The sequence below is a fragment of the Muscardinus avellanarius genome (genome assembly GCF_963383645.1).
Source record: "Muscardinus avellanarius genome assembly, chromosome: 6".
Lineage (NCBI taxonomy): Eukaryota > Metazoa > Chordata > Mammalia > Rodentia > Gliridae > Muscardinus > Muscardinus avellanarius.
In genome coordinates, this window is record NC_137791.1 from 138779561 (window position 1) to 139067149 (window position 287589).

Genomic DNA, 287589 nt, shown 5'->3' on the forward strand with positions numbered 1-287589 from the left:
CACCCACTCCCTGCTCACGTGCCTTACTTCGAACGTTTGAACATGGGCCTGTGGGGGAAGTCGTGTTCTGCTTAGAGGTTAGGTGAGGGCTTGGGAGTTAAGTGCTTCTGCAAAATAACGTCATCGTAAAAGATCCTCCGGCCATACTCACTAGCCTCGGCGGCCCGGCCCTATCGCGGGTGCCAGGCGGGTCAGCTGCAGGGAGCGACAGGATGGGTCAGCCGGACCGTCGGGCCCAGGAGGAGGGTGACACCCAGATCGTGACTCCGGGTACGGGGGACTGAACCGTGGACGGCACCCGAGGTCGGACAGCGAGGCCACGCGGGAGAAAGGAAGCTGCTGCGGGATTCTAGACCCGCGGACGGGTGGGGCGGAGTGCGGAAGGGGTCTCGGGCCAGGGAGCCAATCGGTTTGCTCCTGCGAAGGGGCGTCCGGTAGGCGAGCCAATCAGCTCACTCTGCCCGGGCTGCGCGGCCGGGGGCGGGGCGGTGTCCTCTCGGCTCCGCCCCACAGCTCGGCCCCGCCCTCCCCAGCCTCACGCGTGCGCAGACCTCCCGGGACACCGCCCAGGTCTCCGCGCGCGCGCGTCCCGGCGCTCCCGTGAGGCCGTGCGAGGCAGCGCCTCGCCATTGGCCGCCCCTGAGTCGGCGCGGGCTGGCGCTGAGGTGAGGGCCGCGCGATCTGGAGCGGGCCCTGGCGCTGTGGGAGGGCCGCGACCCCGACCGTGTCTGCGTCCCCTACCTCCTTTTGGGTGCGCGAGGAGCAGCCCGGGACCAGGGGCCGGGGCCGGGGCCTCGGGGCGGCGGTGAGGGAGCGGCGGGGCCGGGGCGCCTGGGGGCCGGGCGCGGGGTGCCGTGGGCCCCAGGGCCTGAGGGCCTGGCCGGGGTCCGCAGAGCGTGCCGCGCCTGCGGTTCGTGTAGCTGTGCTCCACACCGATCCGGTGGCTTTTGTGAAAAAAATTTAATTTACGTACAGTGTCATAACTGGATCGCCCCAACAACAAAACAAATAATCCAGAGAGTTTGGGGCCAGAGTGTCGAGCATATTGTGACTTCGTGGTTTGGCATAGGCCCTATGCAGCGGTGCGTTTGTTAAAAATAAAAGCTTCAAGCCGGGCGTGGTGGCGCACACCTGTAATCCCAGCCTTGGGGAGGCTGAGACAGGAGGATCTCACAGGTTCGAAGGCAGCCTCAGCAACTTAGGTGTTTTCAATAAAGTATAAAATAGATCTGAGAGTATAGCCTGGAGGTAGAAAGCCCCTGGGTTCCACCCCCAGTACCACCTAAATAAATAAATAAATGCTTGAAAGATAGGCGTGGTGGCGCACACTTGTAATCCCAGCATTCCGGAGGCTGAGACAGGAGGATAGCTGTTCGCGGACAGCTTCAGTTACTTAGTGAGGACCTTTGCAACCGTGTGAAACCCTATTTCAAAATAAAGAATCAAAAACAGGGCTGGAGGTGTAGCTCGGAGGTAGAAGGTCTCTGGGTTCCATCCCCAGTACCACACACAAAAAAAATTTATATATATTTATATGTAAAAATTTTTAAAATGATATATTTTTACTTGACTACTTGGTTTTTTGGTACTTATCAAATTAAGGTAGTTCTTACCTGGTTTTCTTTGCACTAGATCTAATCTGGAAATTGATTATTGCAAACTTGGCAAATGCTGATTCAGTCCTTGAGGTAAATATTTAGTTGATTTCTTCCTCAAAAATTGCCATACTTATTTGTTTTGTTTTCTTAGGAAAGGCGTGAAAAAGAGGCTGTTTAGCTAGGTACATGGTGGCTTGGGTTTGTTTGGATCCACTTTGGATTAAAAACTGAATAACTCAAATAGGTATGAGTCATCCCAGGACTTGGGAGGCTGATACCTGAGGATTACAGCTCCTGCAATTTAGTGAGGCCCTCAGCAATTTAGTGAGGCCTAGTTTCGAAATAAAAATAGGGCTGGGGTTGTAGCTCAGAAGTAGAATAACCCTGGGTTCAATCCCCAGTCCCCCCCATTCCCACATACATGGCTTAAAATGTGTATTTTAAGCCATTTTATTTTTGGAAAAAAACTAGTTCATTGTTAATTAAGCTATCAGTATTGTAGTATTTAAGAAATACCCTAATTGCTTATGTTTTTCTTATTCTTCTTCAAACATTGCAGCTACAGTTTCCTTTAAGTTAAATGGCTCCCAAATATCATATTTACTAGTATCATTTAAAAACACATTCATCTTATGTGTGGTCTAATATTTGTTTTCTTCCCCTCTAGGAAGAATTATAATAGATTTCTTAAACTTTTCTCTTTCTCTATGGACTTATGTAAAAATTAGTTTTTTGTTTCTATTTGAATTTATTTTCTAAATATCAACATCATAAGCCCATACCATATATTAAAAACTGAGGTTTTTAAACCATGAGTTGTGGAAACGACTTTGTTGAAACATTAAAAAAAATTGGTTATCCCAAAGCTGAGGTTCTTAATGGAGAAGATTTTGACTGGCTGTTTGAGACTGTTGAAGATGAATCCTTTTTGAAGTGGTTTTGTGGCAATGTGAATGAACAGAATGTATTGTCTGAAAAAGAATTGGAAGCGTTTAGCATTCTTCAGAAATCAGGCAAGCCCATCCTGGAAGGGTCAGCATTGGAAGAAGTTCTTAAAACCTGTAAAACTTCTGATTTGAAGACACCTACTCTGGATGATAAAGAACTAGAGAAATTAGAGGATGAAGTTCAAACTCTGCAGAAATTAAAGAATCTAAAAGTTCAGCGACATAATAAATGCCAATTGATGGCTTCAGTAAGTAGCCACAAATCTCTGAGATTGAATGCTAAACGAGAAGCAGCCACTAAGAAACTGAAGCAGAGTCAAGGACTTCTAAGTGCTGTGAATACTAAGCTCAGTAATGAACTTCAGGCTCTTGTTGATGGAGTTACTAAATTGATGATGTTCTTTAAACATTCCAGTTTAAGTCAAGGGACAAATCCAATGGTGTTTTTATCTCAGCTTTCCTTGGAAAAATATCTAAGCCAAGAAGAGCAAAGTACAGCAGCATTAACTTTGTATACTAAAAAGCAGTTTTTTCAGGGTATACAGGAAGTGGTTGAAAGTTCAAATGAAGAAAATTTTCAACTTTTAGATATACAAACACCATCTATTTGTGATAATCAAGAAATCCTTGAGGAGAGAAGACTAGAGATGGCTAGGCTACAGCTGGCGTACATCTGCACTCAACATCAGTTAATTCACTTGAAAACAAGTAATTTGGGCTTGAAATCAAGTATAAAATGGCTGGAGGAGAACCTTCCTAACCTAAACAGCAAGGTAAACTTAAAAAAATGAAACCAGATTCATACTATAACTGTTGTTAGGAATGTTTAATTTAAAGTTGCTATTAGCTCAGTGCACTGGTGCAAATCTGTAATCTCAGGTGGGTGAGGCAGGAGGATTGCAAATTTGAGGCCAGCATGGGCAGTTTATCAAGATCCTGTCACAAATGATAAAAGGGGTGGGGATATAGCTTCATTAAGACCCCCAGTTAATAACCCCCCCACACTAAGCCCCCAGGTATGGTGGTGCATGCCTGTAATCTTGGGAGGCTGAGACAGGAGGATCTCTGTTTGTGGATAGCCTCAGGTACTTAGAACCTCTGCAACTTAGAATTTGTTTCAAAATAAAGAAAAGTAGGGCTGAGGTGTAGCTTGGAGATAGAATGTCCCTGGGTTCCATTCCAAGTACAGCAAAAAAAAAAAAAAAAGGGGGGGGGAGATCTAAGCTGGGCTAATGGTATACAGCTGAGACAGGAAGATCACAGGTTCTTGGCCAGCCTCAGCAACTTAGGCCCTCTGCAACTTATTGAATCCCTGTTTCTAATAATAAAATAAGGCTGAAAAACAACAAAAATCCAAAGAAATTTCAATTTTTAATTTTTTTTGTGATGTGTCAGTGTTTTGTACAATTAGATCCTCATAATAATGGAGGCCAGAAATAGTCATTGTAACTCCAGCCACATTATCAAGTTTATTCTAAACAAAATGCTTTAATTTGCATTGTGAATACATACTGAACTGAACTCCTTTTTTTATGATATATGGTACAAAGATAATTGCTTAATTCTGGGTACTCTACTGTGTTAACTTTGATCATAGCATAGTATCAGTGAAGTTATTTGGAAGTTCAGTAAACTAAATTCCTGCTTCCTTGTTTACAATGTATAGATGTATTGTCTATGCTCTTGGAAAGCTTGGTTTCTAGGTAGTTTACCACTAGATAGTTGAGTAAAATTGTAACTTTTCTGAATCTGAATACCAGCACCAAGTTAGTTACTATAACTGACAAACTTTAGAATAATAGAAGAAATCATGTAGTTATGTGTCTTAAAATCAGTTGACTGGCTAGGAGAATACCTACTGAAATAATGTTTAAAAAAAGCAAATAGTATTTTTACATTCATTAAGTAGTGTGCTAATAATGTCTTTGGTGGCATAAAATAAGCATGTCAAGATCTTATTTTGGTAGGTGTGTGTGTGTGTGTGTGTGTGTGTGTGTAATATTAAAGCTTAGTAATTCATACTGATCTTATTTTTGACTCAGTATATATTTTTCCTTTTTAAATTACCATTTTGGCTTATACTAATATGAAATTAGTTTTTATTTGTTGAGTATGTTATCCGAACACCTAAAATAGAAAGTGAAAATAAATTTAAAACTGTTTTAAGTTTAAACCTAGAGTTTGAAATTAAATCACCCTACCCCTTTTTTTTTTTTTTTTGGTGTAGGCTGTTGTCAAAGAAAATTTGGACGTTAAAATTAATAGCTTAAACAGTGAGATTCTGAAACTCGAAGAACAAATCACCTATATAAAAAACAAAAGTTTGCCTGCTGTGGTAAAAGAGAATGCCCAGTTATTGAATATGCCAGTTGTAAAGGGAGATTTTGATCTGCAGATTGCCAAACAAGATTACTATACATCAAGACAAGAATTAGTTTTAAATCAGCTGATAAAGCAAAAGGCATCATTTGAACTTGTACAGTTATCATATGAAATTGAATTAAGAAAACATTGGGACACATATCGTCAGCTTGAAAATTTGGTTCAGAAACTTCGTCAGAGTAACATGATGCTCTACCAGCGATTAGAAATGTTAACAGATCCATCAGTCTCCCAACAGATAAGTGCAAGGAATACTATCGATACCAAGGATTATTCTACTCATAGGTATGTCTATTTCATTGCTTCTTTAGTATTTTTTTAATTTTGTTTTTGTAAAATACTCCAGAGAGTTCAAACTAAATTTGTGGGAGCTTGGAAAATTGTTTGTACTTCATTTTTGGCCTTCTGCATTTCTTTTATATGATTCTTTTTCCTGTTTAATTTTCCTCTCCTTTTCATTTATGTTAGATCTGAATGTAATTACTTTAGAGTTGAGGTAGGTGGACTGGAGGAATTAATAGATACAAGATTTTACTCCCCTTTGGACACTATTGTTTAATACCTTATTTTAGATTTGGGGCAGAAAGTTTAGAATCATAGGTATTGGAAGGCAGGGATGACTACATTTGGAGAAGGTGGCAATAGAGAGGGAAGACTTTATTTTTGTATCTGGCCCAATGAATCACTAAGAATAACTGTTAATTCCCAAACTTTTTCTAGATATCTAGGCAATCAGTATTGCCCTGATACTGAAGTTGGAGAGTTTAAGTAGTAGACTTCAAAGATGTGGATCCTAGCTGGGCGTGGTGGCACACGTTTATAATCCCAGTACTTGGGAGGCTGAGACAGCCTCGTAGGTGTGAAGCTAGCCCTAGCAGCTTAGCAAGGCTTTCAGCAATTTAGCAAAACCCTGCTCCCAAATAAAAAATTAAAAAACAAGATTGAGGGTGTAGCTTGAAGATAGAACTCTAGCCCTTGGGTTCAAACCCCAGTACCAAACAAAAAGAAAATAGATCCTTTTTGTCATAGATATGTGGAAGGTGTTGCCTTAGATCTTTTCATTTCCTAAATTTGCTATTAATGTTCAAAGTGTTAAAATGGTTTCGTGGCTCATCAAAATTTTAATATATCAACCAGACTGACAAAGTTGGAATAGTGAGTAGCTTTTTATTGTATATGCTGTACATTATTATTATTATTATTATTTTTTTTTTTTTTGGTGGTACTGGGGTTCCTGGAAGCCCTTCTACCTCTCCGGGATACACTCCCACGGGCTACACTCCCAGACCTATTTTTTAACATTTTTATGTGGAAACAGGGTCTCTTAAGCCAGCGAGGCTGGCTCCGAATCAGCGCCATCCTCCTGTCTCCGCCTCCCAAGCGCGGGGATTACAAGCGTGCGCCACCACGCCCGGCTATTATTTACATTTTTAGTTTTTCTCTTAATCTCATCACAATCCTGTAAAATAGGTAGGTATTAAAATATAGGAGTTAAGTCAGAGATTGGTTTGCTCTGCAGCTCACGTAATAGAATTCAGACCTAGGTCTTCTGTTTGAAGTTCATTTCATTGTTGTAGCTACTCCGTCACAGTTGTATTCTGTACGAGAAATGTTTTCTTGGATCACTCCTAAAGCATACTCTGAAGTGGGTTAGTGACAGTTAAAGTGAAGGCTTTTACATCTAACACTTGGAAAAGGGAGAAACTGGGAATTCAAATGTAATAGAATATATATTTCTGTACTGAAACAGTAGCTTAGTCGAAATGGTTTTAGTTGCTTGATTCAGAAGCACATAAATTACTATTTTCAGTTGTTTCTTAGCAATCCTTCAAATGCCCTAATATAAAGGACTATAATTTGGAAAACTACTAAAGAATTTTCCCTATAATTTTTATTTTTATTTTTTAGGCTTTATCAACTTTTAGAGGGAGAGAGTAAAAAGAAAGAATTGTTTATAACCCATGGAAACCTGGAGAAAGTGGCTGAAAAATTGAAACAGGAAGTTTCTCTAGTACATGATCAATTGGCAAAATCCGCTCAAGAACATTTTCTCTTTCTGTCTCAACTGAACAGTGATGTGGATGTGCTTTGTGATGCTTTATATCAAGGAAGAAATGAGCTTCTGCTCAGTGATCAGGTTGGTATTTGCAGTAATAATCAAAAATGCTTTGGACAGCTGGGTGTGGTGTCACATGCTTGTTACTCCAGCATTTGGGAGGCTGAAACAGGCAGGGTTTAGGGACAGCCTCTGCTACTTAGTGAGGCCCTTTGCAAACTCAGTGAGATCCTGTTTCAAAATAAAGAACAAAAAATAGGGCTGGAAGTGTAGCTCGGAGGTAGAATGCCTGAGTTCCACCATCCCCAGTACTGGGGGGAAAATACTTTGGACAGATATGGTAGCTCAGGCCCATAATCCCATTTATTTGGGAGGCTGAGACAAGAGAGTCTCAGATTTCAAATTTGAGGCCAACCTCAACAACTTAATGGGACCCTGTTTCAAAATGATAATACACACACACACAAAAAAAAATAGGGCCAGGGGTATAGCTCAAAGGAGACCACAAAATATAGATAATAATGTCAAAAAGACTTGATCTTTGAAAAATATAGTTTAAGAAGTATTATTCTCTAGAAATGGCATCTATGCCGGGTGTTAATCAGTCCTTCTCCTACATTGTAGTTACCAGGGAGTCTATTGAAATGGGGATTCCTGCCTTGTTGCAGAGATTGAGTAATCTGGAGTGATAAGAGGAATTGGTATGTTCAAAATAATCACCCCAGGCTATTACAATGTTTACAATTTTTTTTTAAAGTCTGGGGGTGCCAGGTATAGTGGCACATGCTTGTAACCCCAGTATTTGGGAGGCTGAGACAGGAAGATCACAGGTTTGTCGCCAGCCTCAGCTATTTAGTGAGAACCTCACAATTTAGTGAGACCCTATTTCAAAATAAAGAGTAAAAAATAGGGCTGGGCATGTAGCTTGGAGGTAGAATGTTCCTGGGTTAAACCTCCAATACCACACATACACAAATAAGTCTGTGGTCTTGGGGGATTAGCTTAGAGGTAGAATGCCCCAGAGTTCAGTCCCTAGTACCACCAAAAAGAAAAATGAAAAAAAAGAAAGCTATGAAAACTTACTAGATTGCTTGAAATGCTAAGTGAGGAAATTGAACTTACTAAAAGGAAAGAGTCTCTGGGTGTGGTGGGCACGCTTGTAATCCCAGCATTTGGGAGGCTGAGACAGGAGGATCACGGTTCGTGGACAGCCTCAGCTACTTAGTGAGGCACTCCATAACTTAGTGAGACCCTATTTCAAAACAAAGAATAAAAAACAGGGCAGGGCGTGTAGCTCAGAGGTCAAATGCCCCTGGGTTCCATCCCCACACCCTCAAAAAAAAAAGGAAAGAGTCGCTGGGTATGGTGCACGCTTGTAATCCCTGCGCTTGGGAGGCTGAGACAGGAGGATGGCACAGGTGCAAAGCCAGCCTCGGCTACTGAGTGAGGCTCTCAGCAACTTAGTGAGCCTGTTTCCAAATAAAGTATAAAATAGATCTGGGGGTATAGCCTGGAGGTAGAAAGCCCCTGGGTTCCGCCCCCAATACCACCAAAAATAAGTAAATAAATAACAGGAAAGAGTCTAGCATGGTCTAGGTTCTTGAGCAGGAGAACTGGATAAATCAAACTGGTTTTGTTGAATGTTAAATGCAATTCTTTCTTGTAAAGCAATATGAAAAAAAGAAATGGAGATTTTTGTCAGTAATTTTTTTTTTTTTTTTTTTTTTTTTTTGGTGGTACTGGGGTTCCTGGAAGCCCTTCTACCTCCGGGCTACACTCCCAGACCTATTTTTACATTTTTATTTGGAAACAGGGTGTCCTAAGCCAAGCGCGCAGCTGGCTTCGAACCTGCGCGATCCTCCTGTCTCAGCCTCCCAAGCGCGGGGATGACAAGCGTGCGCCACCACGCCTGGCTCAGTAATTCTTTTTTATTGGTCTTTATTTCAAGACTTTCTTTGTACCTGTATCTAGAGTAATGACAAGTTAGGCTAAAACAAAGTTTAGTTAGTTAAGTAGAATATAAAATCCATGAGGAAGGAAGATTTTGTTTATTCTTGTATCCATAACCCCTAAAATAGTACTTGGCACATTGTAGGCATTAAGTAATATTTGCTGAATATATTAGTACTCAGAAAATTTATATCAAGTACTATTCAAGAAGTGAGTGCTTTTTTTTTGTACTGGGGTTTGAATCCAGGGTTGTTCTACCTCTAACTTATACCCTGGCAGCCCCTTTATTTTTTATATGAAAACAGAATTTTACCAAATGGCTGAGTCTGGCCTCAACCTGTAAACCTTCTGTCTCAGCCTCACAAGTACTGGGATTACAGGCATGTGCTATTATACAGGCAAGAGTTTGCTTTGGATTACTTAAAATTACCTGTCAGAAGTTGATAACAAGCCAGACATGGTGGTGCACGCTTATAATCCCAGTACTTGGGAGGCTAAAACGGGAGGATTCCAGTTTGGCAGCCAGCCTCAGCCTCTTAGTGAGGTTATCTACATTTTAGTGAGACCCTGTATAAAATAGGGCTGGGAATATAGCTTGGAGGTAGAATGCCCCTTGGGTTCAATCCCCAGTAATGGGAAAAAAAAAAGTTAACAGCTAAAGGTCTGAGGCCAGCCTCAGCAACTTAGTGAGACCCTGTTTCAAAATAAAAAGTAAAAAGGGCCCGGGGGTATATCTGAGAGGTAGAATGCCCCCTGGGTTTAATCTCCAATACCCCCCAAAAGTTACAGTTAATTTTACATGGAATCTATAAACTTATTAGATTTTAATTGCAGTTTATCTATTTATCTATCTGTCAGACTAAGGATTGACCTCTGGGGAATTCTACCTCCGAGCTATGCCTCTAATGTTTTTTATTTAAACAGGATCTCACTAAGTTGCTGAGAATCTAAGTTGCTCAGGCTGGCCTCCAACTTGTGGTCCTCTTGTCTCAGCCTCCCAAATCTCCTTGTGCCCAGCTCATTGTGATTTATTTCTTATTGCTCAAATTGTGAAAAGTTATTAATTTAGTCTTCCCTTGTAAGTTTATTTTAAATTTGTAAAATTTTTTGTGGTACTAGGGATGGAACCCAGGGGTATTCTACCTTTGAGCTATGCCTCCAGCCATATATTTTTATTTTTATTTATTTATTTTTTTGAGGGTCTGGGGATGGAACCCAGGGGCATTCGACCTCTGAGCTCACCCCCTGCCCTATTTTTTTATTCTTTCTTTCTTGTTGGAAACCAGGTGTCACTGAGTTGCCGAGGGCCTCACTAAGTAGCCAAGTCTGTCCACGAACCGCCATCCTCTGGTCTCAGCCTCCCAAATGCTGGAATTACAAGTGTGCGCCACCATGCCCAGCTATTTTTATTTTTTATTCTTATTATTTATTTATTTTTTTTTTTGGTGGTACTGGGGGTGGAACCCAGAGGCTTTCTACCTCTGGGCTATACTCCCAGCCCTATTTTATATTCTTTATTTTGAAACAGGGTCTCACTAAGTTGCTGAGAGCCTCACTAAGTAGCTGAGGTTGGTTTCGAACCTGTGTGATCCTCTTGTCTCAGCCTCCCAAGTGCAGGGATTACAAGTGTGTGCCACCATGCCCGGCTTATTCTTTATTTTAAAACAGGGTCTCACTGAGTTGCAAAGAGCCTCACTAAGTAGCTGAGGTTGCCCTTGAATTGCAATCCTTCTGTCTCAGCCTCCCAAATGCTGGGATTACAAATGTGCGCCACCACACCCAGTTTATAATTGGCTTTAAGAATAAATTCTAGGCCGGGCATGGTGGCGCACGCTTGTAATCCCTGCGCTTGGGAGGCAGAGACAGGAGGATCGCGCAGGTTCGAAGCCAGCCGCGCGCGCTGGCTTAGGAGACCCTGTTTCCAAATAAAAATGTAAAAATAGGTCTGGGAGTGTAGCCCGGAGGTAGAAGGGCTTCCAGGAACCCCAGTACCACCAAAAAAAAAAAAAAAGAATAACGTTCTTGCCAGGCATGGTGGCACAGGCTTGTAATCTCAGTACTTGAGGGGCTGAGACAGGAGAATCATAGGTTCGCAGTCAGCCTCCACTACTTAGTGAGGCCTACACAATTTAGTGAGGCCCTGTTTCACAATAAAGAATAAAAAATAGGGATGGGAGTATAGCTTGTAGGAAGAATGCCCTTAGGTTCAATCCCCAGTACCAAAAAAAAAAAAAAAAAAGTTCTTAGCTAGGTGGTAGCACACACCTGTAATTCTAGTACTTGAGAGGCTGAGACAGGAAGATTGTAGATTCGAGGACAGCCTCAGCAAGTAGTGAGACCCTGTTTCAGAATTTAAAAAAATAAAATAAAATTTGGCTGGGGGTGTGGCTCAGAGGTGGAATGCCCCTGGGTTTACTGGGCGTGCGGGGGGGGGGGGGGGATAAAGTTTTTTTTACTTCAAACCATTTTTTTCCTCTTTTAGGAGTTAACAGAACAGTTTCATCAAGTTGAATCCCAACTGAATAAACTAAATCGTCTTCTTACTGATATTCTTGCTGATGTGAAGACAAAAAGAAAAAGTTTGGCAACTAATAAATTGCATCAAATGGAAAGAGAATTATATGTATATTTTTTAAAAGACGGAGACTATCTGAAAGAAATTGTGGAGAACTTAGAAAACAAATCAAAGATTAAGGCTGCTTGTCTTAAAGATTGAAAATTACTAGAAGCTGAGTCTACTACACGAAATGTTTAAATGTTTTATGTATTTGTAGGAATGTATATGTAATAAATACTACTGCATTTGAACATTAGAGGTCAAGTAACAATTTATTTAATGAATTTAGTATTAGAGGTTGAACATCCCTAAACGCTCCAAAATCTGAAACTTTTTTCTTTCTTTGGTGGTAGTGGCATTCAGCCCAGGGCGCTACCACTGATCTACATCTACCGCTGACCTACACCTTCAACCTTTTTATTTTTTTATTTTGAGACAGGATCTTGCTAAGTTGGTGATGCTAGCCTCCAACTTGTGATCTTCCTGCTTCAGCCTCCTGAGCTGCTACAATTAAAGGTGTGTGCCACCATACCTAGCCCAGATCTGAAACTGCCAGCTAAGTGAAAAATTACACATCTGGTCTCATGTGACAGGTGTCAGCCAAATACAGATGCACTAAAAATACTTATAAAATTATCTTCAGGCTGTGTGTAAGAGGGTGTATGGGAAAAATGAGTGTATGTTTATATTGGATTCTGTCCCCAAGATAACTCACTGTATATATGTATATATTCCAAAATATGAAACATTTTTGTTTGGAGGCATTTTGGACAAGGGGTTTTCAACCTTTATTAATTTTTCATATGTTTGTATAAAGTACAGTGCTTTTTATGACTTTATTACTTTCTTGGTGGCTCTTCATACTGGTAAATTTTTACCTAATGGAGAAAAAGTGTTATAATGCAAATATTTTTTAATACAGTTAAATTTTTTCCTTACTATTTTTAAAAATAGAAGCTGTTAAGTATTTTTTTTTTTAATGTGTATAACTGTGATTTGGCATTTTAAAATCTACAGACCTTAGCTGGGCGTGGTGGCACACGCTTGTAATCCCCGCGCTTGGGAGGCAGGGGCAGGAGGATTGCGCAGGTTCGAAGCCAGCCGCGCGCGCTGGCTTAGGAGACCCTGTTTCCATTAAAAAAAAATGTAAAAATAGGTCTGGGAGTGTAGCCCGGAGGTAGAAGGGCTTCCAGGAACCCCAGTACCACCAAAATAAATAAATAAAATCTACAGACCTTCATACAGTAAGGGTATTACTTAAGTTTTGGTTTCTGAGGCTTCATTTGAGGATGTTAAATAGAAGATTTCAGAAATACTAAGTTTAAGTTGTGTGCTGGTCTGTGTAGTGTGATGGATTTTCTAACAATCCCACGTGGAATATAAGTCATTCCTTTCTCTGCATATTTGTGCCATGTTCCTCTTCCTGACTGTTAGTGACTCGGCACCCTTGTAAACGATCACATGTCGATTCAGTGCTTTCTGCTGTTATCCATTCCCCCATGGAAAAGGAGGGACTACTACATAGGAAATAACTAAATTCCCTTATAGTTGATTAAAGTCAAATTCTGCTTCCTAAACAGTATTTCCCCTGGAAATGTAGATGTTGAGACTGAATGTTCCTTCTTGTACCACAAAGTATCAGTACTCTACTGGCCATTCCCACTGGGGTTGTTGTTGTTGTTGTTTGTTGGAGATTGAATCCAGGGGCATTTTACCTCTAAGCTACACACTCAGCCCTTTTTCTTTCTTTTTTTTTTTTTTTCTTTATTTGTTCCTTTTTTTTTTCTTTTTGGCACTGGGGATCCTTTTTATTTTGAAACATGGTCAGGCTAAGTTGCTGAGGATGGCCTTAAACCTGTGATTCTCCTGTCTCAGCCTCCCAGATACTGGGATTACAGGCATCCGCCCCCATACCCAACTACCAACCCTTCTTATTTCTTATTTTGAAACATTCTTCCTAAGTAATTGAGGGGCTCATGAAGTTGTTGAGGCTGGCCTCAGTTCTGTGATCCTCCGTCAACTTTGCAAGTACTGGGATTACAAACGCATGGTGCTGTTACAGGGCTGTCCATTTGCATTTTAGAAGCTGTGTTTGGGGCTTAAATTTTCTGCAAGACAGATCTTAGCATTGCTTTGGCTTTGGTGTGATTTGCATATCATACATAATTTTCAAGTAAAATTTGAAGTAAATTATGTAGAAGTGATTGCTAAAAGGATTCATTCAGTTTAATCAGTCTCTTAGACATGAAAGTACTTAAGATGATGGGTTATATTTAATAGGGGTTATTGGTGATGTATTTGAACAATTAAAAATTGTTTTAAGAATTAGTATAAGCCAGTCGTGGTAGTATACACTTGTAATCCCAGCATTTGGGAGGCTGAGACCTGAGGATTGTGGTTCACGGACAGCCTCAGCTACTTAGGCCCTCCGCAACTCAGTGAGACCCTGTTTCAAAATAAATAATAAAAAATTGGGCAGGGGGTATAGCTCAGAGGTCAAATGCCTCTGGGTATAAAACTTTTTTTTTTTTTTTTTTTTTTTGGTGGTACTTGGAACCCAGAGGCTTTCTACCTCTGGGCTATACTCCCAGACCTATTTTACATTTTATTTGGAAACAGGGTCTCACTAAGTAACTGAGGCTGGCTTCGAACCTGTGTGATTCTCCTGTCTTAGCCTCCCAAGCTCTGGGATTGCGAGCATGTGCTACCATGCCCAGCTTAAAACCATTTTTTTTGTGGTACTGAGGATGAAACCCAGGGGCATTCTACCTCTAAGCTATACCCCCAGCCTTATTTTTTAATTTTTTTGTGGTACTGGGGATGGAACCCAGGGGCCTTCTACCTCCGGGCTACACGTCCAGAGCTTGTTTATATTTTATTTGGAAACAGGGTCTCTTAAACCAGCTGAGGTTGGCTTCAAACCTGCGCAATCCTCCTGTCTCAGCCTCCCAAGGGCAGAGATTAAAAGCGTGCGCCACCACACCTGGCTGTATTCTTTATTTTGAAACAGGGTCTCACTGAGTTGCAAAGGGCCTCACTAAGTAGCTTAGGCTGCCTGCAAACAGTAATCCTCCTGTTTCAACTTTCTGAATGCTGGGATTACAAATGTGCACCACCATGCCTGGCTAGTATAAATTTTTTTTTGTGTGGTACTGGGGATGGAACCCAGGGACCTTCTACCTCCGGGCTACACTCCCAGACCTATTTTATATTTTATTTGGAAACAGGGTCTCTTAAGCCAGCTGAGGCTGGCTTTGAACCTGCGCAAACCTCCTGTCTCAGCCTCCCAAGCGCAGGGATTACAGGTGTGCGCCACCATGCCCGGCTTAATATAAAAAAATTTGAAGTAGTTTGTTATTACGTCAAGTGTTCCTTGAGAGTCCAGTTTATATATGGTCTGTTAAATACCATGTGAAGCTGGGAGTGGTGACACACACTTTTAATCCCAGTACTTAAAAGGCTGAGACAAGATGATTGCGGGTTCAAAGACAGCTTCAGAAACTTAGGCTTTCAGCAACTTAGCAAGACCCTATTTCAAGAAATAAAAAGCCTGGGGATATAGCTTGGAGGTAGAATGCCCCTTGGTTCAATCCCGAGTACCACAAAATAAAGATAAATAAATAGCATATGAGCTTTATAGGTAATACCTTCAAGAATATTCTATACCTGGCCAGGCATGGTGGCACACACCTGTAATACCACTTCTTGGTAGACTGAGACAGGAGGATTGCAATTTAAAGGCCAGCCTCAGCAATTTATCAAGACCCTGCTTCAAGATTAAAAAATAAAAAGGGCAGGGATATTATAGCTCCCTTAGGGCAGTCATGGGTTCCGTCTCTAGTACCATAAGCAAAAAAATTATATATCCATTTCTTATTTGGAATGCCAAAATGAAAGCTACACATTTCAGATTTTATGTATGTATGCTACTGGGGATCAAAACTGGGGGAATTCTACCTCCAAGCTATACCCTAGCCTTATTTTTTATCTTGAAACAGGGTCTTCCTAAATTGCTAAGAGCATGGTTAAGTTGTTGAGGCTGGCTTAAACCTGTGATACTCTTGTTTCAGCCTTCTACTGGCATCACAGGCAGGTGCCACCATACCCAGCTTCAGGTGATTTTTTTTTTTTTTTTTTTGGTGGTACTGGGGTTCCTGGAAGCCCTTCTACCTCCGGGCTACACTCCCAGACCTATTTTTGCATTTTTATTTGGAAACAGGGTCTCCTAAGCCAGCGCGCGGGGCTAGCTTCGAACCTGCGCGATCCTCCTGTCTCTGCCTCCCAAGCGCGGGGATTACAAGCGTGCGCCACCACGCCCGGCTTCAGGTGATTTAATGGACATTTTCAGCTGTAGATAGGCGTGCATACATGACAGCCCCGTTAATTTTTATTAAAAAAATTTGTGCAAGGGTTTGTGTTACTGGGGATTGGAGCCCAGAGATATTTTACGTCCGAGCTGCACCCCTTAGCCCTATTTTATTTTTTACTTCGAAACAAGGTCTCGCCAAGTTTCGGAGGGAGGGCCTTGCTAACTTGCTGAGGTTGGTCTTAAGCCTGTAATCTGCTTGTCTCAGCCTCCCAAGTACTGGATTTACAGGTGTGTGTCACCATGCCCACGCTGTACCTGCATTATGTTAAATATATATTTTTAATAAGTAAATAATATACCTGGGAATTTTTTTTTTACTAATTTCTAAGATTTACCTTATCAGCTTTTCTTACTTGAGTGATTCCCTACCTTCCCCCATTCTATCTTGGGATAAAGAATTTAGGTTTTTCTTTTCTCAAATATGAGAATATTTGAGAGATAGGTCACCTGTTAATGAATATAGTAGCAAGTTTTGTTTATATTAGTGCCAGTTTATTTCAGTGTGTAATAATTGCTTGAACTGTACTGTCTCCACCAAGAACTTTGCCTGCTTAGCCCCCAGGGCCAGTAGGGTTGAGCAGTGAAAGGTATGGAAGGTTGTGTGTTTGACATAAAGACCAAGTCAGTTGTTACCATATTTGTATACTTCAAGGCTAATAGCCATTATTCAAAACAGAGCCGGGCGTGGTGGTGCACGCTTGTAATCCCTGCGCTTGGGAGGCGGAGACAAGAGGTTCGCACAGGTTCGTAGTCAGCCTCCCTGGCTTAAGAGACCCTGTTTCCAAATAAATAAAAAAATATAAAATCGGTCTGGGGGTGAAGCGCGGAGTAGACGGGCTTCCAGGAACCCCAGTACCACCAAAAAAAAAAAAAAAAAAAAAAAAACTGAGAAAGTATTTAAGTAGATTGCTTGCCTCATAATTGGTTAAATAGAGAAACAGTTCTCTATTTACCATGATCCTTCAGTTCAACCTTTAGCTATTTTGTTATTGTTCTTACTATCCTATTTGTATTATAAAATGATTGAAACATTTTGTGGTTATTAGTATGGACTTTCAAGCAAAATCTATGTAAATTTTAATTTAATGGTGTTTCTTCTTTTGCAGTCTCAATATAGGGGCCTTTATCTTCTATTAATCTCACATTTAGGACTTTATGAACATGGAAGATTATGAGGGCTGTGTAGGCTTTGATCTCTGTGAGACACCGCTCTCCAGTGTTGCTCAGAAGATTATGTATGCTATGCGTTCAGGTGATTTAGCAGATTCTAAGAATTGGGGAGAGAGTACAAAGAGTAAGTATTTTTATGAGATTTCTTTATCTTGAATGTTAATTATTAAGACTAAGAATTGGAAGTGAATGTAGCAAAATTATTCCATAGAACTTGATATTTTCTAGGGAAGTTCCATGCCTACAATCTGTTCCCTTCAGTGCTGACTAAGCCTCTACCCACTATATTTCACAGCCACTTAACCATTGTTACTTAAAAAATATAATAGATTTTTTCCTTGCTCCATGCATTTCTGTCAAATATTCCCTTAGAATCTGGATTAGGTAGCCAGGTGTGGTGGCTGTAATCCCAGTTCTTGGGAGGCTGACACAGGAGGACCACAGTTTCGAAGCCAGTCTCAGGAACTTAGTGAAACTCTCAGAAATTTAGCAAGAGCCTATTTCCAAATAAAAAAATAGGGCTGAGAGTGTAACTAAGAGGCAGAATGTCCCTGGGTTCCATCTCTAGCACAACACATACACACAGAGACACACATACACACCTGGGTAAGGTATTTAAATATCTTCAAAAAAGAGATGCGAGAGCTGGTCATGATTGCACACGCTTGTAATCCCAATACTTGGGAGGCTGAGACAGGAGGACAGCCTCAGCTAGTTAGTGAGGCCCGCCACAATTTAGCGAGACCCTGTTTCTTTTTTTTTGGGGGGGGGTCTGGGGATGGAACCCAGGGGCATTTGACCTCTGAGCTACACCCCCTGACCTATGGTTTTATTCTTTATTTTGAAACAGGGTCTTACTAAGTTGCAGAGGACCTCACTAAGTAGCTGAGGCTGTCTGCGAACCGTGATCCTCAGGTCTCAGCCTCCTGAATGCTGGGGTTACAAGCGTGCGTCACCATGCCTGGCTATAGCGAGACCCTGTTTCAAAGTAAAGAATAAACTGGGCATGGTGGCACATGCTTATAATCCCAATATTTGGGAGGCTGAGACTGGGGGATCACAGGTTTGTAGCCAGCCTCAGCTACTTAATAAGGCCCTCCACAACTTAGTGAGACCTTGTTTCAAAATAAAGAATAAAAAATAGAGCTGTAGGTATAACTCAGTGGTAGAATGCCCCTGGGTTCCGTCCCCAGTACCGCAATAAACAAGTATAAATAAATAAATAAATAACGAACAAAAATAGGGCTGAAGGTGTAGCTTGGAGGTAGAATGCCCCTGATGAGTCATATATATATATATAATCTTGGTCCCCAAGAGCATGCCTCTATAAACTATTGTCCAATCTCAGCCTGATAGCTAGAAGAGAAAGTAGATGTGGGGTTTGGGGTTGTGTCACCCTCAGATGGGGTGGCACTGATGACTTCACAAGTAGTAGGAGGAACCCAAATGGTAGCTGTGTAGTTAAGACTTGGTTTGAGGTGGGCTGAGCTGGTATCCCAGTGAAAGCCATTGCACTGGCTGAAACATTGCTGCACATTGGTGAAGGACAGGCAGCGATGGGCAGTGGAATGGGAGGGCTGTGGCTGGGGATAATAGGGCCCTTCAGAAGAAGACAAAAGGTCAGGGGTGATTAGCAATTAAAGGCTAAACATGACAGCCAGAGGGCTTCCTTCACAGCCTATTAAGGAATCACCCCCAGCCATAGGACAAACATAGTCCTGGGTGCCAGAGAAAGTTGCATTCTCAGCTTTGGCTGATGTCTTAGCTCAGAGTCACGGCCTTAGAAAAGAGGGGACCAGACCCTGAGATGTGTAGGATAGGAACCTTTGCATTGGTGTATTTAAATCTTGAGTCCCAGATACCTAAGACCTGCAGAAGTAGTCTCCTTCCTTCCTTCCTTCCTTCCTTCCTTCCTTCCTTCCTTCCTTCCTTCCTTCCTTCTTTTGCAGTACTGGGGATGGAACCCAGGGGCATTCTACCTCTGAGATACACCCCCAGCCCTATATTTTATTCTTTATTTTGAAACAGGGTCTCACTAAGTTGTGGGGGGCCTCACTAAAGCTGCGAACCTGCGATCCTTCTGTCTCAGCCTCCCAAGTACTGGGATTACAAGCATGCGCCACCATGCCCAGCTTCTACTCATCTCTTAAGGAACAGTTTTCTTCTTGCTTGAAAGTAGTGCAGGGCTTCTGTCTTGAAAAATTAAGACACGCTTCCTCTTGATTTTTAATACTTCATTGAAAAGCCAAAGTCTATAAGCCATATTTTTTTCTTTTCTTTTCTTTTCTTTTTTTTCTTTTTTTTTTTTTTTTTTTTTTTTTTTTTGGTGGTGGTACTAGGGATGGAACCCAGGGGCCTTCTACCTCCAGGCTACACTCCCAGACCTATTTTATATTTTATTATTCGGAAACAGGGTCTCTTAAACCAGCTAAGGCTGGCTTCAAACCTGTGCAATCCTCCTGTCTCAGCCTCCCAAGCATGGGGATTACAAGTGTGCTCTACCACGTCCGGCCATAATCTCATATTTTTCTTAACCATTTAAATATACTTATGTACACACATAGATCATTTCATAAAAAATGTAATGGGTTTGTAGGCACAGTTACATTATAAGGTCAGGTTTTTTCTTGCTTGCTGTCACCCCCCTCTCCTGGTCACTAAGTCACAACAACCTGACCAAGCAATACAGGGCCATTTAATGTAGTGTGTGAGTCCAGTCAGAGGACAAAAACCATATAGTAATTTGAACAGGCAGTGTTTAAAACCTTATTAGCCAGTGATGGGATTAGCTAGCAAGGAATAAAGAGAGCTCTAGATTCATCCTAGCAGACCCAGGAAACAGTTCCTCCCCCAAGGCTGAGGAGAGTGCTGAGAGAAGGGTCGCGTCTTCTCTCAGAGAGGGTGTGGCTGTAGCACACTGGATGTGGAGGTACCACATACACACTGCCGCCTATGTTGCGACTTAGTGAGCAGAAGTGACCGATCCATGGGGTGCCTGCCTCAGTGAGCAGCGGGCAGCATGCCTGTGGCACCAAGCAAGCTTTCCCCTCACATCTGCTGACAGCATGCTGGCAGGTTGATTGCAAAGTGGCCAGCAGAGATGCTGTTGGTGTTCAGTGCACTGGCTAAGAGCACAAGGAGCCAGAAGAAAGGCGGGCGCAGGGCCCAGGGAGGCGGCTGCTCTGTCAGTGTCTCTCCAGCACCCTCTGCTGACGAGCCTTAGGGATCGTGCCAGTGTTTACAGGGTTTAGTTGTAGTCTTGCAAGTAGGGCAATGAGGGTTGCATTTGTAGCTGAACTGAAAACTGGCACAGAAAAGAGAGACCCTGCTCCCCCTCAGGGGTTACAGAACGTCACCAGTGTGCAAAAGCGGAGGTTGGGAGAGAACTTCTTGGACTGGTCTGTAGCGCTGGCTTAAAGCGGGTGGAAGTATGGTTGAGTAAGGGCAAGCTCACTGATGTGGGAGTGTTCTTAGAAACACGAGTTAGTGCTATGAGAAGCATTCCAAAACATGTTGTTAACATGCGCTAGGATGGCTGTTGAAGAAGACGGTTCACATTGGGCGAAGCAGAGATGTTAAAGCTTCCAGAGTAGATGGCGAAAGATGGATAAAAAGCCCAGAAGAGGTGGACACACTAGAGCAGGGATGTTATACAGGGCCAGGAAGTGCAGCAGAGAAGTGTTGTGCAGGAGGCCCCTTGGACACTCAGTTTGCCAAAGCAATAAAGAATGCTCTGGTGGTGGGTGTAGCAGCTTCACAAAGAATCCCAGTGCTGTTTTTCCTCTGTGGAGATAATGAAGATGCTTCCTCAGTAGCTGTGAAAGTAATGGGGTCCTGAATAGAGGCCAGGTGGTGGTCCCGTCAGAGGCAGGGCCGGCACAGTGTTCGTAATGGAGGAGGGCAAGGGCCCCAGAGGGAAGGACACCATGGCAAGAACACCTGACGATTGTTATGCCATACTCCCAGAGGGACTATGGCCATTTACTCTCATGTATGGGGGAGGGGAAATACCTAAATATTTGAAGAACAGTTGGGCAAAGAATCTGATATGACTGACACAGGAGATCTGAAGTGTCGTTAAGGTCCCTTGGAGTCAGGACATGGGGACTTGGGCAGGAAATGGAGGCTTGGCCTGATTCCTGCTCATAATAGGTCCAAAGGTTGGTCCATCCAGGAGCCAGTTCTCAAGGCCCCAGATGTTATCTGGAATGGATGTACTTTATTGGAAGAAACTCCAGTTGTCATTCCTTGGCCTATAGAGTAAGAGCTACCATGGTAAGGAAGCCCAAGTGCATGACTCCGGAACCGCCTTTCCTAGCCAGTATAGGAACTCAAAGCCCTGTAGCAACCTAGAATAGTAGAGGTCAGCACCATCCTTACAGACCTAAAGGATTTAGAGGAGGAGATGTTTCCTGTCAAGTTTCCATTGACTTCAGAAGTTAGGTACTGACAAGCCAGTGGGATCCTGGAGCATGACAGTGAGTAACACAAACTAACCAAGTCGTAGCCCCGTGGTGGTGGCTGGGCTGAATGTGGTGCATGCAGCTAACAAGTCTTCAGGTGTGATGTGTCATTACTGATCTGTGAATACATTTTTTTTCATCAGCATCAAATAGTTCACATTCACTCAGGATGAACAATGTAAACTCATACTTGCTCTGGAACTTAACAAGGGGCTCACTATTTTCATTACATTGTGCTAATCAGACAGCAGGAATAGGAAATGACAAATTCATTAGCAGTCTTGCTGTCCAAAAGGTGGGAGATAAGTGCTATAAAGATTCAAAGGCCCACCACAACTGAAGTTTTTGAGAATTCAGTGGTCTGGGGTATGGCAGGATATCACCATGCAAGTCAAGAACAAAATTACTGCACTTGTCACCTCCCACCAGGAAAAAGGAAGCACAGCACCTGGCCACGATCTCTGGGCTTAGGCAGTGGAGGCAGCATATTCCACATTTGGGAAAACTGCTCTAACCCACATAGTGAGTGACACTAAAGCTGCACGTAGGGCCCGGAGCAGGGAAGTGCTCTGCAGGGCATCAGGCAGTGAACCAGGTGCCCCTGCCATGTGGACTCCAACCCAACAGACTTCATGGTAGTAGAGGTAGAAGAAAGATGCCATGTGACATGGATGGTTCTGTCAGACCTACCAAGAGGAGGGCCTGCAGCAACCCACCGTAAGTTGCAAGTGGCTCACTGGGTTCTAGGTAAAAGCGGGCACAGCCAGGTTGCCTGAGCAGGTGGCCAAGGCCCCATACATTATTAATGTTGGCATTGGTTCCTCTCATGAGGAGGTGGGCAATCGTAAGAACAGGTGGTAGGAGAGGAAAAGGGTTGAACTTGGTTCCTGAAAGGGGAAAACTGGCTGTAAATCTAGCTTGGCCCAGTTCAGGCAGCCCTGGAAGGCAATGTTGAGGGCAAATGCAATGTATAGAACTTTGGTTGGTGGACTTCCATACTGTGTAAAGAAAAGTGGCTCCAAGGTTAGAAAACATTTGGATCTGTGGGTAATGGTGACTGGCTTTACTGGTTGGCCAGGGGGCTGGAATAAGAAAGATGGGAAGAGCTGACACCAGGAGTCCTTGAGGCAAGGCATGTGAATAGATTAGTGCCAAGGATATGTAGTATCTCCCACAGATGCCCATATGGCACAGAGGGTGCACCATACAACCATAACAGAATGACTTGGACAGCCAACACATGGTTACTCTTTACACAGGTCAAGGCTGTGACTGGCCCAACAACATGGTGCTCACTCACCAGGGCTGATTGATCTATTGTTCTGCTGAACATCAGCCTTTCAACAACAGAGACCAAACACCCAGTCCCCAGTGGCACGATGCTTTGAGAACAGTCAGTTGGCAGGTTGGCCATGCTGAGCCATCAGTATGCTGAAAGGCACAGTGATGTGTGTTTGTTGTGTTGAGACAAGTTGTGTTGCCCAGGCTGGTCTTCAACTCCTGGGCTCAGTGATCCTCCCACTTTGGCTTTCCGAGGAGCTGAACGACAGATGCTCGCCACCACACCTAGCTGCACAGTGATTCACCTCAACGGAATCAGCACATTCCAGGCATGCGTTCACCATTCCCGTTCACAAGGCCTCAGTTCACTCTGTCCTCCAAGACCCCGAGCACTTGATGTGCGGACTCAGAAGGCACACAAAGCTGAGGGGCTACGGCGGTGAGTGTGACTGGCACTCACCAGCTCCCTCATAGCCCGGCACCAGACGCTGCCAGCCTGGTCAAGCAGCAGCACGGTCTGTAGAGGCACAACTCAGGGGTCACCTTGAAGAGGATGCCCTTGCGATGAGGAAGCACAGGCTCCACTGCACCTCAGTGACCATTGGTGAATGTCCCCAGGATGCAGTAAATGGGCTTAGGAACCAAAAGATGGAAGTCCCACCAGTGATTACTTAGCAAATGTGGATTTCCCACACATACCTCTGGGTTCTACAGGTTTAAAGGACTTAACTCCCAGAGGGAACGCTTCCACCAGAGGCACAGGAATAATACCATTCAATTTCAAACTATGGCTGCTGCCCGGTCATTCCAGTCGCCTTGTGCTGAGACTGTAAGCAAGGAGTACGATCTTTGTCCTACTGGAGTGACTGGCCACGGTGTAGTAGTAGGTACAGCTGCTTTTACCTGACTTGGGCAAGGAAGCACCTAGGTGATTTGACTAGGCACCTCCCTACACTGGATGGTCCCTACACTGGTAGGGACCATGGCCAGAGAAGGGCATGGTGATTAGGGCTTACCTATCAGAGTTGAGGGCTCGGGTCACTGGATCAGTAAGGCACCTAGATCAGCAGAGGTGCTAAGACAAAGAGAAGGGACTTGAGTGGGAGGAGAGGAGGAAGATGGATGTCATTTGCAACCTGAGACCGGCTGCAGTGACAAGATATGGTTCATCCCATGAACTTCCTTTTATGAGGAAGAGGCCAACAGACCCTGCAGGCTCTGCTTCTAGACGGTATCTGAAGCAAGTGAACACTATTGGTACCCAGGTTCCTTGTTAGGAGCTGCTGTGACAGCCCCTCCTGTGACCATTCCTCTGCAGAGCTTCAGTACCCAAAGGCGTACTGCTTGCCCTAGTGCAACTGATGCAATGACTGATGGGTGCTATCGAATAAAGGCCCAGCGCCCACGACCTCACTTCAGACACCTCTGCAGAGCCAGAGCAGATCTTGAGTGCATCTTCGCCAGCTGCTTCCGTGGGATCGTCCTGCCTCCTCCACTCCCTAGTTGCCTTTCTGGAGTGCAAACTTTTTATCACAGAATTAGCCTGCCAGGAAACCCGGCCTGTACCAGGTACATGGTAGCATCTTTAGATAATGGAGAGACTTCATCATTGTTTTCAAAACTGGGTCATCATCTGTGCCCACTGATATGTCAATCATGCTAATGGCTCTGTATTTTATCATGTGTATGTTAAATGATTTATTCATCAATTTCTCCCTTGGGTCTTTGTTTTCTGTCTTTCGCCGTAATGAACAATACTGCTATAAATGTTTTAAACCTAGTTACTGTGGCATATATTTCTATGAAATGGATAGCTAGGAGTAAGGTTATTTGGCTAAAATGGTTGGTGTGTGTGTGTGTGTGTGTGTGTGTGTGTGTGTGTGTGTGTATGAATGTATAATTTTTTTTGTGTGTGTGGTACTGGGGTTCCTGGAAACCCTTCTCTGGGCTACACTCCCAGACCTATTTTTATATTTTTTTATTTGGAAACAGGGTCTCCTAAGCCAGTGCAGCTGGCTTTGAACCTGCGCGATCCTCCTGTCTCCACCTCCCAAGCATGGGGATTATAAGCGTTTGTCACCACACCCAGAAATGATTGGTATATTTTATATATACATATACATATACACATGTATAAATAATACATATTTCTTTCTGGTACTGGGGACTAAACCCAAGGGCATTCTGCTCCTGAGCTATAGCCTTTTTTTTTTTTTTTTTTTTTTTTTTTGTGGTCCTGGGGATGGAACCCAGAGGCCTTCTACCTCTGGGCTACAGCTCCGACCTATTTTACATTTTATTTGGAAACAGGGTCTCACTAAGTTACTGAGAGCCTCACCAGGTGACTGAGGCTGGCTTTGAACCTGAGATCCTCCTGTCTCAGCCTCCCAAGCATGGGGATTATAAGCGTTTGTCACCACACCCAGAAATGATTGGTATATTTTATATATACATATACATATACACATGTATAAATAATACATATTTCTTTCTGGTACTGGGGACTAAACCCAAGGGCATTCTGCTCCTGAGCTATAGCCTTTTTTTTTTTTTTTTTTTTTTGTGGTCCTGGGGATGGAACCCAGAGGCCTTCTACCTCTGGGCTACAGCTCCGACCTATTTTACATTTTATTTGGAAACAGGGTCTCACTAAGTTACTGAGAGCCTCACCAGATGACTGAGGCTGGCTTTGAACCTGAGATCCTCCTGTCTCAGCCTCCCAAGTACTGGGATTACAAGTGTGGGCGGCTCCTTGAGCCCTTTTTGAAACAGTGTCTCACTAATTTTCTGAGGCTGGCCTCTGAACTTCAATCCTCCTGTTTTAGCCTTTTAAGTGCTGGGATTACAGGAGTGTGCCACCACATCTGACTATTTTATGGAGATTTTTTTCTCTCTCATATACACATACGTGTGTGTGTGTGTGTGCGTGCATGTGTGTGTGTGTGTGTACTCACATGCTTTAAGTTTATACATCCAGATTTTGTAGATTTGTGCCCAGATTTGGAAACAGAACATTGCTAGAATTCTTTAATTTTAATCAATGTTCACCATTTGTTTTCCAAAAGGTTCTACTTTATATTTTTACTAGTGATGCATGAGACTCCCTCTTCACCTCCATACCCAATTAAGTTTATAGCCAGGTGTCTCTTAGAAACAGAGTCACATTCCGAGATATATCCTTCTTAGGTGATCTTGTTGTGTGAATGTCATAAAATATGCTTACACAAACTAACGTGGCTGTGATGTTGCCAGGTAATACAGGATGATGTTGTACATACAGAGTTGTGTTTTCTTTTCAGTGCATAAAAATTTGTTATGTAATGTGGACATTAACCCTTTGTCATTTGTGTTTTAAATAACTTTCCCAGAACATCATTTTTTTTGGAAATGGTTATACCATCCCTGTTTATTAATCTGTCATTTTCTATGGATTAAAATTCTGTTTTTGAGCCGGGCGTGGTGGTGCACACTTGTAATCCCTGCCCTTGGGAGGCTGAGACAGGAGGATCGTACAGGTTCAAAGCCAGCCTCAGCTACTTAGTGAGGCTCTCAGCAACTTAGGGAGACCCTGCTTCCAAATAAAGTATAAAATAGGTCTGGGAGTATAGCCCAGAGGTAGAAAGCTCCTGGGTTCCACTGTCAGTACTACAAAAAAAATTCGGTTTTTGTTGTATATTAAGTTCTTATAAGTTCTGGGATCAGTTTCCAGATTGTCTATTTTGTTTGGAGGTCTTTAGTCTATTCCTGTTCAAGTACCATGTTGATTTGATGACAGTGGCTTTATAGTATGTTCTGATGATTTAGCAAGGTATGTCTTGTCTATTTTTAGATATTTAGTTTTTCACATGCACTTTGAATTTATTCTAGTAAATTAAAAGGATCCCTAGAAGGCTCCAGTTGGAATTGCATTAAATTGATGCACATGCCTCCCTAGGTGATTCAAATGTGCTGTCAGAGTTGAGAGCCATTGATCTAGCGAGGCGTGGAGGCACATGCCTATAATCCCGGTACTTGAGAGGCTGAGACAGGAGGCTCATTGGGAGAATTCAATATTTTATTCACACCCTAATGCTGTGTCTTTTCATTTGAACAGGTCTTACCTTGTGCCATTTCATACTGTTTTAACTCTTCATCATCGAAGGATTTCTACTCTTTTTTTTGACTTTATTATCCCTAGAATTTTTTTTCTATTATAAATGCACAGACTCCTCAAATCTTTACTATTTATAAGGTTTCTACAGAAAGTTGACTTTGGGATTTCAGGATTAAGTATTTAAATGCAAATGTCAAGTAATGACTTTTAATAAAAATTTCATAATTATATGGATCTAGCTACAGTTCATTTGAAGATACTTTATATACCTACTTACTGCAACAGTAATATGTATTTGGTTGTGAATTTTATCACATAATTTTAAGAAAGCTAATGAGTAAATAACATGATTATACAGGCTATTTTCAATGTTTAGCTAATTGTATGATTTCTATTTCAAGTTTCTTTAACACTGTGTGTATGTGGTTTTTAAAGCTACAGAACTGGTAAACAAATCCAGTGTTAAATATTCAGTACCACTTGAAGATGAGAAGATTCAATCAGTGGGAAAAAAGGTAAATCAATGCAAATATGGATAATTCTAAACAGATAACCCTCATTTTTTCAAAATATATATATTTTAGCCGGGCGTGGTGGCGCATGCTTGTAATCCCTGCGCTTGGGAGGCGGAGACAGGAGGATCGCGCAGGTTCGAAGCCAGCCGCGCGCGCTGGCTTAGGAGACCCTGTTTCCAAAAATGAAAATGTAAAAATAGGTCTGGGAGTGTAGCCCGGAGGTAGAAGGGCTTCCAGGAACCCTAGTACCACCAAAAAAAAAAAAAAAAAATATATATATATATATATATATATATATATATATATATATATTAAGTGTCCTTCTATATGTATTCAATGTTTCCCTTTCTTTTTCTTTTTTTCCTCCCTGTAGTACTGGACATTCTACCTCCAAGCTACATCCCCAGCTCTACTTTATTTTTTATTTGGAAACAGGGTCTCACTAAGCTGCTGACAGACTCACTAAGTTACTGAGGCTGGCTTCGAACCTATGATCCTCTTGTCTCCGCTTCTCAAGTACTGGGATTATAGGTGTGTGCTACCACACCTGGCAAAATTCAGTTTTTTTTAAAGAGTTCTTGCTCTTCAGGAGTATATAGTTGAATCTAGATGAGGGACAAGAAGACAGAGAGGTACCATAGGTCTCTACGATAACATATTAAGTGCCATAATAGGAGTAAATTCAGACTGCTCTGGGAACAACAGGAGAAGCATCTAACCTAGCCTAGCTCTGTGCTGTTCCAATTTGCTTTCTGGGTGGTAAGGACCGTTTGGGACATCTTTCTGAAATATGAAAACTATATCTGACTTGAGATCTAGTGGAATAATAGGGATTGGCCAGCCTAAAAATTCTACCTTTAAAGAGAGTGAGAAAGGACATTGAGAATATTTGGGGGGTTAAGGGAAAAGAGCTGGGAATTTTGAGCTGGGCATAGTGGCACATGCCTGTAATCCCAGTACTAGGCAGTCTGAGACAAGAGGACCACAGGTTCAAGGCTAACTTTAGCAACTTGGTGAGACCCTGTTTCAACATAAAAAATAAAAGGGCTGGGAGTATAGCTCCGTGGTAGGGAGCCCCTAAGTTCATTTGCCAGTATTGTGTGAGAGAGAAACAGACAGACCGACCAGGAAGATGTAGCTCCGTGGTATAGTTGTGCTTAGTATGTTTGAGGCCCAGGGTTCCATCCCCAGCACTCAGAAGAAAAGGACAAGAAGCACGGTCACAGATAAAGTGAAGCTGTGTCCTCGCATTATTAGACAAGTGTTACCAGAAACTGGTGGGGTTAGATCTATCTTAGGAATCTACGTGCTAATGAAATATTCTCTACCCTTTTGCAGACTACGAATCCTTTAATAAGTCAGACATCAAGAGGGTCCGCCACCCTTTCCCCTCATGCCTCCAGGCCCAGGCTCACAGGTGCGGCCTGCAAGAAGAGCACCCCTTCATTGGCTCTTTCCAGCTGTTCAGTTTCACAGTGTCATCCAGAAGCTTCAGGTCTACCGAAAATGGAGCAAATGAGAGAGCATTTCCTAAAGGGAAATGTAAATAACAAAAATAAGGAGAACATGAATCTTAAAAGACAACATGATTCAAATAATAATTCATCTGAAAACACAAGTAAAGATATGGCACTGGAAGAAAGTGCTGATGAGGCAAAAGCCCCCCTAAACTCTGGGGACTCGAGAGCATTTAAAACCCACTTTTGTGATATTAGAGATTTGGGTGATTTGGCGAAAGGCCAGCTGATGGAAGCCCTCCAGCAGGCAGCAGCCTTAGTGGTGACTCTGATGTATAAGGATGGTTCCACCCAGCTGAGAGCTGACCAGGTTAGTAGACATCAAAACAACACCATTAACTAGGCGTGCAGTTGTAACCCCAGTACTGGGAAGCTGAGCTAGAGGGATTGCAGCTTCATGGCCAACCTTCGCAACTTAGTGAGGCCCTCTACAACTTAGACCCGGTTTCCAAATTAAAAATAAAACAAGAGCCAGGTGTGGTGGCGCACACTTATCATTCCAGTACTTGGGGAGCTGAGACGAGAGGATCACAGGTTTGCAACCAGCCTCATCTACTTCGGCCCTCCACAACTTAGTGAAGACTGTTTCAAAATGAAGCATAAAAAATAGGGCTAGAGGTGTAGCTCAGAAATAGAATGCCCCTGGGTTCAGTTCTGTCAAAAACAAAACAAAACAAAAATCCACCATTTGTTGTTTTGGATCCATAAAAGAAGCTCCAAAAAAAAAAAAAAAAAGAAAAGAAAAGACAAGAAAAGAAAATTTATTAAAGGAGGTGAAAGTCCCTTTTCTTAGTGTCTGATTTTGATAGAAAAGGTAGAAATATATATATGTGTGTGTGTGTGTGTGTGTGTGTGTATGTATATAATATTGTATGTATGTATGTATGTATGTATGTATGTATATTGGTACTGGGGATTGAACCCAGGGGTGTTCTACCTTTGAGCTATAATCCCAGCCCTATTTTATTTTTGTTTTGAAGTAGGATCTCACCAAGTGTTGAAGGCCTCAGTAATTCCTGAGACTGGCCTCAAAACTGTGATCCTCTTGTCTCAGCCTCCCGAGTACTGAGATGACAGATATGTGCCACAAGGCCTGGCTTCGAAATAAAATGTTATGCCTTCCCCTTCCCATGAGTGATAAGAGATTCATGATGTAAAATTCCTATCAGCTTTTTAGTAAATTGCCAAACTGCTTTCTAGAATGGGCATACCATTTTACATTCTTTTTTTTTTTTTTTTTTTTTTTTTTGGTGGTACTGGGGTTCCTGGAAACCCTTCTACCTCCGGGCTACACTCCCAGACCTATTTTTATACTTTTTTTTAAATTTGGAAACAGGGTCTCTTAAGCCAGCATAGCTGGCTTTGAACCTGCACGATCCTCCTGTCTCTGCCTCCCAAGCATGGGGATTACAAGCGTGCACCACCACGCCCAGCGTTATAGATTCTTTTTTTTTTTTTTTTCTGGGTCTGGGGATGGAACCCAGGGTCATTTGACCTCTGATCTACACCCCCTGACCTATTTTTTATTCTTTATTTTGAAACCGGGTCTCACTGAGTTGCAGAGGGCCTCACTAAGTAGCTGAGGCTGTCCGTGAACCACGATCCTCTGGGCTCAGCCTTCTAAATGCTGGGATCACAAGCGTGCCCACCACGCCTGGCTTAGATTCATTTTTAAAGTCTTGTCATCTTAATGGCATTGAGTTTTCTAACCCAAGAACATAGGGTATCTGTCCACTTACTTAAAATTGATTATTTTAGTAATACTTCATAGTTTTCTGTGTGGTATGCAAATCCTTCTTGCTCTCCCACTCTCTTCTTTATCACCAGGGTCTCTCTGTGTTACCTGAGTTAGATTTGAGCTCTTGAGATCAAGCAATCCTCTTTTCTCAGTCTCCTGAGCAGCTGGAACATACACCACTGTGCACCTTTCATTTTGAAAGATGTTTTGCTGGCTAAAGAATATCAGTTTTGCTGGGCGTGGTGGCACAGGCTTGTAATCCCAGCACTTGGGAGGCTGAGACAGGAGGATCACACAGGTTCGAAGCCAGCCTCAGCTACTTAGTGAGGCTCTCAGCAACTTAGTGAGACCCTGTTTCCAAATAAAGTATAAAATAGGTCTGTGAGTACAGCCCTGAGGTAGAAAAGCCCCTGGATTCCAGCCCCAGACCCCCCCCCACATGCAGAATATCAGTTGATAATTTTTTTTAGTAAAATTGCTACTCCTTTGTCTTCTGACTCGCTTTATTTCGCACAATCTTTGTTTCTATGTAATGTATCCTCCACCTTGTCCCATCAGCTTCTTTAAGGCTTCTCCTTTATCACTGATTTTAAGCAATTTAGTTAAGATATAGTTTCCTTGGTGAACTTTTTTTTAATGCTTCTTTGACCTGGTGCTTATGATATTTTTGGTTCTATAGATTAACTTGGAGAGGAGTAAAATATTTACTATTCAAAGTTTCCTAATTTTGGTTATTGAGGTCTCTGTTTTCTTTCCTTCTTTCTTTCCTTATTCTTTTTTTTTTTTTTTTTTTTTTTTTTGCAGTACTGGGGATGAAACCCAAGGGCATTCTACCTCCAAGCTACACCCCCAGTCGTATTTTTTATTCATTATTTTGAAACAGGGTCTCACAAATTTGCAGATGGCCTCACTAAGTAGCTAAGGCTGGCCACAAACTTTCTATCCTCCTGTCTCTGCCTTCCAAGTACTAGGATTACAAGCATGTGCCACCAAACCCAGCTTTCTCTGTTGTTGTTTTTTTGTTGTTTTTTTTTTTCAGGTAAAAAAAATTCAGCATTTTGTAGTTTTCAGCATATATATGTTGTACATTTTTTTTTCTTTCTGTTTCAATTTTTGAAATTATAAATAGTTATGGCCAGGCGTGGTGGTGCACACTTGTAATCCCCGCACTTGGGAGGCGGAGACAGGAGGATCGCACTGGTTTGAAGCCAGCCTTTCTGGCTTTAGAGACCCTGTTTTTAAATAAAAATATAAAAATAGGTCTGGGAGTGTAGCCCGGAGGTAGAAGGGCTTCCGGGAACCCCAGTACTGCCAAAAAAAAAAAAAAAAGTTAAAAATTCTTTTAATAGTAGTTTAAAAATTCTTTTCACATACTTATTGCTAATATATAGAAGTACATTGGATTATTTATTTATTTATTTATTTTTGCAGTACTGGGGATGGAACCCTGGGGCATTCTGCCTCTTGAGCTATACCTCCAGCCCTATTTTTTTATTCTTTTATTTTGAAACAGGGTCTCACTGAGTTGCAGAGGGCCTTATTAAGTAGTAGCTGAGGCTGTCCGGATCCTCCTGTCTCAGCCTCCCGAATGCTGAGATTACAAGCATGCACCAACATGCCCAACTTTGATTTTTTATTTTTGAGTTTTGATTTTGTGTCCTGAAACCTTGCCAAATTCATGTAATAGTTCCAGAATCTTTTTTAAGGATATTCCCTTGTGCCGAGTGTGGTAGCACACCCCTATAATCACAGTACTCAGGAGACAGGAGGATTGTGGGTTTCAAGTCAGCCTCAGCAACTTAGCAAGCCCTTAGTAACTTAGACTCTGTTTTCAAATAAAAAATAAAATAGGGCTAGGGGAGTAGCTCAGAAGTAGAATGTCCCTGATTTAGTCCCCACAGTGCGTGTGCATGCACGCATGCACACACACACACACACACACACACACACACACACACACGCTAATATTGAGGAGATAAAAAGGAAATAGATAGGGAAAAGGCCTCAGTAGAAAAAAAGTTAATTTCCTGAGTTTCCTGAGGGGTGACAAATACCTGAAATTCCAAAGGCTCAGAGATAAGAAGGCCAGAGCTTCACAAAGCCATCTGTTTACTAATCAACAAACCCAGGAGCCAGCACAGAGCAAGTCAGACACTCCTACTGAATGAAAGGAGATGAGACCCTTCAAAGGACTTGCAAATACCCTATGCAAATTCTGAGAGCTGCTTCCCAGAATTCCCAGTCACCCTAACCAAAAGAGGTCGAAACATTCAGGCCTTTGCCTTAGTCGGATGGCAAATTGGGCTTTTCCCTCCCGGAACCCCCTACCCTTTTGGGGAGCTGTTCTCTCTCTCACAGGTCGTGTTGGCCCTGAGAGAAGGCAGAGTGCATCTGAGGGCACGTGGCTTGGGCGACACTCTGAGTAGTGCCCTGAAGGCCTCTGCTGGACATCAAGGCTGACCAGGGCCCCTAGGGGTGACCTGCACCTCTTTTCTGGCAGACGTGTGGACTCTGGGAAAAAGTAGTTTGTAATTGACGGCACGTGGCTCGGGTGACACTCGGGTAGTGACCTGAAGACAACTACTGGACACCAGGACACCTGACAGCCCCTTTGGGGTGTTCGGCCACTTTTCTCTATTCCCTTCTGGCAGATCGCGCGGACTCTGGAAGAAAGCAGCCTGCACCTGAAGGCAATTTGGCTTGGGCCACTCTCAAGTATTGTCCTGAAGGCAGCTGCTGGACCCCGAGTTCCAGCCCCTTTGAGGTGTTCAACCACCCTCCCCCATTCCCTGTTGCTTTCAATAAACCTTTTACTCCCTTCCTGAGGTCTGCGGGTGTCATTCTTCACTCACCGTAGACAAGAACCCGGTAGGAAACGTCGAGTTCCTTCTTAGGGAACTCCGTTTCATCTCGAGGAAACGCCGGGTTTCAGTATTACTCTGGATTTTTTAATATAAAATTTTGTGTAATCTATAAATAGGGATGGTGTACTTTCTGTTCGGTATGCCTTCTATGTCTTTTCTCTGTCTTACTGTACAGGCTAAGACTTTCATGGTGTTGAATATGGTATAGACCAGATTTGGAGGAGAAGATTAGAGTTTGGATTTGGGCCAAAAAACTTCATTTACAGTTTTTTTTTGGTGGTACTGGAGATGGAACCCAGGGGTCTTCTACTTCCAGGCTACACTCCCAGACCTATTTTATATTTTATTTGGAAACAAGGTCTCTGTCTTTGTGTGTGTGTGTGGGTCTGGAGATGGAACCCAGGGGCATTCGACCTCCAAGCTACACCCCTTCCCTATTTTTTATTCTTTTTTTTGAAACTGGGCTTCACTGAGTTGCAGAGGGCCTCACTAAGTAGCTAAGGCTGTCTGCGAACCTCAATCCTTCAGTCTCAGCCTACCGAATGCTGGGATTACAAGGGTGCACCACCACACCCAGCTTGAAACAGGGTCTCTTAAACCAGCTAAGGCTGGCTTCGAACCTGCAATCCTCCTGTCTCAGCCTCCCAAGCACAGAGATTACAAGCATCTGCCACCATGCCCGGCTTCATTTACAAATTTAATTTTAGTTTTTTTCTTTTTTTCTCTGCTTAATTATAAAAAGACAGCTCTAAGCCAGGCGTGGTGGCGCACACTTGTAATCCCCGCGCTTGGGAGGCGGAGACAGGAGGATCGCACAGGTTCGAAGCCAGCCGTGCTGGCATAAGAGACCCTGTTTCAAAAATATAAAAAAGGTCTGGGAGTGTATCCCGGGCTTCCAGGAACCCCAGTCAGTGCCACCAAAAAAAAAAAAAAAAAAAAAAAAAGACAAAAGATAAAATGACAGATCTAGCTTGAATAGATATAGCGTGTTTACTTTTGGAACTTTATTTTATTGTGTATTCACAGGCTCTGACTTCCTCTGTGAAAGGAATTGTGATGTTACTAAAAAGCCAAGTAGAAGCAGGCAGCGCCCTGGGCCTGCCCTGTCGTGGTGCTCTGCAGGAGGGCCTCCCAGCCTCAGACCAGTGTATCTACATACAGACAGAATGCACCTCTCTCTGGGGCCAAGGACAAGAGACATATAGTTTATTTGCCAGGTAAGAAACTTACTCATTTCCTTAATCCTACTTACATGCCTGAGTTATCCTAATGTAGTTTCCTAAGCTGCAGTTTTATTTATTTATTTATTTAATTTATTTATATATTTATTTTGGTGGTACTGGGGTTCCTGGAAACCCTTCTACTTCCGGGCTACACTCCCGGACCTACTTTTTTTTTTTTTTTGGTGGTACTGGGGTTCCTGGAAGCCCTTCTACCTCCGGGCTACACTCCCAGACCTATGTTTACATTTTTATTTGGAAACAGGGTCTCCTAAGCCAGCGCGCGCGGCTGGCTTCGAACCTGCGCGATCCTCCTGTCTCCGCCTCCCAAGCGTGGGGATTACAAGCGTGCGCCACCACGCCCGGCGCGGACCTACTTTTTATATTTTTATTTGGAAACAGGGTCTCTTAAGCCAGTGCAGCTGGCTTTGAACCTGCACTATCCTCCTGTCTCCGCCTCCCAAGTGCAGGGATTACAAGTGTGCGCCAACACGCCCGGCTAATTATTTATTATTTTAACTTTTAGAAGTTTAAATAAAATGGTTCTAAATGAACTAAGAAACCTCTGCACCCGGGTGTGGCGGTGCACGCTTGAAATCCCAGCATTCAGGAGTTTCGCGGTTCGTGGTTTCACGGTTTGCGGCCAGCCTCAGCTACTTAGCAAGGCCCTTTGCAATTCAGTGAGACCCTGTTTCAAAAATAAAAAGACTAAAGCCGGGCGTGGTGGCGCACTCTTGTAATCCCCGCGCTTGGGAGGCTGAGACAGGAGGATCGCGCTGGTTCGGAGCCAGCCACGCTGGCTTAAGAGACCCTGTTTCCACATAAAGTTAAAAAATAGGTCTGGGAGTGTAGCCCGTGGGAGTGTAGCCCGGAGGTAGAAGGGCTTCCAGGAACCCCAGTACCACCAAAAAAAAAAAAAAAAAAAAAAAGACTAAAAACTAGGGCTGGGGGTGTAGCTTGGAGGTACAATGCCCCTGGCTTCCATCCCCCTTACTGCAAAAACAGCAACAACTCTGCAAACTGTCCCATCCCCCAGAGCTTTTAGAAAAGAGGCCACCCTTCCATGGGTGCCTGCTCCAGAGTTTGATTCAACTTCAGGTGAGAAGTTGGGGAGGGAAGCCTCCTTCCCCAAGCCTCAAAACCTACCACCACTGTCAGGACCCCAGCATTCTTGTTCTCTCCTTCACAGTGTGAGAAAAGGAGTTGTCACTGCCTGCAATACTATGTTGCCCTCCATGCCACCCAGGGTAGTATTGTTTTCAAAGCTCCACATCTGAAAATATGGAGCCAGGTGTGGTGGCACACTCCTGTAATCCCAGTACTTGAGAGGCTGAGACAGGAGGATTGCAGGTTCACCATCACCTCAACAGCTTGTGAGGCCCTTCGCAACTTAGTGAGATCCTGTTTCAAAGTAAAGAATAAAATAGGGCTGAGGGAATAGCTCAGAGGTAGAATGCCCCTGGGTTCAATCCCTAATATTGCCCCCCCCAAAAAAAGTAGTAGGACTGGCTGGGGGTGTAGCTTGGATAGCTTAGAGGTAGAATGCCCCCAGACTCCATCCCCAGTAATACACACACACACACACACACACACACACACACACACAACAAATGTGTGTGTGTGTGTGTGTGTGTGTGTGTGTGTGTGTGTGTTTGGATATGGTCTGTCCCCCAGGGGTTTATTTTCTGGCAGCTTGGTCTGCTGTGTGGCAGTATTGAGGTATTAGAAACTTCTAGAGGTGGGGTTAAGTAGAGGCTGGGTAGATCATGGGGATCTGCCTCATTAATGAATTGATGGCGCTCTTGCATAGTGGGCTGGGGCTCACAGAAGTGAGCAAGAATGGGTTACTAGAGCCAGGTATAGTGGCACATCCTTGTAATCCTAGTATGTGGGAGGCTGAGACAAGAGGAGCGCAGGTTTGAAGCCAGCCTCAGCAACTTAGCGAGGCCCTTGGTAGCTTAGTGTAATTGAGACCCTGTTTTAAAATAAAATAAAATAGGGCTTTGATGTAGCTCAGAGGAAGAATGCCTCTGGGTTCAGTCCCCAGTAAACACACACACACACACACACACACACACACACACACACACACACACTGGGTTGTTACAAGGTGAAGTCATCTCATGCTCATGGCCCCTTGTTTGATTTTTTTTTTTTTTTTTTTTTTTGTGTGTGTGTGTATGTGGTACCGGGGGTGAAACCCAGGGAGCATTCTTCCTCCGAGCTACACCCCCAGCCCTATTTTTTATTCTTTATTTTGAAACAGGGTCTCACTGAGTTTGCAAAGGGCCTCACTAAGTAGTAGCTGAGGCTGTCCTCGATCCATAGTCCTCCTGTTTCAGCCTCCCAAATGCTGGGATTTCAAGCGTGTGCCACCACACCCAGCATGTGGCCCCTTTGTGCAGCTAGATACCATCCCTCCTCTCCATCATGTTTTGATGCAGTTGGTGCCATGCTGTTTGGATTTGGGAGCCACCAGAATTATGAGCCAAATATTTCTCTTTTCCTTCTTTTCTTTTCTCCTTCCTTCTTTCTTTCCTTTCTTCTTTACTTTGTACTGGTGATTGAACCCAGGGCTAGTCTACTTCTGAGCTACAGTCCCAGTGCTTTTTATTTTATTTTTTATGGAACCCAGGGGTATTCTATCTTTGAGCTACACCCCCAGTCCTACTTTTTATTCTTTATTTTGAAACAGGGTCTCACTGAGTTGCAAAGGGCCTCACTAAGTAGCTGAGGCTAACTGCGAACTATGATCCTTCTGTCTCAGCCTCCTGAATGCCCAGCTTTATTTTTTATTTTGAAACTCAATTCTTGCTTAGTTGCAAAGGGTCTCACTAAGTTGCTGAAGTTAGCCTCTAACCTGTGATCATCCTGTCTCAGCCTCCCAAGTACTAGGATTACAGGCATAAGCCACCACATCTGGCTCCTCTTTTCTTTATATATAAAATATTCAAGATGGGCATGGTAGTACATGCTTGTAATCCCAGTACTTGGAAGGCTGAGACAGAAGGATCACAAGTTTGCAGCCAGCCTCAATGACTTAGTGAGGCCCTCCACAACTTAGACCCTGTTTCAAAAAGCATGGTGGCACATGCTGGTAATTGCAGTACTTGGGAGGCTGAGACAGGAGGACTGCAGGTTCATGGCCAGCCTCAGCTACTTAGTGAGGCCCTCCACAACTTAGACCCTGTTTCAAAATAAATAATAAAAATTGATCTGGTGGGTGTATCTTGGAGGTAGAATGGCCCTGGGTTCAATCCCTAGTACTGTAAAAAAATAATATATAAAACTCCACTGGTTTATATATCTGCCTTTATAGCAGTACTACACTGTTTCAATTATTGTAGCTCTATAAGGTTTGAAATCAGAAAATGTACACCTTCTAGCTTTGTTATTTTTTGAGATTGTTTTGGGTATTTAGAGTTCGTATTTCATGTTAGGGTAGATTTTTTCTGAAAAAAAAATGTACGATAGTTTTACCTTAAAAAAAAAAAAGAAAAAAATATCCTCTGGTAAGAAAGAAAGCAAAAAGAAATACTGGAATGTTATTTCTAAGTGATCAAAAGTTTGATATCAGACAAATGAATCTGTTATGTGAGATTATCATTGTTAATTTTGGATAAATTGCTATAATGTTAGATGTCAACCACTAAGCCAAGCATGGGAAAGAGGGAGGGGGAGGGAATGGGGTGGGGGTTGGGTAGGGGCTAACTGGGCGATGTGTGCATGTATGTCTACACAAGTTTTTATCCCATTATGATGTATGAATACAGTGCACCAATAAAAAAATTAAAAAAAAAGCAAAATAGGACTGAGGGTATAGCTCAGATGTAGAATGCCCCTGGGCTCAATCACCAGTGCCACAATAAATAAAGAAAGAAAATATTCAACTTCATGGTGTTTTGCTATAGCAGCACATAATGGACTAGGACAGCCTGCCCTCGGAGTGTCAGAGTTGCAGAACAGATAGGAATACTTCTGTTCCCCCTTCTCAGTCGTGAAAAGCCCTGTCTGGGCGGAGCCTGTGTCTCTCCTCACAGTTTATTTGCTTGAGTTGTCCACCAGACTTGGGTTTCTGCTTTGGTGGGGGCATCCCTGCCTGCCCAGTGCTCTGAGTTCAAGGTCAGACAGGCCTCTTGGGGGCTCCTTGAAGTTGTCACCCTAAAGGGGAGTGGAAAGCGCCTCAGGAAGCCAGCGGGGGCCTGTCTCCCCTAGCCTCCGCCAGGCTCACTGGGCTCTCGGCAATTTTTAGGCAATTTTGTAGAAGGAGGGGCATTTGACAAACTTAGCAGCTGCTCACTCGCTGGCGCGTGCGCTCTCTCGCTCTCTCTCTCTCTTTCTCTTTCTTTCTCTTTCTTTTTTTTTCCGGTCTCAGCCTGGCAAGTACTGAGATAACAGGTGGATGCCATCACGCCCAGGTATAATTTTCTTTATAAAGAATAATTAGGCCAGGCGTGGTGGCGCACGTTTGTAATCCCCGCGCTTGGGAGGCGGAGACAGGAGGATTGCACAGGTTTGAAGCCAGCTGCTCTGGCTTAAGAGACCCTGTTTTCAAATAAAAGTATAAAACAGGTCTGGGAGTGTAGCCCGGAGGTAGAAGGGCTTCCAGGGACCCCAGTACCACCAAAAACAAAAACAAAAAAAGAAGTATTAGGTTGGTCTGTTCTGTGAAGGACCTTTGAGAACAGAGCCCTAATGTTTGGACAGCCTTTACTGAATCCTGTGTTTATGCATCCTACTTCCGTTCTCCAGCTGGACATCTGGCAGTCAGTTCAGCCTACCATGCCCTGAATGCCACCTTCCCTGAAGCTGCCCTCTGCTGCTGCTGTCTTAGTTGTGTTAGCAGTGGCCCTCGCTGAGCTCAAGCTAAAGGCCTTGATAAGTCCTTAGCAAATCATGTTGGCTCACTTTCAAGACATAGCCAGATTCTGCCTTGCCCCTCCACTGCTGTTGCCACATGATGGCCCCTTACCTTGATAAACTGCCGCTGGAGCCACCTGCCCCTTCCCCAAGGCAAAATCACATGACATGACGTGCAAAAGGTAGGAAACAGCAGTCTGTGGAGCAAGACAAAGTCCACGTGTTCGCTTAGTTTCTGAGTTCCTGTGTCCTGGCATCTTTCTTTCTCAGCCCTGTACAAAGAGCCTCTTTGATGTATTAATAAACATTTATTGTGAAGGGGAATTTATGGCATGGAGTGTAGAGTTTGGGCTCTTGACTCAGACCCTAGTGTTGCCACTTGTCAGATAAAACCTCTGCACGTAAGCCCTCTCACTGTGAAAGGGAAGGAATGCCTGCCTGGTAGGGCTGTGAGGATGTTTCAGTGGAGCAGCTCTTACCAAGTGTGAGTGCGGTGCATGGTAAGCGCTTGGTAAATGTGAGCAAACATGAGTCCTGCATCCAAGGAGCTCCTGAGACAATAGAAAACACTGCAGCCCAGCACATGTGCTCCCTTCTGTGGAGGGCAGTGGACAGGATGGGGCACAGAGGAGCAGAGAAGGGCTGCTTCCTCCTGAAAGCAGACTGAGCAGTTGAAAATTCAGAGGAGGAGAAATACAGTTAGGACCCAGCAAGCACAGTGGTCCAGGAGCCTAGAGGAAGTGGCACAGGTGGTCGGGGAGGGGGAGGGACTCAGCATGATGGGAAGGTACAATGTTCCAGGGGCTCCGGGTGAATAGGCTGGTGTTACCTTCCCAGTAGAGTCCCAAGTAAGCAGGGCATGGTGGCACACGCCTTGACCCCAGTACTTGGGAGGCAGAGACAGGAAGATCGCAGGTTCACAGCCAGCCTAAGCAATTTAGTGGGGCCCTCTACAACTATTGAGACCCTGTTTCAAAATAAAAAGTAAAAAATAGGGTTGGGGTGTAGCTCAGAAGGTAGAATGTCCCAGTACCATAAAAAAGGAAGAAGAAGAAGAAGAAGGAGAAGGAGAAGGAAGAAGAAGGAGAAGGAGAAGGAGAAGGAGAAGGAGAAGGAGAAGGAGAAGGAGAAGGAGGAGGAAGAGTCCCAAGTGTGTATATTCCACACAGGAATCAGGCCTTACTCTGCAGGCCTAGAGTTTTGCTCACAGATAAGCCCTTGGACATATTACTTAACCTCTGTGTCCCAGCTTCATCATCTATAAAATGTGGATAAGAAATAATGCCAGTCAGGTATGGTGGCACCGGCCTGTAATCCCAGTACTTAGGAGGCTGAGATAGGAGCATCATAGGTTCACAACCAGCCTCAGAAACTTAGGCACTCTCAGTAACACATATGCCTTGTTTTAAAATAAAAAATAATAAAAAGGGCAAGGGGTATAGCTTAGAGGTAGAATATCCCTAGGTTCAATCCCTGGTACCAAAAAAAAAAAAAAAAAAAAGAAGAAATAATGCTATCTCACAGGATTCTTTAATAAAGGTGTGTGTGTATGTATGTGTGTGTGTGTGTAGTATATATGTGCGTATATATATCAAGGTATATATATAGAGAGTATGTACATATACACACTATATAACGATAGCTCTTAGTAGAGTAGTATATTTTTCCAAGGTCAAAAGTTTTTAATTAATGCCTGAGTCAGTGAATTTCTTTCCTTCCAGGAACGTGCTATTTCAAACCCTGAAATGTAAATGCCCCGTTGTTTGTTTTAATGCTAAGGACTTTGTGAGAACAGTGCTGCAGTTCTTTGGTGATGATGGCAGTTGGAAACATGGTAAGTTATAGTTCTTATAATTTCCAAAATTTAACTGCTCGACGGTGGCTCCTCCGTGGGTGGGAGGATGGTGAAGCCACCATGTTCTACAGCCAGACCATCTGGTCACAAAGTCAATGTGCCACCTGCCTTTTCTAAGCATGAGGTGGTATCTCCCTGGATATGTCTAGGTTGTACCTGAATATCAGTATTCCTTTCATAACCTTTAACAGGAAAGATTTAACGCATGCAGCATAGTCAGAATGGGATTTGTTGTTACCACAAATTACTTGTAAACTTTCTAAGAATTAAACTACATTTCAGAGTAATTAACATCAAAACAATATAGGAAACATTTAAGACTTTTTAAGACTTTTGTTTTTACAGTACTGGGGACAAAACCCAGGGGCATTCTACCTCCAAGCTACACCCCCAGCCCTATTTTTATTTTTTATTTTGAAACAGGGTCTCACTGAGACCACACCCAACTTTTTAGACCTTTTTAAAAGTAGGTAGGCCAGGAGTGGTGGTGCACACTAGTAATCCCAGCATTTGGGAGGCTGAGACAGGAGGATCGAGGTTCACAAACAACCTCAGCTACTACTTAGTGAGGCCCTTTGCAATTCAGTGAGACCCTGTTTCAAAATAAAGAAAAAAAAAATGCTGGGGCTGGACGTGGTGGCATGCGCTTGTAATCCCAGCATTCGGGAGGCTGAGACCAGAGGATCGCGGTTCGCGGACAGCCTCAGCTACTTAGGCCCTCTGCAACTTATTGAGACCCTGTTTCAAAATAAAGAATAAGCTGGGCGTGGTGGCACACGCTTGTAATCCCCGCGCTTGGGAGGTGGAGACAGGAGGATCATGCAGGTTCGAAGCCATCCGCGCTGGCTTAAGAGACCCTGTTTCCAAAATAAAAAATACAAAAATAGGTCTGGGAGTGTAACCCAGAGGTAGAAGGGTTTCCAGGACCCCAGTACCAGAAGAAAGAAAGAAAGAAAGAAAGAAAGAAAGAAAGAAAGAAAGAAAGAGGGCAGGGGTGTAGTTCAGAGGTCAAATGTCCCTGGGTTCCATCCCCAAACCCGCAAAAAAAAAAAAAAAAAAAAAATAGAGCTGGAGATGTAGCTCCAAAGGTAGAATGCCCCTGGGTTCCATCCCCAGCACTGCAAAGAAAAAGAAAAAAAAAAAAAGAAAAAGAAAACTAGGTAAATAGATAAGTAATAAAAACTAACAGTGAAGCCGGGCATGGTGGTGGACGCTTGTAATTCCAGCATTTGGGAGGCTGAGACAGGAGGATCGTGGTTTGCAGACAACTTCAGCTACTTAGTGAGGCCCTTTGGAACTCAGTGAGACCTTGTTTCAAAAATAAAGAATAAAAAATAGTGCTGGGCGTGGTGGCGCACGCTTGTAATCCGCACACTTGGGAGGCAGAGACAGGAGGATCGCGCAGGTTTGAAGCCAGCCTCGCTGGCTTAGGAGACCGTTTCAAAAAAAAAAATTAAAAAATATATAAAATAGGTCTGAGAGTATATCCCAGAGGTAGAAGGGTTTCCAGAAACCCCAGTACCACAAAAAATAATAATAATAATAAAAAATAGGGCTGGGGGTGTAGCTCAGAGGTAGAATGCCCCTGGGTTCCATCCTCAGTACTGCAAAAACAAAACAAAACAAAAAAACCTAACAGTGAAAATATTAGTTGTAAACTCTACTTATTTATTTTTTGGGGTGTTGGGGATAGAACCCAGGGTCATTCTATCTCTGAGCTACATCCCCAAGCCCTATTTTATTTTGAAACAGGGTCTAAGTTACTGAGGGCTTCGCTAAGTGCTAAGGCTGATCGTGACCTTGTGATCTTCCTGTCTCCGCCTCCCAAGCATTGGGATTACAGGCATGTGTCACAATGCTTGGCTGTTGGTTTTTTTAATTTTGAAACAGGTTTGCTAAGTTGCTGAGGGTTTCACTATGTTTCTGAGGCTGGCTTTGAACCTGTGTTCTTCCTTCTCAGCCTACACGCTGCACTTTCTTTGACAGACACTATTCTGGTCAGCATTTTCACAGCCATAATCTAAATATCTGACCATGTAACTTAGAGGAAAGAAGATTTCTTTCTTAGTTTCGGGGTCAGTCTCATGAGGCTGGGGACCACGGATCTCAGGGTGTGGTGGCAGGAGGCCGAGAGGAAGAGCACACGGCTGTGCCTATACATCACTTCATGGAGCCCAGATGCAAGAGAGAGCAGGGGAGAAGAAACCAAATAGAGTCCCAGGGTCGCAGCCCAGGGACCCACCTCCAGCCACATCCTTTCAGCCTGCTGGGTGCCGCCCAGGGAAATCATTGCAATGGGTCTGTCCATGCTGGGATTGCAGCCTCCAAAATGTATGAGCTCTTCAAGGGCCATTCTGTATCCAACCTTAACAGGTACCTAGTCTGACATGAGAGCCATTGCAAACACTGCTGCAGTGACCATGGGTGTGCAGGTTCTTTTTTTGATATGCTGCTCTAATTTCCTCCGAAATAATCCAAAGTGGGAGAGCTGGACCCTATACTAGATCTGTTGGGATCTTTTATGTGTGTGTGTGGTACCTGGGATGGGACCCAGGGGCATTGTACCTCCGAGCTACACCCCCCAGCCATATTTTTTTTATTCTTTAGTTTGAAACAGGGTCTCACTGAGTTGCAAAGGGCCTCCCTGAGTAGCTGAGGCTGTCTATGAACTGCTATCCTCCAGTCTCCACTTCTCGAATGCTGGGATTACAAGTGTGTGCCACCATGCCTGGCTTGTTGGTATCTTTTTGAGGGACCTCAATTGTATTCTCTGTTGTGGCTGTACTAGTTTATATTCCTATCACCAGTGCATGACTTTCCTTTTTGTACATCCTCACCAGGATTTATTTATTTATGTATTTATGTATTTATTTATGTATTTATTTATTTATATTTTAGGGTACTGAGGATTAAACCTGGAAACATTCTATTCTAAGCAACACCCTCAGCCCTTTTTTATTTTAAATTTTTTTTGGTGGTACTGGGGATTGAACCTAGGGGCATTCTATCTTCAAGCTATACCCCCAGAACCCCTCCCCCCCTTTTTTTTAACAGGGGCTCTTAGGTTGCTGAGGCTGTCTTTGAACCTATAATCCGTCTGCCTCAGCCTCCTAAATACTGGGATTATAAGCATGCACCACCATGCCTGGCTAGTAAGACCCTGTTTCCAAATAAAAACTAAAATAGGGCCGTGGCTATAGCTTAGAGGTAGAGCATCCCTGGGTTCAACCCCCAGTTCCACAAAAAAATAAATAAGTAAGTACCTTAATGGGCTTTATTTGTAATTCTAGAATAGGTCAATACTTCTTTCTATGAAATAGAATACATATTTCCAAACTCTTTATTTTTGTCTATTCAATACAAAATATTAAAGTAAAAATGATCAATCACTTTAGGATTTAGAGTTATCTATTATTTCTTTTGTTTCATTCATTATTTTTTGCTGGGGATAAAACAAAAGCAGGGTCTCACTAAGTTGCAGAGGGCCTCACTAAGTAGCTGAATATGGCCGCGAACCTGTGATCCTCCTGTCTCAGCCCAAGTACTTAAATTTATCTATTTAGGCCACGTGGTGGTGCATGCTTGTAATCCCTGTGCTTGGGAGGCTGAGACAGGAGGATCACAGGCTTGTGGCCACCCTTAGCAACTTGTGAAGCCCTCCACAATTTAGTGAGATACAGTTTAAAAATAAAGAATAAGAAATAGTGCTGGGGGTATAGCTCAGAGGTACAATGCCCCTGGGTTTAACTGGTACCGCCAAAAAATAACAACCAAAAAACAAAAACAAAAAAATAAAACCAGACAAAAGACAGCCTCAGCAACATAGCAAGATTCTCAGCAACTTAGCCAGACCCTGCTTCTAAATAAAAAATTAAGTAGGGCTGGGGGTGTAGCTTGGAGGTACAATGCCTGTAGGTTCAATTTCTAGCACCACAAAAAATTTTTTTTGGTGGTACTGGGGGTGGAGCCCAGGGGCTTTTCTACCTCTGGGCTATACTCTCAGACCTATTTTATACTTTATTTGGAAACAGGGTCCCACTTAGTTGCTGAGAGCCTCACTCAATAGCTGAGGCTGGCTTTGACCCTGTGCGATCCTCCTGTCTCCGCCTCCCAAAGCGCTGGGATTTCAAGTGTGTGCCACCACGCCCAGCTAAAAAAAATTTTTATATCTATTATTTTGGAAAGCACCTGCCTATGTGTCCCTCAGGTATTTATGGTAGTCTCCTCCCAGGTTCCAGATGAGGAACTAACACAGGATCAGGTGGCCGCCCAGGGCAGCGTTCTCTTCTCAGTATCGCGATGCATGCAGCACGTTATGTCTCCAGACTCCTTCACATCAGGCAGTGCCAGTCTGTGCCCCGAACACTTGCTGCCCAACCTCACCTGCAGCCGTGAGGGCTCCACATGTGCTCAGGCCGCTTCTGCCCTGCTCCCTTGCTTCGAGAGGTGGGGCCCTGGCATTACGATGCATGGTCATGGGTGGTGTGGGAAGACAGTCCATCAGTGGGAACAGAGGCAGGGGAGATATGGAAGGCTGGGCAATTGCCTGATGATTGGAAAGCTGAATGGAGGGAGGACAAGGCAGAGGAGAGACGAGCAGGCAGGAGAAGGAAGCAAGAAGTAAGCCCGGGTTCTGACTTCAGACTCTTGTGGCATATTGAGAAATCCAGATTCCAGCTGGGTGTAGCAGGGCATGTTTGTAATCCCAGTATGTAGGAGGCTGAGACAGGAGGATCACAGGTTCACGGCCAGTCTCAGCTACTTAGTGAGGCCCCTTGCAACTTAGTGAGACCCTTTTTAAAATAAAAGAATAAAACACAGCTGGTGGTGTAGCTTGGGTGTAAATGCTGCTGGGTTCAATACCTAACATAAGAACATAAGAGAGAGAGAGAGAGAGAGAGAGAGAGAGAGAGAGAGAGAGAGAGAGAGAGAGAGAGAGAAAGAGAAAGAAGAAGAAGAAGAAGAAGAAGGAGGAGGAGGAGGAGGAGGAGGAGGAGGAGGAGGAGGAGGAGGAGGAGGAGGAGGAGAAGAAGAGAGGGAGGGAGGAAGGGAAAGAAAGAAAGACAAGAAAAAAAGGAGAGAAAGGAAGAAAGAAAATCCAGTTCAGTGCCCCCTACCCTTTTTAGCTGTTAGGGACCCACTTCTTCAATGTGACACCCATGGAGACCAAGCATGTGGGACCTAGGTGTGTTGAGGCCACCTTCTCAAAGGACTGAAATCACTGAGGAACAATAGAGTCACATGGGTATTTAACTCTTTATTTTAGGAGATGGTAATATCATTATTCATCTGAACCTTAAGAACCTTGTCATGGGGTCAGAGGTGTGGGTTAGTGATAGAGCCCTTGACTACCATATATGAGGCCCTGGCACTGCAAGCAAATCAAAACAAAACACCTTGTCAAGGCAGAAAAAGCAGCACTTGTTTTCCTGGGAAGACTGAGTGACATTTTCTTCTTCAGTTGCTGACTTTGTAGGGCTGGACCCCAGAATTGCTGCTTGGCTCATAGATCCCAGTGATGCTGTGCCTTCTTTTGAGAAACTCGTGGCAAAGCACCTTGGAGAGTCCATTACTGTCAACACAAGCAGCACACACAGAAATTCTTCAAGGAATGCTGTGGTAAGTCTTTTGAAGATGAGCCTTTTCCCCTTATTAATACAACCTTGGCCTTTTTCTAGAAACTTTTCCTACTTCATAGAGAGTCTAATAATAAAGAGAATATTGCCAACATTCATTCTACACATATGTTTGGGGTTTCTGTTTTTCTTTTTGTACTGGGGATTGGGAACTCTACCACTGAGCTACATTCACAGCTCCCTCCCTTTTTTTTGCGATACTGGGGATGGAACCCAAGGGCAGTCTACTTTTGAGCTATACCCCCAGCCCTAATTTTTATTCTTTACTTTGAAACAAGGTCTCACTGAGTTGCAAAGGGCCTCACTAAGTAGCTGAGGCTGTTTGTGAACTGCAGTCGTCCTGCTGGAATTACAAGTGTGTGCCACCACGCCCAGCTCCACAGCCCTTTTCAATTTTTTTTTTGTTGTTTGTTTTGTTTTGTTTTTTTCTTTATTGTTTTGGTGGTACTGGGGTTCCTGGAAGCCCTTCTACCTCCAGGATATACTCCCAGACCTATTTCATACTTTTTTTTTAATGTGGAAACAGGGTCTCTTAAGCCAGCGAGGTTGGCTTCGAACCTGCGTGATCCTCCTGTCTCTGCCTCCCAACCGCCCTTTTTAATTTTTTTATTTTTTTGCAGTCCTGGAGATTGAACCCAGGGGCATTCTACCTCTGAGCTACATCCTCAGTCCTATTTTCTTCTTCTTCTTCTTCTTCTTCTTCTTCTTCTTCTTCTTCTTCTTCTTCTTCTTCTTCTTCTTCTTCTTGTTATTGTTATTATTATTATTTTTTTTTTTTTGGTGGTACTGGGGTTCCTGGAAGCCCTTTTACCTCCGGACTACACCCCCAGACCTATTTTTTAATATATTTTTTAAATTTGGAAACAGGGTCTCAAGCCAGCCTGCACGATCCTCCTGTCTCCGCCTCCCAAGCGCAGGGATTACAAGCATGCGCCACCACGCCCGGCTCATCCTCAGTCCTATTTTTATTCGTTATTTTGAAATGGGGTCTCACTAAATTGTGGAGGACCTTACTAAGTAACTGAGACTGGCTACAAACCTGTGATCCTATTGTCTCAGCCTCTGAAGTACTGGGATTACAAGCGTGCGCCACCATGCCTGGCTCTTTTTATATCTTGAGACAGTGTCCCTGAGTTTCCAAGGCTGGACTTGAACTTACAATCCCCATGCCTCAGCCTTTTGATTCACTGGGATTGCAGGGACGTACTACCATGCCCAGCTCTACACATACGTGTGTGTGTGTGTGTGTGTGTGTGTGTGTGTTTGTGCATGTGTGTAGTTTTACCAGGGATTGAATCCAGAGATGTTCTACCTCTGAGCTACACACCAGGCCTCTTTGATTTTTTTATTTTGAAACAGGGTCTCACTAAATTACCAAGGACCTTCTAAGTTGCTGAGGCTGGCCATGGATGTGTGACCTTCCTGTCTTGGCCTCCCAAGTACCAGGATTACAGACTTGTGTCACCACACCCAGCTACACTTTACACTTACACTTTTGGCATTGGTACTTCTCGGGTGGGGGATGGAGAATAAGGAGATTCCTATCCTTTTATCAAGATGGAAATCCCAAACACAGTGAGGTTCTGAGTAGATTCTCTAGTGCCAGAGTCTTGCCTGCTCTGTGAGCAGGAAGCGGCTCATTTATAAGTCCTTAGTGATGTGGCCACTGCTGAGCTCCCAGGATGACCACCTCGGGCCACCTGGGGAGAACCAGAGGAGCTGCTCAGGTGACTCTCCCGAAGTACTCCCTGCTGGAGATGCTGCTGCCTCTCAGTGCCGGAGCCAGCCAGCAAAATACAGGTTCTGAAGAGAAGAGTGAGGATTAAATAATTCAGTTCAAAGAATTCAGTTCAAGCATCGGAGGATCGCCAGTCTACTCCTGGGTCGATATCTCTACTGGCTGATCCCGGGTTTATTTCTCTTGTGGTATTTATATAGTTTTTCACTTCAGGTTACACCAGAATACAATAATGACAAATCCAAAATACACACATACATCATGGGCAGGTCAGTCAATACCCTCGTGCCATCATGAACAACACGAACCTAATCTTCTCTAAGACCTTAATTACTTTGAACCCTCCATGACCCCAAACCTTGTTGACTCTGGGTGAAGGACAGTCACCTGAGAGAAGGACAGTCATGAAGGACAGTCAGAAGTATTCTTTTAGTAAAGATAAGAGGAAAACCTTAATGGCTCCCCACACCTCAGGAACTAGTGGAGAAAGTATGGCCATACTCAGGGTCCTGCAGGTCAGCATACCAAAGGCCAAGGGAACTTAGGGCAAAGCAGAGCACCACGAAGCCCACTCAGTGGACCCTGAGCTAGACTTGCCCATGCCCTTCATCCTCATGACCATCCATGTGAGATGAGGGTCTGCACCCCAGTGTGGGCAGGGCCATAATGAAAGGTGCTGCTGCCCTTAATTTGAAGAGTGGCTTATCAGAAGGTCATGGGGCAACTTGCAGAAGCAGGTCTCACAAGAACAGGAGTCCATCAAGCCAGGACTCACAGTTTCAGCTCTTGGAGAGCTTCTTTCCCTCACTGGTCAGGTGTCCACCTCTGGCAGGGAAGGCAGGGTTCTGGGACTAGCATTCCTTTCTATTGTCAGGTGGAGAGACTCTCCTAACAGGAGCTGGGATATTATTACTGAAAGAGTTGTCTGCCCAGTCTTATCAGTACCTGTTTACAGATGGGGAATCTGAGGCACACAAAAGTTTCTGTACACTCAGCTCAAGTTGAGGCTCGGGTTCAGTTTGGGTTTCCAACTTTCAGTGTAGTTTCTTTCCAGTATTCCCATGTGTGGGAATGTGTGTGGCTGTAGGGAATGAAAACTGGCTCCAGAGTGGGAATATCCTCCATGCCAGGAAGCAGGCACCCACACACAGGCTGCCACAGCCGCTTAGCAGTGCTGTCGAGCTGGGGCTGGACCTTCTACTTGCAGCTCTCTGGCCTCTGTCCTCACTCCAGGGGAACAGGAGGCAGCTTTGGGTGCAGTCTGACTGTGTCTTACTGACCTGACATGTCTGCAGGAGAGCCATGCATTATATGAGGGCAGGAGGTGGATGTCAGAACTTTAATCTGTGGGCCTGGCACCACGATGCTCTGAAGAGGTTTGGATCGCTCAGGAAAATGGAAGGGAGTGCAGGTTGGGGGGAGCTGCATGGTAAGGCAAGGCCTGGCAGAGACAGCTCCTCTGGGGAAACAGTATGGGTGGCTCAGAGAGAAGGACGGAGGGCTCTGGGAGCCAGGCGTGTACCATGCCCAGGAGCGGCACATCCTGAGACTACTCAGAATGGAGGCACCTCGTCTTTTTGGAGTTGAGAAGCTCTTCCAGGCAGCTGTGTGGAATTCTGAGACATGGCAGCCATGAACTTCACATGGATGAACTCCTCTATTGCATGTCCCCTGACAGACTGTGATTGATGGTGCCATCACACATGTAACGTCTGCCATTGGTAGCCTCCTAGCATGTAACTAGGAGCACTTTTGTGAGTTGTGTTGATTGCCAGACCATGATGAGCGTGACCAACAAAATTACCTAAATTTTAACTTTTGCTTTTGCTTTTTTAAAGAACCAGAATGTATGTGTGAACCTGGATATACTCTACAGACTTACAGTGGACCTTTGCTCCAAGTTGAAGGTAAGGCAAGTTGAAGGTCATGCATGAGCTCCCTTTTGGCCCACACCCATACTCACAGGGCACAGTTAGTGTCTTGAATGTGAACCAACTGGAATGTTTATTCTAAGGCCAAGTTAACCTGTGCCTCACTCAGAAAAAGGAAGACCAGGATAAGACCTGAAGTTCTAAAGTGCTTCTTATAGGTTAGAAACACTTTAACATGTTTCAAAGTTTTCCCTTTAGAAAGCTGGGATTTTGTTGTTGTTACGTTTGTGTGTGTGTGTGTGTGTGTGTGTGTGTGTGTGTGTGTGTGTGTGTGTGTATGTGTTACTGGCTACACTTCCAGCCCTTTTTTTTTCTTTATTTTGAAACAGGATCTCACTGAGTTGCAGAGGGCCTCACTAAGTAGCCGAGGCTGTCCACGAACCACGATCCTCCTGGCTTAGTCTCCCAAATGCTGGGATTACAAGGGTGCACCACCACACCTGGCTAGAAAGCTGAGATTTTCTAATATGGTTGCTAATGTAAAAGTTGAGCCTTGCCGGGCGTGGTGGCGCACGCTTGTAATCCCCGTGCTCGGGAGGCAGAGACAGGAGGATCGCGCAGGTTCGAAGCTAGCCCCGCGCGCTGGCTTAGGAGACCCTGTTTCCAAATAAAAATGCAAAAATAGGTCTGGGAGTGTAGCCCGGAGGTAGAAGGGCTTCCAGGAAAAGTTGAGCCTTGATTTCATTCAGTGGTAAAATAGACTTATCTTCCCTCAATCAGCCTTATTAATTGGGAAGCCACGGCCATCGGAAGGGACCGCATCAAGGTGACAGCACTGTGAAGGCAAAAGGCAAGATGGAGAAGCCATGGTGCTTTTCTGCCCCGGGTTCCACATTGAGCTGTTTTTCTCTCCTTCTGCTATTATTCTCCTGTTGGGGCTCCCTGTGGGAGCCCCTCCTGAGGGCAGAGAGGGAGCCCAGGCAGTTTGATGGGGAGGGCTGACCCACCTTGGATCACAGGCCTAGGCATAAAATGGCTCTAGAGGGACAGGCAAGGTGTAAACTTAGAGGTAGAGTGCTCCAGGATTCACTCCATAGCACCACCCTCTCCCAAAATACCCCCCAAAACCTGAAGAAAATGCCAATAAAGAGCCTGGAAGGATGCAAATAAAGGGGCAAAGACTTCCTGCTCTGAGAGCAGGTGGACTAACATAGATTCCAGTGTTCCCCCAGACTAGTCAGCAGTGGCGGGGCAAAATCAATGAAAACCTCAGTAACTTGACGGGGATTCAGTAAGCCTGTTCTGAAATTAAGGTGGGAAGCTGGGCATCCAAGGCGCACACCTTGGGAGGCTGAGGCGAGAGAATAGCAGACTCAGCCAACCTCGGCAATTTAGCAAGCCATGCCACAATTTAGTGAGACCTGTTTCAAAATAAAAAATAAAATAGGGCTGGGGTATAGCTTGGAGGTAGAATGCCACCTAGATTTAATCTCCAGTACCACATACACATAAAATAAAATTAAAATGGAAGACTAAAAGTTCACAAATGCTTAAATCAATCCTTTTTTTTTTTTTTTTTTTTTTGCGTGTTTGGGGATGACACCCAGGGGCATTTGACCTCTGAGCTACACCCCCTGCCCTATTTTTTATTCTTTATTTTTGAAACAGGTTCTCACTAAGTTGCAGAGGGCCTCACTAAGTAGCTGAGGCTGTCCGCGAACCGCGACCCTCCGGTCTCAGCCTCTCGAAGGCTGGGATTACAAGTGTGCACCACCATGCCCGGCTTAAATCAGACTTAAAAATAAGAAAGAGTAAAGAAGATTGCGATAGAACTTGGACTACCTGGCATTTCTGAATATCTACCAGGTTGTGATCATAAAATAGAAAAAATAAGATATGTAGCAGAAAAAAGAGTTTTACTAGGAAGAACAAAGGAGAGGAGTTGATGGTGGGGAGGAAAGTTATCTTATTCTAGCTCAACAAAGTTAAGTAGCTTTTCAACAAAATGCAGATAAAAATAAAAATTTAAAGAAGCACTGAAGCTGGGCATGGTGGCACACACTTGTAATCCCAATACTTGGAGGCTGAGATGGGAAGATCATAGGTTCACAGCCAGCCTCAGCAATGTAGTGAGGACTTCCACAACTCAGAGAGACCCTGTTTCTAAGTAAAAAATAAAATCAAGCTGGGAGTATAGCTCAGAGGTAGAATGCTCCTGAGTTCGATCCCCAGAAACACATTCACACACAGAAAAAAAGAAGGAGAAGGAGAAGAGGCAGAAGCATTGAAACCGGGTGTGGTGATACACTCCTGTAACCCCAGTTCTTGAAAAGCTGAGGCAGAAGACCAGCCTCAGCAATTTAGCGTAGCCCTCCACAACTTAATGAGATCCTCTTTCAAAATAAAACAGGGCTAAGCTGGGTGTGGTGGCACATGATTGTAATCCCAGCACTTGGGAGGCTGAGACAGGAGTATTGCACAGGTTCAAAGCCAGCCTCAGCTACTTAGTTAGGCTGTTTCCAAATAAAATATAAAATAGGTCTGGGAGTGTAGCTTAGGGGTAGAAAGCCCCTGAGTTCCATCCCCAGTACCACAACATTATACATACACACACACCACACACACACACACACACACACACACACACACACACACACACACATATATATATATATATACACACATATACACATACATATATATACATATATACATATATATACATACATACATGCATGCATATATATATGTATATATATATGCATGCATGTATGTATGTATATGGCTAGGGATGTATCTCAGAGCAATAATGTCCCTGAGTTCAATCCCTAGGGAACACCCTCCCACAAAAAGAAAAGAAAAGAAGAAGCATTGATACTTTACTTTTTTTTTTAAATGAAACAGGTTTATGGCTTATGGCGACTATTTTGTACTTTGGAACTTCCTCTGATACCAATTTTGGCAGGTAAGTTACCATGAATATTTTCTGGCGAATTTATTACATTGTTTGGGGAATGAATGTTCTCTCTAGCTTATTTAAGAATAAGTACTGTATCTCATGGGTCCTGATGAGTGACCAACCCTTCGTTCTCCTTTCTGCAACAAGAGGTACTGAGCCACATCACCTCCTGAAGGACACTAAACTCTGACATCCTGATATTCCTGTCCTGTCTGGTCTGGCCAGGAGGAGGAGACCTTGCTGATGTTCTGCCTGCTGCCACTGGTCTCTAGTTTGGCCTTGCTGTCCATACCCCTCCCTCCTTGGCCTGATGGAGCCAGGACACCCTCTTCCTGCCCCCTATAAGCAGTCCGCAGGGCCCACAGGACAGAGCCTCAGGCAACTCTCCATCTAGGGTGTGTGCAGGGCCAGCTCATGCCCACTCGCACCCCAGAACCAGCTCTGCCTGCTCCTGTGTCCCCACTGTGTCCCAGATCCTGACAGGGCCTCTGCAGAGGCTGGCTTTGAAGTGGGTGCAGTGGGGGGCCGTCACTGGTCCTCACCAGGAGTGGGACTTTCACCCTGCCTGCAAGGATTCAGTAATGCAGTGCAGACAGGATCTGATCTGGATTTTGACTCACAGTGATGGAAAGCCACAAGATTCAGGTGAACAGAGACGAGATGGAGAGGACATCAGCACTTCTTGGGGTAAGCTCTTATTCAGACCGTGTCCTTGTCATTTCTCTCCAGCCAGTGAGTTGTTCCCAGTGGCAAGATTCAGGAGATCCCACGTTTTTCCTTCTCCACTGGCCCCAGACTGATGTTGACACTGCTCCTCCTCCTTCCTGACTCCTGGAAGGGAGGACCAAGGATTGAAACCCATCGCAGCTAGTCCATATGTACAAGCAGCAGGCATCAACTGCACATGCAGTGGGTCCTCAGGGTCCTTCTCAAAAGCGAGGGTTTTTTCATTTATTTTTTATTTATATTGGTACGTTGTAGTTACACGTCTTAGTGAGGTTCAAATTCATACAGACATTCACGCAGGTCTTGGTATGATTCCCCTCAGCTCCCACCCTACTACCCACCCCTCTCCATACACAACAGTGATACCTTCATACTTGGGCACAGCATAATTTGAACTGTTCCTTTCCTCAGTTCTTCCTTTCCTTTCTCTACTCACCTCCTCCATCCCCTCCAACTCTTCTGCTGGCCACATTCCTTAATTATCTAAAGTCGCGTTTGTTTCCTGTTTTCTTTCTAGCTTCCACATTTGCATTCAACCCTTGACTTTCTGTGGCTGACTGATCTCACTTAGCATCATACCCTCTAAATCCGTCCATTTTCCTGCAAATGATGTAATTCCTTTGTTCTTATGGCTGGATAAAATTTTGATGTGTACATATGACACATTTTTGTTATCCATTCATCTGTTGGTGGACTCCTAGGTTGGCTCCATGATTGAGATATTGTGAATCTTGCTGCTAGAAACATGAATATGCACTCAGCACTATCGTATTCTGACTTTAATTCTTTTTTTTTTTTTTTGGTGGTACTGGGGTTCCTGGAAGCCCTTCTACCTCCGGGCTACACTCCCAGACCTATTTTATATTTTTTATTTGGAAACAGGGTCTCTTAAGCCAGCGAGGCTGGCTCCGATGAACCAGCGCGATCCTCCTGTCTCTGCCTCCCAAGCGTGGGGATTACAAGCGTACGCTACGCCACCACACCCGGCTGACTTTAATTCTTTTTTTTTTTTTTATGGTACTGGGGTTCCTGGAAGCCCTTCTACCTCTGGGCTACACTCCCAGACCTATTTTTTTAATATGTTTTTTATTTGGAAACAGGGTCTCTTAAGCCAGCACAGCTGGCTTCAAACCTGCGCGATCCTCCTATGTCTGCCTCCCAAGTGCAGGGATTACAAGCGTGCGCCACCATGCCCAGCTGACTTTAATTCTTTTGGAAAGATACCAAGGAGTGGTATAGCTGAGTTGCATGGTGGTTCTGTTCCTAGTCTTTTAAGGAACTTCCGTAGATGGTTATGCTAATGTGCAGTCTCACCAGCAGTGTAGACCAGCTCCTATTTCCCCACATCTTCTCCAGCATTTATTATTATTTGCATTCTTGTTAATTGCCATTCTAACTGAAGTTAGATAGAATCTCAAAATGGTTTTGATTAACATTTTACCAATTGCTAATGATGTTGAGCAGTTTTTCTTATATTATCCTTTTATATTATCCTTATTCTTTTATTCTTTTGAGAACACTCTCTAAAGTTTAGGAAATAAGAATGGGGATTAATAAATGAAAAGGCGGCCAGGCATGGTGGTACACACTTGTAATCTCAGCATTCAGTAGGTGGAGACTGGGGGATCGTGGTTCATGGACAGCTTCAGCTACTTAGTGAGGCCCTTTGCAACTCAGTGAGACCCTGTTCCAAAAATAAAGAATAAAAAATTAGGGCTGGGGTTGTCACTCAGAGGTAGAATGTCCTGGGTTCCATCCCTGGTACTGCAAAACAAATAAATAGAGAGATAGATAGATAAATAAATAAATAAAATGGCATCAAATTGGAAAGCAACAACGGAAACCATCAAGAGTCTAAAGAGAGAACCATTTTTCCCCATTCTATAGAATGGGAAAAAATTGTTGCCCATGGTAGAGGACTAATATATAGACTATCTAAAGAACTTAAAAGACATAAACTAAAAAAACAAACACATACACACACCAAAAAAAGGGCAATTGAACTGAAAAGTTAGGTTTTTCTTGCTAGAACATCACCCACTAGAGTTTGGTGAAGGGATTCTTGGGTCTCCTTTTTTTCGGGGTGGGTGGTACTGGGAGTGGAACCCAGAGGCTTCCTACCTCCGGGCTGCACTCCCAGACCGATTTTTATATTTTATTTGGAAACAGGGTCTCACTAAGTTGCTGAGAGCCTCACTAAGTAGCTGAGGCTGGCTTCAAACCCATGCGATCCTCCTGTCTCAGCCTCTCAAGTGCAGGGATTACAAGTGTGCGCCACCACGCCTGGCCTTGGGTTTCTTAAAAAATAAAAATATAGCCAGGCGTGGTGGTGCACACTTGTAATCCCCGCACTTGGGGGGGCTGAGACAGGAGGATCACACAGGTTTGAAGCCAGCCTCAGCTGGCTTAAGAGACCCTGATTTCAAATAAAATATGAAATAAGTCTGAGAGTGTAGCCTGGAGGTAGATGGCCCCTGGGTTCCATCCCCAGTACCACACACACAAAAAAAATAATAAAATAAAAATATAGAAAGATATGTAAAGTTTCACGAAAAAAAAAACCACATACGAATGTTCCATCTAAATTACCTTACAGAAAACTGTGGGATAACCCCTTAGGTTGAGCATGGGAGGTCTAGAGTCCCGAGTGTCTTCTCTGCTGCCCACAGCATCACTGCCTGCCTCGGCAGTCATTTACTGTGGCTTTTCTTGATCACTTTTCCTCTTCAGCCCTAAACAACATGGTCTGGCTTGGCTTTGAACTGAAATAAGTCAGCAGTTTCTGAGCGACATTTCACTCGGCCCTCTGTCTCGGCATCATCCATGTCAGTGCATGTCTTTTGGTGCTGCAGGTTGTGCCGAGGTTGATATCTGCCCTAGCAGAAGCATCTAGTCATATCTAGCTTGTGGTCACTGCAAACCATGTGTGGGTTTAGTTTCTATGTTCCTGACTTCTGATCCTACCATCGCTGGCTATAGGCATTTCTTTTTTTGTAAAAGATCTGCTCAAGAGTTTCACTCATTTTTAATCTCCTCTCTGATTTCTAGGATATTATTCTGGATGGGAACCTGTACCTATACTCTTCCCCTGTCATTCATATATATATATATATATATATATATATATTTTTTTTTTTTTTTTCCAGTACTAGGGATTGAACCCTGGGCATTCTAGCCACATACCCAATCTTTTTTTTTTTTTTTTTGAAACAGGGTCTCACTAAGTTGCAGGGGCCTCACTAAGCTGCTGAGGCTGGCTGCAAACCTGTAATCTTCCTGTCTCAGCCTCCCAAGTACTGGGATTACAAGCATGCACCACCACACACAGCTCTCCTGTCTTGGTTCATGTGATGCTGGACCCTTTTTCTAGTGCTAAGTTTGCTGGAAATACATTATTTCCCTCCCTCACTCCCTTCCACTCTTGCATTTGCTTCTTCCTGTTTGTTTTCCTAGATCACAGGGAGGGTGAGTGTGTGAGCCTGAGAATTCCATCACAAGTCCGAATATGGTATTTCTTTATACTAGAGATCACACCCAGGGACATTTTACTTTTGAGCTGTCCCCCACCTCTTTTTAGTTTTTATTCTGAAGCAGGATTTCACTGCAACTGCTAACCTACAACCCTCCTGTCTCGGCCTCCCAAATTCTGGAATCATAGGTGTGTGCTGCCGTGTCTGGCTAGATTTGGGGAGGGGTGGAGGGACTGGGGATTAAACTCAGAGGAGTTCTACCTCTGAACTACACTGTTGGCCCTGTTTTGTTTTTTATCTTGAAACAGAGTCTCACTGTGTTGCTGAGGGTCTTGTTAAATTGCTATGACTGGCCTCAAACTAAATGCTCCTGTCTCAGCTTCCCAAGTACTGAGATTACCAACATTCACTACTACACTTTGGTAGAATATATATTTTTTGAATTATTTTGTTTGTTTATTTATTTGGAAACAGGGGCTCTTAAGCCAGCGCGGCTGGCTTCGAACCTGCACAATCCTCCTGTCTCTGCCTCCCAAGTGCGGGGATTACAAGCGTACGCCACCACGCCCGGTTTAGAATATGTATTTTTTAATATAAATTTTAGTAAATTACAGGTCTTTATTTCATCGTAAGTTTCTGCTGGGAATTGTTTGATGGGCAAATTAAATAACTTTAAAATTGTGAAAACAATGGATAAGACTTTCTTATATATTTCAGGCTCGTCTCAAAGAACTGGAGGAAGAAGCCCATTTTGTTGCAGGAGAACAGTTTCTTATAATGAGTAATAATCAGGTTCGAGAGGTAATGCTACATTTTGGTTCTTTAAAATATATTTTTTAAGTCGGGCGTGGTGGCGCACACTTGTAATCCCCGTGCTTGGGAGTCAGAGACAGGAGAATCGCGCAGGTTCAAAGCCAGCCTTGCTGACTTAAGAGACCCTGTTTCTAAATATAAATATAAAAAATAGGTGTCTGGGAGTGTAGCCCAGAGGTAGAAGGGTTTCCAGGAACCCCAGTACCACCAAAAATAATATTAATACTAATACTAATCCAGTAATTAAAAGGGAGGTTTAGCCAGGTATAGTGGTGCCTGCTTGTAATTCTAGTACTTGGGAGGCTGAGATAGGAGGATCCAGTTTCACGGCCAGCCTCAGCTACTGAGTGAAACCCTCTGCAACTTAGTGAGATCCTGTTTCAAAAATAAAAGAATAAAAAATCGGTCTGGGGGTGTAGCTCAGAGGTAGATTGCCCCTGGGTTCCATTCCCCAGCACCACAAAAAAGGGAGGTTTATTCCTAATTCATAAATATTACTTTGATTGTCTGAAAGCATAGTTTTTCATATTCTCTCACAAGTGGTAAATGTGATGAATGTTGAGATTCATTACTTTAGAGCCTTTTTTGTATGTATATGTGGTACTGGGGTTGGAACCCAGGGGCATTCTATCTGTAAGCTATATCCTCAACCCTATTTTATGTTTTTATTTTGAAACAGGGTCTCACTGAGTTGTGGAGGGTCTCACTGAGTTGCAGAGAGTCTAAGTTGCTGAGGTTGGTCTTGAACCTGCGATCCTCCTCTCTCAGCCCCCCAGTTACTAATATTACAGGCATGCACCGCCACGCCTGGCTACTTCAAAGCCTCTGAATGGAAGAAAAGTACTAAAGGTGAAATTAAGCACCTCATAAAATCTCTTTGGAGATGTGCATTCTCCTCTGGCTGGAGGCTTTGACTGAAGAAGTGACATGGCTTCCTCAGCCTCGGGTCTGCGGCTCTCACACACATGCCTTGCTTTTGTTGAAGGTCCTCTTTGGCAAGCTGAAGCTGCACTTGCTGCGTCCACGGAGGAGCCTCCCCACAGCAGGGCCACAGCAGCGCCTGTCCACTTCAGAGGCCGTGGTAAGGCTCTCTGGTTCTGTGTGGCGTGCTCATGGTTGTATGCACCAGGTGGGACTTCTGGCAAAGGATAATTTGATGGAGTTTTGTTCTTAGAACAAACTCTCCACAATCCAGTCACAACTTCTTCGTTTCATGTCTCTGAAAGGGACTAAAATGAAGAAAATCATTAGTCTTTTCGTTTCCCAAATTTATTTTAGAGAATTTTAGCTGTCCTTCTCTTGCGAAGAATAAATTTTTAAGATGAGGGGTGGTGAGATTCTACTCTCTTAAGTGGCAGAGTATAATAGATGTTCAAAGCCAATAAGTCACTTTACTGAGAGGATATGGAGCACAGGTCAATGAGTGGATTCATGTTATTGTGGTGAAACCAGCTACCAAGGCTGGTTTCCTGCACTGCCCAGCGTTTGACTTTGAAGTGGGAGAGTTTCTTCTGGGCCACCCTCTCTGGCCACACTGCTTCCCCAGCATTCCTGCTGCCTGCTTGTCTTATCTCTGGAATGGCACTAGGGCACAGGCCCCCCAGAGCCCATACTGGCTGACAGCCCTCGCCTGGACCTGGCAGCTGAGGAGGATGCTTCCTGGAGGGAGCCATGGTTGCCGTCCTCCAGACCCTGCTCTTCACCTCAATGAAGACCCACATGTCTCCTAGGACGAGGAGTCAGTGCAGAGTAGTGAGGAGAGCGGGACACGGGGGCTCCCACCACGCCCTCCTGCCCCTTCACCCGACTGCTCTCTGCGCCTGTTTCTGTCTGTGAAAGGAAGGAGAGAACAGTACTTCCCTTCCTGGGCTGCTGTCAGTGCGAGTGTGCATGCCTATGTGTGTCCAGCAGAGCTGGAAACTGCGTCTGACATATCTAGCTCTCAAAACTCTGGAGCTGGCTGTTCCTGTTAGCCACTCCACCCACATACCTGGAGCTCCTCCAGCTTTGTCCACAGCAAGTCCTCTAGTCTCTTTCTACAAAGATGTGCCCTGAGTCTGCTTCCTTTATCCTGTCTTCATTGTACCACCTGCATCCATTTTTATTTGGATTACCCCAAACTTCCTAGCCAGTTCCCTGCTTCAGCTCCTGCCTCTGTGAAAAGCATTAGAAAGATCATGTTACTAGCCAGGCGCAGTGGTGCATGCCTACAATCCCAGTAGTTAGGAGGCTGAGATAGGAGGATCACAGGTTTGAGGCCAGCACTGATAATTTACTGATAATTTAGACCCTCTCTCAAAATAAAAAAAAAATTTAAGTCTGGTGTTGTAGCTTGATAGTAGAGCACTCTTGGATTTAATCCTAAGTACCACACACAAAAAAGTTACTGACCTCAGTAGACTTCCAGTGGTTTCCTCTCACACTTAGAATCAAACCCAGGCTCTTGAGCGTGTCCTGTCTCCTGGCCTTGACACTTCTCTCTGAGCACACTGGCAGCCCATGGCTTTGTACACAAGCTCCTTCAACAGTCCCAGACTTTTGACTACAAAGTTAGCCTGTTGGCTTCTGATTGTCAGCTTCAATACTGTTTTCAGAAGACCCTCTCTGGCCCCTAGTCACTCCGTTTATTCACTTTGATTTACTGGCTGCAGACAACTTAACATTACCTAATGTTACCTAAGTATTTGCTTACTATTCTACTAGAATGTAGCACGCACACATCAAATTTCTCACTTTGTTCTCCAGATCAGAATGGTCTAAAATTGGCATAGAAGAGTAGATAGAGCTAAAATAAATGTCTTTGTGTTCAAGGAGTACTGGAATGTGAAGTGTTCCTGGGAGCTGAACCCCATCTTGCTGGAGACATTCCAGCTGGTATCTCACCCTGCAGAGCAGAGGTGGGCAGTGAGCCCTAAGTGTGCAGCAGCAGTGCTACCTGGGAAAGCCACCCTGCCCTCTGGCCTGCACCTGCACCTGTCCTGGGAAATACAGGTGGTTCATTTTCTGTCCTGGCACCAGCTGGCACTATTGCCCTTCCTTGCAGCTCCTCCACTCTTCAGACAGCCAGTGATGTGACAGAGATAGTGTAACCTGCTCCTGGTTTTTGTTTGTTTTTGTTTTGGTGGTACTGGGGTTCCTGGAAGCCCTTCTAACCTCTGGGCTACACTTCCAGACCTATTTTATATATATATATATATATTTTTTTGGTGGTACCGGGGTTCCTGGAAGCCCTTCTTCCTCCGGGCTACACTCCCAGACCTATTTTATATTTTTGAAACAGGGTCTCTTATGCCAGCACGGCTGGCTTCGAACCTGCGCGATCCTCCTGTCTCCGCCTCCCAAGCGCGGGGATTACAAGCGTGCGCCACCACGCCCGGCCTATTTTATATTTTTGAAACAGGGTCTCTTAAACCAGCGTGGCTGGCTACGAACCTGTGCGATCCTCCTGTCTCCGCCTTCCAAGCACGGGGATTACAAGCATGCGCTACCATGCCCGGCCTGCTCCTGGTTTTGATGTGTTTTCCTGTGGGCAGAGTTGGGACAGTGACTTTAATGAGGAAATTTTTTTTTTCCTCAAAGACATGATTGACATGAATTATATTTGCCTTGTTTTCTTCTTAAGTTGAAGAAATCATGCTATTCATTTTGTGCATCTAAAAATGATTTTTCATAGGTAATGCATGCTCATGGCTCTGGAACCTCTTTGTACCAGACTCCTGTCCCTCTTCCCCGTTCCTTTCCACCATAGCATCTCTGGGCTGACAATGGTGTCTAGGCTTTGCACATGGACGTTTAATGCGCACCTCACCTTGCTGATTTAGGGTTTTGGTTAGCAGGGCATGGACCTTACTTTTCCCCTGGAATTATCCCAGTATGTGGAGCAAGGCCTGGGGCCCAGTAGATGCTCAGTAAATCTTGAATGACTCTCAGTTTTTTTCACATTGTTTCACTTGATATATTGGTGGTACTGGGGTTCCTGGAAACCCTTCTACTTCCGGGCTACACTCCACCAAAAAAAAAAGAATCATGTAGTATGTAACAGAGATTGGCTTCTTTCACTTAATAATATATACTTTAAGAGTCTTCTCTTTAGCATTGAATAATATTTTGTTGTCTGAAAGTACCATGGTCCGTTTATCCACTCAACTACCAAAGACAGTTGCTTCCAAGTGTGGGCAATTATGAATAAGGCTGCTGTGAATATCTGTGTGCACATTTTCATGTAGACATGTTTTCTTTATTAAAAAATATATTTATTGGTGCATTGTAGTCATGCATCACAATGGAATACAAGACTTGTGAGGATATACAAGCACATATCATCCAATTAGCCTTTATCCAATCCCTATCCCATCCCATCCCCCTCCCTCAATCCCATGCTTGATTGGTGATTAACTTTGATACATTTGTTTATGATGAAATCTCTTCAAAACTCATGATGTACATAAACAAATCTCTGTTACATACTACGTGATTCTTTTTTTTTTTTTTTTTTTTTTTGGTGGTACTGGGGTTCCTGGGAACCCTTCTACTTCCGGGCTACACTCCCAGACCTATTTTTATACTTTTTTATTTGGAAACAGGGTTTCTTAAGACAGCGTGGCTGGCTTCAAACCTGCACGATCCTCCTGTCTCTGCCTCCCAAGCACGGGGATTACAAGTGTGCGCCACCACGCCCGGCCATACTACATGATTCTAACCATAGTATTTGACATTTTGCAAAAGACACGGCTACAGAGACAATAAGAAGATCAGTGGTTGTCAGGGAGGGAATGCAGGAGAAAAATGGGCAGAGAATAGGGATTTTTCAGGCAGTAAAACACTCTGTATGGCCGGGCATGGTGGCACACACTTGTAATCCCAGCATTTGGAGACAGACTGGAGGATCGCCGTTCATGAACAGCCTCAGCTATTTAGCAAGGCACTTCACAACTCAGTGAGGCCCTGTTTCAAAAATAAAACAATAAAAAAAATAGGGCTGGGGGTGTAGCTCAGAGGTACAATGCCCCTGGTTCCATCCCCAGTACTGCAAAAACAAAACAAAACAAAACAAAAAAAACCACTCTGTCTGATACTGTAATAGTGAACATTATGCATCAGTCCAAACCCACAGAATGTCTAACACCATGGGTAAATGCTAATGTCTGGGCAGGCTCTAAGCCGGCAGTCAGTGATGGGACTTCTCAGGGTAGGTTTAGCAGTACCATTCTGAGAGGAAATTAATAATGGGAGAAATCATACATATGTGAAAACAGAGAGGATATGAAAGCTCTGTACTTTCTGCTTAATTTTTTTTGAACCTAAAATTGTTCTAAAATACAGCATATTAAAAAATATATCTAAGATCCATTCCAAGCCTATACATTTTACTAAAAGTCTGCATTCCCCACCAAGATCTACAAAGCACAGAAGGACAGGCTCCTTGTCTACCTTTCGGTTGATCCCAAGGCTGCAGCCCCAGACCCCTGAGCAGTTGAGCTAGGCCTTGCTCCCTCTTCTTGGAATGAAAAGTTCCTTATCTTCAAGCTCCCACTTATATGTGGTTTCTTCAGAGTTCTCTCTGGATACCTTCATCTAAAGTGTGTCTCTGCCCCTGGCACTTTTGCCAGGACCTCGTATTGATTTGACTGGGTATTACCCTGTTAGACACATATGGTCCTGTGATGGTTCATTTGGGGTACCATCTTGATTACACCAGAGACTGGTGAAGCATTCCTTCTAGATATGTTTGAAAGGCTGTTTCCAGGGCAGATTGGCATGGGTCTTAGATTAATTAGGGAAGAGCCAACATGGGCAGTGTCATCTAATCAGCCAGGGCCTCAAAAGAACAAAAAGCACTGGTCTTGCCTCATGGCAGGCTCCAATCCCGGCCTCGCTGGCCCCAGCACTGGCCTGACCCCTCAGCAGGCTCTGATCCCGGCCTCAGAGGCCCCAGCACTGCCTTGCTAACGGCAGGCTCTGAACCCAGCCTAGCTGGCCCCGGAACCAGCCTGACCCCTTGGCAGGCCCTGGTAGAGCATGACTGCTGGATCCTGTGGTAAGAGTATGTTAAGGTTTTTTTTTTTTCTTTTTGGTGGTACTGGGGTTCCTGGAAACACTTCTACCTCCAGGCTATACTCCCAGACCTATTTTTATACTTTTTATTTGTTTGTTTGTTTGTTTGTTTGTTTGTTTTTTGGTGGTACTGGGGTTCCTGGAAGCCCTTCTACCTCTGGGCTACACTCCCAGATCTATTTTTATATTTTTATTTAGAAACAGGGTCTCCTAAGCCAGCGCGCGCTGCTGGCTTCGAACCTGCGCGATTCTCCTGTCTCTGCCTCCCAAGCGTGGGGATTACAAGCGTGCGCCACCACGCTCGGCTATACTTTTTTATTTGGAAACAGGGTCTCTTAAGCCAGCACAGCTGGCTTCGAACCTGTGCGATCCTCCTGTCTCCGCCTCCCAAGCGCGGGGATTACAAGCGTGCGCCACCACGCCCGGCTATACTTTTTTATTTGGAAACAGGGTCTCTTAAGCCAGCACAGCTGGCTTCGAACCTGTGCGATCCTCCTGTCTCTGCCTCCCAAGCGCGGGGATTACAAGTGTGTGCCGCCACACCTGGCAAGAATATGTTAAGTTTTATAAGACACCAGCAAAATGTCCTCCAAGGTGGCTGCCCCATTTGCATCCCACCCGCAGTGACTGATCGCTTCATCTGTCACTCTACCTCCTAGCCAGAATTTGATACTGTCAGGTTTTGGATTCTCATTCTTCTAGGAAGTGTTATGTTCATTTCTAAAGGATCACTCTTGTGGCTGATTGGAGAACAGAGGAGAATCAGTGGTAGATAAGCCATCCCTGAGGTCCGGGTGATGGCAGTGAGGCAGAGCAGAGCAGGTGGCTCGGAGAGCGTTTTAGAACAGGAGGGAGCTCCTGGTATGTTGCTTTGAGTGTGACAGCCCTCGCAGAGTGCAGTCATGGGTTATGTACCTGGCCACTACTCAGGGAAAATGGGGAGATGAGATTCATTTGGGGGTGGCAAGTATCCAGCTTGGGGGTGTTAGGACAAAAGAGCTTGGGAGGCACTTCTGTTCCATGTTACTGGGTAGTCATATTTGTGGGATGGAGCTCAGAATGAGTCCAGAGTTGGAGATGTGGAAGCTGCCAGCTGACTTCTTTTGTAGTAACCCCTAGATATCTACCTGTCTGGATATTTGGAAGATATAGATGCCCAGGCACACAAATGATCCACCAAGTCAGACTCAGCTGGGTAGCCGAGTCAATGGGCTGCTTTTGAAGGATATTTATTTATTTATTTATTTATTTATTTATTTATTAACAGAGTCTCCCTAAGCTGCTGGCAAGGAACCTGGGATTCTCTCCTGTCTCAGCCTCTCAAATGCTAGGATTACAGGTGCACCACCGTGCCCAACTTCCTCATTGATTCTGATGTGCAGCATTGATGACCATGGTTGAACTTTTGAGAACGCGACACTTAGGGGTCAGAGTAAGGAGGTGCCAGTGGGAGACCGCACAGTGGCCAGGGTAGAAGGGAGGCAGAAGAAGGCTGAGCAGCACAGCCTTCGATAAAGCAGCAGGCCCACTGCTGCTAGAGCCTCTGCCTCTCATCCTTAACCGACATGTGCAGTACTTTTTACATAGTTTTATGCGATCAAACACTTAGTTCTCTTCAAGTGTTCTCAGACTGCTTGTGTCAAGATACTCAGGGGGACTGTTCACATGAAACTCACTTAGTGAGTGAGGTGTGACGATAAGGAGAGTCAGGTGACCATAAGCAGTTTTCTCTGCTAAGTGTTTCTCTACATTCCGTCTCCTTATGGATAGCTCTCCCAGGAGAAATGCAGTCGTGGGTTACACAGAGGCAGGGCTCCTCCTCCGAGCAGTGCCCTCATTTGTTCCTGTTTGTGTATCTGTGGCTGTGACTCTGTGTCCTCAGTCTTTTTCAGGGACTGATAGAGTTCAGTGGCTTACAGGGTTTCATTAGGATCATATCTTCAAGCCAGGCATGGTGGCACACACCTCTAATCCCAGTACTTAGGAGGCAGTCTCAGCAGTCTAGGGAGATTCTCAGCAACCTAGTGAGACCCTGTTTCTGAACAAAAATTAAAAAGAGCTGAGAGTTAGCCTGAAGGTAGAATGCCCCTGGGTTTAATCCCCAGTATAACACACACACACACACACACAAAAAAAAAAAAAAAAATTCTCCCCCATGTTTATTTGCAATTTCTAAACAATCCTAATTAAAACCCAGGCAGGAAATTTGTGGTATAAATAGGCTTATTTCCAGATTTGTATGGAAATGCAAAACACTAAGGACATGTCCCAAGACAATCTTGATGGAAACAAAACATGATTGGAGAGCTTAGTCTATTGGACATCTAGACTAGCGATAAAGCGATAGTTGTTAGGAATTAATTAAGCAATATCATTTGGTGTTGACTCATGGGTAAACAAATAGACCAGTGGACTAAGAGAATCCAAAAATAGACTTCCATATCTGTGTAGAGAACTCATGATTTCTGATAGGGCAGCACTGCAAGACAGTGAAAAAGGAGGGCAAATTATAGAGATGGCACTGTGGCCCTCATTTCACACCACACTCAAAAATAAACTCTGGGGGCTGGAGATTAGCCCAGTGGCGGAGCACTTGCCTAGCATGTATGAGGCCCTAAGTTTAATCCCCAGCATCACAAAAGTAGAACAAACCAAAAAAAGAAAAGGAAAGAAAACTCCAAGTGAACTATACATCTAAATATAAAAAGCAAAACATTTGACCAAGAGAGTGCTGGCATCCAGGAACAGAGCACGCTCAGAATGAACAGAGACCAGAAGTCGGCTGTGTCTGCCCAGGAGAAGCGGGATTTCATCCAGCACTTCTCCCAGACTGCCACGGTGCTGGCTGAGGACGACTGGGCACCCAGAGACCAGAGGTACTGTTGCCTGGCTCAACGAGGTCCTGGAGTACAAGGCCATCGGAGACAAGTACAACCGAGGTTTGACAGTGCTGGCAGCCTTCCGGGAGCTGGAAGAACCAAAGAAGAGGATGCGGAGAGCCTCCGGACAGCCCTGACAGTGGGCTGGTGTGTGAACTGCTACAGGCTTTCTTCCTGGTGTCAGATGAAATCATGGATTCATCCCCCACGCGCTGAGGGCAGATCTGCTGGTATCAGAAGCCAGGCATAGGTTTGGGTGCTGTCAACAATGCTTTGCTTCTGGAAGCATTTTTCTACCACCTACAGAAGTTCTACTGCTGAGAGCAGCCCTACTACCTGAACCCAATCAAGCTCTTCCTGCAAAATTGCTATCAGACGGAGATTGGGTAGACCCTGGACTTCATCACCGCCCCCTAGGGGCATGAGGATCTCAACTGATACATGGAAAAGAGGTACAAATCCTTCATCAAGGACAAGACAGCCTTCTACTCCTTTAACCTGCCAGTTGCTGCTGCCATGTACATGGTGGGCATCGATGGGGAGAAGGAGCATGCCAATGCTAGGAAGATCCTGCTGGAGATGGGCGAGTTCTTTTAGATACAGGATGACTACCTTGACCTCTTTGGTGAGGTGACCCCAGCGTGATAGGCAGGATTGACACTGACATCTAGGACAACAAGTGCCACTGGCTGGTGTTCCAGTGCCTGCAGCAGGCCACTCCAGAACAGCGCCAGATACTGCAGAAGAATTATGGGCAGAAAGACCCCAAGAAGGTGGCCCAGGTGAAGGCGCTGTACGAGGAGCTGGATCTCCAGGCAGTGTTCTTGCACCATGAAGAAGGCAGTTACAGCTGCCTCATGAGCCTCGTTGATCAGCACACCACACCCCCGCTCCCTACCATCTTCCTGAGGCTAGCGAACAAGATCTACAAGCGGAAAAAGTAACCTCGGGGGCAGAGAGGGAAGGCTCTCAATAAATTATCATCTAACCCAAAAATAAAAAAGCAAAACATTTAAGACTAGTGAAGATAACATAGAGAATGCTTCACGACACTGAGGTAGGTAAACATCCATAAATCAGGCAGATGTATCAACCATAGAAGAAAAGAAGGATAAGTTGGACCACAGTAAAAATTAAAAATCTGTTTATGAAAGGACACCATTAAATAGGTGAAAAAACAAGCCCTAGAAACAGGGAAGACACTTCCAATAAATACAACTGGCAAAATAATTCCTGTACAGAATAACAAATTTCTATAATCAAGAAGAAAAGACACAAAACCAATTTTTTAAATGGGCCAAAGACATAAACAGGTTCAATGGAAAAAAGACACAGAATTGTGGCCACCTTTACGAGTCACAGGAAATACAAGTTAAAACTTTAGAGATGTTACTTCTCACCTACCAGAACAGCTATTATCAAGACCAGTGATACCATGTGTTGGCAGAGACATGGAGCAATGGGAACTCGTACATACTACTGACTACCGACGGGATGAACTGGCAGCTTTACCTTGGAGAGCTGGCAGTGTCTCTGCTGAAGTGGACCAGAAATTCTTATCACCTCTTTCCACAACATAACTGTGGATATTTTTTAACCAAAATCTGTGACCAGATATTCACATCAGCTTTATTCATAACAGTCCTGCAGTGGGGAAAAAACACCATGTCTAGTAAGAGCTGAATGAGGAAATAATTGTCCTGTAGTCCTACAATTGAATACTCTATGACAGTACAAATACATGAAATATGGCTTCAAATAACAGACAAGCCCTACGAGTCATGATATTGAGCAAAAGAAGCCACACACAGCATGCCAATCGTTTTCTATTGATGTGAGATTCAGAAGCAGGAAAGAGTAGCTACTGATGGTGGACAGAGGTCAGGGTAGCACTGCCTCTGGGAAAGGAGCAGGGACCTCCTGAGAAACCAGAATGTTTCATATCTTTATGTGGGTGGTAGTTAAACAAGTGTGTTTACTTTGTGATCTTTCGATAAGCAGTATTCTTATGATCTTGCACTTTTCTGTATAAATGCTATATATTGATTTTTTAAATTAATTGTAAACCTCAGTCATATTCCAGTGCTACGTCCCTAAAATTATGCCCAGAGTAAATGTGAGTCAAATGTCTGGTTGCTGAAAACCACTGAGTTACACATTTGTAGGCATCTTCTTGGTCTACTCCCCTACAAGGTATTTAGATTTCACTAATTTGAACCTCAAGAGGACTCTTTATTTCCAAGCTCATATAAAGCACTATTAGCTCCCATGTGGACATTGAACTGATTTTTATAAGGTTTAAGAATTAATATACTTGATAAACCAACTTTGTTACAGATCTTCATTCTGGAAAATATTTTCAATTACACCATGTATTTCTAGGACGTCCTCCAGCTAAACATAAGTGCTAGAAAATTGAAATGAAGGAGTTACATTGGTGATATTAATTTTCATTTTTTCAGTTAACTTCTCTACAAGACCTTCATCCATTACCCAAGATAATTTTAGAATACAGGCAGGTAAGTTGATGTATTTTGTAAGTGGTTTGTGATAAAGGGGAAGTACCAGGCTCTTTCTCTGTTAACAAATGCACATTTGCTAAAGCCCCCTAACTGTTGTAAGGGAATGTAGTTTTCTCTCATGGCCTTGTGTTGGTCCTGCTTCCTGGTACCCTGACACAATCTGACTCAAGCCTACAAGGAGTCATGCATGGGAGAAGAGTGAGGCCAGGTGGTCATTATGACCTCAATGGGATGTGACTTCCACCAGCACCCACAAGAGCCCTGCCCTTCCCCTGGCTTCCAGGCTCCAAGGCGGCCTTTTACACCAGCGCTAACATTTGCCTGGTGTTGAACGACACAACCCTGCTCCTTCTTTAGCTACTCGTGTTTTCTCTGTTCATGCCCCTGCCCTTTACTCCACAAGCTCTCTGTTATTCACAAACCACACTGATAACTTTGCCATTGCCTAGACCACCAGTGCTGTTATTTACTCAGCCTGTGGCTTGCGTCTGTGCCTGGAAACATTGGTAGCAAACCGGCCTTTTCTCCTAAAGTGACGTAAGGATGGGAGAGAACCAGAAAAGGCACACTGGGGACCCTGAGCCTGGTATTTATTGGCCTATTTATCTTTGCAGCTGTTCTGTGAATCTAGATTAATTGCAGGATAATAGATTTATTTAAAGAGAGTTGAGTAGGCAGGGCACAGTGGTACATATTTGTAATCCCAATACATGGGAGGCTGGGACAGGAGGATCATAGGTTTCTTGCCAGCCTCAGCAACTCAGCAGGGCCCTCGGCAATTTAGTGAGATCCTGTTTTAAAATGAAAAAACACAACAGGTCTGGAAGTATAGCTCAGAGTTAAATACACACACACACACACACACACACGCGCGCGCGCGCGCGCGCGCACGCACACACTACGGCAGAGAGGCATCTTCCTCTGTTGTCCGGTGTTATTGGATCCTGGTCTCTGAGGTCATCTAAGGTGACTTCAGGAGCACAAGCCCAGTGCTGTGGGAAACTGCTCTGGCGCTTATTCCTATTTAAATACTTAAAGAAAATGATTATTCTTGTCTTTGTTATTTAGGTTCACAAGATCAAGTCGACCTTTGTAGATGGATTACTAGTTTGCATGAAAAAGGTAACAGGCTAGCTGGGACTGGTGGTTCACTGCTTGTAATCCCCGCGCTTGGGAGGCGGAGACAGGAGGATCGCACAGGTTCAAAGCCAGCCTCGCTGGCTTAAGAGACCCTGTTTCCAAAAATAAAAAATATAAAAATAGGTCTGGGAGTGTAGCCCGGAGGTAGAAGGGTTTCCAGGAACCCCAGTACCACCACACACACACACACACAAAGGTAACAGGCTTTAAAAATGAAATTGTGATTAAGGATATGATTTAGATGAGTTCAACTGCACATAAGACTTTTTAATTCTAGTAAATGATGGCATAGTCCAAGTTCTTGAGTCTGAACCGTGGTTCTGGTATTATTGTAGTCTTCTTACAGTCAGGTTGGAGCTCAGCCTTCTGTCATGAGGCAGCCCTGTAGTCGCCTCCTGCTTTCCCTCTAATGCTGCATCTCTTTTCTGGAACCATTGGAGGTAGATGTTATTGTTTTAGTTTGTCCAGGAGAACACCGCAGTCAGCAACGTTCTCTGGCTTGTTTGGGGCCGTGCAGCAAGTGCCACAACCGTCACTGCACACAGTTTGACCTAGCGTCTACGCCAGGTTCCCACAGTGTCGCCCCCTCACTCCATGCACAGGGTTTGTCCTGTTGCTGGTTCTCCTTGACTTATAGGAAAACGTCCCTTTTCACCCCCACACAGGACTTTTCAGGGGTGGGAGTTCAAGGCCAGCAGCATAGTGACCTCTGGAGGAGCAGTGTTATATGTTGTAACAAAGGCTCAGCACGTTCTTGACTTCACGTAACATTGCCAGAGTCTAAAATGATTCTTTTAACTGATAAAGGGCTCCATTTCCTCTACGTGGAATCATACAGGAACTGTGACCGGAAGACTTTCAGCCACACACCCTGTAAGTGAGCACTCTGTGAAGTGCCAGTTTCCATGCCTTGGCAGTGAAGTTTTACCTAAAAGTATGTTTGCCTGTGCACCAAGAGACGACCTCATACTTGTAATTGGGTTTACTCTATGTATTCTTTCCACTGATGTTTATGTAGTGTCTCTATATTCTGGGACTAAGACTCATAAAGTGCTATGTTAGTGAGGGGATTCTTCCCACCAAAATCCCTGACATTTCAGTGTGGAGGAAAAAAGGACTCTTCCACCTCCCCATCTTCCTTTCTAGATTTTTCCTGGGCAGACGTCTTCTAATTTCCAGAATTGTCTCTGATGACCACCTCCAATTTTTGTTTTTGAAGGCCATTTCTGATGAAAAACAAAAGCTATGAATATCCTTAAATTTATGATGCAGCTTTAATAGCACTTAAAACAATTAACTTTTAGATGGCTTTATATTTCTGATGTGAAGAAGACCCATTACTGAGCCTGGCGTGGTGGCGCTCATCGGTAATTCCAGTACTAAGGAGGCTGAGATAGGAGGATGGAAGGTTCCAGACCAGTGTGTGGTAACTTAGCAAGACCTTAATTCAAAATAAAATGGGGAGCAGAGTGTGGTGGCGCACACCTATAATTCCATTACTTGGGAGACTGAGACAGGAGGAGGTGAGGTTTGAACTGAGCCTCAGCAACTTATAGCATGGTCCTCAACAACTTAGCAAGATCTTGTTTCCAAATAAAAAATAAAATAGGACTAAGGTGTAGCTCAGAGGTAGAATTCTCCTGAGTTCAATCCAATACCCCTTCTACCACGACTACCAACATTCAGAGTCAACTGTGGTTATACCCTATATCTATCTTTCCATACTTTCTTTCTTTTTTGGTAGTACTGGGGATGAACCCAGGGAGTTCCACCTCTGAGAGACAGCCCAGACTATTTCTTATTCTTTATTTGGAAACAGGTCTCACTGAGTTGCAGAGGGCCTCACTAAGGAGCTGAGGCTGGCCTCGAACTCAATCCTCCTGTCTCAGCCGCCCATATGCTGGGATTACAAGTGTATGCCACCATGCCTGGCTTTCTATACTTTTTCTATGCATATGTAGTCATAAAATATTGTTTTCCTAAAAAAACTATTTAATATTATGCTTTTTATTTTAGTATCTCTTGGTATCATTACACATCAATATTGATGAGTCTATATTTAGATTTAAATATATAAATTAAATATAGAATTATTTAAGTGCATGCTCTATGATATATATAATTATGAATATATGTTCACAGTAAAGAAATTCAAGTAATATGGAAGTTTATAGACTAAGAGAATTCAAGTCATCTTTTCCTTTCCTTGGTAATATGTCTGTCCATTCCATGGGTCTCTGGTTAGTAGCAGGCCTGCGTCTGGGCACCCACGGATGGGAGGGGCATCCGTGGGCCTGCCTCGCGTGGCCAGTAGGGGTGGGTGGGTCTCTCGACACAGGAGGCCTGCTCTGGCCCTTATGCTTTTGAGCCACACCTGCTCTAGGAGATTCACTTGGACATCTCACTTTAGAGAACTCGTCAGTGCTCTAGACCTGACTGGCTGACAGTAATAGTAAGTAATACTAAGTCCCATCTCAACCCCAGTCTGAGCAGAAATGCACATACCTCTGAGAAAAGATGCTGCAGTCGCACACCCTGTGGGGAATTTATCCACTGGCCACACCCATTGTGCCCTCTCTCAGAGTTGATAATGCCTCTCACCCAGGAGCTATTCAGGAATTCTGCTGGGAAACTTGATTTTGGTGGAGGACACTGATTTAGCCTATCAGGGATATAAGTTTCTCTTTTCATTGCATGTCTAGATTAATATCTTGCTGTACTTTATTGTCTTCTAGAAGTTTCTGTGGTGCTTGTTTGTGGGTAGTAGTATTCTCAGAGTTTCAGTGCTGAGCATGATTGGAAAGAAACAGGGTTAACACAGTGTGTGCACTCAGCCATCGTCCTTAACTGGAAGGCTGCTGTGGTTTCAGTGGCTCTGTTGCGTCTACATGTTGACCATCCCTACTGAGATCTTTACATTATGTTCAGTTTTAATTATAGAGATATGCCATAAATAGACTTGTACAAATCTCTGTTGATTTCCAATAATTTCCTAAAGATGGAACTTCTGAGTTAAAGTATATATGTATTATTTACTTATTTTCTTTGTGGTTCTAGGGATTGAACCCAGAGGCATTCTACTTCTGAGCTATACCTCCAGCCCTTTTTATTTCTTGTTTTAAAACAGGGTCTTACTAGGTTGCTGAGAGTCTCACTATGTTGCTGAGGCTGTCCTTGAACTTGAGATCCTTCTATCTCAGTCTCCGAAGTACTGGGATTACAGGCATACACTATCACACCTGGTACATCGGAGCATTTTTACAGTAGCCATTTAAAAGTCTATCAAAAAGTACCAACATATAATCATCTCAGCATCTTCTTTGATTGTCTTCTCATGCCAGTTGAGATTCTCTTCTTTCTTTATGTATCCAGCAGTTTGGGGTTATTAGACATCTTGAATACTATGAGAGTCTGCGTCCTGTTTTCATGATCCAGAATTTCATGGAAATGATCTTATTTTTGTTTTAGTGGGCAATCAACCTGGTTAGGCTCAGGCTACAATCTGACCTGTCGCCCAAGTGCTGTGGTACCCTTTACAGTATGTTTGAAATACTCCCACTTGACTGCCACCTGGTGGTCAGTCTAGGAACTGAGTCCCGTTGTCCATCAGGCAGTCTTCCTGCCCTGCTCAGGTCACTCCTGTGCAGTGGGAGGCTGAGTGGAGTGGGGTTTTGTTTTGGTTTGGTTTGCTTTTGTGTGATACTGGGGTGGAACCCAGGGGGCTTTTCTACCTCCGGGCTATACTCCCAGACCTATTTTTCGTACTTTATTTGGAAACAGGGTCTCACTAAGTTGCTGAGAACCTCAATAAGTAGCTGAGGCTAACTTCAAACCTGCGGGATCCTCCTGTCTCAGCCTCCCATGAGCTGGGATTAGAAGCGTGCGCCGCCACACCCAGCTGAGTGGAGTGTTTTTAAACAACTCTGTGATAGTCTTCCTGAGTCTCTCTCCATGATCTCGCCAGTGTTTCTGGCTCTTTGGCAACCCCTTCTTAGGTCCTCTAACCAGAAACCTGAGGCTTTGGTAAAATGACTGCATCCCACTGCCTGCTGCTGACGCCATGTGCAGCTCACTGCCCATCTCCTTGCACTTCAGACTCTAGTCTGCTTCTCCAGTCTGCCCGTGGCTGTTAGACTATTCAAACTGGTGCCCTGAGCATTCTGCCCAGTTTTTATAGCTGTATTTGGTGGAGTGTGTGCGCTACATCTTAGTGGGAATAGCAACCTTGACCTTTTTGTGTATGTGGTACTGGGATTAAACCCAGGGAAGTGTGCTGTACCAGTGAGCTACACTCCCATCCCTTTTCATTTTTTATTTTGAGACAGTCTTGCTAAGTGGCACAGGTTGGTCTTGAACTTGCCATCGTCCTGCCTCAGTCTCCAGAGTCTATGGGATTACAGGTATGAGCCAACACACGCTACTTTGACTTTCTTTTTTTTTTTTAATAATTTGAGGTTAAGTTGATATGACAGAAGCCAGGCTTGGTGGCACACTTCTATAATCCCAGTACTTGTAAACTGAGATAGGGGGTTGAACCAAGAGATGCTCTACCTCTAAGATACATCCCCACTTCTTCTTCTTTATTTTGAAGTCAGATCTTGCTAAGTTGCTGAGGGCCTTGCTTAGTGGTTGAGGCTGGCCTGGAATCTGTAATCTTCCTGTCTCAGCCATCCAAGTACTGGGACTACAGTTGTGTACCTCCATGCCTAGCTAAGACATTGTTTGTTTTGAAATTTCTATATATATCCTAGATACAAATTCTTTATCAGCTCTGTACCTTGAAAATATTTTCTTACAGTTTGTGATGTGTCTATTTATTCTTTTGACACCATATTTCAAAGAGCAGAACTTTTAACTTTTTTTTGTGCGCAATACTGGGGATGGAACCCAGGGGCATTCGGCCTCCGAGCGACACCTCTAGCCCTATTTTTTATTCTTTATTTTGAAACAGGGTCTTACTGAGTTGCAGAGGGCCTCGCTAAGTAGCTGAGGCTGTCCACAAACCACGATCTTCCTGTCTCAGCTTCTCAAATGCTGATATTATAAGCACGTGCCACCACGCCTGGCAGAACTTTTAACTTTTAATAAATTTGGATTTATTAGAATTAGCATTCTTCATGCATGCATAATGCTTTTAGTGTTATATCTAAGAAAACTTTGAGCTGAATGTGGTGGTGCATGCTTATAATCTCAGAATTTGAGAGGCTGAGACAGAAGGATCCCAGGTTTGTGGCTAGCCTCAGCTACTTTTTGAGGCCCTCCTCAATTTAGTGAGACTGTTTCAAACTAAAGAATAAAAAATAGGGCTGGAGCTGGGCATGGTGGCGCACGCTTGTAGTTCCCGTGCTTGGGAGGCGGAGACAGGAGGATCATGCAGGTTCGAAGCCAGCCTTGCTGGCTTAAGAGACCCTGTTTCCAAATAAAATATCAAATAGATCTGGGAGTGTAGCCCGGAGGTAGAAGGGTTCCATCCCCAATACCACCAACAAACAAACAAACAAACAAACAAACAAACAAAAAACAATACAGGGCTAGAGGTATAGCTTAGAGGTAGAATGCCTCTGGGTTCAATCCCCAGTTCTGCCAAAAAAAGAAAAAAAGGAAAGAAAGTCTTTGCCTAAACCAAGATCATCACAAAAGTTTTATTTTGTGCTTTCTTCTATATGTCTTATGGTTTAGAGTTTTATGTTTATATCTATGATCAATTTGGATCAATTTTTGTATATAGTAAGAAGTACATGTTTCAATTAATCTTTTTTTGCAAGTTGATATGCAGTTGTCCCAGCACCATTTATAGAAAAAAAATTATTGCCTTGGTATCTTTATCAAAGATGAATTTGCCATAAATATAAGGGCTCTTTACTATACTCTGAATTTTGTTCAGTTGATCTATATTTTTATACTATACCAGTAACATACTGTTTTTATTATTGTAGCTTCTTAGTAAGTTTTCAATTGGAATAGCCTCCCAACATTGCTCTTTTTAAAATAAATTTTTTGCTCATTCTGGATTTTTTTGCATTTTCATATAAACTTTCTAATCAGCAGCCTGCCCCAAACAAAAGTCTGCTGAGATTCTTTGTTGGGATTACACTGAATATAGAACTTAGTTTGAGAAATGACATTTTACCAGTATTTAGTCTTCCATCTCATGAAGAAGGTATATCTCTTCATTTATTTAGGCCTTCTTTAATTTCTCTCTGCAAGATTTCATAGTTTCTAGAGTATAGATCTCTTTTTATATTTTGTTAGTTAGCTTGCATCAATGTAACCAAAATCCTGGCAACAACTAAGAGGAGAAAAGGTTTATTTTTGGTTCACAGTTGCAGAGATCTTAGCCACCATAAGCTGACCCCTTCGCTCTGAGCTTGAGATGAGGCTGAATAGCATGGTGCAGGGGTGTGGCAGAGGAGAGCTTCTCAGCTCATGGCAGCAGGGAAGCAGGAGAGGAGAGGAGAGGAGAGGAGAGGAGAGGGAGGGAGGGAGGGAGGGAGAGAGAGAGAGAGAGAGAGAGGGAGGGAGGGAAGGAGGAGAGAGAGAGGAGCGGGCTGGGGAGAAAATGAGCCCTTCCAGGGTGTGCCCCACATCCCAGAAGACCATCTAGCATCAAAGGATGAACCCAGCAATGAGGTCAGCGCCTCAAGAGCCAACCACTGCCTAAGCCCCACCTCTAAACTGGCTGCGGCCAGGACCGTGCTTTCAACATAGCCTTCTTAGGGGACATTCCAGATTCACAGCATAACATATGGTTTGTCAGATTTACCTTTAAGTATTTATTTTATATCATTATAAATGGTATCATTATAAATGGTATTTTGTTTCAATTCCCAATTGTTCATTGGTAGTATATAGAAATATAGTTTTATTGATTTGTATCCCGCTACTTTTATAAGAGTAATATATGTGTGTGTGTGTGTGTGTGTGTGTGTGTGTGTGTGTGTGTGTAACCCAGGGGCATTCTACCTCCAAACTACAGTCCCTGCCCTATTTTTATTCTTTATTTTTTGAAACAGTGTCTCACTAAGTTACAGAGGGCCTCACTAAGTAGCTGAGGCTGTCCACGAACCGTGATCCTGCGGTCTCAGTCTCCCAAAAGCTGGAATTACAAGCTGCACCACCACGCCTGGCAGGGAGCATTGTATTTTTACAGATTCTATTAGGTCTTCGTTTTTCTTTCTTTCTGTGTGTGTATGTCTGTGTGTGTGTGTGTGTGTGTGTGTGTGTGTGTGTGTGCACGTGTGCGCATGCATGCATGTGCTTGTGCATACTGCTAGGGATCAAGGCCAGAGACATTCTACCTCTGAGCTACACCCCCAGCCCTTTATATTATCTTATTCTTTTTCTATTTTGAAATAGATTTCACTAGTGTATTGTGCACTGACCTTGAACAGCAGTCTCGTGTCTCAGCCATCCAAGTCCTGGGATGACAGGCATGTGCCGTTGTGCCCAGCTCAGACTTCCTGTGTAGACATCTTAAGATATGTGAATAAAGCTTTACTTCTTCCTTCCCAGTATGGATTCTTCTCTGTTTTGCCTGATTGCAGTGAGAGCACATTGCCTTGTACCATGTGGAATAGAACATGTGTTTTTTCTTGTCTCAAATGGGAAAGCAGTCAGTCTTTCATTTGTAAGAATAATGTTGTCTGTAGGTTATACATAAATACCCTTAGCCAGCTTGAGAAGTTCCCTTCTATTAACAATTTGCTGAGAGTTTCTTCTTTCTTTTTCAACAGGTCTGGGGATAGAAGCCAGGGGCATCCGACCTCCGAGTTACATTCCCTGCCTTTTTTTTTTTTTTTAATTATTATTCTGAGTTGCAGAGGCCTCGCTAAGTAGCTGAGGCCGTCCGCGAACCGCGGTCCTCTGGTCTTAGCCTCCCGAGTGCTGGGATGACAGGCGCGCCCCACGCCCGGCTTGAGAGTTTTTATATAGATATTAGATTTTGTCGAATTCTCTTTTTGCATCCACTGAGATGATCATATAGTTTTATGTTTCAGTTTGTTAATATGGCAAACTACACAGATAGGTTTTCAAACATTAAACCGATTAAGCATTCCTGGAATAAACTCCTGTAGTCCTGACGTATATTGTTGGATTCGATTTGCTAAGATTGTATATTAAAGTTTTGCATCTATTTTAGTGATGCCTATTGGCTGGTAGTGTTTTATCTTCATCTGTTCTTGGAATCAGGCTAATGTTGACTTCAAATAACAAATTCACAGGAATTTTCCCCTCTTTAATTTTCTTTTTTCTTTCTTTCTTTCTTTTTTTTTTTTTCTTTTTTTTTTTTTTTTGGTGGTACTGGGGTTCCTGGAAGCCCTTCTACCTCTGGGCTACACTCCCAGACCTATTTTATATTTTTATTTAGAAACAGGGTCTCCTAAGCCAGCGCGCGCGGCTGGCTTGGAACCTGCGCAATCCTCCTGTCTCCGCCTCCCAAGCGCGGGGATGACAAGCGTGCGCCACCACGCCCGGCTCCCCTCTTTAATTTTCTAAAAGAATTTGTGTAGGTTTTTTTTGTTTGTTTTGGTTTTTTTGTTTTGTTTTGCAGTACTAGGAATGGAACCCAGGGGCATTCTATCTCCAAGTTATACTCACACCCTCAGTCCGATTTTATTCTTTTTATTTACTTATTTATTTTGCGGTACTGGGGATTGAACCCAGGAAGGGGCATTCTATCTCTGAGCTGCACCCTCAGCCCTATTTTATTCTTCATTTCGAATCAGGAGCTCACTAAGTTGCAAAGGGCTGCAAGCTGCCAGGGCTGGTCCAAACCTGCACGCCTCCGTTGCAGCTTTCCAACGATGGATGACGAGCGCGCCATCACATTGCGCCACATAATTGCTGAGTGCTTCACTAAGTGGCTGAGGCTAGCTACAACCCTAGGATCCTCCTGTCTCAGCCTCCCAAGTACTGGGATTACAAGCGTGTACCACCACACCTGGTTACTTCTCTCATATTTTTAAATTTTATTTATTTGAGGTACTGGGGTTGGAACATAGGGGCATTCTACCTTCGAGCTACACCCGCTGCCCTATTTTTTATTCTTTATTTTAAAATAGGGTCTCACTGAGTTGCAAAGAGCCTCACTAAGTAGCTGAGGCTGTCTGTGAACCTGGATCCTCCTGTCTTAGCCTCCCAAGTACTGGGATTACAAGCGTGTGCCACCATGCCCGGCTTCTATTTTCTTAAGATAGAAACTGAGCTCACTGATTTGAAATTTTGTTTTGTTTTCTTTTTTTTCTTTCCTTTTTCTTTTTTTCTTTCCTTTTTCTTTTTCTTTTTTCTTTTTTCTTTTTTTTCTTTCTTTTTTTTTTTTTTTGGTGGTACTGGGGTTCCTGGAAACCCTTCTACATCCGGGCTACACTCCCAGACCTATTTTATACTTTTTATTTGGAAACAGGGTCTCCTGAGCCAGCGTGGCTGGCTTCGAACCTGCACGATCCTCCTGTTCCACCTCCCAAGCGCGGGGATGACAAGCGTGCGCCACCACGCCCAGCTTTTGTTTTCTTATATAAGCATTAATTTGATATTGGCAGTAAGTGCTGAAATTTTCCCCTTTATGGTTTTCTGGCATCCAGTAAATTCTAATATATTATATATTCATTTTCATTCTGTTCAAAAAACTTTATGGTAACTCGTATTTTCTTTGACTTGTGCATTATCTAGAAGTTATTTTTCCAAATATTTGGAAATTTTTAAATATCTTTCTTTTATCAATTTATAATTTAATTCTTTTGTATTCAGATATGACTCTTAGCTTGACTTGAATCCTTTGAGACTTATTCAAACTTTTTTATGTCCCAGAACAATGTTCTGTCTTAATAAATGTTCTAGGTGTGCTTGTGAAGAGTATGTGTGGTGCTATTGAGCGGTGGTGGAGTGTTCTGTAAATACCAATTACATGAAATTGTTTGTACTGTTCTCCAAGTCTACTATATCCCTGCTGATTTTCTCTCTGATTGTTTAATGAGGTATATAGAGAGGGATATTGAAATCATTAACCATGATTGTATGGTCTTTTTTTTTTCTCTCTCCCATTATAGTTCTATCTCCTTAAAGTTTTTGTAGAAAGTTTTAGGATTATTATGTACTGGGGATGGAACCCAGAGGCATTCTACCTCCAAGTTACACCCCCAGCCCTATTTTTTATTCTTTATTTTGAAACAGGGTCTCATTAAGTTGCAGAGACCTCACTAAGTAGCTGATGCTGGTCATAAACCTGTGATTCTCCTTTCTCAGCCTCCCAAGTACTAGGATTACAAGCATGAGCCACCACACTCAGTTCAGTTCATAATCTTTTAAATAGATTTATGTAGTAAAAAATCTTGAATATTTCTCATGTTACTACCATTTCTACTACTCTTCAATTCCTGTGTATACTCAGATTTCTGTTTAGCATGGTTTTCTTTCTGCATTAAGGGCATCCTTAAATATTTCTTGATTAATTCTTTTGCCTTTTGTAGTTCTGGAAAGGTGTTTATTTAATTTTTGTTTCCAAAAGGCTTTTTATTGGTGCATTGTAGTCATACATCTTAATTGGGTGCAAGATGGTGGAGGCACACATGCACACATCACTCATTTAGCTCTTCCCCAATTCCCGCCCCATTTCTTCCCCCACCTTCTCCTGTGTGGCTTAGTGATTGATTTTGATATGTTTGTGAATATACATCATGTACATTAGAGGATTTCTCTCTTCCCTTCATACAGTCCCCTCAGTTAGGTCGCCTTATTTGCTTATCTATGGTTTCTCCTTCTTTGTCTAGAGTTCCTCCTATGACCCTTTTTCTCCCTAGCTTCTGTATATTAGAGAGAGCATTCAATTTTTTACTTTTTGTGACTTACTAATCTCACTTAGCATAATGTTCTCCAGTTCCATCCATTTCCCAGCAAATGACATAATTTTGTTCTTTATAGCTGAGTAAAATTCCATTATGTACATATCCCACAGTTTTGTAATCCATTCATCTGTTGATAGACATCTTGGCTAGTTCCATAGTTTGGCAATTATGAATTGGCAAATAGGCATGCATTAGTTTGGTAGTTTGCTTTCACTTATTTTGGATAGATATCCAGAAGTGCTATTGCTGAATCATATGGTAGATTCAGCCACGTGTGTTGGCGCACGCTTGTAATCCCAGCGCTTGGGAGGCTGAGACAGAAGAATCGCACAGGTTCAAAGGCAACCTCAGCTACATAGTGAGGCTCTCAGCAACTTAATGAGACCCTGTTTCCAAATAAAGTTTAAAATAGGTCTGGGATGTAGCCCAGAGGTAGAAAGCCCGAGTTCCACCCCCAGTACCACCAGAAAAAAAAAAAAAAACTATATATATATATATATATATATATATATATATATATATATATATATAAAATTCATTCCTATTCTTCTGAGGATCATCTATACTGTGTTCCAAAGTGGTTGCAGTGATTTGCAATCCCACTGAGTTCCTACTTCTCCACACCCTTGCTAGCATTTTTTTGTGTTTTTAATGATTGTCATTCTAATTGGGGTTAAGTGAAATCTCAGCTTAGTTTTGATTTGCATCTCAGATTGCTAAATGATGTTGAACTTTTTTATACATTTGTTGGCCATTTGAATTTTTTTCTTTTTTGCAGGTCTGGGAATGGAACCCAGGGGCATTCAACCTCTGAGCTACACCTCCTGCCCTATTTTTATTATTATTATTATTTTTTTTTTTTTTTTGCGAGTCTGGAGATGGAACCCAGAGGCATTCGACCTCCGAGCTACACCCCCCTGCCCTATTTTTTTATTCTTTATTTTGAAACCGGGTCTCACTGAGTTGCAGAGGGCCTCACTAAGTAGCTGAGGCTGTCTGTGAACTGTGATCCTCCAGTCTTAGCCTCCCGAATGCTGGGATTACAAGCATGTGTCACCACGCCCGGCTTTATTATTATTATTCTTAATTTGAAACAGGGTCTCACTAAGTTGCCGAGGGCCTGGCTAAGTAGCTGAGGCTGTCCGCAAACCGTGATCCTCCGGTCTCAGCCTCCCAAATGCTGGGATTACAAGCGTGCGCCACCACGCCCGGCTTTGAATTTCTTCTTTTGTAAAGTTTAGTTCACTTGTCAATTTTTTGTTTGGGTTATTTGTCTGTCTGTCTGTCTGTCTGTCTGTCTTTCTTTCTTTCTTTCTTTCTTTCTTTCTTTCTTTCTTTCTTTCTTTCTTTCTTTCTTTCTTTCTCTTTCTTTCTTTTTTCCGAGGTACTAGAGATGGAACCCAGGGGCATTCTACCTCCAGCTACACCCCCTACCCTATTTTTTTATTCTTTATTTTGAAACATGGTCTCACTGAGTTACAAAGGGCCTCACTAAGTAGCTGAGGCTGTCTGTGAATCTCAATCCTCCTGTCTCCGCCTCCCAAATGTTAGGATTACAAGTGTGCACCACCACACCTGGTTGGATTATTTGTTTTCTTAGAAGTGGCAAATTCCTTGAGTTCTCTCTATACTCTAGATATTAAGCTGGGCGTGGTGGTGCACGCTTGTAATCCCTGCGCTTGGGAGGTGGAGACAGGAGGATCGTACAGGTTCGAAGCCAGCCGCGCTGGCTTAAGAGACCCTGTTTCCAAATAAAAAGTATAAAATAGGTCTGGGAGTGTAGCCCTGAGGTAAGAGGGCTTCCAGGAACCCCCCCCCAAAAAAATATATATACATATACACACTAGATATTAGTCTTCTGTTGGAGGAGTGAAAGTTAGTTTTGCAAGGTATAAAATTCTCAAATGACAGGGTTTTTGTTTTTTTTTTTCTTTCAGCATTCTGAAGACATTACTTTCTTCTTAGGTACATTCTTTCTTTTCTTTTCTTTTTTTCAGTACTGGAGATGGAACCCAGGGGCATTCTACCTCCAACTCATACCCCCAGCTCTATATTTTATTCTTTATTTTGAAACCGGTCTCACTGAGTTGCAGAGGGCCTCACTAAGTAGCTGATGCTGTCCACGAACCGCGATCCTCCAGTCTCAGCCTCCCAGATTCTGGGATTATAAGCGTGCCCACCACGCCCGGCCTTATGTACATTATTTCTGATGAGAAATGTGTTGTCATTGTTATCTTTGTTTCTTTATGCATAATGTATCATTTTTGCAGGTCTTAGCATTTTCTATTTATACATAATTTTGAGAAACTTTATTATGGTATACTTTATGTTGGGGTGTGTTTGTGTGTGTGTGTGTGTGTGTGTGTGTGTGTGTGTGTGCGCGCGCGCGCTTACCTCTTATGTTTGGGATTATTGAGTTTCTTGGGATCTGTGGGTTTACAGTTTTCATCAGACTTGGAAAACCATTGATATTTATTCACATATTTTCTAGTGTCCCACTTTCTTTACCCTCTTCTTTGGGGACTCCACTTATAATAACTTGATTTTGTCCCACAGCTCACTAAGCTCATCTTCTTTTCCTTGGATTCTTTTTTCTTATTTTAGTTTGAATAATGTGTTAGACAGATTTCCATTGCTGTGACAAAATATTTGAGTTAAATAACTTAAAAGAAGCAAAGATTTATTTTGTCTCACAGCTTCAGAGGTTTAAACCAAGATTGCTTAGCCAGGTTACCTTTGGGCCTGTGGAGAGGCAGGGAGTAGATGGAAGAGAAAACTGTTCGCCTCATGCCAGCTGGGAAGCAAAAGAGGGAGGGGGATGGAGCTAGGAACTCAGTGTCCACTTAAAGGACATGCCCCAATGATCTCACTTCCTTCTGCTAAACCCTACCTTCTTTTTTCTTTTTTCTTTTTCTTTTTTTGGTACTGGGGATGGAACCCAGAGGCTTTCTACCTCCGGGCTATACTCCCAGACCTATTTTAAACTTTATTTGGAAACAGGGTCTCACTAAGTTGCTGAGAGCCTCACTAAGTAGCTGAGGCTGGCTCTGAACCTGCGTGATCCTCCTGTCTCAGCCTCCCAGGCACGGGGATTACAAGCGTGCGCCACCACGCCCGGCTTAAGCCCTACCTTTTAAAGGGTGTACCAGCTCCCATTAGTGCCACAGGCCAGCAACCAAGCTTTAGCATTTGGCCTTTGGAAAGGGACACTTAAGAGTTAACCCATAACAGGTTTTATGTTACCATGTCCTCTAGTTCAACAATACTTTCTTTTGTTATGACTCTGTTCTTAATCCTATTATATGGCTCTGTTCTTAATCCTATCATTTATGTATTTTGTATTAGACATCACAATTTTCATTTCTTTAAGTTCAATTTTAATCTTTTTATACCTTCCATGTCTCTGCTTAATTTATTAATATGTTGAAGCAGTTATATGATGTCTTTGCCTGCTGATTTCAACATCTGTGTCCATTATTGGTTAGTTTTAATAGATGGTTATTTCCATTATGAGTCTATTTCCTCCTTCTTTGTATGTCTGCTAATCTTTGTGTGAATGATAGACATGAATTTTCATGGCTGCATTTGGGATATTTTTGTACTCTCATAAATATTCCTGAAATTTATTCTGAGATGAGTTAAGTTACTTGGAAACAGTTTGTTCCTTCTCGTTTTACTTTTATGATTTCTCTGGTCGGTCCGGAGAATTACTTCATCTATAGCTCATTTTTCTCCAGCCTTGAAGAGAGACCTTCCTGAATATTCTACCAGATTATTCTGAGTTTTTAAAGAGCAGCTGGTGGGAACATACCCATTCCTGGCCTTAGGTGAACTCAGGGCCTTGTTCCCTATTCCTACAGATTTTTTTTTATCTAGCCCTTGGCAATTTCTTCACACATACAAGGATCCTTTCTCTTTCCATTATTCAGTTCTTTAATGGTCACAAGAAAAGTAATGATTTTATTATCTGGCTTTTCCTCATAACTTTCCTTCTAACTGTATACATTCCAAGCAGCAGTAAAAAATATTCCCATCTAGTAAATTTTAATTCATCTAAAACTCTGCCTTCTTATGTTTTCTTGGGCTGGAATGGTTTATGACTCACTGGTTCTGTCAGAACCTCAGTCTGAGCCAGGGATGGTGGTGCATGCCTATAATTCCAGTACTTGGGAGGCTGAGACAGGAGGATCATAGGTTCAAATTCAGCCTCAGCAACTTAGTGAGGCCCTCTGCAACATAATGAGACCCTATTTCAAAATAAAAAGAATAAAAAAGGGCTGGGGATGTAGCTCAGAGGTAGAATGCCTCTGGGTTCAGTTGGTTCAATTCCCATTCTCTCTTTCTCTTTCTCTCTCTCTCTCTCTCTCTCTCTCTCTCTCTCTCTCTCTCTCTCACACACACACACACACACACACACACACACACACACACACACACACACACACACCAAAAAGCAGAAGAAAAAAAAAAAAAGAACCTCAAGCCAAGCGTGGTGGCGCACACTTGTAATCCCAGCATTCGGGAGGCTGAGACAGAAGGATCGCAGTTCACGGACAGCCTCAGCTACTTAGTGAGGCCCTCTGCAACTCAGTGAGACTCTGTTTCAAAGTAAAGAATAGCCGGGCGTGGTGGCGCACGCTTGTAATCCCCGCGCTTGGGAGGCAGAGACAGGAGGATCGCGCAGGTTCGAAGCTAGCCCCGCGCGCTGGCTTAGGAGACCCTGTTTCCAAATAAAAATGCAAAAATAGGTCTGGGAGTGTAGCCCGGAGGTAGAAGGGCTTCCAGGAACCCCAGTACCACCAAAAAAAAAAAAAAAAAACAAACAAACAAAAAAAAAAAACAAAGTAAAGAATAAAAAATAGGGCTGAGAGTGTAGCTGGGAGATGGAATGCCCCGGGGTTCATCCCCAATACCGCAAAAAAAAAAAAAAAAAAAAGAACCCCAGCCTCTTGTGCGTCCTAGATTCTCTTTATGCCTTGCTATTCACAGTGGGTTATAGCAGCCTGTTTTCCTGTGTTTCTCGCCCTGGGTTGTAAATTCCATAGTAGAGATTTCCCTGGCTGCCTCTGTAGCTGGAGCACGTAGGTGCTGAGTGTTTCTTGAATGGCCACTGCACACGTACCTGCTCTAGAGTTGTCCTGCGTGTCGCAGAGCCTCAAGCTTGGGATCACCGGCAGGGTTGTGTGTGTTGACCGTGTGCCATGTCCCTTCTCATGCTGGCTTGCCGTCTTCTGTGGCTCAGGCCTGAGGTGCCCCTGAGGTCTTCACTTTGTCTGAATGCTCCTCTTCTCAACTCAGCTCCCTTTGGGTTCTTGCCTGCCTGTCCTCGTTTTCTCACCCCTCATAACTACTGTGCCTTTCACAAAGGCTTCTCATGGGAGGTGCAGAGGGCCTTTCTCTGTTTGCACTTGCCAGGAGCTGCATTCTTCCACCAGATACCTCCTTATCACACAGGCTTTAAAGGTCCCTGCTAGCGTCTCTACATCAACAGGGCCAGTTTTTGTCAGTGTGTTCATTGCACTGTAATTCCACTCGCGATGCTGGCTCAGAATTTATCAGCATTATGAAATTCAAAATATCTGACCTTTCACTTTGTGTTTTTACAAACTCTTTAGTGTTCTGTGTTCTCATTTTTCTTTGAGGTCAGTATTTAATTTTAAAAAATGTTATAGCTAGCCGGGCATGTTGGCGCATGCTTGTATCCAGGTACTTGGGAGGCTAAGACAGGAGGATCCTGGTTTGGGGACAGCCTCAGCTACTTAGTGAAGCCCTTTGCAACTCAGTGAGACCATTTCCAAATTAAGAATAAAAAGTAAGGCTGAGTATGTAGCTTGGAGGTAGAATGCCCCTGGGTTCCATCCCCAGTACTGCAAAAAAATAAAAATAAAAAAGTTATAGCTGCCATAATGGGATATTAAACTCCCAGCATGACTGAGATGTAGTCTTGCTTCCAGTTCTTGTTTAGTGAGTCCTTTTCTACCCTGTAGTCATCTTTGTTTTTTAAATTGTAGATCCAGAATTTCACTATCATGTTTATACTCACTTTTTAAATGGATTGGAGCCAAATTAACATCTTGTCATAATGTAGTAATGCTTTTTTATGATCCATGGCTCCTTGAGTCTTTCTGCACCTACATCCCTGAGCACATATACGTTCTCCAACCCAACCTTCTTTGGTTGCTGCCCATTAGTTCTAGCTTCAACTCTGAGGATATGTCCTCAAGGAGCATTATTTGATGCCCTCCACCCAGTCCTCCGCTTGCCCAGGACTCTACCTGGTGCCCCTCTCGCCTACCAGAGGAATGTGGATCCTGGCAAAATAAACATCCTTGTGCCACCCACCATCCAGTTTAAGAGTTTCAACATTACTTGGGTGCATAGAGAAACCTGTGCATTCTTTCTGTGGTCTATTTTTCCTGAGTCAGTGCTCTTTTCTCTTTTCCGTGGTACCAGGGATTGAACCCAGGGGTATTCTGCCTCTGAGCTACTCCCCCAACCCTATTTTATTCCTTATTTTGAAACAGGGTCTCACTAAGTTGTGGGGGCCTCCCTAAGCAGCTGAGGCTGGCCACGAACCTGTGACCCTCCTGTCTCAGCCTCCCAAATACTGAGATGTCACTGCATAAATATACTAAATCAGCCGGGCATGGTGGCACATGCTTGTAATCCTCGCGCTTGGGAGGCTGAGACAGGAGGATTACACAGGTTCTAAGCCAGCCTCAGCTACTTAGTGAGGCTCTCAGCAACTTAGTGAAACCCTGTTTCCAAATAAAGTATAAAATAGGTCTGGGAGAAGCCTGGCGTGGTGGCGCACGATTGTAATCCCCGTGCTTGGGAGGCTGAGACAGGAGGATCACGCAGGTTTGGAGCCAGCCTCAACTGGCTTAAGAGACCCTGTTTCCAAATAAAATATAAAATAGGCCTGAGAGTGTAACCCAGAGGTAGAAGGCCCCTGGGTTCCATCCCCAGTACCACCAAAAAAAAATTAAATTAAAATAAATAAATAAATATAAATAAATAAAATAGATCTGGGAGTATAGCCCAGAGGTAGAAAAGCCCCTGGGTTCCACCCCCAGTACCACAAAAATAAGTAAATAACTAGATCAACTGGGGGAGGGGCATACTTTTGTAATCTCAGTACTTGTAAGGCTGAGACAGGAGGGTCACTGGTTCCAGGTCAAAATGCTCCAGAAGAAAAAGGGCTAGGATGAGGCTCAGTAGTAGAATACCCCTGGGTTCGATTCCTAGTACCATAAGTAAATAAGTATGCTAGATCACTTCCAGTTTTTTTTACTATTAAAATCAGTGTTGCAGCCAGGTGTTGTGGTGCACACCTGTAATCCTAGTACTTGGGAGGTTGCGACAGGAGGATTGCAGGTTCAAGTCAGCCTCAGCAATGTAGCAAGACTCTCAGCAAACTAGCATGACCCTGTTTCAAAAAATAATAATAATAAAGTAGGTCTAGGAATGCGATCAGAGATAGAGTGCCCCTGGGTCCAATCCCTAGTGCCATTAATTAATTAATTAAATAGGACTGTGGATTGCTGGGCGTGGTGGCGCACGCTTGTAATCCCAGCATTCAGGAGGCTGAGACAGGAGGATGGCAGTTCGCAGACAGCCTCAGCTACTTAGTGAGGCCCTTTGCAACTCAGTGAGACTGTTTCAAAATAAAAAAATAAAAAATAGGGCAGGAGGTGTGGCTCAGAGGTCGAATGCCCCTGGGTTCCATCCCTAGACCCATAAAAATAAAAATAAATAAATAAAAAGGACTGTAGGCCAGGCATGGTGGCACATGCCTGTAATCCCAGTACTTGAGAAGCTAAGACAGGAGGATTGTATATTTGAGGACAGCCTCAGTAACTTAGCAAGATGCTATTTCAAAATAAAAAATAAAAAGAACTGAAGATGTAGCTTGGGGTTCAGTTCCCAGTACCGCACAAAAACAAAAACAAAACAATAGCACCAAAAATACTGCAAGAAAAGGAGCAATACTGTGATGAATGTTTTTGTCATGTGTGCAGCTTTTTCTGGTGTTGCTGGCATCACCTGGCCAGAGGATGTGCTTCCAGCTCCCCCAGTGTCACAGGCACTCTGCAGTGCTGCCCAGCTCACCCCCCCTGCTGTGGGCTGGATCTCGTCACCCATAGACTCATCACTGTGCTTCAGGCACTTTACATTCAGCCAGTCTGGTGAGTGTGAATTAATGCATTATTGTGGTCTCATTTGCATTATTTTAGCTACCAATGAGAGCAAGTATATTTTCATGTTTATTGGTCATTTGAGGCTTTTTTCAGTAACTTGCTTTATTTTTTTTACTTATTTTTAATTTATTTTTTTGTGGTACTGAGGATGGAACCCAGGGGCATTCTACCTTTGACCTACACCCCCAGCCGATTTTTTATTCTTTATTTTGAAACAGGGTCTCACTGAGTTGCAAGGGCCTAAGTAGCTGAGGCTGTCCGTGCACCGTGATCCTCCTGTCTCAGCCTCCCAAATGCTGTGATTACAAGCAGGCTCCACCAGGCCCAGCCTAACTTGCTTTATTATCTCCTTATACCAATTTCAATTTAGTGGTTTATCTTTTACTTATTAATATGTAAAAGGTTTTATATATTATGAATATTATTTTTTGTTCACCTATATAAATTACTTCTCTTTGATGTACTTTTTCATGTTATAGTCTGTATCTTTTATTTATAGTTTTTTATTTTAATATCACCATATTTGTAGTCTCTATGGTTTACATTTTCTTGTATCTCTTCTCTTCCTCCTTCTCCTCCTCCTCTTCTCCTCCTCCTCCTCTTCCTCTTCCTCCTTCTCCTCTTCTTCTTTCTTCTTTTTCTTCTTTTTCCTCCTCCTCTTCTTCCTCCTCCTCCTCTTCCTCTTCCTCCTTCTCCTCTTCTTCATCCTCTTCCTCCTCTCTTCTCTTCTTCTTATTTCTTCTTTCTCCATCTTTCTGAGACTGGATCTCATTATGTTGCCCTAGCTGGCCTTGAACTCCTGGGCTCAAGCCATCTTCCTGCCTCAGCCACCCAGGTAGCTGGGGCTACATGTACCACCACACCTGGCTTTCTTATGTCTTGTTAAAGAAACTCTTTTTGCACAGAGATCATAAAGATGTTCAAATTTTCCCTCAAAGGTTTTACTCTGCCAGGCATGGTGGCACATGTCTGTAATCTGAGTACTTGGGAGGCTGAGACAGGAGTATCTCGGATTCAAAAGTAGCCTCAACAACTTAGTGAGACTCTGAGCAACCTAGCAAGACCAGGTCTCAAAATAAAAACTACAAATGTCTAGTGCTATATCTTGGAGGTAGAATGCCCCTGAGTTCAACCCCCAATAACACCATGTGCGCGTGCGCGCACACACACACACACACACACACACACACACACACCACATTTTGCTCTTAGGTGGGCATAGTGGCACATGCCTGTAATCTCAGTACTTGGGAGACTGAGATAGGAGGATTCCAGGTTTATAGCTAGCCTCAGCAACTTAATGAGACCTTATTTCAAAATAAAAATAAAACAGGGCTGGGGTGCAGCTCAGAGGTAGAATGGCCTTCAGTTCAATCCCCAGTAAAACACACACACACACACACACACACACACACACACACACACACACAAAAGCTTTGTTCCTTATTTTCTGGGTCTTTAATCACATTGGAGCTTGTTTTTTATTATTATTATCATTATTATTTTGCAGTACTAGGGATGGAACCTAGGGGCATTCTACCTCCAAGCTATACTCCAGCTCTATTTTTTATTCTTTTTTTTTTTTTGGTGGTGCTGGGGGTGGAACCCAGAGGCTTTCTACCTCTGGGATATATTACCAGACCTTTTTTATATTTTATTTGGAAGCAGGGTCTCACTAAGTTGCTGAGAGCCTCACTAAGTAGCTGAGGCTGGCTTCGAACCCGTGCAATCCTCCTGTCTCAGCCTCCCAAGCGTGGGGATTACAAGCGTGCGCCACCACACCTGGCTCATTATTATTTTGAAACCGGTCTCACTAAGAAGCTGAGGCTGTCTGCGAACTGCATCTTCCGGTCTCAGCCTCCCGAATGCTGGGATTACAAGCGTGCCCACTGGGCCTGGCTGGAAGCTTGCTTTTGCATAGGTGTAAGGTGGAGATCTGGTTATTTTCCACTTGGGCAGCACTTGTTATCACTATTGCCATTTGAAGAGTTGACATTAACTGGCAGGGCCTGACTGGAGGCGCTGCAGTGAACGTGTGTGTCTGGCTCAAGATGAGTGCTGGGGTTGGGTCCTGGGTGTCCCTGTCTCTTCCCACACATTGTCTCACTGGAGATGGCGCCCCCTAGTGTCCTCTATGCTGCCTGTGGTCACTCTCCCTCGCTGGTGAGCACCTGCGCTTTCTACACTCCATCCTGAGAGGCAGGCTGCATGGTGTCTTCATGATGGCAGGCAGTCAGAAATGTCATTAAGGGAAGAAGTGAAATCGAGGACTGAGTCTTGGCTATCCAGGTAGAGCTAATATATGATTCACATGCCCAGGGTTCTGTCCCCAGTACCACACAAAACCAAAACCAAACAACAGCACTCAATAAAGCACTACTGTGACAGATATTCTTTGTCTTGTGCACAGGTTTCTCTGGTGTTGCCAGCATTGCCTGGCCACAGGGCGCACCGTTGTCCAATTCTCCCAGCGTCATACGCACGCTGCAGATGGTGTCCAGCTCACTCGTACCTGTTGCACAGGCTAGATCTCATCACCCTACACTAATATATCACTGTGAGAGAAAGGTGTGTGTGTGTGTGTGTGTGTGTGTGTGTGTGTGTGTGTGTGTTACTGGGACTAGAACCCAGAGGCAGTCTACCTCAAACCTACACTCCCAGCCCTTTTTAAAAAATCTTTTGTTTTTGAAACAGGGTCTTGCTAGGTTGCTGAGAGGCTCACTAAATTGCTGAGGCTGGCTTTGAATCTGTGATCCTCCTGTCTCAGACTCCCAAGCACTGGGATTACAAGTGTGTAGCACCACACCAGGCTGGGAGTGTCTTTAAATTAGGATTGTCCATATTATTTATTTCGTATTTGGTAAATTGTTTTAGTTTCTTTTGTTGTTGATGTTTTTGTGTGTTGGTATTAAAGGTTGAACCAAGGGACAGTCTACCACTGAGCCACACCCACAGCCCTATTTTATATTTTTATTTTGAAACAGGTCTCAGTGTGTACTAGCATCAGACCTGTGATCCTCCTTTCTCCACCTCCTAAGTCTTATGATTAAAGGTGTGTCCACCTTGCCTGGCTATAACCAGCTATTTGTTTTACTGATTTTCTCTATTGTTTTTCTATATTCAGTTTATTAGTTTCTTTTCTTTATTCTGATTTTTTTTCTTTTCTAATACTTGGTAAGCTAAGACAGGAGGATTATTATTTTTTCTTCTGCTTAATCTGGGTTTATTTTGTTTTTCTTTGTCTAGGTTCTTGAGGTGGGTGCTTAGATTATTACTTTGAGACTTTTTTTTCTCATGTATACATTTTAGTGCTGTAAAATTTCCACTCTGCACTGTTCTGTCTATATCCCACACATTTTGATATATTATATTTTGTCAAATAAAAATTGTACCAGGTAGTTCAATTGGCAAGGAAGAGTTTATTCAAGACTATTTGAATAGGGGCGAGAGAATGAGCTCAACGCCAAACACAGCATGGAGACTGGGGGCTCACATCCTGTAGCGAGGCGAGAGGTCATCTGCGCAGAAAATTACTAAGAGAAAGTTGGCTAGGCGTCAGGGCAGGAGGATTGTTGATAACGTAGCCGTTTTTTCTGTGGTGTTTGGCTGGAGTAATGCAGTGTTTGCCTAAAGGTTTTCTGTCTTGGCCTGTTTCCTCCCTGGTCCTTTGGAGAGCAAGCGCAGGTTGTCGTTGCTGTTGTGTTTTGGTCTTCGGCCATCAGCTTCTCCAGCACCCAGTCTGTGGCATATTAGGTGGGATTTAGCTCTGTGTAATTCTTTGGGTCCCACAGTCACTGGCCAGTCTGTCTTCTGTCACCTGTCAGAATCTTCTTATGTTTGCTGTATACACAGTACCCAGGATTAGCTGAACCTGCGAAAAGGACAGAGAAAGTATGTTTGCACCACCTTCCTGGAACTAGACGTTTTCTTGTCAGCAGTTTTAATTGAACAAAATACATGATAGCTTAAGGGTGGTTCTGAAATACCACTTGATGACATTCATTCCCAGCACCTTTTGCTGCTGAAAGACTGCCAGCACACAGAGACTGAGGCCTCTGTCGCTTCACAGGGAGAGGGTGACACTGAGAGGAAAGAAGCTGTGTTCAGCTCTAGCCTTCAACTAGCACTAGCACTCAGGGAAGAGCACAACAGAAATAAGAAAAGTACGGCGGCACAGGCCTGCAACCCCGGGGATTCAGGAGGCTAAGGCAGGACAGGTATAAGTTTGAAGCCAGCCAGCACAACCTAGTGGGACCCTATCTCAAAATAAAAAGGGCTGGGACGTAAGCCAGGTGTGGTAGCACACGCTTGTAATCCCCGCACTTGGGAGGCAGAGACAGGAGGATCGTGCTGGTTCAAAGCCAGCCTTGCTGGCTTAAGAGACCCTGTTTCCAAAAATATATATAAAATAGGTCTGGGAGTGTAGCCCAGAGGTAGAAGGGTTTCCAGGAACCCCAGTACCACCAAAAAAAAAAAAAAAAAAAAAGGTCTGGGGTGTAACTCAGTGGTTGGGCATCCCCAGATCAATCCCCACAAAGAAGAAAGAGAAAGGGAGACAGAGACAGAGACAGAGACAGAGACGAGAGAGAGAGAGAGAGAGAGAGAGAGAGAGAGAGAGAGAGAGAGAGAGAGAGAAGAAATATGAATCAGGCACTAGAAGTGTAAAAGTTCTTTGCTTTGCATTTTTAACTTTTTAATTTCAGAATCTTTCCTATAATATCTGGACTCAGAACTTTGCATTTGTCCTTTATAACATTATAAAGGACCCATCCAGTAGAGAGGGTCCAGATAGCCACATGGGCAAGGCCCCTTTCTAGAAGCAGTTGGCAGCTCCTCGGCTTGGAAGCACGGCACAGAGCTGAGCTTAATGGGGCCTCTGAATGGGCTCAGACCCAGCCCCTGTGGGATTGATGCTAGGGTGGGGCTGGGACAGCCCCCCCCCCAGGCCATACTGTCCATGGGGCCAAGGTTGTGCTCCCAGCCAGGAAGCCTGGGGCACAGAGCCCACATACTGGGACCTGAAGTGGCCCTTGCAAAGAGCTAAATCTATGCCCCACTGGGCCTGAGTGAGAGCAGGAAGCCCTCCGGGCCCAGTGCAGCTCTGGTGTTCCATGGCTACCTGATTCTGCCTGGACCCTGGAGGAGAGCTGTGATGGGGACAATCCTAGGCCAGGTCCCCAGGGAGAGCTTCAGCTTGGCTTCAAAACACAGTGGTGTTGCCAGGGCCAAGGTCAAGGCCACATTGGCCAGGGAGGTTACAGACTGTAGTCCACTGAAGACACTTTGCCCACAGAAGCAGAAAGGCAGGGGGCATGGCAGGGCAGCCAAGCAGGCGACCTGGGACCTCCTCCATTCAGTGCTGTGGAGCCCCGCAGACTTCCCACCACTTGCCCCCAAGACACTCCAGGAAGGAGGAGACTGAGTGGGAGAAGCCTGGGAGAAACAAGTGCTTTTCCCTGATGGATTAAAATATGCTGCCCCATGCATTCATTCAAGGGCATTCGGTTGTATTAAGAGAAAACCTAATTCAAACTGGTTTTTTTTTTTTTTTTTTTTTTGTGGTACTGGGGGTGGAACCCAGGGACTTTCTACCTCCAGGCTATACTCCCAGACCTGTTTTTTATATTATTTGGAAACAGGGTCTCACTAAGTTGCTGAGAGCCTCACTAAGTAGCTGAGGCTGGCCTCAAACCTGTGTGATCCTCCTGTCTCAGCCTTCCAAGCGTGGGGATTACAAGCGTGCGCCACCACGCCTGGCTCAAACTCACTGTTTAAAGGCATTGCTCAGCTTACCTGACCTAGACATGTAGGGAAAGGCTGGGTTCATTCTGGTGACCTAATTCCATAGGCAGCCAGGATTCTCTCTCTCTTATCCTGGGCTCTCGTTGCCCTGAGGTCCACAGTCCCAGTAGATCTTCAGATCTTGGACATGTTTGCTCAGTTTATCTCAGAGGGGAAGAAAAGTTGCTCTGTGTGGCTTCCATGAAAGCGAGAGGAAGCAGCTTTCACAGATACACGTTCTCAGCAAGCTTCTCCTTGTATCCGTGACCCAGGGTGGATCTGCTGGCTGGCCTAAAGGTGGTAGTAGGGTGTTCTGCAGCAATTTGAGTGCTGTTTTGTAAAGAAAAGGGAAGAGGGGGTGCTGCATGGCCCAAACAACTCTCATCCTCCCTACATGGAAAGATTATTTTTTCCTACAATCAACAGAAATACGATTTACAAATTCTAAACCTATTTCCTGCGATAAGGGACACTGCAGATGACATAGGAATGGGGCCGCCCTCACCGTTCTGGTCTTCCACCGCCTGGCTACGAGCCTGCAATCCTCGTGCCTCCGCCTCCTTAGTATTTTGGGATTACAGGCACGTACCAGCATGCTCAGCTTATTTGTTATTTTGAAACAGAGTCTTGCTGAGTTTCTTAGGCTGGCTCCAACCTGTGAACCTCCTGTCCCCTCCCAAGTACTGGGGTTACAGGACGTGTCACTGTCCTGCAGCACATGTATCTGGCATGATGGCATGATGGCTTACATCGTTGTCCGCGTTTCTTCTGTTAGCCAGCAGCAGGAACACTAGTTGTTGGCTGAAGTGCGCTGTTGCGGTGGACACCAAACTCCACTCACCTCAGCATGTCACCAGGGGTGGAGTCACCATCAGAGGGTAACAGAAGAAGGTGCCCAGTGAGATTTCCGGTGGTGCCTAGAGGCAGAGCTGATATGGGTTAACAATTGTGGAGGGAAGCCAGGCATGGTGGCGCACACTTGTAATCCCAGCACTTGGGAGGCTGAGACAGCAGGATCGCACAGGTTCAAAGCCAGCCTCAGCTACTTAGTGAGGCTCTCAGCAACTTAGTGAGACCCTGTTTCCAAATAAAATATAAAATAGGTCTGGGAGTACAGTCCCGGAGATAGAAAGCCTCTGGGTTCTACCCCTATTAACACCAAAATAAATAAATAAATGAATTAGGAATGTCCAGCTGGGTGTGGTGGGGCATCCCTTTAAACCGAGTACTTGGAGCCGGGCCTGGTGGCGCACACTTGTAATCCCAGTGCTTGGGAGGCAGAGACAGCAGGATCGCACAGGTTCGAAGCCAGCCTCAGCTACTTATTGAGGCTCTCAGCAATTTAGTGAGACCCTATTTTCAAATAAAGTATACAAAAATGGGCTTGTTAATATAGCCCAGAGGTAGAAAAGCCCCTGGGTTCCACCTCCAGTACCACACACACACACACACACACACACACACACACACACACATAATTGTGGAGGAAAAAGAAGAACAAATACTCTCAGGATGACATTTTTCCATATGGCCAAAGGATAAGACATATGTTGTTTTGTTTTTTGGTACTAGAGCTTGAACCCAGGGGCACTCTGCTTCCACTCTATGCCCTCAGCCCTTTTATTTTTCTTTATTTTGACACATTGTCTCTCTAGGTTGCTGAGAGTCTTACTAAGTTGCTGAGGCTGTTCTTGAATCTGCACCCTGCTGTTTTAGCCTCCCAAGTACTGGGATTATTGGTATGTACCACCATGCCTGGCAAGACATATGATTTAACTTTTATTAAGATGTTCAAGCTGGGTGTGGTGGCACACACACTTGTAATCCCCGAGCTTGGAAGGCGGAGACGGGAGGATTGCACTAAAAATAGGTCTGGGAGTGTAGCCTGGAGGTAGAAGGGCTTCCAGGAACCCCAGTACCACCAAAAAAAAAAAATGTTCAAAGTATATAACTTATTTAACCAAGTGTGCTACATAAGTTAGATATTTTGTGAAGTTTCTATTATCTATTATTATTATTGTAAAAACATAGAAGTTAACATTTTTTTTCCTTGCACAAACCCCATTTATTACCTTGATGTATAGCTTTCCCACAGCCCAAACAAAAACTGACAAAGACAAGAAACATATACATAGTGAAAAACCATATATTTTGAATTAGCCGGCTGGACTCTGTTTAGATGATTCCAATTTTGTTGGCAACACCCAAGCATCATAATCAGGAGCCAGGCGAACACACACCTTCTCTCCATCAGGCCTGATCAGGGTGTTTACCTTGGTGATGTCAATGCCATAGAGCTTCTTCACAGCCTGTTTGACCTGGTGCTTGTTGGCCTTCACATCCACAATAAACACAAGTGTGTTGTTGTCTTCTATCTTCTTCATGGCTGACTCAGTGGTCAGGGGGAACTTGATGATGGCACAGTGATCAAGCTTGTTTCTCCTGGGGGCGCTCTTCCGGGGGTATTTGGGCTGCCTCCGGAGCCACAGTGTCTTGGGCCTCCAAAAGGTTGGTGATGTGCGGATCTTCTTCTTTTTGTGGCTATGAACACCTTTCAACACTGCCTTCTTGGCCTTCAAAGCCTTTGCCTTGGCTTCAGCTTTAGCAGGGGCAGGAGCTTCCTTCGCCTTCGGCACCATCTTGTTAAAAAGGCAGAAGTTAACATTTAATTGTTAAAATGCTTTCTTCAATGGCTGGGTTCCATCCCCAGGATGGAAAAAAAATGTAAGCAAAATGCTTCCTTCATAACTTATCTTAAAAAAATTTTAAACTTAATATTTTTACTTCTCAAGACAAATAGGAAACATATATTTCTCTTTCTTTGGTAAAGCAGCCCTCTTTGAGATATGCTTTATACTGTGGGAAGATTTCAATGAACTGTAGTCTGTGTTTGTTGTTGTTGTTGTTGTTGTTGTTGTTGTTTGTACTGGAGATGGAACCCAGGGGCATTCTACCTCTGAGCTATACCCCTGGCCTGATATTTTATTCTTTATTTTGAAACAGAGTCTCGCCAAATTCAGAAGGCCTCACTCAGTAGCTGAGGCTGGCCACAAATCCAGATCCTTCTGTCTCAGCCTCCCAAGTGCTGGGATTCCAAGTGTGTGCCACCACATCCGGCTGTGGTCTGTCTTGATGCTGGGGAGACATGCTAATGGTGGGAAGCCACCTGCTTTATACAGCTTTAGATACTAAAATTACTCAAAGTGAGTAAATTTCTTAAACACTGTTGGATTGAAAATTTCTCTTTTCCTAGTTAGTTCAGATATTTTTGTATGAGTGTTGAATTTTGTCATCGTTTTTTTTCTGTTCTACTGCCATAATGGTGTGTCTTTGTCCTTTACTATATGGATATGATGTATTGCATTAATAATTTTTTTTACTTTAAACTGACCTTACATTCCTAAGATAATTCTCACTTGGTCATAGTATGTGATCCTTTTTCTATGGTGCTTGATGCATTTTGTTAATATTTAATTGAGAATTGTTGTGTCTGAGTTTATGAAATATGTTGGTTGGTATTTTTCTTTTCTTCTGATGTCTAGCTTTGGTAATCAGGACAATACTGACCTCACAGAATAAACAAGCTCCTCACTCCACCATTCTGGAAGTATCCCTCATTGGTGAAGGATTTTTGAGTTGTTTATATATTTTAAATTCAATGTGATTTGAAAAAAAATCTTTCCATATAAGGCTTGCTTCTCATTACCTTCACAATCTTTTCTTTCTTACAGTCTTTTCTTCCTTCCTTCCTTCCTTCCTCCCTCTTTCTTTCTTTCTTTCTTTCTTTCTTTCTTTCTTTCTTCTTTCGGTACTGGGGATGGAACCCAGGGGCATTCTACCTCTAAGCTACACCCCAGCCCTATTTTTTATTCTTTAAAATAAAATTTGAAACAGGGTCTCACTGAGTTGTAAAGGGCCTCACAAGTAGCTGAGACTGTTCTCGAATCGCTGTCCTCCTGTCTCAGCCGCCCAAATGTTGGGATTATAAGTGTGCACCACCACGCCCAACTATCCCAGTATTTGAGAGGCTAAGATAGGAAAATCACAGATTCAAGGACAGCCTCAACAATATAATAATACTCTCAGAAACCTAGTAATACCCTATTTCAAAACAAAAAAAAATTTTTTTAAGTGCTAGGGCTATAGCTTGGAGGTAGAACACGTCTGGACTCAATCCCCAGTACCAACAAAAAAGCTTGCTGGAGCCCAGTTTTTCAATTGTTTTCTTTTATAAATCATACTTTTAGTATATATCTAAAAACTCTTTGCAACCCATGATTACAGAAACTTTTTCTTAAGTTTTATTCTAAAAGCCTTAGAATTATGCATTTAGAATTATTATTCATGAATCACAGAATCAGATCGGTGATTATCAGGAAAAATCTTGCTGTGACTTTAATTGGGATTGTATTGAAATTATAGATCAATTTGGGAGACTGGCATATTAATACTGAGTATTTCAATCCATGAAGGTGGTTTATCTTTTCATTTATTTAGGATGTTATGGGCTTTTTTTTTTTCCTTTTTCCTAATTTGGTGTTGTGCTCTCCTCCATGAGAGTGGCTATAAACTCTAGCCGTGCCCTAATTAGGTTCAGGGGAGTCTAGCCCTTCCTTGATTGGCTCAGGTGAAACACAGAGGAGTCAACAAAACACATGAACTAGCAGAAGTAGTGTACTGCTTTCAGATCCCAGAGCGGGGGGAACTGCACACCTCATGGGGTGAAGAGGCAGGTAGAGCCCTCTGGAGCAAACACTCAACCTGCCGTGGGGAGAGAGACTGGAAGCGAGGCCTGTGGGTCGAAGCCTCTCCTGGGCTAGAGCATTCCCCAGCAGGTTCCCCAAGGAAGGTTCTGTTGGTGAGTTTCGAGCAAGCAGCCACAAGTTCTGTGCAGCCATGTGTGATCAAGAGGTGGGTCTCTGGCATACCTGCACAGCCCACGGGGTCCCTAGCGTGAGTCAGTTATCTAGTTCTCTCTAGAGATGGCCACCAGGAGGTGGTTGTACACAGCAGCTATCTGGGTCAACCACTCTAAAGAACTGGGAGGAGACAAAGAGCCGGAAACTATGTCAAGGATGACAGCCCTGCTTTCAATATGAGAAAATGAAACAAATTCAAAATGGACATAAGGCAACATAAAATTATAAGAATTAAGACTATTTCTTTCATCTGGATTTTAGAGTTTTCAGCAGACACATTTATAGCTAAATATCATAGGGATGTGGGCTACTATTATAAATTTTTATAGGACTTCCGGGAAGATGGCAACCGAGAAAAGCGGGGCTTAAGAGCCCCGCTAACAACCAATCTCCATTACCACAAAATCAGCGCCTTTCATAGCCAGAAAACACGATCACCAGAGAAACAAAAAAAATCACCAGGATCCAGAGAGAAAGCAGACTGAGAACAGAGCTCAGAGCCACAGAGGAGATACACTGGCCTCATGCCTGAGGACGCGGCAGCAGCGCCATACTGCCAGCGGCAGCTGCGAGTTCACAGGACGGCAACAGCAAGCCGAGGTGAGATGCTGCGGAACAGCCAGGCGGGATTTCTCGGCGCAGGGAGCATCTAAAGCTCCCAGTGGCTGAGCTCAGCACACACTGCAGGGATTCAGAGTGGAACTCAAAACCAAGAAGAAATACGCCAGCCTCACGACCGAGGGCGTAGCAGCGGCGCCATATTGCCACCGGCGGCAGCAGCAGAGAATTCGCCGAGTCCAGTACAGCTACATCTGCGTACTCAAGAACAGTGAGTCAAATTGCGGGCCACAGAGGAGAAATCCCAGTACTGTACTCCCTGGGACTTGACCCAGTGGGGGAGTGGCGGTGGCAGAGATATCACACCATAGGAAAACATGCAACCTGGCATCCCCCACAGTCTAAAGCAGCCTCTATGGACTCTCTGGGTCGGAGACTCTGTGATACAACCCAGTAAAGGAGTAGTGGGGTCTGAGATACTACTGACTCGAGATCCAGAACACCTTAAGTGAAGTCATAGTGACCCAAGGGAAGAACCCAGAGAAGGCACAAACCTCCGAAATCATGGGAAAGAGGAATAATACTGGAGCAATGAATGCCCACAACCCCACAACATCAGAACCCGATAAAACAGAAAATCAGAGATTTCTAGAAGATCAAATCAAGAAAATAACTGTAGAAATAATAGAGGTGCTTCGAAAAGAACTCAGAGAGAGCCAAAAAGAGATAAAGGATGCAATTAATGAAGTAAAGGCCTCAATTCAAAGCACAAACATCTGATTAGACCACATGGAGAACAGACTCTCGCTCTTAGAAGATGATTATTCCAAAAATGAACGCATAGTTTCTAATCTAGAAAAAAATATCCAACAGCAGGAATCTGATATTGAAGAAATATGGGCCCATTTTAAGAGAGCTAACCTAAGAATAATTGGAATAGAGGAGGGAAAAGAAGGTGAAACCAAAGAGATCAACAATCTCTTCAAGGAAGTAATAGCAGAAAATTTTCCAAACATAGAGCAAGAGGTTGATACACAGGTCCAGGAAACTTATAGAACTCCCTTTAGACAGGATCAGAGAAGAGGATCCCCACGCCACATAATTGTCAAAATGACCAATGTGGAAGCCAAGCAGAGAATCTTAAAGGCAACAAACACAAAGGGCCAAGTGACATTCAGAGGCAAGCCAATTAGAATCACTCCAGACTTCCCAAACCAAGTCATGAGAGCCAGAAGGGCTCGGAGTAACATATTCCAAACTCTGAAAGAAAACAACTTCCAGCCAAAAATTTCCTACCCAGCAAAACTTTCTATCAAATTAGATGGAGAAATAAGAAGCTTCCATGACAAACAGAAAATAAAGGAATTTATGTCTTCAAAACTAGCACTAGAGAAAATACTCAAAGAGATTAACTACAAAGAAGAAATAGGTAACACACACCAGAACCAGAGAAACAAGATTTTCCATCCAACAGACAACTAAGACTGGTTATCTGTGGAGATTCATTATTTATGTTAGTCTTTTACCTATCTCTAAATGGTATTGTTTGCCTTTATTGTTGTTAATTTTTAGGATGTCTAGTTGGAATATTAATATACCTTCAGATATAGCATTTGGAAATATTTTATCCCATTCTATTAGTAACTGTTAACTCTGTTTACATTGTCTTTGTATATACAATATTTTTTTTTATTTTTTAGGGAGTTTGTATACTCTTCTGTTGCCTGTGCCATTGAAATCATATCCAAGAAATCACTGCCAATTTCAGTGTTGTGAGGTTTTATGACCCAGATTTTCTCCTAAAAGTTTATAGTCTTAAGATTTATATTTAGGTCTTTTATCTATTTTGAGTTCATATTTGTATATGGGATTAGGTAAGGGTCCAATTTTATTCTTTCCCATGTAATTATTATTTTTCAACAATATTTAGTTAAAAGATTATTATTTCCACCACCAAATGTTCGTGGAAACCTTGTCAAAAATAACTTGACAATATAGGGAAGAATTTAGCTCTAGGCTTTTATTTAACTCCAATGGTTTATATATCTGCCTTTAGAATAGTACTACACTGTTTCAATTATTGTAGCTTTATATGGTTTGAAATCAGAAAATATATATCTTCTAGCTTTGTTCTTTTTCGAGATCATTTTGGGTATCTAGAGTCCATATTCCATATTAGGATAGATTTTTTTTCTGAAAAATAAATATATAAATATATGATAGTTTCACCTAAAAAAATAGAAAAAAATATTCTCTGGTAAGAAAGAAAGTAAAAAGAAATATTGAAATGTTATCTTTAAGTCATCAAAAGCTTGGTATCAGACAAATGAAACTGTTATGTGAAATTATCATTTTTAATTTTGGATAAATTGCTATAATACTAGATGTCAACCACTAAGCCAAGCATGGGAAGGAGGGATGGGGAGGGAATGGGGTGGGGATCGGGTGGGGGCTGACTGGGCGATGTGTACATGTATGTCTACAAAAGTTTGTATCCCACTATGATGTATGAATACAGTGCACCAATAAAAAAAAGTAAAGAATAAAAAAAATAAATTAAAAAAATTAATTTTTATAATTGTTTCTTTCATTTTAATGTCTAATCACTCATTGGTAATAGACATATAACTGATTTTGGGTACTGACTCTCTATCTTGGTTCTTCAGTAAACAAGGAAAATTTTTATAGGTTCCCTGGATCATCTACATAGACAATTATGTCTTTAGCAACTAGTGACCTCTTATCTTCTTGACTGATTATGCCTTTATTTCTTTTTCTTGCCTTGTTGTGGCTAGTTAGGACTTCCTATGCAATACTCAATGTGTGTTAGAAACAGATATTTTTGCCTTTTTTTTCTTAAGAGGGAAATGTTGACTCTCTTTTTCATTTTTATTTCACTTTATTATTTTTTTTGTAGTGCTAAGGATTGACCCCAGGGTCATTTTACCTCTGAGCCACAATCCCAGTCTTATTTTATTTTTATTTTTTTATTTTTTATTTTTTATTTTATTTTTTATTTATTTTTTTTATGGTACTGGGGTTCCTGGAAGCCCTTCTACCTCCGGGCTACACTCCCAGACCTATTATTTTTATTTTGAAACAAGGTCTCATGCTAGATATGATGGTACATGCTTGTAATCTCAGTACTTGAGAGTCTGAGACAGGAGGATTGCAGATTTGCAGCCAGCCTCAGCTACTTAGTGAGGCCTTCTGAAACTTAGTGAGACCATGTTTCAAAATAAATAATAAAAAGTAGGGCTGGGAGCCAGGCGTGATGGTGCAGGCTTGTAATCCCCGCTCTTGGGAGGCGGAGACAGAAGGTTCGAAGCCAGCCTCTCTGGCTTAAGAGACCCTGTTTCCAAATAAAAGTATAAAATAGGTCTGGGAGTGTAGCCCAGAGGTAGAAAGGTTTCCAGGAACCCCAGTACCACCAAAAAAAATAGTAGGGCTGGGGGTATAGTTTGAAGGTAGAATGCCCCTGGGGTCAATCCCCAGCACTGCAGTAAACAAACAAACAAACAAATAAATAAAGTGAACAGGGTCTCACTAAGTTAAGGAGAACTTTATAAGTTGCTAAGGCTGGTTACAAACCTGCTATCCTCCTTATCTTAGCCTCCCAAGTACTGGGATTTCAGGCGTGTGCCACCATGCCTGCCTCTCCTTTTTTTAATTTTCTGATATGTATTATGTAGAGTTGGTATTATGTATTTCCTAAATATTTGGTATAATTAACCACTGAAGTTCTCTGAGTCTGAATTTTTCTCTTTAGAAAATCTTTTAATAAAATCAATTTTTGTAATAGATGTAGCTTGTTCATATTTTCTATTTCTTCTTGAGTGAATTTTGGTAGTTTGTAGGTTTCAAAAAATTATCCCAGTTCGCCAGGCGTGGTGGCGCACGCTTGTAATCCCCGCGCTTGGGAGGCGGAGACAGGAGGATCGCGCAGGTTCGAAGCCAGCCGTGCTGGCGTAAGAGACCCTGTTTCAAAAATATAAAATAGGTCTGGGAGTGTAGCCCGGAGGAAGAAGGGCTTCCAGGAACCCCAGTACCACCAAAAAAAAAAAAAAAAAATTATCCCAGTTCATTTAAGTTTTCAAATTTATGGGCCACATTATGGCTAATAGTGTTTCGTTATTGTCTTTAATTTCTGTGGAATCTGTAGTGATATCTACCTTTTTTTCCTTTTTCTTTTCTTTTCTTTTTCTTTTTTTTTTTTTTGTACTGGGGATTGAACCCAAGGGCATTTTACCTCCAAGCTACACCTTCAGCCTAGTCTTATTTCTTATTTAGAAACAAGGTCTCACAAGGTTGCTGAGAGCCTTGCTAAGTTGCTGAGGCTGTCTTTGAACCTGCAATCCCCCGTCTCAAGCCTCCCAAATACTATGATTACAGTTGTGGGCCACTGTGCCTAGCTTCTTTTTACATTTTATAATAGGGTCTTATTAAGTTGCTGAGGGTCCTGCTAAATTGCTAAGGCTGTCCTCAAACTTGTGATCTTCATGTCTTACTTAGCCTTCCAAGTACTAGGATAATGGGCATGTGCTATCATGTCCAGTTTCTATGGTCTATTTTTTTTTTTTTGGTACTAGGTATTGAACCCAGGGGATTTCTACCTTGGAAATAAATCCCTAACCCCATTTTATTTTATTTTATTTTTTATTTTGGAACAAGTTCTCACTAAGTTATAGAAGGTCTTGCTGGGTTGCTGAGGTTTGCCTCAAACCTGTGAACCTACTGTCTTAGACTCCCAAGTACTGGGCTTACATGCGTACACCACCATACTCAGCCTAAGTGGATTTTTTGTGTGTGTGTGTGTGGTACTGGGGTTCCTGGAAACCCTTCTACCTTCGAGCTACACTCCCAGAACTATTTTATATTTTTATTTGGAAACAGGGTCTCTTAAACCAGCGAGGCTGGCTCCGAACCTGTACGATCCTCTTAAGCATGCACCACCACGCCTGGCTTCTAAGTGGATTTCTTATATGTAACAGAAGTGAGTCTTGTTTTGTGAAATCTGCAATCTGATTATCTCTTTTAATTACTGTTTTTAAGTTTGTTTGTTTGTTTGTTTGTTTGTTTGTTTGTTTTGTGGTTCTTACAGATTGAACCCAAGAGTATTCTGCCTCTGAGCTACAATCCCAGCCCTATTTTTTTATTCTTTATTTTGAAACAGGGTCTCACTAAATCGCAGAGGGCTTCACTAATTATCTGAGGCTGGCTGTGAACCTTTGATCCTCCTATCTCAGCATCTCAAATCCTGGGGTTCAAGCAGGCGCCACCACACCCAGCCTTAAAGTATTTTAAACTTAATGTGGCTATTGATATGGTTGGATTGATCATATTATTTTATTTTTCTGGTTCTTGTTCATCTGTTCTCTCTTTCCTTCCTTTTTCTGAATCATTTTGAGGGTTTCATTTCAATTTATGTAATGGAGTTGGTGTTGTATTTCTCTGTATAATATTTTTAGTGATTGCTATAGAAATTAATATAAATACTTAATTTTCTTAGATGTTATAAACTTCATATTTTATCCATTCAAATTATGATGCTAAAAGCTTACCTTCCTTTACCTCCCCCACCATGTTATAATTGTCAAATGCATTATAGCATACACTGAAAAAACCCTCAGAAAGAGTTATAATTTTTGTACTCAACATTATATATCTTATAGAACTTGAAAAAATTATTTTGTATTTATCTGGATATTAATCAGTGTTTTCCTGATCCTTCATTCCTGAACCTTCAGTTTCCCTTTCGAGACTTTCTTTTTGCCTAAAGAACTTTCATCAGCGTTTCCTGTAGGGCTGGACTGCTAAGGCCTCCTTGTCTGCATGGCTCATGATGGAGCCATCTGCAGCCATCCATAGTTTTTCCTCTATGTAGAACGTGTTATTCTCTCTGTCTGCTTACCTATATTTTAAAAATCTATTTTTCAGTAGTTTGATTATGATGTTTCTGGACCTGATTTTCTTCTTTTCTTTTTTGGGGTGGGGTAAGGATGAGGGAATACTGAGGATTGAATCCATAGGCATTGTAACTGCGCTACACGCCCAGCCCTATTTTAATTTTTATTATTGAGATAAGGTGTCACTAAGCTGAGAGTCTCTAAGCTTCTGAGGATGGCCTTGAAATGGTGAGCCTCTTTGGAACATGTGTCTCGGTTTACCAAGTACTGTGATTACAGATTATGCTACCACACCTAGCTCTGATTTTCTTTTAATTTGTGTGTGTGTGTGTACGCACATACACACATGCTAGGAATTGAATCCGGGGCATTCTACCTCGGAGCTACACCTCTAGCCCTATTTTATTTTATTATTTTTATTTATTTTTATTTATTTATTGTGGGTATGAGGATGGAACCCAGAAGCATTTGACCTCTGACTTACACCCCCTGCCCAATTTTTTTTTCATTCTTTATTTTGAAATGGTTTCACTAAGTTGCGAAGTAGCTGAGGCTGTCTGGGAACCGTGATCCTCCGGTCTCAGCCTCCCAAATGCTGGGATTACAAGCGTGAGCCACCACACCCAGTTTATTTTTTTTTATTATTTTATTTTTTGGTGGTACTGGGGTTTCTGGAAGCCCTTCTCCCTCCAGGCTACAGTCCCAGACCTATTTTATACTTTTTTATTTTTGGAAACAGGGTCTCTTAAGCCAGCGCAGCTGGCTTCGAACCTGCACGATCCTCCTGTCTCTGCCTCCCAAGCGCGGGGATTACAAGCGTGTACCACCACGCCTAGCTTATTTTTATTTTTGAAACAGGGTCTTTCTAAGGTGCTAAGGCTGGTTTTGAACCTGTGACCTTCCTGTCTCAGCCTCCCAAGTACTGGGACTACAAGTGTGTATCACCACATCCACTTCTTATTTCCTTTTTTTTTTTTTTTTTGGTGGTACTGGGGTTCCTGGAAGCCCTTCTACCTCCGGGCTACACTCCCAGACCTATTTTATACTTTTTATTTGGAAACAGGGTCTCTTAAGCCAGTACAGCTGACCTGTCTCCGCCTCCCAAGCGCGGGGATTACAAGCGTGCGCCACCACATCCAGCTCTTATTTCCTTTTAATTTATCATATTTAATGCTACTCAGCTTCTTGAGTTGGAAAAATTACATCTCTAACTTTTAGTCATTATTTCTTTTTCTTTTTGGTTATACTAGATTGAACCCAGAGGGATTCTACCTCCAAGCTATACCCCCAGCCCTATGTTATTTTTGTCTTGAAACAGGGTCTCACTAAGTTTCTGAGGCTGGTCTGAAACCTGTGATCCTCCTGTCTCAGCCTCCCAAGTACTGGAATTACAGGCATGTACCACTATTCCCTGCTCTTGATCATTATTTCTTCTTCTTTTTTTTTTTTTTTTAATGGTACTGGGGTTCTTGGAAGCCCTTCTACTTCTGGGCTACACTCCCAGATACCTATTTTTTATATTTTTATTTGGAAACAGGGTCTCTTAAGCCAGTGCGGCTGGCTTTGAACCTGCGCAATCCTCCTGTCTCTGCCTCCCAAGTGCAGGGATTACAAGCGTGCGCCACCACACCCGGCTATTTCTTTAAAAAATGTTTTTCCCTACACAAATCTCCTTTCTCTTTAAGGAGGTAAAAATAGCATAACTTGATGCTGTAATTTTGATATTAGCCCACAGGTCGCTGAGGCTGCTCATTCTTCTTTCAGTATCTTCCTTTCCTCCTTTAGATCGCAGTTTCTGTTGATCTACCTTCAAGTTTATTGGCTTCTTGTTTTGTTTTGTTTTGGGTATTAAATCCAGGAGAATTCTACTTCCAAGCTACACTCCCAGCCCTTTTCTTTTTTATTTTAAAAACAGATCTTGCTAAGTTATTAAGGGTCTTTTTTTTTTTCTTTTGTGGTACTAGGGATGGAACCCAGGGGCCATCTACCTCTGGGCTACACTCCCAGACCTATTTTTATAGTTTATTTGGAAACAGTGTCTCTTAAACCAGCTAAGGCTGGCTTCAAACCTGTGCAATCCTCCTGTCTCAGCCTCCCAAGCACAGGGACAAGCGTGTGCCACCACGCCCAGCTGTTATTAACGGTCTTGAAGTTGCCAAGGCTGGCCTCAAATCTGTGATCTTCCCATTAGCCTCCCAGTTACTAGGACTACAGGTGTGCACCACCATGTCCAGTCTGGCTCTTTTTTTTTTTTTTTTTTGGTGGTACTGGGGTTCCTGGAAGCCCTTCTTCCTCCGGGCTACACTCCCAGACCTATTTTTATATTTTTGAAACAGGGTCTCTTACACCAGCGCGGCTGGCTTCGAACCTGCGCGATCCTCCTGTCTCCGCCTCCCAAGCGCGGGGATGACAAGCGTGCCCACCACGCCCGGCCAGTCTGGCTCTTTTTTATGTCATCTCCATTACTGAGCTTATCCTGTGACTCTCTGGGCTTTTTTTTTTTTAAGTATCATGTAATTCTATTGTACAGAACACTTGAAAGCTGCTGAGTTAACACCTCTTGTCCTTCGTGCCCTCTTCTTAAAAAATGAGAATGAAATGCTTGGCTTCCCACTACACACAGAGGGTTCCCAGGGACCTAAAGAGTGTCACTTACAACATAACGGATCTTTGAAGTTCAGCAGTTCCTACTATGGCAGAATTCATCAGATCTAGTCAGGACCAACTAGCACCCATGGTGTTCCATTATCAGCCAGAGCAGCGTGGCATTGCTCCCTGTACTGCCCAGGGTCAGAGGACATTACAACAGAAAGTCTCATGACTGGAACGGTGGGCGAAGGCTGGAAGCACGGCTGTCCACCCCTCGTTGTGCAGGTGCCAAGCAGTGGTGCTTCACGAGTGGCTCCGAGGGCCGCAGGCAGGCTAAGGACCAAGCGCCAGGAGCAGCCCGGCGGGGAGGCTGGGGCACAGACAAGGCTTTCTTTTGAAAGTACATTTTTAAACAAAAGTACCACAGATCAACTTCACAGAAATCTCCCTGTGGCCTTGAGTTAACTGAGTTCACATGTGGCTGACTTAGTAAGCGCTACTGTGTCATGATCGTGTGTCCCACAGGCTAGAGACAGCTCTTCTTGCATTTGCTGCTGCTCTTGGTGGCAGGTCCACTGAAGCCGTGTTTCAGTACTAAGCAGGGATACTCCACGTTGATATGCCCGTGTATGGTATGTCAGTGTGGCTTATGTTGTTTATGTTTAATATAGCATTGTGCACTTAAATACCCGCAAACAGATCTGAGTGGTTTAAAAGTATATAGTTGAGCTAAAGCAATTCTCCTTTGCTTTTAACAGAATATTCAAGGTATCTCCAAGCACCCAATTCACATTACCAAACCTCAAAACTTTAAAGGTAACACTTCTTTCTATGTTGCTAAAATCTTGGGTAACACTTTTTATAACTTAGAATGTTTGTAATTGTTTTTTGTATAAATAACTGCTTTATTCTCTTGAAGTTCTCCTTTCTGTTTGCATGACCAGGATTTAAATATACATTGAAAAAATAAAAAGCACTGAAGTGATAAGGTACCTCCCTTTTGGCAGTTTAAAAGTTAAAATAGATGATAATTATACCAGGGAAGTAGCTCCCCTCCTACCCTCTCTTCCCTACCAACTCCTTAATAAAGAAAAAAAACAGCCGGGCGTGGTGACCAGCGCTTGGGAGGCGGAGACAGGAGGATCACACAGGTTCGAAGCCAGCCTCTCTGGTTTAAGAGACCCTGTTTCCAAATAAAAATATAAAAAATAGGTGTCTGGGAGTGTAGCCCAGAGGTAGAAGGGTTTCCAGGAACCCCAGTACCACGAAAAAAGAAAAAAGAAAAAACATACAGTATTTCTATTGTTTTCTATTAAAGTCTGGAAATATTTATAAAAGCATACAAACATTCTTCTCTCTTAACTAGTCCACTTTAATGGTGATGGTCACAGTTCCTGTGTGCGTGTGTACGTGTGGGTGTGCGTGTGTGTGGGTGTGTGTGCACGCACACGCGCGTGTCTGGGGGATTGAGTTCAGGGTATTCTATCTCCAAGCTACGTACGTCCCTTCTTTTTTTTTTTTTTTTTTTTTTTTTTTTGCGGGTCTGGGGATGGAACCCAGGGGCATTCAGCCTCTGAGCTACACCCCTGCACTCTTTTTTATTTTTTATTTTGAAACAGGGTCTCACTGAGTTGCGGAGGGCCTCACTAAGAAGCTGAGGCTGTCCGCGAACTGCCATCCTCCGGTCTCAGCCTCCCGAATGCTGGGATTACAAGTGTGCGCCACCATGCCCGGCTCCCATTTTATTTCTTAATTTTTAAACAGGCTCTCACTAGGTTGATGAGAGTCTCACTACTTGTCGAGGCTGTCCTCAAACCTGAGATTCTCCTATTTCAGCCTCTCAATTACAGGGATGACAAGTGTGTACCAAAACACCCAGCTTGATGGTCACATTTCTAAAAACGGGAAAGTCCATATGTGGCAAATCAGCTCTGTGGTGCACACTTCTAGTAAGCTCCTGTGCCAGCCCACAACCCAGGGGGCAGCAGGGTGGCCCTGCCATGTAGCTTCACAAATGGCCCTTTCTAAGTGCACACAGTCAGGTCTGCACGGGGCACCATGGCCATTGGCCACCGTCAGCTGTCTCCTCTGCAGCTCTGACGTGTCCCCAGTGAACAGTCCCGACCTCACAACCCACACAGGTCTTCTAATCAATGAGACTCAGAGTCTTAGTGCTCCTACTGGGATGCTCAGGGGTCAGTATTTGACTTCATTTTTTCATAAAATATTCTAGACATGCCAGGCACGGTGGTGCATGCCTATAACTCTAGCTACTCAGGAAGCTGAGGCAGGAGGATTGCAAGTTTAAGGGCAGCCTGGGCAAATTAGCAATAACTTGTCTCAAATAAAATATAAAATCAGCCAGGCGTGGTGGCACACGCTTGTAATCCCTGCGCTTGGGAGGCTGAGACAGGAGGATTGCACGGGTTTGAAGCCAGCCTCAGCTACTTAGTGAGGCTCTCAGCAACTTAGTGAGACCCTGTTTCCAAATAAAATATAAAATATAGGTCTGGGAGTATAGCCTGGAGGTAGAAAGCCTCTGGGTTCCACCCCAGTACCACCAAAAATATATATGTGTGTGTGTGTGTGTGTGTGTGTGTGTGTGTGTGTGTGTGTGTATAATCAGGTCCTGTAACCATATCTCAATGGTTATAGGGCCCCTGCATTCAATCTCCAGTATTATGAAGAGAAAAAAATTCTAGACAGAACAGAAAATATCAATAATAACATCTCATTAACTTTTGCTGGAAATGTGTTAAGATTCCCCTAGCTGGGTGTGGTGGCACACAATTGTAATCCCAGTACTTGGGAGGCTGGATCACAGGTTCATGGCCAGCCTCAGCTACTTAGTGAGGCCCTCTGTAACTTAGTGAGACCCTGTTTCAAAATAAAGAATAAAAAATAGGGCTGAGGGTGTAGCTCAGAGGTAGAATGTCCCCGGGTTCAATCCCAGTATTACCAAAAAAAAATGTTCTTAGTTGGGCGTGGTGGCGCACGCTTGTAATCCCCGCGCTTGGAGGGCTGAGACAGGAGGATCGCACAGGTTCGAATCCAGCCTCAGCTACTTAGTGAGGCTCTCAGCAACTTAGTGAGACCCTGTTTCCAAATAAAATATAAAATATAGATCTGGGAGTATAGCCCAGAGGTAGAAAACCTCTGTGTTCTAACCCCAGTACCACCAAAAAAACACACCAAAAAATGTTCTTAATAGAAGTCGTCAGGAAATGAACAATCTAGACTCTTAACTTTGGATGGTATTAGGATAACTACAACCAGTTCACCAGGTGATCTTGAAATGACATTCAGGTAAAGAAGACGAGACTCTGATGATCTCCCCAAGGGCCCTTTTTGTCTCCTCTGAAGGCCACACCTTCCTGGCTGCAGGTATGTGCGTGCACGGCGGAGGGACACTCTCGCTGTAGCTCAAGTGTGCATTTTCATGTAGTTTCCACATTTACAGATCCAGAAATGCAACGATACTCATGCAGCTCATTTTTTCAAATAAATCCTAAGGCAAACACTTGGATAAAACAGGATTTCTTTTTCTTTTTTCTTTTGTTTGGTGGTACTGGGGTTCCTGGAAGCCCTTCGACCTCTGGGCTACACTCTCAGACCTGTTTTATACTTTTTATTTGGAAACAGGGTCTCTTAAGCCAGCACGGCTGACTTGGAACCTGCGCATCCTCCTGTCTCCGCCTCCCAAGTGCGGGGATTACAAGCCACCATGCTTTCTTATACACAGTAAATAACAATAGGCCTGAGGCTTCCAGAGTTCCCTAAATCACCATATTTAGGCAGCAGATGCTGCTGCCCGACCACTCCACACCTGCCCCTCTCCTCCTCATTCTGCCCTTGCTCACTAGGGGCAGCCAGCTGGCCCGCCTGCTCTCCCTCCACCTCACTCTGCTGCCCTCCACTTCCCTGCAGCTGCCCTGCTCCCTCCTTCCACTTCTCTGTGCCATTGCTCAGTGTCACTCCCTTGGTGAGGTCTACAAGCAGGACTGCTTTCATGCCTGTACTTTTCCTGCACACACACCCCTCACCCCCAGACCGAAGTGCCTTGCCTCGGGTTGTCTTTCCCACTTCATTTCTCTCCTCCTAACGTACCAAATAATTTATCCAGGCTCTCTCTGTGAGCTCCATCAGGGAAGGGGATGTGAGATTTTTTGCTCATTTAGACATCGCACGTGCAGAGCCCGGCACATAGAAGGCCCTTCCTAAGACTGTGCTGTGTGGAGTGAATAAACCAACGTTGCCCACCTGGGGGCATCGCTGGCCTCACAGGAGGCAGGCTGTCTTTGGACCTGCTCACATGGACCGACCCTGGCAGATGGGAGGAGGGGACAGTGCTGGCCTCACTCCAAGAGAGGGAGCAGTCTGAGGGCAGCAACGGGGGCGGGGCGGGGGGGGGATGGACTCACAGGCCAGGCGAATTCAGAATTGACGCAGGGCTCTGTCTGACAGACTTTTCACAGATTGAGCTGCGCATTCTCGCACATTTATCTGGGGATCCAGAGCTTTTGAAGTTATTCCAGGAATCTAGGAGAGAGGATGTGTTTTCCACCCTGACTTCACAGTGGTAAGATACTGAGCCACAATATTATCAGATCTGCAGGAATGCTGACGTGATGTTTAAAGTCTGAAGTTATTCCAACACTATTTTCATAAGAAAGAAATTTAACTCTTCTGTAGTAGCTAATCATTTTGAAAAGATATAGATAGCTGGGATGCCAAGAGTGTCCTAATTATGAAAGAACTGATGGCTCTTCACCAATTAAAAGGATGCGTGATTCAGATGCTGGAGTGCTAACGGTGCAGTTCACAGTGGAGAGGAGGGAGCCAGGATCCTCACCGGAGGACAGACTTCCTTCTAGAGCAGGCAGGCAGGCAGGGGAGAGAACTCAGCCTTGAATGAGCCCCTGTGCTCTCTGGACCACTAATCCTGGGGTGCTGGCCTTTTCTCATCCTAGTGGAGTACCTGCTGCCAGTCTCCTAGGCAGGTGGAGAGGGCCAGTGCAGGGCTCTGCTCTCAAGCCACCCCTCTGATCAGAGGGGCCTGGGCGCTCCCCAGAGCCCATCTACACCCCGCTTTCCAGAGCAGAGTTGTGCTACCCCAGCTGCAGGGAGGCCAGGAAGGCTACACCTAAAACGGAGGAGCTGGGGCCTGTACCTGGCTTGACCGTCACAGAGCCCACCTGGGCCAGACTCACCACTGCTAGCTCAAATGGCTCTTCCTAGGAGGTATAGGAGGTGGCCAGCTCCTGGAAGGTCATTGTGTCAGCCACAGCTGTCCCCTCTCCGGCAACTGAGGTGCCATCTTAACTCACCTTGGGCCTCTCTCTCAGGCTGCTCCCTGAGACCCAGGCCCCGCCACCTCCTCTCCTGCCACCTGCTCACCCCCGGAAGCTCTGGAGGCAGCCCTTCCAGGAAGGCGGCTCTAGTCCCACGCAGGGCCTGCACCTGCTCCTCACACACTGGGCTCTGTTCACACCGCTGCCTTTCTCAGGTGTGCTGCCTCCACCAGGTGCTGGCTGCCCGCTGGCCTCACTGCCGCCCAATCTCCAGTCCTCCCTGGCAGGGCCCCAGCTCCTGAGTGAGGTTGCCTGCCTCACACGGCCTCTCCTCCCTTGGGCTCAGGAAGCTCTTTCCCGACCTTGAGCCTGCTCTGCAGACTTATGGAGGGGTCTTATGCCCTCCTGACCTCCCCCAGCTCTGCTGCTCCTCCCACCCAGTGCCCACCATCCATGGAGCATCAGCTCCGTTTCCTACCGTGGGCCACACCGCGCCTGGGGCTCACAAATGACTCACCAGATAAGTGAGTGGAGAGCACAGAGTTCAGTTTCCTGTGCATTACCGCTACTGTAAAACCCTTATCTGAAGCATACAGTTCAGGAAATATACAAAGGTGTGGGGAGTGAGAGTGTTCCTGTACGCTAAGCTGGGCTTGAGAGTGAGTGGTTGTGGGAATTGTACTTGTTTGGGACATAAAGAAAAGTGGCAAAAACAAAGAACAGTAGAATGTTTGCCAAGCAGAAGCAGGGTCCTGGATGGATGTGACACATGTGACACTAGTGTAGACACTTCCCCATCAGGAGCCAGACCTGGTCAGGGCCAACTGCTGGACAGATACTCAGGTTGGGGGGATGAATCGGCCTCTGCCCAGCACCCCAGCCACCCCTGAGGACTCACGCTCCTTGCTTCTCCTCCCTGACTGCTAGTTTCCAGCCCTGAATAATCCTCATGGCCACCTTCCCATCTTGCAACCCAGGTGCTCCAGGAAGTAAGAGTGGGGTGATCGCATCTGTAGAAACTCAAGTCATCTGGCCTGAGAGGGATCCTGAGTTTTCTTGACACTGGCCTTGTTAGCTACTCCAAACAATTCTGATGTCCCACCGATGCCCATCCCTCTCTCTCGGTCTCTAAAAGAGGACCTTCCCTCTTACCTAAGTAAGGCTGGAGTTCTGAAGTCTCTTCCCCTCCGCTCTTGTCCTCCTCCCACTTCCCATGATTCCTGTCTCAAATGACAGTAGGGAACACTAGAAACAACTTAATTTTCAAGAAACCAATTTCTTGTCAACCACAAACTACCAAAATGAAACTGAGAACCTGAAAATTTCTGCAACTATTAAAGAAATTGAATTTGTAACTTGAAAGTTCCTAAAAAGAAATCTCCATGAGCTGGGTGTGGTAGTACACTTCTGTATCCCCAGCACATGGGAGGCTGATAGAGGAGGATCACAGGTTTGAAGCCAGTTTCAACAACTTAGCAAGGCTGTTAGCAACTTAGTGAGACCCTTCCCTCAAGTAAAAATAAAATAGGGGTGTCTGTAGAATGCTCTGGCTTCAATCCCCAGCACGAAAGGAAGGAAGGAAGGAAGGAAGGAAGGAAGGAAGGAAGGAAGGAAGGAAGGAAGAGGGGAGGGGAAAGAAAGAAAAAAAAGAAGGAAGGAATCCATGAAGATGGCTTTATTGGAGAATTTTACTCAATATCTAAAGAAGAGTTCACATAAATTTTTACAGCCTAATTCCAAAAAGCAGAAGAGGGAGAATTTCAATTTTTTTTGTGAAGCTAGCATTAACCCTGACACCAAACCAGACAAAACCAGAGTTAAAAAGTAAAACAAGCAAAACTACAGGCAAGTGTCACTCATGAATTTAGGCGCAAAAATCCTCAACAAAATATTGGCAAACCAAATCTAATAATGTATAAAAAGAATTATATAACATGCCCAAATGAAATTTATTCTAGGGATACAAGGCTGGTTCAGCATGCAAACTCATCAATGTAATCAAGCTAAAGAATAAAAATAAAAGAATACTTTTATTCAATGCAGAGAAAGCACTTGATAAGATTCAGTACCCACTCAGGAACAATTTATTAATATTGAATATTCAAGTTCCAGCCATTGCAGAAGAAAGAGAAATAACTAGCATATAGATTGGAAAGGAAGAAATAAAACCCCTCTGTAAATGACACGATCATGTAGAAAATTCCAAGGAATATACCCAAGACAATTTTTAATTCATAGTACTAATAAATTAGTCTAAAAAGGTCACAAGACCCAAGACCAATATGCAAAAAACAATTACATTTCTATAACTGACAATGAGCATGCGGAATGTGAAATTAAAAACAATACCATTTACAGTTACTCCAAAGGCAATCAAATAGGGACAACTCCCAACTTGCAACAACCCAACTCCAGATACTTTACCACACTGAAAAACACACGTACAGTAGAAAGCAGAACTCAGTGCTGAGTTTTGATCTTCACCAGGTTAATGACATACGGTACGATGCTCTCTCCACGCTGGGCCGTGGCAGTAAGTTGAAGCCCCCAGTCAGCCTGAGGTCAAGAGTCACAACTGTCCCTACAGCATGCTGTGATATTCAGTAGGTTAGGTGTATTAAGTACATTTTTTTTTCCTGCGGGTCTGGGGACGGAACCCAAAGGCATTTGACCACCGAGCTATATCACCTGCCCTATTTTTTATTTTTTATTTTGAAACAGGGTCTCACTGGGTTGCAGAGGGCATCACTAAGTAGCTGAGGCTGTCAGCGAACTGCGATCCTCCGGTGTCAGCCTCCCGAATGCTGGGATTACAACTGTGCGCAACCATGCCCAGCTTAAGTACATCATAACATTACGATATTTTTCATTCATGATGGGTTTACCAGGATGTAACCCATTTGTAAGTTGAGGAGTAGCTGTATTTAAATGTTCAGTCAATAAAATATTTATAGAATCTTATGCATAAAAGTACAGGTGCTGATGAAAGGAGTCTAATATCTTTTTTTTTTTTTTTTTTTGGTGGTACTGGGGTTCCTGGAAGCTCTATACCTCCGGGTTACACTCCCAGACCTATTTTTACATTTTTATTTGGAAACAGGGTCCCCTAAGCCAGCACACATGGCTGGCTTCGAACCTGCGCGATCCTCCTGTCTCTGCCTCCCAAGCGCGGGGATTACAAGCGTGCGCCACCACGGCCAGCAAGGAGTCTAATATCTAATAAATCAAGACACTTGTCATTTTGATGATGTGAAAGACTGAACACACAAATATGTCATTTCTGCCTGAGGTGAACCACAGGTTGGGTAGTTGGTTGGTTGGTGTTGGTGCTGGGGATTAGCCCAGAGGCATTCTAAAAGCCTCTTCTAAAATGTGTTAGAGGAGCTAAAACAATCCTGTTAGAAGAACAGACTGTTAGAAACCTGGCTGATAGTGAAACTTCATATACTGCAACTAGGAGAGTGCAGTGTTGGCAGAAGGACAGACACAGAGATCAATGGAACAGAGGAGAAGCCAGAAATAGACCTGCTCAGATATGCTCAGCTGGCTTTGAAAAGGTAGACTATGCAAGGCAGAACATAATTCTCTCCAGATTTGTGTCAAGCTGGTCATGCATAAAGCCAACTTGAAAACTCCGTGTCTACATTGGATGTTGTATATATCTTCCCTGCATTTTATTAGCTCATATTAGTTTTGGGGAGAACCTCAAAAATAAGAAGCTTTTAATATTTGCCTGTGGTTTGCTTCTAACTCCCTCCCAGCAATAGTAATCCAGCATTTGTGACTTATACTCTAATTAGTTGCTGTGGAAATGATTTTATGTTCCAAACAGAGGACGAGAATAGCGCAGTTAAAAGCAGAACATCAAATACACTTGAAAATGTTTGTTCTCTGTAAATGTGTTGTTGTTTGAAACACAAAAAGCAAAAAGGCAAATATTCTGAAATATTTAGTAACATTTTCAGAGTAACAATTTCCTTGAAAATTTTTAGGGTTGTATAGTTATATATGAAGATGGAGTTTGAAAGAAAGAGTGGAAATGAAGCCGGGCGTGATGGTGCGCGCTTGTAATCCCAGCATTCGGGAAGCTGAGACGGGGAGATCATGGCCAGCCGCAGCTGCTTAGGCCCTCTGCAACTCAGTGAGACCTTGTTTCAAATAAAGAATAAAAAATAGGGCTGAGGGTGTTGCCCAGAGGTAGAATGCTCCTGGGTTCCATCCCCACTACCGTAAAAAAGAAAAAAAATAGTGGAAATGAACGGTGACGCTGCCATTTGTCAGATGCGTGCCTGAAAGGGAGAGCAGGGCATGTCAGTGAGGATACTCAGAGCCCCCGTCTCCGCTCCTGGCATTAGTATGCTCACGAGGACGGCACTCAGCACTGTGGGGCCAAGACTCAGGCCTCACTCCTCACTGGTACTTCCTAGAAGTTGTCCAAAGTGCAGATTAAAACATCCATTATTGGCCGGGCGTGGTGGCACACGCTTGTAATCCCCGCGCTTGGGAGGCGGAGACAGGAGGATCGCGCAGGTTCGAAGCCAGCCGCGCTAGCATAAGAGACCCTGTTTCAAAAATATAAAATAGGTCTGGGAGTGTAGCCCGGAGGAAGAAGGGCTTCCAGGAACCCCAGTACCACCAAAAAAATAAATAAATAAATAAATAAAAGAAAAGAAAAGAAAAGAAAAGAAAGAAAGAAAGAAAGAAAAAAAGAAAAATAAAAATAAATAAAAATAAAATAAAAATAAAAAAAAACAAAACATCCATTATTGGCTGTGCATTTCAACTCACCATTCTCAGACCAAAACTTTTAAAAAATTTTTGTTTGTGTTGCAAAATACATTCGTTTTTCTTCTGCTTAGGGCTTGAGTCCTTCTCTGAGCTATTCTCTGGGTAAGTAAATAAATAGAACTGTCTTTTTACAGATGACATAATTATCTATGTAAAAGATCCCAAGGAAAGCCAGGCATGGTGCCACATGCTTATAATCCCAGCATTTGAGAGGCTGAGATAGGAGGATCATGTCTTGCGGCCAGCCTCAGTCAGCTACTTAGTGAGGCTCTCTGCAACTCAATGAGCTTCTGTTTCAAAATAAAGCCTAAAAAATAGGGCTGAGGTGTAGATCAGAGGTAGAATGCCTCTGGGTTCCATCCCCAGTACTGCAAAAAAAAAAAAAAAAAAAAAACAAGGAATATAGAGGAAAGTAGAGGCCAGCACGGAAGATGGTGCCATTGGCTGTACTCCCTGGCCTAGCTGCCAGACTGGCCCTGGTCTTGCTAGTGAGATTTGAATAAGGGTGGCACATGTCACTCTGGAGCAGAGACCTGAAGGACATGCATATGATTCCTCTTGATCTCTTTTCCTCTGCTGCAACAGCTGGCGAGTTTTCTCTCAGCGCTCCATCATCTTGCATTGTAAACAGTGGACCAACCTGCAGTGGAATGTAGTGAGGACAGAAAAGATGACTCTTGCTGTGAGACAGGAAGGTTCTGGGTGATCTGGCATGATCTCTCAGGAATGGGTGCCTTCAGGGTTGCTGTAACGAATCCTAAACCATAGCCCTGACAGTGAGATGTCCGTTGGAGGCTGAAAGGTGGCATTTGTAAAACTGTCCCCTGTGATAACTTACAGGGCAGGTAATAACACTAATGAGTCAGTGGCTTTAGGCAGAGCTAAGCCAAGAAACTGCTAGAGTGCGCTCTGATTGCTATCAGAGACAAGTGCGTGTGACAAGTTTTCGTGAAAAAGAGACAAAGTGGGAAAATAAGTGGCCAGTGTATGAATAGGAATGGAAGGAATGAGATTCCAGAAAGTTAGAGTCTTACATGTTTGAATGTCAGTGATTCGCATCTCTAGCCAGCAAAATACAAATCTGAAAAGATCTGTGAATCAAAACATACACATCAAAATGTGGGCTTGATACCTACCACTAAGTCAGCTCAAGAGGTAAGGTGTTACCCACAGTCCTTACCACACTGGACAAAGCTCTGGAAAGCAGAGAGTAGAAAAGAGTAAACATTTGGGCCTGTCCCGCAAACTCATGAATACTCAAGGTCCCTGCAAGGAAGTCTGGAGAGAAAACACATCTCTAAGCGAGTCACGGGTGTGTCTCTGGGTGCAAGGAGCTGACTGGGGTTAAGGGGAAGGAGCTGATTACACTGTTGAGAGCTGCACTTCCCACAGAACCACCAGTCTGGGCTGAAAGATTCTGTGATTATTTGAGACTGCAAGCAACACTTGGACCCTTAGTCTTCCACCAACAAGAAGCAGTCTAGGAACCATGTTCATCCCTCAAGAAGAGCAACTGCTCTACTGCCGTTTACAGGGACCCGAGAAGGCAGGAGAAAGGCAGTTTCGAGAGTGGAGCAAAGGCCATGGAGAATGATGTGCTGGGAAGATGCTCACTCCCAAGGGAACTGACTCAGGGCTGACTCAAGGACTGTCCCAGCCACCCAGTGAGATCCAGAGATGCTGTGGACCCATCACTGCCCTGTCTCTGTTCTTTACAAATGGAGTGTTCATTGTGGCCCTCCTCTCCCTATCCCATTCTGCATAGCTCTTCTGTCAAGCAAGAGATGGACTTGCCTTTGTAGCTCATTGGTCTCCACATCAAGGCCTGACATAAGGATGACCAAAAAATCCTGGACCTTGATGCCAGTGCTCTTATTGGATGGAACTTGGATTGTCACTCATAGCAAAGTGATTAATATATTGTGTGTGCAAGAGAGAGGAACATAAATGTTTATGATCAGAAGGGTGGACTAAGATAGACTAAAATACTGTTCGAAAATATTTGTAAGTCAGGTGGGGTGGCACACGTCTGAAATTCCAGTACTTGGGAGGCTGAAATAGGAGCATCACAGGTTTGAAGCCAGCCTCAGAAACTTAGTGAGACCCTTTTTCCAAATAAAAAATAAAATAGGGCTGGGGGTGTAGCTCAGGGGTAGAATGCACCTGGGTTCAATCCCTCAGCATCCCCCACACACACAAACACACACACACAAATATATATATATACATACATGTATGTATGTATGTATGTATGTATGTGTATATGTTAGTTCTCCTTAAAGGAAGCATTTATTTCCTTCCTCCACAGATTCAGTCATAGCAGACCATGTGATTTGTTTCAGCCAGGGATATGTCAGTAAAAACAATGTGTGTCATTACTGGGTATAAACTTTAGAACCAACAGATCTCCATCTTATTTCTCTGCCATGGCAACCTTCAGTGATTGGGAAGGACTCCTGAATCTCAGAGCAAATGCCATAGAGCAGAGCCTTGCTGACCTATGACAGACACAAGGTGTGAATGAGAAATATTGTCTTATGACATAATTCACTTGTCCATATTTGGTATTGGTCCTATCTGCTTCTGAACTAGACTTACCATCTGAGTTAGAATATTAGTGTTGCAGGAACTCTTATGAATGCTCCAGATGTTCTGGGCTGGCTTTCAGTGACTTCCTTAGATGTCCTCTGCCTGCCTGAAAAGCCAAGAGCAACTTTGGAAAGAGGCTCTCTGAGATGGCCACTAACAGGTTCTGAAAAGTCTTGTGACCATGTGATCATGGTCCTGGGTCATATAGCCATGTGATGGACTGATCGTGCTCATAAGCACTCTACCCCTGGGCTACACCCCCAGCCCTATTTTATTTTTTATTTGTAAAGTAACATGAATTTCTCTGCATATTTCTCCATATGCACACCCCATTTTTTTCCTAAACCAAATGTTCTGAAACATGGCTATTTTAGCTTTATTTTTAATTTGTAATTCATGAAAAAATTAAAGGATGAGTTTTTAGTTAAGATGCACAAAAACCACAAGAGATTATTCTTCTAGAATGAATAACCAACCAAGCTGAATAAACCACAGAATGTTTCTCTGAACTTATAAGAGACCTGAGGACACAGTTAAATGAACATAGTTCCAGAAAGTGATGAGTCCATCATATAAAAGAAGAAACCATGGCTTCTCTCATTCCTTGTAGAGGTCAAGAAGAAGAGGAATCTTCCATTGATAGGGGAAGAATAAACCAACTGAAATTTTAATCAGCATGCCAGGAGAGTGAGGCAGATTGGAATTCCAAATAACCCCAGTTACAGAGCACAGTATTCCTCAGCTCTTTCCATAACTCTTGCCCAAGGGTTCAGGGGCAGACATCAAAGCTGGAAGAAGACTTGGAGAGTTAAGTTACCCTGTGTCATAGACTGGAGGTGCTAAGGGCAGGGGTAGAAGATAAATAGAGCACCCTCACACCCCAGACTTGCTAGTAGAGGCAAAGTCAAGGTGGGAGATGGGCCTGGAAGCCAACGTAAACTTTCTAGGATTCTGAAAAGCTGATACATGAGCTGGGAAGCTCCAAGAAATCCTGCATCTATACATTCCCCATACTCCACAACTCAGAAGGGAAGACTTCTGATCCCACTTGCAAAACATTTCAAAGCAGCAGTGAGTGAGTCAAGCTGGAGTTGCAGTGAAGTCCAGACCTAGCCCAGCTACACATCATATCTATGTTGTTCCCGGCTATAGTGGCTAAACGTAAGAGGAGTGTGTCCTTCTAGGAAGTCAGTATTTACTTCAGTCTTTACTGCTCTTTTATATAAAATGTTTAGATATTTTTACCAAAAATGCTTCTATTATTTAAATTATTGTGGTTACGCCGGGCGTGGTGGCTTATGCTTGTAATCCCCACTCTTGGGAGGCTGTGACAGGAGGATCACACGGGTTTGAACCCAGCCTCAGCTACTTAGTGAGGCTCTCAGCAACTTGGTGAGACCCTGTTTCCAAATAAAATATAAAAAAGGTCTGGGAGTATAGCCCAGAGGTAGAAAGCCTCTGGGTTCCACCCCCAGTACCACCAAAATAAATAAATAAATAAATAAATAAATAAATAAATAAATAATTTTTGTGGTTATTATTATGATAGAGATATACCCAGCACCCAAAATTATTTAAATTAGTAAAATATAATAATTTTAAACATACAATTACACACATTATTATAGATGATAATTTTGAATATATAATTTTATTATATATACACATATCCTGAGAAGAAGCAAAAAAATGTCTTATGACCAAAAGAATAAGCAATAGAATACAGCCAAAGAAGTCATATGTGGGGCAGTCAGAATCCCAGTGCTTGGGAGGCTGAGGTAGTAGGATCATAGATTCAGGGCCAGCCAAAGCTACTTAGCAAGGCCCTCCACAACTTAGTGAGGTCCTGTTTCAAAATAAAGAATAAAAAATATAGAATTGGGATGTAGCTCGGAGGTAGAATGTCCCTGAGTTCAATCCCCAGTCTCCCCCCACACACACAAAATAATACAACCAAAGAGATGACCCAGATGTTGAAAGTATCAAAAGACTTTTTTTTTTTTTTGCAGTACTGGGGGATGGAACCCAGGGGCATTCTACCTTTGAGCTACACCCCCAGCCCTGTTCTTATTCCTTATTTTGAAACAGGGTCTCACTAAGTTACAGAGGGCCTCACTTAAGTAGCTGAGGCTGTCCTTGAACCAGGATCCTCCTGTCTCAGTCTCCCAAATGCTGGGATTACAAGTGTGTACCACTACACCCAGCTCCAAAAGAGACTTTTAAATGATAAAAACACTAAGAAATCTAGATGAAAAGGAAGGTATGTGTTAAGAAATGGTGGAGTGTGTTTGTGTGTGTGTGTGGGGGGGGGTACTGGGGTTCCTGGAAACCTCTCTACCTCCGGGCTACACTCCCAGACCTATTCTTTATATTTTATTTGGAAACAGGGTCTCTTAAATCAGCTGCGGCTGGCTTTGAACCTGTGGGATCCGCCTCCCAAGCGCCTGCCACCACCACGCCCAGCAGAAATAGCGAATTTGAATAGAGATGTGAAAACTATAGAAAGGAATCAGATTGTGAGAGATGAAAACACTATCAAAACTGAAGACTCCAGCAGCACAGAAAAGGATTGATAAACTTGAAGACAACCCCATAGAAAGTATCCAAAATGGCACAAAGTGGAAAAAAGTAGAAACCTCTTTCTTCCTGAATCCAGAATCTATGGAACAAAACAAAATGGCTAATTTTTCTATTGACATCTCACAAGGAGAGGAGAGAGTGTGAATGAGGTAAAAGAAATAAGGAAGGCACAATGTCTAAAAACTTTCCAAAATTAATTAAGGATATCAGTCTACATATCCAAAGTGAACAAAATTACAAAAAAGTCAAATGCAAATAAAACGACACATTAAACACATTAAATCAAACTTAAGAAAACCGAAGACAAAAAAAATCTGAAAAGCCACCAGAGACCGGGCAGGATGGCACATGACTCTATGCCAGCTACTCGGGAGACTGAGATAAGAAGATTGCAAGTTCAAGGTCAATGGCAGCAACTTAGCAAGACCCCATTTCAAAATAAAAAGGAGCAGGTATAGTTCAGTAGTTGAGCACCCTTGGGTTCAATCTCCATAACCACCAAAGGGAAGAAAAAGCCACCAGCAGGAAATAAGATACATTATAGACAAAGACAGAGTAATATGAATTACAGCTGACTTTTACCTGAAACAGTAGACACCAGAAGATGATGGAATAGCAAGTTTAAAGTGCTGAAGCAGGCCGGGCGTGGCATGCACGATTTGGGGAGACGCGGCAGGACGGACATGACTTGCAGCCAGCCTCAGCTACTTAGCGAGGCCCTCTGCGACTCAGTGAGACCCGGGTTCAAAATAAAGACTCAAAAATAGGGCTGGGAGCTGGGCGTGGTGGTACACATTTGTAATCCCTGCGCTTGGGAGGCAGAGACAGAAGGATCCCGCAGGTTCAAAACCAGCCTCGCTGCTTAAGAGACCCTGTTTCCAAATACAAATATTAAAAAGAAAAATAGGTCTGGAAGTGTAGCCTGGAGGTAGAAGGGTTTCCGGGAACTCTAGTACCACAAAAAAAAAAAAAAAAAAAGCCGGGCGTGGTGGCGCACGCTTGTAATCCCAGCATTCGGGAGGCTGAGACCTGGAGGATCGCGGTTCGCGGACAGCCTCAGCTACTTAGTGAGGCCCTCTGCAACTCAGTGAGACCCGGTTTCAAAATAAAGAATAAAAAAATAGGGCAGGGGGTGTAGCCCGGAGGTCAAATGCCCCTGGGTTCCATCCCCAGACCCGCAAAAAAAAAAAAAAAAGGCTGGAAAGCCAGGCGTGGTGGTGTGTGCTTATAATCCCAGGAGGCTGAGACAGTTCATGGACAGCCTCAGTTACTTAGTGAGCTGCTTTTTAACTCAGTGAGACCCTGTTTCAAAATAAAGAATAAAAAATAGGGCTGGGTGTAGTTCGGAGGTAGAATGCCCCTAGGTTCCACCCCCAGTACTGCAAAAATAAATAAATAAATAAATAAATAAATAAATAAATAAATAAATAAATAATAAAGTGCTAAAACAAACCAGGCATGGTGGTACACACCTATAATTCCAGTACATGGGAGGCTGAGACAGGAGGATCACAAGTTTGAGGACAACCTCAGTAACATAGCAAGATTCTAAGCAACTTAATGAGATTGTGTTTCCAAACAAATGATAAAAAAAAAAGGGCCAGAGATACAGTTCAGAGATAGAAGGCTCTTAAGTTGCATCTCTTGGACCAAAAAAAAGGGGGGGGGCATTGAAACAATAGTCTGTCTAGAATTTTGTATCCAATAAATGGCAAATTCTGAAATTTGTCTTAGTACTTCTTTTTTGTGTTTTGTGTGTGTGTGGTACTGGGGGTGGAACCCAGAGGCTTTCTACCTCCAGGCTATACTCCCAGACCTATTTTATACATTATTTGGAAACAGGGTCTCACTAAGTTGCTGAGAGCCTCACTCAGTAGCTGAGGCTGGCTTCGAACCTGTGTGATCCTCCCGTCTCAGCCTCCCAAGTACTAGGATTACAAGAGTGCGACTGTCTTAGTACTTCTGTGATACTAGAAATACTAAAAAAATGTTCTTCAGGCTAAAAAGAATGATACCACACAAAACCCTGAGTCTTTGAGGAGGAGCAGAGCACCAGAATAGGTAAATACTAGAGCAAATATAAAAACACACTTATCATTATTTTACTTAGCATATCTTAAGTTTTTAATATGGCTTACATTTAATTTTGAATTCATCAAAATCTACTTAATTTTTTTTTTAAGCCAGGAGCGGTGGCACACGCTTGTAATCCCAGCATTTGGGAGGCTGAGATAAGAGGATCCGAGTTCGCGGCCAGCCTCAGCTACTCAGTGAGGCCTTTGCAATTCAGTGAGACCCTGTTTCAAAATAACGAAAAATAATAGGGCTGGGGATGTAACTTGGAGGTAGAATGATCCTGGGTTCCATCCCCAGTATCACAGGGAAAAAAAAATTTACTTGATTTTTTTAAGTTATAGCATAGGTAGGAGTAAAATAGGAGACATCAAAAAATACAAAAGATGAGAGGAGGAAGAAGTGGAATCACACTATTGCAAGATCCTTACACTGGCCATGAAGTGTTGTAAGAGCATTAGATATAGGCTGTGGTACTTAAATATGCATGTTGTAAATTTCTAAAGCAAGCACTAAAACAATTCCAAAAGAAGTCTGCTAAAATACCAACGCAAGCCAGACATGGTGGCTCAAACTTGTAATCCCAGTGCTTGGAGAAGTTGAGACAGGAGGATAGCAGTTCAGCCTCGGCAACTTAGTGAGGCCTTCCATCACTGAGTGACACCTTCTGCAACTTAGTGAGACCCTGTTTCAAAATAAAAAATAAAATAAGCCGGGCGTGGTGGTGCATGCTTGTAATCCCAGCATTCAGGAGGCTAAGACCCGAGGATCGCGGTTCGTGGACAGCCTCAGCTACTTAATGAGGCCCTCCGCAACTCAGTGAGACCCAGTTTCAAAATAAAGAATTAAAGAAAGGGCAGGGGTTGTAGCTCGGAGATAGAATGCCCCTGGGTTCCATCCCCAGACCCACAAAAATAAATAAATAAATAAATTCATTAAATAAATAAAGAATAAAAAATAGGGCAGGGGGTGTAGCTCGGAGGTCGAATGCCCCTGGGTTCCATCCCCAGACCAGCGAAATAAAATAAAATAAAATCAGGCTGGGGGTATTACTTGGAGGTAGAATGCCTCTGGGTTCAATTCCCAATACCAAAAATAAATAAACAAATAAATAAATATAAAATATCAATCCAAGAGATAACATTGAATGTTTTAAAAGCCTGTAGTTTACCTAAGATAATTCAAGCAAAGAACAGAGAACAAAATTCAGATGGGTAAATAAAAACCAAATGTGAAGACAGAAAGCTTAAACTCAATAGTATCAATAACCACTAAATATAAATAAGCCATTGGAGCTGGGCATGGTGGTGCATGCTTGTAATCCCAGTACTTGGGAGGCTGAGACAGGAGGATTGCAGGTTCTCAGCCAGCCTTAGCTACTTAGTTAGGCCTTCTGCAACTTAGTGAGATCCTGTTTTATAATAAAGAATAAAATAGGGCTGGATATAGCTTAGAGGTAGAATGCTCCTGGGTTCAATCCTCAGCACCACAACAATACATACATACATACATAAGCCAGTGGGCTGGGAATGTACCTCAGTGGTGGAGTGCTTCTCTAGCACATGCAAGGCCTGAGTTCAATCCTTAGCACATAATAAATATAAAAATAAATAAATAAATAAATAAATAAATAAGCAAACAACTGAAAATTCTAGCTAAAAGGTGGAAACCATGAATATATACAATTAGTGTATCAGTTTAAAAAAGAAAGCTAAAATATAAAATAATGTTTATCCTAAATACATTTTATTATAAAATAATTTTAAATGTGAAAAAGCAGAAATCAGATTAAAGACAAGACACAGCCAGACGTGGTGGTGCACGCTTGTAATCCCAACATTCGAGAGGCTGAGACCAAAGGATCCGTGGTTTGCGGAAAGCTTTAGCTACTTAGTGAAACCCTGTTTCAAAATAAAGAATAAAAAATAGGGTAGCGCCGGGCATGGTGGTGCACGCTTGTAATCCCCACGCTTGGAAGGCAGAGACAGGAGGATTGCGCAGGTTCGAAGTCAGCCACGCATGCTGGCTTAGGAGACCCTGTTTCCAAATAAAATTTTAAAAAAAGTAAAAATAGGTCTGGTAGTGTAGCCTGGAGGTAGAAGGGCTTCCAGAAACCCCAGTACCACCAAAAAAAAAAAAAAAAATATATATATATATATATATATATTGTAGCTGGGCGTGGTGGCGCACGCTTGTAATCCCCGCGCTTGGAAGGTGGAGACAGGAGGATCACGCAGGTTCGAAGCCAGCCGATCTGGCTTAAGAGACCCTGTTTCCAAATAAAATATAAAAAATAGGTGTCTGAGAGTGTAGCCCGGAGGTAGAAGCCTTTCCAGGAACCCCAGTACCACCATCAAAAAAAAAAAAATAGGGTAGGGGGTGTAGCTTGGGGGTCGAATTCCCCTGGGTTCCATCCACAGACCTGCAAAAAAAAAAAAAAAAGACAAGACACAGTTATAACACTATAAGACACTGATCAATGTACATTTATATTTAAGTTGAAAATAAACACTAAGCACAAGAAATGTGATAGATTAGTATTAAAGTAAACTTCAAAACAAAAAGTGTTGCTAAAGATAAAAGCAGAAGCTGAGGATACAGCGCAGTTGTAGAAGACTTGCCTAGCACATGAGAAGCCCTGGACTTAATCATCTATAAAAAGGGACAGTTCAGCTGGATATAATGGTGCAAACTTGTAATCCCAGTACTTGGAAGACTGAGACAAGAGGGTCACAGATTTGAGGCTACTTAGTGAGGCCCTGTTTCAAAATAAAGAATAAAAAATAGCTCTGAGATAGAATATCCCTGGGTTGAATGTTGTTTTTTTTTTCCTTCCAGTAGTGAAGGGGAAAATCAATTCATCAGAAAGCTATAACAATCTTAAATTTTTTTTTATTGGAGCACTATAGTCTTACATCATAATGTGGATTGTGTGATGCAATGAATCGTTTGTTTAGGAGCTGTAATAGACATTTAGAAGAGAAAATTCTCTTTTGTTCTAACCTCTTTGTGAGTGTCCTGCCTAGGAAGCCTTTTCTCCTCTACTTTCCATCGCTTTAGCAATACAAATATCTAATTTTATTGAGTGCTTACTTTATGCATAGCAATGTTTAATGGCTATTTCTGTGTGTGAGGGGGAGACTGGGGATGGAACCCAGGGGCTTTCTACCTCTGGGCTATACCCCCAGACTTATTTTTTTATTTGGAAACAGGCTATCACTAAGTTGCTAAGGTTGGCTTTGAACCTACAATTCTCCTGTCTCCGCCTCCCAAGTACTGGGATTGTAAGCATGTGCCACCATGCCCAGCTGGCTGTCATTTAATACCAACAAAAACTTAGTGTACTACTCTTTCCCATTTTGTGTGTGTGTGGTGCTGGGGATCCAACCCAGGGGTGTTCTACCTCTAAGCTACACCCTCAATCCTTTTTTTTTGTGTGTGTGTGTGGTACTGGGGTTCCTGGAAGCCCTTCTACTTCCGGGCTACACTCCCAGACCTATTTTATATTTTTGAAACAGGGTCTCTTACGCCAGCGCGGCTGCTTCGAACCTGCGCGATCCTCCTGTCTCCGCCTCCGAAGCGCGGGGATTACAAGCGTGCGCCACCACGCCCGGCTCACCCTCAATCCTTTTTATTTTCTGTTTTGAAATGGTGTCTCACTGGGACCCCATTTCAATACACATGCACCACCATGCCCAGCTTCTGTGTGTCTTGCAAAAATTATATGTTGAGAATGATAGTGTATATTCATTTAAAATTTTTCCTATCTTTTCCATTGTTGTTTATTCCTTACTGTTTCTCTGTGTAGTGTAATTATTATCTCCAGGCCTTTTTCTTCTCTAATATTTCTTTTACTGCAAGTGACAGATTATCCCAGTTTTTATTTATCTTTAAATGTTTTTTTATTGTGACTTTATTTTGAAAGAGCCTGGATATAACCTAGTTTTTAATTCTTTTCTGCATTCACTGACCTTTCCTGCAGGCATGGCTAATAACCTGTTAAAGTTAAATCCTATTTAAGTAAATTTTGAGTTGTTAATTTTTTGTATTTTTCAATTTTATAAACCTTCCATTTGATTTTTTTAAATAGTTTTTAGTTTTCTGTTCAGTTTCTCAGTTTATAATCTGTGTGTGTGTGTGTGTGTGTGTGTGTGTGTGTGTGTGTGTGTGTGTGTGTTGGGGATTGAACTCAGAGGCATTCTACCTCCAAGTTACCTCCCTGGCCTTTTTTAATTTTTGTTTTGAAGCAGGGTATCACTAGCTTGCTGAGAGTCCTCCTAGATTGCTGAGGATTGTCTTGAACCTGCAATCCTCCTCTCTCAGCCTCCCAAGTGCCGGGATTAGAGGCATGTGCCACCACACCCAACTTGTAATCTAATGTCTTACATATATTAATCATAAAATTTTTTGGTTATACTGAGGATTGAAACCTTTAGCTATGCTCCCAGCACAATTTTTATTTTTAATTTTGAAACAGGATCTCATTAAGTCACAGAAACTGGCCTCAAACCTATGCTCCTCCTGTTGCAGTCTCCCAAGCACTTGGTTTACAGACATGTGCTACCTTGTCTGGCTATTAATCACAGTTATTCTAAAGTCTATAACTAGCCAGGCATGGTGGTTCATGCTTGTAATCCTAGTACTTAGAAGACTGAGACCGGAGGATCTCAGGTTCATGACCATCCTCAGCAACTAAGCAAGGCCTTCCAGTGCTTACTGAGACACTGTTTCCAAATAAAAAATAAAACAGGATTTGAAGTGTAGCTCAAAGGTAGAATGCCCCTCAGTTCAATCCCTAGTACCATACACACATACAAATAGAGTCTATAACTGCTAACCATAGTATCTGTGTGTCCTATAGATGTCTCTGTCATTCCTCTCTCGGTTTTCAGTCATTCGATTTCATTTTCCAGAGTTCTAGGTAAGTTTTAATTAAATAACATGAATGAAAATTAAAGCTGTTGTTCATGGTTGTGAATAGCATTATATTCCCCAAAAGATGATTAACTTCTGCATCTGCAGGAAGTTAAGGGGGGAGTTTACTTAGTCCAGCCAAGGATCTGTCCATTGGGAAGCCAGGCGTCAGCATTTGTGAAAGCTGGTCACTTGCCAGGGCACAGGGAGGGCAGGGAAGGAATGTGACCTAGGAGCTGATCACATTTCTTCTGGGCATGGATACATTTAAGCTTTTTGATTCCCATCTAAATACAGTTCCTAACACTACCAAGTTTAAGGATGAGATAAACAAGTGGGCAAAGTAGCTTAAGCACAGCAGGGAAAGGGAGAACTGGAAATGTGTTGGCACTTGGAAGCCAGGCTGTGGAAACCACTGACAACAGTGTAGGGGAGTGCCATGGCTGCCCCGCCCCACACCATGAAATCCAGCCGACTGCCAGAGTAGAGTCTATCTGCACTCTACAGAACCGGTAAAGGTTTATTCCAACCAGGCAAAGGCTGAGTCAGGAAAAAGGGGATGGGAGAGTGTTAGGAGAGCTGTGGGTATTTTGCTCGCCCTGCCTCACCCACTCCAACCCCTCGGGCAGCTGCACAGTTGCTTCTCTATGGGGCCTGGCCCCTGGTTCTGGAGGGAGCAGAGTGTGGCTCATACTCAAAGTGTTTGTGTCCATTCTCATTGGTCCTGGGGCTGCCTGAAGGACTGACGCAGATGCTCAGCATTGCTTTACCTAACTCAGAACCCACTTGGCACAGAAAAGTGGTGGACATTGGGCATTGTTTGAAATATCACAAGGAAAACAACCCGTAGTTACCTAGGGCAAAAATTTACAGTTGAAGCCAGCAATAGAGCACTGGAGGCCTGGGGGAAAGCCAGGGAGAGGTTCTTTGGGAACTCAGGCTGCTCAAATGTACTTGTGTATACTGGGAAATCTAGAAGACCTTGTGCATGTCCAGTACAGCTTTTATGGTCAGAGGAGACCTAAAAGACCTGACCTTTCAACCTAGGCTGGTTTCTCAGTGGTTCATTAAAAGTAGGAAGTGATGACTAAGGCAGAGCTGGGAAGCCTGGCTATGCCATAAAGAGAACGGAGCACAGAGTCAATCACAAAGATAGATCAGTTTCTTGTTTCTTTCTCTCTGTCTTCTTGCTCCAGAATCTGTGTGCTCAGTCCATCAGGGAGGTCTGGTTGGATGCTAAGGATGTTTGCAAGCAAATCAGGCAGGAGTAGGCACCAAGCAAAGGGCTGGCTGCCTGTCCTTGGTGGCATTAGCAGTGCCCTGTGCTTCTCAGCCATCTTGGCTTTAATCTTTGGGGACTGAATCTTTGTGGTTCAGATGTTGGTCAGATGTAGGAGTGATCCCTATTTTGTCTGAATGCTGCAGCCCCAGGACAGAGCTCATCCTGCGTCTGTGGAAAGCCAAGGCAGAGACTGCTTATCCATCCTGCAAGGCACCAGAAAAGACTGAAAACCAGCTCACCCCTGCAGCAGCCATAGGGCTGGGCCAGGCCCAGGACTCAGCAGGGGCAGGCTCACCTGGAGCTGGGTTGAATATCAAGTACACTTGGTAGACGCAGTGCTGGGTTTCATTTGTGCACCTCCCAGAATGTGAGGGCTGACATGGGGCTGGCCCGCAGCCTGTGTGGCCTCACCATCCACATGCGTTTGGGGCCCTGGTGAGCAACATGCTGCAGATGTTGCCTGGCTCCCCTGCCCACCTGGCAGCCTGGCTTGAAATGCAGAACCTCCAGGGGAAGCGAGGCAGAGGGGATGCCTGTGGTCTGGACCCACCGGCCCTCTGTAGAAAGTGCCAACTCTTCCTGCTGATTTGCTATCTTTCAATGCAGGAAGGACCTTCCCCTGGAGCATGTGACACAGGCAGACAGAGAACGGACCAAGAAGGTGGTGTATTCGGTGATCTACGGAGCAGGTGGGCTATGGGCAGGGGCTTAGGTCTTGGGGCCGCCTGTCAGAGGCCAAGCACCTTGCCTTGAGAAATCATCCTATGAGTCTCTGGGTGTTGTTTACACCTGAGACAAACACTGGTGGCGTTTGTGTCTCCGGACACTAGTCACACCAGCTCATGGTCGGGTCATGGCATCCCCACCACTCACAGAGGAGGCACTTGGAGGGTGACTGTGCCAGGCCCCAACCCCGACCCTTGGCTGTGCCCTTTCTGTACTTGGAGCCTCCATCCAGGTGCCAACACCAAGGCTTTTTGGAGTTGGAGCCCTCAGAATGGTTCTGGCTTGCTGGGCGTGGTGGCACACACTTGTAATCCCAGCAATCAGGAGGCGGAGACCAGAGGATCACGGTTCACTCACAGCCTCAGCTACTTAGCAAGGTCCTTTGCAACTCAGTGACACCCTGTTTCAAAAATAAAAAAGACTAAAAAATAGGTCTGGAGTGTAGCTCAGAGGTACAATGCCCTTGGGTTCCATCCCCAGTACCCCCCCCAAAAAAAATGGCTCTACCTTAACACATTTCCACTTCTACACACATGCATCTGCCCCAGAGCAGAGCTCACCCAATTATGCCCCAGCCAATGCCAGACCTCACAGGGCCAGGGCCAGGCAGGAGATCCTGGAGGCCAGAGGCCTGGGCCACCCCTGATCCCTCGGCAGCCTCCCCTTCTTCCTCTAAGGACCTGGCCGGCCCAGCTGCCCTTAACTGTCTTCTACCGTCCCTCCTTCTCTCCCTTCCACTTCCTGACTGTGGACTGTGGGATTTTTTTATTCCTTCCTCCCTCTGGTCATGCTAAAGTGAAGCCTGTTTTCCCTCAAGAGAGGCCTTTGGGCCGCCAGCTTCTTGCAAAGGAGGGGTCCTGCTGCTGCTGTAGGCCCAAGTGGAGCTCCTTCTGCCTTCAGCGCTACTTTGAGCCCTATGGCTTGTGCAAAGACCCTGAGAAGAGAGCTCACCTGCCACAGAGAACCTGTGTTCATTCAAGGAAAGGCAGCAACTCTGCACCCACCTCAGGACAAACTGCGGGGACATCAAGCAGTCACCGGAAGTGCATAGAACCCCTCCGTCCTCAGGGCTTCCCTTCGTCCTCCATCCTCACCCTTCCCGCTGCAGATCCGCTGTGGACCTCGGGCACCCCAGAGCACAGGTGTGCTCAGCTCACCCTGCTCCACTCCTCAGTCACTGTGCTAGTCACCCATTTCTGGGTAATAAGTTGACACGAAAGTTAGCAACTTTTGAAAATACCCATCCATCCCCTCACAGTTTCTGTGGGTCCTCTGCAGGCCACAGCCGGTTCTACTGGGGAGGGAGCCTCTTGCAGGCCCAGCTCTGGCAGTGAGACTTGGGCTCTGCACCATCTTGCCTGCACAGGGTCTCCTGGCCAACAAGCCTGAGCCCAGAGCAGAGGGGCCCTGTTGGTTCTGCTAATGGCAGGGCACAGAGAAGACTCGGTGCTTACTGAACAAATGCCTTAATACACCTTTGAGAACATTCTTGTCATGTGCACAGGATCTGGAGAGCAGACGAACTCCCTCAGAGCCGCCGACCTCCCCACCAGCGGTGCCCTGAGCCTCTGCTGAGGGGAGGCTGCGTTCTTACACGTAGATTAGCTCTTGACACCCTGGGTTCTTGTTCTTGCTGCACCACGGGCTCCACTCTGCAGGCCCAGAGCTGCCCCCCACAACCAGGTGGCCTTCTACATATGAGGTGCTAGCCCTCACCTCTGTCATCTGCCACCCACCTAGATCCTGCTTCGGTGCAGGGCTATGTCCATATGTACTCCAAGACACCAAGCAGTTTCCCGAGGTTTCCTGGCCTCACCCCAGCTCTCACCCTGGCCTCTCCTTCCCCATCAGGAGAAAGGGATACAGGATGGGCATGTGAGTGCCCACCAAGGGCACACTGGACTCCAGGAGGCAGCAGGCCACCTCCCCCAGGTGGAGGTAGGCTTCACAGCTGTCCACTGCTCCTCTAGAGCCTTATTGTTTTATTTTTATTTTTATTTTTTGGAGAGCAAAAGAGCTACACTGCAAATAAACAGTGTCATTAGCTGTGATGCTGGTGAAGAGGGTAATTTGGCTGCTTTTAGCCCTGGTGCTGACAGGGCTCCCACCCCAAGTCTCCATCTTCACTGCCTCCATTGTTCCCGCCTGCCTGACAGCCCAAATTACCACGCATCTGCGACTCATCTCTGGCTATCCCTGTTCTTCCTTGTGTGAAGCCAGAGTCTTGTCAGATGAGCCAGCCAAGGACCCACGCGCTCACCAGGGCGCTGGGCTGCTGGGGCCGTGGGATTCAGTGCACGGGCTCTGACCAGGCAGCTCTCGGTGGCATGCAGCGATGTATTTTCACAGAACACACCTCTCAGAGGCCCAGAAGCTGCTGATGGAAATGCTGGCCACTGTAGAAGCACAGTTCCAGCACATTCTTGAGAAAATCAATTCCATGATCCTTGAGAGGACAATGTCGAGGACAGCAGAGGAAACACACGCTGTGAAACAAGCAGAGGAGATGTTCAAGATGGGTGTGGGTGCATGTACTCAGCCCCTGCAGGTGGCAGGCAGGCCTAGGCCTGAACCACCCCGGGCAAGTACCCACATGTATCTGGAGCCTTGACCCAGGGCTGCCTCACAGGCCACTACCCCACCTCAGCCAGCTGAATTCAGCACCTGCCAACCTGCCAGGTCCCCCCGACCCCCACAGTTCACTTGACCTGCTTAAGGAACCTGGCTTTTCCAGGAAGCTGGCTACCCCATCCTTCAGGCTGCTAAGCTCCTGTTTTCTGAGAGTTGGCCAAATAGTGAATTTTCTCAGTCCTTCCTCGGTGTGCTCCACTTCCAGTCATTGTGCAGTCATAGACACTTACTGAGTGCATGTAATGTGCCAGGCCCGCCCTGCACCAGGAGGACTGTGGACAAGGGTCCAGAGCTTGCTTCTAATGGCCTTGCCTCTGCCAGGAGAGATGTACAAGCAGGGCTGAGCTCAATGCTGAGAGTCCTCGGTACACAGGGAGCCCCCGGATTGCTCTGTGGATCCAGCCTATGATCCACTGAGACTGCCCAGAAAAGCAACCCTTGGGTATGCAGAAAGGCCTGTCCAAAGCCTAAGGTGGTGGCATATGCTTATAATCCCAGTCCTTGGGAAACTGAGACATGAGGATCACAGGTTCACGGCCAGCCTCAGCAACTTAGGCCCTCTGCAACTCAGTGAAACCCTGTCTCAAAATAAAAAATAAAGTAGGGCTGGGAGTGTAGCTCAGAGGTAGAATGCCCCTGAGTTCAATGCCCAGGACAACACACTAAAAAAGAAAGGCCTGTCTAGTTGGAAACCAGCCACCAATCTGGGCCACATGGGCCAGGCATTGCCGGGCCCTAAACAACAAGAGCAGAGACCACAGGTAGGGAGGAGAGGGGCAGCACTTACAGCGAGGGAGGAATGATGTTTTCCTAGAGTTAAGTCTGTGCTGCTCGCACAAATGGAGGATATAATTAGACATTGGGTGGGGAATGTTCAGTGATCGACCAGCAGATCCTGGTGCTCTCAAAGATGGGGCTGCCTGTGATGAGAACCAAAATGCAGAAACCAGATCAGCTGAATGAGAGCGGGGCATTCTGCGGAAGAGCAGAGCCGGTGCCCAGGAAGCAAGAACAGAGGCCACCAGTAGGGAGGGGCCTGAGTATGACACCCCTGCCCAGGCGCAGGAGCAGGACGTGGACCTGGAGGCTGGCTGACCCTTGTCTCCATTTCCATCTCTGCTTGTTTTGGGGTTGCTTCATCATTGGCTCCTCTTGCAGGCAGACTTTCTTCATGAACAGGGAGCGTGGCCACCCACTACCCTCCCAAGAGCCTGACAGCTTCACAGGAGAAAGGACAGGAGTCTGCTCTTGGCCATAAATATCTGGGTGTTGTTGTTGTTGTTGTTGTTGTTGTTGGTGGTGGTGGTGGTAGTGTGTGTGTGTGTGTGTGTGTGTGTGTGTGTGTGTGTGTGTGTGTTACTGGGGGTTTAACCCAGAGACATTCTAACTCCAAACTATACCCCTATCCCTATTTTGTTTTTTATTTTGAAACAGAGTCTTGAGATGGATGTGGTGATACACACTTGTAATCCCAGTACTTGGGAGGCTAAGAGAGGAGGATCACAGATACACAGCCAGCCTCAGCTACTTAGTGAGGCCATCCTCAGCTTAATGAGACCCTGTTTAAAAATAAAATAGGGCTAAAGGTATAGCTCAGAAGTAGAATGCCTCTGGGTTCAAGCCCCAGTACCACAAAAAAATGAAAAATAAATACATACATAGATACATACATACATACATAAAACTACTTGGCCAGGTGTGGTGACACTTACTTGTAATCTCAGTATTTTGGAGGCTGAGACCAGAGGATCGTGGTTCGCAGACAGACTCAGCTACTTAGTGAGGCCCCTGTTTCAAAATAAAGAATAAAAAATAGGGCTGGGGGTATAGCTCAAATGTCAAATACCCCTGGGTTCCATTCCCAGATCTGCAAAAAAAACAAAAAAAAAAAAAAAAAAAACAACAAAAAACTACCTGAGAGCACTAGTAAGTATCTAAAAGCAATCAGAAGCAGGACGCTGCTTAATACTTGTGAGAAAGGAACAGTTCAGTGAGTTCCCCATCTCATAGCTCTGCATCTAAAGGCAAATCACGTCAGCACTATGGGGGGTGAAACTGATAGAAACCCAGCCCTAGCTCGAAAGACCAGAGGCCAGGATTTGGTGCAGTCTGAGAAACTGGAAAGTAAAGGCAGGAGTTCACTTTCTTTGAAAGAAGAGAGCCTGAGAGAAAACCTAAATTCTGGGTATGAACCTTGCCCAAGTTTCTGGCTAACTCCTAGCCGTGCAGAAGTGGGGCTACTCCTAACAGCCCAGCTAAGACTAAAAGGATTGATCTGAAATTCCAGCTTCAGTCCACTGCAGGGAGACAGAGTTTGACATCTGAATTTAGCTAAATTAACTGCCCTCTAAAAAAAACCCAATGCTGGACTTCTTGGAAGATGGCGACCGAGAAAAGCAGCATTTATGACTCCTGCTAACACTTGATCTCTATTGCCACAAAATCAGCGCTTTTCATAGCCAGAAAACACTATCAGCAGAGAAATAAAAACTGTAAATACAAGAGACAGAGAAAAAGAAGACTAGAAGAACAACCAGAGACCAGAAAAGAAACTAGCCCACATTGCTGCAGCGGATGCCGCACCGGCGCCATCTTCCCTCACAGCACCAGGCTCCAGAGAGGAAAGGTAAACAAGGAGCTGAAGTGAGCAGCTGGAGATCATTTGGGTGTATTTCAGCAGTTCTTTCAGCGCAAAGAACGTCTAAAACTCCCAGTGGTCAAGCTTATCACACCCTCCAGGGACTCAGAAGGGAGCTCAAAACCAGAAAAGAAATATGCCAGCCTCACAGCTGAGGGCATGGCAGCAGCGCCATATTGCCAGTGGCGGTGGAGAGTTCACCCCACCCGCAACAGCTCCAGATTGGCGCACACAACCGTAAGTGAAATTGCTGCCCCTACCTAAAGGGGAAATCCCAACAATGCACCCCCAGGGACTTGCACAGCTTTGATAATTTCCCTGGGTCTGAGATTTTGCAGTCCAACCCAGTGAAGGAGTTGGGGTGGCAGAGATACCACACCCTAGTCTCAGCTCCCTGTGGGGAAACACCAAGCCTGGCACCCCCATGGTCTTGCACAGCCTCGATTAACTCCCTGGGTCTGAGACTTTGCGATACAACCCAGTAAAGGAATAGTGGTGCCCGAGATTACCACAGACTCGAGATCCAGAGCACCCTAAGTGAAGTCATGATGAACCAGGGAAGAACTCAGAAAAGGCACAAACTTCTGAAATCATGAGAAAGAGGAATAACAATGGAGCAATGAACGCCCACAACCTCACAATATCAGAACCTGATAACACAAAAATTCAAATGAAACTAGAAATCAACTATAAGACACAGAGAAACAACATAAACATGTGGAGACTGAACACCACACTTCTGAATGAAGAATGGGTCACAGAAGACATCAGAGGTGAAATCAAGAAATTTCTAGAAACAAATGAAAATAAAGAAACAACATATCAAAACCTCTGGGACACTTTGAAGGCAGTATTAAGAGGAAAATTTATAGCACTGAATGTCACATAAGAAAAACAGAAAATCTTCAAATAAATAACCTAATGACACACCTCAAAGCCTTTGAAAAGAAGGAACAATCTAACCCCAAAGCCAGTAGAAGACAGGAAATTATTAAAATTATAGCAGAAATTAATGAAGTAGAGAATTAAAAAATACAGAAAATCAACAAAACTAAAAGCTAGTTTCTTGAAAAAATTAACAAGATAGATAAACCACTAACCAACCTAACTAAAAAAAGAGAGAATCAAACTGAATTATGAAGATAAGAGATGAAAAAGGAGACATTATTACTGACAGTGTAGAAATCCAAAGGATTATCAGAAACTACTTTGAAAAACCATACTCCAACAAAATGGAAAATCTGGAGGAAATTGACAAATGTCTAGATAAATACAACCTTCCTAAACTGAGTAAAGAGCTTACCATCAAAGAAAAGCCCAGGTTCAGATGGTTTTCCAAGTGAATTCTATAACACCTTTATAGAAGAGCTAACCCCAATACTCCTCAAACTATTTCATGAAATAGAAAAAAGTGGGACTCTTCCAAATACATTCTATGAAGCCAACATCACACTAATACCCAAACTGAATAAAGACAGTTCAAGGAAGGAAAACTACAGGCTTATATCTCTGATGAACTTGGATGCAAAACTATTAAACAAAATACTAGCAACACACATTCAAAACCACATAAAGAAAATCATACACCATGACCAGGTAGGGTTCATCCCAAGGATGCAAGGCAGGTTCAACATATAAAAATCAATCCATGTAATTCATCATATAAATAGAATCAAAGACAAAAATCACATGATCATTTCAATAGATGCTGAAAAGCATTTGATAAAAACCAACATCCATTTATGATAAAAACACTGCAGAGAATTGAAATAAAAGGAACATATCTCAACATCATAAAAGCAATTTACAATAAGCCCACCACCAACATCATATTAAATGGGGGAAAACTTCAAGAATTCCCCCTAAAAACAGGAACAAGAGAAGGATATACATTATCATCACTTCTCTTCAATGTAGTACTAGAGACTCTAGCCAGAGGAATAAGGCAAGAAAAGGAAATCAAAGGAGTACAAATAGGAAAAGAAGAACTCACTTTCACTATTTGCAGATGACATGACACTATATTTGGAAAACCCAACAAACTCAACCAAAAGGCTTATAGAACTGATCAACAAATTCAGCAAAATGTCTGGATACAAAATCAATCTTAAAAAATCAGAAGCTTTTCTGTTCACCAACCATAAATCCACTGAAAAAGAAATTCAGAAAACACTTTCACTCAGGATCTCCCACAAAAAAATAAAATATTTTGGAATAAACTTAACAAAGGAGGTAAAAGATCTCTACAAAGAAAATTAGAAAACATTGAAAAAAGAAATCGAAGAAGATCTTAGAAGATGGAAAGATCTTCCATGTTCATGGATTGGCAGAATAAATATCATTAAAATGGCCATCCTTCCAAAAGTTATCTACAGATTCAACACAATGCCCATTAAACTATCAAGATCATTCCTCACAGACATAGAAAAATCAGTTCTTAAATTTATTTGGAATAACAAAAAGCCCAGAATAGCCAAAGTAGTTCTCAGCAACAAAAACCATGCAGGAGGAATCACAATACCTGACTTTAAACTATACTACAAAGCCATTGTAATAAAAACAGCATGGTACTGGCAAAAAAACAGATATATAGACCAGTGGAGCAGAATAGATGACCCAGAAACAAGTCCACACGCTTTCAGCCATTTGATTTTTGACAAAGGGGCCAAAAACATACACTGGAGAAAAGATATCCTCTTCAACAAATGGTGTTGGCAAAACTGGTTAACCATATGCAGAAAATTGGAAATGAATCCCACTTTCTCACCCTGCACAAGAGTCAACTCAAGATGGAACAAAGATTTGGAAATTAAACCAGAGACCTTGAAGCTCCTTGAAGAGGGCATAGGTCCAACACTGCAACACAGAGGCACAGATAAACACTTTCTCAACAAGACCCCAAAGGCACAAGAAACTAAAAGGCGAATCAATACATGGGATTGCATGAAACTGAAGAGCTTCTGTTCAGCAAAGGAAACTGTCAAGAACCTCAACCGAGAGCCAACAGAATGGGAGAAGATTTTTGCCACCTACCCCTCCAATAGAGGACTAATATCTAGAATATACAGAGAACTCAAGAAACTCAACACTAAAAAAAACCAAATAATCCAATAACAAAATGGGGAAGCGAACTAAATACACTTCATGAAAGAAGAAATTCAAATGGCCAATAAATGCATGAAGAAATGCTCAATATCATTGATAATCAGAGAGATGCAAATCAAAAGTACCCTGAGATTTCACATAACTCCATCTAAAATGGCAAGCATTCAAAATACAAACAACAACAGATGCTGGCGAGGATGTGGAGAAGTGGGAACTCTAAAACATTGTTGGTGGGATTGCAAATTAGTGCAACCACTTTGGAAAACAGTATGGAGAATCCTCAGAAGAATGGGAACAAATCTACCATTTGATCCAGCAGTACCACTTCTGGGTATCTACCCAAAAGATAGGAAACCAAACTACCAAACTAATGCATGTGTATCTATGTTCATAATTCACCATAGCCAAACTATGGAACCAGCCAAGATGTCTATCAACAGATGAAAGGATTACAAAACTGTGGGATATGTACACAATGGAATTTTACTCAGCCATTAAAAAAAATCAATTACATCATTTTCAGGGAAATGGATGGAACTGGAGGACATTATGGTAAGCGAGACTACTCAGTCACAAAAAATAAGAAATCGGATGCTTTCCCTAATATGTGAAAGCTAAGGAGAAATGGGTCATAGGAGGAACTTTAGGTGAAAAAGAAAATCCTATAGAGGAGCAAACAAGACAACCTAAATGAGGGAATGGGAGGGGGAAAGAAGGAAATTCTCTAAAATACACAATATATTTAAACATATTGAAGCCAACCACTAAGCCAAGCAAGGAAAGGAGGGATGGGGGTGGGAGGAATGGGGTGGGAATTGGGTAGGGGCTAAATGGGTGATATGTACATGTATGTCCATAAAAGTTTTTTACCCCAATATGATGTATGAACATATATAATGCACCAATAAAAATTTTTTAAAACCCAATGCTTCTAAGAAGAAAATAGCAGAATCCAACGTCTCTACAACATATTCATAGTATCTATGATGCAATCCCAAACTACTAAACACATGAGGAAACAGGGTAGCATGACCATACTAAAGAGAAAAGGTGATTTTCTTTTCTTTCTTTTTTTTTTTTTTTTTTTGGTGGTCCTGGGGTTCCTGGAAGCCCTTCTACCTCCGGGCTACACTCCCAGACCTACTTTTACATTTTTATTTTGGAAACAGGGTCTCCTAAGCCAGTGCACGTGGCTGGCTTCGAACCTGCGCGATCCTCCTGTCTCTGCCTCCCAAGCGCGGGGATGACAAGTGTGCTCCACCACGCCCAGCGAGAAAAGGTGATTTTTAAAGCAGAGTCTAAGATGACCCCAAGGGAGCGTGGCAGAAAAGAATTTCAACATTGCTGTTATGACTATGCTCAAGGACATAAAGAAAAATATGCTCACAATAAATGGGGAAAGGGGGGGGGAAATGGAAATATCTGAAATAAAATATTCCCCAGATAGACTTACAGCAGACTGGAGATGACAAAATACTTGGCTAAGAATAAGACTCAAAGTGCATCTGGCCGGCCTAGCTGAAGAGTCTAGCCATCATCTGATTTCTTTCTGAAAACCAATGGCCTTTGCAGTGTGGTACAATAGCTGAGGGATGGTGTTTGGGATTTGGTTTGTTTGTTTGTTTGTTTGTTTGTTTGTTTATGTTTGGTGGTACTGGGGTTTCTGGAAACCCTTCTACCTCTGGGCTACACTCCCAGACCTATTTTATATTTTTATTTGGAAACAGGGCCTCTTAAGCCAGCGAGGCTGGCTTCAAACCTGTGCGATCCTCCTGTCTCCACCTCCCAAGGGCAGGGATTACAAGCGTGAGCCATCATGCCTGGCTGGTGTTTGGTATTTGATAGAGAAGAGTTTGTGCATGTGTGGGAAGGGGGCAATTCTGGGAATGGAACCCAGGGCTGCTCTACCACTGAGCTATACCACCAGCCCTATTTTATTTATTCAATTTTTGAACAAAAAGATCTCTGTAAGTTGTCTAGGCTGCCCTTGAACCTGCACTCTTCCTGTCTCAGCCTCCTGAGTATTGGGATTATGGGAGTATGCCACAGCATGTGAATGAAAGAGTTATAGATGGATTTTTTTTTTCAATACAATGTAGCAAAACACATAATACCTTGTTTGTGAATATATCACACTATCTTGATTAAGCCCTAAAAGGAATGTGGGCTTTTTTTTTTTTTTCATTTCCAGTCAAATGGCTGTGAGTGGTGAGGCAGGCCTGAGCACAGGGGAAGAACCAGGAACTCCAAGAATTTATCTCTTGCTTCTGGGATAAATTGGGGAGAACAGAGCACCACACTTTCCCATTCTTCTTGGCAAAGCAGTGGAGACAAACACTCTCCCCTCTGCTGTCCCAAGATCAATCACTGAAGGCTTCCACTAGTCAAGGCCAAAAACCAGACCCCAGCTGGGCGTGGTGGTGCATGTTTGTAATCCCAGCATTTAGGAGGCTGAGATAGGAGGATCACGGTTCATGGCCAGCCTCAGCTACTTAGTGAGGTCTTTTGCAACTCAGTGAGACCCTGTTTCAAAATAAAAGAATAAAAAATAGAGCTGGGGGTGTAGCTAGGAGGTAGAATGCCCCTGGGTTCCATCCCCAGTACTGCAAAAACAAAAAGAACCAGACCCCAGAGGCTGTCAGTTTCACTCCCTAGGGGCCTCTTCCTTGTCTTCACAGACCCCACCCCTCCACCCCTGGGCCATGGCCTCTGGTCCATCCTGTCTGAAGGCCCTGGTATCCTCCAGGGGGCCCAGAGCTAGCCTCATGCGGGGAAGAGCACGCCTTCCCCTGGCCTTGGTGATGATCTCCCAGGAATGCAGAGCTGGGGTTCCCTCCAGCCATGCAGACCCCCTAGAGCCCAGGGATTTGCCCATAATCCTACTGTCAGAGTGCCCCACACCCTCCTCATGGGCTCTCACTGTACTTTTCTGGAGGAAAATGGAATAGGGTGACACATACTAAACACCGAGTAAGAGCCAGGCACTGCTCAGAGCTTTAAGTACCTTGGCTCACAGGTTCCTAGCAGCCCTGGGGATAAGGACAGTGGTTCCTAATTCATGCTTGAGGAAATGAGTTTACTGAGGGCCAGGCAACTTCTCAAGGCCACACAGCAGCTCCTCTGAGTGATGGAGCTGTACTCAGACCTAGGCGAGCAGGAGGGTCATGTGCTGTGCCAGCTTAACCAGAGACTTTGCTATAAGCAGCTTACTTTCTAGAGCAAAATATTAGTCTGGACCAAAAGCATTTGTTCCAAAATAAAAATCTTTTTTGTGTGTGTATGTGTGGTACTGGGGGTGGAACCCAGAGGCTTTCTACCTCTGGGTAGAGGCTTTCTACTTCTTTCTTCCAGACCTATTTTATATTTTATTTGGAAACAGGGTCTCACTAAGTTGCTGAGAGCCTCACTAAGTAGCTGAGGCTGGCTTCGAACCTGTGCGATCCTCCTGTCTCAGCCTCCCAAGCATGGGGATTACAAGCGTGCGCCACCACGCCCGGCTTCAAAATAAAAATCTTAAGTGTGGGAATTCCTGGGCGCATGCCCATCATCTGGCATAGATGTCTTCCCTTGTCCTCTGTGCCCCTTTTCAGCCTTCCCCAGTTCTGTAGTTGGGTGTCCTGCCAGCCGAGCCGAGAACAGGGACCATGTCCACCTCACCAGCAGCTTCACCTGCGGTACCTGAAGGACAATAGTCGTTGCTGAAGAAATAAGTGTCTACCAGGCTCTGTCCAGTTGGATGGCACCCAGCCTCCAGAGTGAGAAGCCCAAAGCCAGCACCATCCTGACCAACCAGACGACCAGGGTGCTAGCGGGCCTCAGCTCAACCCCATGCACCTGGTCCCTTCCTGGTGGCTGCTCCCAGTACCCCTAACTCACCTGGTTTGGGCTAGTCCTGGTCTCTGATCATGACTCTTTCCAACTCATACAGGGAAGGAGCGGCTTGCTGCTTGCCTTGGAGTTTCCATTCAGGAAGCCACCCAGTTTTTGGAAAGCTTTATGCAGAGGTACAAGAAAATCAAGGACTTTGCCCAAGCAACTATTGCCCATTGTCAACACACAGGTAAGCCAGCTATAGCCAAGCCCCTGGGGCCCCTGCTCCCTCTCCCTCTGCAGTGGCTAGTGGTGTCCATGGCTTCTGGCCCTGTGGCTGGTGGGTAGACAAACAGGTGGACAGTGTGTGGATGGGCAGGGCTGGACAACTGAGGCTGGGGACACCTGGGTGAGCTATCAGCTCTTGCTAATAGACAAGAGGGGCAGAGTGTCGGGCTCACCTGAAGCAACAAGATGAACAGACATAGCTGCAAACGGGCAGAACAGACAGACCCCCACACCTAGAGATGGAGAGCACACATTCCTGTGAAAGGCATGTAGTACGTTTGCAAAATATCTCCACAGTTTGGCCACAGAGGAAACAGAAACAGACGTCAAGATCAACAGCGCTCCTTCTCCTCCAGAAGGAGAAGTGGGGACATGCCAAGAAGAGCCTGTCTGCAGCCGCAGTGCACTGAGAAGGCAGCTTTTACGTGCTCCTGTGTGCTTTGCCATCCATCCACGTGCCTCTAAACCATGTCACAATCCTAAGGAAGGCAAGATAAAACAGACATCCCAAGAAAAGGACAAAGCTAACCAGATTAGGGGCTTACAGTAGGAATCCCAGTACTTGGAAGGCTGAGACAGGAGATCGCAGGTTTGAAGCTAGCCTCAGCAACTTAGGCCCTCCGCAACTTAGTGAGACCCTGTTTCAAAATAAAAAATAGGGCCTGGGGTATAGCTCAGAGGTAGAATACCCTGGGTTCAATCCCCAGTACAACAAACAAATAAACACAGAAAAGAAAAAAACAAAGATTTTAGGAATAAACGATGGTCAAAAGGCCTCATCAAAAACCATGAGGCATGGCAACACTGACACTGACAATTTACTGTGAGACAAAGGGATATTTTGAGAGTATCTATTTACTTATTTATTTGGTATTAGGATTGAACCTAGGGGCATGAACTCTGAGTTACACCCCTAGCCCTATTTTATTTTGTTTATTTTATTTTGAAATGGGGTCTCACTAAGTTTCAGAGGGCCTTGTTAAGTTGCTATAGCTGGCCACAAACCTGTGATCCTCCTATCTCAGCCTCTTAAGTACTGAAATTGCAGGTATGTACCACCATGACCATTTTAAGAGAGTATTTTTATTATTTTATTATTTTTATTATTTTTTGTGGGTCTGAGGATGGAACCCAGGGGCATTCGAACTCTGAGCTACACTGCCTGCCCTATTTTTTATTCTTTATTTTGAGACAGGGTCTCACTAAGTTGCAGAGGGCCTCACTAAGTAGCTAAGGCTGTCCACAAACCTCAATCCTCCAGTCTCAGCCTCCCGAATGCTGAGATTGCAAGTGTGCTCCACCATGCCCAGCAAGAGAGTATTTTTAAAAGAGAAAAATAGCCAGACATGGTGGCACACATTTGTAATTCCAGTACTTGAGAAACTGAAATGGGAGGATTGCAGGTTCGAAAGCAACTTCAGCAACATGGCGAGACCCTGTTTTGAAAAAATAAAAAGGCTGGAGGTGTAGCTTGGAGGAAAAATGCCCCTGAGTTCAATTCCCAGTAACACACACACCAGAGAGAGAGAGAGAGAGAGAGAGAGAGAGAGAGAGAGAGAGAGAGAGATTTGTGACAATAAATTGAGTTGTATTTAACACAAGAAATTTGGAAAAGAAAAACAGTAAAGATGAAGGAAGAAAACAAATGAAAACAGAAATTAATGAAATAACAAAAAATATTTTTAAATGATTGGTACAGAGAGCCCTCACAAATTGACACCCATCTGGAAGTAAAAAGTAAAACTGAGCTGGGGTGTGGCCTGGCAGAGCCCTCTCGGGGCACAGGCAGCACCTGGTGGGCAGCCTTCAGTACTCCCAGCTCCCTTGAGTCCTCCCAGGTACCCTGAGGACTGTATACACAGTCTTGTCACTGCAGCTCCTGTACACACACCCCATGACTTCAGGGCCGCCTGGCACAGGCTCCCCCTTGGCCGTCTGGCTGTCCCCACCAGCCCACAGCTTCCACAGTCTCAGCTCCCGCCTGCTCACTGGGGCGCATGGAGCACCAGCCAGCTGACCATTTCCATCCCCTCCCCCGCCCCCCGCCAGGGCCTGGGGAGGGCACCTCCTCAAGAGGTCTACCCCGCCAGCCTGGCCAGTCAATTTGAAATGTTGAAGTAGTGCTAGTACCCAGTGTTGATGAGAATATATGGAGCCAGGGTCCTCTCATACACTGTGGATGAAAGATAATAATCACAACCCAGAGAGTGGTATAGTGTGATTTTAAACGTTTTCCATAAAGTGAGTCCTGTAACCCTTGCCTCAAAAAAGAATTAGGCAATATTGTTACCTACTTTGAAACAGAATGACATGAGTCGCCTGGAGGTTAAGTAGCTGTCCAACTCCCAGGGGTCACAGGTGGGCTGCAGCAGCGGCCCAAGGCAGCCCTGCACTCTTCCCTGCCGCAAGCACCACTCCCGTACTCAGCCTTCCTGAAGGGACGCGGGTGTCACATGCCCAGAGAAGGAGAGTGCATGCCCTTTGACCCAACTGTTATGGTGTCTAGCACATGCCGTAAAAGGCATACTAGAATTCATCTGCAAATGTTTGCTGGGTGCCCGGCATGTGTCCCTGGAGCTCAGGTTCAATGGAGGACAGCCCATGATTGAGCCAGGACATTCAGAGGCAACAGAAAATGCATCCTCAGTATGGAAGGGTCCAACAGGCCAAGGTGGAGAGCGGCAGAGGCCCAGAACAGCTGCCACTGTGGCCTCGCTGAAGTGACCTGGGCTGGGACTCAAGGACCAGGGGAGGCGCCTGGCACAGGCAGGTGGAGAGACCTGGGCAGGCCTGGACACCAGAAAAGGAACAGTGGGCCGGGTAAGACACGCACACACTCTGCATGGGAAGAGCCTGGGCTTCATCAGACTGTTACTTTAAAAATATCCCAGTAAAAGTATGGAGAGCAGGCGTGGTGGCGCACACTTGTAATTCCAGTACTTGGGAGGCTGAGAAAAAAAGGATCACAAGTTCACAGGCAGCCTCAGCAACTTAGTGAGGTCCCCTATAACTTAGAGAGACCCTGTTTCAAAATAAAGAATGAAAAATAAGGTTGGGGGTGTAGCTCAGAGGTAGAATGTCCCTAGGTTTCATCCCCAGTACCAAAAAAAGCAAAAAATGTGTAGAGAAGAGATTGGAAGGGAAGTCTGAAGGCAGAGCCGCCCCTGAGAGCAGCCTAGAAGCAGCAGAAGCGTTAGTTCAACACTGGTAGAGGTGGAGGGAGAATGACAGGAGAGCCGAAGACGCTTCGGGCAGGGCACACTGGAGATGCGGGAGGGAGGCCAGCTCTCAGGTGTCAGCGCTCCGCATTCCCCGCGCAGGCATGTGGACTCTTGAGACCCGATCCCTCCTCGGGCCCCAGGAGAGGCCTGCAGTGTGCTCATGTGCTCGTGTTTTGGGTAAAATTGGCAAAAACCAGGCACTTGAACTGCTGTTCAGCCGAGACTCCTGTCTCCTGGGGCCCAGCGTCCTCACCTTGCTCCTTCCCCTGCCAGGTGGCCTTGGAGGAGCCACGGCTGTGCTTGGGATCTAGCTAGGGAAAGTTGAGGTGGCGGCTCCTTTTGCATGGGTTTCTGCACTGGAGTGTGGTGCGTCCTGCGCTCTCCTGGCGAGGGGTGCGAGCCGTCCTGATGTGAAAATGGCTTCCAGAGTCTTGTTCCACCCTGAGCACCCATGAGGGCCAGGACCAGAGAGGCTCTCCAGGGATGGGCTGAAGTGCTGGGCAGAGAAGTGAGTTTTAAAGGGTGTGGAGTCAGGCCACAGTACAGTCACTCCACAGCCACCATGAGAACAGGGTAAAGTATGTGAGTAGACAGAGGCAGCGTGGTGCTCTGGCAGCTGAGAGAAGAGACAGGGAGGTGAATCTAGTGAGCACAGAACATGGTGTTGGGGGATCCCAGCAGAACAGCTGCTGGGAGCAGCAGTAGACAGCTCCAGAGTCCTCGCAGGGCTGGAGACGTCCAAGTCCTGACCATCCAGAGTGCAGATCCCTCAGGCACCTGGGATATTCAGTAGAGACCTCTGAAGGGGCCATATCTTACAGGAAGACCTAAATGAGCCCTAGGGAAGAGGCCTCCCTATTCCATCCAGCTTAAAATCTGACCTCAGAAGACCAAGGGGACCTGCAAGTAACTCTGGGTGCCAAGATGCTCTTGGATAGCAGATAGCAAGGCCTATGTTCAGCAAGGCAAAGCCCACAATGCCTAGAATCCAGCAGAACCATTAGACACACGAAACCACAAGGGCTGGAAAGTCCCACCTCACTGCCAGGTACCACGAGAGGACCATGCCTGTGGCCTGGCGCTGCATAGGTACTCAAGCCCCGCTCGCCTAATTAGCGTCAGATTGGTGCTGGGGGTGGGCTGGGTGGTAGAGCATGTACCTAGCAGGCACAAGGCCCTGGGTTCAGTCCCAGCACCCTAAAAATTGTGGTTACTTTATATGCAGGGATTTATTTCTAGTCCTCAGACATGAATTCACAGGTGGAGGATCCAGTTCTCACACACACCCAGTTAAAACACAAGTCCTTGCTGGTCAGGAACATACTGAACAATGCAGCATGTTTGTTTCTTTTCCTAAAGAGAGCCCCCAGATCATGGCGTGTTAGGCCCCTGAGGACATGGGTCTGCCTCACGTGAGGATGTGGCCTCTGACTCAGACTCCAGCCTCCTTGCCATGCTCTGGCTTCTTCTATGCAGGCGAGAGGACTCAGTGCCCAAGCCCCACAACTTTGTGGCAGCTTTGAACAACTTCCAGAGGATGAAAACTGCCCTCCCTGTCCTGTGTCACATCTGTGTGCAGCTGGAAGACAAGAATGGGCCTCCCAACTGCTGTCCTTGCCCTCTGACCACAGAACTACCTGTCCTGGCAACACGCAGGCCCCGGGGAAGCTGGAGTTGGTACAGGACAGAGGCCGTGCCTGCTTGTTGCTGCCTCTCACCTGCTTCTCCTTCCCGTACTCAGGCTATGTGACGTCTATCATGGGCCGAAGGAGGCCCCTGCCGAGGATCCACACACAGAACCAGCAGCTCCGGGCACAAGCAGAGCGCCAGGCGGTGAACTTCGTGGTGCAAGGTACTGGAGCCCCAGCCTGCTGCCACCCGCAGATCCCATTCCTGTGGACCCTCCCACAGGAGCACATGCCGCAGGCCCATTGGCCTGGCACTGTCAGTAGACATGAATGTCCCCACATCCGCATGTGGCAGGTGTGTGTGTGTGACTGGGGATTGAACTCAGGGCATCCTACCTCTGAGCTATACCCCTAGCCCTTCTTATGTGTTTGGTTATTTTTGTTTTTTGTTTTGGACTGGGGATTAAACCTAGGGTCATTCTACCTCAAAACTACACCCTTGGCCCTTATGGGTTTTGGTCTTAAATAGGGTCTCTCTAGGTTGCTGAGAATTTTGCTTCATTGCTGAGGCTGTCCTCAAACCTTTGACCCTCCTTTCTCAGCCTCTCAAGTACTGGTATTATATGAGTGTACCTCCATGCCTGACTAGGGTCATTTTTGTAATTGGGATATTTCCCCTAAGAGCCATTGAGGCAACAGAGTCCCATACATAGCTACAAGTGGAAAACCGACTCTTGAGGCCTGGTTAGCCAGCACCAGAGCCAGGCCTGGAGCTCCGGTGCTGACCTGGCCTGGGCCCTTGTCACCTCTGAGTACCTGGCTCTGGAACAAGCCTGCCGAGCCCACGGCCTGGCACTGAGCAGGGAGAGGCGATGAAGGAGCGAGGATGCCACGTTTGCCTCCTGTTACAAACGCCATCATTGTTAGCCAGAGCATTCTGACCCACGTCCATGGGGGGTGTGGGATCCTACTGAGAGCCTGGGCCTGACACAGATCCCTCTGTGTCTACAGGCTCTGCTGCGGACCTCTGTAAGATGGCCATGATCCGTGTCTTTGCTGCAGTGGCCACTTCCCCCACCCTGACGGCCAGGTCAGTGAGGATGGCTCATCCACCTGGGCCAGGCCTTGGTGGGGCTCAAGTGGGGTGGCTGTTCTGTGCAGGACTGGGCCTGCTACCCCGACCTATGGGACCTTGATTCTGGTTGCCCACGCACAACAGAGCAAAAGGTCCCTTGAGCCTGAGCCCCAGGGCTCATAGCCAGGCCCAGTGCGTGATCGCTGGCCTCTACAGCCTGGCACAGGACGGTCAAGACAGAAACGGGGTCTGAAGGGGATGTACACCCCGAGCACAGCGCCCACGGCCCCACATCAGGACCTGGGGACTCTACTCTGCCCCACGCCCACCCAGCACCTGCTTGCTGCCCCTCTGTAGTCAACACTAGCATTCAGACGCAGCTCCATGGCAAGGCCTCCCTGGGCCGCCCCGCCCTGGCCCCATCGGCCCAGACACCTCCTCCTGCACCCAAGGTCCTGGCACTGACACTTTCTGTCCTGTGAACATGGAACCTCTTCCAGGATCCCAGGACCCTTCAAACTGCTGACCCACATCAGCCCCTCCAGATGACTTCTCTTCACGTGTCCACCCACCCTGAGGGCACGGGCTTGGTGTCTGTCTTATGGGCTGTCTCCTGCAGCCAGAGTGCCCCTGCCTGCCCCATGGGCCAGCACCTGCACTGCTGGGAGGGGAGCCAGAAGGTGGCAAGCCCTTCTCTGCTGGTGAAGTGTGAAGCGTCTCACCAGCCGCATCCACAGCACCGTGGCCCTGCCTTTGGGACGCAGGCCTCAGGCCTCCCTCTTCCATCTGAGCTTGTGGCTTCCTGTGGCTTCTGATTTGTATTCACATGGCGCTTCTCCTTAGAGATTTGTTGTCTTTAAAAAGCTGTCTCCCAGCAGTGTGTGGGGGCGCATGCCTGTACTTGGGAGGCTGAGCCAGGAAGATGTGAAGGTTTGAAGCCAGCCTTAGCAACTTGGTGAGGCTTTCAACAATTTAGTGAGCCAGGCGTGGTGGCACACACTTGTAATCCCAGCATTCGGGAGGCTGACACAGGAGGATCGCAATTTGCTGCCAGCCTCAGGTACTCGGTGAGGCCCTCTGCAACTCAGTGAGACCCTGTTTCAATAAAGAATAAAAAATAGGGCTGGGGGTGTAGTTCGAAGGTAGAGTGCCCCTGGGTTCCATCCCCAGTATCCCCCCCAAAAAAACTTAATGAGACACTGTTTCCAAATAAAAAAATAAAATAGAAATTGGGGCTGGGGATATAGCTCAGAAGTAGAATGTCCTTGAGTTCAATCCCTAGCACCACAAAAAACACCTGTTTCCCTTATGACTCCAAATACTACCCCCTGTCTCTATTTTGACCTTTGAGCCTGGGCGGGAGGGTTATGGTATTGGGGATTGAATACACTGGGCTACACCTCTAGCCCCCTTTTTTTTTTCTAGTAGGGTTTCTCTAAGTTGCTAAGGCCTCCCTAAATAGCTAAAGCTGGTCTTGAACCTGTGAGCCTCCTGTCTCAGCCTCCCAAGTACGGGGATCACAGGCGTGCGCCCCCGCCTGGCTGAGCTGTGCTCTTTGGGTCAGTTCAGCAGCCTGGCACAGGAGTGTGGACTGTGGGGTGGCACCTGTAACCGAGGGCTGGAGGCTGACCGTGCTGATCTGGCTGTGCCAACTGCCGCAGCAACTGGAGGTGGGAAGCTGGGAGCAGTGTGTGCAGAGCGTGCCTTGATGTTTCTCCTGTCGCCATCTGCCCCCTCCCCAGCATGCATACACACAGGCTCACGCACACACGTGTGCACATGTGCACACTTGCCAAGGTGTTCCTGAAATCCACGTGTCCTGCCTGCTTCCATAGTGTCGGAGGGCAGATTTTAGCTTCTCACAGGGTCTGCGCAGCCTGGTTTGATTTCCCATTGAGGCAGAAGGAGAAAGCTACACAAGTGTTCTGCATCTGTGATAGTTTAAGACTAGAAAAGCCATCTTGTTTTGCTTAGGGACACTGGTAAAAGAAGCTGGGATGTGAGGTCCCGGTGTCCACGTGGTGACGGTGCTCCTGAAAGCTGAGCACAGGCAGCTCTTCCTCGGGGTCAACTGCCACTAGTTTTCACTCGGTGTGGAGAAAGGGAAACTGAGGCACGAGCGTGCTGAGACTTGTCCGGGTTCATGCAGAGCCAGGTCAGCAGGCCCGACTTGTGTGCCCTTCTCCAAGGGGTTGGGCAATGCCACCGTACAGGTGTGCTCTCAGAAGAGCGGGTGCACTCAGGAGGGAGGTGCCAGGCCGGTCTCACACAGGGGATGGGGAGACTGTTCTGGAATACTGCCGCACAGGAGTGGGGTCCACTGAGCTCTGGCGGTTCAAGTCCTCTCAGAGCAGGGATGGAAGCCACTCTTCCTGGAAGCACGGAGGGCCCAAGCCTGTGCCGCGCTGCAGCGCAGCGCAGCTCCCCACGCCACTGCCTCTGCTCGCCCCGTGCCCCAGTTTCCAGCGGGGCCACGGTGATGTCTCCCTGGCTGTGAGGGTGACTAACAGCCACACCTATTCTTAGTCCTGCCACACCGGCGGCTCAGACTTCAACATGTGATCTCAAGATGTGTGAAATTGTTTGTGCTAAATCTGGAAAGATTCACAAGCACCTTTACTGAGGTTGCTGCCAGTTTGAAAAGTAAGCCCCTTGGGAGCCAGAGACCCCGCTAGATACCTTGAAGTCAAAGAAAAAGCACCTGAGGCTGCAACACGGCCCCTGCCCGTCCCTTCTCAGTCTGGCTTGGAGGCCGAAGTGCCGGGCCCTGGCAGAGGCTGTGCATACAGTGGCACACTTTCCTGGAGTGCCCAGGAGCGTGTGCACCCACTGCCTCCTGGTCTGCACCCCTATGACACCCATGGATGCAGAACCAGCAGGGTGCGTGCCCAGCAACTCAGACTCCAGAAGATGAACTTCTCCCATCAGGAGAAGTCTGGGCACGGCAGTTTCTGACCTTGCTTCAGAACCCAGGACAGCAGCGCCAGTGTCCCTGTGGCTCCTGGCCATTCCCTTTCTGTGCCATGGTGGAGGTGACTGCCTTGATCACCACAACACCTTCCAGGCGAGAGGAAAAAGTACTGGTGGCCAAAAGAGCACCTGCCACCAGCTAAGGCAGCCCTCCAAGAGCCTGCCTGGAAGGCCAGGTGTGGCGGCGCATGCCTGCAATCCCAGTACTTGGGAGGCTGAGGCAGGAGGATCACAGGTGTGAAGCCAGCCCTAGCAAGTTAGTTAGGCCCTGTTTCCAAAATAAAGGGCTGGGGGTGACATTCAGAGGAAGATATACCCCTAAATTCAACCCCCAACAACACACACACACACACACACACACACACACACACACACAGCCTTCCTGGAAGTTCCTGGGCCACACCATCTGGAAGAGCACTGGGAAGTGTTGTCTGTGTCTGAGGACATGGCTCCATGTCCGTCTCACCCATCAGCAAAAAGGAGGACAGAATGGAGTGAGGTGGCCACCATGGGTCTCTGCTGAGGGCTGGCTCAGGCTTGTGGAGAGCCGCTGCGCCTTCCAGATGGGACTCACCATCACACCCATGACCAGAGCCCCGTGCAGCTCCAGCTTGCCAGGACCACGTGGGGCCAGGGAGGAGTACATGGGACTCCTCGATGCCTCCATCCTCCTGCGGGGCTTCAAATCCTTGTGACTGTCTCGAGTCACCCCTCCCTGAGCACACAGGGGCTGGTGTGGAGCACTGGGGGTTCACACCCGGGCCTCAGCCCAGGGCACTCAGCCTGCCTGGGGCTGCAGCAGGCTCCCGGGCCTTGCAGACCACCTCCACACAAGCACCTACTGTTGGGAAAAGGTTCATATCCAGGCCTGGCCACCCAAATGCCCCTGCCATTCAGAGGCCGTAGAAAGATTTTCAAATGTTTCACTTTTGAGTTTTTATATGTTTTAAGTATGTATTTGTTTTTTACTTCAAAAGCACAGTTTTTAAAAGATTATCCCCTATCACCTTCTAAGCTTTGGAGAAGTGCTGCCCCCATTCCACACTTGTCCTCACCCTCACAGCAGGCCCCATGCCCCTCTCACCCGTCATGGGCCAGACCTTGGGCCCTTCACGCTCTCTTCCAGCCCCTTCTCCCAGCTCCCTGGAGCAGTCCCAGTGACTGTGGAGTGGCCTCAGGCAGCAGTGCCCAGGCTGGGTCCCCCATAGGACTGCATCCTCCTGAACACCCGTGCCAATGGCTTCCAGGAGCTGTGGAGATGTCTCAGCCTCCCAGGCCACTCTTCCCCCTTCCAGGTTGGTTGCCCAGATTCATGACGAGCTGCTGTTTGAAGTGGAAGACGCGCAGGTCCCTGAGTTTGCAGGTAAGCTCTTGTCCCACAGAGTTAAAGAGACTTGCTGTCTCCTTGAAGCCTCTCCGCTCTGCCCTCCCTGGCCCCTCTCCAGCAGACAGAGATGCCAACTTATTGTGTGGACCCTGGAAAGGCCCAAGTGGGTGCCACAGGGCTCCAGAGCATCATCACACATGTCCAAGGCAGTGCCCTGGGTGCCGGGGTGGTGTGGAAGGATGGTGCCCATCTCCCAGGCTCTGAGACCAGCCACACTGCCCACACAGGGGAGCTACCCTCATGGATGGATGGTCCATCAGACCTCACCAGAAGCCGTGAGGGTCAGTCCGCTGTGCCTGGGCTGCTCTGGCCAGGCAGGCGACCCATGCCCCTGCCCAGCCCCAGAGCTTGTGGCAGAGCAGGAGGCAGGAGCATGGTGCCTGCCCACCTGCCCGGCTAGCCCCAGCTGGGGAAGCTGAGGCCGGGGGGCACACAGTGCAGCGTGCTGGATGGAGGCGGGGGGGCCTCCGACAGCATCCTGACCCAAGGATGTGGCCAGGAGGAACCGACCCAGCTGGGAGCTGCGTGTGGGGATTAAGTCCCCAGGTCAACTAGTCCAGGTGGCCCTGTGGACACAGGAAACCATTAGGGAGCCAGGTGAGGTGGCGCATGGCTATAATCCCAGTATTTAGGAGGTGAAGACAGATCACAGGTTCGAGACCAGTAACTTAGGAGAACTTGTCTCAAAATAAAAAAATAAGTAAGGGCTGGGGTAGAACTTGGTGGTAGAATGCCTCGAGTTCAACATCTAGAGCTACAGAAAAGAGAAGAGAAAGAGAAAAAAGAGAATCAAGTGGGGCCGGGGCCTGGGCAGAACTCAACTGGAAGCTTCCTGGCCCGCGAGGCCCAGGCGCGGGCAGGCTTCTGCCCAGGCAGCGCAAGCCGCTCTGCTTTCTGTTCTAGCTCTTGTCAGGAGAACCATGGAGTCCCTGCAGCAGGTGCAGACCCTGGAGCTACAGCTGCAGGTGAGGGAGCACACCCTTCCCCTCCCGTCCCCTCCCCAGGCGGCCTCACAGCCAGAACCGGCCCAGGGTGGAGCAGGAGATCCACGGCTCTGGGAGCAAAGACCCGGGCCCGCCAAGTGGCCTGCCCCTGCCTGGTAAGGCACCACATGAGCAGCGGTGCCCCAGGCCGTGACTCCACCACGCATCTGACCACAGCCGCAGGTGTGAGCCCAGCCACGTCCAGCCCAGCCCCAAGGCTGGCCAGCACCACTTGGGGGTGGCTCTGGGTCATTCCAAGCCGTCTGCCCCAGGACAGTGGGGACGATGGAGGGGAGATGGGGAGGTACAGGCCCAGAAACCTACGTGGCCCAGCCAGGTGAGGCCAGAGCTGTGTCCCTCTCACGTAGGAGGCAGTCCAGCCCAGGGCCCTCACACCCACCGAGAGCGGAGCAGCCCTTCTGGGAAACCCTCTGACGCCTCACTCTCTCACCGGGGACGAACGTGTGCTGCACACATGTCACCTCCCTCCTCAGCAGTGGCCTGGCAGGGCCCGGGAGCGGCCTGGGGCGCTGCCTGGCGGACATGGGACTCCTGCCCTCTGGGGCAGTCCACTCGGGCCTGTGCCCGCAGCTCAGAGAAGGGGCTGCAGGTCCCTGGCTGCCAGCAGGAGCTTTGGGAGGCAGGAGCTGGGGCGGGGCCACAGCTGCGCTGGTCCTTTCCTATCAAGAGGGAGCTCCGGCATCCACTCAGCATCAGGGCACCCGGAGGGTCTCCGGCCCCACCAGCGCTGCAGACGAGGCCCTGAGGTGGTGGGTACAGATGGCCCCGGAGCCCCTCCCACCCACAGGCACCTTGCTTGGCGGCCCTGCAGGCCTGCTTACTGGTACCACGGACAGGGCATCTCTGCCAGGATGGAGGCATCTTGACGGGCAGGGGATGTGGTGCGAGTCTGTACCCTGCACATGTGTGAGTGTGCGCTGTGGCTCCATGCGTCCGCCTGTGGGCACGGCTGGTCCAGGCCCGGGGCTCACGCTGACTGTTGCCCACAGGTGCCCCTGAAGGTGAACCTGAGTGCCGGCCGCTCATGGGGACGCCTGGTTCCACTGCAGGAGGCTCCGGGCCCTTAGCGCAGCCGTGGAGTCTCCCAGCAACAGCCCAGCACCCAGTCCCTCATCAGGCACCAACTCGGCCTCTGCATTTTTTGCCTTCATTCCGTCTGTAGCCCCAGGCAACGGGGGAGGAGGGAACTGGTCTCCGCCAGCCCATTGTGCACCTTCACTTACCCAAGGTCAGAGCGGGCACTCTGTATGGGCTGCCGGACACCAGCAGGCACAGCGCATTAACCCTTGAGGGCTGGGGCTGCCCCTGGACTAAAGGCCTCGCATGAAGCCCTGATCCCGTCTCAGTGAATTCTTCTCACGGTGAAAGAGGCTGTGTCCCCAGAGGCAGGGCCAAGTGTGGGTGGCCGGCAAGCCCCGCCCGGCCCTCAATGCGTGTCTAGCCAGTCGTTGGCCCCAGTGCCAGACACCGGCCAGGCCTGTGGGCGCCATGAAGAGCAAAGGGCTGGTGGCCAGGCTGGGCAGGCGTCCTGAGGTTTCATGATAAATGCCCGGCGCCCGCTCCACCTCAGACCTCTGTCTCAACTGGCCAGTTTCAACTGAGATGTTCTCAGAGATGGGTCCGGCATTTGTTACCGGAGCCCCTGCAAAGAACAAGCCCTTCTGCTGGCTGAGCGAGGGCATGCCCTGCCCAAGAGGGAATGTGAGCACTGAGGTCCCTGAACCCCCATGCCAGGAGAGGGGCGGGCTGTGGCCGGCCAGGAGGGGAGCCCCGGGGAGCTGGCCAGCGGCTGCCTTGGGTCTGCCCACAAGGCTGCCACCTGTACTGGGGTCTGGCGGGGGGGGGGGCTGTGTCTACCCACTGTCCTCTCCTCACCGTCCCCAGTGCTACCTCTGCACACCACCCCACAATGTCCTCTCTCTCTTGTATACACTGCCCACCGCCCCTGGTAACATCCTCCTGGGCCAGACTCGCACCACCCCTAAGAGGCCCTGGGTGAGCAAGAGAGCAGCAGGCAGGGGCCCAGGCCCAGACGGAGCCACCCCCAGGGCCGCCAGTACCCCCGGAACTGAAAGCTCGGGGCACAGAAGCTTTACCGGGCAGGGGCTGCACCTGGTCATAGGAGCCAAGACTCCAAGGCCCACACAGCCCGGCCTCCCGGGGCCCCCAGCCCTGCCATCCAGGCTCTTGGCCTCGGAGGCACCTGGCCAGAGCCAGGGCAGAGCAGTGGCAGGTGGCCTGGGGCCCCACAAGGAGTGAGGGCAGGCGGGGCCAAGGGTATGGAGGACCAGGCTGAGGAGGGGAGGCAGCCTGGGGGGCTCAGGAGGCTGCTGGGCCTGCCAGCCAAGGGCAGGGCCCCCAGCGCAGTGCCCTCCACCCCCCATTGGGAGGCACAGGGCAAAGCCCTACCCAGCCCCAGGCTAGAGAGGGTACTCAAACACAGTCCCCTGAGGGGCCTGGGAGGGCCCCTGAGTCCTGCTCCTGCTTCCTGTTCACCAAATCTGCTCCAGGGTCTGGTCAGCCAAACAAGGAGGAGCATCCCAGGCAAGGGAGGAAGGACACAGGCAGATGAGAGGAGGGAGCCCATGGGAGGAGGGAGCCTAGTAGGTGGGAGGAGAGAGCCCCAAGGTGGGAGGAGGGAGCCCAGCAGGTGGGGTAGAGAGCCCAAAGGTGGGAGGAGGAAGCCCAGTAGGTGGGAGGAGGGAGCCCAGGCAGGTGGGAGGAGGGAGCCTGGCAGGTGGGAGGAGGGAGCCCAGTTGGTGGGAGTAGGGAGCCCACTAGGTGGGAGGAGGGAGCCCAGTTGGTGGGAGGAGGGAGCCCAGAATGTGGGAGGAGGGAGTCCAGGCAGGTGGGAGGAGGGAGCCCTGTAAGTGGGAGGGAGCCCAGGCAGGTGGGAGGAAGGAGCCCGGTTGGTGGGAGTAGGGAGTCCACTAGGTGGGAGGAGGGAGCCCAGTAGGTGGGAAGAGGGAGCCCAGTAGGTGGGAGGAGGGAGTCCAGCAGGTGGAAGAGGGAGCCCAGTAGGTGGGAAGAGGGAGCCCAGCAGGTGAGAGGAGGGAGCCCAGCAGGTGGGAGGAGGAAGCCCAGTTGTTGGGAGGAGGGAGCCCAGTAGGTGGGAGGAGGGAGCCCAGTAGGTGGGAGGAGGGAGCCCAGCAGGTGGGTGGAGGGAGCCCAGTAGGTGGGAGGAGGGAGCCCTGTAGGTAGGAGGAGGGAGTCCAGCAGGTAGGAGGAGGGAGCCCAGCAGGTGGGAGGAGGGAGCCCAGTAGGTGGGAGGAGGGAGCCCAGTAGGTGGGAAGAGGGAGCCCAGTAGGTGGGAAGAGGGAGCCCAGTAGGTGGGAGGAGGGAGTCCAGCAGGTGGGAGGAGGGAGCCCAGTAGGTGGGAGGAGGGAGCCCAGTAGGTGGGAGGAGGGAGCCCTGTAGGTAGGAGGAGGGAGCCCAGCAGGTGGGTGGAGGGAGCCCAGTAGGTGGGAGGAGGGAGCCCTGTAGGTAGGAGGAGGGAGCCCAGTAGGTGTGAGGAGGGAGCCCAGCAGGTGGGAGGAGGGAGCCCAGTTGTTGGGAGGAGGGAGTCCAGCAGGTGAGAGGAGGGAGCCCAGCAGGTGGGAGGAGGGAGCCCAGCAGGTGGGAGGAGGGAGCCCAGCAGGTGGGTGGAGGGAGCCCAGCAGGTGGGAGGAGGGAGCCCAGCAGGTGGGAGGAGGGAGCCCAGTAGGTGGGAAGAGGGAGCCCAGCAGGTGGGAGGAGGGAGCCCAGTAGGTGGGAAGAGGGAGCCCAGTAGGTGGGAGGAGGGAGCCCAGTAGGTAGGAGGAGGGAGTCCAGCAGGTGGGAGGAGGGAGCCCTGTAGGTGGGAGGAGGGAGCCCAGCAGGTGGGTGGAGGGAGCCCAGTAGGTGGGAGGAGGGAGCCCAGTAGGTAGGAGGAGGGAGCCCAGTAGGTGGGAGGAGGGAGCCCAGTAGGTGGGAGGAGGGAGCCCAGTAGGTGGGAGGAGGGATCCCAGTAGGTGGGAGGAGGGAGCCCAGTAGGTAGGAGGAGGGAGCCCTGTAGGTAGGAGGAGGGAGCCCAGTAGGTGTGAGGAGGGAGTCCAGCTGTTGGGAGGAGGGAGTCCAGCAGGTGGGAGGAGGGAGCCCTGTAGGTAGGAGGAGGGAGCCCAGTAGGTGGGAGGAGGGAGCCCAGTAGGTGGGAGGAGGGATCCCAGTAGGTGGGAGGAGGGAGCCCAGTAGGTAGGAGGAGGGAGCCCTGTAGGTAGGAGGAGGGAGCCCAGTAGGTGTGAGGAGGGAGCCCAGTTGTTGGGAGGAGGGAGTCCAGCAGGTGGGAGGAGTGAGCCCAGTAGGTGGGAGGAGGGATCCCAGTAGGTGGGAGGAGGGAGCCCAGTAGGTAGGAGGAGGGAGCCCTGTAGGTAGGAGGAGGGAGCCCAGCAGGTGGGAGGAGGGAGCCCAGTTGTTGGGAGGAGGGAGTCCAGCAGGTGGGAGGAGGGAGCCCAGCAGGTGGGAGGAGGGAGTTCAGCAGGTGTGAGGAGGGAGCCCAGCAGGTGGGAGGAGGGAGTCCAGCAGGTAGGAGGAGGGAGCCCAGCAGGTGGGAGGAGGGAGCCCAGTTGTTGGGAGGAGGGAGTCCAGCAGGTGGGAGGAGGGAGCCCAGCAGGTGGGAGGAGGGAGTTCAGCAGGTGTGAGGAGGGAGCCCAGCAGGTGGGAGGAGGGAGCCCAGTTGTTGGGAGAAGGGAGCCCAGTTGTTGGGAGGAGGGAGTCCAGTTGTTGGGAGGAGGGAGTCCAGCAGGTGAGAGGAGGGAGCCCAGCAGGTGGGAGGAGGGAGTTCAGCATCTCCCATCCTGATGGCGCCTCAGAGAAGCACAGAGCCGAGTTCCTTCAACTCTGGTTTTATTGAGAAACAGCAGCATTGGGGGCCATGCAGACGGGCTCACAGCCACTCAGGCCCAGCCTGCCTCCTTGGGCATCTGCCTGGCCCTGGCCCTGGGGCTGTTGGGCACACCCCCGGGCTCAGGACCCCCGCCCCACCATGGGCTCACAGTACAGCTTCATGAACAAACCCAACAGCGAGGCGTGCTGCGTGCGCGGCACGGACACCGCACTGTCCTGTCTCGGAGCCTCCCACTCCCCTGCGGGCCGAGGAGGCAGCGCTGGCTACTTCAGCGAGGCGAGCAGCCGGCACGGTGGGCGGAGCGAGCAGGAGGGACCACACAGGAGCCTGTGCCACAGCGCCTCCGAGCAGGAGACCCTTTCTCGGGTGCCCTCCCATGCTACACATGTGCAGAGACATGGGCACTGTCACACATACATGTGCATGAATGTACATGAGCATGCCCACAGGCACGCACACACGTTTACATGTACACAACGCTCACAGCACTCATAACATGCTCCCGACATACATACACGTGAACACTTGCATTCATGCTCACAGAACACACACGTGCTCATGCACAGGTCCTCACATATACACACATGTATTCACACACACACACAGGCATGCACATGTACACGCACAGGTACGCCCCTTCTTGAAAATGGCTAATTATTGCTGTTTTTTAATACATCCAACAATGGTATGTCAGGCCCATCCTCCACCCAGGCCAGGGAAGCTCTGGGGACTTCGCCCGCCACAGGAAGCGGTGAGGGCCAGCGCTGGGCAGCGGTGCATTCCAGGATCTGCCCCGAGCCCCCCACAACTCAACCCAGCGTCTGCCCAGGAGAGACAGGCCCAGGCCAGGGCGGACCCACAGAAGCCGCTTCTGCCAGAGGGGGTCAGCAGGCCACAAACAGGACCCAGCCTCAGCGCTCGCCACAGCGGGCAGGGAAGGCAGCCCCTGGGGCGGACAGCACAGTGGCCCTTGGGTGCCTGCACAGCCTCCTACCTGGCTGGGGAGCCACCTCGGCCCCACGGAGCCCCACACGGGGAAGCCCAGAGACCCACGTTCCACGCAGCGTGGAAGCCAGCTCCAGGGGACGGTAGGGTGGGCTCAGGGCCGCCTGGGGCACAAGGGATGGGGCAGCATGCCTCCCCAAGGCAGAACAGGGCCCTATGACCCAGACTGCTCCCTAGGCCCCTGGCACATAGCTCAGGAGCCTGCCTCAAGCCCAGCCCATCCTTTCTAGGTCATGGACTCCTGGTGCCTTCCCTGCTCTGGAGAGGACTCCCGGGCCAGCTGTCCACCCTCTCAGGCTGGGCTGGCCCTTCCCTCTGCCCCTCCACCCAGAGACGACATCTCTGCCACCGCCGGACTCCAGGGTGACCACCGGAAGCACAGCCAGGCCTAGGTGACGGGGGAGAGGCCTGCAGAGCTGCACAGGAGTGGCCCCCTCAGCCCTTCTGGGGCCCAGATTATATCAGGCAACTGCCTGGCAGCCCACCTCCAGGGCCTGCTGTCTGCAGACACTTGCCTGGCCGGCAGGAACCAGCAGGAGCACCTGCAGCTGCACAGCATGCCCAGCGGCCCGCTCCGCCCCATGGCAGGTCCCCTACCTGAGGCTCTGGACTGTCCCCCACCACTGGTCTCCCTCCCCACTCAAAAACAGAAGCTTCCAAACCACAGAACCCCAGGTGCCCCAGACCTGAGACAGGGCCAGGCCTCAGGCTGGCCTTTTCCACCTGGGTGCCACCAGGCCTGAATGTGGGTGCCGGCCACTGGAGTGGGGAGGTCTGGGGGGGGGGCAGCCAACTCGGGGACTTCCCCAGACACATGGCAGCCAGGCCTCAGAGGCCTCCACAGAGGTAGAAGAAACATCAGAATTTCTACAAACATATAAAACTCATGTCAGTGCACACTTGGGAGTAGTGAATGCCCCGGCTGGAGGAGGTGGGCATGGACAGGCCATCCTAGTGTGCCCAGCCTCCAGCCCAGAGGGGCACAAAGCCTGCCCGGTGGCCTTCAGGGCTCCACTGAGCACATGCTGGCCGGGTGAGGGCTCCATCCAGGGCAGCGGGGCTGCCCTGCCCCCACTCCTGGCACTGCTACCAAGTCCTGGCAGCAACAGAAGGGCAGTGCAGAACAGTCAAGAGCCCAGCAAGCATCCCTCCTCCTACTGGTCTGCTGGGCCAGGAAGAAGCCCCTCGGCATGGGGCCAGGTCAGGAGGCCACACCCCACCCAGGACCCGTGAGCCTTAGCGCGAGGGTGTGCCGCGGGCCCACTCAGGCCACCATCAAGGAGACACTGGCCGTCCCAGCAGCCCCTGCCCCCCAACCCTGGGGCCTGCAGGCTGCCGAGGCGCAGGGGCTTCCCCTGACCTGACGCCAGACCTGACGCCAACCCCATGGCCCTGCTGCCTGCGCCCCGGGCCTCAGCCCAGCCCGCAGCCCCCGGCACTGAGACCAGCCCCGAGCCAAACAGAAAGAGGAGAAAGGCACGACTGTTTGTTTTCCATTTTGCTAAAACACTTTACGTCTGTCTGTATAATCCAGATTAACAAAATCTGAGAGCTGCAAGAAAATAGGGTGCCGATTTCTGTACAGTCTACAAAACCCCCATCCCCGAGCGGGGACCGGGCGCCACCAGGGAGGAATGTACAGGGGAGCGGGGTCTGTACAGTGCTCTGAAAGTGCCTCGATTGCTAACAGGACAAAAGGCCCCGGAAGCTGGGCCGCTTCTGCCAATCCGCTCACTTCTGAAGCGCCTTTCTGCGAACGTGGCCGTGGTGCCAGGAACCCCGGCCTGTGGCCTGCCCCTCTCCTCGCCCCACTTAAAGGGGTCTGGGTGGGCCCCCATACCCTTCCTGCCACCGAAGCCAGATCCAAGCTCAGCGGGCCACTTGATGGCTGCCAGCCACTGCCTTCCTCCCCCCATCCAAGGCCAGCCTGAAGGAGGGGCTGGGAGTCCAGCACCCTAGCCCACCCCACACCATGCAACACCTGGCTCTTCCTCCTGAGGCCAAGGCCCCCTCAATCCTGCACGCCAGGGATGGAGGGGGCAGCCTGGGGCCTCCTCACACATCAGGAATATTCTTGGGGGGCAGTTAAGCTAAATCGGTCTCCCTCCAGATTTCAAACTGAAGTCTCCGTCCACCCGGCCCCCGGCCCTCATCAAGCGGGGCCAGAAACAGTGCGTATGCTAGCACCACACAGACATGTGTCTGAAGGTACAAACTACCATTTTGTCCCAAGAATTAAAGTCATGCAGAGTGCTATTCTGTCTAAGTAACATTAGAAAATGGGTGGGTTTCAGGCTGGGAGAAGCTGTGGCTGGGTGTTGCCGGCAGCAGCCTGGGCTAGTAAGATTCACAGGCAGAGCCGACCAACAGCGCGAGGCAGGCGGCCTCTGGCCGGGCCACAGGCCCACCTGAGCTTGCAGGCGCTGGGGAGAGGCCGCGTGGACCCCCTCCAGCCCTGCAACGGGTTGCAACAGGAGCCACGGCTGGGTGACTGCTGAGGTGGGCCAGGGTCGCAGGGCCCGAAGGAGCAGGTTGAGATGGTGTCAGCAAAGCGGAAGGAGGCGGAAGGGTGTGGTGGGGGCATCCAGGCCCCACCAGAGAGCAAGGGGCGGGCCAGGGCAGGGCAGCACGGGCGCTCACCAGCCTCGTTCCCCGGGGTCCAGTCCGGGCAGGACGGTAGGGCAAGGGGCTGCGGCATGCTGCAGCCAGCCGCACCCTCAGCATGCAGAGCAAAGCGGGGCCCAGCCTCCAGGGCAGCCCGGCGGGCCACGCCTCAGGGACCAAGGGCTGAGCCACAGCCTGGCTGGGGTCTGCTCCCTGGGGGGCTCTGTCACAGAGGTTCTGTGCTGGGGGCAAAGCTAAGCCTTCCTCCATGGAGGCGGCTGGGTAGCTTTGTGGACGGTCTAGGCAGTCCACAACGCCATTCTTCAAGTTTGGCAAGCTACCTCGACGGACTGGGGGGGCACAGGGCCGTGGCTGCGGGCACCCCACCCCACCAAAGTGTCACAGAAGAGCAACAGCCCCACGCCCCCCAGAACCAGCCAGATGACCACGTGATGTTGAAAAAGGAAAACCCAACACAAGTGCCAAGGTGAGCATCTGAAAGCAGGGCCGCGCCGGCGCCGGGCGGGCGGGCGGGCGGACGGGGCGGGCGGGCAGCGGCTGCGGTCACTCCTCGCGCAGCTGCAGGCGGTAGCGGTGGTAGCGGACCTGGAAGAAGAGGCGCTCGGCCAGCGAGAGGGTCATGCCAGGCAGGACGTAGCGGTCGCTCACACCCATGTGTCTGAAGCCCAGCGACTCATAGAGCTTGTGGGCAGCCACCTTGACGGCAGTGGTGCCCAACACCACCGCGGAGTAATTGTGCACCACGGCAAACTCCAGCACCTTCCGGCCCAGCGCCTTGGCGATGCCCTTGCCGCGGAAGCGGGAGTCCACTGACATCCGCAGCAGCTCCACCGTGTTGTCCTCCGTGTGGGCCCGTGCGGCCACGATGCCCACCACATTGCCGTCCAGCACGGCCACCCAGAAGCAGGAGCCTGCGGAGGACGGGACAGTCAGGGGCACACGGAGGGAGGCCGGGAGACCCAGGGCTGCCCGCTCCATCCACACTCCAAGCCGGGGGCCTTCAGTGACACTCAGGCTGCCAGCCCCCAGCACACCGCCCCGCTCTTCCAGACCCAGGGGACAGCCAGGATTCGGGACCAGCCAGGCCGCCTGTGCAGACACCCAGCCCCGGCCCAGCCTGACCCTGTCACAGCCGGGCATGCTCCGCCCCTGAGGCTGGGCTGTTCTAGCCAGCGTAGCAGGCCTGAGTCCCTCCCCGGGACCAAGCACTGGGTAGGCCTCCTCCAAGTAGGCCCCCGCCCCGAACCAAACACCGCACTGGGTGCAGGTGGCCACACTCAGGCCTCAGGTGCAGCTCCCCTGCCACCTTTCTCCCCAGGATCCTTGGAGGAGGGGATGCAAGGGGCCTGGGACTGCTTGGCAGAGCCCGTGGAGTACGCGGGATGGCCACAGGACAGCAAGCCCAGGGCCACACCAGCCCCTCCTCACACCAGCAGGAAAGACGGGGGGCGGGGGCAGGAAGGGTGGACAGGCTGAGTCTGGAGGAAGAGGCTGGTGGGGCACAGGCCCAGGGAAACCCCAGAGGCCCCTCTGAAGGGCTGCGGGAACCGGAGCTGGCCAGTAGGGAGCCCGGCCCTCTGCTCACTCCCACCTTCCTGGCCATGCCCACCCTCACCGCAGCCTCCCTGAGGGCCCAAGTCCACCCAGCAATGCTGTGCACCTGCCCTGCCTGGAAAGCAGCGTGTGGCGCAAGCTTGTAATCCCAGCATTTGGGAGGCTGAGACAGGAGGCTCGCGGGCAACCTCAGCTACTTAGTGAAGTCCTCTGCAAATCAGTGAGACCCGGTTTCAAAATAAAGAATAAAAAACAAGGCAAGGGGGTGTAGCTTGGAGGTCAAATGTCCCTGGGTTCCATCCCCAGACCCTAAAAAAAAAAAGCAAAAAAAAAAAAAACAAAAAAAACAAGCAGCTCACTCCCTTTGGCCAGCCACCCGCCCGGGGCCTGCCTGCGGGCTCTGTGAAGAGGACCGCCTGTCTCCTCTCGCGCCACATCTGTCCACTTCCCACCAGAAGGGAGACAGCTGCCGCTCAGCTTCTGCCCTCGCTGGGTGTTCCTGCAGAACCAGCCACTGTTCCAAGAGGGCCAAGGAAGAACCCCACCTCCCACCCTGGTCAGATTGCAACCCCACCTCCCACCCTGGTCAGATTGCAACCCAGAGGGGCAGGGCCAAAGGGGGGTTTCAACTACGCCCGCACCTTCCCCAGGCCCCTGCCCCTCCACGCAGCACCAGGCAATGTGTGGCCACCTGGGTGCTGGGTTTGAGTTTGGGCACACACCAGGGCGGGATGGGCAGGGGAGCCCAGGTAAGGCAGCTTGGCCGGCAACAGTAGCTGGCAGGCCAGAGCAGGCCGCCCTCCCCGGGAATGGCCAGCCCCTCCCCAGCCCAGACCCAGAGAGCTAAGACTCCTCTCTTCTCTGGCTCCTGGGAGCCGCCTGCCTCAGAGCTGGGCAGAGAAGCACCCCCAGGCTCCTCCAGGCCAGCCCAGCACCTGCCAGGCAGGACAGCCAGGACCTTCCCCAGCCACCTGAGGGAGGACCCAGCTGTGCCGGCAGAGGGCTCGGGCCACTCACCGGGCGGCTTCATGTAGTACTGCTCGATGTCCGCCATGTCCGTGTGCAGCGCGCACTCCAGGTAGGCCAGGATCACCTTGCGGCTGTAGTAGTAGCGTAGGGCCAGCAGCCCAGCGGGCACCAGGCACGTCAGCAGCAGCGAGCGGGTCACAGCAAAGCAGATCACTGTGGGCAAGGGTCACAGGTGAGCCGGCAGGCACCACCAAACCGGGGTGGAGCGGAACGGCCAGCCAAGGCCCCGCAGCGCCCAGAGCCCAGCCGCCTTGGTAAGTCTGCGGTACAGGCACGCGTGGAGACCTCCCCGCAGGGAGAAGCTTTGCTAGCTTCCCTTTCCACTCTTTCCTGTTTTCCAACTCTCTGCCATAGAGATATGCTACCTTCCTGACTGGAGAGAAACCACCAGGACACAGGCTGGGCAGGTGCCCTGAACGGCGCCTGGCTGCCCAGCCGGCCTCCGAGCTGTGGTGCCACCACCTCACCCGGCGCCCTGTCCACCACTGGGGAGCCTGGGTCCTTGGCGCCTGCAGGAGGCTCAGCCCCAGCCGCATTGAGGCTGCGGCGGAGGCGGGTGCCCGGTGGGAGCCGCCTCCCTCCGCCGGGTGACCTTGGGAGAGTCGCCTCCAGCTCCGCATCCGTGGGATGGGAGGCCAGCCCTGCCCCGCAGCCGGCCCCGCAGCCCTGCCCCGCAGCGCCGCCGAGCTGGCCGGCTTTCCCTCATAAACTAGCGCTCGCAGCCACCGAGGCGGCCTCCCCCGCCCGCCCGCCCGCCCGCCGCGATTATATATAGTTTATGTGACGGGCGGGAGGCCGCGGCAGCAGCGGCCGGCCTCACCTGCCCAGTCATGCCGCCCGCAAGAGGGTGCCCGGGGATCGGCTGCCAGGCCGAGGGTGCAAGGAGGCAAGGATGCGGGCCCGGCCGCCCCGGCCCGGCCCCCCGCGCCCCGGCCCGGCCCGGCCCCCCGCGTCCCCGGCCCGGCCCCGCGCCCCGCGCCCCGGCCCTGCCCCCCGCGTCCCCGGCCCGGCCCCCCGCGCCCCCGGCTCCGCTCCCCGCGCTCCCGGCCCCCCGCGCCCCCGGCCCCCCGCATCCCCGGCCCCGCTGCCCGCATCCCCGGCCCCGCTCCCCGCGCCCCGGCCCGGCCCGGCCCCCCGCGCCCCCGGCCCCGCTCCCCGCGCCCCGGCTCCGCTCCCCGCGCCCCCGGCCCCGCTCCCCGCATCCCCGGCCCCGCTCCCGGCATCCCCGGCCCTGCTCCCCGCGCCCCCGGCCCCCCGCATCCCCGGCCCCGCTCCCCGCATCCCCGGCCCTGCTCCCCGCGCCCCCGGCCCCCCGCATCCCCGGCCCCGCTCCCCGCATCCCCGGCCCTGCTCCCCGCGCCCCCGGCCCCCCGCATCCCCGGCCCCGCTCCCCGCATCCCCGGCCCTGCTCCCCGCGCCCCCGGCCCCCCGCATCCCCGGCCCTGCTCCCCGCATCCCCGGCCCTGCTCCCCGCGCCCCCGGCCCCGCTCCCCGCGCCCCCGGCCCCGCTCCCCGCGCCCCCGGCCCCCCGCAGCCCCGGCCCGGCCTCGCCGCAGCCCCGCCTGGGCCGGGCCCCGCAGAGGCGGGCGGCGTGCGGGCGGCCCTCGGCCGGCGGGGCGCCGCACTGACCCGCCAGCAGGCCGTAGAGCAGCTGCGTGCGCGGGTGCTGCCGCAGGCCGCGGAAGGCCGTGTTGGGGATGCGCTCCAGGATGCCGTCGTAGAAGATGCGGCGCGCCGCCTCCTGCTCGGCCGCGCGGAACTCGCGGATGCACAGGCCGCGCCCGCCCGCGGCCCCCGCGGCCCCCGCGGCCCCCGCCAGGCCCCCGGCGGCGCGCGGCGGCGGCCCGGGCAGCGGGGGCCACATGGCGCCGGCGGCGGCGAGCAGCGCGTCCTTGCGGGGCGCGGGCAGCGCCGCATGGTCCTCGGCGGCCGCGATCTTCGTCTCGCAGACCATGTCGCGGGGCCCACACTGCATGGGCCGGCGCGGCGCGGCCCGGCGGCGGCTCAGCGGCGCGGGGCGGGCGGCCGGGCGCGCGGGGAGCTGCGCCGCATCTTGGAGAGGTATTTATAATGCGGCGGCGCGGGCGCGGCGGCGGCGCCCGGGGTCCCGCCGGGTCCTAGCGCCGGCGCTGGCTGCCGGGGTCAGCCTGTGACGCCCGCGGGGGCGCGCTCGCGGAGCGCGGCGCCTCCCGCGCTTTGTCTGCGCGCCGGCGGCGCAGTGCGGCAGCCCGCCGCCTCCCGCCGCCCGCCGCCTCCCGCCGCCGCCGCCGCCGCCGCCGCCGCCGCCGCCGCGCATGCGCCCCGCCGCCCCGGTGCAGGTGCCCTCGAGGCGGGCGGCGGCGGCCCCACGTCGGAACCGCGCCCGCGCTCTGCGCCCCGCCGCGTCCCCGGCGGAGCCCGCCCTGGCTGCACCGCGCCCGCCACCCGGCCGCTGCAAGGCCGCCACCGAAGCGCGAGGCCTGGGCGCGCCCGAGGCCCGGCCGCCGTCGGAAGCCGCGCCCCCGGAGCCCCTGGGTGCTCGGCCTGGCGAGGGCCCTCGGCGCGACCTCGGCCGCCCTCCCCGTGCGCCCGCGAAGGTCCTCTCCACCGGACCCCACGTGCCCTCGGCCCCTAGAGCCACGCCACCCCACGCCTTGACCCACGGAAGCCTGGGCCAGCCGGAACCCGTCTGGGGATTTGGAGGGGGTCCCGGAGCAGCCCCCCGAGGGCTCCAGATGAGACGCAGCTCTGGACCCAGCCAGGGCTGCGCCTGTCCCAGGGCGGTCCGGGTCCAAACAGCCCGCTTGCTTCTCGGTGACGTGGGTGCCCACCCCCAGGCTGCGCGGGGGTCAGGGAAGGCCACCGGCGGCGGCAGCCCCGGTCACAGACCAGAAGCCCAGACCCGCAGGCTCCCAGGGCCCACTCCCACCACCACTAGCCCTTCCCAGAACTAAGGAGCACCTACCAGCTCCAGGCGGGTCCTGGAACAAGAAGGGTTGGTGCCTGGGGGCAGAGACCCCACCCCGCTTCAGAGGCCAAAATGGGGAGGGAGCCTTGGGGTGCTTTCACGTAAGACACTGGGGTGGGGGTGGGGAGATGAAAAAAAAAAGCCCTCCAACCTACACAGCTCCCTGGCAGACCAGCCTCCTGGGCTCTGTGGGGCGCTGCCTGCCATGGGAAGCTGCAGGCACCCCAGGCCAAGGGGGTGGGCAGGGCAGCCAGGCTGGACGCACACACCTGCAGCCCAGTAGCTGGGAGGCTGAAATGGAAGGCTGCAGGTTAGGGGCAGCCTCAGCAACCTAGTGTGATCCTGCTCCAGTACAACTAAAGAAGGGCGGGGGTGTGCTGACAGGTAGAATGTCCCAGGGTTCAATCTTGAGCACCACACACACAAGCAAAACAGGGGTTCAGAGAGGCCCCCCAGCCTGGACTGGGTCCTGACCCAAGCCTCCCCTTCCTGGGCCATTACCATACAGCCCAAGGAGAGGGCGGCAGGTAATAAGCTAATAACAGAAAAAGAAACCCTTAGCATCTCTTAGGGACAAAGAAGGGTAAGGGGCTGAGGGTCCCATGGGAGGGCAAGGCCTGGGCTCCCCCCGTGGAGAGGGCAGGGGCCGAGTCCCGTGGGGAGGGCACAGCCTGCCCCCCCACGTGGGGAAGGCAAGGGCTGGGTTCCCCCCATAAGGAGGGCAGGACCTGGGTCCCCCTCCCGTGGGGAAGGCAGGGGCTGGGTCCCCCCATGAGGAGGGCAGGGGCTGGGTCCCCCTATAAGGAGGACGGGGCTGGGTCCCTCCGTGGGGAGAGCAGAGGTTGGGTCTCCCCATGGGGAGGGCAGGGGCTGGGTCCCCCCATAAGGAGGGCAGGGGCTGGGTCCCCCCATAAGGAGGGCAGGGGCTGGGTCCCCCCATGAGGAGGGCAGGGGCTGGGTCCCCCCATGAGGAGGGCAGGGGCTGGGTCCCCCATAAGGGGGGCAGGAGCTGGGCTCCCCCATAAGGAGGGCAGGGGCTGGGTCCCCCTATAAGGAGAACAGGGCTGGGTCCCCCTATGAGGACGGGGCTGGGTCCTCCCATAAGGAAGACAGGGGCTGGGTCCCCCCGTGGGGAGGGCAGGGGCTGGGTCCCTCCTTTGGGGATTGCAGGGGTTGGGTCCCCCCCCATGGGGAGGGCAGGGGCTGGACCATGTGGGAGAGCAAATAGGTCCTGTGGAGAAGGTAGGTGCGGGGTTACATAGAGAGGGCACGGGCTGCCCCCCACCCCCGTGGGGAGGGCAGGGGCTGGCAGGTGCACAGGTGCTGGGGGGGGGGCTTCACCCAGCACAGGCTGCCTGAGCTCCTGGGGTGTAGGAACAGGCGGCCCAGGCCAGGGGGATGAGGGTGGGGCCAGCAGGAGTATCCAGCTGAGTAGAGCAGGGCGGCCAGCAGAGGTGGCGCTAGACAGGGAAGGACGTGGCAGGCAGGCAGTGTGAGCAGTCAGGAGGGCAGAGGCGGCCCCAGAGGGCTCAGGGCAGACAGGAGGGCCACCTGCTCTTTAGGACCGGCCCTGCGCTTAGGATTGGGCTTCTTGTGAGAGCTCCGCTCCTCCTGGGAAACCCTTGTCAGGTCCCCCACCCTGCACTGACTCGTCTTTGGCCAAAGCCACCTGTGACCAGAGTCGTGGGCCCTGCCCATCCTGGTGGGCACTTCCCTGGACAGCAGCAGCACCAGCCCCTCCCTCCCCTCCCGCTGCTCATGTGCACACCTTCCCCGCCCTCCTGTCCACACTCCGGATCCCAGCCAGAGCTCCTGCCCGGCCTTCTCTGCTCCCTTGTCCAGCTGTAGAGTCCAGTGGCCTCCCCCATCTTATCTTCAAGTAAGTCTGGAATCCGACTGCCTCTCACTCTGCCCGTGGCCACCCGCCCAGCCCTGGCCACTCTCCTTCAGCTCTGACAGATGCGGTCACCTGGAGGGCCTGCTCTGTCCTGAGTCCCCTCTCGCAGCCCAAAGCCTCCAGTCCAAATGGACCTCACATCCACTTGCTTAAAACCCTGCAAAGGCCGGGCAAAGTGGCTCGTGCTGTAATCCCAGTACTTGGGAGGCTGAGAGGACGATGGCAGGTTCAGAGCCAGCCTCAGCAACTGACTGAGGCTCTTGGCAATCTAATGAGACCATGTTTCCAAACTGAAAAATAAAATAAGTGAGGGTGGTGGTGGTGGTGAGGCATGCTTGTAATCCTAGTATGGAGGCTGAGACCTGAGGACCGCAGGTTTGTAGCCAGCCTCAGCTACTTGGTGAGGCCTTCAGCAACTTAGTGAGACCTTGTTTCAAAACAAGAAAACTAAAAAACAGGACGGGGGTGTGGCTCAGAGATAGAATGCCCCTAGGTTCAATCCCCAGTACCTCAAAAAAGTAAATAAAATAGGGTTGAGGGTGTAGCTCAGAGGTAAGAATGCTCCTGTGTTCTATACCCAGCACTACACACACACACTGCAAAGCTCCAAGTTTTCCCCACCAAGCTGCCTCTCCCCCTCCCTCCTGCCCACAAGCCACCTGGCCCTCAACCCCACTGGTGCCCGGCTTCGCCTCCCAGCACCTCCCCAGCGAGGATCCTACACGCTCTCTCAGCCACCCACATCTTTTATAGTAGCATGCCAGTTTGTACCAGAATGAATAACTGCCTGTAAAATAACAGGACACCCAGTTAAGTTTGAATTTTGAATAAACAATAATTTTTAGAATAAGTAGATCCCAAATATTGTACTGGAGCGTGGCGTAGTGGCACACGCCTGTAATCCCAGTTCTTGGGAGGCTGAGACAGGAGGATCACAGGTTTGCAGATGCCCTCAGCAACATAGCAAGACCCTGTTAAAAACAAAAAATAAAGAGGTTGCCAGTATGGCTTGGAGGTGGAATACCCCTGGGTTCAATACATACACACATACATACATAGCATGAGAAACATCCTTAAAAGGTATTCTTTGTCTGCCTCCCTTACAGCTAGGTAGGACTGGCCACATGACTGAGGCCAAGCAATGGGATGTGAGCACAGCCTTGCCTCCACCCCTCTTGTCAGGCGCTACAGAGCCCAGAACAGCTGGGCCCCCGCCACACCTGGCTAGTGCCCAGGCTTGAGGCCAGCAGAAGCTCAGGAGCTGCCGTGCCTCCAAACCCCAGGTTTCTCCCTGGCCTGTGCTTCACGGGCATCCTTGCGGTGGACGCTTAACTCAGTTTCCCCACCATGGTGTGAACAGCTCCGAGAGGACTGTTTACTGTGGCCCCGGTGGAGGCTGCCAGACAGGTCAGTGGCCTGGAGGTCAGAGGAGGGTAGAGAGGGCTGGGAGCACAGTCAGCCAGCAGGGGCCGTAAAGTGCCAGGCCCACAGCAGCACGTGGCCCGGGCTGCAGGAGAGCTGAGAAGCCAAGGCACTCCTGTGGCAGTGGCTCGGCCTTGGCTCCCCGCATGCGAACACTTGCTTCCAACAGTGTGCGCGCCCTGTGTGATGAGAGGCTTCAACTTCACTTCTAAAACCACTTTGGTAACGCGTGGAGGGAGGGTGCCGCCACTGCCCTCCCCTGGAGGTCACCAGTAGGCTCTGTGCACAGGCCGGGGATGCCCACAGGAGGGAGGCCCAGGCCCCGCCCAATGCCCTCCCTCTCCCAGCAGCCCAGCTCCAGGGAGGGAGCCGCACCCACCAGTGCAGAGAAGCCTTGGGTCTGGCTTGGGGTGTCTCCTCTGGGACTCAGGGAGGCTGGGGCAGGCAGGCCAGGGGCAAGACCCCGCGGTGGTTTCACCTGGACACCGAATGCTTGTGGGTGTGGGTCCATGCACGTGAACGTCCCCGTGCCTGTCAGCCTCTCAGAGCTGGCAAGGGACATGGTTACAAGCCCCCCTCCCCCTGGAACGGCTGGGGAAATCAAGGCCCAGAGAGGGGCCCAACCGGGGACTCCTGGGGGACCCGGGGCCCGGGTGGGAGAGCAGGGAGACGGACACAGGCGAACCGGCAGGTGTTTATTGAGAGGGAACCGCACTGGCCAAGGGTCTTCAGCGCCCAGTGGGCCAGCAGGCACACAGGGCCCGGCGCTCAGCCTGCAGCAGGAGGGCCTCCGTCTGCAAAGAAACGAGAAGCCAAGCAGTGGGCACTTCTGTGCCCTCCCCAGGGCCCGGTTCCTCCATCCACCCGCAGCAGCCCCTGGGCTGTCTCCCGGCCTCTTCCTCCTGCCCCGCTGCCCGTCCCAGGACCGCTGCCCGTCCCAGGACCGCTGCCCGTCCCAGGACCGCTGCCCGTCCCAGGACCGCTGCCCGTCCCAGGACCGCTGCCCGTCCCAGGACCGCTGCCCGTCCCAGGACCGCCGTGAGACATGCGCTGCAAGGCTCCTGTGCCTCATGCCCTCCGCGGTGCCATCCCCAGGGGCCAGCTGGCGCTGCTCCAGGCCGGGGCACCCAGGTCTCCAGGGGGAAGGAGCGGGCACCAGAGCCTGTGGGGTCTCCCCTGCTTTCTGCCTCCGGGAAGAAGGAGTCCCAGGGCCTGAGGAAGGCCTGCTCCCACAGGTGGGGACCCCGGCGAACTCCAGGGCACCCCGCCCCAGCCGCTGGGCCTCCCTCCCTCGGCCCACGCCCCCTGCTCTGCTCGCCCTCCGGCCTGGCCGTCCTCCTGGCGACCCCGGGCGGGGCTGGCGTCGCTGGAGCCCAGGACGGCGGTCGCAGGCAGGCCGGCGGCCACGGCCGGGCAGGACGGGCCCTGCCCGCTCACCCGCGCGTCCAGGCTGTACGCCGTCTTGCGCAGGTCCTGCAGGGCGCGCTGCATGAACTCGAACGCGTGGCAGTCCACGCACGGGCGGCCTGCGGGCGGGCGGGCGGGCGGGCGCGCGGCGTCACCACCGGGCGCCGCGGCTCCCCGCGCCCGCCCAGCCGCCCTCCCGGGAACAAAGGCGCGGCCGCGGCCACCTACTCTGCGCGGGGACGGCGCTCCCGGCGGCGGGCTCGGCGCGGGCGCCCAGCAGCGCCAGGCTCAGCAGCAGCAGCAGCAGCGGCGGCGGCGGCGACAGCAGGGCTCGGCACGCGGGCGGAGGGGCCATGGCCGAGGAGGAGCCCGGCCGCCCTGTGGCCGGCCGAGGGAGGTCAGCGGCGCCCGCGCCCGCGCCCGCGCCGCCCGGAGCCCGGCCGCCCGCCCGCCGCGCCCACCCGCCCCACCGCCCCACCGCCCCACCGCGGACCCCGCGCCCGGACCTGCAGCGCGGCGACGGCCAGACGGCGTGTGCGCATGCGCCGCCCGCGCGCCCCCGCCGGACTGTGCGCGCGCCTCCAGGCCCGCCGCCCCGCGCGCGCTCCCGCAGAGCCGCGGGCGCCCGCGCTGCCCCTTAGGCCGCCCTCCGGCCGGCGCCGCCACCGCGGGCCCGGGCCCCGCTCCGAGCGCGCTCCCCAGCGGGCACCGGAGACCTCCCGGGCCCACCCAGCCCTCCCCTGCCGGGGCCGCCGCCCCTGCCCCGCCGGCCGGCCCGGCGATCGACCCTGCGACCGCCCGCCGCTCGCACACGGCGGGAGAGCCTGGGCTGGGCGGCCTCCGGGCTCCGCGCTGCAGAGCAGCCGCAGGCGGCGCCGTCCGGCAGATGAACTACACATTTTGAGTGGTGTGTGTGTGTGTGTGTGTGTGTGTGTGTGTGTGTGTGTGTGTGTGTGTGTGTGTGTGTGTGTTACTGCGGGTGTGTGTGTGTGTGTGTTACTGCGGGTGTGTGGGTGTGTGTGTGTGGTACTGCGGGTGTGTGTGTGTGGTACTGCGGGTGTGTGTGTGTGTGTGTGTGTGGTACTGTGTGTGTGTGTGTGGTACTGCGGGTGTGTGTGTGTTACTGCGGGTGTGTGTGTGTGGTACTACGGGTGTGTGGGTGTGTGTGTGTGGTACTGCGGGTGTGTGTGTGTGTGTGTGTGGTACTGCGGGTGTGTGGGTTTGTGTGTGGTACTGTGTGTGTGTGTGGTACTGCGGGTGTGTGTGTGTGTGTGGTACTGCGGGTGTGTGTGTGTGGTACTGCGGGTGTGTGTGTGTGTGGTACTGCGGGGGTGTGGGTGTGTGTGTGTGGTACTGCGGGTGTGTGTGTGTGTTACTGTGGGTGTGTGTGTGGTACTGCGGGTGTGTGTGTGTGGTACTGCAGGTGTGTGTGTGTGGTACTGCGGGTTGTGTGTGTGGTACTGCGGGTGTGTGTGTGTGTGGTACTGCGGGTGTGTGTGTGTGTGTGGTACTGCGGGTGTGTGTGTGTGTGCGGTACTGCGGGTGTGTGTGTGGTACTGCGGGTGTGTGTGTGTGTTACTGCGGGTGTGTGTGTGTGTGTGGTACTGCGGGTGTGTGTGTGTGTGTGTGGGGTACTGCGGGTGTGTGTGTGTGGTACTGCGTGTGTGTGTGTGTGTGTGTGTGTGTGTGTGGTACTGCGGATTGAACCCAGGGGCATCCTACCTCCAAGCTACCCCTAACCTTTTTTTTTTTTTTTTTTTTTTGGAACAGAGCCTTCTTAAACTGTCCACAAATCTACAACCGTCCTGTCTCAGCCTCCCAAGAACTGGGATTACAGGTGTGTGCCTGGTGTAGGAAATTAAACCCAGGGATATTCTACCTCCAAGTTGCACCCTCCAGCCCTATTTATTTATTTATTTATTGCGGGTCTGGGGATGGAACTCAGGGGCATTCGACCTCCGAGTTGCACCCCCAGCCCTATTTTTTATTCTTCATTTTGAAACCGGGTCTCACTAAGTTGCAGAGGGCCTCACTAAGTAGCTGAGGCTGTCCACCAACAGCCATCCTCTGGTCTCAGTCTTCCGAATGCTGGGATTACAAGCGTGCGCCACCACACCCGGCTCCCTTTTTATTTTTTATTTTGAAATAGAGTCTCATAGCCAACCACGGGGACACATGCCTGCAATTCTAGTACTTGGGGGGTTGAGACCAGAAGATTGCAGGTTTGAGGCCAGCATCAGCAACTTAGTGAGACCCTATTTCAAAAAAAAAAAAAAAAAATTAAATGGGGGTATATCCCAAGTGCAGAATTGCTGGGGTTGGCCTAAAACCTGCAATTCTCCTGTCTCAGAGGCCACCCCAGCAGGCTACCTTCACCCTGGAGGGGGCTGGGAGGGGGCCCAGGAACTCAGGGAGGCTGGGAGGAGTGAGCAGGGGAGAGAATACAGCTGAACAGAGACAGCCTGCTGCGCCCTTCTACACGCCCATCTAGCAGAGTGGGGGCAAAGTAAACCCAACCCTGCCTCCCCCACAGGCAAGGAGCTTGCTATGTTTTTGTTTGTTGTTTGTTTCTTTATATGGTACTTAGGGTTAAACCTAGGGGCATTCTAGCTCCAAGCTATACCCCAGCCCTTTTTATTTTGAAGTAGGGCCTTGCTAAGTTGCTGAGACTGGCCTCAAACCTGTGATCCTCCCATCTCAAACTCCCAAGTATGGGATCACAACCTTGTGCCACCACCCAGCCCACACAACCTGGCTCTGGGGAACTCCAAGGAGGAAGTTCTGACCTTTCCTCTCAGAGGCGTCTCTGGCTGTGGTGGTCTCGGGGGAGCCAGCTGCAGGACATCAGAGCTCTGGGTCCACTGGGTCCCTGCCCACTCTCCCAGTCACCACAGGCTCCCAGCCCTCAGCCGCCCAGAGCCTGCAAGCCGGGGCTGGGCCCATGGCAGGGAGCACCTGGCCGCCTGCCTCCCTCCCGGGCGGGCGCCGCTGGATGCTGCTTCTGGTCCACTGCCTGAAACAAGTTGCTCCACAGTTGTCCAGAGACTTGGGGATGTTTAAGGTGGTAGGCTGCGTGGCCAGGAGCAGGGGCCAGTGTTGCTCATTTCAGACTGTAACGTGAGCCGGTGTGATGGCCCACACCTGCAATCCCAGTATTTGGGAGGCTGAGACAGGAGGATTGAAGGTTTGAGGACAGCCTCAGCAATTTAGCAAGGTCCTCAACAACCTAGCAACATTCTGTTTCAAAATAAAAAGTAAAAGAGGCAGGGGCTGTAGCTTTGAGGCAGTATGGCCCTGGGTTCGATCCCCAGTACAAAAAAAAAATCCTGAGCAGACCTACTGTGATTTATAGAGAAACCAGTAAAAGAATAGTTGTGCGGCAGGCACAACTGTAATCCCAGGACTTGGGGGCTGAGACAGGAGGGTCCCAGGCTCGTGGCCAGCCTAAGCAACTTAGGGAGACCCTGATTTAAAGAAAACATAAAATAGATCTGGGGGTATAGCTCAGAGGTATAATGCCCCTGGGGTCCATCCTCAGTATCACAAAAAGAACAGAAAAGGGGTGAGAAATGTCAACGTGACTTTTTTTTTTTTTTTTTTGCAGGTCTGGGGATGGAACCCAGGGGCATTTGACCTCCGAGTTACTCCACTCCCCCTGCCCAATTTTTATTCTTTATTTTGAAACAGGGTCTCACTGAGTTGCAGAGGCCTCACTAAGTAGCTGAGGCTGTCCGAGAGCCGCGATCCTCTGGTCTCAGCCTCCCGAGTGCTGGATGACAAGGGTGCGCACCAGCCCGGCTTCAACGTGACTTTTGAAGAGTTCAAAACATTCAAACTGGAGCAGCCACGTGGAGAGGACAGGGGCTCGCTCCCAAATGCTGAGCCCTGGAGCTGCGAGAGGTCTTAGGTAAGAGGGCAGGGGGACCTGGCCCCTTCCTCTGCCTTCCTCACATCCTAGCTGTGAGGTGAGCAGTGTTCTGCTCCACCCGGAGCCCCCGCCGCCATCGCCACGGGCCTGGGCGCAATGGCGCCAAGTGGCCGGGACCAAATCCTCCAAAGCTGGAACCACACGAACCCGGACTCTGGTGTGTATGTGTGTGGCACTGGGGCTTGGACCCAGAGGCATTCTACTTCCCGGCTACACCCCAACTGCCGCAAGCTGCTCAGTCGAGATGGGCGTGATCCCACTCGATCGAATGGATCTTAGAAAAAGATGGGCGTGGATAGGGTGCCGTTCTGCAGCCACTTATCTGCAGCGATTCATTCCCCTCTAGGAAATAAATTTCTTTAAGTTCCTATTTACGGCGCTTCTGGAAAGAATCTGACATGGATCAATGCTTCTTGTGCAGTCGAACACTTTATTCTAGACACAAGATTTTTTATATTTCCCCATTTCCCGTGATTCCCTAGAAGAAAAGTGCAAGCACCCAAAATACAATAGTGAGATACACATGCAAATTACCAACCCTGAACAAGACAAAAGTGAGAGGCCTGTGACATCACAGGTCCTTGTGATTGAAATCAGTCCCATGACCCTACAGGTGGGTCTTGTGCTTGAGTCAGCCCCTCTGGCCTTGCAGCTGCAGAGGCTTTTAGTGGGCAAATTCCAGAAGAACAAAAGTCACACCCAAAATCACTTGAGGAATCCAGTTTTTAAGAGTTTTCTTTAACCCTTTCGGAACTTTTATTCCTAGGGCTTAGTCCAATGTCCTTCTCTATCTAGCAACCTCCTTTGAGCTGAATGGGGGATGAAGTCCAAGATTCCAGCTTTCATACGTGTAGTTGGCGTAGGGAAATCCGTGTACATTTATGATGATTTAGAGGATTTCGATGAATGTCTGCTGGACATTGTCTGCAATACCATCTGCTGTCTGAACGCTTAAGCAAGCTCATAACACAGTTTATTAGGTAAACACCAAGAAATAACATGAAGTTTTTAGATTTAGTTGTCAGATGTACTTCTCTAGCAGCTGAGCACTTTTCCTCAAACGATAGGCTTATTAGAAGCCTATTCCTCTTTTAATAATCCATTTCCACACCACAATCCTTCTGTAACCTGCTTTTTATCTTTCTAATTCCTTTCTTTCCCATTTGGGACAATCTTAGGATAAGCTCCTCTTCATACAAAAATGCTTTCTTTTCTCACCATATTTTCTTTCTTTCACATTTACACATCTATTTTATCTGTCCTTTGTTTTGACATAGCTATTTTAACCAGGTGGTGTCGCCCTGCCTGGCCCTGTCTCCAGGCAGCGCTATCACTAGGTGCAAAGGTCAAGATTCCTTCTAGCCCTTGGCTCTATTGTAATGGTTAGAATGAAGGTCACAGATAGGGAGGAGTTCTGCATTTGTAATTATTGACTGGAATGCTGCCATTGCATCTAAATTCTACCTAGATTTTATTACCATTTGAACAAAGCCGAGGACGTTTAGAGGCTTAGACAAATTACCAAAAACTTTATTTTCCACGGACTCAGTTTTTCTCACAGTCCTGATCTTACACCACCAGAGCAATTCGTGTGGAGAGTTAAAATAATCATTACCAAAAGAATAATAGTTATGAAAGAATATCTGAAAGTGGGGGGGAGTACTTTTGGCCAGAGACCATACCCTCTCTCGGGGCTTATTTCTCGCGTTGAGAATCGCCTATTAGCTGCGTGGGTGGGTTTCCACGCAGATGCCAAGAGGAAGTAGGTCTCCGCAAAGTCTTGGCAGGTTAGGTTTCAGTTTCCTTTCCTGATCCTGATTTTCTCTAACAGCCCCATGTGGCGGGTGCTGAGTGGTGCCATATTAGGCTCCTGTCTCAGCGTCAGCTTCTGATCCCAGGGCTGAGTTACTTGGAGACAGATCCTCCTACATTCACCCTGAGGGCACTCCCCTCCAGGGTGGAGAACAGGCCTCACCATACTGGAGTAGCCTTCAGACGAGGGAAGGCTGAGCGGTTGACACAGCCCAGCCACACTCAGGTCTGACTGACAAGACATGTTCATTGTTGTTTTCAGTCACCAGATCTTGGGATTCTCATTTACGCTGCAATAGAAAAGAAAAACAGATTTTTGGGTCAAGACGTGGGGTGCTGCCAAGATAAAAGTCTAAAATGTGAAATGGAGCCAGGCGTGGTGGCGCATGCTTGTAATCCCCGTGCTTGGGAGGCGGAGACAGGAGGATCGCGCTGGTTCGGAGCCAGCCGCGCTGGCTTAAGAGACCCTGTTTCCAAATAAAAAATATAAAATAGGTCTGGGAGTGTAGCCCGTGGGAGTGTGTGAAATGGACTTGGGAATGGGATAGGACGCTCTCGATGACAGCAAACCTTGAGGGTAACCAAAGGGATTGTTAGAATTTGGTGGTCTTTGATGAGGCTGCTGGTAAGGCCATAAAGTGAGGAAGTTGGCCTGGAAATGGAGGGAGAGTAGACTCTTGCAGCAAAAGAGAGTTTCAAACAGCATTCTCCCTGCCGTGACCCAAAACACCTGGCCACCATGACTCAGAGGAAGAGAAGTGTCTTTGCTCACAGTTCTGGAGATTTCAGTCCATGTTAATCTGGGCAACGTCTGTGGAGCTCAGGGCATCGCTGTGGGAAGCAGAGAGAGTAAGGAGAGTGGGCAAGAGACATATATAATCCAGGAGGCCAACCCCAGTGACCCAGCTCCTCAGCCACACCCTACCTGCCTGTGTTACCACCCAGTAAGCCCAGTGATCCACCAATGGATTTACCCCGCTGATGGGATTAGAACCCTCATGGCTCATTTATGTCACCTCTGAACGTTTTGTATTACCATACATGAGCTCTTCCAGGGACAATCAATATCCAACCCATGACAGGACCGTGGCTTTGTGGTGGCCAAAAGTTCATTGTGATAAAGTGAGCCCAGGCCTAAGCTTCAGTAATGTCATGGTGTTAACCTCGGTGACCCCAAGGCACTAATGTTCATCAGCCTGAGAAAGGGGTCACCAGGTACCTTGATAGTCATGCATAACTGCCTGTTTGGCCTCTTAGCTCCTGCTTGGCCTGCACCTGCAGAGAAACAAGGCTGTGAGGGACTTTCTATCCTTAAAACAAGAAAAGGTGAGTCCGGGCGTGGTGGGCACGCTTGTAATCCCTGCCCTTGGGAGGCTGAGACAGGAGGATCGCACAGATTCGAAGCCAGCCTCAGCTGGCTTAAGAGATCCTGTTTCCAAATAAAATATAAAATAGGTGGATAATAGAATAAACCAACATTCTACCCCCTAGGTGCCCCTCCACCCCTATTTTTATTTTTATTTTATTTTTATTTTATTTTTTGCGGGTCTGTGGATGGAACCCAGGGGCATTTGACCTCTGAGCTACACCCCCTGCCCTGTTTTTTATTCTTTATTTTTGAAAAAGGGTCTCACTGAGTTGGGAAGAGCCTCACTAAGTAGCTGAGACTGTCCGCGAACCGCGATCCTCCGGTCTCAGCCTCCCAAATGCTGGGATTACAAGCGTGCGCCACCACGCCCGGCTCCTATTTTTATTTTTGTTTGAAGCAGGGTCTTTCTAAATTGATGAGTCTCACCACTTGCTGAGGCTTTCCCTGAACCTGCGATCTTCCTGTCTCAGCCTCCCAAGTACTGGGATTACAAGTGTGTACCACCACAGCAGGCTGCAAGACCCTATTTCAAAATAAAAAATTAAATAGGACTTGGTGTGTAATTCAGAGGTAGAATCTCTCTCTCTCTCTCTCTCTCTCTCTCTCTGTCTCTCTCTCTGTCTCTCTCTCTTTCTCATACACACACACACACACACACACACACACACACACACACACAGTACAGCCCTGTAATCTCAGTACTTGGGAGGCTGAGGCAGGAGGATCATAGATTTAAGACCAGCCCCAGCTACTTAGTGAGGCCAGCAACTTAGCAAGACCCTGTTTCAAAATAAAATAAAAAATAAAATGAGGAGCCAGGCGTGGTGGTGCACGCTTGTAATCCCCCCATTCAGGACACTGAGACTGGAGGATCACGGTTCAAGGACAGCCTCAGCTACTTAGTGAGGCCCTCTGCAAATCAGTGAGACCCTGTTTCAAAATAATATGAAATAGGGCTGAGGGAGTAGCTTGGAGGTAGAATATCCCTGGGTTCCATCCCCAGTACTGCAAAAATAAATAAATAAATAAATAAGTAATAAATAAATAAATGGGGCTGAGTCTGAGTGTGTAGCTCTGAGGTAGAAGGCCCTTTGGTCCAATCCCTAGTGCCAAAAAAAAAAAAAAAAATCAGGTAGGCACAGGCGAGCTTGGTTCTCAGCGTCCCGACCGAGGCTGCGGAGTGGCCTCCGTCCCCAGCCCTTCGCGGTGCTCTCTGCCGCACTGTGGGTGCCACCTCCCTCTGGGCCACTGTCTTGTCCAGCTTCAAGGGGTGACGCTAGTGAAACTGTAGCCTTGAAATGCTCTTGCTAGAAGACCAGAAATAAGGTGAAAGCATAAGGCTTCCTCAGCCCCTCAGATCTTAACCAGCACAGCTCCCAGGGCAGCCACTGAGATAAGGTACAGAATCGACAGGAGAGACCCCTTACTACCTAGCTGCGCTCTGCGTTTGTACCCTGTGTATATTAGGTGAAGTGAATCTCATGCTTACCTCTCCTCCCCTCTGCAATTAGGTGACCAAATATATATAAAAAAAATCTTGTACATTCAGTGCTCAGGGCTCAGACCTGAAGCTGTGGGTCCTGAGCCTTCACCGGTAAATACAGTGGCTTGCTTTCCAACTCTGGCCATGATGGCCTTCTGTCGCGGCCCTCCAAGTTTCCTGCAACACCAGCAGCACACTGGGAATGGCTCCAGGTGGAACAGGACCCTTCTAAGCGAGAGCAAAAAGAGGCAGCTCACTCCACATGGACCTCAGGGCAGGCATAACTCCATACCAGCATCTCTGGGCAATCTGCCTCTAAGCTACAGCCTCAGCCTGTTTCTTTGTTTTGTTTTGTTTTAGAACTGGGGATTGAATCCAGGGGGAATTCTATCTCTGAGCTATACCCCCAGTCCTATCTTCTTATTTATTTTGAAACAGGGTCTAAGTTGCGGAGAACCTCACTAAAGAGTTGAGAGTGGCTGCAAACCTGCGATCCTCCCATCTCAGCTTCCCAAGTACTGGGATTACAAGCGTACACCACAAGGCCTAGCCATCTTTATTTATTGGGATAGGGTCTCGCTAAGTTGCCCTGGCTGGCCTTGATCCTGCGATCCTCCTGTCCCAGCCTCCCAAGTTCTGGGATTACAGGCAGGTGCCACCACACTGGGCCAGCCTGGTGTGTTTTAAGGGCATTTGTAAAGTATAAATCTGAAAACACAGGGGCCCAGCATGATGCTAGAAGCTAAAACTCCCCCAGAAACCCAGTGTCTGAACTACAGAACCAGAGGCAGATCCAAGCCAGGGGAGAGCATCCAAGAGAGTGTCTGGGTCAGGCTGGTGGAGGCAGATTCTAGCTGGGCACAGGCGAGGCTGCACTGAGACGGGGCTGCTGCCTGCCACCTGCAAAACCGTGTGCAGTGCGAGTCCAACCACGGTAACCCCTTGCCGAAACAGAAATCCCAGCACCCAGCCTCTGAGTCAACGTAGCTGGCGAGTCTCCCTGCTCCAGGCCCTGGACCCCGGGACAGGGAAGGATACCCCTGCTGTGGCTTCCCGAGCCTCAGCGTGAGGCTATGGGCAAACAGTGTGGTTTCAGGTGGGAAGGTGTTTCTTCTTGCCACACAAAGACGATGGGAACAAAATTAAGACGAGGGGAGGAGCCGGTTGGTCGTGGTGGCGCAGGCCTCTGATCTCAGTCCTTGGGAGGCTGAGACAGGAGGGTCGCAGGTGTGTGGCAGCCTCAGTGACTTAGCGAGCCTCTCATGCAACCTACTGAGACCCTGTTTCAAAATAAAAAAAGGGAGCCAGCCGTGGTGCTGCACGCTTGCAATCCCAGCACTGGGGAGGCTTAGACTGGAGGAACTGGGTTCAAGGACAACCTCTGCTCCTTAGTGAGGCCTTCTGCAACTTAGTGAGACCCTGTTTCAAAATAAAGAATAAAAAATTAGGGCAGGGGGTATAGCTCAGAGGTTGAATTCCCTTGGGTTCCATCCCCAGCACCACAAAAATAGTTGCAAATAATAACAATATGGAATTAAACGGGAAATAAAAGCTAGGCATAGTGGTGCACACTTGTAATGTCAGGACTTGGGAGGCTGAGTCCAAAAGATTGTAAGTTCAAGGCCAGCCTCTACAACTTAGTGAGATCCTGTTTCAAAATAAAAATAAAAAGGGCTGGGGTCAGCTCAGTGGCAGAGGACCCTTGGGTTACAACCCCAGCACTTCAGGGTGGGGAAGGAAATAAATACAAACACAATAAAAAATTAAAAACAGTGAAAGAGCCATGTGGTGGCACACACTTGTAAGCCTAGCACTTGGAAGGCTGAGACTGGAGGATCATGGTTTATGGCCAGCCTCAGCTACTTAGGCCCTTTGCAACTCAGTGAGACCCTGTTTCAAAATAAAGAATGCAAAATAGGGCTGGGGGTTTAGCTCTGAGTTAGAATACCCCCGGGTTCCATCCCTAGTATCACAGTACACACACACAAACACACACACACACACACACACACACACACACACACACACACACAGAGTTAAAGGCTATCATAAATGCTCCCCTAAAAGTAAACCTTAAATTCTACCTAGGTATGGAGGCACACGCCTGTAATCCCAGTACTTGGGAATCTGAGACAGGAATATTACAGGTTCAAGGCTAGATTAAGCAATTTAAGCAAGGCCCTCAGCAACCTAGTGAGATCCTGTTTCAAAATTAAAAATAGGCTAAGCCGGGCGTGGTGGCGCACACTTGTCATCCCCGCGCTTGGGAGGCAGAGACAGGAGGATCACGCAGGTTCAAAGCCAGCCGCACACGCTGGCTTAGGAGACCCTGTTTCCAAATAAAAATGTAAAAATGGGTCTGGGAGTGTAGCCCGGAGGTAGAAGGGCTTCCAGGAACCCCAGTACCACCAAAAACAAAACAAAAAATTAAAAATGGGCTAGGGGAGTAGCTCAGAGGTAGAACACCCCTAGGTTCAATCTGCAATATCCCCCAAATAAAATAAAGTCCAATATAAATTAATACATTTATGGGAAATATAAAGTGTCAAAACTAGTACAAAAAGAAACCACTACTGGTAACAGTTAAAAGAAATTGAAAGGACACAAAACTTCCTCCAGACACCTGAGACCCAGGTAGACTACATGACCCGGAATAGGAGATACCTGCCTGCTGCTGTGGTTTGGGCCCGGGTGACCACCAAACACTCATGTGTTTAAAGGCTTGGCCCCAGCGGGAGGTGAGCGTGCACCAGCACGCTTGGAATCCCAGTACTTGGGAGACTGAGAACAGAGGATCACAGGTGTGTGGCCAGCCTCAGCCACTTAGGCCCTGTTTCAAAATAAATTTAAAAAAAATTAGGGCTGGGGGTGTTGCTCAGAGGTAGAATATTCCTGGGTTCAATCTATAGCACTGAAAAAAAAAAAAAAAGCTGGGTGTGATGGCGCATGCTTGTACTCCCAGTACTTGGTTTGAATTAAAAAAATAGAAAGGGTTGGGGATGTAGCTCAGTGGTAGAGCTTAGCACATGCCCGCCTCTTCCTCCCCCCCACCCCTGCGGTATGAAGGATGGAACCCAGGGGCATTCTACGACCAAGCTACACCTCTGCCCTGTGTGTGTGTGTGTGTGTGTGTGTGTGTGTGTGTGTGTGGTACTGGGGATGGAACCCTTCTACCTCCGGGTTACACTCCCAGACCTATTTTATATTTTATTTGGAAACAGGGTCTCTTAAGCCAGCAAGGCTGGCTTCGAATTTGCGCAATCCTCCTATCTCTGCCTCCTAAGCGCAGGGATTACAAGCTTGCGCCACCAAGCCCGGCTCCTGCCCTGTTTTTTATTTTTTATTTTGAAACAGGGTTTCACTAAGTTGCAGAGGGCCTCGCTAAGTAGCTGAGGCTGTCTGCGAACTGTGATCCTCCTGCTTAAACCTCCCAAGTACTGGAATTACAAGCGTGCGCCACCACGCCCGCTCCTCTCTCAGTACTGAGATACCTCCTCCTAGTGGTCTGTCTCGTCATTGTTAAGCCAGGTGTTACACACAACTTCCCCTAATGACCCAGAATTGATTTTCAGGATCTAAAATTCAGCCAGATGTGGTGGTGCACTCTTGTAATACTAGTACTTGGGAGGCTGAGACAGGAGGATCGCACAGGTTCAAAGCCAGCCTCAGCTACTTAGTGAGGCTCTCAGCAACTTAGTGAGACCCTGTTTCCAAATAAAGTATAAAATAGGTCTAGAAGTATAGCCAGAGGTAGAAAAGCTCCTGGGTTCCACCCCCGTATCTCTCATCTCTCATCTCTCTCTCTCTCTCTCTCTCTCTCTCTCTCTCTCTCTCTCTCTCTCTCTCCCCCCCCACCTCTCTCTCTCTCTCTCTCACACACACACACACACACACACACACACACACACACCAGCTATATCAAGCAGGAAATATTCTACAGAAAACTGCAACCAGTTAGAGTCAAAATCATTGGGGTTGTTTCAGGGTTTTTAACTATTATAAATAAAGCTGCCACCAATGTTTGCATACAGGTTTCTAAGTGAACAAAAATTTCCATGTGGGCTGAACGATGGTTGTAATTCTATCATGACTGGACGAATGGGGTTGCATCCCAAACCTCGCTTCTCCCAGTATCACCAAACTTGGTATATAATCAGCTGCTAAGCTATTTCTCACCTTCAAATTATGCTGATTAAACATCTTTCAGCACAAGCCCCACTTCCATCAGAACTTCACCCTTTGGTCAATGGCATGGGCAATTAATTTTTTGTTGACTCAGATAACGTTTTTGTGTGTGATTCTGGGGATTAAACCTAGAGTCACTCCTCCACTGAGCTACATCCCCGGCCCTTTTTATGTTTTATTTTGAGATAGGGACTCACTAAGTTGCAGAGATTGGCCTGGGACTTGTAATCCTCTTTCTATCCCCCCCACATGGATGTGTGTGTGTGTGAAGTGTGATATATGACTTATTATTAGCAATTAAGATTGGAATAGCCGGGCGTGGTGGCGCACGCTTGTCATCCCCGTGCTTGGGAGGCAGAGACAGGAGGATCGCGCAGGTTTGAAGCCAGCTGCGTGTGCGCTGGCTTAGGAGACCCTGTTTCCAAGTAAAAATGTAAAAATAGGTCTGGGAGTGTAGCCCGGAGGTAGAAGGGCTTCCAGGAACCCCAGTACCACAAAAAAAAAAAAAAAGATTGGAATAGCTGGGCATGGTGGTGTATACCTGTAATCCCAGTACTTGGGAGGCTGAGACAGGAGAGGTACAGGTTCATGGCCAGCCTAAGTTGCAACTTTTAAAAAGAAGACTGAAGGTGTAGCTGGAAGGCAGAATGCACCTGGGTTCAATCCCTCGTACCAGAAAAAAATCAAAAGGAATAAAAGAAGTCATGGTCTATGGTTCTCAGGTACTCAATGAAAAGCAGCAGATGAAAGCAGTGTCGCTAGGAATTTATTGTTATTAAATATGTTCTGCCGTTGTGGAAAGACACAATATGTGTGTCCCGGATTAAAAGGACGCCTTGCTCATAACGTGACAGCAAGGCCAGCCTTAGCTTGGTAACGCTGATGCTCCCCTCGGTGACCCCAAGGCTCTAAGGCTCGGCAGCCTGAGAACTAACGTTCACCCCCAGGCACCTGGCCGGCCATGCAGAGCTGCCTGTTTGGCTCCCGGAGCTCCTCTCCTCTTAGCGTTCGCGGGCAGGAAAACAAAGGCCGTGGGGGCCCGGCCAGCCTTAAGACAGTGGAAGGAACGAGGGGCTGCTGAGCTCCTTCCTGCACAGTGCTGCTCCTGGCTTCTGTACTTTCTGCTTGACTTGCGCACCTGCTGCAAGACACTGTTGATTGTGCATCCTGGGGAACCTAAACTCTTCACCCTGAGCTAGTGATCTGGACATATAGACATATGAAAGGAGCCCTGAGAAATGGCCCGGCTGCACTCAGGACTAAGCACTCTGCAGTGCAGTCGCCAGCCTCTACTTTCTACTCGGCTTAAATGGAGTCCGAGTGGTTTTCTCTGGTGGTCTCTCTATAACAATAACAAGGATAATCAGCCCGGCGTGGTGGCGCACGCTTGTCATCCCCGCGCTCGGGAGGCGGAGACAGGAGGATCGCGCAGGTTCGGAGCCAGGTGCGCTAGTTTAAGAGACCCTGTTTCCAAATAAAAATATAAAATAGGTCTGGGAGTGTAGCCCGGAGGTAGAAGGGCTTCCAGGAACCCCAGTACCACCAAAAAATAAATAAATAAATAAATAAAATAAATAAATAAAATAACATGGATAAAATAAGACACTGTGTGTGTGTGTGTGTGTGTGTGTGTGTGTGTGGTAATGGGGACTGAGTTTAGGGGCTCCACCTTCAAACTACAGTCCCCAGCCCTTTTTATTCTTTATTTTGAACCATCTCACTAAGTTGCTGAGGCTGTTCTTAAACCTATAATCCTCCTGTCTCAGCCTCCCAAGTACTGGGATTACAGGCGTGCAATAACATACTTAAAAAAAAAAAATCTTGCCGGACGTGGTGGCACGCCTGTAATCCCCGCGCTTGGGAGGCTGAGACAGGAGGATCGCAGGTTTGTGGCCAGCCTCAGCTACTTAGTGGAGAATAAAGAATAAAAAATAGGGCGGGGAGCGTAGCTCAGAGGTTGAATGGCCCTGGGTTCATCCCCAGACCCTTAAATACAACAAAAAGGCAAAGCAGGGCGGGACCTGGGCTCTCGTCCCGCAGGCAGGAGCCCTGGCTCCGAGCCCGGCCCCAGAACACACCCGCGGGGAGGGCGCTCGTCGGCGACGCGCGGGCGGCGTGACGTCATCGCGCCGGGCTGACGTCGTCGCGCGGCGCCGCGGCGGGCTCCTCTTTCCGCCGCCGTCGGGCCGTGCGGAGGCCGCGCCGGGCGCGCAGCTCGCAGCCGCGTGTGGCCGGCGCCTGGACGGGGAGCGGCCCGCGCTCCCGAGTGGCGGCGTTTACTCCGTCCTTGGGGGAAGCGGCGTCTGCACTTTCCCGGACCCCCATGGACGAGGTGCCAGGACCAGCCCGAGGGACAGAGGGACAGAGGGACAGGACAGAGCAGCCCCGCCGCCGGGGCTCCGGGGAGGAGTGACCTCGGAGCCCCGGGGAGAGACTCGAGCCCGTTCTGGAGCCGGGCGCGGTGGGCACGCCGTCATCCCCGCGCCCGGAGGCGGAGACGAGGGTCGCGCTGGTTCGAAGCCAGCCTCGCCGGCTTAGGAGACCCTGTTTCCAAATAAAAAATATAAAATAGGTCTGGGAGTGTAGCCCGGAGATAGAAGGGCTTCCAGGAACCCCAGTACCACCAAAAATAAATAAATAATAATAATAATAAATAATAATAATAATAAAAACAAATAAACCAGTTCTTGAGGCTTTCTTTTTTTGTTTTTTCTTTTTCTTTCTTTTTTTTTTTTTTTGTGTGGTATTAGGGGTAGAACCCAGGGGCTTTTCTACCTCCAGGCTACACTCCCAGACCTATTTTGTACTTTATTTGGAAACTAAGTTGCTGAGAGCCTAAGTAGCTTAGGCTGGCTTCGAACCTGTCTCAGCCTCCCAAGCGCGGGGATTACAGGCATGTGCCACCATACCCAGCTCTTGAGGTTTTCTATCTGTTCTTTTATGGTTGGCCAGAATTGGGTTTGGGGGAACCACTGACTTTTGCACAGTTTTAATCCTTAATTTGAATATTGTCTGAGGGCTGGCCAGGGCCTTGATTCCCTGGCACCCGCCAGTCCTCACTGCACTCAGCTGGCTGAAATAACATCACTTACTTGGAGTCAGGTGCAGTGTCTCCAGACCTAGAACATTCCCTGACCCAGAGTAGATGCTCAGAAATAGGTTGAAAATAGCAACAATTCAATGTTAGAATGTGAACTGAAAACTTCAGAAAATCTTTGCAGATGGTGTGGTGAGAGCAGGGGGGCGGGGGGAATGCCGTGCAGTGGTGAGCACTTGCCTGGAGCGTGTGAGGTCCTGGGCTCGACCCCCAGCACCCCACACAGGCAGAGGTCAGCACCTCACCATGTAGCCTCAGACTGGCATCCAGGACAGGGTCTGTCTTTGGTCCTCTTTCTTGGCAGAAGCACGGGGGTTGAGAGGCTGTTCGTCGCTTAGGCTGACTCAGACACTCCTGGTGGTCCTTGCCCAAGGCCGGGGTCCTGTGAGTTGCACCCGCTGGGTGCGGAGCCTGGCTCTTCTCAGCCAGGCGGCAGGAGCTGAGCCAGCGCCCCTTCCCCACAGAGGCCTGGCAGAGGGAGGCAGCGCTGCCCAGGGTCCTCCTGGCGCCTTGCAGGAGGCCAGCCACGCCCAGTGTCTGCAGCCCCACGGAGGACTTGGGGGCACCACTGCAGAAATAAGGGGTCTTGGGGTGGGCCTCTCGCTGCTCTCTGGCCCCGCAGCGGTGTGGCAAGCGTGGTGCCGGGAGCTGGGGCGACTGGTGTGGGCTGAGGTGGAGGTTGACCTGGCGCCTTCCCTTCAAGTGCCTGCGTCTCTGCTCTCTGCCTGCTGCACTGCTGCACCTGCAGGCCATGGGGCTGCTAAACGCACCCCTGCTTTGTCGACAGATGCAGACCTGGTGGAAAAGTCAGCCAAGGAAGAAACGCACGGGAGGGCCTTGGTGCACCCCGTGCCCACCTCAGGGCGGCGGCTTCCTTGTGTTCCCATCACAGCCCCAAAATGTGTCCTGTCGGGGAATATGTGTATGTGTGTTTATGTATGTACACGTGCATGTATATGTGTGTGAGGCAGCGTGAGCAGAAGGGGTTTTGGAGGTGGTGGCCATGCCATGACACCGGCTGCAGCTGGAGCCTGGTTCTTTCCCACTCTGGGTAGCTGTGGTGCCAGCTTGTTAGGACGAGTGCCTTTTGCTTGCTGATGCTTTCTGGTAAGGAAAGCTCGGGAGCTGCCCAGCCCTCCTCCTCTGCTGAGCAGGGCTGAGGCCTGGGGCCCAGCAGGGGGCTTGTGGCAAGAAGCCACTGTCTGCCCTAGGGGTAGCATCACCCACTGAACTGCACCAGTGACAGAAGGCTGTGCAAGGGCCGGTGAAAACCAGGCCTTTGCCAGTGGGGGCTGCACCTCTGCTTCCAGCTCGGGTCTCTGAACAGTGAGCTTGCGCTGCCCTCAAGGCCACCTGGCCTCCACGCCCGGCTGGTCCCAGGTGAGCAGAGCAGGCCACGGGGGCCAGGGCTGGCCCTCCTGGAGCCCCTCATCCATGCCAACCCCGCCCTGGTGGGGTGCTGCAGGTCCTAAGTCCTGTTCTGTATCAGGACCTCTGTTCTCCTTTAATGGCTGGGAGCCAAGCAGCAGCTGGGGCCTGGGTGGGCGGGAAGGCAGGCCTCTCCATGGACGGCAGTGGTGTGAGCCCAGCCACACCATCAGCTCTGGCCCTACCGCCCAGAATCAACCCCTGCCTAGCAGCAACCTAAGAAACTGTCCTCACTGTGGTGGGTAGTCTCCACCCACCTGGAGCTGGGGTGGGAGTAGGTGGCCTTGGGTGGCCCAGGCACCCTCATGCCCTCTCCTGCCCACAGACAGAGCCAGTTTGCCACCCGGGAGATGTTCAAGCCGGCTTATTTGGGTCCTGTAAACTTTTACCTGTTCCGTTCTTCCGTAGGGAAATGCCACTCATGTGCGGCTCCTCCTGCTACTGCGCCCCCACGAGGTGCCTGGCGACGCTGGGATGAGGTGATGCCTCACTACCACCAGCACCTGCCCAGGGATTTTGTATTTGTCTTTCATACAGTTGTGGGCAGTTAGCCTAGTCTTCGGGTACCTATTTCCATGGTAACACTGAGTAACTGAAGTGCAGCTTTTCTAAAGGAAGCCTGCAGAGCTGTTTCCAGCCAGCCTGACCTCCCTGCTGTGGGCCCAGGCCGAGGCAGCATCTGTCAGCGCCCTGCGGCTGAAGCGGTGCTGGGCCTCAGGTTACGAGGACACCCGGGCTCAGGGTGGTGTCAGTGTGAGAGTCGCGCCAGTGACGCAGGCTTGGCCACACAGGCCCTCAGGGACGGCCTAGCCACATGTCCTCCGTCTCGGCCGTGTCACCTTGAATGGAACTGGGGAAAACAAGTTACTCTACTTAAGGTGGAACCCAGGGGCTTTTCTACTTCTGGGCTATACTCCCAGACCTATTTTCTACTTTATTTGGAAACAGGGTCTAAGTTGCTGAGAGCCTCGCTAAGTAGCTGAGGCTGGCTTAGAACCTGTGCGGTCCTCCTGTCTCAGCCTCCCAAGCACAGGGATTACAAGCGTGCGCCACCACGCCTGGCCCAAGTTACTCTTTTTTTTTTTTTTTCTTTTGGTGGTACTTGAGGTGGAACCCCAGACCTATTTTCTACTTTATTTGGAAACAGGGTTTCACTAAGTTGCTGAGAGCCTCACTAAGTAGCTGAGGCTGGCTTCGAGCCTGTGCAATCCTCCTGTCTCAGCCTCCCAAGCACAGGGATTAAAAGCGTGCGCCACCACGCCCGGCCCAAGTTACTCATTTTTGAAATAAAACTATCTTTACAAAATCAGAATCCCCCCCTGCCATTTCCATCCCACATTCCCTGTATTTCCCAAGGCCTTATAGCTTTCCCCTCAGCCAGTCACGGCAAAGCGACAGTCTTAGGACAGGAGCCCTTCCCAGGAGAGCATACTGCGCCAGCGACCCTGGAATCCAGAGCAACTGGGAAAACAGAAAAATCAAAACACACTCCCACATAAAATAAGTGTAAGAAAAAGGCCTTTAAAAACACTTTTAATACAAAAATACTCATAGTTTTCCAAACACAACTTTCCACTTTAAATGCTATTTCCCCTCAACTGGCAATACACAAATCTATAGTTCGGTATATTCCCCCCAAAAGTGAATTTCAAGTTTTTAAGTCTAACTATCAAACTTGGTGATAGCACCCAGAGTTCCTGAAAGGAACCTGAACTTACATTGTATGAAGTTTAGACACCAATAGGCACATTTAAACATATATTTAATTTCCGACAGGGCATTTCACATCTCAACAGGGTACGGTGACACCATGACGCCCAACGAACAAGCACTCTACTCCACTGACAGTCGTCAACCACACACTCGTAGATCAAGATATTTGGCAACTGACAGTCGTTTGCATTAACTTTAAATGGGTTTCTTAAATTCTTAAAAGTAAGGTCATTCTGGAAGATGGGCATGTACATCATGGTTCAGATGTCAAGATAAATACTTCAAGGGCATGGCAAGTGTCCACCTGAGTGTGCCTCGGGCCCCAGGCGCCCTGAGCAGCGTCCCGGGGAGAGGAGGGCTGTCTGCAAGGAGAGGCAGCCGGGCCCTCGAGGGCCGGTAGGGCCAGCACCGCCGTGTACGTGGAGAGGTGTGCGCAGGTGAGAGGGCAGGTCCTGCGGCCCTCGGCTGGTTTCCATTTGTTTTGCTTCACATTAATGACAAAGGATTGAACTGTTGTTCACGGTCACTGAATCCTCCCAAACAAATCTCCCCAGACTGAGAACAGTCAGGCGGTCTGAGCCCCAGCCTCATCCGGTCATAACTGTGTGCCTGGTCGTTCCCCCGGGAAAGACCCTTGCACTCAGGGCCACCACATCAAGGCCTCGTTTTACTCAGATTTGTAAGCTGGTCTAATAAAGATCCTTGAAATTAGTGTTATTTCCTCATTTTTTGAAAAGGGGAATCATTACTTTTGCCATATTCAGAAAGATAAGATCTAAAATAATTTGGAAGTAGTATCAAAGTGACTCAAAAACTGTAGGATTTACTACTGTCAAGTATAAAAATAAGTTAAACTGCTCCTCAAAGTGCGCTGTGAGCCACATCTGATGTTCCGACTTACACAGAAGTTGCTCAGCTGGGAGGAAAGGATCTTTTGGGCGAGTGACAGCTGGCCCGCACCTGTCCAGGAGTCGGGGGCCTCAGGCTCCGAAGGCTAGGGCCATGTGCGTGTCACCAGAACGCCCGTCCCACTCAGGGTGTATGGAACAGAAATCTGCGGACCAGTCCAGTATTTCAGAAGTCACGTGCGTGGAGTCAGGCTCTGAACTGAGGTGTGCCCGGAAGCCGTGGGGCCAGGTGAGTGCGGCTCCAGAAGTCTCACCTGGCTGCCTTCATTCAGATGCTGTTTCCTTTTGGTTACTTTTGGGGGGGCCATGATTGGAAAGGGCTCCTCAAGCATCCTCACTGGTGAGCACGCAGAGGCACCGGGTCCACTGGTCCGCACTAACGCCCACAGCGCCGGGAGTGGTCAGTCCTGGGTCCAGATGGGCTACAGTGCTGTGAGGTGAGCCGGTGGCCTCTGAGCACAGAGGCCATCGTGTGCCTTCCCTCCCACAGGAGGCCTGGGCCTCCATGCCCCCCTCAGTGCTGTCTCCCCCACGAGGGAAGGATCGGGTCTTCTCAAGACAACTTAGTACTTAGATTTCTGTGGGGCCAGGACTTAAATGAAGAGATCATTGAAACCTCACAGGTAAACAGGTATTAGATAAGGCTTGGCCACAAGACCAGGCGCTGCTCCTGTGCCTGGCCTCCGGGTGACACTGGGCTGCCCGGGTGGAATGCATCAGGGGACCGCAGTAAGAGGGTCCAGGCTGGGGACCACACCCACCCAGCGCACCACTTTTGCACGAGAACTCGAGTGCATCAGTAAAGAGACGTTTGAGTTGTGATGATTTGTGAAACAGGTTTAGCAAAAATATACTGAGAATAAAAGCCAGAAACTTGTATACAAAGATCCTCCTAGTGTGTTCAGCAGACAGGGCCACGGTGAAGCAGCCAGCGCAAATGCGGGCTGCTGCTTGTGGCCTGCACTTTCCAGACCGCTACTGGCAGGTTGGTTCACACCCACTAGCACTACCACGCTGGCGGGCCAGCCTGTAGCCAGGATGGGGAAGAAGCTTTCCAAGGAAAAATTCACATTAGTACAAGAACACACAGCCGCTTCAGAGGGGCAAAGTGATGAGTCGTGGTCTGCTGGGCGTCGGGGCCTGAGCACTGGTCTCCTGAGGTGGCAGCCGGGCATGGAGCGCTCAGTGACCCTTCAGAAAACGCTACTCTATACATTTCAGGTGAGATACACATATGCCAGTTAATCTTCAAGAGTAACCTGAACCTAAGGAAACAGGGAGGGACCTTGGCAGTCTTAGGAATCGCGTGTGGCCATGACGCTCTGCAGCAACGCTGGTTTCTCTCGCATGTCCACCGCGTGCGGGTGGGCCAAGGATGGCTCAGTGGTGGGAGGCACTCCCGCCCCGGGAGGCATGTCCATGTCACGGTGGCCACGGGCTGGGTCTCATCCTCTCCCTGCAGGCAGCTGCCGCCTGGACCTGACCACGCCACCGCCTGGCGCTATTTGCCGTCCGAGACCCTCCGCCAACACCTCCGCCGCCGCCGCTTCCCCTTGGACTTCGCCGGCTCTGGAAAGGGTTTCTCAGTCTTGGCGCCTCTGCTGGAGTCTGCCCCCCCGTCGTGCTCACAGCAGTAGGACTGCCCGTCCCGGGTGAGGCGGAAGGCTGTCCCATCCTGGTGCTCCTTACAGAAGGAATTGGGGCAGAAGTGGCAAAACGAGGTAGAAGGTTTGCCACACACGTCACAGTGGTGCCAAGGACACTCCCACTTCCCTGCAACAGAACACAACCTTAGCAGCAGGAGTGGCGTCAACTGCAGCGATAACATTTTCAGGGCTAAACGTGATTATTGGGGGGGGGGGGGTTAACTGGGGACTGAGCCCAGGGTCTTGAGCAGTGCTCTGCCAGTGAGCTACAAACACCTTCAGCCCTCTTATTTTTTATTTTTTGCAGGTCTGGGGATGGAACCCGGGGGGCATTCGACCTCCGAGCTACACCCCCTGCCCTATGTTTTATTCTTTATTTTTGAAACCGGGTCTCACTGAGTTGCAGAGGGCCTCACTAAGTAGCTGAGGCTGTCCACGAACTGCGATCCTCCAGTCTCGGCCTCCCGAATGCTGGGATTACAAGCGTGTGCCACCACGCCTGGCTTATTTTCCTTATAAGATCAAAATAAGTTGCTGAGGGTGGCCTCAAGCTTGAGATCCTCCAGCCTCAGTCTTGCAAGTAGCTGGGATTAAAGGCCTGTGCTGCCGTACCCAGCTGAAAATGACTTACAACTGTCTGGTCAAATGAAAGCAAATTCATGCAAGACTCTGCTTTTCATCCAGTTGCTAAAGAGAAGCTAACAGTGGGGTTCAAGGGCCTGGAGGGCACTGTGCGCTGACCACGGCAGACAGGCTCTGCTCGGGAAGCTCACACACCAATGGACGGATACCTGAAAACTGGCTGCTGCTGCCTGAGCCTGGCATCTCTACTGATCGCTGTCCTGCTCTGCCCCTCTCTGGCCATAAAGGACATTTTCTACTCCAGTATGTTTTGGGCATTAAATTTTTTTTTTTTTTTTGCGGGTCTAGGGATAGAACCCAGGGGCATTCGACCTCCGAGCTATACCCCCTGCCCTATTTTTTTTATTTTTTATTTTGAAACCGGGTCTCACTGAGTTGCAGAGGGCCTCACTTAGTAGCTGAGGCTGTCCGTGAACCGCGATCCTCCGGTCTCAGCCTCCCAAATACTGGGATTACAAGTGTGCACCACCACACCCGGCTGGGTGTTAATTTATAAAGGCCCTTGTTAGGGTTAAGTATTACATCTATTGCAAATTTTTTCACTTGTCTGTTAACCTTGGTTTATCTTTTGCGATACAAAGCGGTACTTAAAAACTTTCACAAACATGTCTTTTTAATCACCTTAGTTTTCCTACTTGGGTGAGGGCCTCTTAATTTCTCTTCTGAAATTATGGTTACTGTTCTCGCCCTGACGCCCCTACTTCTCTTTGAAACAGTGGGTGGTGGGAAGCAGAGCCCACCCCGCTCTTCCACAGACGCCCAGGAGCCTGCCGCTGCTCCTGGGCGTCAGGTCCCCCGCAGGAGGAGGCACTCTGCTCCAGCCATGTCCTCCCAGCCAGAGACCAGTGGGTCTCTCCGTGCCGTGCGAGACTCCATAGCAGTGAGAGTGCTGGCTCCCAGCAGGCCCCCCAAGTGGGACATCCGTCACCCGAATGACGTGCATGGCGGGGTGTGTGGAGCACCTACCGAAGGGCCGCTTGCCCAGGCCCAGGCAGCACAGGTGGTAGGCCTTGGTGCACAGCTTGCGGTCACACAGCACCAGCTGCCCGCCATCGCCGCAGCGGAAGCACTCGTCCTCCGACCGCCTCTTCCCATCGCCCCTGGCTCTGCGCCTCCGGGTCTTCTTCTTGGTCTTTTTGCCCTTTTCCTCAGAAGACAGGGGTACTGAGGTCTAGGACCAAGAATCAAGCACAATTAGGGACTACACGCCTGGGTAGAGCACTGGCCAGCATGAACAAGGCTGGTACCACCCCTGGCACCAGAGAAGGAAGAAGGAAAAACAAAAGGAAAATTATAGAGACTAAAGCAGCAGGGAAAGGCAAACTGCCGAGGGGTCCGAGCGTGGCGTTGCACGCAGGAGCTCTAAACTCTTTGGAGACGCTGGGCACGTGGCTGACAGGGCAGTCCCCACACGCAGCTCAGATGCGTTTGACCCAACATGAAAAGGTCAACACAAAAGCCCAACAAGCACATGTCTGCAAAGCCTCCCGTGAGGCACCAGGCCCGCCACGGAGGGGACCCGGACCCTGCCAGCTGGCCCTGCTCGCCACTGCCACCCTGGCTACGACTGAGGGGAGGGCAGCATGACCACCCTGGGTGGAGGCAGCAGCAACCCGCATGCGCCTGCAGGGTGGCAGGGCCCGTGGTGCCAGGCTCAGGCAGTTCTGCACGGCACAGGAGTAACTGCGCTGGGTGTTAGAAGTCCCCAACCCATATCCTTCCCGGAGCCTTGGAACAGGACCGTGTTTGAAAACGGGGCCACTGCAGACACGGCTGGGATGCAGCCCCCAGCCACGTGCGGCCAGGGTCTCAAGCGAAGGGAGTCTGCTGCTGCCTCACGAGGAGGCAGGCCTGTGGCGTGGCTCAGGGTGGAGCCTGCCTGGCAGCGCAAGGGCCTGGTTTCTTCCCCGGGCGCACCGCCCTGAAGGCCTTACCTTCGGCCTGTCCCCGAGGAAGCCGCTGCAGTTGGAGGCCCCACACCGGCAGACTGTTTTCTCATTGCCCAAGCAGTCGAGGTTGTAATTAAAGGTCAGCTCTGTCCCTGGGAAGAGAGGAGACAGGCAGACGCTGGGAACACCTCCCTCCCTCACAGCAGGGCCAAAGGGCTCACGGCCGGTCCCCACACATGCACCACTCTCCTGTCCACGCTGTGCAGCTTCGCTTCCTAAGAAAATCTCCAGCTCGGCCGCGTGCAGCACTGGCAGCCCCACTCCGCCTGCCTAGGACGCCCTGCAGTACCTGCAGGGATGTCGCACACGGCGAAAAGGCCCACACGCGTGTCCCCATTCACTGTCCACTTGAGGGTCTCACAGTTGGGCTGGCAGCTGTGGTTCATAAAGCGGGAGTAGTTTCCCTTGGGGCCAGCATCAATGATCCGATCCTGCAGAGCGAGAATGCCAGGTTGAGTTCACGGCTCAACGCTCAGCGGGCACTTCGTCTTTGGAGGGAATTTTCACTGCATGTTGTACTGAAAACCGTGGTGTCCCGCATCCACTCAGACGGGACACCCCCAAACCAGTCCAATTCTCTTGCTCTCCACGAGGGCGGGTCAGGACCACAAGGAGAAGACCGAGCCCTGCTGAGCGCTGGTGAGGAAGGGAGGCTTGGCAGCCCCACACCATCCACAATGACCCACAGGGGCAAGAGAAACGCAGTGTCCCCAATGACTGCGCCACCGGCCACAGCCTGCAGGAAGAGGCGCTGCCTGACCAGAACCAGACTACCCAACAAAGAAATAGCCGAAGGTGCAGAGAATCCCCACAGAACAAGCCTGAAGACGGGCAGTTCAAGAAATGCCAGTGAAGACAGTGGCTCTGCTCTTACATCAAGGATGCTGGTGCCGTGCTGACCCAGGTGGAAGGAGGGGCGGAGCGGCAGGAATGGTTTTCAGGAAGCAATCGGGCAAAAGCCAGGAAAACCTCAAAAACCAGCACACCATAGCCAGGGAACCTACCCAGTGAAACCCAGTGCCTGTGTGAATGGAAACTGCCATCTGCCTGTCATGACCCAGACTGGACTGGATGCTCACTGCCCAGCAGCCAGGAGCTGGGCAGACCAGAGCCCAGCCTCTGCCTTTCCCCTGGAAGTCTCTAGATACTGCATGACTGGGTGCTCCAGAGGCTGTGCAAAGTGTCACATGAAAGTAGATGCACAGGTAGATACGTGTAGAAATGAGGTGTCCAGGAGCACCAGTAGCTGTGTCCCGTGGCCCCAGAGCACCAGGCAACTGTACACGTGCCACCTGACAGGCTCTAGCCCCGGACACCTCTCCAGAAGACCTCTGCACACTCACCCCAGCCATCTACCTCACATATCTTAGAAATAGAATGCCACTGAACACCACACCGCTGAATGAAGAATGGATCATAGAAGAAGTAAGGGGTAAAATAAAAAAATGAAAAATCGATATATAACATATCAAAACCTCTGGGACAGCTTGAAGGCAGTATTAAGAGGAAAATTCATAGCACTGAGTGCCAACATAAGAACAGAAAATCGCCAAATAAATAACCTAATGACACATCTCAAAGCCCTTGAAAAACAGGAATAGTCTAACCCCAAAGCCAGTTGGAGATGGGAAATTATTAAAATCAGAGCAGATACCAATGAAGTACAGAATAAAACAACAACACAGAAAATCAGCAAAACCAAAAGCTGTTTAAAAAAAAAAAAAAAACAAGATAGATAAACCACTAGCTAACTTAACGAAAGAAAGAGAATCAATCAACCCAAATTATGAAGAGCTGAAACAGGAGATATTGCCACTGACAGTATAGAAATCCAGAGGATTATCAGAAACTACTTTAAAATAATATGTTCCAACAAAATGAAAAATCTGAAAGAAACTGACAACTTTCTAGATAAATACAATCTTCTTAAATCGAGTCAAGAAGATATAGAAAATTTAAACCAACCAGTAACAATCTAAGAGATTGAAGCAGCAATAAAGAGCTGCCATCAAAGGAAAGCCCGGGACCAGATGGTTTTCCAAGTAAATTTTATAAAACCTTTATAGAAGAGCTAACCCCAATGTTCCTCACTCTATTTCGTGAAATAAAAAGAAACGAGACTCTCCCAAATATATTCTATGAAGCCAACATCACATTAATACCAAAATCAAATAAAGATAGCTCAAGGAAAGAAAACTACAGGTCTATATCATTGATGAACTTGGATGCGAAACTGCTAAACAAAATACTATCAACACACATTCAAAACCACATCAAGAAAATCATACACCATAACCAAGTAGGGTTCATCCCAGGGATGAAAGGCTGGTTCAACATACAAAAATCAATCTATATAATTCATCACATAAACAGAACCAAAGGCAAAAAAACCACATGACCATTTCAATAGATGGTGAAAAAAATTTGAAAGAACCAAACATCCATTTATGCTTAAAGCACTGCAGAGAATCAGAACAGAAGGAACACACTTCAACATCAAGAAGGCAATCCACAACAGGCTCACAGCCAACATTATATTAAATGGGGAAAAACAGCAACGAGACAAGAATGCCCATTATCACCACTTCTTTCCCCCTGCCCGCTGGTACTGGGGATGGACATTCTACTTCCGAGCTACACCCCAGCCTTATTTTTATTCTTTATTTTGAAACAGGGTCTCACTGAGTTGCAAAGGGCCTCACTAAGTAGTAGGTGAGGCTGTCCATGAACCACGATCCTCTGGTCTCAGCCTCTCAAATGCTGGGATTACAAGCGTGCACCATACGCCACCATGCCCAGCTTATCACCATTTCTTTCCAATATAGTAACTTGAGACTGGCCACAGCAAAAAAGCAAGAAAAGGAAATCAAAGGAGTACAAATAGGAAAAGAAGAACTCAAACTTTCACTATTTGCAGATGACATGATACTATAATTAGAAAACCCAACAAACTCAACCAAAAGGCTTATAGAACTGATCAACAAATCCAGCAAAGTGTCTGGATGCAAAATCAATCTTAAAAAATCAGAAGCTTTTCTGTATACTAACCATAAATCTACTAAAAAGAAATCCAGAAAACACCTCTCTTTTTTTTTTTTTTTTTTTGCAGGTCTGGGGATGGAACCCAGGGGCATTTGACCTCCAAGCTACACCCCCTGCCCTATTTTATATTCTTTATTTTGAAACTGGGTCTCACTGAGTTGCAGAGGGCCTCATTAAGTAGCTGAGGTTGTCCACAAACCGCAATCCTCCGGTCTCAGCCTCCTGAATGCTGGGATTACAGGCGTGCACCACCACGCCCGGCCAGAAAACACTTCTCAGCAAAAACCATGCAAGGAGGAATCCCAATACCTGACTTTACACTACAAAGACACAGTAATAAAAAACAGCATGGTACTGGCACAAAAAACAGATACACAGAAGACTCTGAAACAAATCTGCATACTTAGAGCCAATTGATTTTTGACAAAGGGGCCAAAAACATACACTGGAAAAAAAAAAGATAGCCTGTTCTACAAATGGTGTTGGCAAAAATAGATAACCATATGCAGAAAAAATGGAAATAAACCCCACTTTCTCACCCTGCACAAGAGTCAATTCAAGATGGATCAAAGACTTGGAAATTAGACCAGAGACCTTGAGGCTCCTTGAAGAGGGCATAGGTCCAACACTGCAACACACAGGCACAGATAAACATTTTCTCAACAAGACCCCAAACGGCACAAAAAACACAAAGGCGAATCAATACATGGGATTGTATTAAACTGAAGAGCTTCTGTACAGCAAAGGAAACTATCAAGAACCTCAACAGAGAGCTGACAGAATGGGAGAAGACTTTTGCCACCTACTCCTCTGATAGAGGACTAATATCTAGAATATACAGAGAACTCAAGAAACTCAGCACTAAGAAAACAAATAACCCAATCAAAAACTGTGCAAGTGACTTCTGGGAAGATGGCGACCGAGAAAAGCGGGGCTTAAGAGTCCCGCTAACAACCAATCTCCATTACCACAAAAAGAGCGCCTTTCATAGCCAGAAAACACCATCACCAGAAAAACAAAAAAACCACCAGACTCCAGAGAGAAAGCGGACTGAGAACAGAGCTCAGGGCCACAGAGGAGACACACGCGCCCGAGGACGCGGCAGCAGCCCCATACTGCCGGCGGCAGCGGCGAACTCAGCGGACGGCTACAGCAAGCCGAGGTGAGCCGATGCGGAACAGCCAGGCGGGATCTTTCGGCGCAGACAGCATTTAAAGGTCCCAGTGGCTGAGCTCAGCACACGCTGCAGGGATTCAGAGTGGAAATCAAAACCAGAAGAAAAAATACGTCAGCCTCATGGCCGAGGGCGTGGCAGAGGCGCCATATTGCCACCGGCGGCGGCAGCAGCAGTGAATTCACTGAGTCCAGTACAGCTACATCTACGTACTCAAGAACAGTGAGTCAAATTGCGGGCCACAGAGGAGAAATCCCAGTATTGTGCCTCCTGGGACTTGACCCAGTGAGGGAGTGGTGGCGGCAGAGATATCACACCATAGGAGAACGTGCAACCTGGCACCCCCCATAGTTTAAAGCAGCCTCTATCGACTCCCTGGGTTGGAGACTCTGTGATACAACCCAGTAAAGGAGTAGTAGGGTCTGAGATAATACAGACTCGAGATCCAGAGCACCTTAAGTGAAGCCATAGTGACCCAAGGGAAGAACCCAGAGAAGGCACAAACCTCCGAAATCATGGGAAAGAGGAATAACACTGAAGTAATGAATGTGCACAACCCCACAACATCAGAACCTGATAAAACAGAAAATCAGAGATTTCTAGAAGATCAAATCAGGAAAATAACTGTAGAAATAATAGAGGTGCTTCGAAAAGAACTCAGAGAGAGCCAAAAAGAGATAAAGGATGCAATTAATGAAGTAAAGGCCTCAATTCAAAGCACAAACAACCGATTAGACCACATGGAGAACAGAATCTCGCTCTTAGAAGATGAGCAATCCAAAAATGAATGCATAGTTTCTAATCTAGAAAAAGATATCCAACAGCAGGAATCTGACATTGAAGAAATATGGGCCCATCTTAAGAGAGCTAACCTAAGAATAATTGGAATAGAGGAGGGAAAAGAAAGTGATACCAAAGGGATCAACAATCTCTTCAAGGAAGTAATAGCAGAAAATTTTCCAAATATAGAGCAAGAGGTTGATACACAGATCCAGGAAACTTATAGAACTCCCTTTAGACAGGATCCGAGAAGAGGATCCCCACGCCATATAATTGTCAAAATGACCAATGTGGAAGCCAAGCAGAGAATCTTAAAGGCAACAAAAACAAAGGGCCAAGTGACATTCAGAGGCAAACCAATTAGAATCACTCCAGACTTCCCAAACCAAGTCATGAGAGCCAGAAGGGCTTGGAGTAACATATTCCAAACTCTGAAAGAAAACAACTTCCAGCCAAAAATTTCCTATCCAGCAAAACTTTCTATCAAATTAGATGGAGAAATAAGAAGCTTCCATGACAAACAGAAACTGAAGGAATTTATGTCTTCAAAACCAGCACTAGAGAAAATACTCAAAGAGATTAACTACAAAGAAGAAATAGGTAACACTCACCAGAACCAGAGAAACAAGAGTTTCCACCCAACAGACAACTAAGATTGGTTATCTGTGGAGATTCATTATTTATGTTAGTCTTTTACCTATCTCTAAATTGTATTGTTTGCCTTTATTGTTGTTAATTTTTAGGATTTCTAGTTGGAATATTAATATACCTTCAGATATAGCATTTGGAAATATTTTATCCAATTCTATTAGTAACTTTTAACTCTGTTTACATTGTCTTTGGATATACAATATTTTCTTTTATTTTTTAGGGAGTTTGTATATTCTTCTGTTGCCTGTGCCATTGAAGTCATATCCAAGAAATCACTGCCAATTTCAATGTTGTGAGGTTTTATGACCCAGATTTTCTCCTAAAAGTTTATAGTCTTAAGATTTATATTTAGGTCTTTTATCTAGTTTGAGTTAATACTTGTATGTGGGATTAGGTAAGGGTCCAATTTTATTCTTTTCCATGTAATTATTATTTTTCAACAATATTTAGTTAAAAGATTATTATTTCCACCACCAAATCTTCGTGGAAACCTTGTCAAAAATAACTTGACAATATAGGGAAGAAGTTAGCTCTAGGCTTGTATTTAACTCCAATGGTCTATATATCTGCCTTTAGAACAGTACTACACTGTTTCAATTATTGTAGCTTTATATGGTTTGAAATCAGAAAATATACATCTTCTAGCTTTGTTTTTGCTTTGAGATTGTTTTGGGTATCTAGAGTCCATATTCCATATCAGGATAGATTTTTTTTCTGAAAAATAAATATATGATAGTTTCACCTAAAAAAAAAGAAAAAAATATTCTCTGGTAAGAAAGAAAGCAAAAAGAAATATTGAAATGTTATCTTTAAGTCATCAAAAGCTTGGTATCAGACAAATGAAACTGTTATGTGAGATTATCATTTTTAATTTTGGATAAATTGCTATAATACTAGATGTCAACCACTAAGCCAAGCATGGGAGGGAGGGATGGGGAGAGAATGGGGTGGGGATCGGGTGGGGGCTGACTGGGTGATGTGTGCATGTATGTCTACAAAAGTTTGTATCCCACTATGATGTGTGAATACAGTGCACCAATAAAATAAAATTAAAAAAAAAGAAAAAAAAATAGGCCTAATAATAGTTGAAGCGCAAAATAAAAAAAAAAAAAAAAAAAAAAAACTGTGCAAGTAAGGTAAATAGATAATTCAAATGGCCAATAATGTACGAAAAAATGCTCAACACCAGCAATCAGCAATCAGAGAGATGCAAGTGAAAACTATCCCAAGATTTCAATGGCAATCATTCAAAACAGAAACAACAACAGATGCTGGCGAGGATGTGGAGAAGTGGAAACTCTAAGACATTGTTGGTGGGATTGCAAATTAGTGCAACCACTTTGGAAAACAGTATGGAGGATCCTCAGAAGAATGGGAACAAATCTACCATTTGATCCAGCAATACCACTTCTGGGTATCTACCTAAAAGAAAGTAAACCAAACTACGGAATTAATGCATGTGTATCTATGTTCATAGCTGCACAATTCACCATAGCCAAACTATGGAACCAGCCAAGATGTCCATCAACAGATGAATGGATTACAGAACTGTGGGATATGTGCACAATGGAATTTTACTCAGCCATTTAAAAGAACTCAACTACATCATTTTCAGGGAAATGGATGGAACTGGAGGACATTATGCTAAGTGAGAGTAGTCAGTCACACAAAAATAATAAATTGGATGTTCTCCCTAATATGTGGAAGCTAGGGAGAAAATGGGTCATAGAAGGAACTCTAGACAAAGGAGGAGAATCTATAGATGAGCAAATAAGGTGACCTAAGAGGATGGAAAGGGAGAAGAGGAAATTCTCTAACGTACATGATGTACATTCACAAACACATCAAAGTCAATCACTAAGCCAAGCATGAAAAGGAGGGTGGTGAGAATGGAGTGAAATTTGGGTAAGGGCTAATTGGGTGATGTGTGCATGTACGCCTCTACCATCTATACTCCATTAAGATGTACGACTGCAAGGCACCAATAAAAAACTTAGAAAAAAAAAGAATGCATGGTGTGTGCACATATGAAATCCCAGCCACTCAGGAAGCAGGATAATTACAAGTCCCAGGCCAGCCCAAGCAATTTATGGAGACCCTGTCTCAAAAACACAGAAAACAAAGTCGGGCGTGGTGACACACACACACTTGTAATCCCAGCATTTGGGAGGCTGAGACAGGAGGATCGTGGTTCGCAGCCAGCCTCAGGTACTTAGGGAGGCCCTCCGCAACTTAGTGAGACCCGGTTTCACAATAAAGAATAACAAATAGGACTAGGGGTGTAGTTCAGAGGTAGAATGCCCCTGAGTTCAACCCCTAGCACCACAAAAACAAAAACACACATAAAACAGAAATATAGGAGTATCAGAGCACAGTGGATTTGCAAGGTAAGGATGATCTAGCCAGAGCTTGACTTTGTCTCGGCAGCAGCAAGATGCCCCATGATGTTTCTTCTTTATTTTCTTTTCCCTCCCTCCCTCCCTCCCTCCCTCCCTCCCTTCCTCCCTCCCTCCCTCCCTCCCTCCCTCCCTTCCTTCCTTCCTCCCTCCCTCCCTCTCTTTATTTCTTGGTAGTGGGGATGGAACCCAGGGACATTCTTCCTTTGAACTACACCCCCAGCCCTATGTTTTACTCTTTATTTTTTGAAACAGGGTTTCACTGAGTTGCAGAGGGCCTCACTAAGTAGCTAAGGCTGTCCTTTAACCACGATCCTCCTGTCTCAGCCTTCCCAATGCTGGGATTACAAGCATGCCCACCACGCCCGGCCCCATGATGTTTCTTAATGCTGACACATGTGGGTGCAGGCCAAGCTGCAGGATCCTCTGCCATGACAGGTGAATCGCTCTAGGGTGACAGGCAGGTTGTCAACACCTCCAGTGTCGGTGTGTATGAGGGGTGTGTGTGTGTGTGTGTGTGTATTCTGGTGATGGAACCCAGGGGCATTCTACTTCCAAGCTATACTCCCAGCTCTTATTTTATTATGTATGTATGTATGTATGTATGTATGTATGTATGTATGTATTTTTTGGTGGTACTGGGGTTCTTGGAAACCCTTCTACCTCCAGGCTACACTCCCAGACCTATTTTATACTTTTTTATTTGGAAACAGGGTCTCTTAAGCCAGCGCGGCTGGCTTCGAACCTGTGCGATCCTCCTGTCTCTGCCTCCCCAGCGCGGGGATTACAAGCGTGCGCCACCATGCCCGGCTTTCCCAGCTCTTATTTTGAAGCAGGGTCTCAGTAGGCTGATGAGTCTCACTACTTGCTAAGATTGTCCTGGAACCTGTCTCAGACTCCCCATGCTTGGATAACAAGCATGTGCTAGCCACTCGCAGTGCATGGTGCTTTAAGGGGAGTACTGTAGGCTGCTGGGCAGCTTCAGCACTGCTTCCTGTTGACCCTGGGCAGATAGGCTCACTTTCTAGTTTTCCCCACATATGCAGTTGCTTCTGATAATGTCCTAGGTCTTTGATGTCTGGCTTCCAAAAGGGGAGAGAAAGAAGAAATGTAGCTGGAGGGAAACAGGCACCAGCCTTGTAAGCTGAAGTCACCAGATGGAGAGGAAGGGCTTATGGCAGTGCCTTCTGCACCCATCAGAAGCAGCAGGCAGGGATCAGAACACAGATCCAGGACCTGGAGGTCACGACAAGCTGTGTGCAGGTTGCTCTGAAAGCACAGTAGCTGCCTGCCCCAGGCCAGACCCGGGAGCTGGGTGCTGCGACTGGGCGAAGAGCTGAAATGAACCAAAGTCAGCACAAGGACCCCAAGCCCTGGCCTGAGAGCTGCGGCCTTCAAGAGACGACAGGGTCCAAATGCTCACACCACAGGTGCCTGCAGCAGGTCGTCCCACGAAAGGTGGAGCGTTCCTTTACAGGCCTGATGGTGCGGGTCACACCCTGCTGGGCTTTGCAGACATTTAGTCAGGGGTAGCTTTTTACTTTTGTTCTGTTTTTACAGAAATGCATGAACTCTAAGTTCTGTAATATAAATATCTTTCACAGGTTTTATCTTTGCTTCAGCCAGGCGATTCCAATTTCTGTTTTAAATGTGTGGCTTCACATTTCTTATTGGAGGGAAGGTTTGCTGGTGATTGAACCCAGGGGCATACAGCCTCAGCTATACCTCCAGACTTTTTCATTTTGAAACAGTCTCATTAAGTTGCTGAGGCTGTCCTCGAACCTGTGATCTTGTCTCTGCCTCCCCTTTCGTGGGCTTATGGCAGTGCTCCACCTTTCGTGGGACGACCTGCTGCAGGCACCTGCGGTGTGAGCATTTGGACCCTGTCGTCTCTTGAAGGCCGCAGCTCTCAGGTCAGGGCTTGGGGTCCTTGTGCTGACTTTGGTTCATTTCAGCTCTTCGCCCAGTCGCAGCACCCAGCTCCCGGGTCTGGCCTGGGGCAGGCAGCTACTGTGCTTTCAGAGCAACCTGCACACAGCTTGTCGCGACCTCCAGGTCCTGGATCTGTGTTCTGATCCCTGCCTGCTGCTTCTGATGGGTGCAGAAGGCACTGCCATAAGCCCACATACTGGGATTACAGGCTAAGCCACCATGCCCATCTTTAACTAATTCTTTTATTCAAAACAAAACAAAACAAAACACAAGCCAGGTGTGGTGGCACACGCTTGTAATCCCAGCATGTGGGAGGCCTCAGCTACTTAGCAAGGCCTTCTCAACTTAGTGAGAAACTGTTTCAAAATAAAGAATAAAAATATAGGGCCGAGGGTGTGGCTAAGAGGTAGAATGCCCCTGGGTTCCATCCCCAGTACTGCAAATAAATAAATAAATAAATAAATAAATAAATAAATAAATAAATAAATAAATATGGGGCTGGAGGTGTAGCCTGGAGGCAAAATGCCACTGGGTTTCCATCCTCAGCACTGAAAAAAGAAAAAGAAGCTTCAAGGTAGGAGTGGCAGCCCAATCCTAGTACTTGGGAGGCTGAGAAAGGAGGATCACAGGTTTGAATCCAGCCTCAGCAGCTTAATAAGGCTTGTAGCAATCTCGTGAGACCCTGTTTCAGCTCAGAGATAGAGAATGCTCTGGGACCACAAAAACGAAAAACTTCAGACCTATAGGAAAACGGAGTAGTACCACTCACTTCAGTGTGCTGCACACCATATCGCCATGTCCACTACCGGCCTTTCAGCACAGCTGCCCGCTCTGCTCTCACAAGCGTGCACAGACACGTGCACCTCCCGATCCCCATGTGCACAACAGAGCGTGCCCTCCGGCAGGAGCTCAGTACCTCCACACTGAGAAGGCAGCGGCCAGAGCAGCTCTGGTCCAGACTGAGCCGCCCGTGTCTCCCAGCTCCCACCCGATGCAAGCACTGGTCAAGAGCACACACCTCTCCGGGTGTCTTCGGTGTCTCGCTGCCTCGGAGGCCCCTGACCCCTCCACCCACAGCAACCCACTCTCTCCAGCCTCCCACATCTGACTTCCATGAATTACAACTTTGGGCCTCTGATCATTTCTTTCTTTCTTGTTTTCAAGTACTAGTAAAAATAGCCACACTTTTCTGCTGGCCCATCAGGGTAACTGCACAAGAGGCAGGCACGCAGGCTGTCTGCTTTCCTCTCAAGTGTACTCAGGCACCTGGACGCCGCGGCGTCCGCAGCGCCCACCTTGGGGCCATGGTCGCTGTGGAAGAGCCACCTGATGCTGCTGGGCTCCAGTCCCAACTCCAGCAGAGTTGGATGCGTTTTCTTCTATCCACAACAACCGTTCCTGGATCCTTCCTCTAAAGTCACTGCTACTTCCTTGCACCCACATTCCTGGCTGTTTTAAAACGCTGGGCCTCAAGCCGGGCGTGGTGGCGCACACTTGTCATCCCAGCACTCGGGAGGCTGAAACACAAGGTTCCGGGTTCACGGAGAGCCCCAGCTACTTAATGAGGCCCTCCGCAACTCAGTGGACCCTGTTTCAAAATAAATAAAAAAACAAGGCCAGGGGTGTAGCTCAGAGGTAGAATGCCCCTGGGTTCCATCCCCAGTAATGAAAGCCAGGTGTGGTAGGTAGCACATGCATACAGTCCCAGCTATAAGGAGGTTGAGGAGGGAGGACCATTTGAACCTAGGGGTTTGAGATTATCTCGGGTACAGAGTGAGACCCTGTCTCAAAGAAACAAAAGGAAGAAAAGACAAAGAAAAGGGGCAAGCTGGCTGCTCAGTGCCCTGTGGGCCCGCAAGTGCCTGGCGGGAGCTCTCCCCAGCACTGATCTTCCTGTCCCCAGCACCCAGCACGGAACCCTGGGAGAAGGTGGAAGAAAAAAAACCCAGGGCTTCAGACAAAGCAATTAATAGCCAAATGAGACTACTACGCAGCCAAGAACACTTGAAGAGCTCCTGCCCTGTGCTTTTCTCTCACTTCTCCCTGACCTTAATAAGACTGCTTGGGACGCTCTTCCTCATCGCTGGACACACAACTCTCAGGACACGCTCTGCTGAGAGGCAGTGAGCCCTGCCGAGGAGCTCGCGCTAAGAGAAAAGGTGGTGTTCAAACAGAGCATCCTGCGACGGAGGCCCGAGCCGCCGCGGAGCGCCCGCGTCACCTTGTCTATGGTGAGCATGTAGAAGTGCGTGATGTCGTTCTCCTGCGCGCGCTTGATCCTCGCCATGCACTCCTCCTCGTCAATCAGCTCACCGACATACTCGTTAACAAATTCTCCCTGGAAACCAGAAGAAGGCCATGAGGAGCACCCCGCCCAACCCAGTTAGGTGCAAGATGCCACGTCGCCACCAGCGGAACAGGGAGCCACAAGCAGCACAACCCTCGGGGTCCTTATTCATTCAGTAAGATCAAATGAACTCGTACACATGCTACAAATAAGGACTGCCAGTGACAAGACCACTCTGGTGTTCCTGACATAGCAACATTCCACCCTGCTTCCTACCCTGTTTTTTTTCTCAGATGGCGCCTGACAAACCAGAGACCACATAGGTCACCACTGCAGGCAGATTCCCCCCAAAGAAAAAACACTTACAGAGAACCTGACGGGCAGCGAGTCTGACTGAAGCAACAGTGAGGAGCAAGGGTCCAGAGCAGTGTCTGGGGGGGCCCTGCAGGCAGACCTGGGGTCTGGTACCATCCATCCCTAGGCCATGCCAAAGCATGGCAGGACCAGGCTGTGGCGAGGTAAGCAGCCCCGCCATCTCTGTGTAGAGGCAGGACGTCCGCCCTCTGGTGCTCGCTGATGACCTTGTCCTAGATTGCACTGGGACCACTCTGACAAAGCCACTCTCCCACCACTGTGTGGTGTCCTGAGCATGTGGCTGCTGGTCTAAGGAGGTGGCTGCTTCGCCCATCTTTCATTTCATTAAAGCAACCAAGAAAATCCTGACTTACAACATGCTTCAAGGGAACTTATGAGTATTAACTTTGATTGATATTTCCCATGTAACAGTTTTACTAACCACTTATAATCATCGACTCAAAAAACATTTTTGTGTGTGTGTGGTACTGGAGAGTGAATCCTTTATACCTCAGAGCCTTATACGTCCGAGCAACTCTATCTTGCTAGGCTGCTGAGAGTCTAAGTTGCTGAGGTTGTCCTCAAACCTGCAATCCTCCTGTCTCAGTCTCCCCTGTACTGGGATTACAAGATTGCAGGTTCGAGGCAAGCCTTAGCAACATATCTAGACCCTGCTTCAAAAAATGAAAAATGGACTGGGGGTGTGGCTCAAAGGTAAAACATCCCTAGGGTTCATTCCACCAGTACCAAAAACAAAAACAAAAAACATTCTTTTTTTTGGTGGTACTGTGGTTTCTGGAAGCCCTTCTACCTCCGGGCTACACTCCCAGAACTATTTTATACTTTTTAATTTGGAAACAGGGTCTCTTAAGCCAGCGCAGCTGGCTTCGAACCTGCGTGATCCTCCTGTCTCTGGCTCCCAAGCTCGGGGATTACAAGCATGCGACACCACGCCTGGCTCAAAAAACATTCTTATATGAAAGCAAAAGTACCAGGTCACCAGACACCTCTAACTCCTCAGAAGTAGGGAGGAGGGCAGAGCACGCACCTTCCTAATGTCCCTTTTGGCCACCAGGCCCCAGCCTTTGCCGTCGGTCTTGATGATCTTGGTCTCAGGGTACTGGCGCTTGGTGAAGCACTGGTTCTGGCAGAATTCGCCTGCAGGACACACCTGCGGGTGGCACTCGAACATCAGCATCCTGTTCAGACACTCGGAGTCAAAGCCACAGGGGTTCTCGTCTGTGGGTTTGCAGTTGCACTTCGGAATTTCAGAAATATCAGCCGTGTAGATCTGGACTTTCCCATAAGGCTTATTCACCTGCAGGGAACGAGGAAACCGTCTTGGCGCCAGGGAAGCACAGCACCTCCTGGATCCCCTCCCACCATCTCTGGCCTAAGCTTCTAGGCCAGACACACATCCAAATAGGCCCAACCTCCCCAGAGCCAGCTGAGCAGTCCTGGCATTGGGGTGCTGAGAGGTGGGCGGAGCGGGGAACCCCTGCCAAGACCCTGTGCACTGCTTCATCTAGAGCCTGTCTTTCTCACTGATGAGGCTGGCACTTACTCAGCCAGGCTTTTATAAGACAGAGAAAGGGGGCAAGCTGGCTGCTCGGTGCCCTGTGGGCCCGCAAGTGCCTGGTGGGAGCTCTCCCCAGCACTGACCTTCCTGTCCCCAGCACCCAGCACGGAACCCTGGAAGAAGGTGGAAGCCCCTGACTTGTGGCTTATTCGTGGTGAAAGTAGTAGAGACACAAAAAGAAACTAAGCGGAAATGGACAGTGAAAGCTGCCTTCTCACTGCTGCGGTGACAAACGACACCACCAGAGAGCAACCTGGGCACACTCCTAAGGACCCCAGGGCCAAAGGCTTCAGGCTCCTTCCTTTCCCTTCCCTTCCCTTCCCTCCCCCTCCCCCTCTTTCTTTCTTTCTTTCTTTCTTTCTTTCTTTCTTTCTTTCTTTCTTTCTTTCATAGTACTGGGGATGGTACCCAGAAGCATTTTACCTCTGAGCTATACCCCCAGCCCTATTTTTATTTTTTATTCTTTTTATTTATTTATTTTTTGTGTGTTTGGTACTGGGGTTCCTGGAAACCCTTCTACTTTCGGGCTACACTCCCAGACCTATTTTTTATACTTTTTTATTTGGAAACAGGGTCTCTTAAGCCAGCAAGGCTGGCTTCAAACCTGGATGATCCTCCTGTCTCTGCCTCCCAAGCATGGGGATTACAAGCGTGCGCCACCACGCCCGGCTTTATTCTTTATTTTGAAACAGGGTCTCACTGAGTTGCAAAGGGCCTAAGTAGCTAAGGCTGGCCGCGAACCCAGATCCTATGTCTCAGCCTCCCAAATGCTGGGATTACAATCATGTGCCACCACCACCCCTGGCTCGGGAATACTTTCTTTACAAACAAAGATAATGACTACAGCCCAGATTTTAGAAGCGAAGACAGAGCAGTTGCCCCAGTCACCAGCACACCTTGTCCAGGCTCTGGGCCACAAGGCACTGCCCGGAGGAAGTGTCCTCCCAGGTTCTCAGGAGGACGCCCGGCCCTCCCTGACCTCTCTCGCACCCATGGAGGTGGGAAGGGCACTCGTGGCTCAGGCTTCAGCAGAACGAGTGTGTGCTGGCTGAGTGCCTCTTATCCTGGGTCCTAGTAGCAGTGTGACCCAGAAGAAGGCTGGCTCCTCAGCCCTCTTCCTCTAGACAGAGAGCCGAGGACTGCTCTTCCATCCCTGCCTGAATACCAGGCTAAGTAAGTCACACTGTATAGGGGAGCAGAATGGCCGGCCCCCACCTGCACACAGCAGGCCTGGTGAGAAGGGCTGTGCTCAGGGCAACGACACATACTATTTGTTCAGGACATCCCATGCGACACCACACACACACACACACGCACACACACACGCACACACACACACACACACACACACGGCACCTTAATGTGCTTGTATGGTGGGGGCTTGCGCTCACTCTCCTGTGTTTCTCGGGCTTCCCGCTGAAGTTTGATTTCACGAAAACGAGCCTCTGCTTCTTGCAGTGCTAAAGAGCCAATGAAATATAAGAAAACTTATTTTAGTAAACAAATATATCTACTTTTAAGGTCTATAATTTAATGGCTTACTCCAAACTTCAACTGGTAAGTGTAATTTTTGGTTTCTATGAAATTTATAGGTATAGAAAACTATGAAAGAACAGGTGTTTAAAGTGTACCCCCCCAAAAAAAAATGGGTGTGCTGGGGTGGCGGACACCTGTGATTGCAGTACTTGGAAGGCTAAAACAGGAGGATTGCCAAGTTCCAGACCAGCCTCAACAACTTAGCAAGACTCTCAGCACCTACCCTGTTTCCAAACAAAACATAAAAAGGGCTGCGTACAGCTTGGAGGCAGAATCTCTCTGGGTTCAATCTCTAGTACCACACACAAAATAAGTAAACAAACAAATAAGTAAAAATGTCAGCCGGGTGCGGTGGTGCACGTTTGTAATCCCAGTGCTTGGGAGGATGAGACAGGAGAATTGCACAGGTTCAAAACCAGCCTCAATTATTTAGTGAGGCTCTCAGGAACTTGGTGAGACCCTGTTTCCTACCCGGAGGTAGGAAGCACGCCTGGGTTCTACCCCCTAGTACCACACACACACACACCAAAAACAAAACAAAACAAAAAACCGTAGAAAACTGTATACAAGAGTCTCTTGATCCAAGTGACTAAGGACCCCTGGGGCCGTCTGTGGACTGGCTCATAGCAAGGCCGCAGAGTGGGTACTGTAGGGTGCTCCCCGGCCCAGCTGAGACCCGGGACAAAGTGCCACTGTCAGTGCCTGAAACACACTGTGCCGGGACAGAGAACAAAAGCCCACCCTGCTCCTCTCCAAGAGAAAGGTCTGACAGAGGAGATAACAGGCGCGCCGGAGCCCCTTGTAGACTACCTGCTCAGAAGCAGGGCCTGGCTCTATGGGAGGCGTGCGGCAGGAGCCCACCTCCCATCAGCTGTCTGTCCCACCCAAATCATTAGGCTATCTCTTCTTTTAAAAACATCTGAAGCCAGGTATGGTGGCACACACCTATAATCCCAGTACCTGGGAGGCTGAGTCAGGACTGCGAGTTCGTAGCCGGCCTCAGTAACTTAGTGAGGCACTCCACAAATTAGTGAGAGCCTGTTTCAGACTAAAAAACAGGGCTGGGTTGTAGCTCAGAGATAGAATGCCCTGGTTCAACCCGAAGGACCACTAAAACTACAACAAAAAACCACTAACTTTTGAGATTCTTTTGGGGCATAGCAGTTCTCATTCAGGCCTCTGAGGTCCTAAGCTGCAAGGCTCTAGGCGGCATGGAGCCCAGAGCAGGGCCGTCCCCGCCAGCCCCGGCACACGTGGTGCCGCTCTACCCTCCCTGCAAGAGCCCCAGCCACGCTTCAGTTTCCCTTTGTCCCTGTTCACTCCCAATCTGCCATAACCACCCGCTCGCCATGGCCACGTCCTATCCTGTGTCCTTTCTGTTGTGCCCTGGGCCAGCCTTGACTCGCTGTTGCTCCTGTGTCTCACAGCCTGGTTTCTGCCCTGACAACATGCAAGCCCCAAGCCCAGCTCATCTGCTAAAGGGCAGCATGGCTGCCAGAGCGAGCGCGAGAGCTAGAGCACAAGGCCCAGAGAGCAGGGACTCCTAAGACCGGGCCCCACACAGGGGCCAGTGATGGAGGCTGTCTACAGCTGGTCACCCCAAAGACAAGATCCTAAAGAGAGCTTTGCTGTGCTTTAAAGACAATCACGAACCCCTGTTTTAAAAGTTATTAAATGGAAGCCAGGCGTGGTGGCGCACGCTTGTAATCCCAGCATTCGGGAGGCTGAGACCTGGAAGATCACGGTTCACGGACAGCCTCAGTTACTTAGTGAGGCCCTCTGCAACTCAGTGAGACCCGGTTTCAAAATAAAGAATAAAAAATAGGGCAGGGGGTGTAGCTCGGAGGTCAAATGCCCCTGGGTTCCATCCCCAGACCCGCAAACAAACAAACAAACAAAGTTATTAAAAGGTATATCAAGGTCTACGACTCAACAAATAAGTCGGTCTGAAACTTACTTTTTTCTAATTTGAAAATATACACAGAATGCTTATTCCAGTAATTTTTTTTTACAAATATCAAATTCCAAAAGAGCAGAAGTTAGGATTAGCAAAAGGCACACAAGAACGCTGTTCCACTCTCTGCTGGGAGCTCTCCGTACCGTTTTTGAAGACTCTTCCGATCCCTCTGACCCCATGGTAGCGGCTGCCCCGGTCCCCCTCCATGTACGGGAATACTCGCGCCTGATGTGTCCAGTAATAATCTTTAGACCCAAAGAAAAACACAGGGAATTCTCCAATCTCGTGCTTCATTTTCTGAATATTTGGGGGAACATTTTTGGGATGGCAAACTTCTGCCGGCCACCATCTATTATAAATATTAAAAACAGGATTCACAGACTCTTCAGAGAGAGCGACAACAACGTCAATGCTTTAAGTACTGTAAAGTGAGACACACACATTGAACACAGACAGACACAGAAGCACAGGGCTCCTTCTCACACCTGTAGTTCCCAAGTTTGACCCAAATAATGTCTTGGAAGTGCAGCTTCTTCCCAGCCCTGCAGTCATTGCAGAACCAGCTGCCATCGGGCATGTCGATGTTCAGGCAGTCGGGGTGGAAGGCCGCCGGGCAGGCCTCACAGCACAGAAGGCTTCCCCCTGCAAAAGGAGGCAGCGGGCTGAGCTGCTGTGCCACCCAGCAGCCAGCTCTCCGGCCTGCCGCCGTTACGCGTCTGTCTCTGGGCACCAGGCGTGTGGCAGCCATCTGTGCATCAACACAAAAGCGCTCACCACAATTTCCTGTTAGTACGTGGAGTGATTACAGTTAGCTTAGGAATATCATGATATACTCTACCAAATGTGAAAATGTGGAATCTGAAACATGAAGAGAGAAGAAAGCGAGGAAGGTGGAGGAGCAGGGCCGAGCAGGGCTGGGGCGCGGCCTCACCTTTGGAGCACACGAAGCACCAGCTCACGTTGACGTGGGTGTGGTGCCGCTTCCCCTTCCGGGCAGTGAAGTGGCCCGAGCAGATGATGCTATTGGAAGCGATCACTGAACAGCCTGCCGCCAGACAAGCATCCCCTCCATGGTAGGCGACAGGGCAGCGGACACACCGCATCATCTTCCCTGAAGACAAGAGACACCCTGAAGACCCCACAGTCATCAAGGGAGCAACTGGAGACAGCTGATGACAACACCTTCCTTGAGGTGAGGGTGCAGCCAAACACCACCTCAGAAAACGCCAAGCCCCACATTCTAAAGTGGGCCCATCTGCATTTCTCAGAAGGGCATTGCTGCTATTTGAGGTGCGCAGGGTGCGAAAGAGGTGTCCCGTCAGTTTGATGTTCAGCAAAATCACTGGCATCTACCTACTGGATGCCAGAAGTACAAACCCAAAATATCCCAGATGTTGCCAAACGTGACATGAAGGGCAAAATTGCCCCCAGGGAAGAAGCCCTGGTGCCAAGAACTACAAACTGCTTCCCCAATTCTGTAGGCTACTCTACACACAGGTGTAATCTCAGCTGATAACGCTTCCCACAGGGCGTCATGGCGCACGCCCGTAATCCCAGTACTCAGGAGGCAGACATGAGGATAGCAGGTTCCAGAACAGTCTCAGCAACTGCTGAGACTCATTAACCTAGAGAGACCCTGTTTCCAAATAAAAATAAAATAGGGCTGGGGTGTGGCTCAGAGGTACAATGCCCTGGGCTCAATCCTTAGTGCCACACACACACAAAAGCTTCCCTTCTGTCTGAAGGGCCCTCAAAACCTGGGCAAACGCAACTCATCAAACGGCTCAAGGGCACATGTCCTAAGAGACAACCCCAAGATACCTGAGATGGAAAGGGGAGAACGGGGACGGGCTCTGCAAGGACCCGCATCGAGTGGCAGAAGCAGGAGCCCTCTGAGGACACCCGCGGGCGCCAAGCTGCCCGAGCCACGCACGGCGCAGCCTTACCTTTTGACGGCCGTGGATGGGACGGGTTGGAGGCATGGCAGCTCACGCAGCTGTGAAGGGGACAGCGGAAGCCCCGGCTCTCAAACACAGTCAGAGGGTACTTTTTCACACAGGCTTCATGGTAGAATTTTCCGCACTGCGTCACAACACAGCGCTTCACCTCCGTCTTGTTCTCCTTGCACACAAAGCACGAGTGAATCCCTAGCGAGCGGTATGGAGGGCGAGAGAGGCGCAGAGAGCGAGAGTTAAACTGTGGTCCCAAGCTGCCAGGCCGAGCAGCTCATTCTGAGGCAGCCCTGGACTGAGAGCATCGGGCTTTCCGTCCATCCTTGCTGACTTTTCCAAACATCCCCTGGAAAACCCCAGCCACTGAGGACTCCTGCTGCCAGGGCTCCAGCTCTGGCCCAAGTGCACAGAGTCCTACTACACTGCCTGGGGGTGCCAGCCCACAAGACGCTGGAAGGAGCTGGGCCCCAGAGAGGTGAGATCACCAAATGAGGAGCTGGTGGGGTGGGCCACCACGCAGCCATCCTCCCACAGTGCCCCCAGACTGCAGGGAACACTGGCAGCAGCACAAGGTGCCAACCACCGGGGTAAGGCTGTCACTGCTCCTGCCATTAAGCTGAAGCCCAGGTGGACTCTATAAAGAAGCCTGCATTCCCATGAGCATCTGTGTTCTGGGCCCTGGAGGGGCGGGCCGTGATGGACACCTAGGAGGAGGATGCTGCAGAGCCGAGGCCTCCATCCCGGCACGCCGCTGCTCATGCTTCTATGCAAGCAGGAGAGCCCCCATCTGACGGAGCAGTCCCCGCTCCCGGGAGACATGCAACCCCAGCTGGAGAGGCGGAGCAGGGGTGAGGAAATTCTCTGCACCCGCCCGCCAGGCAGCCTCCGGAGCCTCGACTTGCCTGAGGCACATTCGCTGCAGGTGAACCTCCCTTCTGGTCTCCGAGAAAGCCCCAGGCAGCTGAGGTGGAAAGCCCCGCAGCAGGGCCCTTCGCACAGCAGCAGGCTGCCCGTCTTCTCACAGAGCTAGAGGGACAGAACACAGGTGAGTCCACAGTCATCTGGAGTAAGGTAAAGGCTCAACAGGAAACACCAAGTTGCTGCTCATCACCCATGCGCGAGAATCGCCCTGCCTGAGCAGGGCCCACAGGAGCTGCAGAACCAGACTACAGCTAGGTACAAGTCAGAAAGCAGCTGGTCTCAGCCGGGCGCAGTGGCACATGCCTGTAGTCCAGTACTTGGGAGGCTATGGCAGGAGGATCATAGGTTTACAGCCAATCCTCAGCAACTTAGTGTGACTCAGCAACCTAACAAGGCAGTGTTTCAAAATAAAAAAAAGAAATATGTGTGTGTGTGTGTGTGTGTGTGTGTGTGTGTGTATGTGTGTGTGTGGGGCTGGGGATGTGGTTCAGAGGTAGAATGCCTCTAGGTTCAATCCCCAGTAAAACACACACACACACACACACACACACACACACACACACACACACACACACACGAGTAATCGGTCCTTTAGCAGAGGAACAATAGGAGCCAACCCCAAAGAACATATACGAAGTGTTCAGACTGGATTTGACAATCAGGAAAACCCAGAGCACGTTTTCATCAGAAACCAGTCATACCCCAGCAAGGGACGGGTGTACCTGCAGGTGGCTTCACACATCAGCCTTGCACAGCCGCTCCAACTCCACCTCTCCCATGTGGATGGGGCAGGTCTGAGATACTGTGAGGTGAAGTGGACAGTCCCGGGCCAGTGAGCCAGTACGTCAGGGCGGGACACGAGCCTGGGGCTGCCATCTCAGCCCAGCAGGTAAACACCACAGGAGCCTAGCACCCTGCCTCCCCAGCACACGCTCCACTCCCCACAGTCCACATGTACACGCATGTGCCGCACATGACATTAAACAAGACACGAACCCCACAGGAGAATCACCAGTGCTTACTCAGGCTTGTCAACCCTTCGAAGCAGGCCTCCACGAGCGGGAACAGGCTGGGGAGGGAGAGAGGGCACCCGAGGCTGGCCGAGGCCCCGGGGTTATGCCGCGCCTGCCCCTCACCTGACACACGTACTCCTTTTTGGCGGTCATTCCTCGTTCCGACTTCTTAGATGAAACGGACACTTCGGTCTGTGTTTCGTCTGCACTTTCATATGGGGACTCGGAGGGCTCGTCTCCCAGGCTGTCTGAGACCTGGAGGTAAAGGAGGTGGACGACAGTTCACTAGTCACAGAAAACCGGGTAGCTGAGCCCTTCAGAGCCACAGCAGCCCGCCCGCCCCCCGCCTCCCGGTGACTCGCTGTGGACGTACAACATCCCCTGGCTTCTGTGGTGATCCAACTTGCCAACAGAGCTGCTCAGAACACTCAGAAAAGGACTTCACTTAATAAATAGAATACTCATGCACACAAGAGGCATAGTCCTTAAGATGAAGTAACTCATGAAAATCCAATTTTCTCTACTGGGTGGACTAAGCAGGGCTTTGGGATCAAGAACATGGCCCTTTCTTGCCCAGTCTGCTCAGGTTCAAATGCCAAATGATGTTAAAGGGACCTAGCGGGGTGCAGAGGCGCAAGGCTGTCTCACTCCCGTCTCGTCCCAGTGAGACCGAGCTCTTCTGAAGCATGACCCTACACCGGAATGCTGGCCCGGCGTCCAGAACTGTCCACATCACAGACTGCCTGTCATTCCTTCTACCCCCCAGAAAGGAAGGTCATGCTGCCTGCTTTGTTAATACCAAGACCGAGGCACTGCAGACTGGCAGCCTCCCCGGCCCGGGTGTGTCTCTTCCACTCAGAAGAGCGAGGTCTGGTGGTAACCTCCTCCCACACAGCATCTTGCCCTCAATTGACAAGCAGCAGCAACAGATGCTTAAATGTGTATTCGAAAAAAACCTTCTCGTCCACCAAATTAGAATGCTTAAAAAGTTTGGTTTTTTATTTGACATTACATAAATATGAATGCTAAAAACTGAATTTTGGAGATGGAACAAAGTATATGCTATATTTCTTGTACACCTCAATAATCACAAGTTATGTAGCCTACAGGCTTGCTGTTTGACAGCAAACACCTTACTAAATACTGAACCTGAGCCACATTTAAAAAAAAAACACACCAGGAAATCTGACTGATTCTGTAGTCTTATCAAATAAGTTTTCCCTAAATTTAGCTCATAAAATTACAGGGAAACCCTGTTTCAAAATAAAAAGTAAAAGGGCTGGGGTATATAGCTAGGAGGTAGAATACTCCTGGGCTCAAGCCCTAGTACACACATATACAAGTAAATAAATACATGGAGCAGTGGAAGGGAAAATGGGAGCTTCCTCAGATGGGAACACAGTCTAGACGGGAACCTAGCAGACGGGGATGAGCCAATGCGGGCCACTGCCCAGACTCGCTAGACAGACGTGGTGACAACCTCTGAACCTCAGTTTTCTCACCTTTCGCAGGAAGATGGGAACAGCATGAACCCACACTAGATTAGAGCAGTATCTTGTCTTACAAATGGTTCTGCCACCCGGAGGCTGGCTAGTGGAAACTGTGGGGCCCACTGCCCATCCCTCGCCCATCAACACTCCTCCCGCTTCTTTAAGAAAGAGGCAAGGTGAAATGTTCTGAGTTCAAATCCCAAATCTAATGTGTCCATCAGAACGGGGTCACAGGCAGGGTTTGAGCACTTTGGAGGTGCAACTGAGTGGGCACTGCGGCTGGGGAAGCCCAGGGCACCAAGCAGCGGCCACGAGCCTGGCCAGTGCCCTGCCCAGATGGGCTCCCAAGGCCACCAGAGGCTGCTCGTCAGACCCATGGAGAAACAGAGGCTCCAGAAAAGGGCCTTCCACATGGGAGCAGGGAGAGAGCCCAGAGCGCCATCCGCCAACCCAGGCTCCTCCAGAAGCTAAACAGGAGAAAAAGCACGGAAAGAAAGACAGAAAACACAAACCAGTCCTGGTCAGAGGAAGGAACAGCACCTTTTATTTAAGATTTACAGAAAGTTAGCACGTTTCCACTTGGAGATATCTCCTAAATTAACAAAGTCTGTTTTGAAGAAATAAACACGGAATACATATTTTAAATGGCAATATAAATGTTAATGACACACAGAAGGCCCGTTTCCTGATTGGGTCTGAGGTCCACATACAGCATACAGACCGTACAATATCACAGTCCATGACACAGGTCGCAGGCCCGCCCTCGCCAGCCACCCTCGGGAGGGGCAGAGCGTGCCTGCACTCCAGCTGCGGCTCCGCCTCCACGCCGGCCCAGCTGGACGCTCACTCGCTGCACAAGTGAGCTGGCACCTGCATGGTCCCAGCAGTCCCAGAGCTCAGGCCACAATGGCTACAATCTATTCCACATCCCACAGGATGTATTTGGGAGAAGGAAAGAGTAGTGACTGAACGACAGACTCAAGTCTTCCTGCCACTCCCCATACCCACCGTGACTTGGTTCCTGACTTTCGATAGTTCTCTTGGATCTGAAAGTGCTTCCTCCCCTCTACTCAGTATGCGATGGTACCAAGGTGCCTAGCTGCCTGTGCAATACCTTGCCAGCAGGGGCAGGGAATGCGATCTCCATCTTTTACAGGGACCATCAAGACGGTGTGAGCAAACATACCATGACCAGTGAACACATTCCAACCAACTGTCGGGAACACGTGGCCGTCAGGAGGTGCATGAGTGGCGGGGCCTCCCCTGCAGTGGCCACAGCCCCTTCCCTTCTGAGTGCTGTCATATACATCAAGTTTTTAGTTTTTTTGACAAAAAAAAATCCCTTCACAAGTTGAACACTACATCAGTTTTGAAATACAATTACATACCTTGAACAATAAGTATTTCTATAAAGCAACATTATTTTCATGGTTATGCTTTTATAAAAAAAAAGAAACTGATTACTAAATACGTTCACATAGTGCTTTGGATTTACAGATGGTAGGAATGCTGTATTCAGCAGATTTAATTAATTTAAAAGCAAAAGACTAATCTCAAACAGGTCTTCCAAGTTATAACATCACAGTGAAAGATTAGAATGGAATTAAAATAGTTTTAAAATAAATCATTCATCACCTAAAATGCTAGAATTCAAAATAATTATTAAAACAATCTTGCTAAGGTTAGAACAGACTAGAACCTTCCTAGCTGCCCCTCCATGCGAGGGGCAGGGCCAATCATGAGTCGTTGAGAATGTACGAAACCTCTAGTCTGCATGCTGTCTTTGTGCTTGGCATGGGTCTCCTAACCTGTGCCAGTGCCTGCGCATGGCAGCCTGAGCGGGGCTGCTCCCCACTCAGGCCAGCCCCGTTAAAGGCACAGCACAGGTCTGAAAAGCCCTCAACGCAGGCCTGCTCCCACCTGTCCCTGGAAGCGGCCCCTCCTGCTGGGGCAGGATGGGGGCTCTGGTCTGGGGGTGACAACAGCGGGACCACCAGCCAACCCCGGGCCCTGGCAGCCGAGAGCAGCCTGCAGCCAGCCAGGCCGCGCTAACAGAGCCCCTGCATAGGCAGCATGCTTCAGGATACTGCCAACGAGTTATGTGCGGAAAGCCTGACGACAATGCAGAGGGCGGGAAACATGACAACTGTGGGCAGGGCGTGGGGCCCGGCACTGACACACTGAGGCCCGTGAGGATGCAGGGCACCCACAGCAAGTGGACCCTCGCCTTTCCTGGACAAGAAAGACGATGACTCCAATACTTGCTTTCCTGCCTACCAAGGACAGTCCACTTTCTAGCACTGGCAGGTACACTGGTGATATTTCTAACATTCTGGGTAAAACCATAAAAACACTACCTAAAGGGATCAAAATAACTCATTTACCAAAAGTCCTAAAACGTACAGGAGCGAGTATGTTGCTTTAAGAACAAACAAGCCAAACGACAACAACAACAAAGACTTGAGAAGTCTGGAAGCAGCAGCCAGAGCTTGGCAGGTGTGTTAAGGAAGTCCTTCTGAGTGGTCCAATTCCTCCAGACAGAGCCTACAACTTACACTTAGGATCTGAGAGAAACAGTAGCCCTGTTTCTATATTTTCTTTTTAAACTAAGATAATGACACTATTGGTTTTTAAAAGTATGAAATGCTACACATTTTGCACTGAGTCCAAAAAGCTCTCTCCTGGCCCGCGCAGGAGAGACCACTTGGACGGGAGACCCTTAGACTCAAGGACTTGGAAGTGAAGCCAAGCTGCTAAGTCTTAGTGACTTTGCCCTTCGCCCGCCACTGCCAGCCACGCACCCCAGGGAAGGGAGCCTCAGGGCCCACCCAGCAGGGCATCCAGGAGGAATGGCCGGCCCAGGGCTCCTTCCTGCTCAGGCAGGCCAGTGCACCGGGCCTCCTCTCACCCGGGACTCTCAGGCAGGTTCACACCAGCACTGGGCGGCAGGGCACAGTCCCAACTCGGCCTGCTTCCAGGCTGCTGCGAGTGCCCTTCGCAAGGGCACTTTTAACTTTATACATATACATGGGAAACTTATTTTGTTCAGGAAACTAGATGTTAACCTATAATATTAATTTTTTTTCTCTTAGGGCGTTTCTGCAACAGATGTTTAGCAGGTACTAGCTACCCACCACCAACCGGTCGGCCCCAAAGGCTCTGGGCACAAATCTTAGGCCAAGAGATAGTGGGAGTCAGAGGCCCAAGACAGTGTAAGTTTCACTGTCCTCTCTCACCTTCTCATCTTTCCTCTGGCTTCTTCTACAACTCATGAGACGGCCCTCACTCTTCTGGCTTCCAATCCTGAAGAACCCCATTCTATGTTATCCTATCCTTCTGTGGGAGAACTTCCCCCAAAGCCCCAGAATTAGACACACCTCAGGCCAAGAGCCCTCGGGAGAGCACTACCTACAAGCCCTCCGCCCATGTGAGAATCCAGGTGCCCCCTCAGAAGACGGGGAGGAGGATCCCTGCACAGCGCCAGGTCCTGTGAAACTAACTGAGGATGCTTGCTGGTTTCCAGAAATGTCCTCTCACAAGCACTGGAGTTATTCTCGGTTGGAAAATACAAATAAAACAGAGTGAGCACTAAAGAGTCCTGAGAAGAGCTACACCTTAAGGCCTCATGCCTGAAAGAGCAACACAGCTTCCACTCTGAAAGACGGCTGCCAGGGAGGCAGTGCCCATCTGCAGCAGACGGGCTATTCCAGAAGTAGACCTGAAGGTGCCCTTAAGATCTTAAGAAGCCAGCGCTTCTCAGGACCTCTCTCCCAGCACACACACTCACCGAGGCACTGCTCTGGGACACCAGAGGACTTGCGCTTGGGAACAGCTGCAACCCAACTGCTCCCACATCCAGACAAGTCTTCACCTCTCCTGAGTGCCTCAAACCGTACACAAGAGGGCTACCTCCCTCACCAAACATGGTGCATGCAGGTAGTTCAAAGCAGGTCAAGGGACCATTAAAATGATTCTATACATGGCATGGGCAAACCTCTTCTAAACAAAGCCAGTTCAAATGTCTTAAGGCCAGACACGTATTGTTGCTATTCTGATGTTTTTAGGAAACGAAGGCATTCCAAGTTAAAATTCGTAGCATGATGAGTTTTTGTGTTCTTGCAGACAAGCTCCTTCCTAAGCTCTCTCAGACCCGGCCCCTCCACTCACTGCCTCCAGGACGCCAGGAGCTGGCCCTGGAGGGAATGCGGCTCCTCTGCAGAACCACTGCTGGCCACTGGAGCAGGACACTCCTGCCACATGTGGAACTGTCCCTCTCCCTGCAGATGCCGGGCAGCCCGCTCCTCCCACTGACCACTTCCCATGTCTGGGGACACTGCCTCCCCAGGTGAAGAATACTGCACAGCTCCCATCTGTTCCTCACACACATACCCTGTGCAGCACCACGGAAACCACTGGAGAGGTGCCTTCCCTATCAGAGGCAAGTCTGTACACACTGGCTGGCCACCCACACCAAGCCCACCAGGCCCTGACTTCAAGCAAAACCCTTTCATTTGTGCCCAAGGCCTGTGAGGCTAGCATCTTTACTCAGGAAGATCATGTCTTGAACCAGGGCCATTTTTTATGCCATCTTGTTTTTATTTTTTATTTTTTGCAGTACTGGGGATGGAACCCAGGGAGGGGCATTCTACCTCCAAGCTACACTCCCAGCCCTATTTTTTATTCTTTATTTTGAAACAGGGTCTCACTGAGTTGCAAAGGGCCTCACTGAGTAGCTGAGACTGTTCATGAACTGTAATCCTCCTGGCTCAGCCTCCCAATGCTGGGATTACAAGTGTGTGCCACCACACCCGGCTTTCTTTTTTTTTAATTTTTAAATTTGGTGTTTTTTGAGAATTTTAAATTTATCTGAGCTTCCATGTCCTTTAGGAATAGTATAACTTAGACTGTTCCTAAACTGTCTTTGAGGCCACATCTCCCACTACGTTTGGGCAGAGTCAGGGGAGCGACCCACTGACTACAGCCACACAGCCAGCACCCTGCGGTGTCACACGGACCCAGGCTCTACCACTTCTGGGCATACTGTATTCTCAGATGCATACTGCAGTCGAAAAGATCACTTTCCATGCCAAAGCAAAACTTAAACTTCTAGATAAAAATGAAATGGTGACGATTTTATTCTTTTTATTGTTATAACCATTACTGTCACAACAGCGAACCACTGAGTCCTTGCAAGGTGCAGGCACCCTAAGGGATTACATGCGTTACATTACTTAATGGTTTGGAACCAAAGCGTTAGGTAGGAACTCTCATGGCAGGTCAGACACGTGTGAAGGGCCTGCTGGGAGCGGCTGGGCTCTCTGGCGTGGCCCCAGGAGCAGCACTGCTCCACTTCTCGAGCTGAGGCCAAGTGGAGCTTTCCTCCCATGCAAGCATGCGGATACAGGGGCAGGCCCGTTGGGCAACCAAGACATGACACGTACCCGCGATGCTGATGCTCTCTACAAAAGCAGCTGGGGAGCAGCTGGCACGACACCTGACACGGCGTGCCCTGGGCATCAGTCTTTGGACCCAGAGTCGAATGTTCACAATGATACTTGTAAACGGTATTTTTTCCTAAAAACTTGCTATCTAGTATCATAGTAAAACTGTTTAGTAAAAAAAGTACAGAATCAAAACACCTCCTGCCTTTTATGTTGGAAATGTTTAATATCTACAGTACTGAATACACTTCATTGGCCACGGGAGTAGTTGACGAGGACCCTTAATGTGTGCTGTTTGTTCTTTGTCTCTGAAGGAACAGATGCTGATATTTGTCCACAAATCCAGTAGGCTATGAACTGAAGGGAAGTGACCTCTGACAGGGCTGCCCTCGATGCACTGCCACTGCTGCCCCGCGGGGCAGCCTCGAGGGAAGGCCTCCTTTCCAACTTGCAATCTACATTGATTACTGGAATATGAATGTGTTTCTATTATGAGATGAATGTGATTGATTCAATGGCCTTGATTAGGTATCTTACCTTGGTCTTAAAATTTGTTATCTGTTTTCTTCATTGTATGTGTTTATTAATACCAGTAAAAACAGATTATCACACATCTTCCATAGAATGACTGTGATAGGAATGTCACTTAGTGTGTAGGACGATGCGCCACCTGCAGACATCCTGGGGCATTACATCACTCTAAGTGCAGTACAGGGCAGCCGGGTTCAAGTCCAACTTGACTGGTGTGGGCTCCCATAAAAGCTGTTACCAGTGAAGGCGAAAAAAATAAGAATTTGCTCTACTAAGGGAATAAAAAATGAAGTTACAAAACACTTAAATCACATTAATTCCTTCACAGGCCTTTTTGTCATGCAAGTGTGTAATTTTAATCTAGTCTCCTTATTGGGGTGATACAGTTTCATGAAAAATTATTCCAATATAACTTTATCACATATACATTCTTCAAGAATTTAAACCACAACATGACCTAAAATATCTTGAAATACCAACCCTAAGATAACCCCTTATTTTTTCCAACCAAGTGTGATGAAAGAAAGGAAATATAAACATGCAAAAGGTAAGTGACCAACACAAGGCCAGGCCCAGGGTTTCTGCAGCACTGCACTCTGCTCCTGTGTTAGCAGACACTGTGCACTGCACACCCTACGGACACACTGCGCTTAGCGCTGATGCACACTGAACACGTCTGCTCACTCGCCAAAGGGAGACTAGTCAATAGAACAACTGCAAAAACGACTCCAGTGGAGAAACTAGAGGCCACAGCAGAGTGGCTTAGAGCAGAAGGCCCGGGCACTTAAGTGATCTTCTGAGCAACTTAACACACACCATGGGCTCTGCGCACACCTCCTAAGTGTAGAGTGTATGAACATATGTCGCACACAATATAAATGTACTTAACTACCAACTGAGGTTCACAAGAATTCAGTCTCATGATCGAGAAATGCTCATCTACATCTTCCCAAGCTCAGAACAGGCCAGACGCCACACTCAATGGCCATTCGTTCTTTCTCGTCTCTGCTCTCGCCCTCTCAGCCTTTGATCCACAAACTAGTGGTCAGAGACGACAGACAAGACTTCAGTAGCCTCAGTGTTTCTTCTCTCCTACCTGATGAAAGCGTAAGTAAAAACTCAACCCGGTAAGTGAACCAAAGTAAGAGCAAGAAAAACTCATTAGAGAATTTTCTAAACAAAAATGCTAAATGAAGTGTAAGGGCCTACAGAACAGAACCATATTTTTAATACTCTTATTTAGAATTGTAGACCAACTACTTTTTTTAGGATATTAACCTAAACTTGGGCAAGAAAGAAAGGAAAAGGGAACATGATTTGTATAAAATGTGCCTTTTCAGGGTCCAGCAAGATCCTAGACAGAAGTTCAGTGAAGAACTGCATGTGTCCTAACGTAAGAGGTGTTTGTCTATCTACACTGCAAACGGCGGGCCAGCCCCAGCCCATGTCTGTGAGCACCCCTGGCCACGCCTGTGCTGCTCACGTTGCTGAGCAGCAGCAGTAGGGCTGCAGAGCTCTGTGGGCGGCTGGTCAACTGCCAGGCACTGGAAGGGCCAGCCTCCTTGAAGTGACCAGAGAAGCACACTCTTACTGAGGACCTTGGCAGAGGCCCGAGCAAAGGTGCTGCCTCTGCCCGCAGGGGGAAAGGCCTGTGCGGGCTGCCTCACTACCCTCCTCCAAGAGTAGCTGTGGTGATCGCCTCCTCAGTTATAAAAACAAGACACTGCAATTGGAAAATACGCTCTATGAAGGTAGTCACTAAAGTCATGAGGCCAGAAAGTGCCAGGCCTGCGTCTTGTGGTTGTTCTTTGTTATTGGGACAATGGCAAAGACTTAGACTTGGTAATACTAACTAGACCTCAGGCTACTCAGATGCCAGCAACAGCCTCAAACAGATGCTGTTCTGAAATTATCGTGTTTCTTCAAGTTCAGAAAACAGAAGTTGTGGTACGGTGGCAGTCCTGACTCGCCTCCACAATCTAGTACCTAGGACATGCCAGAGCTCAAGGACCAAAGACGTGAACGCATGGGGCCCAAGAAACCTCTGGCTTCCCCATGCACCTGTGAGCCCCTGGCTCTGCTGGGGAGTGTAAACCCAGCCAGGGCCAGCTCAACCGGCTTAGCGTGCGTAAGAACCAACATGGGCCTCGTTTCGGGTGAGAAGTTACAGTGTGAGGACTTACGGGACACGTCATTTTAAAACAGACTGCAAGAACCAAGAGCATCAAGACTGAAGCGTAAACGTAGACTCACACATCGCCGTGTGCATGTGTGAGTTTACAAGCGAAGTGCTCAAGCAGACTAACTGCACTGCTTCTCCCGTTTCCTGAGTTCTAGGTGGTGGAGAGGGCCTGAGCTCGCCTACCCTGTGGAGAAACCACTGCTGTGCCTGCCGAGCCTGACCTTCCCTCACTCGGCCTGGTACCCAGCGGCCCCGGGCGCACGCCATCGCCATCGCCATCACACTGCTTTACCTCGTTCTCAGTGAGGGACGCAGAAGGAGATGCGCCTTTGCTAAACCCCAGCGCTGACGACGCTGCTGCAGAAGCCCGACTTCGCTTCTTCAGTGGTTTACAAGCATCAGACAGATTTTTCGTTGCTGTAAAATAATGTTGTTTTATAAAGTTTGAATAATTAAACCTTCAACCTCTTCACTGCTTTAAAATTACTCCCCAATAAGTGAAGTCTTATAGTCTCTGGGTTGCTTTGGCATACTAAGGGCTTAACTATTTATCCTGAAAAAAATGTGAGTGTAAATAAAAGCAGAAAAAGCGTGTCTTGAGCCCTATGTCCTGCTACAGGGCCCCAAGTGACCAGCCGGCCACCAAGGCAGCTCCATCCACACCAGGTCCACATTCCCCGCCAGATCATTCTGAAGCCAAGTCCAAGCACATCATCTCACCCATAAAAATGTTCAGCATACACCTCTAAACCTCACATGAAGTTTGAAATTTAACAACGTCACTATTACATTTAAAAGTAATGACCCCTTTACATCATCAAGTATCTAGCCAACATGGAAACTTTCCACTGTTCACAATTTTTTCAAGGGTTTAAATGATTTTTCAAAAACCAGCAGAGATCTCATACAGTATGGATAGCAGAGCATACCAAGCCTGTACTCCCCGGGGATTGTTTTCCTTCTACAAGTTAGAGATCGCTAGCCTTCTCTAATAAACTATCAGACAGGAAGTCCCAGAAGATAATTAAGGAAACGGTAAAGGGCTCACATTTACCCTTTTATTGTTCTGATAGCTGGCTTCTTTAACACATGAAAGAGAAACAACTAGTCATGACTTAGACCCTTAGCAGCTAATGTGCACAACACACCAGGATCCTAATGGTGGCGGAGTTGATAGAAATAACAAGTGCTAAGCTGGGCGTGGTGGCACATGCTTGTAATCCCCGTGCTTGGGAGGCTGAGACAGGAGGATCGCGCAGGTTCAAAGCCAGCCTCAGCTACTTAGTGAGGCTCTCAGCAATTTAGTGAGACCCTATTTCCAAATAAATATAAAAATGGTTCTGGGAGTATGGCCCAGAGGTAGAAAGCCTCTGAGTTACACCCCCAGTACTACCAAAAAAAAAAAAAAAAAAAAAAAAAAAGAACAAGTGCCATCCAGTAAGAAACCTGAAACTTTCTGGTTTAAATAACTTCTCTAGTAAAATTTCAAATTAGAAACAATAAAGTCAGCCGGGCGTGGTGGCGCACGCTTGTAATCGCATCATTTGGGAGGCTGAGACTGGGAGAATCGCGGTTCGCAGACAGCCTCAGCTACTTAGTGAGGCCCTCTGCAACTTAGTGAGACCCTGTTTCAAAAAATAAAGAATAAAAAATAGGGCAGGGGGTGTAACTTAGAGGTCAAATGCCTCTGGGTTCCATCCCCAGACCTGCAAAAAAAGAAAAGAAAAGAAAAAAGAAAAAAGAAACAATAAAGTCAAGTGAAAATCAACAAAAAAGTAACTGATTAAATTTGACCAAGTCCTTAAAATAACTTGCACGTTAAAAGTTTGTTGTGTATGTGGTGGTGGGAGTGAGGAGGCACTGGAGATCAAACCCTTCCAAGGTATACCTCTAGCCCTTTTTATTTTTGGAAATAAGGTCTTGCTAAGTTGCTGACAGCCTCGCTGCTTTGTTGAGGCTGTCCTCAAGCCTGTGATTCTCCTGTCTCAGCCTTCCAAGTACTGGGATTGCAGGTATGCCTCACCACGCCCACACACATTTATTTTCCAGTGGCATGAGGGCCTCCTTCTCTCTAGTCCTTCTTGGCTCCAGCTCAATCACTGATTTTTCTAAGGCTTGTCTAGATCCCTCTTACCCAATCCCTTTCGCCTTCTCTTAGCCATCTCCACTGGAGGCTCCCAAAGAACAGGACCAGTCCTCTCAGAACACCCTCCCATCTTGGGCACTCAGAGGTGCCAGGAAGAAAGGAGCCTGACCACATTACCTGCCTGGCTCTTGAGTGAGGAAGCAGCCTCTATGGCCTTGTAAGAGCTTGTCCTGGCCGTTTTGTCGGTGGTCATCTCTCTCTGTTATTTACAACAAGAAAAAAAAAGAGAACAAAGAAATAAAGGAAAAATATTTAATGTGAATGAACACAGGCTGCTGAAAATCTGTGCAACAGAAAGTCCTTGCTGTGGAACTGTGCTCCACAAACACAAGGTGACCACAGTTGCCCAGTCTCAGACTTTTTCCACACTCTGGACTGACCTCTGAACCTCCTGCTCTGACAGCTGTCTGGAGGGCAAGGTGGGTGGGGTCATGACAAGACCTGCTGTAGTCGCACTGTTAAGATGCCTAATATGAGTTTTATTTCATATGCTAACCGAACTTCCCGCTGAGTCCAAAGCAGAGTGTAAATGAGAAGAAATGCAGCTTCGATCCCAGAGGTTCAATCAAATTGAAGTGGATCCTCATTAGCTGACTAGCTGAATCAGTGCCAACATTACTAGCTCGCTGTACTCTAGGGTTTCCAGTTTTGAGACCAATTCCAGATATAGCTCACACAGATCATCAATAAAACACTTTTCACAACTGAGAACAGCAAACAAACCAAAACTGAAGAAAAAAAGATCATGACCATCTTACGGGTGCTAAGGCTTTAAATAAGGTGGCGGCATAGCCGTCGACAGCACAGGACAGGACTTCCCAACGGCTGCTGCCGTTCCAGAAGCATGGGCCTGCAGCACCCACCTTGCCGCCTGCCTATGGCTAGGACAAGTAGCTGGGTACCACTGTGAGCAACACTGGGAACAGCTCTGGCACATCAGAAGTCATCAGTGCCATTACGTATTATATACAACATGGCTTGAGCTTATAAAAACCAGGCCAGAGAAGACACCTTTTTTTTTTTATATCATATGCTATTTCCTGAGCCATTTGTTAACAGACACATTTCTACTTACTTAAATGCAAACTTTGATATTTCAAATGCCCAATGATAATGTTTTTTTTTTTTTTGAGAGGGTACTGAGGATTGAACCTGGGGCATTCTACCTCTGGACTATACCCCTAGTACTTTTTCCTTTTTTATTGTGAAACAGGGTCTCACTAAAGTGCTAAGACTGACCTTAAGCCTTTGACCCTCCTATCTCCATCTCCAAGTGCTAGGATTAGAGGTGTGTGCAACTGCACCCAGCTATCATGCATTTGTAGGCCAATCACTTATACAAACATTTCAAAGCAATCAATTTGGGTATGGTTGCCAGTAAAGGCCTGCTTTTGTCTTGGTAACCAGAAGACATTACATACGTACTTCCTGACAACTGCAAACTTTAGTGACTAATGATGAATTCTACCTAGATTAATGCTGGACACTTGATCACTAAATAGCCTCATCTGATGAGAGGTGCCCCAGAACACTTTGTTGACCAGGAATATGGGGCATGGCCTACCTGCTCCTCTGAACTACAGATAAAAAATTGGGCCGGGCATGGTGGTGCACGCTTGTAATCTCCATGCTTGGAAGGCGGAGACAGGAGGATCACACAGGTTGGAAGCTAGCTGCATTGGCTTCAGAGACCCTGTTTCCAAATAAAAATATAAAATAGGTCTGGGAGTGTAGCCCGGAGGTAGAAGGGCTTCCAGGAACCCCAGTACCACCAAAAAAAAAAAAAAAAAAAAAAAAAAAATTAAATAGATGATGAAGTCCATGTAGTTACACTTCAGCAATATGTGAAATTTTCATTCTTCAAAATAATAAGACAGCCGGGCGTGGTGGCGCACGCTTGTAATCCCCGCGCTTGGGAGGCAGAGACAGGAGGATCGCGCAGGTTCGAAGCCAGCTGCGCGCGCTGGCTTAGGAGACCCTGTTTCCAAATAAAAATGTTAAAATAGGTCTGGGAGTGTAGCCCGGAGGTAGAAGGGCTTCCAGGAACCCTAGTACCACCAAAAACAAAAAACAAAAAAACAAAAAAAACAAAATAATAAGACAATAAAAAAGCAACTTACGTTAGATCAGTAAAAGTATGCTTTATTCAAAATCATAAATTACTCTGTAAAAACTATCACTGAATAAATAAATTTCAATTATAAAGAACAAAGTCTATTTAAACTAAGTTTATGAAAAAATTAACTGGACATCAGAGATAGCTGAAATAAATCCTGCTGGTAAGGGCTCACAACTGCTCCATGTGCAAGCCTCACACTGATCCTCTGCACCTGTGGTGGGGGTCCCCACAGGTGCCAGGCAGCACCAGGTCACGGGGTGGCACCTGGCCCAGGGTGCTGTTTATCTGTGCTGCCACTTTCTTGTAGCACCAGTACTGCCTGCACTGCCTAGGAGCACCCTGGGAGCAATAGTATATCATCAATTACTAGCAAACCAAATGACTTCATAAAATCCAATTTCGATGCCTGTGATGAATTCTTTAGCTTTTTATTGTAGTACAAAATAGATTTCTAACAGATTTTCATGTCAACTCACTATTTACAAATTGAATAATAAACCCTATGATAGCCTGTATGTGTGTGTACACATGCATAGCACTAGAGACTGAACTAGATCCTCGCATATGCTAGGCAAGAGTTCCACCACTAAGCTATAGCCCTAGTCCAAGAGGGTTTTTTGTTGTTACTGGTGTGTGTGTGTGTGTGTGTGTGTGTGTGTGTGTGTGTGTGTGTTGTGTTTGGGACACATTACCAGAGATGTTCTACTTCCAAACTATATCCCTGACCCTATTTTATTTTACTTTTGAAAGTGTCTCATTAAGTTGCTGGGAGTCTCCCTACACTGCTGAGGCTAGTCTCAAATCTATGATCCTTCTGTTTCAGCCTCCTGAGAACTGGGTGACTGTTCTTTTGGGGGAAGGGGGGGTTGGGGATGGAACCCAGGGGCATTTGACCTCTGAGTTATACCCCCTGCCCTATTTTTTATTTTTTTATTCCTTTAATTTTTTGAAACAGGGTCTCACTAAGTTAACTGAGGCTGTTCACGAACTGAGATCCTCCGGTCTCAGCCTCCCAAATACTGGGATTACAAGCATGCACCACCATGCCTGGCTCTGGGGCATTACTTTTAATAGACAATTTTATCTAGCCTAAAAGCATTTAGATCCTGGCTTGGGATTTTTTATTTATTTTTTTGTTTGTTTGTTTTTGGACAGCCAAGTACCAGAAATACATGTTAACATCCCTGATGTATAAGCACATACTTTTTTCTTTACTTTGAAACAGAGTCTCACTGAGTTGCAGAGGGCCTCGCCAAGGAGCTGAGGCTGGCCGCGAACCCGGTCCTTCTGCCTCAGCCCCCGAGCGCTGGGACTGAAGTGCCCACACGGCTCTGCACACACACGTTCTTTAGCAGCCTCTCCATGGGGTTCTGGAGGAAGAGCAGACCGCACTGCTGAGGAGAACACTCGGGAGAACCCAAGGGCGCTTCCTCCTGGCCTCGTCTCAGAAAGACACAGCACGTGTTCCTAAGGGCCAGACAAGCCTGGGACACATTACCTTCCGGAGACTGTGCTTGTCTGTCCTGAGCCTTTTCCTGGGTGTGTCCTCAACATCAACATCTTCTGGAGGGCCCTCTGTCCTCTTGGTATGGATTCTTTTTTTCCCATTTATGTTACCTAGAAATGGGGGTGGGGAAACATGAAAAATATTCCACATCCTGCCCTCCATAGCACTGAGGCACCAGCCAGGTGGTCTGCGGTGAAGCCAGGGGTCAAGCACCCCTGCTGACTTCCAGATCGCGCGCGCGCGCGCGTGTGTTTTGGTACTGTAGATGGAACTTAGCGGCATTTTACCTCCGAGCTACACCCCTACCTAGCCCTATTTTTTATTCTTTTTTTTTTTTTTCTTTTGGTGGTACTGGGGTTCCTGGAAGCCCTTCTACCTCCGGGCCACACTCCCAGACCTATTTTTATATATATTTTATTTGGAAACAGGGTCTCCTAAGCCAGTGCGCGCGGCTGGCTTCGAACCTGCGCGATCCTCCTGTCTCTGCCTCCCAAGCGCGGGGATTACAAGCGTGCGCCACCACGCCCGGCCTATTTTTTATTCTTTACTTTGAAACAGGCTCTCACTGAGTTGCAAAGGGCCTTACTAAGTAACTGAGGCTGGCCGTGAACCCCAATCCTCCTGCCTCAGCCTCCCAAATGCTGGGATTACAAGTGTGCACCACCATACCAAGCTTCCAGGTCCTGTGTTGAACATATCACATCTCCTTACAACACAAAACAAAAAACTGTGAACTAAAAACACTTTAATCTAAAGGTTATTATATTGTAATTTGTTATTCTTTTAATAACTATAGAACTAAATGTGAAAAAACAGCATTTACTACTTACTAATAATCAAAAATTAGTGGAATCTAGGGTAACCCCAAAACAACTTGCTATAATTTATACATTTTCTTAATAAAGAACCATTTTAAGTAGCAATACTACATTTATATCTACAAATTAAGGGCTCTTCTTTTTTGGTACTGGGGATTAAAACCAGGGACCCTGTACCACTGAGATATACCCTAAGCCCCTCCCCGTTTTGTGGTACTGGAAATTGTACTCAATAGCACTCTACCTCTAAGCCATACCCTTAACCCTACCTTTTTTGGTTTGAAATAAGGTCTCACTATATAGCTGAGGCTGTCCCTAAACCAATCCTTGTCTTATTCTCCCAGGTACTAGGATTACAGGCATACATCCCAGTACCCTCAATCCCATTGTGTGTATATATGTGCGTGTGCATGTGCATGTGCACGTGTGTGTGTGACTGAGGATTCTACCTTTGAGCTACAACTCCAGCCCTATTTTTTTTTTTTTAAACAGAATCTCAAAGTTGTAGCTAGGCATGGTGGCTCACACTTATAATCCCAGCATTTGGGAGGCTGACAGGATTGCAGTATGAGGATAGCCTCAGCTACTACTTAGTGAGGCACTTTGCAACTCAGTGAGACCCTGTTTCGAAATAAGGAATAAAAAAATAGGGCTAGGGTGAAGCTTGGAAGTAGAATGTCCCTGGGTTCCATGCCCAGTACTGCAAAAGAAAAAGAAAAAAAAAAAGAATCTCAAAGTTGTAGAGGGCCTCACTAAGCTGCTATGGCTGGCTTTTAACCTTTGAGCCTCCTATCTAAGCCTCCCAAGTACTGAGATTATAGGTGTGCACCACCATGCCCAACTCTTCCAGCCATTTTTTTTAATTTTTTTTTTTTTTTTGAGAAAAGGTCTAAGTTGCCCAGAATACCCTCAAACAATTCTTAGTCTTCCCAAATTGTTGGGATTAAAGGTGTGCACCACTGTGGTGGCAATTTAGGGCTTTTCTACATGTTTGCTTGACTGTGCCAGGTGTTCCCAGGAATATCACTAATCCGCAAAAAATGTGCCCGAATAGCAGGTCATGGTGGTGCATGCATGTAATCCTCGTACTCAGGAAGCTGAGACAGGAGGACCACAGGTTTAAAGCCTGCCTCAGAACTTAGTGAGACCCTGTTTCAAAAAATGTATATATATAGCCAGGCGTGGTGGCACATGCTTGTAATCCCCGCGCTTGGGAGGTTGGAGACAGGAGGATTGCACAGGCTAGAAGCCAGCCATTCTGGCTTAAGAGACTCTGTTTCCAAAAATTAAAAAAATATATAAAATAGGTCTGGGAGTGTAGCCCAGAGGTAGAAGGGCTTCCAGGAACCCCAGTACCACCAAAAACAAACAAACAAACAAACAAACAAACTCCGGCTAGGGAAGTAACTCAGAAGTAGAATGCCCCTGGGTTCATCCCCAGTGCCACAGAAACCAGATGAAACAGCACTCACCTAAAACATAAGATGGAAGACAAGACTATAAATTCTAGAGCAATGACTAATCTGAATATACCAACATTTACTTTAGATAAAAATTCTGTATTTTCACTTCCACAACTGCTTTTATTAACATGCTATCCACTAAGCTTCTTGCAGAAGGACACTTCTGTCCTCAAACTCACTGCCTACTGGGGAATAATACACCAGCAAAAGCCTGCTCGGCTCCCTGGAACCCAGCAGGCTTCAGCAGGAGGCTTGAGAGTCCACGCGCTCGGTGCCAACAGGCTCAAAGCGTAGGGATACTGTCGGAGGAGCCACGCAGCCAGAGCACGGGCTCCTCAGTGCCAACTCCAGGCTGTGGGGCCGGCTTTGCTCATGGCCACACCACTGTGGGCTGGGCTCAAAGGGTGCATGAGAGGTCTGCAGAGTACAAGACAGCAGAGCTGCGCCCGTGAGGCACAGAAGCCTTCAGGTGGTTTACCCTCAGCAACCCTCTCTGCTGACCCACATGCTCCTGCAGCAGCGGCACAAGCCCAGGGCCCGCTCCCCACTACGAGATGAGCTCCTGGTCCTTCCCATACCACCTCCTGAGCACAGTCCTTGACAGGGACCAAGGCAGCAGGCATTTCTGAGCATCTGTCTGAGCTTCAACACTGAGATGGTGGGATTGCTGGCACCCGGTGAGCACCAGGGTCACCTGGGTGTCCAAGAACAGCACACACTTGGCATGCATCATAGTAGGAACTCACTGCCACTCCTGTCTAACATGCTCAGGGATAGCCCTAAATGGCAGTGTGGCACACACTCAAATTTCTTGCTCTGACTTCAGGAAAACCTATCTCCTTTTGAAATAAGGCAGCCACTGAAAAGAAAGGCTTCTAGCCAAGAGCCGGGAATGGTGGCGCATGCCTGTGATCCCAATACTTGAAGGCTAAGACAGGAGAATCACAGGTTCAAGGTCAGCCTCAGCAACTTAGCAAGGATCTCAACAACTTTTCCTGTCTCCAATAAAACTTAAAATAAGCCAGGTGTGGTGGTATATGCTTGTAATCACAGCATTCAGAAGGCTAAGACTGGAGGATCATGATTCGCGGATAGCCTCAGCTACTTAGTAAAGCCCTCTGCAACTTAGTGAGACCCTGTTTCAAAATAAAGAATACAAGCCGGATGTGGTGGCGCACACTTGTAACCCCCGTTCTTGGGAGGCTGAGACAGGAGGATCACGCAGGTTCAAAGCCAGCTTCAGCTACTTAATGACGCTCTCAGCAACTTAGTGAGACCCTGTTTTGAAATAAAGTATAAAATAGGTCTGGGAGTATAGCTCAAAGGTAGAAGGTCCATGGGTTCCATCCCCAGTACCACAAAAAAAAAAAAAAAAAAAGAAGAAAAAAAAAAAAGAAAAAGAAAAAATAAAAGGAAGAAAGAATACAAAATAGGGCAGGGGGTGTAGCTCGGAGGTCGAATGCCCCTAAGTTCCACCCCCAGACCCACAAAAAGTAAATAAATAAATAAATAAACAAACAAATAAATAAATAAAATAGCCTGGGGATATATCTCGGAGGTATCTCAGAGGTAGAATGTACCTGGGTTCAGTCCCCAGCACCACAGACACACACAAAAAGTAAATAAATAAGTAAAGGTTTTTAGCAGGTGCAGTGGCACACATCTGTAATCCTAATACATGGAAGGTAGAGACAGGAGGATTACAAATTCAAGGCCAGCTTTGGCAACTTAGCAAGACCCTGTTCAAAAGGGCTGGGGTGTAGATTAGAGGCTAAATGCCTCTGGGGTCAATCCCTAGTACCACAAAGATAATGATAATGATAATAATAATTGATAATAATAATAATATTTTAAATGCTAATGCAGTTAGGTAAACTTGCCTTAAAAAAAAACCTCACAAATCTTACATGTCCTTGCTATTCTAAATTGTAGTATTTGCAACAAACACAAATTGAACAAAATCTAAGATTAATATAGTTAGTTCATGTGGAAATCTAAAATGCCCTAAATTACTGGACACAGAGGCACATACCTATATAATTTCATCTACTCAGAAGCCTGAGGCAGGTGGGTGCCAAATTCAAGGCTAAATTTGGCAACTTAGCAACACCTTGTCTCAAAACTAAAAAAAAAAAAAAAAAAAAAAAAAGCAAAGAGCTGGGGAGTGGTAGGGTACCCTTGGCACCACAATAAACCAACAGCCCTAAATCAAGATGTAGACCTCCATGAAGGGCAGAGGTCTACAGCAGCATGCACGGCCACGCTCAGCATGCAGGAGCTACGCTGCCCCAGGAGCAAGCTGGATGGCCATGACTGCAGTCTCTCTAGACGGGTCTTGAAACACTACGTTTGGCCTCCCAAAAATTCTTCAATGACAAAGCTTGGGAGATTTAATATACTGTGCTTTTGGCCTCCAAGTCTCACGGCGCAGCTCTCCCTCACCATGCCACTGCCCCAAGTAAAGCAGCATTTCTTATTTTTTAAACTGAGTCCAGGTAGCACCACCGGACACCCAAGTTTAAGGTCAGCCCAGTCACCTCCTTGAGCTCTCAAGCAAGCAGGCCAGGAACTGAGCCACACTGGGCCCGCGCTCCCGCCTGCAGCCCTGGGCAGCCCACTTCAGGGGCCACTGTTCTGAGGTTGAACTGAGCCTGGAGTCCTAGAACCGCTGGAGACTCCTTCATCCCTTCCTCTCTCTTTCTGTCCTCTCCCACACAACTCCTCATGTCTGCAGTGGTCAGAATGCTGCTCCGCGTGAAGAGAAAAGCAAGGGACCCGGAGGCCAGACAGGAGCAGAGGGCACAGCTCTGGACGGGGGAGGAACGGCTGCGTGACGGCATGCCATCTTGGCTGCTGGCCACGGGCCACGCTCCCCTGCAGTCCCAAGAGCCGAGCTCAGTTTGCCAGCTCCACATGTCCACACCTAAGCAGAGGACAGAAGCACAGTTAGACGTTACCAGTGTCTTCTTCAGGCTGGGCGGAAGTCACCAGGGCAAACTTTGTGTTGTAGCGTGCCTTCTGTTTTTCACTGAGCATGCTCCACTGCGATCCAAGCAGCTCTTCGATCTCCTCACCCGAGGCATCCGGGTGCTCAGCAGTGACCTGTGAGCACAGAGAGGGCAGTGAGAAGCTCCAACACAGAAGCCCGTCTGTGCCTGGTACACAGCAAGTGCACAGTCTTTAGACCCAGCGTGGAGCATCTTTATTTCTCCATCATGGAACGAGGTCCTAGAAAACTCAGAGATGGACAGCACTTAACTGATGCTATGATCCACTGAAAATTCACAAATGATAATATTGGTAAATGGTAAAAAGAAAAAAAAAACAAATCACTAGGCCATTTCTAAGTCAGTTTCTAGGCATCCTTGAGAAGTCAGGAGTAGAGCAATTCCCACAGAAAGGCTACCTCCAAGCATGAGCCAAGGCCTGGCCTCCTTGCTGGCTATAGCACCCACCCTCCATCTCAACCTCTGCCCTGCACAAGTGGAAAGGCGGTTCCTTGGCCACAGCAAGCCCCAGCTTTTGCCCAGCCTGGGCCAACACCAGAGGTGAACACTCCATGTGGCCAAAGAATAGGTCCCCCCTGGCTCTCCAGATATGGGGTCCTGGTGGAAATGCAGATCCCCAGGCTCCTCTGAGCTCTACTGGCCAGGAATTGGCATTCCACAGGCCTCCAAGGAGTCCATGGTCCATATGCAGAATATCTGATCAGAAGCCCTCAACTTTGGCTGCACTTGGCAATAACCTGGGGGTGGGGGGGAGTTAAAACCTATGATGTTCATATCCCACTCGAGACCAAGTCAACTCAGAAGCCAAGAGTCAGTATTTCAAATGTTTCTGACATGCACCGAGTTTGAGAGGCACTGACAGAAGGCAGAACACAAGAGCCAATACACAGAGGCTCGCAGCCCACTCTGCCCCACCACGGCTTCAGAATGGCCCATGACCTAAGAATCACCTTTATATTTTTCGGTGGTTGAAAAAAGTCAAAATACTTCATGACATGCAAAAATTACAGAAATTCAGAGATCATTGTCCATAAAAAATCTGACTCACTACAAGCTTCTGTTCGGGTCTTGTCCACGGTTGTTTACACGATGCAAAGTTCAGACAGAGACCGCACAGCCACAGTGTGGGGAAAAAGTCTGCCAACTGGTGGAGCACCAGCAGTACTGGCCAGCACCACAGGGTTCTATGCCGGCTCCTCCGCTCAGGACCTGCGTGACCTGGGCTGCCCACGTCCCTCTGTGAAGTAAGGAAGATAACGCCTCCCCTGGCGGACTAAGGAGTCAGGGAACTCTAGCTGGTTCCTATCACCACCGGGATCTACTTACTCCCGATCCAGCCAACTCAGGCAGCCTGCTCCAGTCCCAAGCCTAGGTCCTCAACCTGGCACCCTCCGCCCAGTTGCATCCCTGCAGGACACTGACAGTCTTGCTGCACCTCTTCTCCAGACACAGGTGAACAAGCAATCTACAATAAGCCCAAGGACAGGCCTGTGGCCTCCCACCACAAGGCACCTCTACAGCCTAAAATCAGATCCCGACATCAACAGTCCACATGTGTTCCCTGCAGGTTCCACTGCCACCCTGCCCTGCCCGCCTGGCATTCCCGAGCCCGCACACGCTGCTCCCACCACTCAAGCTGAGACACCCTCCCTTGGCCACGCAGGGCGCTGTCCCTCATCTGCAGCCTCACCTGTGGCACGGGCACCAGCATCTCAAGGGGTTGTGTGCAGTGAACCTGTGCCCTTCTCGGTCACCCGCCTCTGCCCCTAGCACTCCCTCACCCGCCTGTGGCCCCCATGTCCTCCATAAGAATGAACCATAATAGTCTCATCTGCTTCACTAAACAAGATTCCTCAATCCTAGAGTCCAACTTTCCTTCTGCTTTGCGTTTTGTGCTACCACCCGGCTCCTCCATGACTTCTAAGGTCCAGTGTAACTCGGCACTGAATCCCCGCATTTTCACCTCTCACCTAACAACTTCATCAAGCTATGCAGTGGACAGCCCCCAGCAGGCTCCAAGCTCACCTCAAATACTCTTCTGCTCTACCAGGCTCACTCCCACCCATCCTTGTAGGTTTGGCTACTTTGTTACTTAGGAGGATATTTACCAAGCACTCTGGGCCAGGAGACTGCAGGTAAAATGGCAAAGGTAGCCACCACCCCTGTGCCCAGGTGCTCATCGTCTGTTCAGTTCTCGTCTTAGACCATCTTAGATGCCCCAAGCAGGCAAGGAAACTGCCTTCACCATCAGTGTGAGCTGACGAAAGAAGCCACTCATGAAAGTCCACACATGGCAGTGTCCAGCCTGCCTGTGACTTAGGTCCTTCCACTGTGCCACAGCGTGAAAGCAATGAGCAAGACACCCCTCCAGCCACACCGCTAGTCAGCTCTGAGTCATGAGGGAAGCCCGACACTACGGTGAGCTGCCGGGGGCCAAGGCCATGTCCTGCAGTTCTGAGCACATGGCACTTTCCGCTTATCCTATCTTCTGTTGGTCCGGGTCCCACGGTAAATCAAGGAGCTTCTGTACTACACGGGTGCAGGTTCTGAACACGCAGTCAGGGCCAGGTAACAATCCTGCTTCCTGCTACATCGCCCTAGTATGGAGAGTGCCTGCACTTGTGGGCCGAGGTTAGCCAGCTGGAGAACAGGGACATGTAAATAGCCACCTGAGAAGGCCTTTGCACCACAACACACCGAACAGCACCTGGCACACGGTAAGCATTCAATAATGGCTTTCTCTGTTTCTAGTCAACTTCTCAAATATAACCCAAAACCTGGGAAACCAAATGCCACAGGCTCACAGCTGACTGCAATGTTCTCAGCACCATCAAAGACTATTGTTCCTCACAGTCCAGCCCTTTGCAGATCACCCTCTGGTCATATATCTGAGCTCCCTTTTGCTCTGGACTCAGATAAGACTGCTGCAGGGCAGCACCTCGGGCGATTCCCCCACCTGCCTCCCGATGCCAGTGCTGGCCTGGGCAACCAAGGTCACAGAGGAACAAGCAGGCCTCTGCAGTCTGTGGTCTGTGGCTTATTCGAGAAACCCTCCTTCTCCCAGGTGACAAAGCTCCCCTCCCACGTTGGCTGGCCTGCAGCTCATTCCCATCCACTCCCACTTGCACAGGAGTATGCTTCTGGGTAGTGAGTGGCCCTGCCCTGCATGTCCCCAGCATGAACGGCCCTATTTCAGTGGCAGAGCATCTCATCTAGTTAGGCAAGGCCTCTGGCAGTTCTTCAGATGTGGATAAGCTAGCATTCATTCACAAAATATCCAGAAATTCCTGGTGGGAATTTTATTGTAATTATACTAAGTGTATGATTATTATAGGGGAGATGGGGGAATTGACTTCCGAATATCGAATCTTTCTATATATTAATATATCCCTATTTACATAATTCTACCAAAATATCAGTTTTCTCCAAAGCCGCAGACTTATTCTGTAATATTTATTCCTTAATACCTTAAATATTTGTTTTTTACTATCAATGGTACCTTTTTTTGTGTGTGTGGTACTGGGGTTCCTGGAAGCCCTTCTACCTCCAGGCTACACTCCCAGACCTATTTTTATATTTTTATTTGGAAACAGGGTCTCTAAAGCCAGCGAGGCTGGCTCCGAACCAGCGCAATCCTCCTGTCTCCGCCTCCCAAGCGCGGGGATTACAAGCGTGCGCCACCATGCCCGGCTCAATGGTACCTTTTTAACAGTGCCATTTACTCTTACTTACTGCACCTGTACACTATAAACAACATCCATCGACCTCATAATTCTAAAGACTTTCTGTACATTCTCTTCAGTTTTCTACACACACCTTTGCAAACAGTGACAGCGTAATTTCTTTCTTTACATCGATTTTCTCTTTTTTTCTTGTATGTGCGTGTGGTACTGGAGGTTAAAACCTAGAGGCATTCTACCTCTGAGCTATACTCCCAGCCCCCCTTTATTTGGAGGGGGAGGTTCTGGGAATGAAATTCAAGGGCTTGCTACCTCTGAGCTAGCCTAATTTTTATTTTTTTATTTTGAAACAAGGTCTCACTACGTTGTGGATCGACTCCGTAAGGTGCTGAAGCTGCCAAAAACTTATAATAATTTTGTCTCAGCCTGCCTGCCAAGTACTACAATTACAAGCATGCACCACCATGCTGGGGCCCCAGGCTCTTAAAATTTTTTTTTTTAATTTTGTTTTGAAACAGGGTTTCATTAGATTGCTGAGAGTCGCCTTAAGTTGCTGGGGCAGGTCTTCAACCTGTGATTCAACTGTTTCAGTCTATCAAGTACTGAGACTAGAGGTGTGTGTCCATGCCTAGCTTTTCTTTCTTATCTTTATAGCATTAACTAATATTTTCAGTTAACCTTTCTCTCTCTCTCCCTCCCTCCCTCCCTCCCTCCCTCCCTCCCTTCCTTCCTTTCTTTCTGCAGTACTGGGAATGGAACCTAGAGGCATTCTACCTCCAAGCTACAGCCCCAGCCCTATTTTTCAGTCTTTTATTTTTGAAACAGAGTCTTACTGGGATTACAAGCGTGTGCTACCACGCCCAGCTTCAGTTAACTTTTTTTTCCCCCCGATACTGGGGATGGTACCCAGGGGCATTCTACCTCTGAGCTACACCCCCAGTCCTATATTTTATTCTTTATTTTGAAACAGGGTCTGAGTTGCAAAGGGACTAAGTAGCTGAGGTTGGCCGCAAAACTTGATTCTCCTGTCTCAGCCTCCCAAATGTTAGAATTACAATCGTGCACCACCACGCCCGGCTCTTCTGTTAACTTTTAATAAATCGTGAAAAGAAGCCGGGCATGGTGGCACACGCTTATAATCCCAGAATTTGGGAGGCTGAGACAGGAGGATCGCGGTTCGCGGACAGTCCAGCTACTTAGTGAGGCCCTCTGCAACTTAGTGAGACCGTTTCCAAATAAAGAATAAAAATTTGGGCAGGGGGTGTAGCTCGGAGGTCAAATGCCTCTGGGTTCCATCCCCAGACCCGCAAAAAAAGAAAAAACGGTGAAAAGGATATACTGTCTTATTTGAGGTTTTTTGTTTGTTTTTTCTTTTTTTCTTTTCTTTCTTTCTTTCTTTTTTTTTTTTTGCAGTACTGAGGATTGAACCCAGGGGCATTCTACATCCAAGCTACACCCCCAGCTCTATTTTTTATTCCTTTTTTTTTTGTGTGTGTGTGTGTGGTACTGGGGATGAAACCCAGGGGCATTCTACCTCCAAGTGACACCCCCAGACCTATTTTTTTTTTTTTGGTGGTACTGGGGTTCCTGGAAGCCCTTCTACCTCCGGGCTACACTCCCAGACCTATTTTTACATTTTTATTTGGAAACAGGGTGTCCTAAGCCAGAGCGGCTGGCTTCGAACCTGCGCGATCCTCCTGTTTCTGCCTCCCAAGCGCGGGGATTACAAGCTGCACCACCACGCCCGGCCTATTTTTTATTCTTTATTTTGAAATACGGTCTCACTGAATTGCAAAGGGCCTCACTAAAGTAGTAGCTGAGGCTGTCCAAGAACCACAATCTGAGCCGAACATGGTGGCACACGCTTGTAATCCCCGCGCTTGGGAGGCAGAGACAGGAGGATCGCGCAGGTTCGAAGCCAGCCGCACGCGCTGCCTTAGGAGACTCTGTTTCCAAATAAAAATGTAAAAACAGGTCTGGGAGTGTAGCTCGGAAGTAGAAGGGCTTCCAGGAACCCCAGTACCACCAAAAAAAAAAAAAAAAAAAAAAGAACTGCAATCTGTCTCAGCCTCCCAAATGTTGGAATTATAAGTGTACGCCACCACACCTGGCTATTCTTTATTTTGAAACAGGATCTCACTAAGTTGCAGAGGGCCTAAGGAGATGAGGTTGGCCATGAACCTGTGATCCTACTGTCTCAACTTCCCAAGTACTGGGATTACAAGTGTGAGCCACTATGCCCAGACATACTCTTTATTCTATTCATTTGTTTACTTACCTATTTGGTGGTACTGGGGGTGGAACCCAGGGGCTTTTCTACCTCCAGGCTATACTCCCAGCCCTATTTTATACTTTATATGGAAACAGGGTCTCACTAAATTGCTGAGAGCCTAAGTAGCTGAGGCTGGCTTTGAACCTGTGTGATCCTCCTGTTTAGTCTCCCAAGTGCTGGTATTACAAGTGTGCGCCATCACGCCTGGCTGACATGCTCTTATTTAAAAAAAAAAAAAAAAAAATGCTTCTAAAGTTTCATCAATAAGTAAAATCCTTGCTGGAAGTTTTGAGAACCTTCACAGGATCAAAGAAGTTATCTTCTACCTTCTACTCCTTTGTTACAAAAAAGCATTAATCTTTATCAAATGTCTTTTCTCCTCAATCAGGATTACCATATAAACCGGGTGTGGTACCACAAGTTTGTAATCTCAGTACTTGAGAGGCTGAGACAGGAGAATCACAGGTTCAAAGCCAGCCTGGGCAACTTAATGAGGCCCTCTGCATCTTAGAGATCTTGTTTTCAAATAAATAAAATTGAGTTGCTGAGGATGTCGCTAAGAAGTAGAATACACCTGGGTTCAATCCCCAGTGCCACCACCACCAACAAAAAAAGATTGCCACACATAATCTGCTATAGAGAATCACAGTAACAGATTTTCTAGCATTAAACCACTCCTGTATTCCTAAGAAGTTTTTTTGTGTTGGTTTCGTTCTTTTGGTACTGGGAATTGAATCCAGGGAGCATTCTACCTCTAAGCTACACTTTCAGCCCTATTTTTTTATTTTGAAACAGAGTCTACTAAGGTGTGTAATACCTCTCCAAAGTTGCTGAGGCCATCATGAACCTGCAATCCTCCTGTCTCAGCCTCCCATGCAATGGGATTACAGGTGTGGGCCACAAGAACCCACCTGGTTTCTTTTGAAGGCACTACTCAAATGCTTCTCCTCCCCAGCTCCTGTGTAGGGACAAAACGCCCCATCCCATTAATTTCTCACAAAATTCACAAGCATCAAGTTCTGCACCGCTGTCAAGCTCCTCACGGCCCTGCACTGTGCCAGGCCACACACTGGTGAGACATCCATGGCTGATGTTTGGAAAATAGACCCCTTTCTTATTGGTACCTTTCTTATCATGTGGTTCTAGACTCCTATATAGAACATTCTCAAGAAAATAAAACTAAAATGAACACTATATATAAGCCAGGCATGGTGTCACACGCTTTCAATCCCAGCATTTGGGAGGCTGAGACAAGAGGATCACGATTAGCAGACAACCTCAGCTACTACTTTAGTGAGGCCCTTTGCAACTCAGTGAGACGCTGTTTCAATATAACGATTAAAAATGAGACAGAGGGCATAGTTTGAAGGCAGAATGCCCCTGGGTTCCATTCCCAGTACCGCAAAATAAAAAATAAATAAAATAAAATGAACACTATAATAAAAAGGCTTTTAAGCCAGGCATCGTGGCACATACATGTAATCCCAGCATTTGGGAAGCTAAGACAGAAGGATCGGGGTTCACAGACAGCCTCAGCTACTTAATAAGGCCACAACTCAGTGAGACCCCATTTCAAAATAAAGAATACAAAATAGGGCTGGGAGCTGGGTGTGGTGGTGCGTGCTTGTAATCCCAGCATTCAGACGGCTAAACCAGAGAATCACAGTTCACAAACAGCCTCAACTACTTACAGCAAGGCCCTTCACAACTCAGTGAGACTCTTGTTTCTAAATTAAAAGGACTACAAAATATAGGGCTGGAGGTGTAGCTTGGAGGTACAATGCCCCTGGGTTCTATCCCCAATACCACCAAAAAAAAAATAGGGCTGGAGGCATCGCTCAGAGGTAGAATGCCCCTGGGTTCCATCCCTAGTACTACAAAAAAAAGGGGGGGCTTTTAATTTCTAGACTATAACCCACTCACCTCAAGTGACAAAGTTAACCCAAACTAGGAAGCCTCAGTTCCTTGTAATGAAATTGAGCCTTTACTATAAATGAAGAGATCACATATTTTATCAAGACAGTTAAAAATTCTTAATTATGTAAATGCTTCAGTCGTTGATATACTACTGTCCTTTTAAATATGATGGGATCTACTGGGGATAGTGGCACATGCTTATAATCCCAATACTTGGGAGGCTGAGATAGGAGGATCACAGGTTCACGGCCAGCCTCCTCTACTTAGTGAGGTCCAACTTAGTGAGACCCTGTTTCAAAATAAAGAATATAAAATAGGAGCTAGGTGTGATGGTACATGCTTGTAATCCCAGCATTTGGGAGGCTGAGACAGGAGGATTGCAGTTTGAGGAAGGCTTCAGCTACTACTTAGTGAGGCCCTTTGCAACTCAGTGAGACCCTGTTTCAAAATAAAAGGAAAAAAAAATAGAATTAAAGGTGTTGCTCAGAGGTAGAATGCCCCTGGGTTCCATACCCAGTAACACACCACACACACACACACACACACACACACACACACTAGGGCTGGGGGGTGCAGTTTAGAGGTTAAATGTCCCTGGATTCCATCCCCAGTACCTAAAAAAAAAAAAAAAAAAAAAAGAATAAAAAAATAGGACTGGGGTACTGTGTAGCTCAGAGGTAGAATGCCCCTGGGTTCCATCCCCAGTACCATAATAAATAAATATACAAACACTGAGGCCGGGCATGGTGGCATACGCTTGTAATCCCAGAGCTTGGGAGGCAGAGACAGGAGGATCACACAGGTTTGAAGCCAGCCTCAGCTACTTAGTGAGGCTCTCAGCAACTTAGTGAGACCCTGTTTCCAAATAAAGTATGAAATAGGTCTGGGAGTACAGTCCAGAGGTAGAAAAGCCCCTGGGTTCCACCTCCAGTATCACCAAAAAAAAAAAAATATATATATATATATGTGTGTGTGTGCGGTGTGTGTGTGTGTGTGTGTGTGTGTGTGTGTATCTCACACACACACGCACACACACCCGCACACACACACTGTGGGATCCATTTTCAGTGTATTCACTCAATGCTGATGGATACATGAGCTACACCAAGAAGAGGACCCCACACCACAAGCCTCTGGACAGCCATCTGAGAAGACACTTGCCTACAGCTATATGCCAAGACAAGACTGAGCTACCACGAAAGGGCGCCCACAGAAACCCATTTCCCACTGGAGCTGGTGTCCTCTCATGCAGTGGGAGGAGCCCAGCGACAATGCCAAGTCATGGGCAAGGGTCTCTGCCCCAAGTGTCATGGTGACTGTTCTCTAACAATATGTATCAAACCTAACATTGACACAAGGCTCACCACTGGACTGCTGAGAAACAGTCCACTGTGTACCGCAGGGGCATTTCTCAATTTCAGAACCTCTAACAGGAGTCACAACTCAGAAACCGTTGGAGTACTGACCTCATCCCTGTGCTTCTGACAGAAGACCAAGAACTGGGAGGCTGCATCCCCCTTCCTGCTCCGTGGAGTGGAGGCGGTGGCCTTCTTCCTCCCGGGAGGAGACCCAACCCCTCTTTTGGGGTCAGCCTCTGCTGTCTTTGGAGAAGCACTCTTGTCGGTGCCAGGGTCACTCTCTCGGCTCTCGGCAGAGACGGACTGCTTGGCTCTCCGCCGTCTCTTCACAGCAATGCCCTCTTCCTTCACAGAGCCAGGGCCTGCAGCAGCTCCTTCACTGGCCCCTGAGGACCCCACCACTCCTCCTGAGGATTCCACAGCAATGCCAGCCTCCTCTGCCACCTGAGGGTTGAGCTGCAGCTGGCCCCCCACGTAGAGGAAGGTGAACTTGGACTTCCGCTCTTCTACGGACATGCCCGCAGCTGCTTCTGCTTGAACAAGGCCCATTTCCCACTGGGCCCTCAACTTCCCTGAAATAGGTTTCAACAACTAAAAAAAAAAAAGTAAGAAAACTTAAGTTTCATCACACAACATAAACATTCATTTAAAGACACTTTTAGCTAGGCACAGTGATGCACATCTAGAATCTCAGAACTTGGGAGGCTAAGATAGGAGAATCGCAGGTTTGAGTCTCAGCAACTTAGCAAGATGCTGTTTCAAAATTAAAAAAATAAAGAGGGCTGGCTGGGTGGGGATCTATCTTGGGGTAAACTGCCCTTAGATTCAATAATCAGTACCAAAAACAATCCAAAAAATTATATAATTTAAAATAAATTTAAAAATAAAAAAACTAAGCCGGGCATGGTGACGCATGCTTGTAATCCCAGCGCTTGGGAGGCTGAGACAGGAGGATCGCACGTGTTCGAAGCCAGCCTCAGCAACTTAGTGAGGCTCTCAGCAACTTAGTGAGACCTTGTTTCCAAATAAAATATAAAAAAGGTCTGGGAGTATAGCCCGGAGGTAGAAAGCCTTTGGGTTCCACCCCAGTACCACCAAAAATAAATAAATAAAAATAAAAAATAAAAAACTATAAAAACACAATTAGCTTAGGTTTTAAGACAGAACTCAACCAATAATTTTTGTTTCTTTAAACTAGAAACCAATTCTAATCACATTAACTAATGTAATCTATTTATACATAAAGGGATATAAAAATTATAAAACAAATTATTTCTGGGAGCTATCAAATAGATAAAAAGAGTAAGCTGTCTCTACAGATGCAGCCAGGTTATAACACACTTGGGTGAAAACATAAAGACAGGTATTGCCGGGCGTGGTGGCGCAGGCTTGTAATCCCCGTGCTTGGGAGGCTGAGACAGGAGGACCGCACAGGTTCGAAGCCAGCCTCAGCTGTTTAGTGAGGCTCTCAGCAACTTAGTGAGACCCTGTTTCCAAATAAAATATAAAATAGGGCTGGGAGTATAGCCCAGAGGTAGAAAAGCCCCTGGGTTCCACCCCTAGTCCACAAAAGAAAAAAAAAAAAATGACAGGTATCAGAAGCCATTTCAAGCAACTATGAAGTTTAAAACAAAGCAAATCACTTAAATAAAAAAAGTCAGATTTCTGGATTGAAAATGCACTGAAGGAACATCTATCACCTTAATCTTCTCGGCTTTCGTAGGTGCCAGCTTGGCACTTTCCTGGCATAATTTTTCAAACTGTCCTTCTCCTTCAAACGCTACAAGGCTCTTCTCAAATATCCAAGCTCTTTCTGGGGCATCACCAAAGAACTGTACGTGATACTGGCGTGCACTCTTTTTCTGACCTAATTTTTAAAATAAAATGTTAGAACATGAACATTAAAATTTGAGATGAAATTAGGCAAGTCTACTGCTCTCTGAAGTTGCTTCACTCCATGTTAGTTGAGCATATTAACCTCAAAACGAACACGACCTTCCCATCTCCACCCTGCTCTGTGTCTGACAAGAGGCAGGGAAGAAGGCCACCGAGCTCACTCCTTCACCTCCTTCCTCTCAAGGCCCCTGGAGCAGATTCTAGACAACGAGGACAAGGAGGGTGTCAGCCACAGGGCCCTTCACCAGAGAGCCAGAGCGGCCGGAGGGGGGCAGCAACTGGCAGCCAGGGCTGCACTGCAACCCTACCTGACCCTCCAGCTGGCCGGCCTTCACTGGCTATGCTTGAGCAAGAGCACGCAGGGCCTCTGGGGGCCACAGAGCGAGGCCCTCCGACATCCACTGCAGTCACCCTCGGCTGAGGGAGGGAGGGGCAAAGCCCTTGATGCAGCCAGAGGGAACCAGGAGGAGGAAGAGACAGCTGGTCCCACACCCAGGGGCCTGGTCCTGCCGAGGTGGAGTGAGAGGTGGCAGGGAGGTGAGCCAGCCAAAGTGCGGTCTCTGTGTTGAGAGGACAGGGAGGGGGTGCTGGCCACAGGAAACTCAAGAACTCCCGAACCAAAGTGCCCAGGGGAAAAGCTCTGTATTGCATCTTTCAGGGACTGCAGGGCAGTGGCCAGTGTGACCCTCTAAGGGGAAGGCGGCCAGGCACCACAGCCTCCCCTCACCCCCACACTCAGTGCCATTCTCACACAGCAGCGCTGAGGATCACATCAGGTGAGCAAACACACAGAGAAAACACACCAAGCTCTACATAGCCTCTGAAGGGCCGGATACAACGCCAGGCGCAGGAGATACCCAGCAGAGAAACACCTGCCCTGCCCTGAGGAGTGAACAGGAAAAAGAAACTGCTGCTAGAAATTAAAAATACAAGTATGAAATACACTTCATTAAGAAGACTTTGAAGATAAGAAATCTTCCACAAAAGCTGGACACAGTGGTGCACGCCTGTAATCTGAACTACTTAGGAGGCTGAGACGGGAGGATAGCAGGGCAATTCAGCAAGACCCTGTCTCAAAACAATACCAAAAAGGCTGGGGACATAGCCTAGTACTCAATAAGTAAATAAGCCAAGTGCGGTGGTGCAGACCTGAAATCCCAAGTTTAAAGCCAGCCTCAACTGCTTGGCAAGGCCATACTTTAAAATAAAAAATTAAAAGGGCTAGGGTACAGCTCAGAAGTAAAATGTCCCTGGGTTCAATCCCAAGTATGTATATATAAACAAAGAAGCAGACGTATGTATAAGTATGTGTAAGTAAACAAACATACATATTCATTTTTTTCTTTGGTGGTACCGGGTTTCCTGGAAGCCCTTCTACCTCCGGGCTACACTCCCAGACCTATTTTAGTTTTGGAAACAGGGTCTCCTAAGCCAGTGCGGCTGGCTTCGAACCTGCGCGATCCTCCTGTCTCCGCCTCCCAAGCGCGGGGATGACAAGCGTGCGCCACCACGCCCGGCACAAACATGATATTCTAAATAAAGAAAAAACTTAAGATGAGAAATAACTACTCCCATAAGAAACCTACAAGATTAATTCAGGAGGTTCAATACCCAAATAATGGGCCTTTGGAAAGAGGCCAGTGGAACCCAAGGAATGAACCAAAACCACACCTCCTAACTAAACCCTGTCAAGTGCCCTGCCCGACACCCACAGCAAGGCACATCTCTGAAATTCAAGCTCTTGGGAGGAGGGGCTGTGTTCGTGGAGTAAGAGACAGAATGGCAAGGTACCACGAGAATGACCAAAACCTTTCAGAATTCTCAGGAACTATTCTCACCATAAGATTCCATATGCGACTAAGCCACTAATCAAGTGTGAGAGGAAAAAGCAGTGTCCTCTGAACTGCAGGAACTCAGTCATCTCCCAGACATGCTTTCTAAGGAGCCAGAACTGTGCCCGGGCACTGTAGCCCTGTGAGCAGCAGAGTGCTGCCCTGGTAGCACAAGGCCCCAGGCCCAACTTCAGCACCACACGACGGACAAATGGGCTCCAGCAAAACAGGAAAACCACCGAGAGGGAGTACTGCTCGGAGTTGCACAAACAATGCCAGTGACTCAGGAGAGCACCGTAAATAGAGTCTAGGATCACCTCGGTGCCACAGGGTAAGAACGTCAGCAATCCAGGCCGAAGCAGGGACCAGGAGAAAGCCAAGGAGAGAGCTCGGAAGAACGGGCGGGACGAGAACTCCTCCACAGTCAGTAACACGGAAAAAGGACGCACACATGGGCCACAAGGGCAGAGGAACATGTGCCTCAGTCAGGGTTTGTGGGGTTTTTTTGGTACTGGGGATGGAACCCCAGGGCATTCTACCTCTGAGCTACACCTCCAGCCCAAATATTTTTATTCTTTCTTACTGTATTTATTTTGTGTGATGGAGCCCAGGGGTATTCTACCTCCGAGCTACACCTTCAGCCCTATTTTTTATTCTTTATTATTTTTGAACAGGGTCTCACTGAGTTGCAAAGGGCCTCACTAAGTAGCTGAGGCTGTCCGCAAACCATGATCCTCCTGTCTCAGCCTCCCAAGTGCTGGGATTACAAGCGCAAGCGTGCATCACCAAGCCCGGCTTTTATTCTTTATTTTGAAACAGGGTCTTACTATGTTGCGGAGGACCTCCCTAAGTAACTGAAGCTAGCTGCGAACCTGGATCCTCCTGTCTCAGCTTCCCAAGTACTAAGATTACATGTGTGGGCCACTACGTGCAGCTAATCTGGGTATTTTAAAAAAATGTTTAGCTTTTATTACATTATTTTTATGTTAAGGCTTGTGGGGGGAGGGGCTTGGTACTGGTGATAGAACTCAAGGCTTCACATATTCTAGGCAAGAAAGTTCTACCACTTTAAGTACAATTTAATTTGCTTACAAGTGTGCAAACTTTAATTGAAAATGCTTATGATTCAAAAATGTCAAGGGATTTGTTACTTTCTTCATTGCTTTAATACTTTAAAAAAGTTAGTTTTCTTAGGGCTGGGCGTGGTGGCACATGCTTATAATCCCAGCGCTTGAGAGGCTGAGACAGGAGGATCCCACAGGTTCAAAGCCAGCCTCAGCTACTTAGTGAGGCTCTCAGCAACTTAGTGAGACCCTGTTTCCAGATAAATTATAAAGTAGGGTTGAGGGTATAGCCTGGAGGTAGAAAGCCTCTGGGCTCCACCCCCCCAGTACCACACACACACACACACAAAAGTTTTCTAAGTATGAAAGTGAATATGAATTTCATAGCAGTTTTGTTTTGTTTTTAATTTGATGGCACTGGGAATTGAACCCAACTGCATTCTACCTCTGAGCTACACTTCCAACCCTATTTTATTTTTATTTGGAAACAGAGTCTCACTAGGCTGAAAAAGTCTCACTACTTGCTGAGGTTGTCCTCAAACCTGCTATCTGTCTATGCTTTCAAGTACTGGTATTATAAGTATACGCCACCATGCTTGGATCCCATAGTATATTTTTAGAAGAAAATCTTTTACAGTACTTGCAATAAAATAATATGGATTTGCTAAGCATGGTGGCACATGCTTGGATTCCAGCATTTGGAAGGCTGAGACAGGAGAATCACAGTTTGTGAACAGCCTCAGCTACTTAATGAGGCCCTTTGCATATTCAGGGAGACACTGTATCAAAAATAAAGAATAAATCCGGGCCTAGTGGCCCACACTTGTAATCCCAGCATTTGGGAGGCTGAGACTGAAGGATCGCGGTTCGTGGACAGCCTCAGCTACTTAGTGAGGCCCTCTGCAACTTAGTGAGACCCTGTCTCAAAATAAAGAATAAATAATAGGGCAGGGGGTGCAGCTTGGAGGTCAAATACCACTGGGTTCCATCCCCAGACCCACAAATTAATTAATTAATTAATTAATTAATTAAAAAACAGGATTGGAGGTGTAATGTGGAGGTAGAATGCCCCGGGTTCCATCCCCAATACTGCAAAAAGTAAATAAATAAATATAATATGAACTTTAATTGTATTATAAATAGTTAATAAAACAGTCAAATGATACTGACATGTCGGGCAGAAATAAGGCAAAAGACATTATTACAGTTTGGTTCCATGTTTTTAAAATAAATGAGTGCAGCTGGGTGTGGTGGCGCACAGTTGTACCAGCACTTGGGAGGCTGAGACAGGAGGATCGCACAGGTTCGAAGCCAGCCTCAGCTACCTAGTAAGATTCTCAGCATCTTAGTGAGACCCTGTTTCCAAATAAAATAGAAAATAGGTCTGGGAGTATAGTCCAGAGGTAGAAGAGCCCCTGGGTTCCACCCCCAGTACCACAATTAAATAAATAAATAAATAAATAAAATGAGTGCAACATTTTTTTAAGTTCTTTCTGATCTAGAAATCTGAGAACATAACCCAATGTTCTCTTCTTTTCATGAGTGTCTTTAATCTACCTGAATTTTATTTTGATCCAAGCTGAGAGGTGACTGTCTCACTGTTTTACCACATGATTATCCAGTTGTCCAGCACCACTGATTGGCAATCCTTCCTAGGACAATCCCTGGTGTGGAGTGGGTCTGTAAGAAAATGCTTACCACTGACTCTCTCTCATTTACCACACCCTTTCCTAGGAGAACCTGGCCTCCTCCAACTGTCCTGGCCTGCTTCAGCTCATCAGCCCACAGTGGCCTGGACCCTGGGTACGTTTGATCTAGAGTCTCTCCAGGCTGTGGGGCTACCAAATGGACATCAGCCATTCACACACACTGAAAGAGCCCCACGACACACAAGGCTGTGCCAAAGCTGAAGTTCTGGGAAGAAAGAGAAGCCCTAAAGATGTAGACCAGACAGCACACTCCTGTAATCCCAGTACATGGGAGGCTGACACAGGAGGATTCAAAGTTTGAGGACAGCCTCAGCAATATAGCGAGATTCTCAGCAACCTAGAGAGACCTTTACAAAACTAAAATAAAATAGGGCTGGGGTGTAGCTTGGAGGTAGAATGCCCCTGGGTTCAATCCCCAGGATATCTATCTATCTCTCTCTCTCTCTCTCTCTCTCTCTCTCTCTCTCTCTCTCTCTCTCACACACACACACACACACACACACACGAGAGAGAGAGAGAAGATCAGGTGTCCACAGAAGCAAGAACAGAGCACAGGGGCAGTCACAAGAGACTGCAGAGCTCCCTGGGTGGGAAACAGAGGACATGCATCACCATACCTGAGCTTCCCAGTTCAGTCCCTGGAGGGCACCAGAGCCTCAAAATAGGTAAAGCAGAACCTGAGACCAGCCAGTGGAAAATGGCACAGCCACTCTCCCAGTGCAAAAGGTTTAACAGCTTTGCATTAACCAAAAAAAACTCACAGACGCTGCGGTGTGTGTGTGCACACATGCCGTGGGAGTCAGGAGATATGCTAGTGGAACTGCACTCAGCTGAGGAGGAGTACAGCCCCTCTGAGACCCTCACACGTGTGCCTGCACCATGGCTGTGGACCACTACAAGGCCGGAAGCCTGAAGTTCCCCTGGGCCCCTATAGACCCTTGGAGGGACTCTTCATTGTGACCAAGTCAGAGGGCCAAAGGTCCCATGAGGACACAGAGCTGAAGCTCAGTTAAAAGTTGATACCCTGCCACAGCTGGTGGTACCTGGGCCCACAGCCACCAGTGGCACAGGAGGCCAGGGCAGGATGCAGGCAGGGAGTCCCTTTGCCTGAGCTCAGCCCCTCCCAATCTGCGCATGCCAGGAGACACTGCACAACACTCTTCCAGCAGCTGCCGAGCCGTGTGGCCGTGCCATGGTGGGAAAAGGCCCCAAGCCCTGAGGGACAAGAATACTACCACAGAGACCAGGAGGGCCGCGGAGGCTCCGTAGCTCCAGCCGCGGCTCTGGTCACACACTCTGAAGGGCATACAGGTCAGGGACTCCAGTGTCTGTGCTCAGTCCAAACTCTGTACTCACTGCATCTTACCCACTTAAAATCAAATTCATACATTACTCAAGACTAGAAGAGCTTTCTAGAAGACTAGAAGAGCTTTCAGACCACCCAAACTTTTGCTTATTTTCCCCCCAAAACACATCTGTGCATTGTCCAATTGTTATCTAAGTATTTTCTCTATTGGTATTTTCTCTGTATTGGTAACTTATTATTATTATTATTACTATTAGTAGTAGTATTTGGTGGCACTGGGAATGGAACCCAGGGGCATTCTACCTCTGAGCTATAGCTCCAGCCCTATTTATTATTTATTGTGAAACAGGGTCTCACTAAATTTCAGAGGGCCTCACTAAGTAGCTGAGGCTGGCTGCGAACCACGGTCCAATCCTCCTGTCTCAGCCTCCCAAGTACTGGGATCACAAGTGTGTGCCACCACACCAGGCCATAGTACATCTTTAATGTGTTCTTCAGCTCTTCCACGTATCCATTAATCTACTCAAGCTTCATAAAACAAAAATGATCATTTCCAACTGCTTCCTTCTTTCCACAGGCCTAATGAACTTGAGGTTTTAATAACGAAAATTTAGTATGAAATACTATTTTGTAAAATATGCTGGAGAAAGCAATCACTACATATCTAAACACTTCGTCATAAAACCTAAGTCATTCAAGGCAAAGATCTTTTCTTCCTCATCTCTAATCCACTCAGATGAAGTGCATTATCTAAGAATGGAAATGCAGCACTGAAGCCCATTACTAACCGTAGGTGAAGGTAGCAAAGTGACCTACAGTAGGGCCGTTTAGGGATATGTGGCGAGAAGCCTGGACAGGATACAATTAAGCGCACAATACCTTTCAGCTTGGTATAGCTGTGAAGGAGTGGATCTGCAGAAACCATGCAAGGCCACCAAGGGTAACCTGACACTTTGGACCACACCAAATCGCCCACGCTGTATTTCAGCAGGTGGTCTTTGTCTCTGCCAGTGTTTGGACAGGGCTCTTTCTTAACTGGAATCTGAAAATGAACAAAAGACAGATATTAACACATCTAATAGCTGTCCCTTCTATCGACAACAGCTTTATATCTACAGAAAACAAGAATCAGGCTAGGGGTTCAAAGCACACATGGAGGGCTGGGGATGTAGCTCAGTGGCAGAGAGAGCATTTGCCTAACATGCATGAGGCCAAGTTCTATCCCAGTGCCCCAGAAAGAAAGGAGAGAGAGAGAGAGAAACAAAACCACCCCGCACACACAGACATGGGCCTCCAAGGAGAAGCGTGCCCCTCTTACTGCTGTAGGCCATAGCCCCACACCACTCCATCACAACTGCCTGTCCCCTGCCCTATCCTGAGGTCTCTAATTCCAGTTCCTGGCCCAGTGGATGGTCTTCAATGGTGATTTATTCTCAGAACGCCAAATCCACAGTGACCCCTGTGTGCAGGCGCATCTGTGTTCTCAACATGAAGACTGCCCCAGTGCTGAGGCACAGGCCCACCCACCCCAGACGGTGAGCCTTGCTCTCTGAGCCTCAGTTTCACCACTTCTGGGACATGGGCAGGAGAACAGAGTACCTCACTGAGGTTATGCTCCTCCCAAGCCACCCTGGGCTCTGCTCTTCAGGGAGACAAGCATAGTGGCACCCCAAACCCCGGGGGAGGTCCTGCACTTCCCTCCAAGAGCATGCCGTAGTTGGGCAGAGCATGGATCTGCTCTGGGCCTTGGCAGCCTCATCTATGAACTGAAGCTTCACGAGCCTGGCTGCGGGCTGACAGAGAGCCGCCACATCACACACTCCGCAAAGCAGTCCGCACTCAAATGCCTACACAGCACCCCAGGCTTATCCCATCACACAGAAGGAGAGTCGAATTCCAGGAATTTCTCATTTCAACAAAACCAAGTAGCAGGGCTAGGACATAGGAGTCTGACAACCTTCACAGTCCTCTGCCCCTGTGCAAGTGCAAGGTTAACTGCAGCCCCGAGCATTTCCAAACATCGTTCATCAGTTACTGAACACCTTCCTTCCTTCCCCCCCACCCCTTTCTCTTTCTCTCTCTCACTCTCTTTCTTTTTGGTGGAACTAGGGATTGAACCCAGAGCCATTCACCTCTGAGCTATACACCCATCCCTTTTTATTTTGAAACAGGGTCTCACTAAGTTGCTGAGGGCCTCACGAACTTGGTGAGGCTGACCTCAAACCTGCAATCCTCCTGCTTCAGTATCCCAAGTACTGGGATTAAAGGTGTGCACCACCATGCCCAGCTAAACTGGCCTTTTTTTTTTTTTTTTTTTTTTGCGTTATTGGGGGTGGAACCCAGGGGCATTCTACCTCCAAGCTACACCCCTAGCCCAATTTTTTATTCTTTATTTTGAAACAGGGTCTCACTGAGTTGCAAAGGGCCTCACTAAGTAGCTGAGGCTGGCTGTGAACTGCAATCCTCCTGTCTCCGCCTCCCAAATGCTGGGATTACAAGCGTGTGCCACCACGCCTGGCTAAACTGGCCTTTTTATTTTATTTATTTTTTTTTTTTTTTTTTTTGCGGGTCTGGGGATGGAACCCAGGGGCATTCAACCTCCAAGCCCAACTTTTTATTCCTTATTTTGAAACAGGGTCTCACTGAGTTGCAGATGGCCTAAGTAGCTGAGGCTGTCCTCGAACCACGATCCTCAAGTCTCAGCCTCCCGAATGCTGGGATTACAAGCGTGCACTACCATGCCCGGCTTAAACTGGCCTTTTTAAAAAACTGTTCATGTTGGGAGGCTGAGACAGGAGGATCTGGGTCTACAGACAGCCTCAGCTACTACTTATGTAAGGCCCTTTGCAACTCAGTGAGGCCCTGTTTCAAAATAAAGAATAAAAGGCCGGGTATGAAGACAGGAGGATTGCGCAGGTTCGAAGCCAGCCTCACTGGCTGGCTTAAGAGACCCTGTTTCCAAATAAAAATATATATATATATAAAAATAGGTCTGGGAGTGTAGCCCGGAGGTAGAAGGGTTTCCAGGAACCCCAGTACCACGCCCCCCCAAAAAAAGAATAAAAAATAGGGCTAGGGGTATAGCTCAGAGGTAGAATGCATCTGGGTCCCATCCCCAGTACCACAAATAAATAAATAAATAAATAAATAAATAAATAAATAACAAAAAACTGTCATTGGCCAGGCGCAGTGGTATATGCCATAATCCCAGTACTTGAGAGGCTGACAGAAAATTTCTGGATTGGAGGACAGCCTCAGCAACATATTGAGACTCTTTTTTGTGTGTGGGAGGGGCAATGGGGATGAAACCCAGGGTATTATAACTCTGCAAGGTCACAAAGGAAGACGGGACTCAGGCAGGTGTGTGTGTGTGTGTGTGTGTGTGTGTGTGTGTGTGTGTGTGTGTGAGAGAGAGAGAGAGAGAGAGAGAGAGAGAGAGAGAGAGAGAGAGAGAATGAGAATGAAACCCAGGAGAAGGGACTCAGGCAGGTGTGTGTGTGTGTGTGTGTGTGTGTGTGTGTGTGTGTGTGTGTGTGTGTTATACTGGGTGTGGAGTGCAGGGGCTTTTTTACCTCCAGGTTATACTCCCAGACTTATTTGGAAACAGGGTCTAACTAGGTAGCTGAGAGCCTCATTCAGTAGCTGAGGCTGGCTTCGAACCTGCGTTATCTTCCTGTCTCAGGCTCCCAAGTACCAGGATTACAAGTGTGCGCCACCACGCCTGGCTCCTGTTTTTTGTTTTGCTTTGTTTTTTGTTTTTTTCACAGTACTGGGGATGTAACTGAGGGGCATTCTACATCTGAGCTGCACCCCCAGCCCTATTTTTTTTTTAATATTTCTTTTTTTTTTTTTTTGCGGGTCTGGGGATGGAACCCGGAGCATTCGACCTCTGAGCTACACCCCCTGCCTTATATTTTATTCTTTTTTTTTTTTTTTTTTTTTGGTGGTACTGGGGTTTCCTGGAAACCCTTCTACTACTGGGCTACACTCCCAGACCTATTTTTTTTATATTTTTATTTGGAAACAGGGTCTCTTAAGCCAGCGTGGCTGGCTTTGAACCTGCGCAATTCTCCTGTCTCCACCTCCCAAGCACAGGGATTACAAGCATGCGCTACCACACCCGGCTTATTCTATTTATTTTGAAACTGGGTCTCGCTGAGTTGCAGAGGGCCTCACTATTTAGCTGAGGCTGTCTGCGAACCGTAATCCTCGGGTCTCAGCCTCCCAAATGCTGGGATTACAAGCGTGCACCACCACGCCTGGCCCCGTCCCTACTTTTTATTCTTTATTTTAAAACAGAATCTCACTGAGATGAAAAGGCCTCACTAAGTAGCTGAGGCTGTCCGCGAACTGCAATCCTCCTGTCTCAGCCTCCCAAATGCTGGGATTTGTGCACCAGCATGCCCAGATCATATTGAGATTCTTAGCAACCTAGTGAATCCCTGTTTCAAAACAAATAAACATTCTGCCTTTGGGGGTTCAATTCTCAGTACCCTCCCAAAACTGTCTTCAGGGCTGAGAACATATCGAAGTGAAAGAGTGCTTCCCTAACAAGCACAAGGTCCTGGGTTCCATCTCTAGTACTACAAGAACAACAACAACAAAAACCCTGCCTTTGTAATAAATTAGCCAGAGCAAAAGAGCTCCAGAGCACTCAAAGAGCATTGTTTTTAAACACTCAGAGCTCAGCCGGACGTGGTGGTGCACACTTAAAATCCTAGCAGCACTTGGGAGGCTGAGACAGGAGGATCGCACAGGTTCAAAGCCTCAGCTACTGAGTGAGGCTCTCAGCAACTCAGTGAGACCCTGTTTCCAAATAAAATATAAAATAGGTCTGGGAGTATAGTCCGGAGGTAGAAAATCCCCTGGGTTCCTTCCACCCCCAGTACCACAAAGTAAATAAATAAATAAACCCTCAAAACTCTGTGAGTTCAACAGTTCCAAGGAAATTCCAACTATTCCACCATTTATCTGTGGAGATCCTAAATAAAACACCACTATAATTTTAAACTAAATATCCCAACTGTGGTAATGATACCAACTCACACAAGTTTGAGTTCCCTGCACCCTGGAGCCACAGCCGAAGGCCAAGAGGCACCCACGGCCCCAGACACCAGGCTCAGAAGAACATCATGGCTGCCTGGCCTTCATCCCTGCTGCCAAGCAAGGCCAAGGCCCCTAGCTCTTTCACAAAGCCCATCCTCCCTGAAGGGTTAGGGTCACATTGTGTATCACTCTAAGGCAACACCAACCATCTGGCAGAACACAACAGAAGAGCATGTTCTTCCACCTGAAGCCAGGCTCCCATCCTCCCTACAGTGAGCAAACATCCGCTCACCTATGTCCAGAGTGCTGGGCTCTGCACTGGGAACAAGAGCCCCCAATCCTCAAGGAGGCAGGCTGTCTGCTGGACCACCCGGTTGAAGAGCACCCCCAAGCAGACAGCGAGCGTGCGGAAGGACGGCAGAAGCAGTTCTGCAGGCCTTAGGTCTGCTCCCCCTCACTGGATGGCACAGATTCAAATCTCATGCCAGGCTGGGCTTCTCTGCTGCCCAGGAGACACAGCCGGTGCAAAAAGCGCAGCCCAGGACCTGGCACTGGCAGACCTGGGTTCAGAACTGGTTTGTCTCATCTGTTTTTAGCCACGTTAGTCCTGAATACCTAACCTCTCTAAGACCTCAATGGCATAGCAGGCGGCCGTGGACCGAAAGGGGACAATGTTGGAGCCTCCCAGAGTCCAAAGCCTGACTCACAGCCACCGCTGTCAGGATCAGCTGTGTGGGCAAAAGCAAGGGGACAGACAGCAGCTGCCAACCAGGCCTGCCTACCACCGCGGGCAGGCCGGGGCTCAGACGGCCCTCAGCCCCCAGTCATGGGACCCAGCAGAACCCCTCACAAATACCTTCTTTTCTGCAGGACTTGAGATCTTGGACACTAGGGCTGCTTCCACAAGACCCTGCTCTAGTAAGGAATCATACTTGATGCTTCTCTTCCTGTTCCTTCTGGCCTTATTCTCCACCTTTTGTCCATTGTCTTCTGCCTGGGACATATCAGCAGCACTGTCACCACAAATGGAGGACTCAAAGAGAGGCTTGCCATTCATGTATGTCTTGGTGATTTTCAGCTTAATTTCCGGGGAGCCATTTTTGATAGGGGTAGTGTTGGGTGGTGTCCCCATTCCTCTCACTTCCTGGGACTCAAAACACAACTTGGCACCATGTGCACCAGGTTCTCCATTAAACACACGGGAAGTAAGGTCTTTCAGCTTCTCCGCGGGGATGAAGGGCAGCGCGTCGTGGCCATTAAACTTGTGCAAGGCTCCCTCGGGCAGGCTGTTAGGAAGCGGGGCTTTGCTGAGGAATACAGAACAGTCGCGGCTCACTTCACAGTCCTGAGTCTTCCCGCTTGCACCGCCAAGGATTTCTGGTGCCTGCTTCATCTTTACACACTTTACAACTTTCTGAACAGAAACAGGACTGTTTTTGATGCTAAATTCCATCCAGCCTTGATGCTTCTGTTCTTAGAACACTATAATATTTAAAGGAAAAAGAGAAAAACAATATATTACATTTAAAACCTAGGATAAGTATGCCAACACCTCTACCATTTTGCAGGAGCCAGGTTTTTTGTTCTGACGGTTTTCCTGAGACAATTTATGTTTTAAGCCAGCCATAGTGGTATGCACACCTGTAATTCCAGTACTTAGGAGGGTGAGAAAGAAGGAATGCAGGTTTGAGACCTGTATCAGCCAATCAGTAAGACCATGTTTCAAAATAAAAAATATAAAGGGGCCGGATGTGCTGGCACATGCTTGTAATCCCAGCATTCAGGAGGCAGAGACCAGAGGACTGGGGTTCACAGACAGCCTCAGGTACTTAGCGAGGCTCTTCACAATTCAGTGAGACCCTGTTCCAAAAACTAAAATAACTAGGCTGGGCGTGGTGGCGCACGCTTGTAATCCCCGCGCTTGGGAGGCAGAGACAGGAGGATCGCGCAGGTTCGAAGCCAGCCGCGTGCGCTGGCTTAGGAGACCCTGTTTCCAAATATAAAATGTAGAAAGAGGTCTGAGAGTGTAGCCCGGAGGTAGAAGGGCTTCCAGGAACCCCAGTACCACCAAAAAAAAAAAAAAAAAAACTAAAAAAACTAAAAGTAGGGCTGGGGGTATAGCACAGAGGTACAATGCCCCTGGGCTCCATCCACAGTACCCCCCCAAAAAAAATAAAAATAAATAAATAAATAAAGGGCCAGGGTTATGGCTTGGAGGTAGAATGCCTCTGAATTCAATCTCCAATATGAAAAAAGGCAAAAATTTATTATGTTTTAGATAGTAATTTAGGTTGCAGGAAAAACTTTTTTTTGGAGGGGGTAGAGTTATTGTCTGTTTATGGTACTGGGGACTGAATACTGAGACATTCTACCCGAGATATATTCCCAGCCATATTTTATTTTTTAGTTTGAAACAGGGTCTCATTAAATTGCTCAGGGCTTCACTAAGTTGATAAAAATGGCTGTCAACCTGCCGTCTTTCCATCTCAGTTTCCCAAGTACTGGGTTCCATCCTCAGTACTGCAAAAAATAAATAAAAATAAAATTCATATGCCGAGTGTGGTGGCACACAGTTGTAATCCCCACACTTGGGAGACAGGAGGATCAGGCAGGTTCGAAGCCAGCCTTAGTGGCTTAAGAGACCCTGTTTCCAAATAAAAAAATATAAAATAGGTCTGGGAGTGTAAGCCCGGAGGTAGAAGGGTGCCATCCCCAGTACCACCTAAATAAATAAATAAATAAATAAATAAATAAATAAATAAATAAAACTCATATATCTAAAGCAAAATTCATAGGACTGTGGAAATTATAACTTACAAAGGTATAATTCATATATTGAATTATGGGGGAGAGAGAGATGGATCTAGAAAATTCCAAGAGTATAGCCGGGCGTGGTGATGCACGCTTGTAATCCCAGCATTTGGGAGGCTGAGACCAGAGGACTGTGGTTCGCGGACAGCCTCAGCTACTTAGTGAGGCCTTCGCAACTCAGTGAGACCCTGTTTCAAAATAAAGAATAAAAAACTGGGCAGGGGTTGTAGCTCAGAGGTCAAATGCCTCTGGGTTCCATCCCAGACCCACAAAAAAAAAAAAAAAAAGAGTCTTACATTTAATAAGAAATGCTACAATATAAACTCTCAAGTCTACAGTGAGCTACAATCTCAGATAAAGCAATGACTAAAGAGAAATGCAAGCTGGAGCCAGGCATGGTGATACACAATTATAATCTCAGGAGGAAGGATCACAGGTTCACTACAGCCTCAGCAACAAGGTCCTCTGCAACTTAGTGAATTCCTAATTCAAAATAGAGAATAAAACATAGGCCCATGGGTGTAGCTCAGAGTAGAAGGCCCCTGGGTTAGGAAGGAAGGAAGCCAGCCAGCCAGCCAGGAGTGGTAGCAAGACCCTCCGCAATTTACTAAGAGGCTCAAAACAGAAAATGCACTGGGTGTGGCAGTACACACCTGTAATCCCAATACTTGGGGGACTGAGACAGGAAGATGGGAGGTTCAAGTAAACTTAGACTGGCAGAACTTAGTAAGACCTTGTTTCAAAATAAAATAAATAGTCCAGCATGTTGCCACATGCTTGTAATCCCAACACTTGGGAGGCTGAGACAGGAATGCAGTTCTTGGACAGCCTCTGCTACTTAGTGAATCCCTGTTTCAAAATTAAGGAAAAAAAATAGGGCTGGGAGTGTAGCTCGGAGGTAGAATGACCCTGAATTCCATGGTTCTATCCCCAGTACCACAAAAATTAATTAATTAATTTTTTTTTTTTTTTTGGTACTGGGGTTCCTGGAAGCCCTTCTACGTCCGGGCTACACTCCAGACCTATTTTATACATTTTTTTAATCTTTGGAAACAGGTCTCTTAAGCCTGGCTTCGAACCTGCCTGATCCTCCTGTCTCCACCTCCCAAATGCAGGGATTACAAGCGTGGGCCACCACACCCAGCTAATTAATTAATTTTTAAAAAATAGAGCTAGTGCCGGGCGTGGTGGCACACGCTTGTAATCCCAGCACTTGGGAGGCTGAAACAGGTTTGAAGCCAGCCTCAGCTACTTAGTGAGACCCTGTTCCAAAATAAATTATAAAAAAATAGGGTTGGGGATGTAGCCTGGAGGTAGAAAGCCCCTGGGTTCCATCCCCCAGTACCACGAAACAAAAAATTAATTAAAATTTGGGAAATTTTATACAAAACCTCAAGTTTCTGGCTTCTCTTAGACTGCTCAAGACTATTCATGTTGATATTTTCAAGTTTCCTTTCCGCTCGTGAACATGTCACACATAACCATCTTAAATCTCTGCCTCTGTGGGGCTGCTGTGGCTGGCTGCTGCCCTTTCAGGAAGGAGCCTGCCTCTACGCGCTTTCACCTTTCCCTGCTGTAGACTGCCCCTCCAGAGAGGACCCACCCACCTTCCCAGCGCTGCTAGTCACTGACCACTGATATTATCATTCTAAAAGTTTGGGATTTTTACTGAAATCTTTCACTCTTTCTAGCATTTCAAGAAAAATATAAAACCTCACCAATACTAGTGAAAGAAGTTGAAGAGTTGAATAGCCCAGCAACTGAAGAGAAGTAAACACAGGGCCTCGAGTGGAGAGCTCCTTGGCTCGTCTCCCCACCCCATCCCACTCTGATCAACAGTCATTCCTATGTGGGGACGGCAAGGAGGGGACACCCGCTTCACTGCAGGAGACTGTGAAGAACAAAGGACACTACCCACCACCCCGAAAGACTACGCCTAGCATTTTGCCACTTTGGCACAGGTCTTTTTATAGGAGAGAAAAACAAATCACAGGGACTCACAGCCGCACCCGTGTTCCAGGCTCACCGCAGGCTCCAGTTAGGAGGCTGTCCAGGTCAGAGAGCAACCTCCCCCTCACCAATGCTACTCCTGACCCTAAGCCAGCCCCGGGGCAGACACCGAGGGGAGGGGCACTCCCTCCATCACTGCCTCTACACCGAGTGCACTGAAGGGCCAAGATGAAGCCGTGTGCCGCTTCCACGGATTCTCCCAGACAGTCTCCCGGTGAATTTGCCGTGCATCTTCCAGACCACAGTCTGTAGCCACCAACAGAACTGTTACGTGAGGTCTGTATGTCTAGGAATGCTTCATATTTTACCTTCATTCTGCAATTTTTTTTTTTTTTTTTTTTTTTTTTGGTGGTACTGGGGTTCCTGGAAGCCCTTCTACCTCCGGGCTACACTCCCAGACCTGTTTTTACATTTTTTTATTTGGAAACAGGGTCTCCTAAGCCAGCGGGCGGGGCTGGCTTCAAACCTGCGCAATCCTCCTGTCTCTGCCTCCCAAGCACGGGGATGACAAGCGTGCGCCACCACGCCCGGCTTCATTCTGCAATTTAATCAGTCAACATATCTTTATATTCCTGTGATATGTATAAATATAACTTGAGTCTTTTCAATCGCTATGCATTATTCCTCAATAAATATTTAATTTCTGCTGATTTAGTCATAGATGATGAAAACACAGAAGATAAAAAGTATGAAAAGCTTCTCAAAATGTTATACAGGATGGCACGATCCTTATACAAAACCAGGAAAAAAAAAAGGAAAGTACAAAAAAAATGTACCCCCAGGTCAGTCAAGTCAGATTGTAATAAAACAAAAATAAATGGAAGTAAACCAAACTCAGTCATCTCTGTGTGAAAGGAATGGCCTCAGAAGTTTTATCCAAAAACGTGTTAAGACAGATGCAGCAGTGCACCCTTGTAATCCCAGTACTCAGGAGACTGAGACAGGATTGCGGGTTCAAGGCCAGCCCTATCAACTTAGGAAGACACTTTCATAATAAAAAAAAAAAAAGGGTGGGGGTGTTGCTCAAAGGTAGAATGTTCCCGGATTCTATCCTCAATATTAAAAAAAAACTCTTTGGTCATAAAGGTTTTTCCTCTTACAAATTTTTTTTTTTATTTGCAGTACTGGAAATTGAAGCCAGGGCTTCAATTTCTACCTCCAAGCTATACCCCCATCCCTAATTTTTATTCTTTATTTTGAAACAGAGCCTCACTAAGTAGCTGAGGTTGGATGTGAACCTGTAACCCTCCTGTCTCAGCCTCTCAAGTACCAGGATTACTAGCATGCACCACCATGCCCAGCTTAAAAATGTTCTAAAAGTATAAATCTAACAAATGATTGTTGCAGAAAGGGAAGAAAATACTGAAGAATGCAAGAGTGAAAAATGAAATACTGAGATTAAAACAAAAATTGACAGTTATGGGGAACAGGATGGGGGTGGGAAGAGTCATGCACAGATTGCTGGTTTTTTAAGTAAGTGCCTAGGAATTGCACAACTAATTATGCACATTTCACTGAATACATACACTCTGACCTGACATGTGAAGTGGCTAGGAGGCTGTGCAGCAGCCGCGGCCCACATGGAGTAGAGGGGTCTGCATGCGCAGCGTGGGACCATCTCATAGCAAAAGGGATCAGAGCCTGCTCTATCAAAGGGAGATGCAGCAATAGAGAAAAGTGTATTCCTTGCTTTGTGGAAGTTATGTTCTAGAAAGGAGAGACAGAAATTAAGAAATAGATGTTTTGTTTCTTTGGGTCCTTGATATTGAACCCAGGAGTGCTCTACCTCCAAGCCATATTCCTAGCCCTTTTTATTTCTTACACTGAAAAATAATTTCACTAAGTTGCTGAGGACCTCGCTAAATTGCAGAGGCTGGTTTTGAACTTGCAATCTTTCTGTGTCAGATTCCCAACTACTAGGATTACGGGCACACACAACCATGCCTGGCTTTGTTACATCTATTTCTTAAACTAGGCTCAGAGATAGAACACCCCTGGGTTCAAACCCCATTATAAAAAGGAAGGGAGGGAGAGAGGGAAGAAGAAAGGGGATAAAAGAAAAAAAAAACTAGAAGTGCTGGGATTATTATACAAAGGAAAGAAGAAGATGGGGTGGAGGGCCAAGGGAGGCAGGGAGACAGTCCCCTGCCATGGAACTTGAATGGTTCCATGCGGTAGGCCTGCTGCCCCTAACCCTGCCAGGATGTCAGCCACAGCCTACTCTGACCAATCTGTGCATAACCAGGGCCTGGGGAGGTCTCCACTCTGGGAAAGGGACAGGCCTTCAGGACGCTCCCCAGAGCCCGTCATGAGCTCCCCCTTCAGGGGCGAGAGAGACTTAAGTGGACATCCAAGCTTGGGACAGGATTGACACCCACAGCAGACCACAGGACACCACAGGTCTCGCAGTGCCCGGATGAAGGCAGGGACTGCTCCGTACGGTGGGGCCACACTGGGAAATGGAACCAGTACACCGCTGCTGTCCAACAGGGCCTCAGGCTTCGCCCACTGTTACTGAGAAGTTCTTTCATCAATTATCCTACAGTTTACAATTCACCCACAGCACAAGCCTCGCTTCTGCAAACACACCTCCAAAAAGGACTCTGACAGAATTCCCTTTTTGTTTCAGCGGCACAGAAGTGCAGAGCTGCAGGGAGACTCGACGCAAAGCCTTTGAACGTTCACATTTAGGCTGCTTCCTCTTAACCTATACGTAGACTGGTATGCTCCCTTGCCCAATTCTACGTCTAAACTACACCCACAGCCCTCTGTGTATTTGTTTTCGTTTTCAAACAGGGTCGCACTAGGTTGCTGAGAGTTTCTAAACTGCTGGGGCTGGCCTCAGACCTGCAATCCTCCTGTCAGCCTCCCAAGTACTGGAATTACAGGCATGTTCCACCATGCATGCGTTTTGTTTGTTTGTTTGTTTTTAAGGGGGAACAAGGTCTTGCTAAATTGCTGAGAGCATAAGTTGCTTAGACTGGCCTTGGTCCTCCTGCCTCAGCCTCCCAAGTACTGGGATTATAAGCATGTACTCTCACTCCTGGCTCCAGCAGGAGAGTTTTATACCGCACTTTTAATTCTGATGCATGTGAATATTTTACTTACTCAAGCTTTTATTTAGACTTTTAAAGGAATATTATGAAAATGTAAAAGTATTTCTAAAGCTAAACATTATAGCCCTCTATCATAGCATCCATATCTGCTAAGGCGACAAAAGGAGACAAATGCGTGCCAAAAGAGGAGAAAGGGAGGAAGAAGGTCGACAGGAAGGAGCAAGTAAACAAAAGAAAAAGGAGGGAGAGAAAGAAGAAAATAAAAAAGAAAGGGGGGAAAGGAGGAGAGGAGAAAGAAAAGGGAAGAGAAGAAGAGCATGATGGTACATGCCTATAATCCCAGTACTAGGGAGGCTGAGACAGGAGGATCACAGGTTCGAGGGCAGCCTCAGCTATTCAGCAAGAGGCTCAGTAACCTAATGAGAACCTGTTTCAAAAACCAAAAAAATTTTAAAAGGCCAGTGTGGTGGTGCACGCCTATAATCCCCGTACCAGGGAGGTTAAGACAGGAGGGTCGTAGATTCAAGAACAGCCTCGGCAAGTAGCAAGAGTCTCAATAAGGAATAAAATCCAGACTGGAGATGTATTGCTAAGGTAAAATGCCTCTGGGTTCCATCCCCAGTATCACACACACACAAAAAAAGAAAATTTTAATTATTATTTTTTTGTGTGTGTGTGGTACTGGGGATGGAACCCTTCTACCTCTGGGCTACACTCCCAGACCTATTTTATATTTTATTTGGAAACAGGGTCTCTTAAGCCAGCGAGGCTGGCTTTGAACCTGGGCGATCCTCCTGTCTCAGCCTCCAAACTGGGGATTACAAGCGTCCCACCACGCCCATCAGAAAAAATTTTAAAAGACTGGGAATGAGCCAGGCATAGTGGCGCACGCTTGTAATCCCCACGCTTGGGAGGCTGACAGGAGGATCACACAAGTTTGAAGCCAGCCTCAGCTACTTAGTGAGGATCTCAGCAACTTAGTGAGACCCTGTTTCCAAATAAAATATAAAATAGGTCTGGGAGTATAGCCCGGAGGTAGAAAGCCTCTGGGTTCCACCCCCAATACCACAAAAAAGAAATAAAAATAAAAATAAAAAAGACTGGGAATGTAACTCTTTTTATTTTTGAAACAGGGTCTCAATGAGTTGCAAAGGACCTAAGTAGCTGAAACTGTTTGGGAACCATGATGTTCCAGTCTCCGCCTCCCAAATGCTGGGATTACAAGCGTGTGCTCCCACACCCAGCTTTTTTTTTTTTTTTTAAATTTGAAACAGGGTGTCACTAGGTTGATGAGAGTCTTAGTACTTTCTGAAGCTGTCCTTGAACCTGTGATGCTCCTATTTCAGCCTCCCAAGTGCTGGGATTACAAGCATGTACCATCACACCCAGCATAAACAATCATTTTAACCAAAAACTGCTGTAAAAGAAAGGTGGATTACAGACGGCCAGCAAATCTTTGCCACTTTCTCCACTAGGAGTTCAAATCCATTTCCCACCCCTGCTCCTGTGGCTGAATTTACCAGCAGAATGTGACAGTAATGATGCCGGACAATTGTCACCAGAGCCCTGGAGAAGCCTGCAGGGCTGGGAATGGCAGAGTGGCTGCCTGGCATGCCCAGGGCCCTGCGCTCCACTGCCAGCACCGAGGGAAAAAAGACCTGAAGACATTACTTCCTCCTTCCTGAAACCAGCCACCAGCTGCAAGGAAGCCCAAGTGAGCTCCGGGGCTGGCCACCTGGGAGCACAAGGTCTTGAGACAAGCCCTCCAGTGCAGCCCAGCCAGGGCCAACCGGCGGCCACGGGCAGGAAGCAGGCTGGCCACAAAGGGCAAAGCGAACATGCTAACCCTGGCAAGGCAAGTCCAAATTACCAAACCATACACAAATAAATGCCACTGGGTTTCCAGTCACTAGGTCCATAATCCAAACACCACAATACTGTTAATACTGGAGAGAAGTGGAGAAGTGGGAGAAAAGAGAGTAAGAACGATAAATCCTTATTATCTTCTACAGATAGAATATGCAAATCTAAGTCTTAAAATTAACAAAACAAGCGAGTTGCATTTTTTTCTTCTGAAGCACAGATAAGTACCAGAAGCAGCAGCTGAAAGAGCAGAGAAGCTGCCTGGTGGCGCAGGAAGTCTGAGCAGGTGAAGAGCCAACCCTTTCACTGTGGGCTTCCAGAGCAGCTGCTCTGCAGGGCGCATGCTCTACTGTAATAAAAGAAAGCGTAAGTGGGAACTATGCCTCCGCATTTCGGTTGGTTTCATTAAAGTTAAAAGTTCCCCTCTAGCTGAGACAGGAGGATCTCGGGTTCCTGCACAGCCTCAGGTACTTAGTGAGACTCTATACAGCTTAGTGACATCCTGTTTCGTAATAAAAAATAAATTGGGTGTGGTGGCGCACACTTGGAATCCCAGCATTGGGGAGGCTGAGACGTGAGGATCACAGTTTGCAGACAGCCTCAGCTACCTAGTGAGGCCCTTTGCAACTCAGTAGACCCTGTTTCAAAACAAAGAATAAATAATAGGAAGCCAGGCATAGTGGTGCACGCTTGTACTCCCAGCATTCGGGAGGCTGAAACCGGAGGATTGCGGTTCGCAGACAGCCTCAGCTACTAAGTGAGGCCCTCCGCAACTTAGTGAGACCCTGTTTCAAAATAAAGAATAAAAAAAATAGGGTAGGGAATGTGGCTTGGATGTAGAATGCCCCTGGGTTCTATCCCCAGACCTACAAAAGAAAAAAGAAAAAATAGGGCAGGGGTGTAGCTCGGAGGTAGAATGTCCCTGGGTTCAACCCCCAGTACCACAAAAAAATAAAAATAAAAAATAAAGAATTAAAAATAGGGCTAGCTGGGCGTGGTAGCGCACACTTGTAATCCCCGCAAGTGAGAGGCGGAGAGAGGAGGATCACGCAGGTTCGAGGCCCAGCAGCGCTGGCTTAATTAAGAGACCCTGTTTCCAAATAAAAAAGTATAAAATAGGTCTGGAAGTGTAACCCAGAGGTAAAAGGGCTTCCAGAAACCCCAGTACCATTAAAAAAAAAAAAAAAAAAAGCCAGGCGTGGTGGCACATGCTTGTAATTCCAGTGCTTGGGAGGCTGAGACAAGAGGATCGCGCAGGTTCAAAGCCAGCTTCAGCTACTTAGCGAGGCTCTCAGCAACTTACTGAGATCCTGTTTCCAAATAAAATATAAAATAGGTATGGGAGTGTAGCCCAGAGGTAGAAAGCCCTGGGTTCCATCTCCAATACCAAAAAAAAAACAAACCAGGCTGGATTTGGGAGGCTGAGACAGGAGAGTTGTGGTTCATGGACAGCCTCAGCTAATTATTGAGGCCCTCTGCAACTTAGTGAGACCTTGTTTCAACATAAAAATACAAAATAGGACAGGGGGTATAGCTCAGAGGTCAAATACCCCTGGGTTCTATCCCCAGACCCACAAAAAAATAAAAATAATAAAAAATAGGGCTAAGGTTGTAGCTCAGAGGTAGAATGCCCCTGAGTTCCATCCCAGTACCACAAAGGAAGAAAGAAAGAAAGAAAGAAAGAGAGAAAGAAAGAAAGAGAGAAAGAAAGAAAGAAAGAAAGAAAGAAAGAAAGAAAGAAAGAAAGAAAGAGAGAAAGAAAGAAAGAGAAAAGTATGGCTGGGAAGCCGGGTGTGGCGCACACTTGTAATCCCAGCATTTGGGAGGCTGAGACAAGAGGATCTCGGTTCACAGACAGCCTTAGCTACCTACTGAGGCCCTTTGCAACTCAGTGAGACCCTGTTTGAAAATAAAGAATAAAAATAGGGCTGGGGGTATAGCTCAGAGGTTGAATGTCTCTGGGTTCTATCCCTAGTACCCCAATTTAAAAAAAAATAGGGCTGGGGTATAGCTCAGAGGTAGGGATACCCCTGGGTTCAATCCCCAATACTACAATAAAAAACTAACTAGCTAATTAATTAATTAAGACTAGGAATATGATTCAGAGGAAGAATGTCCCTAGGTTCAACCTCCAGTACCAAAAATAAATAACAACAATGACGATGACTACGACGGCGGCAACATTTCTACTCTGCTGTAATGCTAGGTCCAGAAACTGCACATTTATAAAAGGAAACTCTAGAACTCACAACTAGCTTCCTGCCGCCTCGTTCCCTGCCATCATCCCATGCTGGGGACTCCCAGGGAGGAGGAGCGTCAGAGACAGGTAGGAAATAGCTTAGGGACCTCTGGGCAATGCCAGAGGAGGGACAGGCAGTGGAGCAGCAGAGAAGACAAGCTGCACCCCGGATGCCAGGGACTGCCAATGCAACCGTAGGACAGGGGAGCCCATGAGGAAGGCACAGCCCAGAGCCCAGCACAGGCCTCCGAACTCCAGCAGTCCACTCAGCCAAGGAGCCACCGGGGACGCCATCAGACAGAAATGGAGAGCAAGACAAGGTCCTATTAAAGCACTTTTTTCACCTCTGTTGGCCAGGGAGACACCTGTTTCCCTATCTCAGAAATGTATCAAGTTACAACTCATAATGACAGGACCCTTCCCCAAAGGAAGCGGAGAAACAATAAGCCCTGATTCGCTCTCACTGTCGCTGAACCAGCAGAGCCCCTGACAAGGCTGCGCTGACCCACAGCAGGGTCCTGACGGCAGGGCACCGATGTCTGGGCCTGCTCTTCACTATTTCAGTCCACTAATTCACAGAGGTCCCTACAGTAGCCAAGAACAAATACATACAACTTTAGCCTCCCAAGAGGCAATGAACAAACAAGAATCACTATTATTTGTTTCAAAAGAGCTCTAAGAAGCCAGGCTGGTGGCGCACACTTGTAATCCCAGCATTTGGAGGCTGAGACCAGAGGATCATGGTTCGTGGACAGCCTCAGCTACTTAGTGAGGCACTCCGCAACTCAGTGAGACCCTGTTTCAAAATAAAGAATTAAAAAAAAAAAAAGTTGGACAGGGGGTGTACCTCGGTTGAATGCCTCTGGGTTCCATCCCTAGACCTGCAAAAAAAAAAGGAGCTATAAGGAGCTACTTTTTTTTTTTTTTTTTTTGGTGGTACTGGGGTTCCTGGAAGCCCTTCTACCTCCAGGCTACACTCCCAGACCTATTTTATATTTTTTTAATTGGAAACAGGGTCTCTTAAGCCAGCGAGGCTGGCTCCGAACCAGTGCAATCCTCCTGTCTCCGCCTCCCAAGCACGGGGATTACTAGTGTGCACCACCACGCCTGGCTAAGGAGCTACATTTTTAAAAAACATTATTTTTGCAGATTTCAGAACTCCACAGAAAAGAGCCCAATAAACTATTAACATGACACATAACCCCAACACATCCTCCACAAATAAAGCCCACAGTTTGTGAGAGAACCTAAGAGAGTGGGATGTGGACAGCCTCGGCAACTTAGCAAGACCCTGGTTCAAAATAAAAATAAAACAGGGCTGCAGGTGTAGCTCAAAGGTAGGGTGCCCTGGGTTCAATCCCCACTACCACCAAAAAAAAAATGGGGTTGAAAGCCCTAATTTTCCACAGGCATTCCCACCTGCTGATCTGTCATCTTGGGGGTGCTGCTACTGCTAAAAAGCCATTTTCCTCTCCCACTTGAAGAAGAGCAGGAGCCTGAAGTCAGACCTGTGTCTTCATGCTCTCCTGCCCATCCGGGCCTCCACCCCAGGCCACACAAATGAATGTGGACACCAGGAGGCACACCACAGACGCTAGCCTCTCAGCAGCACCCAGTCACACCCACAGAGAGCCCCCAAGCCCTCTCAGCACTAGGCGCGCCCTGATCCAGTCACAGGTGAGCGCCTGCATGTGCTCAGCGTGGAGAAAGGTCCTGGGGAGGAAGAGGTGGAGGAGACAAGTGCCCCACCTGTGTGGAGCCTCCGCGCAAGAGCAGGTGGGGCAAGCAACGAGGTGACCACACTACAGAAACCACACCAGCCAGAGGGGGTCAGGAGAGCATTTGAAATGGGGCTTCAGTATCAAAGTGGGATTTAAGCAAGCAAAGTCAATAAATATCCTTTATTTCATAATGGGCTTTCTGTTTCTGAGGTGGGAATCTGAAGTAGATGTAAGTGCTTACAGAAAGAATACTCTAGGCCGGGCGTGGTGGTACATGACTGTAATCCTAGCACTTGGGAGGCCAAGACAGAAGATCGCAGGCTCAAGACCAGCTTCTGGACCAGCAACTGAGTGAGATCCTGTTTCAAAATAATTAAATTGGGCGTGGTGGCACACACCTGTAATCCCAGTACTTGGGAGGCTGAGACAGGAAGCTCACAGCTTTGAGGCCAGCCTCTGCAACTTGGCAAAGCCTCAACAACTTAATGAGACCTTGTTTCCAAATAAAAAATAAAATTGGGCTGGCAGAGCGAGGTCGGGATCGGAGCCTGCTGTGAGGCAAGACCGGTGCTGGGAACTCCGAGGCCGGGGCCAAAAAGGCCGGGATCTGAACCTGCCGCGAGGCAAGGATGGAGCTGGGACTTGCGAGACCAGGATAGGAGCCTGCTGAGGGGTTAGGTCGGTGCCAGGGTCAGCAAGGCCAGGATCGGAGCCTGACGTGAGCCAAGGCCAGTGCTGGGGCCTCCAAGGCCGGGAGCAGAGCCAGCCCAGGGGTTAATTCGGTGCGGGGGCCAGCGAGGCCAGGATCGGGGCCTCCCATGAGGCAAGGCCAGTGCTGGAGCCAGCGAGGTTGGGATCAGAGTTCTCTGGGTGGCCAGGCCACTACTGGGGCCATCAAGAGTGGGATCAGAACTTGTATTGCGTCATGCACGGAGAAATAGCACAGAAAATAAAATCCAGATGCTCCCCTTAATTAGCAAGAACTAGGAGGAAAGGGGTAACAGGAGGAGGTCGAGTAGTAGAAAGGGACCTATTGATAAGCAATTAAAGTGACCAATCAGAGGAGAGGGGATGGGGGAGGATGGAATCTCTTTAAAACTCATGAGATACGTAAACAAAGGGAGGGGGAGGATATGGGATGGGGATTGCATGAGGGCTTATTGGATGATGTGTGCTTGTATATCCTCTCAAGTCTTGTATTACAAAGTGATGTATGATTACAATGCACCAATAAAAAAATAAAATAAAATAGGCCGGGCATGGTGGCACACGCTTGTAATCCCCATGCTTGGGAGGCTGACAGGAGGATCACACAGGTTCGAAGCCAGCCTCAGCTACTTAGTGAGGCTTTCAGCAACTTAGTGAGACCCTGTTTCCAAATAAAATATAAAAATAGGTCTGGGCTGGGCATGGTGGCGCACGCTTGTAATCCCCACGCTTGGGAGGGCAGAGACAGGAGGATTGCGCAGGTTCGAAGCTAACAGCGCACGCTGGCTTAGGAGACCCTGTTTCCAAATAAAAATGTAAAAATAGGTCTGGGAGTGTAGCCCGGAGGTGGAAAGCCTCTGGGTTCCACCCCAGTATCACAAACAAACAAATAAATAAAATAAAAATTGGGCTGGCATGTAGCTCGAAGGTAGAATGCCCCGGAGGTTCAATCTTCAGCACTACAGAAACAAAAAAACAAAACAAAATAAAATAAAAGGGCTCAGAGGTAGAGAGCCCCTGAATTCAACCCCTGGTACAAAAAGAATGCTATTCCTGCACAGCGAATGAGAGAGACCTCCTTTCACCTGGCTCTGACAAAGGCTTAGAGGCCATCACTGACACCTCTCCCCTACATCTGTCACTATCCTGAACAACACGCCTTATCGGATACATTCCAGAACCCCTCCCAGCTAAGCCCGTCTACTCCCAAACCACAATCCTCAAGGCTAGCCCATAAGCAAGATCCTTCTCACCAAGTCTGACCCCAGGATCTCCTAACTGGCTGAGCAATCAGAAAACGCCAGGCAATAGTTCTTAACTTGAGGGCACCAGACAAACACTGACTCCTGGGGCTCAACCTAAGCTCAGAACAAAAGAGCCAAGGGTGGAACTAGAGAATGTACACGTCTAGCAAGTTCTCAGATGATCAATATGCCGAACGGGCCAGGCACTGAGACCTTTGGACAGGTTGGTAGAGCCGTAGGCCCAAAACCATGAGTTCTTGGCTCATCCCAAAGGGTTCCTTCTTGCTCTTGGCATATGTCCATTTGTTTCCATAATTACAAACAGGAAAGCAGAAAATGATAAAATACATATTCCTGGAACTTCCACTCAAAAGTGACATCACTTTTTTCTTTGTTTTTTTTTCCCCCCCAGTACTGGGGATGGAGCCCAGGGGCATTATATCCCAGACCTATTTTTTATTCTTTATCTGGAAACGGGGTCTGAGTTGCAAAGGGCCTCACTCTAAGTAGTGGCTGACGTTTCCTCAAATGGAGAGCCTCCTGTCTCATCCTCCCAAATGCTGGAATTACAAGCGTGCGCCACCACGCCCGGCTTGACATCAGTTTTCGTTAACCAAAGAAAGTCACATGGCCACACCAAATTTCAAGGCATGTACCACTACACCTGGCTAGAAAATCTTTTTTTTTTTTTAGGAACTCAGGATTGAATTCAGGGGCATGCTACCTCAAGCTACACCCCAAACCCTATTTTATATCATTTTGAAACAGGGTCTCCCTAAGATGTAGAGGGCCCCACTAAGTAGCTGAGGCTGACTGAAAACCTGTAATTCTCCTATCCCAGCCTCACAAGTACTGGGATTACAAGTGTGTGCCATCACACTCAGCTGAAACTATATATATTTAAAATTACATTTTTAGCCAGGCATGGTGGTGCACACTTGTAATCCCAGTACTTGGGAGGCTGAGACAGGAGGATCGCACAGGTTCGAAGCCAGCCTAGGCTATTTAGTGAGGCTCTCAGCAACTTAGTGAGACCCTGTTTCCAAATAAAAGTATAAAATAGGTCTGAGAGTGTAGCCAGAAGGTAGAAAAGCCCCTGGGTTCCACCCTCAGTACCACAAAAAAATTATATTTTTATATTTTTTACTATGTATTTTTTGGTAGTACTGAAGCCAGGGGTGCTCTACTACTGAGCTACATCCCCAGCCCTATTTTATTTTTTATTTTACTTTTTTTTTTTTTTTAGTGGTACTGGGGATGGAACCCAGGGGCCCTCTACCTCTGGGCTACACTCCCAGACCTATTTTATATTTTATTTGGAGACAGGGTCTCTTAAGCCAGCTGAGGCTGGCTTCTAACCTGCACGATCCTCCGGTCTCAGCCTCCCAAGCGCAGGGATTACAAGCGTGCCCACCACACCTGGCTCCTTTTTATTTTTGAAACAGGGTCTTGCTAAATTGCTAAGGCTCACTTGAACATTCATGTGTCTCAGCCTCCCAAACGCTAGGATTACGAGCATGCACCACCATACCTAGTTTAGAGATTCTTTTCTTAGACATAACAAAACCACTATCATACCTTTAGTGTGTGTGTGTGTGTGTGTGTGTGTGTGTGTGTGTGTGTTACTGGGGATTCAATCTAGGGGCATTCTACCTTAAAGCTATACCCCCAGCCCAATTTCTTATTCTTTATTTTTATTTTATTATCTATTTATTTATTTGCAGTCATAGGGATGGACAACGGGCATTCTATCTCTGAGCTACACCTTTAGCCCTATTTTTTATTCTTTATTTTGAAACAAGGTCTTACTAAGTTGCAGAGGGCCTCACTAAGGAGCTGAGGCTGTCCAGGAACTCAATCCTCCTGTCTTAGCCTCCTAAATGCTGGGATTACAAGCATGCGAGCGCCACCATGCCCGGATAAATTTTTTTTTTTTTTTTTTTTGTGGGAATGGGATGGAACTGAGGGGCATTCTACCTCTGAGCTACACCCCTAGCACTTTTTTTATTCTTTATTTTGAAACAGGGTCTGAGTTGCAAAGGACCTCATTAAATAGCTGAGGCTGTCCGCGAACTGTGATCCCCCTCTCTGGGTCCCGAATGCTGGGATTACAAGCATGTGCCACCATGCCCAGCAAAAATTAATTTCTTAATAACAAACTATTCAGTGTTCCAAATTCTTGGGGAGGTGTTGGGAGGCCAGTGCTGGGGACTGAACCCAGGACCTCAAAAATGTTAGCATACCATTGAGCTATACTCCCAAACCTAATGTTCCAAATTCTAATCGTCTCAAATAGCTTGAATGGGATTTAGTCCTATCTGTACGGAGCCAGACATGAATTCCCAAAAGCCCAACATACTGCATCAGGCCGATGCCTCCCACCCCCTCGTCAACATCCTTTCCCGTCCTTCCTCATGGAAAGGAAGGGGTTGTTGGTCTTGAGGTTTCCCACGCTCAGCGTTCGGCCGATGGCAACTCTATGGTATGGTTTAGCATGTTCCTCTCCTTAATACTTCCTGTGAATTGGTTATTAAACATAGACACGTGATCAGATTCAGGTTTGGCCTTTTTGGAAACAAGACTATTTCATAGGTTTTTAAAAGATAAGGTCTTGGACTGAGGATGTAGCTGAACGGTAGAGCACTAATCCTTATCACCACCAAAAAAAAAAGACAAGGTCTTTTATGAGATCTGGTGGTACACACCTGTAATCCCAATACTTGGGAGGCTGAGACAGGAGGCTCTCAGGTTTGAGGACAGTTTCAGCAACTTAGAAAGACCCTCAACAGCATAGTGAGACCCTATTTAAAAAAAAAGAAAAAGAAAAAAAGAAAAAATACAGGGCTGAGGGTGTAGCTCAGAGGTAGAAAGCTCTGGGTTCAATCCTCAGTACCAAAAGCCAAAAGCAGAGGTCAGATCCTTTGCCCATCCTCTGCCTTCTCACCCCGCAGATCTCTGAACTCCATGGGAACAGGGCACGGGTCCTAGCTTATCACTGCACAGCTAGCGCTACTATTTGTCCAAGTTCAGAAATCTAACAGAAATACAAAAGTATAACGGCCCACCCTTCAATTACATCAAAGTTTTCCCCAAGAAGCAAAGCAGCAAGTGCCCAGGGCACAGAGGCAGAGGCCAAGATTCAGTGACAAAGTCCAGAAGACCCACTGCTCACGGCTGCCAATGCTTCACACAGACAGCACCAATTTCCAACCTTTAGGGGAAAACAACACAAAAGCCCTTTCTTTTTTTTTTTTTTTTTTTTTTTGGTGGTACTGGAGGTGGAACCCAGGGACTTTTCTACCTCTGGGCTATACTCCCAGACCTATTTTATACTTTATTTGGAAGCAGGGTCTCACTAAGTTGCTGAGAGCCTCACTAAGTAGCTGAGGCTGGCTTCGAACATGTACAATCCTCCTATCTTAGCCTCCAAGCGCTGGGATTACAAGTGTGCACCACCACGCCCGGCCTTTTTTTGGGGGAGAGGCATGGGGATGAACTGCTTAGGATTGGAGTTAGACTCCAGCCCTAATAGTGATTTTTTAATTTTGAAACGAAGTCTTGCTAAATTGCTGAGGCTGGTTGCGAATCTATAGGCCTCTCACCTCAGCCTCCCAAGTACTGGGATTACACAAACATGTGTCACCAAGCCTGACTAGAAGGCTTCTATTTTGAAATTATATTTTCATTAAAAAATCTAGAAGCTGGGTGTGGTGGCACACACTTGTAATCCCAGCATTTGGGAGGCTGAGACTGGAGGTTCGTGATTTGTGGACAGCCGCAGCTACTTAGTGAGGCCCTTTGCAACTCAGTGAGAACCTGTTTCAAAATAAAGAATAAAAAACAGGGCAGGGAGTGTAGCTTGAAGGTAGAATGCCCCTATGTTCCATCCCCAGACATGCCAAAAAATAAAAAAATAAAAAATCTAGGCATTCAGCCTGTTTCAAGATAAAAAAAAAAAAAAAAAATTGGGATGCCGGCCCTGGTGGCTCACGCTTGTAATCCCCGCACTTGGGAGGTAGAGACAGGAGGATCACGCAGGTTCAAAGCCAGCCGCACTGGTTTAAGACACCTTGTTTCCAAATAAAAAAGTATAAAAATAGGTCTGGGAGTGAGCCCAGAGGTAGAAGTGTTTCCAGGAACCCCAGTACCACCAAAAAATAAATAAAACTGGGGGTGTGGCTCAGAGGTAGAATACCCCTGGGTTCAATCCCCAATGCTCAAACACACACACAACTTAGGAATTCACCTCTTATTAAGTAAAAATCCTTAACCCGGGTGTGGTGGTGCATGCTTGTCATCCCAGCATTTGGGAGGCTGAGACAGGAGGATCACGGTTCACAGACAGCCTCAGCTACTTAGAGAGGCCATCAGCTACTTAGTGAGGCCCTCTGCAACTTAGTGAGACCCTGTTTCAAAATAAAGAATAAAAAATAGGGCTGGGGGTATAACTCGGAGGTAGAATGCCCCTGGTTCCATGCCCAGTACTATAAATAATTAAAAATAAAAATAGCTGGGCATGGTGGTACAGCTTGTAATCCCTGCGCTTGGGAGGCGGAGACAGGAGGATTGCGCAGGTTCGAAGCCAGCTGCGCTGGCTTAAGAGACCCTGTTTCCAAGTAAAAATATAAGAAAATAGGTCTGGGAGTGTAGCCCGGAGGTAGAAGGGTTTCCAGGAACCCCAGTAACACCAAAAAAAAAAAAAACTTAATAAAACAATAATATGCTAGGTGTAGTGACATATCCTATAATCACAGTACTTAGGAGGGTAAGACAGGAGGACTGAAGGTTCAATGCCAGCCTCAGCAACTTAGTGAGACCCTATTAAAACATAAAAAAATAAAATAAAAAGGAGCTGGGTTTGGTGGTGCACACTTGTAATCCCAGCACTTGGGAAGCTGAGAAAGGAGGATCACAGGTTTGAGGACAGCCTAGGCAAGTAGTGAGACTCTCATCAGCTGAGCAAGACCTTGTTTCAAAATAAAAATAGAAAGCCGGGCATGGTGACACATGCTTGTAATCCCTGCACTTGGGAAGCTAAGACAGGAGGATCATACTGGTTCAAAGCCATCCTCAGCTGCTCAGTGAGGCTCTCAGCAACTTAGTGAGACCCTGTTTCCAAATAAAATATAAAATAGGTCTGGGAGTATAACCCAGAGGTAGAAAGCCTCTGGGTTCCACCCCCAGTACCACCAAAAAAAAAATTTTTTTTAATAAATAAAAATAGAACTGGAAGTCAGGCGTGGTGGCGCATGCCTATAATCCCAGCATTTGGGAGGCTGAGACAGGAGGATCACAGTTCAAGAATAGCCTCAGCTAATTAGTGAGATTCTTTGCAACTCAGTGAGACCCTGTCTCAAAATAAAGAACAAAAAATAGGGCTGGGGGTGTGGCTTGAAGGTAGAATGCCCCTGGGTTCCATCCCCAGTACCGCCAAACAACAACAACAAAAAAAATAGAACTGGAGGTGTAACTTAGAGAGATAGAATGCTCCTGGGTTCAATCGCCAGTACCAAAAATTAAAATAAATAAAAAGGGCTACAGGGTGTACCCTCAGGAGTAGAATGCCCTGGATTCAATCCCCAGCACCCTGTCCCAAAAAAAGTGAAGCTGGGCATGGTGGCGCATGCTTGTAATCCCAGCATTTGGAAGGCTGAGACAGGAGGATAACATTTATCGGACAGCCTCAGCTACTTAGTGAGGCCCTGGGGGTATAGCTCAGAGGTAGACTGCCCCTGGGTTCCATCTCTAGAACTGAAAAAAAAGTGATACCCAAAAGATACCTCCACTTGTTCAATGAATGTCTTCCATACCCAGACACTACAGGTAACTTGGAGAGTCTTCCTCTTGAAAAACTCAAGACTGCAGGTTGTGGTGGTGACACATGCTTGTAATGCTAGTACTTGGGAAGCTGAGACAGGGGGATCGAAGGTTCAAGGACAGCCTCGGCAACCTAGTGAAACCCTGTTTCCAAATAAGAAATAACACTTGACAGACTGTGAAAGGAGGATCTCAGGTTTGCAGCCAGTCTTAGCTACATAGTGAGGCTCTCTGCAACTTAATGAGATCCTGTTTCAAAACAAAAGAATAAAAAATAGGGCAGGGGGTGTAGCTCAGAGTTTGAATGCCCCTGGGTTTCAATCCCCAATACAAGAAAGAAAGAAGGAAGATAAATCGGTCTGGGGGTGTACCTCAGAAGTAGACTGCCTCTAGGTTCAATTCCCAGTACCACAAAAAAAGAAAGCGAGAAGAGAAGGAAAGCGAGAGGAGAACACAGCAGCACCACACAGCATGCTCCAGCACAAGGGCTTCCTCTGTAGGCACACGGAGCACCAAGAGGCATCGCAGGCAGGTGAGAGCACAGCCTCCTACCTTTTTCGGAGGTACATCAGATTCTAGGCCCACCTTTCCCTTTACTGGTTTAGGGAGGTCAAAAGGGTGCCAACCACTAGGGGCTTTTCAAACTGCAACCACTAGAATCCCAGGCTCCCTTTCTTCCTCTGCCCACCCTCCCCACCCTGCCCTCTGCCACCAGCACATGGCCAGCCCGTTTCCAGCCACACTCCAGGGCCCATGTGTTCACCCCAACCGCTTCGTTCACACCACGCGTGGGGCATTTCATACTCCCATGTCACA

The 287589-nt window shown here is 47.6% G+C and overlaps 5 protein-coding genes and 2 pseudogenes across 8 annotated transcripts; 3 read left to right on the plus strand and 4 right to left on the minus strand.

Moving 5' to 3' along the window:
* Window positions 1–2409: 2409 nt before the first annotated feature.
* HAUS3 (HAUS augmin like complex subunit 3) lies at window positions 2410–11649 on the plus strand (the record flags this gene model as incomplete). The annotated part of the gene is made up of 4 exons (XM_080697601.1): window positions 2410–3318; window positions 4773–5212; window positions 6836–7064; window positions 11416–11649. 4 exons carry the CDS (start codon window positions 2410–2412, stop codon window positions 11647–11649), a joined length of 1812 nt encoding a protein of 603 aa, XP_080553727.1.
* A 5365-nt stretch (window positions 11650–17014) lies between these two features.
* On the plus strand, window positions 17015–159105 carry POLN (DNA polymerase nu; the record flags this gene model as incomplete). The annotated part of the gene is made up of 25 exons (XM_080697296.1): window positions 17015–17153; window positions 27302–27381; window positions 28785–28798; window positions 28842–29208; window positions 34527–34717; window positions 41302–41414; window positions 46897–47054; window positions 50648–50716; window positions 53585–53645; window positions 54262–54326; window positions 58553–58636; window positions 59634–59729; window positions 70044–70100; window positions 71172–71225; window positions 72051–72116; window positions 110797–110854; window positions 113345–113422; window positions 114503–114617; window positions 134162–134244; window positions 146584–146715; window positions 151716–151826; window positions 152614–152692; window positions 156943–157010; window positions 157938–157999; window positions 159028–159105. 25 exons carry the CDS (start codon window positions 17015–17017, stop codon window positions 159103–159105), a joined length of 2478 nt encoding a protein of 825 aa, XP_080553422.1.
* LOC308264383 (farnesyl pyrophosphate synthase-like) lies at window positions 67463–68525 on the plus strand (annotated as a pseudogene). The gene has a single exon. The product of its transcript is annotated as a farnesyl pyrophosphate synthase-like (transcript).
* Window positions 98242–98711, minus strand: LOC308264390 (large ribosomal subunit protein uL23-like; annotated as a pseudogene). The gene has a single exon. The product of its transcript is annotated as a large ribosomal subunit protein uL23-like (transcript).
* Window positions 159106–167072: 7967 nt separating the features above from the next.
* On the minus strand, window positions 167073–171087 carry NAT8L (N-acetyltransferase 8 like; the record flags this gene model as incomplete). Its single annotated transcript, XM_080697605.1, has 3 exons — window positions 167073–167440; window positions 169101–169265; window positions 170742–171087. 3 exons carry the CDS (start codon window positions 171085–171087, stop codon window positions 167073–167075), a joined length of 879 nt encoding a protein of 292 aa, XP_080553731.1.
* Window positions 171088–176106: 5019 nt separating this feature from the next.
* NICOL1 (NELL2 interacting cell ontogeny regulator 1) lies at window positions 176107–177140 on the minus strand (the record flags this gene model as incomplete). The annotated part of the gene is made up of 3 exons (XM_080697612.1): window positions 176107–176172; window positions 176816–176904; window positions 177014–177140. The coding sequence occupies 3 exons, from the start codon at window positions 177138–177140 to the stop codon at window positions 176107–176109; spliced, it is 282 nt and encodes a 93-aa protein (XP_080553738.1).
* Window positions 177141–198209: 21069 nt separating this feature from the next.
* Window positions 198210–266757, minus strand: NSD2 (nuclear receptor binding SET domain protein 2; the record flags this gene model as incomplete). 2 transcript variants are annotated; one of them, XM_080697595.1, is made up of 21 exons in its annotated part: window positions 198210–198481; window positions 199963–200167; window positions 200931–201037; window positions 201235–201376; window positions 213142–213258; window positions 214610–214879; window positions 216497–216600; window positions 218777–218982; window positions 219119–219275; window positions 219565–219744; window positions 220580–220780; window positions 221488–221611; window positions 222643–222774; window positions 232456–232580; window positions 234427–234508; window positions 237927–238045; window positions 243174–243318; window positions 252560–253042; window positions 254152–254318; window positions 261138–261300; window positions 266161–266757. In XM_080697595.1, 21 exons carry the CDS (start codon window positions 266755–266757, stop codon window positions 198210–198212), a joined length of 4098 nt encoding a protein of 1365 aa, XP_080553721.1. The 2 variants fall into 2 exon arrangements, with proteins under 2 accessions (XP_080553721.1, XP_080553722.1); XM_080697596.1 differs by lacking the exons at window positions 198210–198481; window positions 199963–200167; window positions 200931–201037; ... (8 more) ...; window positions 221488–221611; window positions 222643–222774 and adding an exon at window positions 230150–230212.
* Between the last annotated feature and the right edge of the window lie 20832 nt (window positions 266758–287589).